Genomic DNA, 264,873 nt, shown 5'->3' on the forward strand with positions numbered 1-264,873 from the left:
CCCTTGGGAAGAGGCCGTGAGATGTGGCAGAGTTTAGTACAACCCCTGGGGCACCCATCGAGCTAACAGGCAGGAAAGCACCTTGTGAAACATGCAAGCAACTCTCCTTCAATGCCACCATCAAATGGTTTCTTTCCTTTGTGAAAGTAAGTCAGTCTTCCCTTCCCCCTGTGTTCTCCTTGACATCCAAGGCAGCTAAATATCCAACAAACTGAAATCTGGGACAGCGGAAGCTGGGAGAGTGTTTGAGGTGGAAGCTTTTTGTTACGTTTTGGGTTACGCCCTAATAGCAATGACAAGAAAACTACGCGCGGTCCCTCTGACTCTCAACGATCAGCACAGACATACATGACAAACGAATTAGCACAGGCCCCGCTCTCGCAGAGCACTCAGACACACGCCTAAGTGTGAGGGGGTAGGGCCACAGAACGCTACAGGCCTATTCCAAATGGTCAGTGCTTTGCTTAAATCGAGTTTCCGAGCCCCCCTCCGTCTGCACCCTCCGGGGGATGGCGCAGGGTCTATGGTGCTGCAATACAGACATGCCTGTGCTTGCCCTGTTTACCCTGCTAGTGGCGTCAGCGGTGGCGGAGGATCTGACGTTGGCAGGGCACAGGCCTTTGTCTCGCCCAGCTTTGGGGAGACAATTGCAAGACACCCGCTGCCTCGTGTACTTGGACGCTGGGGCAGCTGGACTCTGACAAGCGCCGATCCCTCCTTGTTGCCCAAATACACAGATCCTGGATTTCTCTGGAGCAGTGTCTAAATCAGACTGTGACAGACACAGCCCTGATGCTGGGTACTCAGGGGGCGCAGAGGACGAGTGAGAGTCAATGGATGCAGGTAGAGAGCAGGCCGATGGACTTTCACTGCCTAGGGCGACCCGCCCGGCCAAACCTGGCTCCCCTCACCCTAACTCCAACCCAAGCAGGCAGGAGCACAGGGCAAGGGCTCTCCGAACAGAGGGCTGGACACTGCGGGACAGAGGGTGCACGGGAGAGAGAGCTCCGCGCGAGGTGCGGCTGCCGTTACCATCGCTGCCAGCTTACCACGCAAAGGGAGGGGCAGAGAGGCGTGGAAATGGCTCTAGTGGACCTGGTGCCAGCCGCTGGGGAGGCGAGCCCGGTAGGGATCTCGAGACAAGGCCTCGTGCCGTTAATTCCCACCACTCTGCCAGCACAGAGGGCCTGAAAGAGGGGCCTTGGACGTGGCCAGAGCTGGGCCCGGGGCCCTGCGTGTGAGCATCAGGCCCGCACCATTGGAGTTAGATCAAGGATGGGGTGAGCCCAAAGGAGCAATCCCTGGTGTTGCTCTCCCTCCACCGAAGCGCGCTCCTCCCCAGCGCGCCGGCCCGTCTCCTTCCCCTGCAGCGGTCCGTCTGAGCACCTGCCCCCTTACGGCAGTGGGGGAGTCCCATTCTCCTCAGAGGGCTCTGCTCCCATAATCACTCGGGAGAGCAGGTCTCCCTCCACCGCCCCAGACTTGCCCGGCCCCATCTCTGAGCCACCCCGGCCCCACCTTTCACACTGCACATCTGCCTCCCTTCCACACTCACTGCCCCCTTGTTTCTGTATCAGGGGCTGCATTGTCAAAGCCAGCTGCTGCTGAGTGCTTTATTAGCGGGTCTCCATGGCAACTTGTCTACAGCTTAACTCGGAGACCCTTCTCTCTCTCTCCACAGCCATAAATCAGCCACCGGCTCGGTGTCCTCCTCCACCAGCACACAGGCCGGGTCACTCGGCGTTGTCTGCGCCGCCAAATTAGCGAGTCCTTGGAAGCCCTTGCTTGCCCCCCTGGGCTCTGATTTGTCCACCCCAAAGCCAGAGCAGCAGACATGCGTGCCAGAGCTCTGCGTGTACCTTCTGCAGCACCACGTTCCAACCGTAACAGGGTATATCCTGGGGAGGCACAAGGGAGGCAGGCAGGGCAGTAGAAGGCAGCAGGTTCATACCCCTTGCCAATGATGAGTGGCCATTTCACACTGCCATTTGCCCTGTGGCGGGGGCTAAATGAAGATTGGCAGTGGGCCACTGAGGCCAGGTGGGCACAGAGGGCTGGGAGGTCCCTGAGAGGGAGGACCCCAGCAGGGCAGTACCCACATGGGAGGACACCACAGTCTGGGAGGGACGTGGATCCTAACCCAAAGTGGTAGAGAATAAAAGATAACCGCAGGCAGGACACCAGCCAGAAGGGGGCGCTGTAGGGCTCAAGAGCTAATTCCCAGCATGACCAGCAGGAGGCTCTGTGGTGGTGAGTCATGCCATGTTTCTAGGGCATAGACCCAGCCTGCCAAATGGCATAGACCCAGCCCCTTATCTTTTCCAAAGAGACTGTTCTCATCGTGAGTGTTCTGTGAGTCCTTCTGAGCCGTACACTGCGAAGAACGAGGCCAGCCAAGCGGCAGATTAATCACAATTAATCGTGCTGTGGAACAATAATAGAATACCATTCATTTAAATATTTTTGAATGTGTCCTATATATTGATTTCAATTACCTCGCACAATACAAAGCGCACCAGGCTTGCTCTGTTTTTGATTACAGATACCTGCTCTGTAAAAAACCCAAAGGAAATCGTATTTTTCAATTCACCAAATGCAAGTACTGTAGTTCAACCTCTTTAGCACAACAGCCGGACTTACACATGTACAATTATGTCCAGTATAACTGCCGTCAGAAATAAAACAATGGAAAACTTTAGACCAGCAGTTCTCAATCCATGGCCCCTGGGCCATTTGCAGGTCAATCAGCACACAGCTACAGCCTGTGTGACAGCCTCAGGGCCTTACAGGCGGTATATATATTGGGTAGACACCCTCGTACACTGGGGCAGCTGGACTCTTTCAAGCACCAATCCCTCTTTGTTGCCTAATGGAAGATGGAGAGATCCTGACCTAAATTTGTAACCCCAAGAGACACCGGAGGCTAAGCGGATGTATAGATCAAAAACTATGAACAGCTAAAATGTTCCTATGCAGCATATCTCAGACAGCTTTGCAGTGTTAGTTAGATGCCTATAGAGGCAGATAGGTGCCTAGTGAGATTTTCAACAGCCCCGTGGCAGGCTAGATGTCCACCTCCCACCAGGATCGATACCTTTGTACATCTGGCCCTCACAGTCCTATTGATTTGCTTTCTGGCTTTTGAACCTTCCGGGTTCACATTTGCAAGTTATTCTCTGTAACCGTGAGGGCTAGAAAGGGCAAGCATCTGGGCCCTGAAGAAAGGCACATACTTCAGGCTGGACCTCTCTAGCCCAGCATGCTCAGGACCTGTACAGTGCTGAACCAGAGAATTTCCTGGCCCACGGGAGGTCAATATTGTCTGGCAGCATCACCAACACGGGCTTATTGGGCTCTTAGAAGACTTTTAGGGGGAAATGAGCGTTAGATAACAGCACAGAACACTGAGAGCCAAGACTGGCAGCTATAAACACGTTTTATGGGACCACGGGAAACTTGCTCACACCTATGGTAAGTGGACATCTGGCTAACTAAAATCATGCTCGACCAGGGATGTTGCCAGACCAGAGGTGCTGGACTAGAGAGGGTCAGCCTGTATAGGAGCATCCCACCATAAGAGTTGACAGCACTGACTGGGGAGAGCATCTGTTGTTCCCATCAACTGAATGTCTCATTCCCAGAGCTTGCTAACCCACACGCGCTCTTCGGCCCACAGGCGCCCCCTGTAGGAGAAGGCTGGATTCACTACTTCACCACCACGAGCTCCGCGGTTGGTCACCGAGTAATAACCAGCAGCCAGTCCCTAAGATGGCACCAATTGAGAGTCTCGGCCACACCCAGTCCAAGAGCAGGTAGCCTGCAACATGGATGACAGGCCTGGCTCTAGCCAGGCATCTCCTGTGGGCTCTGTGAGGGGGCTCCATGAGCAGGGATGGGGTGGGGCCATTGGTCCCACTGCCTGGGTACGGCTAAGGAGGCAGCCCCAGCCCCAGACTTGTCCACAGGCAAAAAGTGCGTCGCTCACAGGGCTGTAAGGAGAGCTGGCAAGGGCAGTCAACGGCAAGGAAACAGAAATGCGCTTCCTAAACAAAACAGTTCACTCAGGACTCATGCCTGATACCCGCTACTGTAACTAGGCGGGGGAGGAGGGGCTGAGATGTGATGCCATCACAGTGCCTGTGTTTTGGTCCCCAGAAGATTAATCTCTTGCCATGTTTGGTAAACTTGATAGGGATAATAGAAAACAGAGTGGGGAAGCTGCCTAGCGCCCAGAGTGAATCTCATTAGCGCTAATTAGCTGAAAAGAACCAGCAGAGACCCTGGTAATAAGAACTCCTGAGGCTATTAAGGTGAACTACTGCAGCTAGAGATACAACTCAGAGCCCTAGTTCCTGGAGAACTCGGCACAGGATGGGGCCAGGCAGGGACAAGCCACACGCTCGTGAAAACTCAACTAATACAGAGCTCGGCAGCTTAAAGGAAGAAATAATCAGTCCATGCTTGCCCGTGCGGACCCCTCCTCTGCTTCTGACGAGGAACCAGGCCCACAGGGAAGGTCTCTGCACATTGGAGGGGTTGTGCTTCAGTCTGCCAGGTCTTCAGAAGGTTTTGTAGGTTCTTGGGTTTCATCTTTCAGCTTCTTGGGCCTGGAAGTTTGGCAACTGCAGCATTTCTTAGGATTTCTCCTTCCTGTTCCTGCTGGCAACAAGCAGGCCAAGGAGTCTCAAAGACAGTGCAGTGCAAACAGCACAAAGTTTTGGCCCATTCGTTTGGTCCATCTGACTCTAGACACTCACCTCTAGGACAATCCCCACCTCCAGCTCTTGGGGATTAAAAATAAAAATGGATTCAGCTCAGGACTGGGTGAGCAGTGGAGTTTTTGGTTCGCTGGCAATTCTGAACATTTTTTTTAAATCCACTTGAGTTGAATGAAACATTTGGGGTGACCCAAAATGAAACATTTCCTTCGCCTTCTGAGCAGTTTTTCATGTTTTATTTTTTTTTTTAATAAAATTGAAAGATATTTCCAAACAGTCATTCAGAATAGGGTGAAAAAACCCTTTAAGATTCATTCCCAAAATGTCAAACCCGAATGTTTCAATTCCAGGGGGAGGAGAGGTTCATTTTTAGTTATTTTTTTCTACCAGAATTCAGACACATCAATATGCATTCACACACCGGTTCAATGGTGCTGGTTCTGCATTTTTGCTGAAACAAAGCTTGAGTCAAAGATTTTTGTCCAGCTCTACAGTTCGCTCATCTAAACCTGTAAACCCAGCCTTTGCACTGTACCCACATTTTGCTGTTCTGTCAGATAACAAGTAGAGGCCCTAGCCAATGTGCTGCATTTAAAACTTCTGTCTGAATTGAGTTCCAGATACACCCCCTCCCGAATTTACCAACTGAAGTACCCTCTCTCAGGTACATCTGCCTTGCAATATAGACCCTTAACATCCATTCTCAGAGCCTTGGTCAGCAGACTTGTGGTCACACTCCACATGAGCTCAGATTCTGAAACCCAATGACAAGGGAGTGTCTCATAAACATCTAGGTTGCTATTTTGAGTGCTGTAGCAGGAAAGTTCTGAGACTTGCTGCAGTGGTGAGTTGGTTTTGGGGTTTTGTTTTCATTGTTTTCAGTGTAGATACATCCTAGACGGGCAGGATCATCCCGTTATAACTTCAAGTGGCGGAAGGGAAAGAGAGAAGCAACATAAGCACGATTCTTTCCATCCTTCTCCTCCCAGCCATCTCCATAGTTACAAAGCAATACTCCTCGTCTATGGAAACGGAGCATTGTAGCATACAGCACTTTATAGTTTTGTAATTAGTGGATTAGAATGTTCAGTCAGTCAGGCGATCAACTAACTAAACGACATCCCCAAGTACTTTCCGATTCCAGCCAACCAGATTCACTCAACTACAAATAGGCACACAGCAATTCTCCAAAAAGGGCCATATTTGAGGAGATGAATGTACCCACCCAACGTGCATCCATAAATGTACAATTTGAAAGCTTAATTCGTATACATTAGATGAGGTCTGAAGAGGATCTGCCAAGCAGTACTCCAAGCAAGGTGAAACCAGAGTACCCAAAATGAGAAGTGTCTTTTTTTGCACCGTTCCAAAAACACTGCAACAAAAGGATGATTGCAGATTTTATTGTTCATGTTCATTTCAATGCCGTAATTTGGAGTTTCTTGGTCAATGCTGCCAAAGAACAGTCTGTTAACAGATTTTTAGTTTTACATGGGCAAGGATTTTTCAGAAATATACAAGCAAGTTGAATTGAGCACAGGTCATAGTTTTAGGGAACCTATGAAAGAAACTCCGATGTAGAACCCGCAAGCTATTCCAGTAGCAAAATTACAGGCACGATTAGAAGAAAACCAAACACGGTGGCCCAGCAATTTCATTCCATGCCCAGCATGGCCAAGGCAAGTCTACCATGGCTCTGCGCAGAGCAATATTGGTAGCTTATGCTATCCAAGCTGCTAGCAATCTGACGCAGGAACTTACGTCACCCCAACGTTTTATGGATTACTTCTGGCATATGAGCCTGACGAACGGCTTTCACATGAACAAGCGGTGCTGTAGAAAGGCGCTTGAATCCTTGGGTCTGAAGTAGTCCCAATGAAAGTGTCACATGTTCGCCAAAGTCAGGTGACCACGCCTTTGTGGAGTCTGTATCCGTTCTGAGAAGCTGAGGCACTTCGTTACTAGTGCTGCAGAAACTCAAATAGACAACGCCAGGGAGGGGTGTCCTGTCCACATGTAATGGTACCACTTCATGCAGGAAGATAGGGACATCGATGCAGGGACATCCCATGCAATGGCTAGAGCGATACTCCAGAGCAGTCCAGCATCCCAAGACAGAACACCGATGCATGGGAAGGAAACATCAATTACTCTCCCCGGGCAGTCAGAGTCCCTTATGAATTGTGCAGTATCTGAAAAATCTAGAATTATGATGGATGGTTAAAGAAGGATGGAGGGAGCCTGTGCAGATTTCCCTGGCCAACCAGAAAGGAGCTTAGAGGGAGCCAATGAGAGAGCAGCTTGCTAGGGCATCTCTGGTTATAAGGAGCTGCTCAACAGAGCAGTAGGCAGTTAGGCCCTGACCAGTGTTGGCATAGGACTAGTTCCCAGAGAAGCGCTTGGGATAAAGCAGTGCTAGGCAGGCTCTGGGGAGTCCAGCTTGATACCTGCCAAGCTGCTTTGATATAAGGGCCAGGAAGGTACAGAGGTCACAGGGGAAGTGGTCCAGGGAAAAGGAGCCAGTAGAGGGGAAAAGGAGGATAGGACAACGCTGTTGCCCGAGGGTCCTTGGGCTGGGACCCAGGGTAGTGGGTGGGCCTGGGTCCCCGCCTTGCATAGCACTTTGCCACACGGAGTGGTGGCCTTTTTGGGCTGTGGACACAGTGGCCAACCGCAAGGCTGAGGACAGCTGAGACCCCTGGAAGTGGGGCAAGAAACCAGTGTGGTGGGCACTGCCAGAGGGCAGGTTCCTGAAGGGCACTATGATCCTGGGAGCAACGCAAGTCCAGAGCTAGAGTGTGGAGAGAGCATAGTGCAATGATGGGTGAGACGCCAGCCAGAAGGGGGCACCTTGCTGAAGACAGAACTAATTCCCAGTGTGACCAGCAGGCGGCGCTGCAGCACTGATACCTACAAACGAACAATTTCTTACGTCCATTGCCTTAGGATGTTTTATCAAATGACACTTGATATCGTTCACACTTGGGTTGTTCCATTTTGGACTGGTGACAACCACAAGCTGGCTACAAAGAAGAGCACCTACGCTGGAGTTGCATATGCACCTATAAGGGATGCCAAACCAGCTGATGTGGCCACAGTCTATAGTACAATGCCAAAATGTAAGGAAATGCTGGCAGGTCTAGGATGCCAGCATGCCGTTCAGACCACAGATCAGCTGTATGCTGTTGTTCAGCAAGTGAAATGGGATCTCCCAAATGAACTTGGTGCAATGTCACTCTCCAGCCTGTTGGGAAATTTTGGGGAGATGCAAGATTGCTAGACCTTGAGTTGAACATGAATACAGCATCCGCTCCAGACCAAATGCTCACCGATAAGCAATTCAACCATGCCGAGTGCTCTGAAATTTTATTCTTTTGTTCAGTTTGGTGAGCCGGGAAGAGGTATTCATGTAGTTCTGTTTGTCTGCTACATCTTGGCCGAAACTCAAAAGTTATTTGAGTCTGAAGAAATTTGAGTCCTTGCAACACATCAATAAAAAGCCTGATAATATTGTAACTCACCATATGCTACCTGCCACTGCTGGAGGAGTTTCAAGCATGGGAACATGCACAATTTCCTGCATTCAAGTTGCAGGGTCATTTTGTCTGGGTTATGCCAAGTCTACTTCTAAATATCTGTACAAAGTAAGAGGGTGACTGGAAATTCACAGCATTAATTTGGTAGGGCCCTTCATACTTAGGGTGTGTCTAGACTACACCTCTCTGTCGTCAGAGAGATGTAGATTAGGCACCTCGAAATTGCTAATGAAGCAGGGATTTAAATATCCTGCACCTCATTAGCATAAACATGTCCGCCACTTTTTTTCAAAATGGAGTTATTTTCAAAAAAACCCTAGTAGTCTAGATGTAGATCTGTTGAAAAAAGGCTTTATTTTCAACAGATCCGTGTCTAGACTGTCGGGTTTTTTTTAAGCTCCATTTCGAAAAAAGCGGTGGCCATGTGTATGCTAATGAGGAATGGGATATTTAAATCCCTGCTTCATTAGCAATTTCGATGTGCCTAATCTACATCTCTCTGATGACAGAGAGGTGTAGCCTTAGGGCCCTACCAAATTCACTGCCATGCAGAATGAATCTTGGACCATGATATCTGGTGTCCTCCCGCGAAATCTGGCCTTTTGCATGCATTCACCCTATATAGATTTCACAGGCGGAGACCAACATTTCTCAAATTGGGCGTCCTGACCCAAAAGGGAGTTGCGGAGGGCTCACAAGGTTATGTTAGGAGGGTCACAGTCTGGCCACCTTTACTTTGGCACTGCTGCCTTCAGAGCTGCACAACTGGAGTGCGGTGGTTGTAACACTGGCCAGGTGCCCAGCTCTGAAGGCAGCACGCTGACAGCAGCAGCGCAGAAGTAAGGGTGGCAACACTCTACCCATGTCACCCTTACTTCTGGACTGCTGCTTTCAGACCTGGGTGGCCAGAGACCGCTGCAGGCAGCAGCAAGGGTGGCATGACCAGCCCATCCTTTCTTCTGCGCTGCTGCTGGAGAGCTCGATTCCTGGCCAGCAGCTGCTGCTCTCCAACTGCCCAGCTCTGAAGGCAATGCTGCTTCCAGCAGCTGTGCAGAAGTAATGGTATAGTACTGCAACCCTCATACAGTAACCTTGTGCCTCCCCCCCCCCCCGCCCCATGGCTCCCTTGTGGGTCAGGACCCCTACACTGACAACCCTGTGGAATTTCAGATTTAAATAGCTGAAGTCATGAAATTCTTCATTTTTAAAATCCTATGACCATGAAATGGACCATGAATGTGGTAGGGCCCTATTCATACTTATATACTGCAAACAGGCCCACCTATATCAATATACATTCTTGAGACATGTAATATTCCTGCAGAACTACACAGTGCCTTTCGATTTGAGCACAATCAGGTTCTTTAAATGGATTTTGGAGTGACAGGGGAGCGGAGCAAACTGTCAAACATTCAGAAGGCAGCAGAGGCGTTATATAGGACTGACAAGAAAGGAGCCAGGCCTTGTCAGATTTGATTTACCAGTTAGATCATTATTGGGATGCTTTGAGGTCACAAACCCCCCAAATTTTATGTCTTGAAATAATACACACGTCATTAAACTAACCCAAATCAATGACAATATTTCAAATGAGTCATTTTATGGAAGGGCATAATGAGAGGGCTTCTGCAGGGATAAGTTCTAAAGTCCACTTCTGTTCAATATCTTCATTAATGATTTAGACAGTGGCACAGAGATTACTCTTACAAAGTTTGCAGTTGATACCAAACTGGGGTGTGTGTATGTGGGGGGGTGGGGGAGAGAGGCGGGGGGTGGGGGGGAAGAGGCGGGGGGTGGGGTTGCAAGTGCTTTGGGGGATGGGATTGTAATTAAAAGTGATCGGAAGAAACTGGAGAAATGGTCTGAGATGAACAGGATGAAACTCAGTAAGGACAAATGCAAAGTGTTCCACTTAGGACGGAACAATCAATTGCACTCATAGGGTGTGTCTAGACTACAGGGTTTTGTCGACAAAAGACCACTTTTGTCGACAAAAGCCCACTTTTGTCGACAAAAGTCCACTTTTGTCGACAAAACTATACCTGCATCCACACTGCCTTTGACTTATGTCGACATAACGTCGACAAAACTCAGCAGTTTTGTCGACGTATGTAAACCTCATTCTACGAGGAATAATGCCTTTTGTTGACAGAGTTCTGTTGATAGAAGGCATTATTGCATCTACGCTGTCCTTTGCGTCCACACTGTTATGTCGACAAAGCGGCTTGCTTTGTTGACAGAACTGGCTGCAGTCTAGACGCTCTTTGTCGACAGAAGCTTTGTCGACAGTATCTGTTGACAAAACTTCTGTCGACAAAACTCGGTAATCTAGACGTACCCATAGTGACAACAGAGGAAGGAGTATTGTGGAAAGGAATCTGGGGATCATATTGGATCACAAGCTAAATACAAGTGAATAATAGAACACTGTGGGGAACAAAACAAAACAAAACAAAACCCACACTCAATCCTAGACCTCCTTCTTGGATATATTAGCAGGAGTGTTGTAAGCAAGACATGGGAAGTCATTCTTCCTCTACTCCACTCTGATTAGGCCTCAACTGGAGTATTGTGTCCAGTTCTGAGTATCACTTTTTGGGAAAGATGTGGACAAATTGGAGAAAGTGCACAGAAGTGCCACAACAATTTTTAAGAAGTCTAGTAATCATGACCTATCAGGGAAGATTGAGAGAACTGGGTTTGTTTAGTCTGGAAAAGAGAAGATGGAGGGGGACATAATAGCAGCTTTCAAGTACCTAAAAGGATGTTACAAGGAAGAGGGAGAAAAATTCTCCTTGACTTCCGAGGATAGGACAAGAAGCAATGGGTTTAAGTTGCAGCAAGGGAGGTTTAGGTTGGACATTAGGAAAAGCTTCCTATCAGGGACGTTAAACACTGGAATAAATTGCTTAGGGAGGTTGTAGAATCTCCATCCCTGGAGATATTTAAGAGCAGGGTGGATAGACATATCTCAGGGATGATCTAGACGGTGCTTGGTCGTGCCCTGAGTGCAAGGGACTGGACTCAGTGACCTCTCAAGGTTCCTTCCAGTTCTGTGATTTTAACACATTGATAATGTCACTGTTTATCCCTATTGCTATGGGAACAGCATCACTTGACAGCACCACATCATACCTCATCTTAAAGCAGACATAATAAACGTTCAAATGTAGGATGTGCATGCGTGTCAAGAGTATATATTAAGTCAACCAAATGGCAGGTGCCTGCCACTCACCTGTGGAACCTCAGCAACAGGCCCATGTGTGTAGAACACTGCTGTAACCACCTGTCGTCAGAGCGCTAGCCCCTCTGCCTTCCATGTGAGGAAACCTCTTCATTTCAACCGTATATTAAATTTGGTCTCGTGCTTCTCTCCCTCGTGGGCATTTGACTGCCTCGCCACAACCCTGCTCTCACCAAACACACAAACAAACTGTAAACCATGGCAACTGCATTTGCAGCCTCTGCACAAGAAAGGTCACAGGTGGATTGGCAGAGCTAGTGGTAGTTCCAGAACGGAACCAGTAGGGGGTGCTACAGACCACAACATAGGTGCTTTGGAATTGTTGGGTGGGGGTAGTAGGGGATGCTGCAGTTCAAAGTAGGGATGCATTGGTACCGTTCAGTGAGTTCTAGGGCTGGACAATCAACGGTGATTGAGAATCAAGATGGAAATTATCACCGTGCCTGTCATGTTGAGCTCCAGCCGGTGTTATTAGCCTGTCACTTTCATGAGCACTAAAGTCCACACAAAAATATAAGCCACATACATAATCCTTTGCCTTGCCTCTTTTACATTCAGATGCATGGGGGATTCCAGCAAGGTAATTTATGGTGTGCAACTGCTGATACGCCAATCAAAGGAAACCCAGCATAACAAATGTGTTAAGAGAGACTTCACTGATCTTTATCTCCACAAACAGTGGCTTAATTCCCTCAATCCCAGTTAATCAGGCTGCTTCGTTACATCTCTTACACAAAGGAGGCCTGTTCAGTGGCATGCACAAGGAATTAGTCATGCAATCCCCAGCTAATTTCCCTCACACCATGCCCAGGACGTTTTATTGGTGGGGAAGAGCATAGTTGGTGGTAAAATACACCCTCTAGAGCTTGTCAACAAATCTCCTTTGAAAAATGGAAAAAATGTGTTTTTCAACAAAATGGAAATTTCCACATACACAAAAACAAGTTCTGATGAAAACTTCCAACTAAATTTAAAGTGTTTTCATCACACTTTTTTTGGGGGGGGGGAAGGGTGAGGGGGCAGGGAAAAACATTTCCTGACCAGATCTAACACCCTTCATAGCTGGAAATCTATATTCAACATCAGACAAGGCTCATTAGTGACATGAGTTTACTTGTCTCTGTCTAGGCCTTAATTGCCTGGACTTCTTCACAGCATTTACCAGCTTCCTGCTGTACAAATCCAAGTATGAGCCAAATACTTGATTCCAACCACAGGAGAAACCATTCTGGATTTACTCCTCCCTGTCAGTAAGACAATGAGAAGAAACGGGAAGCTTAGGAACACACACTCACAAGCTGGTGCAGTGGTTCTCAACCTAATGTGTTATGTGGGCAGCATCCAACGCGACCTGCATGAGAGTAAGGATGTCACATGGGCCTCAGCTCTGTGCTGATTGGTTCCCCACCTATGGCCCAATGAGCTAGGAGAAAGCAATGGGACCACATGGTTCAGGTATTAGACTTCAGGATGGCAAATTTGGGGGACTCAAGTCATCTGGGATGAATTTCATCAAGAGTAGATGGCATCTCTATGGCACACTGTGTTTGGATTGAAATCAGGGGCCTGTTTTACGGAATGTTTGTAAAGCAACCAACATTTTGTTGTGCTATATAAATACAGCCATTAGAAATAAGTGGGGAGAATGTGAAAAACAACCTAAAATGCCTCAAAACTCTTGGTAAAAATAATAAAGGACTCCTCAGCAAATCTGAGTGTGTACAATCTAGATGGCAAGGTCCTTCCGGGGCTGTTAAAGGAATTTGAGATCACACTTTGGGATTGATCATGCTCCCTTTAAAGTCAATGGAAAAATTCTCTTTACAATCATTGGGATTCGGGAACATGGCGGAGATTTGGAAAATCATTGCCAAGTACTAGGATAGGAAACATGCAGTACCAGCTTTTAAACAGGGAAAGAAGGGGGGAGGTGGCAGTTTACATCCCATTAACCACTTTCCCCAGTGAAGTAATGAAACAGAGACTGGGGCTATGTCTAGACTGAAGGCTTCTTTCGGAAGAAGCTTTTCCAGAAAAGATCTTCTGAAGAAACTTCTTCTGAAAGAGAGCGTCCACACTGCCAAAACGCATTGAAAAAAGCCATCTGCCTTTTTGACAGATAGCGTCCACACTGAATGGATGCTATCTCGCCTGTAAGCTGTGATTACTATGAGCGGAATAGCCACCAGGGGACCTGTGCTTTTCTCTTTTTTTGCGAAAGAACTCCCTCTTCCCCATCCACACACGCCTTTTTCCAAAAGAGCTCTTTCGGAAAATAATAAACCACCTTGGGTACGTCTACACTACAGCGCTAGTTCGAACTAACTTAGTTCGAATTAGTTAATTCGAACTAAGCTAGTTCGAACTAACGCGTCTAGAACTAAAAACTAGTTCGAACTAGCGTTTTGCTAGTTCGAACTAGCAAGTCCACATTGAGTGGACTCTGTACAGGGCTTAAGGATGGCCGGAAGCAGTGCCGGCAGGGCATAAAAGGAGGACTTAGAGCATGGAGATGCTGTCTCAGGCTAGCCGAGGGCTGCGCTTAAAGGGTCCCGACCCCCATCCCGGACACACAGTTCTAAGGGGTGCCCCGCTTGCAAAGAAGTTCTGGCTTGGAGTGCCCTGAGTGCCCACACTGGGCACATCACACCACTCGGCCATCAGCCCAGCTGCACTTGCCGCAGGCTGCCATCTGGGGAGAGGGAGTAATTGGGGGGCTGCAGGAGAACTTCCACCCCCAGAAGCCCGCAGAGCCACCCCAGTCCTCCCCATCGGGGGCTCGTACCCCATTCCTCCCTCACCTCCTTCCACTTACCCTTCCTTAGCCCCCCTTCTTATTGATGTACAAAATAAAGATAACGTTTCTTCCAACATTGACTCTGTCTTTATTGAACAAAAACTGGGGGAGACTGGGAAAAGGAGGTGGGAGAGGGGAAGAGAAAGGCTGGGAGAGGGGAGGGCAACTAACATGATCAGGGGTTGGGAACAGGTCCCAGATGAAGAGAGGCTACAGAGACTGGGACTGTTCAGCTTAGAAAAGAGGAGACGGAGGGGGGACAGGATAGAGGTCTCTAAAAGCAGGGGTTGGGTGGAGAGGGTGCATTCAGAAAAGTTCTTCCTGAGTTCCCATAAAGAAGGACTAGAGGACACCAAAGGAAAGGAATGGGTAGCAGGCTTGAAACTAGTAAGAGAAAGTTGTTCTTCTTGACAAAGCAAATAGTTAACCTGTGGAACTCCTTGCTGCAGGAGGCTGTGAAGGCTAGAACTAGAACAGAGTTTAAAGGGAAGTGAGATCAAGTCATGGAGGTTGGGTCCATGGAGTCCTATTAGCCAGAGGGTAGGAGTGGTGTCCCTGCCCAAAGTTTGTGGAAGGCTGGAGAGGGATGGCACGAGACAAATGGCTTGGTCATTGTCTTCGGTCCATCCCCTCCAGGGTCCCTAGGGTTGGCCGCTGTTGGCAGACAGGCTACTGGGCTAGATGGACCTTTGGTCTGACCCAGGACGGCCATTGTAAGCTCAGGGCTCAGTGTCGGGGGTCTCAGTGGACCCCCTTGATTTTCATGCACACCTGGTCCTGGGTGGCCAGGCTGGCAGCTCTCCTGCCCTAGACGGCCACTTTCCTGTGCCTAGTGCGGAGATCGTGGACAAGGTCCACGATGTCCGCACTAGCCCAGGAAGGTGCCCGCCTCTTGCGGTCCAGGGCAAACTCCCAGGAGCCGCCAGCCTGGTCCCGGCAAGAGGGGGTGGGCTGGGGGGCATCGGGTGGGTGGCTCTGTGCCGTGCCAGGTGCAGGGTCTGCTAGCTGGGTGCTGGCAGGCTTGCACCTGGCACGGGCACCGTAGCCAGCCCGTGCCCCTTTAAGGGGTCCGGGGCCGGGAGGGGGGCATAGAGTTTCCCTGGTGTTGGCCAGAGTGGCCACCAGGGAAACCTGGGGAGGGCTAGCCTCCCACTAGTTCGAACTAAAGGGCTACACAGCCCTTAGTTCGAACTAGCTAGTTCGAACTAGGCGTTAGTCCTCGTAAAATGAGGTTTACCTAGTTCGAACTAAGCGCTCCGCTAGTTCGATTCAAATTCGAACTAGCGGAGCGCTAGTGTAGCACCTATTAAAGTTAGTTCGAACTAACGTCCGTTAGTTCGAACTAACTTTGTAGTGTAGACATACCCCCAGTTAGTCTTTAAAGTGCTACATAGTCCTGTTTTTTCTTTCGGAAAAAGGCTTCTTCCTCGTAGAAAAAAGTTTACCAATGTCAGAAAAAACCCCTCTGTTCTTTCGATTTTTTTTTAAAGTACGCAATTGCAGTGTGGATGTAATTGAAGTTTTTTCAGAAAAAATGCCATTTTTCCAAAAGCTCTGTAGTGTAGACATACCCTAAGAAAGAAATCCTGAGAAAGAAATCATTAACCAGGTAAAGTGGCAAACACAGAGGAGATGCATAAGCTGGAGAGGTGTAAATCACTTGTTGTAAATGGATGCAAATGTATGTAAATAAATATATTTTAGGTATATTCAGAAGCAGTTCACACTTGTGTAACCTGCACAGTCGAGGGCTCGAAGTAGCTGTAAATTATTTACATTTAAATTCCCTCTAGACTTTTTTCACACTCACCTCTGAATCTGGCTTGCAAAGCATAGCAGAACCACGAGTGAGCATCAGCATGGGTTTGTTCAAAATACGCTTTGCTGCAAAATTAGCGTATGAAGAGACTGCAGCAGATGGAACATTTTGGATTTCAGTCAAGTGTTTGATATTGTGGCTGATAAAAATCTTATTTGAAAAACCCATTCAAGTTGACTTGGGTAGGGATTGTGTCATACGGTCTGAAAAGCGGCAAAGCAATGGATAATGTAAACAGTGCCTGATAATGTAAATTGCAAACAGCAGTGTGTAGAGCTGGCAGGAGGTGTATAGTGGGGGGTAATGCATGGATCATGGCTAGATCAGGTCTTATTTAATATCTTAATTACCGATCTGGAAGAGGGAATGAGTGGCATGTTAATTAAATTTGGAGAGGAACCTAAACTGAGAGGAGTTGCCAGTACTACAGAAGGCAAAGAAATTATATAAAAGGGGTGAGTCCATTAGACACATGATCAGGAAATAGAGCAATCCATTACAGAAGAAAAAAAACCCAGGAGGGGGCAGAGGGAGAGCCCCTGATGGCATATCTACACAGCAGCATTGTTTCAGAATAATGGACTTTATTCCAAAATAACAAAGAACGCGTCCACACAGCAAGCCATTATTTCGAAATAATGTCGAGCTGGAGGACTTTTTACTCCGACGCCTGCAACCTTCATTTCACAAGGAGTAAGGGAAGTTGCAGGATAAGTGTTCTTCGTTGAAAGCCAAATTAAGCTATTTCGGCTTTCGCTACACAATTGACCTCACTGCAGTTGCGTAGCGTAATTCGGCTTATGCCCTGCTGTGCAGACATGCCCCCCGTTATAACCACCTTCCCTGAAGCCTAATTCGATGCCCCATAGACAAAGGGCAGCTGCAGGCAGATTACGCAGCTCCTAGAGCTCCATGGTCCCTGCCCATGGAACTACAGAAATAGGGAGCCGGACACACCTCACCTTATGGGAAGAACCTCCTAGGGCGAAAAGTGGGTGCAATAATCTATGTTCCCTTCCGAGTCAGGGGCAGGGGAGAAACCAGCCAAGCCTGCTTACTGCTGGGCGAGCCCACAGAAGAATTATCTGATTTACAGCCTCGCTCAGCACCAGGACTGCAAAGCTGCAGCTCTGGTGCAGATAAATGGGTTGTAAGTGCATTGAAAGGTTTTTGTTCCGTTGCCAGGCCTCGCCTCCGCCAGGCTTAACCCATTCACATAATGTCATCCTGCGACAAGGAGCCTGTCCACATGGAGGATGCGGATTGGTGGACGCTGGAGGAAGGTGGAGCCAGACATCTATAAAAGCAGTCTCTGGAAGGGAGGCGGGGCTGGGCCAGTTTGAGTCAGCACTCCATGGAGAGCTTCCCTGGGAACCGAGCTGCTTTTAAGACAATCCAGCCCATTCTGTTTTTAGAACAGACGCTCTGTTCTGGTATCATTTGTATGATTCCTAGCAAGTCACTTCCCCACTCTGTGCAGCTGCCGTGTCTCCCTTTGCAAGGGGGGTAACAGCACATCCCCGGTTTCACAAAACACTTTGAAATTGGAGCACAGACGCCGCTGTCTACATGATAAGTGTTAGTCCAATTTAAAAGCTGGCAGCGGCATTGACTCCTGGATATAATTGTACCGACATGCTGAGACAAAGGCTCCTCTGACCTCTTCCACGGCTGCTAGGAGCAGGGCTTTTGCATCCACTTAATCTAGATTCTACTCTCCGTGCTTTCTAAGTCTCCCAGTTCCAGCTAAAGGCACAATGATGACTCACCTGCTCCAACAGCATCCTTTCCTTCAGACACATGCCTTTCCGGCCTGTAAGGTGTTGGAGTAAAACAAAGAGGGCAGATTTTCAAAAGAGTCCAGCATCCAGTGGGCAGACGATCTGAAAATCTGACCACTTATTTAGAAACCTAAAGGGTTTCTTGAAAGTCTGGCCCCTGTTGTGACAATTCTAGCCACGTAACAGGAGGGAAATAGAAAGCTATGGAAGAAAAGGGAGGGGGGCAAGGAGGAAGAGCATCTGAAACCCTAGAGACGCTTGTAAATTTCAGAACTCGTAAAGAGAAAATTAATAGCACTGAGGCGTGATAAAAATCCCAAAGGATCTGTTTCTGAATCAATCGATTTCCTAGCCCTGATGCTTGAATTTGAAGGGTTCAGTCGGTGCATTTATTCTCCCCCCCGGAAAGGGGGCATAGATGGGATGTGCCAAGGCTGAGCAGCACACTTGACAGCTGACCGAGACGTTAGGTGGGTAGACAGCAAAGCGTGGTGACCAAGGGCACATCTACACCGCGAGCTTAAGTCCAATGAAGCTACGCAACTTCAGCTACGTTAATTATGTAGCTGAAGTAGTTTAACTCGGCTTTCGGCGCTGTCCACACAGCAGGAAGTCGATGGAAGAACACTCTTCCTCCGACTTCCCTTACTCCTGGTGAAATGAGGGGTACAGGAGTCAGAATAAGAAGCCCGTTATTTCAAAATTATCATATATATAGTAGCCCAATGTCTGTGACTCTAATGCTGAAATGCTGGTTGTTCCCTCTGGGCGGCGCTGTTGCCTGAGTCACGTCCTTCGCCTCCCGCCGTGGCGCTCAGCTGACTTCTGCGCCGCTCAGCCAGGCCGCCACGGGGGAGCAAGTGGTGCAAGCGGCCGTTTGGGTGCAGCGGTCCCCATGCAGCACGGGGAGTGCAGTGCCCAAATGGCCGTTTGGGCTCCGTGGTCCCCTGAGTGAGAGGCAGGAGGGGGAGGAGAAGAGAAAGAGAGACAGAGAGAGAGAGGCAGGAGGCGGAGGGGAGCTGAGAGAGAGAGGGGGGAGGCAGTAGGAGGAGGAGAGAGAGACACGGAGCGAGAGACCGGAGGCTCAGGAGAGAAGACCGACATGGAGGAGAGACCTGAAAATCCCGTCTTATGATGGGCTAATTGTCTAGTTTCAAAATAACAGGCTTGCTGTGTAGACTCACTTTGTTGTTTCAAAATAATGTGCGTAGCTCACGAGTAACTCACATTATTTTGAAATAACGCTGCAGTGTAGACGTGCCCAAGGTATCTCACCATGACTATTAAAGAAGCAGGAATGTAGCAGAAAATTCTGTCACCGGCTCATGCTGGCAGCAACATAAGCATGAGCAGGGGGAACTTGGTAAGCTGTCTCGACTGGGGGTTGGCCACGAGGGCTGGCACCAGGTATTGTACAAGGTTCCAGCAGCCTTATGTTCAGCGGGGAGGCGGACACGATGTAATCATAGAATTGTAGGACTAGATGGGACCTCGAGAGGTCATCTAGTCCAGTCCCTGCACTCAAGGCAGGCCTAAGAATTATCGAGAGCATCCCTGATGGGTACTTGTCTAATTTGCTCTTAAAATATCTCCAGGGATGGAGATTCCACAACCTCCCTAGGCAACTTATTCCAGTGTTTCACCACCCTGACAGGTAGGAAGTTTTTCCTACTGTTCAAGCCAAACCACCCCGTCCTGCAGTTTAAGCCCATCGCTTCTTGTCCTATCATCAGAGGATACTGAGAACAATGTTTCTCCCTCCTCCTTGTAATAACCTTTTATGTACTTGAAAAGTGTTATCATGCCCCTCCCCCATCGTCTATTCTTCAGAATAAACAAACCCAGTTTTTTCAGTCTTTCCTCATAGGCCATGTTTTCTAGACTGTCACTGGGCACGAACACCCATCCCCCTCAGAGACAGGGCGTTAGGCCTCTGAGGTTTCTCAAAGGGTGCTTCACCCCGTGTGTGTGTATCACTTACACTGTGTCAGGGCCAACTACTACACCCTGTCCCGATGAGACAGGCTGGCTCAGAAGCCACAGTGAGTAAAAACACCCCGTTCCTGAATGGCAGTGAGGCCCAGTGGCCAGAGTCAGACATCACTCCTTTCCCTCAGGGCAGTGAGGCCTAGTGGCCGGAGTCAATGATAGCACCAGTCCCTTTCCACAGGTCAAAGAGACCTAACAGCCATAGTCTGTAATCACTCCCCACCTTCAGAGCAATGGGACGACCAGCTGTAGTCCGGAAGTCAATATCAACACCCCTTCATACAGGGCAGCATGGCCTAGCAGCCAGAGGCAATAGCAACAGGCGTAGCCCCCCCCCACTTAGGGGGTCAGTGGGAATGGGTAGGGGGACCCAGGCCCACCGTCTCCACTGGTTCCCAGCCCTGGGCCTTGTCAGCGGTGGGGTGGCCACCACTACCTCAGCGGGGAATCCACCCGAAACACGCTGAGCTCACAGAGGCCAAACTCCCCCCTGGGCTACTTCCTACTGGACTCACTGCAGCAGCTTTTTCCACCACTTCCTCTGGGCTGGGGCTTCTCCAGCCATTCCCCGCTGCCTGGCCCCTGTGGCTCCGTCCATGTGCCGCTCTTCCTCCGGCGCTCCATTCCCAGCCACGGCCAGCCCAGACTGAGCCGCTCCGCCAGCTTTTATAGCCAACCTCCAGCTGGAGCATGCCCAGTAGGGCTGTGGGGGCGGGGCTCTCTCAGCCAGGTAGCCCCGGTTAACCCTTGCCGGTCCAGTGCGGGGTTGGTACACCCCGTCACAAAGACTTTTAATCATTTTTGTTGCTCTTCTCTGGACTCTCTCCAATTTGTCCACTCTTTTCCTGAAACGGGGCACCCAGAACTGGATACACTACTCCAGCTGAGGCCTAATCAGTGCTTACAACACGCCTATTAATATATCCCAGAACGAGGGAGACTTTTGGGGGGAGGGAGTGGTTTTGTGGGGAACAGTGTTACACTATTCATTCATATTTCGCTTGCGATCCACTATGACCCCCCCCCTTCCTAAGTGAAGAATTTTGCCTTTTTTCCTTATTGAATTTCATCTATTTACCTCTGGCTGGTTCTCCAGGGTGTCCAGGTCATTTTGGATTGTAATGCTCTCCTCCAAACCACCTGCAACTCTTCCCAGCTTGGGATCATCTGCAAACTTTAGCATGCCAGGTGTGGGGAACGTCCGGCCCACAGCTTAATCGGATCGGACCTGCATCAAGTCTCCATGCCATGAGTCAGAAGTCTTGAGTGAGGGGCTGGAGACCCATGGCAGTGTCTGATGCCCATCCCACTACAGGCTGTAGGGCTGAATTAAGGCTTGACCTTGGCGATAGAACACACTGGCTACTTTGGATGTATTCTGTAGTCCTGGGTTTCAGGTAGATTGAAGCTTTGGGTGGCTCATTTCGCCAGACCTGAGGTTTTTTACTTATGCCCAAGTCAATTTGTTAGCGCCACAGGACTCCTTGTTGCCCTAGCTGCCAAGGTACCTCACAGGTGCTGGAGGGCTTTGGAGCTCAGGATTTTAGCTGTGACATAGATGGCAGTGGCAAGGAATGTTCCCCAAACTCTGTGGGGAGGGAGAAAACAAGACAAAGACTGTGGAGAATGTGAGAAAGGACAACACGAGGAGCACAGTAGGCAGTGGGTGATGGGAAGAGGCTGGTAAGAGATTGCAAGACAACTGCTGAGAAGCCCCCAAACCTCGCTGCCTTCCACCACAAGTACCAGGAGGGTGTCAGCTTTGTCACGGCGGACAGAGACATAGCAACATGCACAGGGTGTAGTCAAGTCTCTTGCTTTTATTGCTGTGCTGCTTCCCCTCCCCCCAACACCACCCCCACTTAAAAAACTGTCAAGCCAGAAAAAAATAAGTGTACGCCAAAGATTTTTTTCCCCCGTGAAGACACTTCGGATGGAAAATTGCATTTGTTGATTTTCTTTTTTAATTTTCATTTCAAAAGACTGAGGACTCTTCAATAGAGAAAAGATTCCTAGTTTTGTTTTGTTGTTGAAACACCTTTCTCCTCCCATCACCCTGTCCCCCTGCAAAATGAGGCGGGGAGAGGCGGGAAGGAGGAAAATGTGAAAATATTAGAGAACACGAGGGAAAAAAACCTCTTGTTTGTTTAGGTTTGCTTTCTGAGAGAAAGAGTTAGAAAAAAAATTAAATTACTGAGAGAAAACTGTTAGGCTATGTCTAGACTGCAGGCTTCTTTCGAAAGAGGCTCTTTCGAAAGATCGCGTCTAGACTGCAGGCGGATCTTTCGAAAGAGCAATCTGCTTTTTCGAAAGAGAGCACCTAGCGAGTCTGGATGCTCTCTTTCGAAGAAGCCCTATTTACATTGAAGAACGCCTTCTTTCGAAAGAGGAACTTTCGAAAGAAGGCGTTCTTCCTCGTGAAACGAAAGAAAAGCCGCGTTCTTTCGAAATTATTTCGAAAGAACGCGGCTTGAGTCTGGATGCAGGGGAAGTTTTTTCGGGAAAAGGCTACTTTTCCCGAAAAAACCCCTGAGTCTGGACACAGCCTTAGGGAAGGGGATGTTAAGTGAGAGGAAAAACTCTGAAAAGGTAAAAACAAAAAAACAAAATCAAAACAACAACAACAATAACAAAACCCCCTTTACAGCAACATTTCTTTGGGTCCAGTGTTTTTCTGTTTAAAAAAAAAAACCCACCAAGAAAAAAGAAAGACCTCAAAGAAAAGAAAACGACAAGTTCCCTTTTGAAATTTCTCATCCATTCCCCAAAATTTGAAACAGCTCTAACACCGGTCCTGGCACTGAGGAGAGAGTGAGAGTCTTTTCGCTGCTAAAAAAGGAGGTGTCTGTCCCCTGGGTTAAGCAGAAATAAGACCTTGTCATTTTATCACAAGCTAAACGAGGGGAGGTGGAGGTAGGAGGGGAGGCGAAGGAGGTGTAAGCGCTGACCTCGCGTAGCTACAAGGTGGAAACTAATGCGAGTGCCTTGTCTGCAGGAGTGTTTTCCAGCACGATAACTTAGGCAAGTTCATTATCTGGCCGTAAAAACATCTTTTGGGTGGTGAAGACCATCTTTTGGGTGGGGTATGTGTTACAGGGAAGGGGATTGCATAGATCCCAGAACCTCTTCTGTCCCTCGTCCCTGGGGAGGGGTTAGATGTTGGCAGGTGAGTCACTTGTGAAAGGACAGCAGGGGAAGCTGTGTATGCAGGTCCTGAGCCAGGCTCCTGCCCAGTTGGGTACGGCTGAGTTGGTGCCGGGTGGAGGGAGGGTGGTCGATCAGAGAGGGGGAAGAGGAGGGCCGTGCTAATCTGGGCCCAGGGGAGCAGTAGCATGCATTCCCTGGAGTTAGCTGGCAGGCTCTGGCCTCACCTGGGTGCATCTGAAGGCAGGGGCCAGGAAGGCAGGCGGAAGACGGAGCTTGTTAGGCGTGCAGGGGATCCCACCGGACAGGTATCTATATACCAAGGCACACTCGGGAAACCACAGAGAGCCACGGAGGCCACAGAGGGTCCCTCTGGGGCTGTTAGAAAGTGTTTGACTGAAGCGGAAATCAATATGAGGCTGGAGCTAGTCGGGAGAGCAAAACTCCTTCCCCAGCCCCCGCCCTCTGGCTGCCTGCGTTCCAGGGGGGCTGGCGGGCAGGCTCGGAGGACGCAGCATGCTGCTAGCGGGCTGCAGTCGGCTCATGGAGCATGCAGAGAACAGAGTCTCAATAACCCCATTGGCGAATGGGGGGGGTGTACACAGGAGAATGCGCTGAACACCCCCAGCCCCCCAACCCCCGCTGTGAGTAATCCGCACTCCCGCGCTGCTGCCTTACTTCTTCACTCTGGCTTTACCAGAGCTGGTTTTGGAGGTGCCTCCTGACACCCCCTGGCCCCTCTCCTGACACCTGAGCACCTTCCCTCCCTCCCGGCCTCTCTCCACAGCCCAGTCCCCCCTCCCCTTTCCAGGAAGGATGTGGACGCTTTGGAGAGGGTCCAGTGGAGGGCGACCAAAATGATGAGGGGTCTGAAGTACATGACCTATGAGGAGAGGCTGTGGGTTTTGGGTTTGTTTAGGCTGCAGAAGAGAAGAGCGAGGGGGGATTTGAGAGCAGCCTGCAACTTCCTGAAGGGGGTTCCAGGGAGGCTGGAGAGAGGCTGTTCACAGTGGGGGCAGAATGAGGCTCAGGTTGCGGGGGGGGGGAGGTCTAAGTTGGAGATTAGGACAAACTATTTCCCTAGGCGGGTGGGGAAGCGCTGGGCTGGGTTCCCTAGGGAGGGGGTGGAATCTCCATCCCGAGAGGTGCTGAAATCCCGGCTTGACCAAGCCCTGGCTGGGATGATTTCGTTGGGGTTGATCCTGCCTTGGACAGGGGGCAGGACTCGATGCCTCCTGAGTCTCTGCCGGCCCTGGGATTCGATGGGCAGTCCAGGCTCAGCCTGGTGTCCTGGCAGCAAGGGGAAGCCAAAGGCACCTCCCTTGGGAAACAGCCTCGCTGGGACTGATAGACCAATCGGGGAAGGGAAACAGCCCCACCGCCGGGACCAGGAGGCATGTGGGACGGTGCAGGCGGTGTGGGGAGCCGTTACAATTCCTCCTGCTCGTGGGACGAGCGAGGTCTTTGCCCCGAGCGGCTGAGCATGCTAGGAAACGTGCCGGTGAAAGCCAGCCCACTTAGCGTGGCAGGGACCCCCGGAGTGTGGCAGGAGGCTGGGCAGAGCCCTCAGACTGGAGGAGAGGTCCGGGGCGAAGGAAAGGGGCAAGGAAGGGCGCAGCTATTCCAAGCATCTGCAGTGCCCCAGGGCATGTGCGGCGCAGGGCACCCAGGGTCTGTCGGCAGCATCAGGCTGTGACCGTGGCTACACAGATGGGACAGATCCAGGGGAGGAATTCAGCCAGACCCAGCACAGATCCACCTGGGAGAGCAGCGCTGTGGCTACTTCCCTGGTGGGCTCCTCCGCTCCCTGGTGGCACCTGTCACCAGCACAGCCTCAAGTCCCTCTCCGAGACCTTCCTCTCTTCTTCGCCCTCACTGAGGGCTCTGGTCTCCGCAGGGAGAGGGCAGGAACAGAGGGGAACCCAGCGCTTTTGTGTCTCGCAAATTCCTGCCCGACGCCTCGCCAGGCTTCTGGGCACGGAGAGGCCTTTGGTTCCGTGGCTTCTGCTGCCCTCTGCCTGCGAAGGGAGGCGTAAGGCGGATGCTATAAAAAGCAGGCAATAAGAAGGGGAGAAATGGCTCTTTCTTGGACATGCTTCCAGCCGGCTCCTGGTAGGTTTGCTGAGGAGCACAGGGGAGGGGATTCGGCCGGCCATGGCTTAAAAAGCATCGGACACAGGCGGGCTCATAATCAACAAATTAAACAAGGCCAGGCTTGCAAATAAGCCGCCAACCTGCAGGGAGAGGTCCAGGCGTTCTCCCTCGCTCTGCGGAAGTGCCGCAGGTAGGCACCTGGCTCCCACTAGGAGCGGCAGCGCGGGGACACCTGAGCACACGGTGCTGGGGCCTCTTTGAGGCCAGAGTCCCATCTGGACGTGACTGTCCTCCCGTGCGGCGCGGTCCGGGGCCTCGCCTGAGCCTCCTCCCAGGGCAGAAGAAATGAATGAGGCAGAGCCAAGTGATGCGTGAAGCCCGGGGTTTTCAAAGGATGGGCTATAGCACTGCCCTCCCCCTGAACACCAGCTCTGCACTCCCATTGGCTGGGAACCAGCCAATGGGAGCAGCGGAGGACAGTGCCCGTGTATAAAAGCAGTGCGCAGAGCTGCTTGCACACCTCTGTCTAGTACTCAGACCTGCTACCGGCTGCTTCCGGGGCACAGCGCAGTCTGAGGTGCCAGGACAGGCGGGAAGCAGCCTTAGGATCACTGCTGTTCTGCTGACTGGGATTGGCTGGAGGTGAACCCATGCCCAGCCCGGTGCCCCAATCCTCTGCCCCAACCCTAAGCCCCTTCCTGCACCCCAAACTCCTCATTCCCAGCCCCACACCAGAGCTCACACTCTAGTGAAAAGAGACAATTATGTTGGGTTACGGGCATCAACAATTTTCTTCCACTGGGTTATGAGGAAAAAAAAGTTTGAAAACCACTGCTCTAAATACACCTGGCTTCATTTACACGTCCACACCAATCCTGAAATGACAGGACCTCACAGCAGGCAGGAATTTTTCTGAAAATTTCAGCCTAACACAGATTTCAAGATCAGCCCTTCCGTGGGGACCGAGAGTGAAAACTTTTGCTGTTCCCACCCCTAAAACTGCCTCGACACAGAGCCTTGCATAGCCCAGCGTGAACACCATCACAGATGTCTTTCTAAAACTCAAAACTTGCTCGCACATAGAGGAAAAATCTTAGAAGACCAACAGTACCACCAACTGCCAGAACAAATTTGTCTTTTGCTCTACGGTTACATGAAGATACTTCTTATATCCCACCCGGTCCCCATCTTCACATGATCAGATTTTTTTTTCCTTTTTGGCTAAAGCTTATGCGGCCACTTTTAAGTTCTACCCAGGCATCAAAAGATCTGGGGTCAAATGACTAAGATGTTGGCATTTTGCACACACTGCTCAGAAAAGGCTGGATATGAGAGAGGATGTTTTTCAGGTGATTAGCTCCAACTGGAAGATTCGGGGTCAAGTTCAATGCGTGGGAGAGATGAAAACCTGGTGAATCCCTTGCTGCAAGGTTATTGGAAAGAGGAGTCACTACTTCGGCAGCAATGAAACCCAGAGCCCGGAGTTCCACCTCTGGGGGGAAGGGTTGGTCACACGACTTTAGAAATGCCTTGTGAAGACATTCAAGAGACAAGTGCTTTTGTGTCCTTTGATCTTTTTCAAACAATGGGGAAATTAAATACTCGAGGCCTCAGGCCAAAGCAATGCAAGAATTAAGGTGTGAGATCCTGGCTTGATTGATGTCCCTGATCTGGGACAATAGGGGGAAGAGAGATCTGGACTAGAGCACTTAGGGTATGTCTACACTACAAAGTTAATTTGAACTAACAGACGTTAGTTCGAACTAACTTTCATAGGCGCTACACTAGCGCTCCACTAGTTCGAATTTGAATCGAACTAGCAGAGCGCTTAGTTCGAACTAGGTAAACCTCATTCCACGAGGACTAAGCCTAGTTCGAACTAGCTAGTTCGAATTAAGGGGTGTGTAGCCCCTTAATTCGAACTAGTGGGAGGCTAGCCCTCCCCAGGTTTCCCTGGTGGCCACTCTGGCAAACACCAGGGAAACTCTATTGCCCCCCTCCCAGCCCTGGACCCCTTAAAGGGGCACGGGCTGGCTACGGTGCCCGTGCCAGGTGCAAGCCTGCCAGCACCCAGCCAGCAGACCCTGCACCTGGCACAGCTCGAGCCACCCACCCGATGCCCCCCAGCCCTCCCCCTCTTCCCGGGACCAGGCTGGCAGCTCCCGGGAGCTTGCCCAGGACCGCAAGAGGCGGGCACCCGCCTGGGCTAGTGCGGACATCGTGGACCTCATCCACGATCTCCGCACTAGGCACAGGAAAGTGGCCGTCTAGGGCAGGATAGCTGCCAGCCTGGCCACCCAGGAGCAGGTGTGCATGAAAATCAAGGTGGTCCACTGAGACCCCCGACCCTGAGCCCTGAGCTTACAATGGCCGTCCTGGGTCAGACTAAAGGTCCATCTAGCCCAGTAGCCTGTCTGCCGACAGCTGCCAACACTAGGGACCCTGGAGGGGATGGACCGACGACAGTGACCAAGCCATTTGTCTCGTGCCATCCCTCTCCAGCCTTCCACAAACCTGGGGCAGGGACACCACTCCTACCCCCTGGCTAATACCACTCTATGGACCCAACCTCCATGACTTGATCTCACTTCTCTTTAAACTCTGTTCTAGTTGTAGCCTTCACAGCCTCCTGCAGCAAGGAGTTGCACAGGTTGACTCTTTCCTTTGGGAAGAACTTTCTCTTACTAGATTGAAGCCTGCTACCCATTCCTTTCCTTTGGTGTCCTCTAGTCCTTCTTTATGGGAACTAATGGAGAACTTTTCTTTATGCACCCTCTCCACCCCACTCATGCTTTCAGAGACCTCTATCCTATCCCCCCTCCGTCTCCTCTTTTCTAAGCTGAAAAGTCCCAGTCTCTGTAGCCTCTCTTCATATGGGACCGGTTCCAAACCCCTGATCATTTTAGTTGCCCTCCCCTCTCCCACCCTCTCTCTTCCCCTCTCCCACCTCCTTTTCCCAGTTTCCCCCAGTTTTGTTCAAGAAAGCCAGATTCCATTTTGGAAGACACGTTTTCTTTATTATGTTCATCAAGAAGAGGGGCTAGGGAAGGGTAAGTGGAAGGAGGTGAGGGAGGAATGGGGTACGAGCTCCCGATGGGGAGGACTGGGCTGGCTCTGTGGGCTTCTGAGGGTGGAAGCTCTCCTGTAGCCCCCCAATTGCTGCCTCTCCCCAGATGGCAGCCTGCGGCAAGTGCAGCCGGGCTGATGGCCGAGTGCTGTGATGTGCCCAGTGTGGGTATTCCGGGCACTCCAAGCCAGGACTGCTTTGCAAGCGGGGCACCCCTGAGAACTGTCTGTCCGGGGTGGGGGTCGGGTCCCTTTAAGCACAGCCCTGGGCTAGCCTGAGACAGCAGCTCGACGCTCTAAGTCCTCATCTGATGCCCTGCCGGCACTGCTTCCGGCCATCCTTAACCCCTGTTCAGGGTCCACTTAATGTGGACATGCTAGTTCGAATTAGCAAAATGCTAATTCGAACTAGTTTTTTAGTCTGGATCCATTAGTTTGAATTAGTGTAGTTCGAATTAACTAATTTGAACTAAGCTAATTCGAACTAACGTTGTAGTGTAGACATACCCTCCCTGACTGGGCCAGAATAGAGTGGCACAGCAAACCTGTACTCCAGTTACATCTCCATGCACTCAAATGGGTCATGGTGGCAGCGGTGGAATATCTTCAAAGGGAACAGGAGGGTCAGGTGGGAAGGTGCAAATCTAAGAGCTCCCCTGTACTTTACATGGCTCTCCACAGTCTCTTGAATCTCTGGGTGACCTGAACTCATCCACATGGCATGGTTTGCAGGGAGCAATTGCCATGCTAAGCTGCTAAGAGTATGAATACAATGGTTTCCATTTGCCCCTCAAGTATATATTTGAATTAATCTCTCCCTTCCCTCCATTTTGCTTGGGGCCCCACCTCCTTGCACCATGACACATAATATCTAACTTAAACTCCTCACGGCAGGAACTGTGGGCCAAATCCTCAGCTGGTGCAAACATGTATCTCATTGAAGTCAGCAGAACTGTGTCAAATCACACCATCTGAAACCTTGAGCCTGTCGGTAGCCCCCGATCTAGGTGGCAGCCTTTATCAGCTCACAGGAGGGGCAGCTGTGTACACTGATCTTCCAGTGCCAAACGAAAGCTCTTGTGCAATGTTCTCTGTAATTTTCCCATCTATGTGCTGAATAAATTTTGTTGTGTGCACCAAACCATGTGCAGATGTGCACCACCAGTAGAAACACATACTGCTGGCTATGGGCATTTGTGGCCGCTCTGCTAATCAGCTGAGTGGCACCTGAATCTCTCCTGGTGGCCGCCACGCACTCAACTCACAAGGATCATTGCATCGTGTGACCACCGCACTGGGAGTTTGTATCTCCTCCTTTCTTCCTTCACTTGTATTTCTTGGGACTCCACCGCTTGCTTTCCTGGTTGAGTATCCGTGATCCCATTATGCCTGCCGGCGTGATACGGCCGCCTGGAAAGAAGAGGATGTGCTTTAAAGTGCTCCTGAGAAAAGTGATCGGAAAAGTGGCACCTGCTTCCTTAACAGATCTGTGCCCCGGGAATGTTTCAGGCCAGACGCGATTGCTGTAGGGATTATACTTTTAATACATGCCGGAGGCCCTTCAGGAACTGAATAGGCACTTCACCTTCTCTTTACACTCCGAGAAATCAATACGGCTTTAAAATAAAAAGCACCCCGCTGGCCCTGAAGAACCAGCCTGGCTGCAGGCCAGTGACCCAGGCTGCTTTTGGGCTGGTACAGGCACCATAGAAGGGTGAGCTAAGCCCCAACCACAGGGCCAAATTCTGCCCGTTTTTATGCCTGGGCCACTCAGGGGAGGACAAGCCTTGTGAGCAGAGTTAACCCTTGCTCGGAGAGGAGTTAAAGCCATTGAAACGGATAGGTGGGAACAAGCCCTTCCTTTCAGTTTAAGGTAAAGATCAGACAAGAGTCCCTGCCTAAAATAATGCATAATGGAGGCAGCTCAGCAACTAGCACCATGAGGACAAAGGGAAGGCCCCTCTGGGGTCGTTCTGAGCAGGTCTGTGCTACACACAAGTCGGGGGGCAGACAAGAAACAGAGACGGAGACAGAACAAGACAGCCAAGCAGAGGCCTAGAAGCCCGGTAGTGAAGTAGCTGGTCCCATCCCAGCAGCTTGGTGGGGGTGTCTTTGCGAGCTGTCCCCACCTCGAGCGCCAAATCCACAGCTCCAGTTGGCTGGGATCTGGGGCCAATGGGAGATGTGGGGGCGGTGCACCCTAATCCTCCCTGTGCCCGCCCTGTGGCGGAGCTGCTGCCAGAGGGGCATGCCGGTTGCTTTCGGGAGCCGACCCTGTCACCCCTCATGCACCCCTACCCCTGCACCCACACTCCCTCCCAGAACCTGCAACCCTCACCTCCCCCTGCATCCTGATGATGGGGGGAGGAGTGAGCGATACAGGGAGGGGGGCTTGGACTGAGCTGGGGTGGGGGCCTTGGAGAAGGGGTGGGGCAGGGGCACGTGGAAGCCCTGGCTGTGCTGGAAGCACAAGCCTAGCACTCCAGCTGGCGCAGGACCCCCCTAATGTCTGGGGGTCCCAGTCACGGCTCTGTCCTGGAGCCCAGAATGGCTGTCGTTGGGCCTGGTGGGCCCTTTCTGGCACCTGTGTTGCACTGGGAGTTCACGTGCCCACTGAGCGGGCTCTCCCCCCAATGCACTCTGCTTCTTTGGGGCTCCTGCCACCGCAGAAAGTGAGGGAGGGGGAGGCGCCACCACTTCCACTGCGTGGCCAGCCCCCTCCCCCACAGTGACCACTGAAGCTCGGGGACGGGATGCGGTGGGGAGGAGAGGGCGGAGTGACGACAGGAAGAGGCGGGACTTGGGGCTGGTAATGTTTAGTCCGCCCCCGGCCATCGGGAGTCGCAAGCCACGTTGTGCAATTGCTCAGGACGGGGCTGGCCAGCAGGCCAGGAGTCCTGCATCCTGTTCCACATTTACACAAAGCCACATTGAAGTGCCCAGCTCACCCAGGCTGTGTCTAGACTGGCAAGTTTTTCCACAAAATCATCTGCTTTTGCGCAAAAACTTGCCAGCTGTCTACACTGGCCGCGTGAATTTCCGCAAAAGCACTGACGATCTCGTGTAAGATTGTCAGTGCTTTTCCGGAAATACTATGCTGCTCCCGTTCGGGCAAAAGTCTTTTTCCGAAAAACTTTTGCACAAAAGGGCCAGTGTAGACAGCTGAGATTTGTTTTCTGCAAAAAAGCCCCGATTGCGAAAATGGCGATCGGGGCTTTTTTCTGGAAAAGCGCGTCTAGATTGGCCACGGACGCTTTTCTGCAAAAAGTGCTTTTGCGGAAAAGTGTCCGTGCCAATCTAGACGCGCTTTTCCGAAAATGCTTTTAACGGAAAACTTTTCCGTTAAAAGCATTTTCGGAAAATCATGCCAGTCTAGACGTAGCCCCAGTGATATATGGGGCCTTTTCCTCCCGAGGTCCTCAGCAGCTTTTCCCGTATGATTAAATAGTATCGCATTGGCCAAATGAGTACACAGGGAGGGTCTACGGGCCTCGTTTTCCCTTGATTGGTACTCATCTCCCCTCCATTTGCTCCTAGGTTTTAATGTAATGAATGTAATTATATGTATGTTATCTAATGCTTTCATCCTATTTATCAAGTATCGCACAGGAGAGGCGGGAGGGAGAGCCAGGGTCCTGCAGCCTAGATCTAGTGATCAGATCATACCTAGGGAGGTAGCCAGACGAGAAGTGCTTTGCAAATTACATCGATGAGTCCCCGGGAAGTTCCCCTAGGAATTTGAGATTTAGCCATCACCCGAACACCTGCGCCTTTCAAATTCTATACTTCGTGGTGGTGCGTGTCCTGAAACACACAATGTCACAGAGCACAGGATGTGGGGAATCGGAGGTCCGCCAGGACTCCTAGACACCGTCCGGAAAGGCAGGAAAAACCACCAGGCCACAGGTGAGGAGAAACACAGTGAGGGAGACCAGAGAAGGGCAAAGCCTAAAGAGGTGGTGAGAGAGACCAACAGGCAGAAGGCCGTTACACCAAGCAGCGTGGTACAGCTAGAATTTGCTGAAATAAATAGTCTTTTTTTTTTCTGAGTGAGGTGGGATTTGCTTTTGCCTCCTGCTTTGGCCTCTCTTCCACTGTTTTCCTTTGCGTAAGCCGCCCTCTTTTAATAGACACTCAGATTAGGATGGGCAGCGGGGGGCTCTGATATTTCCTCCCCCACTCCACACACACCTGAAACTCCATCTTCTCTAGACTCCTCAGTCCAGCCTGGTCTGTGCTCTTCAGAGCATGTATTTGCTTCTCCAGGCTGTGCTGTACAGTCGCTGCCGTTCCTACAGCAGATTCATTATATCCCCTCCGTTCCAGCCTTTGCATTCCCAGGACTTTCCTCGCCTTACAGCCAATATACGTTGTTATCCCGTTAGCCATGGAAGGTTTGGGGGTAGGGAGGGGCTTGCAAGTCCCCATGAAAGGCAAATACTTTGCACAGCCTGCCGTGTTCTGAGGGGGAATGGGATTAAAATACAGCATCTGGGCCAGATTGCTGCTCTGACTTACACCCCTGGGAGGGGATAAATTAGAGCAAGAAAGTTGGAGATGCTGCAAAGTGCTGGTACAAGCAGAATGCGCTGACATGGGCAGGTTCTGTACCTCATAAATCATCAGGAGGGGGCAGAGAACCAGGCACCATCGCTCATCAGTTAATTACAACTGTTCATCATATTTTCATTAACATGAAGTGAAACTGCCAGCATGTCTCCCATTCCGCCTCCCTCCCCCCCATGCCTCCATCCAACTCCCACGTTTCACAGATCGATCCGGAATAAAGCTGTCACCCCAAACTCATGCCAGTAGCACCCGTACACCTCACGCCGAGCTGCTCTGGATTATGTCCCCCTCTATACACCTGTGCGCCATCTCTAGCCCCTTTTCGTTCCCCCACCTGCCTATATTGCTAAATGTTACTCCTAGAACTAGGACCGATATTAGCAACTGGATTTCAGGTCGGCAATTGGTGTGGACGCTGCGCCGAACGGCAAAAAAAAAAAGAATGTGGGCGTTGGTCTGGCTCACGTCTTGTGCCTCAGTTTCCCCAACTGTCCAATGAGGATGCCCAGACTCCTTGGGCTCTGCAGGTGAAAATGGATAGCCATGGCGAGTAGTTTTAGTATGCGCCGTGTGTGAGGAGGAGGATGGGAAGTGCTTCATTCTTTAGAAAGGACAGGTGAGGGGCCAGTAAAGCTGGTAGGGCCAATGTTTTGTGCCAGGCCTGGCACCCACCGTGGCATGAATCTGATTCATGAACAGAAGCCGAGCTGGCACTAGGCATAAGCAGACTGTGCAATTGTTTAGGGCCTCGAGTAGCTCCAGGGAGACCCCCTGTGCATCTTGTGCAGGAGGGGGGCAGAAATAGCCCTGCTTCGGGCCCCCCAAGGGCCAGACAGAAGTGTTAGGACAACTGGGCTTTGCTCACGGTCTGGCTGCTGGCGCAGAGAAAGGCGGATTAACCCTTTCTCACCTGCCCTGGAATGGAGCCTCTGCCTCCCTCACGCCTCCTGCCTTGTCCCCTCCGCCGCAGTATTACCAGTGACCGGCAGGGGCTGGCCGGGCTCCGGCTTCAGCGCTGCTCCTGCTTAGCTAATGGCCGTCCCTGCCTTTCTGCTTCCATTTCTTTGCTCTTTATTTATGCGACGGAGAAGGGGGCTGGTTAATGCTTATTGAAGGGTTCAGCTGCGCCACACCCCTAGGCTAGGCCGAAGTAATAGGAGCTGTGACATTTAAGCTCCCCTTCGCCCAAGCTTTTATGCAGCCTTGGCCCTGCCTGGAGGGATAATTCTCTCCTGGGGCCAGGGGAATTCAGGCCGGCTTCCTGGTCACTCATTGTTGGTCTTCCTCCCATGCTGCTCCAGCCCGTAGCCCCGGGCCTGCCCCACAGACAGCTCCTTCCCCGGGCCTGAGAGGAGAATTCATCCCTGCCCCCCATTTGCTTCCCACGCGGTGCTAGCGCAAGGCGCCCAGCCTGCCCCGGGGGGGGGCTGGCATTCTCTGAGGGAGACAGGAGGATACAGCTGCACCAGCGCTGTGTTTAATGCGCCGCATTTCACAGTGACAGCAACACCTCGCCCCTGACCTTCGGGGACCAAGCCCTGTCCTGACCTGGAACTGGGGGGCTGGTGTCTTCAGTCCCTCTCTCCGGCTCTGCCGGGTTCCCTAGTAGCCTGAGGGGCACTTAGCAAGGGAGCTGCCATGACGCACAGCATGCCCAGGGCTGAACATACCGAGAGGGCTGCCCGCCAGTCCCTCCCCACCCAGGTTGAGCAATCCTCTCCAGACAGGGGCGTTAACAGCAGGGCTGCCCAGAGGATTCAGGGAGCCTGGGGCAAAGCAATTTCAGGGCCCCTTTCCTGGCACTCCCTGTCTTAGACCTCAGACTTCAGACATTCTCATGGGAGCCCCAGGGGCCCGGGCCTGGGGCAAATTGCCCCACTTGCCCCCCCCACCCCTCGGGTGGCTCTGGTTAACAGCACAGGCTACTGAATCAAGGCCCTGGCACAGCTCAGCTGGGTTAAAGTCTTTGCTGAGGTAAATCCCCTGCAATCTCAGGGGATGACAGTCAGCATGGGGTTCTGCCCATTGCATGTCTGCTCGTGCACCCGCCATGGAGATGGAGTCTGAATGCTAGCTCCAGCTGCCAGCTCAGTAGCCCCCTCCTCTGCAGGGCTAGGAGCCAATTCACTTCTTTGAAAGGAGCGTTGGCTTTCTAGGGGACCCCAGTCCACCTGTATAAAGCTTCCCAGGGAAGGCTGTGGATACCGTTTCTCCTTTGAGGCAACATCACTGGCTGAAAGGTGCTGCAGGTCGTACAACTCACCCGCTACCCTGTTGAGAATTCCCGCTGTGCATTGAAGATTGGCCAGAGCAGGGAACCAGTGCCTGACGGACCGAATAACACAGACCATGACCAGCCAGCGATATCTAAGCTGGGCAATAAAGAAGTGCTCACCTCTGAAATACAAGGGTCCAGCCAGGGGAATGACAAAATCCATTAATCCTCAAAACCAAGGGGTGAAGTCTTTAGCTGCACATTTCTCCACCCCAGGGGCACGTTTACGCACCAGGGCTAAACTCAAAAGAAGCTACGCTAATTGCGTAGCTGACGTTGAAATCACTTATTTCGACTTTTGGCGCTGTCTGCACAGCAGTTCTTTTGAGATAGAGCGCTCCTCCCCTGACTTCCCTTACTCCTCCAATGAGGATTACACGAGTCAGAGTACGCAGTCCTTCAGCTTGACATTATTTCAACTGACGTCGCAATAACGGCTTGTGTGTAGACGTGGGCGATGTTATTCTGAAATAACGCTGCTGTGTAGACCGAGCCTGAGTCATCTTTCCCTCTTAATCCCTGTCTTTCCATCCACCTGTGCCGCAGGAAATCTGTTCTTTATACCACCTAATTTACTTTCTTTCCTCGTCTCTCATTTGTGCTTTGCCTTCTCTTGATCTGTCCAGACCAATGGATCCTAGAAATGGACCCAGCTGTTCAAACAGAGCAAGAAGCGATTCAAACCCTCAGACTCCACCATGAAATCTGGGAGGCTGAAAAGAAGCGTTCCCCCTTTGCTTTCGTTGTTATGGCTGCCTCTGGCGTTCTGGCTGGGAAGAACCTCCCTTTTACCCCCGATGTCTTCATCCACGTGGAGACGTGGACGGGTTGACGCCTCATCTCCCTGTTCCCTTCTACAACCTGCCACGCTGAAACGAGGTCATGAAACACATTCGCCGGGAGGTGAAGAAAAACTTAATTATAAATAATAATAAGCAAACTCTGACACCCCAAAGCTCTGCCCAGAGGTCCTCAGCTGTGTGCTAAGCAGTGCATGGAGGTGTTAATGGGGAACGCATCACCTTTCTGTCACAGTCACGGTGCGATCTGGCACCCGGCACCGAAATGAGATATAAAGAGTGTACTTACGCTCTCAGTGTGAAAACTGCTGAGTTAAATATAACCGAGATGTGCTGGCTCCAGCCAGTGGAGCTGATCTCTTCATTTGATGGCAAAACACTTGCCTTGGAAAAAGCAGCCCTCAATCCCCGAAGGAGCAGGCAATTTCTCCCCTATGTTAAATGTGTATATACATTACGGGGTATGATCAAGGAGTGCAAATTGCCTTCATTATATATATTTCCATAGAGAATGTCACAACAGGATGTCTCAGCAGCCCTTTGTGTGGCTTTGTTCTTGCTCTTTGGATTCTTGATTGAGTTTGAGTAATTCCTGTTTTCCTGAATGCAGGAGTCGGATGAAGCTGGCTAGAGTAAGGCATAGTCTGGCATGGGACCAGAAAGACTCTTTTACCCCCCCACCAGCATGCGACAAGTCGCTTCTCTGCCAAGTCCAGAATTTTCCATCAACACTTTTTTTTGAGGGGGGGAGGGGGAGAAATTGGACTTTCCACCAAACGAAAATGTGCACAGGACTGACCTGCTTTCAGAACGTTTCACTTTTATCATTGAAAAACCCAAGCACCAAAAAACTAAATGGCTATGTCTACACTCGCGGCTTCTTTTCAGGAAGAACGGCATTGCGCAAGAGGGTTTTTCTTGCGCAAGAAGGGGCACTGTAGACACTCCTTCTTGTGCAAGAGCCTCTTCTGAAAAAAATGGTGGCTCATTCGGTATGCAAATGAGGCTCGGCGATATTCCACGCTTAGCCTCATTTGCATATTACTTGCGCAACAAGCTGCGAGTGTAGACACAGCCATTGTGTTCGTGTTCCAGCCCAAGAAACTAAATGTTGGGAAAAAATTGTTGCTTGTTCGTTGCCCCACCCTGCTTTTTTAAAATGAAACGTTAAATTAACCCACCTCCCCTCCTGAGTTCTGCTGATCTGCCCTGTCCTCTCGGAGCTCGGCAAATGGCTTCCTTCAGCCCCACAGCATGATGGGACCGCAGTACTCAGACAGAGGCCAATCCCCCGTTAACCAACCCATGGTACCGCTATTAGTGCACTGCCACTGAGGCAGGCCGTAAAAAACTTCCCATCCGAGTAGGCGGAATAATATTCAAGTGACCGGTGAGTGAATGACGAGATTTTTCAAATAAATTCTTCCACTGATTTTGAAAAACAGCTTTCGCCCGGCTGGGAGGGATTGGTGAAATCACTGCAGATTGTATTGATCACATGTTCACCTAGCTGACGAGTAATCGCTGCCAATAAAGTACTCGACGGATCATCCTTCCCTCCCCTTTTTGCACAGCTCCCGTGACGGCCTAAAGGCCTGATCTGCAAAAAATTTGCCTGATGTAGCGCTTCCTACCCTGCGTGGGTTTATTGATGCCGCAGGGCTTAATCCGAGTCGTCAACTAACACGCCAGATAGGAAGTGTTTGCTGAATGAACCCTGATGCTAAGACATGACATGGGAGAAAGCAAGGGATGTCGAGTCCAGCTCTTTCTCCGGGGGTTAGATTCTTTGAACTTGTCGAGCAGCGTGGAGTGCGGGACAAGGCAAAGTTGCTCTTTAGATTACTTTTGTTTTCACCCAATCCTGAAAGCAGCTGGGGGTGGTAAGAACATTTTTGCGGCTGGTCTAACTTTCCCTTCAGTACCAATCCTCTAACACCATGCCACCACCCTACAATCCCCAGCATGCAAGGCCCCCAGCTATACCTCTTCCACTCAAACATATGGAAGAGGGCTTGGGGTCTCCAGGAGGGGGTCTCAGAGCTGGCTGTGCCAATCAGGGATACCTCCGTTTGCCCAGATAGGACAGCTCCCTGGCCCATCCGCATAAAGGCAACAGCACAGAAAAGTCAGAGGAGGGGACAAGGAGCCAACCCAAAAAACATTAAAATCCCAACCCATGTCTCCTTGGCGGGAGCGACTTTTGATGCAACTCAATTCAATAAGGCTCGGGGTCTGTCTACATGGGAATCAGGATCCTGACACAGGCAGTTGTGACTACGGGTTACAAACCTCAAGTGGGGAGTCAGGTTCCAGGCCGAGGATGAGTCCCAGTCAGGTTTGAGAGGTCAAGTCACAAGGCAAAATCCAAATCAGGCCAAGCTCAACATCCTGAGTGAAGGAGCCAGGAGCAACCATGGCAGCTCCAGGTGAGACACACTGCCGCCTTCCTGGAACACCCCGTAGGTCTCTCTCCAGTCAGGACCCAGGAGGTTGCTGCCTGTAAAATCCCACAAGACCGGACTTCCCAGGGTCTGTTTCCACAGCAGGTCATGGGCAGAAGAGAACACAGTAGTTACAGCTCTTGCTAGTTGGCAGCCTCGAGAGGCCGACTACCGAGGCAACCGAGGCTAGGAAGTGGCCAGCACGAATGGCCCTTCTTTGTCTCCCAGGCTAGGGTAGTTTTGCTCCCTGTGCTTGCATACCTAGAATTTGCAAGGGGTGCTGATTGAACCGTAGCAGCGCTGTGATTGGAGCACCCGGCTGTCAGTCATTGTTGCGCGCAATCAGCACGCACCTCACTTCCTGTGCCTTGGCTTTATCTGCGTGTCACTTTAGTAACACCGGTAGGAAAAAACCTGTCATGGACAGAAAGCAGGGGAATCTGGCAGCCCTGTGGGTGGGCCACGGTGCACAAAATGCCTCCCAGGCTACACATGGACCCCTCTATGGACCACAGGGTTGCCCACAACTAACCTAGCAGCTGTGCAGGCTCATACTCATGGGGCCTTGTGAGAGGGACATCCAGGAAAACAGCCCACATGAACTAAAAGTGTGAATTGGAGCTGCATTTATTAAACCCGTGCGAACATTCTAATTCAGCGTTAAAGTGGCCTTAATTTGTCTTCCAAAAATTAAAGCTGCTTGAATTCTGAAGAACAGCACCTACACAGGCCTTTAGCGCAATGTATCTCAGCTACTTGAAACTTACCTTTTTCACATTCATTTTCCTCCATGAAGACAGGCCCTCGGAAGAAAGAGAGGACAGCTTACGCATGTGAAATTAGTGTGGCACTTGACCTCAAACAGCCAACACAATGGCATGTCAAGTAAGCTATGTTTTCCGAGACTAACCTTTCAAAACCAAATCTTGGCACAAGGCATTGTGGGTAATGCAGCATGAAAAGTGCAAGGATGTCAACTGCAAAATAGAGTTGTGCTCCTTCCAAGATTCTTTGATTACAAATATGCTCCTTATGCAACTCACACACCGAGGCCTGGTTTACACTGGAGCAGAAGGCTGACCTAAGATACACAACTCCAGCTATGTTCGTTCCATAGCTGGGGTCGACATATCTTAAATCACCGTCCACACAGCAGGAGGTCGATGGGATCAAATGCTCTGTTGGCTTCCCTTACTCCTCGCAAGGAGCAGGAGTACCAACGCCAACTGGGACACCCTCTGAGTTTGATTTAGCATGTCTCCACTAGACCCGCTAAATCAAACCCCCAAAGATTGATCATGGTAGTGTCGATCTTCCCCATAGTGTAGATCTGCCCCTACTGGGTATGAGTCACTGTCCCATGTAGTGGCATTTAGAACACTTACAAAGATAAAGAATGTATGTGCTCTACAGCCTTAGCTGAGAGCCAGCTGGCTATGGAGTCTCCTGCATTAAGCTCCAGAGGTACCCAGTTCGGTTCCGCATGTTGTTGTTACGCTAAAAAAATTGACCCCTTTTGTGCCCACAGGTGAGTCCATCATATGACCATGAAAGAAGCTGTGGACAGCAGTATTCTGCCAGATCCCTGCCCTTCACCTGCTGTCCGAAACATCCCAATGGGTCATTTTCTTGTGGAGCAGCCTGGCTGTCGTACACAAGAGATGAAGAGAAATGGGGGCTGGAAGGTAGGTTTGAATTTCAATGCTGAGTCAGGAACTCCCACTACTAGTGACACGCTTTCAGAAACATACGGCACTTAGCACAATGGGAGCCTGACTCGGACTTGTGCAACAGAGCACGACTTGTGCACCAGACACGCATGCATGCATGAAAATTCATGTCCTCACGCATGCACTCCCAGAAGCCTGCACATACACATGCACACCCTCCGCACACGCTCACAGACCTGCACTCCCATCCACACTGCACACACTGTCGCACTGAGCCCGTCTGTGACTAGGATTTTACTTCACCAAACCTGGAAATTGACTTGACCATATTCGGTGCTGCAGAAATCACCCACTGCACAAGCAAATTAACAGCAGGTTTATCTCCTGCAAATGCAGCACAGGGAAAGATCACTGCAGTTACTCTGTTAACAGCCTCACAGTCAATCATATGGCAGGTTAGAGTGTTGGCAAAACATCACTGGAGGAGTCTAGGACATTTGTAAACAGACTGGAACAGGCTTCTAAGGGATGGGTCAGAACACAGGTTCTTCTTACCTTTTGTTCCCCAATCACAAGGTGAGACATTTCCTTTTGTGTTGGCTGCTGCACCAAGATATCTCTGCCCAGTTATAGCCTGGCACACCCTCATCCATCCTACTAAATAATGCTCGTACCTGTGATGAAACTGTCTGAGTTTTACAGCCAGTAAGAACTTTGTATCTCTTTTTTTAGATTTACATTTGCAAAAACTGATTTGTTGCATGTTTGCATTTTTGCTAACCATGGAGTTTTCAGGAAACCAGTTTTTGCAAACAGAAAAGGTTTCCCACCTCCACGAATTTTCACTTAAAATGATTTACAAGAAAACACAGAAAAAAACCATGTTTGTCAGTTTCAGCTTATCAAAGCTAATTGTCCAGGGGGTCATTTGGATGCTGCTCATTAAAGAATCCAGGCTTTAAAGATGTATGCTTTCCTACAGAAAGTAATGCAAAGGGTTTGCCATTGAAGAGTGCATACACACACACACACACACACACACACACACACGCTTCTGTTTCCAGACAGGATGGGGCATTCTCAAAACCTATTGAAATCATAGGAGATGCTCCACAGAGCATGCTGAGAAATGGTATTTCCCAAGCCATAGGAAAACACCAGTCCTCTTCAAGAAGTATGGGCTTAATCCAGAGCCCATTGGAATTAATGGACCGGCCTTCATTGGACATTGATTAGGCTTTTCATCTACAGTCATTTTTCTGTAACTGCTTAAAAATAGGTCAGCACAACCTCCCAAAGGGAAAAAGTATTTTCCTTCCCTAGCTCTGCCTGCCCCCTAAATCTTCCTCACTCCCAAACAGCTGAAAGAACGCCACCGAAGCTGTCTGCTAAGAAAAAGATCGGTCCCTCTGGGCAGAAATCAAACCTGGACACTTTCGGACCATCCAGAGCTTGGAGGAAACAAGGGGAGATTTCAAAGGAGCCAGTTTTGCAACCTTATCTATGGATCCAGGCCCTGCTTGCCATGCCAAGAGCATTGCACACGCTTGCACACGCGTGGGAGAGCAGGCGTGGGTGCACGTTGTGGGGTGGATGAGCTCCGACAGTCAGCCCCGTCAGCGCTCGGCTTGCTTTCATGTCCAGCAGGAGGGTTTCACATCTGCCCAAAGCAAACCTGGCTCTGCCCAGCTTTGTGCCCCTGCACCTCAGCCCATAGGTCCTTTGGCAGGAGCCCTGTTCGGCCAGGGAATGCCCCGGGCCCTTGGCAGAGTGCCGAGTCCCTGGGGCTATGCCCCACTGCAAAGGGGAGGGGGGTGAGAGGCCTGCAGGCGTCTCCGCCCATCTCGACCACTTGGCTCGCAGCGAAAGGACGTCCCTGGCGCATCCGCTTTCTTTCCTGATTGCTGTTGCTTCATTTTCATGAGTTGGAAGGTCAGACGTCAGCCTCCCAGGGAAAGACACTGGACAGGGAGGGGCTGCCCAGCGGAGGAAGGGGGGGATCGTTCAACCTGTGCAGAGAGCAGGCAGGGGCCACGTCCCAGCGGGAGGGGCAAGTCAGGCCGTCTGAGAGCTCAGGGCGGCTGCACGGAGCAGTGCCTGGGCTGTCTGGCAGGGATGCTTTGAACAGCACCTCAGCCCCCACCTCCGGAGAAGGCCAGTGTGCATCAGGAGGGATTGCACAAGCAGGCGATGCTTCATGTTCGGGGATGTAAAAGCCGGGTCGATCAGTTCACTCGGTGAAGTGGGGTCTGGCTTCTGCCCCCCTCCCCCATGTGGGGCTGCTGCTGCCACTTCCCTCACCCCCGCGTGTGGGCGGCCTTCCCTCCTCCCCCCCTCCCCCAGCGCTGTGCTACCCCTTCCTGGCCCACTGCGCTCAGCTTGTGAGGGTGGCTGGAAGCAGAGCGCTCCGGCCACAGGGTGCTCCAGGTCCCGCCGTTGCCGAGAAGCAGGGTGCAGCCAGCTGGGAGGGTGGTGGGACGGAGCAGGCTGCTGGGATGCTTTGGCTCCTGCCATCCACGTGTTGAGTGGCGGGAGACAAACTCTGCTGCTGTCGTGCCAGGCCTTCCATAAGCTCCTGGGCCATCGTGCTTGGGGGAGAGGGGAAAAGGCGCAGCAGAGGCGGGGCTTGGGAAGGGGTGGAGCAGGGGTGGGTGGGGCCTGCAGTGGGGGGTTACCTGCAGTTGGGGGGGAAGAGTTGCCCTAGGCCCCGCACACCCCTCAGGAGGGCCCTGGGGTAAATGAAATTAAGAAATCAGGAAAATTCAAGCAGAGAGAGAAAAGGGGGAAGAGAAGAAGGAGAAGAGAACGGGAGAACTGGGAGGGCCAGCCTACACCTCTCTGTCTCCTTCCCGCTTCCTGCTGGGGCGTTGTATCTAGCAACAGGCCTAGGAACGGAGCAGCAACAATAAGCATATTGGAGCACGATTTCTCAGAGGGGCCTTCCCCGTAGGCTTAGTTTGTGCGTTTTCCTGCCTTCCCTCTGCGGGAGCAGGGTCCTTTCAACGCTTGCGTGCAGAGTCTCTGTGTCAAAGCCTTCTGTAGCTTGGCAAAGTGTCCTGTGGGTTTGGTGGTGGGGGTTGGTTTGTGACGGGCAATGACAAAAGTACCGTGTGGTGATTGATACGGGGGCGGGGGGTGGCTCTGTCCTCTGAGGGCAGGACAAAGCTCTCAGGCAAGGTGCCCTGTTGGGACACATCGCAGGTGGATGGTGTTTGCTAACAGACTCTGGTATTTCCCTGAGACTAGCAGGGAAACAAGGCCAGCTGAATCAGCACTACCGTTAGGGGGAGAAAGGGATTATCCTCCCCCCACAGTCTGCGACGTCCTTGGCCCTGCTCATTTGGGGGCTGCCCTAGCTGAACGCAGCATTTAGCTAAGAAACTCCCTGCTTAGAATAATTCAAATGGCACATTTCCTCAGGAAAGCCCCAAACGGATTTCAAAAGCCTGCTTCCTTACTGATGGCCTGGTTTGCCGCCGGGTGCCGTTTTGCAAGAGAAGGTTTGGCACTAGGCTTTGGAGCTGTATGTTCTCCCTAAAACTCTGTGGCTTTAAATCACCCGTGGAACAAAACTCCACGCATGCACTGGAGGCCTGCGTGGGGCAGAGGGCACGGAGATGGATTGGGGGGAAGCGCTTCAGGAGAAAGGGAGCGAGGTGAATTCTTGAGCTGGAAATTAAATCATCTGGTGCAGAAAAAGCTGCAGAGCAGTGAGGCAGAAGATCTGTATAGAAGGGGGGAAAGAGACACAGGAGAGCACAGACAGAGAGCTAGAAAGATTCCGATGGGGAGGAGAAAGGTGCAATGACACACGCAGGGGCTCTTCAGAGGGAATCTCTCTCTGTCAGCAGCTGGTTGGGCATGACAGTGCTTCCCATTCAGAGGAATCCCCTCCGCCTTTCGGCTGCTATTGGTCCCGGTTTCGCCAGCAGCTTGTGATTGGATTGGATTTCATGGTCTCTGCATGCGTGGCAGAGTTGTAGGGGGAGACTCGGTGCCTGCGTCCCCTGAGGAGGAGGACTCCGTTACCGCGGAGCTAGAGTGGATGTTCCGTGTGAAGAACCAGCACACAGACAAAACTGGGGAGCGGGCGTCAAACAAGAGCTGCCTGTGTTCTGCCGCCCGGCCGGCTTGCGAGGTGAGGGGGGAGCCTTCCTGGCCAAAGAGAGGCCGTGAAATAGATTTCAACAGTCCATTGTTCAGAGGCAGCGTGCTCCGGGCCTCCTGCGGGCAGCCAGGCCCTCCCTCAGGAAAACGCTGCTGCGGCCGGGTCTTTGCCTCTCTGCAAGATGGTGCATGCCCCACCTCTAGCCCTTCTGGGGGTGAACACGTGCCCCGCTAGTAAGAACATCGTGACACCGAGTCGCAGAGCTCAGGTCAGCTGATGTGCCTGGCAGGGCTCAAAACAGCAGCATAGACATTTGGGCTTGGGCGGGTGGCCAGGGTTCCCTGTAAGCTAAGTGCTTGGGCGGCCACCCAAGACAGACTCTGATGCTGCCCAGCTGATTAGCAGAGCGCCCCCAGTGACCTCGGCTGACAGCCTGTGTTTCTACTGGTGGTGCATATTCACACATGCCTGGTGCACAGAACAAAATTGATTCTGCACAGGGATGGAAAAAAGTAAAGGGAACACTGCTGGAGACCCTCAATCCCTTGCTGGAAAGCAGATCAGGATCCCCAACACTCTAGAGTACAATACTGACCTAAAACCCTACAGCTGACTTTCGTCTCCCCTGAAGTGGAGTGGGTGATCTTTGCTGCATTAGGGAGGCAACCTACTCTACTGGCTAGGGTGTGGGTTTAGGAGCCAGGGTTCTGGTCCCTGCTCTGCTGTGGCCTTCAGTAAGTTTCTTGTTCCTTTTCCCACCTTTAGTCTGCCTTGCCGGTTTGGATTGTAAATTTTCCCAGGGCAGCAACTGTCTCTGGGTCTGAACTGCACCTCGGGGTGCTGGGCTCCCGGCTAGGCACTACCCTAAGCAGGTAGGGTAATTCTCCCGATCCTTGCTTAGCAGGGAGCTTGCTGGTTTCTAGGCCCTCTCACCAGGCAGGGCTAGGGATCTTGCAGGGAATGCCATAAATCAGCTAAGCAGAAGCCAGATGTTGCCGGACTGCTTGCACCTATGGCTGGGGTGTTTTTCTAGTTTATATGACGTCGTTCTCTTGTTACTAATGCATCTAACATCTTGAGGATGGAAATACACTGGTAATTCCACGGGGGTCATCTGCTCCCCCAGCTTCCGAACACTGGGGGGCTGTTTCACAAAGACTGCCGGGTAAGGCATTCGTTTACAGTAAAAGCTTTGCAGAACCTGAAACCAGGTAAGACTTGTCCGCAGGGAGACCTCGCTCCAGAGGCCTTCTTGGAAATGCCAAGCGGCCCACCTTCCTCCGAGGGTCCCTCCCCCAGCCTTGTTGGGGGAGGACCCAGAATCCAATGGGAATATGGGTGACAACTAAAGAATAGCAGGGTCAGGAGTGGAGGTCAAGGATGCAAATCTACGAACCTAGGACTGCTTCTGAGCGAACTGGGTTGATCGAAGGGCCTGTGTTGAAACCCGAGATGGGCCAGAATTTCGTAGTTCGCACCCAGATCTGAAGGTTCCTGAAACACAGAGATATTTGGCTTTGTCAGTTTGATTTTGTTCCGGCTCTGGTCAAAATTCCCATGGAACCCATCAGTATGTTACACTACACTGCTCTGAATTCTGAACGGGCCTAAAGAGGCTGCTGGCTTGGCCCAGGGTCACTTCCAGGGGAAAAGGAGGTGGCTGATGCTGTCCAGATCTGTGCCATGTCTCCCATGGAAGCAAAGGACTCCTTGGTCATGCAGGAGGTAGGAAGAAAAGGAGGCCAAAGCAGATCAGAGACGCCCCGGATAAGGGAAACCAAAGCCCCTGATGTAAAGGATGCAGAAAATGGTCAATACAGGAATTGCTTAAACTCAGGTGAGATCAAATTCTTGGGCACAAAGAACGCTCTGGGCATGGCTACACTAGGAAAATATTCCCAAATGACTAATTTCGAAGTAATAACTCCCGAAATAACAACATCAAAATAGTGTTATTCTCCGAGGAAAGCAGGAGAACAGATTTCGAATTAACCTGCCCGTTATTTTGAAACAATGGGCTTGGTTGAGTGGATACTCCACTTGCTATTTCAAAATAACTCCCCAGTGTAGACCCAGGCTGTTATAGAGACCTCCTGCTTCATCCTTGCTGATGGGAACAACTTGGATTAAATTCTCCTTCCGATGTCTCTCCAGGCTGGAGGAGAGTCACATTGATCTGCACAGTCAAGTGGGCTAAAATCTTTCAGGGGCTGGCTGGCATCCTTTGCAGTTTGCCTCTAAGTCTGTGGCCTGGGTAGTAACCGTTATCCCTGTAACAAGCTCAAGGGGGAGCGAGAGGTGCCGCTTTCTTTCAGGCACCATCAGGAGACATGTATGATTTGTATCCACCTTTCTTAGAGTGACGCTCGTTTCTAAGACCCCCAAGTCAGCAGTAAAGAGCATAGTCAGCAAAGTTCACCTGCTCAGGTGTCTGTGGCTTCAGTAGGATGAATGGAGGTTTGTAGAGGTTCGAAGCCTGCTTCTCTTAGGTGACATCTAGACTACAAGCTTTCTCGGAAAACGGTATGCAAATTGCACTCTGCAATTTGCGTATCTTTTTCCGATAGTTTTGTTGGAAGAGGCTACACTGGGCCAAATTTCAGAAAATCCTTCTCTATCAGAGAGATTTTCTTCATAGACGGAGGAAGACGGGGCTGCTGAAAGAGCGTGTCTGCTCTTCTGCAAAAAAAAGTGGAAGAGCAGATACATTCCCTGGACACCGCAGAGTTTTTGCAGGATACCTCCAGTATCCCGGAAAACTCCAGTAGTCTAGACGTAGCCTTAGTGCCAATTCCATTCGACTGCTGCCTAACTTTTCCCCAGGCAGATATTTTTTTGGAATCTTTAATCCTTATAGTATCTGGAGTCTTGCGTCCATTTCTGGGCTCCCCATCAAAGCAGGGATGAGGACGCATTGGAGAGGGTCCAGCGGAGGGCGACCACAATGATGAGAGGGCTGAAGCACTTGACTTATGAGGAAAGGCTGAGGGATTTGGGCTTGTTTAGGCTGCAGAAGAGAAGAGCGAGGGGGGATTTGAGAGCAGCCTTCAGCTCCCTGAAGGGGGGTTCCAAAGAGGATGGAGAGAGGCTGTTCACAGTGGTGAGGGAATGAGGAGCAATGGTCTCAAGTTGCAGTGGAGCAGGTCTAGGTTGGAGATTAGGAAAAACTATTTCCCTGGGGGTGGGGGAGTTGAAGCGCTGGGATGGGTTCCCTAGGGAGGGGGTGGAGTCTCCATCCCTAGAGGTGTTTAAGTCCCGGCTTGACAAAGCCCTGGCTGGGTTGATTGAGTTGGGGTTGGTCCTGCTTTGGGCAGGGGGCTGGACTCGAAGACCCTGCAGGTCTCTTCCAACTCGTTGATTCTTCTGTCAATCACTAACCCTATCACTCCCCCTCTCTCCCAGTGATACTGTCCTGCTCTTGATTCACCGAGTGTGTAGGGAATTACCCAGCATTTAACAACCCCAGAAGCTTAAAACATTTTACAAAGCTGGGCCGGTATTTCTCCTCACCTATAAGGGAGGGGGGAGGGGAAATAGAGGCAGAGCGGTGCCATGATTTCTGTGAGGTCCCACAGCAAGTTAGTCACAGCTGGAATTAAAGCCCCAGTCCCCTGACTTCACTCCAGTGGCTTAAGGCATTGGCTGGGCACTGCGTCCCTCCTGGAGGAGGTGATCGGAATAGAAAAGAGAAGCAATTTGGTACCCACTGCGTGTGTGTGTGTGTGTGTGTGTGTGTGTGTGTGTGTGTGTGTGTGTTGCTGGCACTGTGTGTGCCCCAGGTAGCCTAGCACAGTGGTACTGGTTTTTCGCCATGCAGGAAGAAGAACATCGGTCTTCCACTCAGTGGCACAAGGTGGTGGCGGTGGGGCGGGTGTTCTAATGCAGCCACCGTGTCCCGGATCGGCCGATTGCAAACTCGTGTCTCGCCGTCACTCGCTGCAGCATTCCGCCATTGCCATAGCGACGGAGATCGGCATTCCCTCCGCGTCGGGAGGGAATGCTCCTGGCTCGCTGGAGAGCCGGGAGCGGGGTGGGCAGCGGAGGGGCATGTACAGAACCCCTCCGGCTCTTCCCTGGGGCTCACTGGGATTCATCCCACCCCTCCCTTCAAGGTGCCAGCGCCAGCTCCCGACTTAATCTGGACGCTTTGGTGTGATAAACAGCCTCCTCCTGACCCCGGCGCTTCCCCTGCAAATATATAAATCACGGAGCCCTGTCTTTCTTTGCAACAGCGTCCACCTCCTCCGGCTGTCTCTGCTGCAGCTGCCTGCCTGGCTGCTTGGAGAAGGGGGGGAACAAAGTTTCAGGAGACTCAGTGTGTGTCTGTGTGTGTGAGGGCGGAGGCAGCTGGGTCGGGGGGGAGCAGAGGTTTCTCTTGGTATTTATTTTGACTCTGCAATATCAGCATCCGGTCCCTGGCAGCGGTGGGTGTGAATTGCAGGCAGTTTAACAGCGCCGTGTTGGGATGGCTTCCTGCCAGGCACATTTAAGGGAAAGATCTGCTTGGGGAGGGGGGGGTGTTTGTTGGGATGGGGAGACAGTGGGCGAGGGCTGCTCCCGTCCATTCCTTTCCCGCAGGGAGATGCCACTCTCAGAAGGGAGGTGCAAATTGGATCCAAATGCAGTTTCCAAGGACTCCTGCTTCCAGGGGGTACCTCCCACGGCTCACCTGGGGAGAACGAGGGAGGACTCAGCAGGCAGGGATGGAGCCAGCAAGAGCTGGGGCCCTGCAAGAGCCCCCATCACCCACTTGCACAAAACCCACTTGTGCGCTCCCTGAGGAATGAAAGGCGGCATCCCAGCTACTGGGGCTGGGCCGGGGCGTGAGCTGGGAACAGGCATGACAGCCTCCCAACCTCCACCCACTCGAGATTCTTAACCAAGATGCCCTCGCCTTTCCTGTGTGCTTCTGTGACCCTTCTGCCTGGGTTCAAAATCTAGGGGTTCCTCTCCCTCCATCCAACACAACACTGGCTCGCGCCCCCACCCAGTACCCTTGGAAATTCACACCACAGCCCTGGGTGCCTCTGAGCCACAAGAAATGTCAGCAGCCACTGGAGTAAACTTAAAATAATAAAAGAGACTCCCTATGGAGTGTGGGGGGAAGAAACTGGCAACACTTGGAGGGCATGTAACCTGCTGACTTGCAATCCTGCCCCCTCCTCCCCCGAACCTCACAGAGCTCTGACAGCCCATCAGAGAGCCTTTATGCTGACAGTGTCTCTCTCCTTCGGAAAAGGGCTAAACACCGTCTGGCTTTTTAGTGTTCGCACAATAATTGTTGATCAGATTTCACAATTCCTGCATTTCGTGTTCACACCATTTGTGACCCGGCACCTGCCAAGTTGATTACAATGAGTCAAGCACCGCTCCATCCGCTGAATAGCTCACAAGACTAAGCAAAGCAAGAGCAAACTGCATTTACAGACACATCCAGGGTCACTCCCCACTTCCAGATAGCTGTCAGGGATGCATTCCTCTAGCGCCTGCTTACACATCCATCTGTGGTGAAATCGCTTAGAGCTGACACTTAGGTGTCTTCATTCTACGGCAGACTCAGCCATCCGTTGTGAAAAAATGTTGCACCGCTCTGAGCTATCAAGCCTTGTTGTCTGTCCGCTCGGGCAGAAATTGGGCACCAGTTTCTTGGCTCACATGCTGAAGACCTTCTTAAGGTCAAGAAGGTGGCTTGGTGAGCTGTTGGCATGTCTTGGGCGGCTGATGTGAGCTGGCTGGTCTGACCTACAAGCCATTCCCAGAGATCCAGGTGTGGATTTTCTCCTGAAACTTTCCCCACAGCCCAGTCCAGCTGGGCACAGACACAAAAGGCTGCAAGGGGCGTTTCTTCTGGAGTACCAGGTTCTGTACCCCCCCAAAATGTACAATTCATTATCCACTATGTACTAGGCCCTTTCCAACACTGAAGAAAGATGCTCCTGCTTTGAAGAGCTCCTGTTCTAAGGACAGGCCAGATACCTTGCTAAGGGTTAGAACAGCCATAGCTAACGTCTATGCAAGTCAACTCATTTCGCCGTAGACTGAACTAGTCAAGTAGGAGTTTAAGAGGCACTTACAAGTGGAGAGGGCCAGGGCTTTGCAGATCAGTGCAGGGAGACATGTAGGGGCTTTGTGCATGGAGGTCATTGTGCAAGAAGCTGAGAAGCAGGGGACCAGGCTGGGAGCAATGCCGGAGGTCAGCGGATGGGCAGGCAATGCCAAGCTGGCTCCGGACCAAGCCTCGCTGTCTCCGCTGCAATTCAACAGCCCCACACCTCAAGTCCTGCAAGCCTGAGTCAAGCTGATGCAGGCCAGCCCCAGGTAATTAATGGCAGTGTAGACACACCCCATGTGACCTAGTAATTGAGGCTATTCCAAAAGGTTGAGGCTGGTTCCCCTCAGGGCAGTCTAGTGATGTGTCCATTCAAGTTTTGGAAAACCCGTTTCTCCCCCCCTCCTTTGAACTCTAGGCCTCATTCCAGCTCCCAGTTTGGGGGAGCAAGGTCTCATAAGGGCTATTCCATTGAGCGGCAGCTACAGCTCTCTTGGGCGGAGCTCAGGCGACAGAATGCCCCCGACATTTAGCGAAGGTAAAGGTGCTCTCAGCACCTAGTTGAATGCAGAGGAGTGGGTCTCCTCTGGGCCCATTTGAGTCACTCGGGTTGGATCTTTTTGAGCTCCGGTGGTCTGCATCCTCCTTGGGACGAGCTAAGGTACGTGGAGAATGCATCTACTGGGAATTCTGGGAACTGGCCCTCGGGCACCACCCCTACGTGTCCCAGAGAGGAGGTCCCCAGGCAGGCTGGGTGGCTCTCTTGAAATGTAACTTGTAGTAAATTTTTCTTCACATTGAGTGAGGGGAGAAGGCAGGGAAGAGGAGCCCAGGGGACAAACCAATAAAAAGTGCTTCTGGAGTGCTCAAGTCTTGATACTGAGTTCTCCAGCTGTTCCTTGGAAGTCTCTCTGGAGTGTGAACTTGTCTGGGGAGCAAGTACCCGGGAGTGAGACCAGTGTGAATGTATTTACATGTGCAGGTACAACATGGGCAGATCATGGGTGCCGGAGGCAAGCAACAACGACCCAGGGATCTGCAGATAGAACTATGTTATAGCTTGGATGCATCGGGAAGGAGGTTGCAGCTTTTCCGGTGAGGGGATTGCAAGTGCGACGAGTGCCTGTGTACCATACTATGCCTTTCCATCCCTTTCGGTCTCTCACTGCTGTTTCTCTTGTGCGCTCTCTTTCTCCACCCCCCTCTCTGTCCACCTCTGCTTCTCGGCCCCCTCCATCTTGCACCGCTGTTTGTGGAGGGGGTCTGTTTAGAGTCCCCCCGCTACTCCCCTCTCTGAATTCCCGCTCGCATGCCCCCTCTGTGGCACAGCCACATCTGGAAATGATTCTGTCTGCTCACAGGCTTGGAAGAGAGCTGCCTTGCACTGCATCAGCACTCCCCTTCCGTTGCTAGGTAACGCAGCGCGGTATGGCGCTCACCCCCTCCCCGGCAGATAGATATCAACTATGGTATAGTCCCCTGCATCTCCTGCAGAGAGGATGCTCCGAGGCCTTCTCCTCCAGCCAGGACATGGCAGGTCCGTGCTACAGAGCTCTCCTGTGCACCTGGCCTCAGGCCCGAAGACTGGAGGGAGCAGAATCCCTGCAAAACAGCCCCCGTGGCCACCGACACCTGGCCACACATTCCTGTTGTCCACGTGGCACTTGGGAATGTGAGGACTTCCTGGGCTGCAGGAGACAAGGAGCTCCAGCTGAAGGGGGTTACCCATCGTCTGGAGCGGGATGGTCACTGTCTCAGACACTGATAACAAGCGGCTCCCATCCCGCTTCATCACCCATGCATCCAATCATCTCTCTACCCATCCATCCTCACAGCTCTCTTATTCCCGCCCCTTCCAGCCCCACATCCTCGACTCTAGCACTCTACCCCGTACTTCGTAACACGCAAACCTCAGTACCACATAAAGAACTGCCCTTCCATGACTCACTTCTGTAACTACCCCCCCCCCCCCAGCTGGCATATGGATAAAGGATACCCCAGCCCTGTCCAGCTCCCGCCCCAAAAGACTTTAAAAAGTCCGATATAGAGCTAAGGAATGTGACCGCTCTACTGGGATCCTACAGAACTGGCTCTGAAAACCTGCGGATTGCAGTCGAGGAGGAGACGCCGTGGAAGGCGATAGCTCATTTTGATAAGGGGTTTCATAAAATGTAGAAGGATCTGCTCCTCTAGTAAACTCTCCCGGGGTTTGCCAGGAAGGTGACTCTATTCCACCTCAGCCTTGTCACTAGAGAGTGTTTCCATTCTCCGATTGCCTTGTATCTGCTCAGAGAGCAGCCAGACAGGCCCACCAATAATCCATCTGGCCCAGTATCCAGTCTTCCAAGCGTGGCTCATGCCAGATGTGTCTGAGGGAAAGGACTGAAAGGGCATTTCATCAAGTGGTCCATCCGCTGTCATCTAGGCCTTGCTCCTAGCAGCCAGAGATCGAGCGGGTAGGCCCGGAGGCTTGACGGAGCATAGTCCGGGATCGCTCACTCCGCACAGCGCCGCGGTTCGGCGTCTCGGGTCCCTTCACCACGCCTGGGTGGAGAGAGGCACCTCAGAATGCTCCACTAGGCAGGGAGCTGCTGAGGGGGTGCTGCCGACGAGGGTCAGGGGCTGCACCCTGCCTGTCTCCCAGAGATGGCATTGCTGTCGGGGCTGCAGGAAGTGCCTGTCTCCAGTGGCTCCCCACAGCTGCCTCCCCTTCCCCTGCCACCAGGCAGGTGGCATCTCTAAGTCATTTCTTGGGAGAATGAGCCGAGCACCAGGCTCAGGCCAGGCAAAACAGCTTGGGGAGGTGGGGGTGCTCATGGCTTGACCCCTCCCCCATATATTTTAGCCCAGTGTTTAGAGTATTGAGGGGGGAGACCAGGATTCCATTCCGCCCTCTGCCTGAGAGGGAGACAGACTCCTGTTCCAACCCTCCCTCCTCTCAGCCGTGTGCTCTAACCACTGAGCAATGGGGATCTTCGGATGTGGGGCTCCCTCGAGTAGTCTGCATATCAGGCACCCCAGTGGGTATGGACCTCACTGCCCTAAGATGCTCTGCTTTATTGCAAGGCAGAGCTCCGACTGGCCAGCACTGCCTCACCCAAACCCCTGCAGAGCACAACCGGTCCCATAACAGTCCCCACCATGGGCTGTTTCAACTGGCCACTGGAAAATACAGGAGCAGGGGCGAGAGTGAAAACAGAAAGGGCTTGATGCTTTATTTTAGGGTCGGGCTGAGCTGCGTCAGGCCCGGTGCTGCTGTGGGGAAAGCCAAGGCAGATATAAGCCACTTTTATGTCTCTGGACCCCGAGTTCTAATGGTGTCTGATTTACACTTCTCTGCCCCCCATCTCCAGGACGCATTCCACTGGACAGGGATAGCCAGGGCATAAAGGCCCATCAGATGTGGCCCTGGTCTCCCCCTCTATACTGCAAGCCCAAGGGGAGGGTGAAATAGGAGGGGTTAAAACCCTGTGTGCAGAGGAAGTCCCGCCTCCCCAGCCACACTGGGCATGCTCCAAGTGCTGGAGCAGTATAAAAGGGAGCAGCTCAGCTCAGTCTGTGCTGGACACTGGAGGAGAAGGACCTGCTGCTGGAGCTCCAGAGTCCTGGGAGACTGCACTGAGCTGCCAGTGCCGGAGGAGCCCCAGAGAGAGGCTGGTGCAGTGGAACCGGAGGACCTAGAGACCATGTGGAGCATCCTGATGCTGGACCTGGTAGGCGGTGACCCAGGGAGGGTGCCTGAGTGGTGTCTCCTGCCCTAGTGAGTATGGTGAGCTGTGCTTGGATTCCCTGCTGAGTGAGTGGTGGAGAACTCTGCCACTCACAAGGCCCTGGTGCAGGGCCTGGACCCCCTTACTGGGGCTGCTGCCCCAGACCTGTGACTAGCTATTAGGCTGCATTGCCCTGAATTGAGGGCTATTGCTAAGGACTCTAACCATTAATCTGTGCTGCCCTGGACTGAGGGCTGTGGTTACAGATTCTAGCCCTGGTCCTGTGTTGCCAGTGAGCAAAGGGGCCATGCCAATAGGCCTAAATGCCTCAAGGTGACAGGCTGCTGGCCTGGCAGCCAAACAGGTGGTGTCTACACCCTTTGGAACCTGAACCCCAAGGGTACGTCTAAACTACATGGCTCTGTCAATGGAGCCATGTAGATTTGTTTTTTGGCAAAGGCAAATGAAGCCGCGATTTAAATGATTGTGGCTTCATTTAAATTTACATGGCTGCCGTGCTGAGCCGACAAACAGCTGATCAGCTGTTTGTCGGCTCAGCGCGCTAGTCTGGACGCTCCCCTGCCGACATCAAAACCCTTTGTCGGCAGCCCTGTTATTCCTCGTGGGATGAGGTTTGCCGGGGCTGCCGATAAAGGGCTTTGATGTCGGCAGGGGAGCGTCCAGACTAGCGCGCTGAGCCGACAAACAGCTGATCAGCTGTTTGTCGGCTCAGCACGGCAGCCATGTAAATTTAAATGAAGCCGTGATCATTTAAATCGCGGCTTTATTTGCCTTTGCCTATCTGTCTAATCTACATGGCTCCATCGATGGAGCCATGTAGTCTAGACACAGCCCAAGAGACAGGGTGTACATACACCATGACAGGGTGTAAGAGAGCCTTTGAACTGGCCCCAAGCCTCATGCCTGCTGAGGGACCCACTGATGGGTGTGCAGGGAGGAAGCAAAAGGGCCTGTGATCTCCCTCTGAAATCACTGCCGTGCACTCCAGGCAGTGCTGAGGGCTGGGACGGGTGGGGAGCACGGTGTGCTCTGGGCAGTGCTGAGGGCTGGGGGGGGCTGCTCAGAGATGGGGGCTGGATTGCTCTGGGCAGTGCTAAGGGCTGATTGCCCCAGCCCTGCCTCTGCTGCCTGAGGCCCTCCCAACTTACCCAGGATCGCGACAAGTTAGTCTGTCCCCCTGTCTGCCGGTATTCTGCTTAGGGGAATCCTGAAGCACCAGGATCTGCCAGGTGTATTCCTGCTCTGATGTGTTACAAAGCAGCTGGATTATAATGCGCACCCTCGTCCAACAGCCAAGTGGTATAAACCCAATGGCCATGGGTTCCCAAACTGGGGGTGTGCCCCCCAGGGGGGCATGAAGAAATTCCAGAAGGGGGGGGGGACGCAAGGCAACCCAGCCCCCTCCATCAAGTTTTGCTGCCACACTCAATTCCTTTTTTTTTCGCTCAACAAGTTTTGCTGGGGGGCGGAGCTGTGAGGGTTTTTCAGAAATCAAAAAGAGGGGGCATGATGCTGGAAAATTTGGGAACCACTGCAACAGGCCATATTCTGCCACTTTACACCAGCCTACCTTTGGAATATTTCTGCTGAAACACACTGGTGCGAATCCAGGGAATGGGCAGGATTTGCTCGGGAATGTACCTCTCTGTGCCGGTTAGTTTGCTTGGAGCCCCGGTGAGTCACCCAGCCGATTCCCCCACCCCCGTTATTCCCACAGCTTCACGGTTGAGAAGCCTTCTGGCGAAGGGGGATGAGCTGGATTTTGATCCCTTTAGAAGCCATGTGCTACAGCCAGTGCTGGGAACTCCCTTGTCCCTCCCTCTTCCAAGGTTCGGGAAGTGTGAGCAGGGCCCATCCTGTGCTTTGAGTTCCCGTCCTCAGCCCAGTATTTCCTTTAACCTGGCAGGTGTAGGGGCTGGAGCTGGCATGCCTAGCCTAGCCATATCCCCGCCGATTTGTGACACTCTAGGTTTATCCCCAGGCCAGCGCTGTACGGGGCTTTGGTTCCTCCTAGCCAACCACCCAGGCGGTAGGGCCGTGAGCTTGCCACGGCTGCCAGCCCAGCCTGAGGCAGTGGGGGGAGGAAGGAGCCTGCCAGCCAGGCTGCGGGAGAGCCGAAGGATCTGACCGGGGGCTGTAAGAAAAGGCCGGGTTAGTGGGGCGATAGCCGCGCTGTAGGTAAAGTGGCACCACAGCTTGCTTTGATGGTTGGCCTTTCGAAACACTCTCAAGCCGACACGCTTACTCGGTGGGTTTTGAAATGCCGTGTGCCTTGGGAATGTTCCGGGGAGGGCTATTCGCCAAATGTGGGGGCACTCATGCTGGCTGTTGTGGAGATCTAACCCCCCTGCCCCACGAAAAGCCCACTTTTCAAAAAGTTTCTAGAGTTTTTTGCTCTGTGGTAAAGATTGAATTATGGGTGGGACCTCCCTGGTCTGGCACCCTCAGAACCTGAGCCGTCTCGAACCTCCGAGTTTGCCAGACCAAAGGGAGTCACGGCTCCCCTCATGGCTGTCAGCCCTGCCCCCAGCCCTACCGGGGCTGCACTCCTGCCGGGGGCCAGGGCTGTGCTCTCCACTGTGCTGGGGGAGCCGGTCTAGGCTGCTGTCATGGCCGCCAGCCTGTGGGGGGGGGGCCTGTACTCCCCACTCCGCTGGCCCCAGCTGTTACAATATGGGCTTTGTGCAGCCATATTGGAAGGTCTATAAGGGTGTGGCTAGACTACAGGGTTTTGTCGACAAAAGTGGACTTTTGTTGACAAAATATACCTGCGTCTACACTACCACCGTGTTCTGTCGACATAACTGCTGAGTTCTGTTGACGTTTTGTCGACGGCTGTAAACCTCATTTTATGAGGAATAACGCCTTTTGTAGATAGAGTTCTGTCGACAGAAGGTGTTATTGCATCTAAACTGTCCTTTGCATCTACACTTTTATGTTGACAAAGCAACTTGCTTTGTCGACAGAACTGAATGTAGTCTAGACGCTCTTTGTCGACAGTATCGGTCGACAAAACTTCTGTCGACAAAAGCCTGTAGTCTAGACGTACCCTAACTAAGGTTGCCAGATGGTTTCAACACAAATACCGGCCACACTTGACATTCCATCACAATCGACATTCCGTCTGATTTAGAAAAGACCGGACAGTTCTATTGTCTCATTTCTATTGTCTCCGTTTATTTCCTGAACAGAAAGCTCAAATACGGGACTGTCCGGTTCAAAACTGGACACCTGGCAACACTCCCTGTAGCCAAAAGGGAAAGCTTAAACCCTTCCTCTGCAGCCAGACTGAAGAGTAGCAGCCATTAGCTGTGACGCTTGGCGTCCCAAATTCACACGCCGTCTAAATTGCATTGCGACGGTGTCCCACCAGGCTGGTAAGAAGGAGATCCTGTCCGAACGGCTCCCACTGTCACCTGATAAAGAAACCAATCTCAGGATGGGTAGAGGAAACTTAGCTTCACAGCATTTCATCTGGCAAGAAACTGCTTCTCAATAGTTGAGATTGTGAAATCTTCCTTCTGTGGTTACGGTCCTCACTTTCCTATTGTTTGTCTGTGTGATCTGTCTGGTTTGTAACTGTTTCTGTCTGCTGTGTAATTAATTTTGCTAGGTGTAAATCCACTAAGGTGGTGAGGTCTGATTGGTTAGGTAATTCTGTTACTGTTGGTTATGATTGGTTAGTAGAATTATAGTAAAATAATTGGTTAAGGTCGAGCTAAGCAGGACTCCGGTTTCGTGTTATAAATGGGTCCGAAAGGAAGTTCTTTGGGGAACCAACTCCAGGACACAGCTCCAAGATTAGAACTGCCAGACCTCCGCACTCCACCAATGACACCACCTTAAGCTGGAGTCCCCCAGATGGACCAGATCCTGACTCAAGGTGAGTTCATCTGTCTCATTGGGAGCAGTGTGTCTGGCGTGTGCACCTGCTTGGGATGGTTGTTAATAGAGATGAATTGGGATATTGCTGTGTGAGGCTCTTTCACTGGTAAAAGACCCACAAAATGCAAGGTTACTCCTGAGCCTGCAGAAGGGCCAGGGTGGGGGTCTGTGTTGGAAAGGTTATACCTGAGCCCTAGGAATGGGCAAGGGTGGGTGCCCAGAGAGAGTGAGTATTCTGTGGGTAACAGCAAGGGCTGTGCTCCCCTCCACGCCAGCCCTAGTTGAGTTCCCCACTGCCAGCCCGGCCCCCATACCTGTCAGCTGGTGCACTCTGGTCCAGCAATAGCAGAGAGCCCTGGATTTCAGAGGTGTACCCTGTCCTGCTGTGATGCAGGTCAAAACGGAATCCGTCTTCTGGTACAGAAGAAAATGTCCCTTTTCATTTGTGCCTGGCTAAGGGGGTTCCATTCCCACCACTGAATATACTTTAAAGTTTGACTCTTCTTAAGTGCTTTGAGTCTGAACTGTTACTTGGATTGCCTAGAAATATGCCTCCTGCAAGGAGGTTCCAGGTGGGGCTAGAGATCCAAATCTGGGATTCTCTAACTCAAGGAGTTTCTGAATTACACGGTCTGCACAAAACCCCGTTTTCCTCTGCTGCCTTGCACTGTTAACCTGAAAGGTGCTAATTACAGCATAAATCACAGACCTGGTTGAGATTGATGGTTCTGAGCTCACCCTTCAATTAACAGAAGTAAAGAGAAGTTAATCACAAGCCACCGGTTTTGGACTGAGTGACTGGGGGTTGGTACAGTCTGGGATTCAGGAGGAGCAATTTGGTGTCGGGAGGGATGTAATTCAAGTCTTTGCAGTTGGGGGTGGGATTAGACCTGTCAGTGGTTCCTGGGAAGAGAGGGGTAGTTGAGTGGAGAAATGGGGGGATAGAGGATAAAGGGAGTTGGGGCAGCAGTGAGGGGGGGTTATGGGGATGGGTGGTTTGGGTGGGGACAGTCAGATGTGGGGTTAGTGGGAGTCAAGAGGCAGGCCAATGCAAAGGGGAGATGTGGAGTTGAGTGTCAGAGGGACTGGAGGAAAAAATAAGACCAGAGACACCTGTCAGCCCCATATTCTCACCATATGTGCCCAGATCTAGGGTGGCTCTTGCCCCCCTTGGGGCATCTGAGTCCACATATATGAGCCTCTCCCATTTCCATCCATATTTATGCCAGGCCTATAGAGGTTGGATCCTTTCCTAGGAGCCAGGTTTGGGGGATGGCCCTTTTGGGAGGGTCTCGGGCTCCCCTCCCTGTCCCCTGTGTGAGTCAGGATGTGGCACAGTTCTGCTGGTTTGGGTGCAGAGCTCAGAAAGGCCCATTTCATAGAGTGGGATGGGATTCATGGGAACATCCACTCAGATGAATCGAGCAGGCCGCATATTTTGGAGCTGTTATTTCAGGTTTCTTTCCTCTCCATGGGATAGTCTCATTCAGCCGAGAACTTCCCACCGAGGTGAATGAGCCATTCAGAGCCTCCTGTGCCACAGATGGGTGCGGAGAGCAGCCCTTTCCCTCAGTCTCCACCTGTCCTTCCTGCTTAAAGGACAAGACTCCTAAATGCTCTAAAATTTGCATCCTCCTGTGTAATTTCTAGGAAATGTGCTATCTTTATGGGAGCGCACAGTGGGGTTCATGATTCATATGAGCCAGCATATGATAAGCTCTAAAAAAAGATAAGCCCTAAAAAACCAGCCATTGTCCAGAAAGTTTCTAGGTAGGTTTTTGTGTGTGCGGTTTGTGGTGGTGGTGGTTTGCACAGAACTGGAGATCAAACTGGCTGCAATGGGGTCAGAATGTCTCCCTGTGGGCCGTTTGTTACCCAAGGTAATGTACGAGTTTCGGGCACCCAGAGAATGAATGGAATCGGAGAACTTTGAGTTGAGCAAACTTCAGAAAGCCAGGAAATGCACAGTTAAGGTTGTCCATGAAAATTATTCCTATTGAGTATCGCCAGCTCCAGGGGGTCAGAGGGAAGATGGGGTGAGGGCAAACTTTCCCTGTTTCTCCTTTAATGCTGCTGGATGGAAATTTGTGAGGGGGAAGGAGGTGTGGTAAAAGGAAGGGAAGAGCTTGTAAATTTCAGCGACTTAGGGATTGGCAGAGTAAAGTGATAACAGGACACATCTGGGGGCATTGTTGAAAGAAGGCAGAGTTAAATCTATATGGGAAACCTTCACCCTGCATTTCTTGATATTTTTTTTTTCAGAACATGCCACCAAGTAACCTTCATTTGGTATTAACATAGGGTTTTTTTTGTCACTGATTTTAGATAAATTAGATTTAATCAGACTGCAGGGCCTGAAAAAATTCACCCAAGGGACTTACAGAATGAGCTGAAGCAATCTAGGAACCATCAGTGACTAGCTTTGAGAACACATGGAGGACCAGGGAGGTCCTAATGGACTGGAGAAGGGCAAATAAAAAAATCTATTTCTTTTTTAAAGGGGAGCAAAGAGGACATGGGGATTTATAGACAAATGAGACTAATTTCAGTACTTGGAAGGATACTGGAACAAATTATTAAGCAATTAGTTTGTAAGCACCTAGAGTAATAACCAGTACAGATTTGCCAATAATAAATCCTAACAAAAATTGCACTCTTGGAGAGGGCTACTGGCATAATGGATGCGAGGGAGGAAGGAGTAGATGTGATGCATTTTCATTTTACCAAGGCTTTTGACCTAGTCCCACATGATAGTCCTAAAAGCAAACTAGGGAAATGTGGATTTGATGAAATTACTTCAGGTTGAACTTCTTCAGTCAGCACTCTTGGGATCTGACTGGTTCCAAATGAGAGAATTTCCTGGACTTCAGGAAGTCAATATTGTTTAGCAGCGTTATCAACACTTCATAACAGAAGAACGGCCAGACTGGGTCAGACCATAGTTCCATCCAGCCCAGTATCCTGTCTGCCGACAGTGGCCAATGCCAGGTGTCCCAAAGGGAGTGAACCGAACAGGTAATGATCAAGCGATTTCTCTCCTGCCATCCATCTCCACCTCTGACAAACAGGCTAGAGACACCATTCCTACCCATCCTGGATAATAGCCATTAATGGACTTTAAATGAATGGAGATTGCCTATCTTCTAGAACTGGATGGGACCTTGAAAGGTCGTTGAGTCCAGTCCCCTGCCTTCACAGCAAGACAAAGTACCATCCCTGACAAATTTTTGCCCCAAATCCCTAAAGGGCTGCTGCAAGAATTGAACTCACAATCCTGGGTTTAGCAGGCTGATGCTCAAACCCCTTTAGAAATGTAGCTAGCTCTTCCACTGCTTACTGTGCTGCTAGAGGACATTCGTGGGTAAATTAGAGATAAATTACAGCACAAAACACTGAGCCAGGCCTGGTGAATGAACAAACCTTATGGGATCGTGGGAAACTTGGCCACACCCAGGAAAAGTGGACATCTAGCTGACTAAAATCATTCCAGACAACGCATATTTCTGGACGAGAGAATTCTGAATTAGAGAGGTTCAAAAAGGCCATGACCAATGGCTCTCTGATAAACTGATGGCACTCAGGGTATGTTTATAAACTTTGTGCATGACTCCAAGCTGGGAGAGGTTGCAAGCACGTCGCAAGGCAGGTGTAAAGTTCAGAACGACCCTGACATGTTGGAGAATTATGCTGAAACCATCAAGATGAAATTCAAAGTGCAAAGGACTACACTTAGGAAGGGACAACCCACAAATGCGAAATAGAGAATGACTGCTTAGGTGGTCATACTGGTGAAAAGGAGCTGGGGGTTATGTAATGGCTCTCAATGTGAATGGTACAGTAATGTGATGTAACTGAAAAGGTCTCATTTCATCCTGGGATGTATTAACGGGAGTCATACGTCGGACACATGGGGTGATAGGCCTGCTCTGTGTCCAGGTCTGGATGCTACACAGCAGGGAGGATGTGGATACATTGGAGATAGTCCAGAGGAGAGAAACACAAATGATCAAGGTTTAGAAAATCTGACCTGTGAAAAAAGGGCTTAAAAAACCGGGCCATTTAATCTTGAGCAAAGAAGGGGGAGACACGATAACAATTTTCTGCTATGCTCAGGGCTCTTATAAAGAGGATGGTGATCAATTTTTCTCCATGTCTACTGAAGATAGGACAAGAAACAATTAGCTTAATCTCCATTTGCGGAGATTAGATAGTAGGAAAAACTGTCCGACTCTCAGGATAGTTAAGTACTGGAGGAGGCTTCAAAGGAGGGGATGTAGAATCCTTTAATTTTTAAGAACCGATTAGACAAAACACGTATCAGATAAGGTCTAGGTAAACTTTTCCTCCGTGCAGGGGCCTGAACGAGAACCTATCCAGGTGCCTTCTAACCCTGCATTTCTATGATTTAACTTCAGCTCAGTGGGAGGAGCGACGCTCGGGGATTCCCTGTTTCCTTCCTCTCCAGAGCAAATGTGCTCGGTGTGCAAGCAAATGCATCGTGTTTACCCAACACTCGTTCTGGGATTGGCGAAGCTGGCTCAGGTAATTGCGATGAAATGCAATGGGAAACTGTTTTGCCATTTTGCTGATAAAGCTTGAGCTGAAAAGAGAGAGCAGAGTTACAGGTTGAACCTCTCTAATCCAGAACTCTCTGGTGCAGAAACGTCTGTGCTCCATCGTGATATCAGTTAGCCGAGTGTCCGCTTTTCATGGGTGTGGCCAAGTTTCCCGCAGTCCCATTAAGTTTGTTTATAGCCACTAATCCTAGCTCTCAGTGTCCTGTGCTGTTTAGCAGTAAGCCATGAAAGTGTTGGTAAAGCTGCTAGACAATATTGACCTCCAGTGGTGCAGAAAATTCTCTCGTTCACAACCGGTCAGGCCCTAAGGTTGACGGACCAGAGAGGTTCAACCTCTATTTGGATCCATTTTTACTAACTTAGCAAATATTTTGTTTTTCTTCTGCTCCAAAACTCAGGCAGGGGAACCCAAACCTATCCAGACTCTGTAGGCAAGTTCCTGATAGTGCCAGAAATGAGGAGAAACTCCCTGGGAGTCGGAGAATGACACTGCAGTGGGAAACGGGGGGTAGTGGCTCTAGTGGAGAGACTAAGATTCAACCTTTTCCCTTTCAAATCCCACAATGCTTCTCTGAATTGAAAATGCCCACGTGTTGGATCCAAGTGCATCTGAACGGTGGCTCCCATTTGGGAAGGAGGAGGAACCCCTAACTCCTCCTGGTGCCCTTTTGGGGGGCTGCAACCATGTGTATCGGGTTGTCTTTCTCTTCCGGGAGTGAAGGGACAGGGCTCGGCTTGTGCTTTCCTCTCCCTCTCGGCTGCCCAGGGGAGGGCAGAGGGTGATGCAGCCGGCTGTGAACTTTCCCCTCGCTCCCTGAGTGGCAAAGGAAGAAGAGCAGCAGCGACCTGAGTTGTGTGCCTGCAGCCCCCTCCCTGACCCTCTCAAAATGGCACCCTTGCCCCCCACACTCACCCTACACCCCCCAGTCCTGGGCCCCTCCACCCTCCGCCCTGATGCCCAACTGCCCCCATTACGCCCTGCCCTGATTCCTGAACCCCCCACAACCTTTGCCTTGGGCCCTGACGCACTAATTGCAAAACTGTCCTCTATGCTTGAGGTACCTTGATGGCCACCCTAGCTGCAACTGCCCCACTCTTCTAGGTTTTCCTCCAACATCTCTGTGACATCATCCCTGGTGGACAGGCTGTTGTCCCACCCCTTCCTCCGGGCCCAGCAACCTCACTCACGGATTGCTCCTCTCTAGAATCTTCCCCCAAGTCAGTGACCTCACTCACCAGCTCCTGTTTCCTGCTTCCCTGAATGCTGCTTCCTTCTGGAACCATCGCCCTGCTCTCATGGTTCGCAGATTTCCTCCAAGGACAGCTCCACACTGGAGAGGGACTTTGGAGCCACGTTCTTCGGAAATTCCTCCTTCCCCAGAGCAAATGCTCCCCCTTGACAAGCAAAGCCAACCCCTTGGCCCAGCAAATTTCTCCTGAGATCTGAGAGTCAAGCTGAGCTCTTTCTGGCTCCAGTAGTAAAGAAGATGCTCTGGAAATTGTGTAGCCATTTTGCTGAGGATGGTGTGCAAGATGGAAGAGAGGCGAGTTTTAGCAGGGAAACATCGTTGTGACGAATATCAGCACATCTGACTGTGATTGAGGCTGACTGTCTTCCCTTGGGAGCAGCCACTGATGACAGTGGTGGTATATCCCTGATCTGTGTGAGGGGAGATTCCGGTCAACCGGGCTGACTGAATTAGATGCTGCACGTCACGGCCAATCCACACCATAAGCAATAAGGAGCCGGAGGCATTTCCCATCACTAAGGCTCTGTCTAGACTATATCCCTCTTTCGAAAGAGGGATGTAAACTAGACAGATTGAAATTGCAAATGAAGCCGGGATTTGAATTTCCCACGCTTCATTTGCATAACGTTGGCCACACGTTCTTTTGAAAACCGGTATTTCAAAAGTGAGAACGCCATCTAGATGCAGTTCTGCCGCCTCCCCCCTTCTCCCCTTTTTGGAAAGATCCTGTAAACATCATTTTTTGAGGTGTGTAGGATCTTTCCAAAAAGGGGAGGGGAGGTTCTGAAAGAACCGCATCTAGAAGGTGATTTCACTTTCGAAATACCTATTTTTCGAAAGACCGCATGGCCGTCATTATGCAAATGAAGCGCAGGAAATTCAAATCCCGTCTTTATTTTCAATTTTGATTGGTCTAATTTACATCTCTCTTTCGAAAGTTTAGCCATGCCCGTAGTAACTGTCTGGAGGCCATGAAGGCTCCTGTCCTTTCCTTGGACCTGTAACCCAGCCAGTCACAATGTGATGAGACATTCCAGTCCCCAAGGGCATTGCTGCTATTGCAAACCACGTTCGTACACATGCGAAGAGGAAATAAAGTAACGAGGGTCTGTGATGTGCTGTGTGACGTTCACACCTGAACCGCCTGTTGCCACAGATCAGGAGTTCAGTCAGTTGAGGGGCCAGACCCTCTACTGGTGTAAGTCAATGTTGTTCCATTCAAGTCAGCAGAGCTACACCAATCTACCCCAGTGGGGATCTGGCCTGTGCTGTTGCCCAGCAGTTACAAGGGGGGGGGGGGTTATAAGAGGGAAAGGTTTTAGTTTTGGGGTGTTCCATTAACGTTATCCGTAGACGCCAGTGGTGGGAAATTGCTTGAGGCTGTGAGGCAAATGGACAGGGCTGAAGAAGCTCTGGTTTTATTCAGTGCAATGTTACAAACCTGTGCCCAAAGAACTAAATTCCCTGAACAGAGTGAATCCAGCACTCTGGGAAGGAGCAACGGTCAGACTAGGGCAGCCCTCTGCATGGACAGGCTGGCGTCTGGGAAGGAACAAGGGCTGCTTATAGATAGTACTCTGGAAGTCCTTGCCTCTCCGAAAAGATCACGACCATGGCTGCTTGATGAACCTGCCGAAGGGAAGTGTCAGCAATTGAGCTCCCAGGAGGTACTGTGGTCCCCTACTCTAGACGCTGTCTTGATGGGATAAGGACATAATAATGACTGTATTGGGTCAGACTAAAGGTCCAGCTAGCCAACTGTCTTGTCTTCCCACAGTGGCCAATGCCAGGGGCCCCAGAGGGAGTAAACAGAGCATGGAATCATCCAGTGATCCATCCCCTGTCGCCTATTCCCAGCCCCTGACAAACAGAGGCCAGGAACACCATCCCTACCCCTCCTGACTAATAGCCGTTGATGGACCCAACCTCCTTGAATCTACCTACCTACTTAACCCAGTTCTACTTCTTGACCTTCGCAACATCCCCTTGGTGATGGATTCCACAGGTTGACTGTGTGTGAAGAAGGATGTCCTTAGGTTTGAAATAATAGGCAGCAGGTTTAAAACATCAGCTGACCCCTAGTTCTTGTGTTATGCGAAGGGTTAATAATACGTTCTCTGCACCATGAGTGACTTTACAGCCCTCTCTCGTACATCCATTAGTCATCTTTCTTCTAAAGTGAACGGTTCTGGTCTTTTTAATCGTGCCTCATATGGAAGCTACTCGATACCTCTCATCATATTTGTTGCCCTTCCTTGTACCTTTCCCAATTTTAATATATCCTCATTGAGATGGGATGACCAGAGGAGCCTGTAGTGTTACAAGTCTGGGCATGCTATGGATTGACATAGTGTCATTATGGTATTTTTCTGTCTTATTATCTATCCCTTTCCTAATGGTTCCTAACATTTTGTTGTTGTTTTTTAACTTCTACTGCATATTGACCAGATTAAGAGAACAAGGTGACTCCGAGATCTTTTTTTAAGTAGCTATCTTAGACCCCGTTTTATGTGTGTAGTTGGGATTATGTTTTCTAACGTATTATTTTGTGTTTATCAGGATTGAATTTTATTTACCATTTTGCTGCTCAGCTCTGTGAGATCCCTTTGTAATTTTTCACGGCTGGTTTGGATTTAGCTATCTGGAGTTATTTTGCAGCCTTTGCAACTTTTGCAACCTCACTGTTCACCCCTTTATGAATATATTGAACAGCACTGGTCCCAAGACAGACCTCAGGGAGATGCCACTACACATCTCCTTTCAGTGTGAAAACGGACCATTTCTTTCCACCCTTTGTTTCCTATCTTTTAACCAGTGACTGGCCTACGAGAAGACCTTCCTTCTCATCCCAGGACTGCTTACTTGGCTTAAAAGCCTTTGGTGAGGGACCTTGCCAGAGGCATTCTGGAAGTCCAAATGTAGCCCACAGACTTACTGGGTGTAGGGCACTGTCCCTTGGAGTGGCACTTGGACCACTTACAAAGAGAGAATGAGTTTGTTCTATGAATTTAGCTAAGGCTATGTCTAGACTGCAGGCTTCTTTCAAAAGAAGCTTTTCTGGAAGAGATCCTCCGAAAAAACTTCTTCCGAAAGAGCGTCTACACAGCAAAAGCACGTTGAAAAAGCGATCTAACTTTTCAAAAGTTAGCAGCCATTCAGTGTGGACACCTTGCATTTAAGCTGTGATTACTATGGACAGAGTGGCCACTAGGGCACCTGTGCTTTTTTCTCTTTCCTCTTCTTTCGAAAACTCTCTTCTCCATCCACACGCCTTTTTCCGAAAGAGCTCTTTCAGAAAAATGCTTCTTCCTCGTAGAAAGAAGTTTACCAATGTTGGGAAAAAAAAACAACCCTGTTCTTTCAATTTTTTTCTCTCAAAAAAATGCGATTGCAGTGTGGATGTATTTGAAGGTTTTTTTTGGAAAAAACACTGTTTTTCTGGAAACTGTAGAAGCTCATGCCCTAGGACCTAGGTTTGGTTCAGCCTATTGGCGTTACACAAGTACACGGTCTCAACTGGATCACTCTTGTCCACATACACGCTGACAGCCTCAAAGAATTCTGTTCGATTGGTGAGGCACGAACATGCTGTGTTATAGGCTCCTCAACTTAATGTGTTCATCCAGGCGTTTGATAATTCTGTTCTTTGCTATTGTTTTAACCAGTCCCTGGTACAAGGATGTCAGACTGATCACTCTTAATGCATAGTTCTGCTGTATTCACCTGTTGGATCAGATCCTGTACAACCACTTTGGACTAAATCAAGAATGGCCTTGAATGGACCATTACTGGAAGCAACCATCATGGGTGAGCGCTAGATGACCTCATGGGCCCTTATGAGCATAAACTCTGTGGCTCTGTCACTTGACTGTCTTGTTAGCTTAAAAAGAAAGAGGGGTCAAAGTCCAAGCTCTCTGTTGACAGCTCCCAAAGGTCGGATTCTGGAGCTTGGGTAGCTTTACAGATTTTGATGGCAAGGATCTTCCAATGTATAAGGTGCAGCAAGTGTGACTAGACCTGTGGGGAAACCAGCACAGCGGGTGATCTGAGAGCAAAGGGTCTGGAAAGGAAAAGTCCCTCATTTATTCCAGTCCATTTGCCATCTTCCAGATGAAAACAAACCCACTTTTCTTGGCGTTTCCTGTTTTGCCCATCCCCGTGGCACGTAAGTGCTTCTGTAACATTGGATCTTATGTCTGATGGCTCTCTTCCTTCACACTCGTCCTTGTTCATGGATGCGCAAACAATTGCACCTGGAAGATTTCAGCTCTACAAAATTAGCCAGCCCTCTTCTCAACATGAGTGGAGGACGGAGAGGGGGATTTTTACTAAGCCTGAGTATGAACATTCAAAGGAAAGTGGCCCTTGAATGGTAATTACGCTGGCAAGTTAAACAGCCGTGGATTGTTTACTAATGTGAGATACTCACTGCTAAAGTATCAGAGGGGTAGCCATGTTAGTCTGAATCTGCAAAAGTGGCGAGGAATACCTGTGCCGATCAAGAAAGGCTTCTTTGTCGACGCGGGGTGTCCAGACTGCCCCGATCTGCCGACAAACAGCTGATTGGCAGAGCGGGGCAGCCATTTAAATTTAAATGAAGCCGCGATTATTTTAATCACGGCTTCATTTCCCTCTGCCGATCTGTCTAATCTACATGCCTCCGTCGACGGAGGCATGTAGTCTAGACACACCCTAAGGTGCCACAGGACTCCTTGCTGCTTCACTGCTAAAGGTAACTCCTTTCCGCTAAAGAGCAGATGTTGTGTTTCAGATGCCCTCTAGTGATAGCTCCAATTACATTACTTCTTAACGCGGGACATTTCTTATGTGAATACCTTACCCAGAACCCTTTACCTAGGTGTGTCTGTCTGCTTCTTGAGGACATGTAACACATGGTGGATTGTTATCAGCAAACCAAATAGTCTACAAGAATTCTCTATGCTGCCTTGATGTCCATGCAAAGCTTCCAGGAAAATGCTACTTTAGCTTTTCACACCAGTCCCTGCAACTGACCTCTGTCTCCCTCCTGCAACGCCTCTGTCTTGGAGAATTTCCTCTGCCCAGCCCTCTTTGTGTCTGTAAAACGGCAGGCACCAAGGAGGTCCTACAGTGCTGGGCTGTGCCCATAACTACCAAGCAGTGCTGTTGAATATCTGAGTCTGGGACAACAATGAGGCACTGCAGCAGGAGGCTTAATCCAGAAGTGGAAGCAGTGTTCTCTGTAAGCGGAGTGCATGGGCGGCCGCTCACGGGAGATTCAAGTGCTGTCCAGCTGATTAGCAGAGCGTCCACAGTGCCATAGCTGGCAACATCTGTTTCTACTGGTGGTGCACATCTGCACATGCCTTGGTGCACACGACAAAATGTATTCCACTCAGAGTTAGAAACAATTAGAAGGCACACTGGTTGGAAGTGGTGTTGCTAGCATGGTGGCATGGCCTGGAGGATTTGGTGTGGATCATATCTGTCCTGTAACTTTAGTGGGTATGACTAGAACCCTGTGCTGATACAAAATTGATATCGGTGCCTGCATCTGCAAATACATGCATCTGCGCACGGGGCTGCTTGTGGTTGTCCACAGATCTGCAGGATTCTAGATACGAAATTGGTATCCACATCTGCACCCCAGCCTCAAAAATGAGCTACGGCTATCCACACCCACATCTGCAGCTCTAACGGGGATAGCTGTGGATTTGCAGGGCTGGAGGTATGACCACTCTGTCGCTCGGCTCATAACTTGGAAGTTGCATCCATCTGTTAGATAATCTTGCAGCAACAATGAAAAGCGCTTCCCATATGAAGAGAGGTTAAAGCAACTGGGACTTTTCAGTTTAGAAAAGAGGAGACTAAGGGGGGATATGATAGAGGTGTATAAAATCATGAGGGGTGTAGAGAGGGCGAATAAAGAAAAGTTATTTATTTCCCATAATAGAAGAACTAGAGGACACCAAATGAAGTTAATGGGTAGCAGGTTTAAAACTAATAAAAGAACGTTCTTCTTCACACAGCACATAGTCAACCTGTGGAACTCCTTGCCAGAGGAGGCTGTGAAGGCTAGGACTATAACAGAGTTTAAAGAGAAGCTAGATAATTTCATGGAGGTTAGGTCCATAAAATGCAGGACAATGTAGCACTTTAAAGACTAACAAGTCCATAAAAGGCTATTAGCCGGGGGATAGAAATGGTGTCCCTGGTCTCTGTTTGTCAGAGGCTGGAGAAGGATGGCAGGAGACAAATCGCTTGATCATTGTCTTCGATCCACCCCCTCTGGGGCATCTGGTGCTGGCCACTGTCAGCAGACAGGCTACTGCGCTAGATGGACCTTTGGTCTGACCCAGTATGGCTGTTCTTATGTTCACTCCTTGCATCAAGCTAGCAAGAGTATCTTTTGGAGGTGGACTGTGCTACCAGCAAAAAAGAACTGCTCTGAAATCAACAAGGGGAAATTCAATCCAGAGAAGTGCAAATTACTTCACTTAAGAGGGAAAAGTCAAAGGCCGAGTGACAAAAGGTAGAATAGCTGGCCAGGCAGTAGTGCTGCCGAAGGTTATTGGTCACCACAAATTGAATAGGCATCAACAATGTGATGTAGTTGCAAAAAAAAAAAGCGAATATCAAGGTAGGTATTATCCTGCAATGCTTAGCACCGGTCAGGTCTCACCGGGAGTACTGTCTGGTTCTGGGGTGTGCACTTCATGAAAGATGTGAGCAAATTGGCGCGCGTCCAAAGAAGGCCAACACAAACGATCAAGGTTGAAAGGACCATGAAAGAAAAAGTTAGAAGAACTGTGCATGTTCAGTCTTGAGACAAGAAGCCTGAGCGGGGGAGGGAGGGAAGGAAGCTGATGACCGTCTCCAAATATGATAAGGGCTGTTATAAAGAGAACTGGGAGCAATTGTTCTCCATGTCCGGTGAAGGCAGGAAAAGAAGTAATGAACTTAATCTGCAGCAAGGGAGATCCTAACCTGAATAGGTCCTATATTAAGAAACATTTTCTAATGATAACGATAGTTCAGCCTGAAGGCTACCGAAGGAAGATGTGCACTCTGAGGCTTTGTCTATGCTGAACACAGTTGCACGTTGAATGGAGAATGTGGCTACCACTCGAGAGCCGGGAACGAGTTCTCCCAGCGCTCTATATAAACCACCTCTTTGTGGGGAGCGGAGAACCATGCTGGGAGAACGGCTGTAGGCTGGTTCACATGAGCTCTGCACCGCGCTGTAACTTGCTGCACTCCGATGGTGTGTGTGTGTGTGGGTTGTTGGGTTTTTTTTTCTTCACACCTCTGAGCCAGAAAGTTACAGCGCTGTGAAGTGTCAGTGTAAACTTGGCCTTAGTCACTGTTTTTTTTTTTTTTTTTTTTTTTTTAATAATCAGGATAGACAACACCTGCCAGGGACCATCCCTTGTTATACTTGGTCCTGCCTTGGCACAGGGGGCTGGATTAGATGACCTCTTGAAGTCTCTTCCAGCCCTACATTTCTATGGTTTGATGCCTATGCTCAGGTCAAACTTCCCTCCACTCCCCCAGAAATGAGGAGGAAACCTGATGCAGAACACAGCACCTTGCTTACTAAGAGCTTGTCTCCACTATGCCTTGGACTGACACTGCAGTGATCAATCCATCGGCCATCAATTTATCATGTCTGCTAAGACTCGATAAATTGATCTCCGAGCACTCCCGTCGACACCGGTACCCCACCAGGACGAGAAGAGTAGCTGGTGTCAAGGGGAGAGCAGCCTGCGCCGACTTTACCTCACATAAAACGCTGCAGTAAGTACATCAACTTCAGCTACTCTGTTTATATAGCTGAAGTGATCTGGATTAGATCGACAGTGGGGGGTTAGTGTAGACAAGGCCACAATGTGACTTCTGTGGAGGCGCCATGTGACCCCATGCTCTGGTCTGGAATCTATTGACGCTTGGATGTGCTGGGTTTGATCTGAAAGATATAAAAGGCCTGGGACCTGCCTATTTACCAGGCTGCTGCTGTGTCCGTTTCCACATGTGTAAACTTTTTGTGAAGTGCACCGAGAACCTTGGAGGACACGCACTCCCTGAGGGTGATTCATTGTCACACAGCATGCTGGGGTTTCTGGCGGGCTGTGAGCTTGCTGGGCTGTGATCCTCGGCAGTGACAGTCTAATCTCAATTGTGTCCCAACTGTGAAATGCCCCTGCCACAAGGCTACTGTTGCGGCAACAAAAGGGTTAATGAAAATATCTGCCCCTGAGTACACGCCATCTGCACCTAGGACATGGAAAAAACTCATGCCAGTTGGAGAGGTCCCTGTTTTTGAGCACAAGGAATATGGGTGTCCCCCTTTTCCCCTCCCTGATGTTTGAACCCCTGGATTTCATAGCGGAGGTCTGCTTAAAGCACATGCCCTAGCTCCAGAGGCAGGTCTTAACTGCAACAGAGTTTGTGCTGCTCCCAACTTTGCCTTTGGGGAAGGGAGTTTGTTTATACACAGAGGGAGGGAGCATGATTAAAATAACAAAAGGCTTGTCATTCAAGCAACTGAAGGATCCTTAGATCATCATGAAAACTCTGCCACTTAAAAGATAGGGGGAAAAGAATCTGAATAAATAGCGGTGAGCTCCAAGGGTCTGCATTTGAACCAGTGCTGTTCAATTTATTCATAAATGATCTCAAAAGAGGGGTGAACAGTGAGTTAGCAAAATCTGCATATGATACAAAATAACTCCCGATAGTTAAGTCCAAAACTGACTGGGCAACACAAGGGTAGATGGACTTCAGGGTGGATAAATGCCAAGTTATGCACATAGGAAAAATATAATCCCAGCTATCCGTACAGAAATGATGGAGTCTAAAATAGCTGTCTCTACTCAAAAGATCTTGGAATCATTGGGGCTAGTTCCCTGGAAACATCTTCTCAATGTGCAGTGGCAATCTAAAAAGCTAATAATATTGGGAATTATTAGGAAATGAATGAATAAGACTTTTGAGTCTTTTCAGCTTGGAAAAGAAATGACGAAAAACAGGGGGGAAGGATAAGTTAGAGGTCTAGACAATAATGAAGGGCATGGAAAAATGTAATAAAAAATGTTATTTAGTTATTCATGAACCTAACACAAGAAGGTCACCCAATGGAATGTATAAGCAGCAGATGTGAAACAAACAAAAGAAATTTCTTCATGGTCAACCTGTGGAACTCTTTGCCAGGGGAAGATAGAAAGGCCCAAACTATAACAGGATCCCAAGAAGAATGAAATAAGTTCATGGAAGATGCATCCATCAATGGCTACTCACCAGGATTGGCAGGGATGGTGTCCCTAGTCTCTTTTGCCAGAAGCCGGAAAGGGAATGGATCATTTGATTCCCTTTTCTGTTGATGCCTTCTCAAGTACCTGACGTTGGCCGCTGTTGGTAATACTGGGCTAGATGGACAATTGGTCTGACCCAGTATGGCCATTCTGATGTCCTTACACAGAGCCCCAGTGTATCTGCCCCCTGCCCCCAATGTAACCCACTAGCCCCCACGCCCTTTCCGGAGCCAAGATAAAGCCCAGGAGTCCTGACAGTGTCTGTCTGTCTGTCCCTTTGCACAACGTGTAATAAAGAAAGAATATATATTAAAATGAGAAGGCTAACCACGGTTCCTTAAGTAACTTGCCACAAGATGTTATTAGAGCTGAGTGGGTCTAATATTTATTTAATTTTCTTTCTTTTTTATATAGGACTTAGATACAGTGCTCCTGTCAGATAATTGCTAAGTTATCTGCCAAAAAAACCAGAGATTTCAATTGCCTTAGAAGCCCCTGGAAAGAGGTGATGTGTGTGTGCGTGAGGGAGGGGGGTGAAAAGTGGATGGAGTCAATTCCCGATTTACTGCTTGACTTGTACTGAGCATGCTCAGTAACATTGCTGAAGCTGCTGTCCTCATTCTGTCCCCCATGCCCTCAGTCTGTCCCCTGCATCGTGGCATGCACAAGTCACCCCTTCCCTATCAAAATCTGAAATGGCGCCCCATGTGTAGAAGAACATGGTTCTGATCAACGTTCCCTCTAATATTTTCCATCCAGGTGCAGAATATGTGCACCAAGGCACAACCAGTAGAAACAAAAAACCTCAGCAGTGGGCACTCTGCTAATCAGCTGGGTGGCATCTAAATCTTTTCTGTGTGGCCACACAAGGGAATGCTAGTTCTGAACCGCTCCGCCAATTCCTGTGACCCTTCTGCAGTAGACAAGCCGAGCCAGTGTTCTTCCTGAGGTATGGAACAGCACACGCCTTTCATACAGATGAGCGTGGAAGGGTTACATTTTGATCAGTAAATGTCGATTTCACCGAAGACACCCAACCTAACGAAAAAAATTTCCATTGATAATAATCAGATGTGCAGACAGGCAGCGTAAGTCAAGTGCCGCTTGAGAGCTTTTGATTGGCGTTTGGTTTAAGGATATTTACAGTGTCGATTTTGACATGTGATGTTGACCGTCTTTTAACATAAAGGTTATAAAGCTTTCACTTTTTGAATCTCTGTCTCGGCTGTCACAAAGTAATTGTTGATTGATCCCCTGCAATTTCCCACAAGTTTGAAAATCTAAACCCATCAAAAATTGAAAAACCCCCAGTGCTAAAGTTGCTTAATTCTGTGCAACTGAGACAATATAAAAATAGGAAAAAAATGCTTAACACCGATTTTTATCTGCCAAAGTTATGAAAAAATGATTCAGGCCAAGTCTAACTACACGGGTGTTGCCCTGGTGGCATCTGTTGAAGACACCGGGCTGGGTAACTTTGGGGTTCATCTCCTATTCAGCAGGCTGCGAGGTCTGGGTGCTGCCGATCTGCGCAGCACTGTCCGTGTACCGATTATTATCCATGGAGGAGATGCAACGGCTGGTCTGTGAGAGCTGGGTGAATCCATGGCATTGTAGATTGGCCCAGCATATTACGGGAGGGAGGACCCCCCGCCCCTGCACCAGGCATGTGGTGAGCGTCCCACAGGCTGAGGATGCTCCCTGCTGCCCCAGCAGTGGGGCACAGCACCCCCCACGGCTCCCCATTCTCTTCCAGTCCGCTTTAATCACCGCAGAGGGCCCTCTGCAAACCCTGGCCCAGACCCTGAGAGGCTGCAGTGCGAGGCCCCTTACCGGTCCTAGCACGCAGGCTCTGAACTGGTCCTCACCTTTCTCTGCAGACCAAGCAGCGTCTGGCGAGTAGCCCTGCCCTTTTCTCTCCACGCTGCCCCCTTAGCCGGTTCCACCCCAGCCCAGAAGAGCAGCCTGCGTAGGAACGTCCATTGCCACGGTGTGTTCTGGCCTGAGCCTGCCAGCTTCCCTCTGGCTGCAGGTTTGGGAGTGGCCGTCGGCCCGAGCACACAAAGATCGCTAGCTCGTTTCACACAGGTCAGGGAGCAGCATGACCCAGGCTGGACCTGAACCAGAGCCCTGGCTGGGGATGCCACCTCGCAGTCCCTTGCAAAACCAGAGCTAGGATCAACTTCTCCACTATGAGCCGGGGGGCGGCAGAGAATTCTCCGCCCTGCGGGCTGGAAATGAGGGCGGCTCTTTCCAGCGACAGCAGAGCAGGGAGCAACGTTCTCACCGGGGAAAGAAAAGGCACGGTCGGTGCTCAGCTCCCCTGGGTGCCTGTCCCCTGGACCGACGCTTGAGGAGCACTGGGTGCTGGGTGAGTTCAGCCACTGGGACCAATGCTCTGCCCGTTTGGCCACTGTGAGCTTGGACGGAGTAGAAACCTTCAGGGCCTAAACTAGCTTCCACGTGAGGTTAGGAAGACACCTCCTGTATCATTGTGTTGTTCACTGGCCGTGGTGAGAGATGCAGGGCTGAGCCCGTTGTCTGACCCAGCCTGGGACTTCCTCCTACAGAATCCACGCCCTGTTCCCAGGAAACAGTCCTCCCGGAAAACCTATGCTGCATGTTTTAGCCAGCGGGGCTGGGTTATTGCCTTACTTGACTGGGTTTGATCAGAAAAAGACCCAGAGCTGACCAGGAATGCATCATGAGAATGACTGTTTGCTTTGTGGGCAAACCCCCAGTGTAAGAAGCTGACGCTTCCAGATTTTCAACCCCCCCAAACTTGTGCTTTGTTGGGCCAATAGCTCTGGTCCGGTCTAAATTCCAAAAGCAAAGCAAGATCCTTTCGCTGGCTCACCCTCTTGCCCAGAATTTCTCTCTCATCCACCAGGAGCCTGTAGGAATTGCCCCGAAAGGCGTCCTGGGAATGCTGTTAGGCCCCCTCGTCCCATGGGTTAGAGACACACTCATGCACTTCGCCTTCTCCTCCAGGATCTCGCATCTATCTTGTCAAGCCGTTTCAAATGGCCGCAACAGTGTTCTGCTCCAGGACCAATCGGTCTCTTCTCCAGACTCATCCTCTCCCCTCAAAGCCTCATTTCTTCTCCCCCCACCCAGCCTTGATAAAATCCCTTCTCCAAGCCAGCAGGGGTTAATGTTGTCAGCCATGACGTCAGGATCCTAATTTGCCCATAGATTTTTTTTTTCCCTTCCCCAATCTACAAAAGTCTCTCTCTCCTCCCCTCTTGTGACTTTGCAATGAGCAGCAAAACTCTACAGGAGCTGCAGCAACAGCATACAGAAGCCATGCATCTCTGCTTTTGAGAGCAGTTCTTCTTGCTTCCCCGGGATTTTTCCTTCTGTTTTGTGGGGGTTTTTTTTTAACCCTTTCACACTATCCATCCAAGTCAACAGCATCAGGGGGCAAGTAAACTCAAATCCAAAGGCACCCTGGGGTTGCATGTCCCCCCCCCAAACAAAACCCAGAGGGAGGAGGGGAAACAGAAGAGTAAAGGGTAGGTGAAATCTAGACTAAAATTGCACTGCCAGATAACTGTCACCCTGCCCCCCTCCACACACTCTCACACTCACTCACTCACACACACACATCCACACACAATCTTTCTCCTCCTCCTCCTCCTCTTCTGTGAAGGTGGATAACAGGATCCATGCAACATCTGCAGAACTGGATGGCAAAATAGCAGGGGGGAAAATAATCCAAGTGGAGCATTCAGGGGAGACCGGGTTCTTTTTTCTACCTGTGAGATTCGCTTCCACATTTTGCTGAGTCCATTTTGGGGACATTTCATTTTTCTCTCTCTTGGGATTTTGTCCATTGCCAGAGGATGTCTCTTGTCGAGAGGATGCTGAAAGGAAGAGGAGGCGAATTCTTTGACTGGCACTGAAGGGAGGGGGGGATACATATTTCCCCCGTTTTTTTTTTACTGTCTTGTGATTTTTTTTAAAAAAAAAATAAAGGAAATTATTTGTTGTCTTTTTTTCCTTTTTTTTTCTTTTTTTTGGAGGGGGATTTCAGAAGATCTTTCCCTCCCCTCCCAACGTATTTTTTTCCCTCCATCGTGCTTGTGGAGATGTGGAGGTTTCAGGCAGACAGATTGAGTGCAATTGTCTCTGCTTTCGCGGCGCTTTGTCTTGCCTGCTGTGCGCAAAGGTAAGGATTTGATTTCCAGGGTGCAGGGACAGATGGGGGGTGGGCTTATAGGAGTGGGCTGGGGGGGGAGTTTTGTTGGTGGGGGTCTCTTCTCCAAATGGCTTTCCTGGTGCCTGCTGTTTATTTCCTAGTCAATTGCATATTAGGGAGAGGAAGGGTGCTCAGGCATAGGCAAGATCTCTGCAGCCGGGAGCTCACCATCCAGCTCGTTTGCATCCCAGTCACCGACTGTAAGAGAAACTGACAAAATGAAGCCTTGTACTGGGAAACATGGTGCCCAGCAAGCAGGGATGGAACTGAATGCAAACCCTGAACTGTAGCAAAGGGCTACCTCGAAAACCCCACACTGCCTGCCTTAGCCATGCATGAGGCTGTAGACACAGCCTGCACACGCATCCACACTCACACATGTCCTAGGCATGTGTGTACTCACACCCACTGTGCGTTACAGATGCAATGCAGCCAGCCGTCATGCAATATTTATTCATTGCATGCACACATGTAAATATGACCATATGGCTATATGTGCCATGCATACACACACATCTATGTATGCATTACTATATAAAGTGTACAGTCATACAGTGTATCATATCGCATACTGTGGGCAGGATACTAGACGCGCAATGCATGCGTCCACAGTTTCCTGCTTAGTAATATATCGCATATACACAAGCAGAGATATGACTATATATATATATGGACACAAGGTCCATGCATTCACACATGTACACACATCCATAGTGGACAATGTAGGTGGAGTGCATTTCTACACTAATATTTATCCACTGCACACACACATACCGTGTATACACATTTACACAGTTCATTAATAGACAGGGTTATTACATACTGGCTCTGTATTCACATACCCTTGCCTATATAATATTGCACTAAGACACATTTGAGGCCAGGCACAAATCTAGATCTATAATCCATGTTCCCTGTTAACACAAAGACACAGGTGCGTGCACACAGGCACATGTGCAGATTCATGCCCACACACATCCCTTGACTCCTACTGCTTAATGCATGACACATACACTGTACACTGAGAAATATACACAGATTCCTGCCATTGTATAGGCACATGTGGATTCTGCCCTCTCATATATGGCCAGGCACGTGCAGATGCATAGACTTCAGTTGGCATACTGTAAACACACACCCTTCACACATGCATGATGTATACACGGCATGTACGCTCGCACCCATGTTCACTAAGCATCTTACACGCACATACAGGATTGATACCTTTGGATGCGCGCATACGTGTACAGTGCACGTCCACACCCACTCAGTCTCAAGTGTACAATATTGAAAGAGATACATGTACAATTGACACATGGACTGTATCCTACGTTCATACAGTTTTGGCGCTAAGGTACAGCCACATGCCCACACCTGTGCATCTACACAGATCGTTTGTTCAGAGGAAGGGAGATGGCCTTACAGGACAGGCACACAACTGAAGAGACAGAAGACCTTGTCCCGATCTTTTTCTTTCCTAGCACACACAAGCTCCCATTGACTTTGGGGGCAGATATTTGTAGTTTGTGGGGAAGACTGGGACACCACGGTTCTAGACTTCTTGTGTGACTTTTTTTGGAAACAACGCGTACTCCCTCCCGGCCTATTTCCCTGTCTGTAACATGGAGGTAAGGATCATTTCTGACTTGTTGCGGGGGATGAATGCAAGTTTGTAAATTCCATTGAGGGTGAAGCACGAAGCATTTGGGTTGTTGTACGCATATATGAAAACCTGGTTGTACACATGCACTCACATGTGTACAACTAAATGCACATGTATCTGGAGTGTGCACATGTATATACCTATACAATTTCCCAAAATATATACCCATGCAAATATGTGTGCAGATATCCATAAGTCCAGTACATGCTTATCTACACAAATATATTTACCCTGTGTATGCACAGAGACAAGTGTACACATTCATTGGTACGCCCCTCCCCCATTTTCCTGTGGACTTGTGTAAAGACATACTTAAATAAATTAAAAGGGCACATGTATAAGAAACCCAGCGTGTATACACATGTCCTTCAGCATATTCACTGAACAGTTTTTCTGTGTTCCTAGACTGTGCCAAGATAAAACTGTTGGTTTACGTTCACATGTACACATTCTGATTGAAGGTGTATCCAAGCACACACAGGCTCATGCATCCAGATCAAAACCACCTGCCCGGACCGATCAATTTACCCACGTTCCTACCTCATACTCATGCACCTGTACCCACATATTCATGCCCCTTTACAGATAGATCTTTAATACACACACATGCACATATCTGTGTGCCCAGATGTACAGCACACACAGAGAAAGAGAGAGCTCTGTTTTTGCACAGCCATCCACATGCCAATCCATACTCGTGTGAATACAGGTCTCTGCACGTACTCAGCTCACACATAGACTCATGCACACCATGGAGGTCCATACACATAAATCACCGCCACACGTGTACAAGGGCCTGTGCCCACAATCTCCAGCTCCAGGGAGACACCCAGGTTGGTGGAAGGGGTAGTATATTGTGTTGCCACTTTATGTCCTAGACTAATTTGTTGTCGAAGGAAGGATGGTCTGGAAGAAGTGTCTTTTTCATGGATTTGGCGTTCAACCGATGAGGGAAAAGACTGCTGTTTGATGATATGTGCACCCAAGCGCCATAGAAAACAGAGCTGGGCCGAAGGTTGGGTTGGGGGACCACCCAAGTGGAAACACCTGCACTCGTGTGTTTTGGAGGTTCAGTGTAGCTTCTTGCTGCCTATCATTCCACTATCACTTCCCTTGTGTCTAGGGCTCTTTGATGCAGGTCAGCTCTCTCGTTCACATGGCTGGAAGGAATTGGAAGGCCAGTAGCAAGGGAAGGAGTACATGGGGCTTGGGAGGGAAAATACCATGATCTAGGCACACTGAGCCAAAGATGGACTCTTCTTGCCTCTCTGTTGCTAAGACCATATTACAAGCTGCTGTGATACAGTGATAACATATTTATTTTCAGAGGCCAAAGATCATCACTATAATGTCTAGGTGCATGTGTGTAGGAGAGCGAGGGTCCTTTGGTGCATGGCTAACCTGAGAGAATGCCTGGGTGTACAAAATGCAAAGGGGAGATTGGATAGGCGAATATTTGGGTTGGGAGTAAATATCCTGGGGAGTTCAGTGTGTATTATGTGTGATGAAACTGGGTGTCTATGTAATGTGTGTGTGTGTGTGTGAGAGAGAGAAAATGCCTAGTGTGTTACAGATGAAGTGTGCATGAAAGTGTGAGAGGGAGGTGGCATCTAGAGGTATGTAACAGGGCAAATTTGTGTGTAATTTAGTGTGTGTGTCAGAGATACAGCGAGTGTGTGTAAATGAAGTGTGGAAGCCCTGTGTGTGTGCATGGTAGAAGACACAGAGTTATGTCGTGTGTGTGTGTGTGTGTGTGTGTGTGTGTGTGTGTGTGTGTGCAGTAGGAGAGAACACAAGGCTGTGGGAAGAAAGTTGAAAGGCTGCAGAGTGTGACAGAGATGGAGGCTGTGTGCACAGTGTTGTGCGGGTGTATGTGACAGGGACAGCAAGTGGGGGAAGAGAGTGTGTGTGCGCAGTGAGAGATTGAGTATGAGTTTCTACAGGACACGTGTAAGTGCCCCAGGGGACCACCCCTCTAGGGACTGGTTGACAGACTTTTTAAACTGCATGGGTGTCCCAAAAAGCTTGTTTTCGCCAGGGCATGTGCAGCGTGGAAGAGGGCCAGGATCGTTGTGCGGGGGTGTGAGAGAGGAGGACTGTGATGCCAGAGAGACGGGGAGGGGGTGTTTGCGAGAGGAAGAGCTCATGTGTGAGGCAGGGAGCATGTGTGGGCCTGCGCATGCGCACCGGGATGCAGCCTGTACGCCAGGGAGGGTCTCGGCCCTCCGCCAGGCCCGCCGCATGCCTCTGCCGTGTGAGGACGCTGACAAGAACCTCTGCTGCTTCTCTTTCAGCCCCTCCACCGGGAACATTTCTGTGGTGAAAGAGATTGTGGACAAACTGCTGAAGGGGTATGACGTCCGCCTTAGGCCCGACTTCGGAGGTACGGTGAGCCAGGGTCCCGCGCGCTGGGGGTGTTTGCGATTCCAGGAAATGGAGCAGAGGCGCTAGAGGCCTCGCTGCCCCGTAGGCGGGTGCCACCTGTCCCGCTGCTCGCGACATGCATCGACCTGTGAGCTTTCCCCCTCTCCGTGCGCTCTCTCTTTTCCTCCCCCATTCCTCCCCTTACCCTCCTTCTGATTCCTTTGCCCTCTCTCCCTCCGTTTTCTCCCTCTGCCTGTCGTTCTCTGTAGAGCCTTCCTTCTGCTCTCCTCCCCATAGCCCCTCTCAGATCCCTGCTGGCCCTGCCCCTCTCCTCCGCTCCCTCCCTCGCCCTGTCTCTACGGTGGGTGCGTGACGCTGTTTGGCATTCCGGGGTCGTTCGCTGGCTGCGGACCCTGTAACGTGCCATCCCGCAGTCGGATAAACGGTGTTGCTCGGGGTTTAACCTCACTCACTGGCTGCCCCATGCTTCCCGTCCACCCCTGTTCCCCCCACAGCCCTCCAGTCTGTATCTCAGGGACTCTGGCGTTTCGGCAGCGCTGGGACATTGGCGCACTAGCTGCCTCCGTCTGCCCCGTTCACCGCCTCGTACAGAGCTGGGGCAGGCTGTGGTCAGACCAGCTGCTGGGCGGGCTGTGGGTTTGTCGGCCAGGATCTCTGTCTGCTGACTCCATGGGCAGGGATTTCCAGCCCCCAGGCGCGGAAGCAGAGGAAGGTAGAAAGGGGGCCCCTTTTCGTTTTTGGGTGCGTGGGGAAATAGTGACAAGGCCACGGAGCCTGGTCAATGGGTATTCAGTGGTGCCCGCGAAGTAGTGGGAACTAGCCTCCGGAAACCCAAAAGCCGGCTCTGTGGTGACGTGACGGTTGAGTCACTTTCTCTTGGACTCAGCTTGTTCGGGTTATTTTTGGCCTGAGCGGGGTGGTGCTTTCCCTTCCCGGGTAGGTGGGAATTGATCTCAGCCGCCCCGAGGGTTGCAGAGGAACCAGCGTCTCTTCCGGAGACAACAGCGGAGAAGCAGCTCTGTGTCCTTGCTTTCAAGAGGGCAACGTGCCCCTGATGGGGGGAGAAAGTCTCTCGCGCGAGACCTGAGCCGAAGCCCTTGGCAGGAAGATTCACGCGGTGGCAGGAGCTCTGGACCAGTCCTTAAATAGCCAAGTTCCTCTCTGCTCCATAAACCAGCCGTTCTCTCAATCATCTCCGACTTCCCTGCACCTCACTCAGAGCTGCTCCTACGCCCCCACTGGCCGGGATCGTGGTGGGGCAGAGACTCTCCCCTGTAAAATGACTCCTCCCTGGGGCAAAGAGGGGCAGCCTGGAATTTCAGGGGCATGGCGGGTAGCCGCACGCGGCAGGCAAGAGGGAGGCGATGAAGCCTCTTTGGATCCCGACTGCAGGAGGGCTTGCTGAAAAGGGCTCACCAGGGAACCACAAAACATCCCTGTCAGCCGGCTGTCCCCTGCCACAGAAGTTGGTGCAGTCACATTTTATGAGAGAAGAGCTGCAGAGATGCCATAAAAAAAGGCAAGACAGCCTCCTAGGAAGCCTGTGGGATTATTGGGCTACCGTAAAACACAGTCGGTGGTCGAGCCATGTGCAAAGGCGACAGGAACGCTGGGAGGGGGCTTGTGGGGTACACTGGTTAGTGCTGCAGGAATTGCTGCTGGGTGACCATATATTCCCAAAGGGAAAATGGGACACTGCAGGGGGATGTCCTGAGGCCTTCCACCCCCCATGAGGTCCCGTGTGCCCCCCCAGCCTCCTGCCTGTATGGGTCTGGCCCAAGGGCTCCCTCTCCCCCCGCATGATTGGCCATCCTGCTCCCTGTGCTAGCCTGAGGCCTTCCTCTCCCTACCCTCACGCACGGGACCAGTCCAAGGCCACCGTCTGCTGCCCACCCACATAGGGTCGGCGTTGCTGCTTGTCCCCCTCTTCCCGGCACATTCCTGCATGCCTTGCAAGGGGCCAGCCCCCCTTGGCATTCATCCCATTGGCTCTTGCCAGCACATGGCCAACTGGCAAGGCCAACTGGGACAAACGCCCAGTTTTGCCAAAAACCTGAGGCCGCCCAGGACAAAAGGGATGGTCCTAGCCAAAGCAGGACTTGCAGCCACCCCCGTGCTGGCTCTGGAGCTGGTGGTGAGACCCTTAAACCATCTGACCTCAAAACCTACGGGAGCGTCTCCATTTTTTTCCACCCGTTTGCCCAGCGCTGGCCACATCTCCGTAGTAGAAGCAGAGAGGGCGCCCCCACGCGCTGGTGTGTAGCTGTTGCTCTCCAGACTTTACTACACACGGCTCTGCTCCTTTCTTCCCCCCTTTGGAAGGGCGCCGTGGCTTGTGGTCTGAGCTGGCGGCGCCATTGGCGCTCTAAGGCTGCACGGGCATTGAGCCTCTCTGGATGTGTGGGTCTGTTGCCCTGGCAGATCCTAAAATAAGAGACCCGGTGGTAGGAGTAGGAGTTGGACCGAGCCCCAGGACCACAGAGGGGTCCCCCATAGACAGGAGCGGGCGACACATCTCAGTCATTGTTAACCTAGTGAGGGGGAGGGAAACATCTCCCTGGACCAGCGCCAGGCCCCAGAGCTATCTGGGACCCTGAGACCTTGAGCCAAATCTGTCCCGGGGGCAAGTCTGCAGAGGCGGGTGGTACCACACCAGGGGGTGAATACGGGTGACTGGGTTTTCTAGTTCCTTCCTGGCCCTGCCCTGCAGGGGCTGTGGTTTCCACCTTATCCCATCCGTGGAAGCAGTTGGAGAATTGCACCTTGGATAAGAGAGCAGGCTGCTTGTGGGTGTGAGCTGGGAGGTACTTCTGTGGCCCCTACACACCCCAGGGATGTGTACCTCCCAGCTCAGGCCCACAAGCAGCCAGCAGGGGTCTCCTGGCACGGGGCTGATTCCACACCCCACCTCACAGCTCAGGCCAGGGAGGCACAGAGGCCTGCAGCCCCAATGCTATTCAGGCAGCTTGAGCCTTTGAGGAGCCGGGCCAAAGACAGCTCACAGGACTCCCTGGCAGTGCGCTTGTGGCCGGCCGAGCCACACTCTAGAGTTGTTAGTTTGCCATGGGGGCCGGAGGGCGCGTGCCCCCCAGCACTATGCTCCCATGAGTCATTGCTGCACCTGGAACTGGCAGTCGGGAGCTGCCCGAGCACCCCCAGCCCTGCTCCCTCCCTTTCTCTCATGTGCCACTTTCCATTGCTCAGGACCGCTCCTCCACCCCAAACATATCTGTGTCCCGTCCATCCCAGGGACAGGAGAGCTGCTATTCACTCCCTCTGCCCTCTCACCTGCTCCAGGTTCCAGACCCCAATTCCTCCTCTTCCACCTGCACTTCCCACCCAGCCCAAATTGCCTCCCCCATTCTCCCGCGCTCTGCGACCTGTATCCCATTTTCTATCTTCTCTGCTTTGCTCTGTGGGGATGAGGTGAAGGGGCAGCATGGGGGTGACTGTGTGCACGGCGAGGGGGGAATCCTGTCCGTGCAAACACCTTTCCTAAGTCACAGGCGCTCCCCTTCCCGGGATCCCTGTGCGCTGCCCAGACATGGGGCCTCGACGGAGCTGAAAGCTGCTCGCCGGCTCTCGCTGAGCGAGAAAGAGAACTCCAACTAATGCCAAAAGGAGGACAGGCCTGCTGGGGATTGCAGTTCACTTTTTAATTTTGAGATGCCTCGTTAGCTCCAGGCCGAGCCGAGTGGCTGAGAAACGTCAGCCACTCACCTCCTCCCCCCGCCCCTGGCTTTGAAGCCCATTAGACCATGGAGCAGGTTGGCTCTCAGGGGCCGTGCCATGGCAGGAGTGATGTGCGCCTCGGTTCAGATGAACCAGGAGTGGCAGGGAAGGGGGATCCTGACAAGCCCTCCTTCCCCAATCAGACAGCCGGACTCGGACCATGCTGCCCACGGGTTGCTAGCTGGGCAGACAGAGTTGCGGGGGGAGGCAAGGAGGCAATGGGAAGGACTCATCGGTGGCATCGCCTCGTCGGAGCACAGGTGCTCAGTCACACTAGCCTGAGTGACAGGTTGCCTGAGCTGGATGGCGGAGGCCGAGCTGTCCGGGATCGCATGGGGGGCATCGTGCGGAGGGGTGGGCTCTGGGGGAGGTGCCGGGATGGGGCAGGGTCTCCAAGAGGCAGTGATAGAACCAGGAAATGGCCTCTGACTAGAACAGCAAGGGGGCTGTGGAGATCAGCCTGTGAGGCCTTGTCAGAATGGGGGGAGGAGTGTCCCTGTACTGGAATGGAAGGGGTTGGCTATGTGGACAGAGAAGTCAATCTGAGCGGTCGGGAGGTCTCAGTCCTGGAATAGCAAGAACAGGGTAGTAGAGAGGGCAGGGGTGTAGGGTGCTTTGGCCGAGCTGAGGGGGAAGGGCAGGTTTCCAGCACTGGAGCAGCAGGCTCCCTGCCTGCCCTGGCCCCACACTGCTTCCGGAACCAGTCGGAATACTCCTGCAGCCCCCGGCGTGGGAGGAGGCTCCTAACGCTGTCCCCGCCCTGAGCACTGACTCCGCCTCTCCCATTGGTGGGAACTATGGTCAATGGGAGCTGCGGGGGCGGTGCCTGTGGGCACAGGCAGCACGTGGAGGCTTCCTGCCTCCCCAGGGTCCATAAGGATGTGCCAACTACTTCCAGGAGCCTGCCTTAGCCCCGTTGTGCCACTGAAAATGAGCCACCCATGATAAGTGCCGCCTCACCAGAACCCGTGCCCCTCACCCGCTCCTGCACTCCTGCCCCTGCCTTGAGCCCCTTTCTGCACCCAATCTTCCTCCCAGAGCCTGCACCCCTCACCCTTGCCACACCCTGCTGCACCCAAACACCCTCCCAGAGCCCATACCCTGCACCGCTCCTGCACCCCAAGCCCCTGCCCCAACCTAGTGAAAGTGAGTGAGGGTGGGGGGTGCAGTGAGCGGGATGGGGTAGGGGGTGGGGCAGTGGTGTTCGGGTTTGTGCGGTCTGACTGTTGGCCACCCTCCCTATGTGGGATCCACCAGGCTGGGCTGGGGCTTGTTGGCGTGACGAGGCGGGAGGAAAGGAGGGCAGGAAGCGTTCACTGCAGCACCCTGCCCAGCGCTGGGCCTTAGAGCTCTCAGCCGCTCCCGTGTGGACGCATCCTCCAAAGCAGGAGCAAACCCACTGAGAAGTCGCTGCCCCGGGCAGAGGAGACGCAGGAAACGGCTCAAGGAGCCCTGTTAAGCGCAGTGACTCAGCTGCTCTCCGTTGGTGCAGAGCCGCCCAAAACTCCACAAGAGTTGCAAGCCGATGGCCTGGCCTCCCGAGAGCAGCTGTCCCCGGCATCCATTAGGGGAGGCAAGGTTTTCTCCATGCCCCCCCAGACACAAAACTCCCCGCCCCCGGAAGTTAGTGTATTGGGTGTGGAAATAGCAGGTGCAGAGAGAATGCCCGGGGTCCTCACGGAGCAAATACAAAGCTGGTGACCTGGAAACCTCGCCTGCTCCCTTCTCTCTTCACATTTCCCCAGGGAGACAGAGTTACTGTGTACGGGGTCCCGGCTTTCAAAGGCTTAGGAATGCCCCGTCCATGCTGCCTGTCACCTGCACCGCTTTGTGGATGTAAACTGCCCTCCTGAAGACACTTACACACACCTGTCCTCTCCTCTCCCCTCATGGATCCCTCCCCTCCTCCAGCACACGCGCGCACACACACACACACACACACACACACACACACACACACACACACACACACCTGTCCTCTCCCCTCACAGATCCCTCCCCTCCTCTAACACACACACACTTCTCCTCTCCCCTCATGGATCCCTCCACCCCCTCCAACACACACACACACACACACACACACACACCTGTCCTCTCCCCTCACAGATCCCATTTGTCCCCTCTCTCTAAACCCACACACACACACACACACACACACACACACACACACACCTGTCCTCTCCCCTCACAGATCCCTCCCCTCCTCTAACACACACACACACACACACACACACACACACACCAGACCTTTCCCCTCTCTTCACAGACCTCCTTTCTCCCTCAAGCCCACACACTTGTCCCCGCCCCTCTTGTTGGAGACCCACGTTACCTTCACACACATGCACACGTGACCCTGTCTTATTACAAATCCAAAATTTTCTCGCTTCATTCCACTTCATATTTGTGCTAACCCACTCCCAGTACGCCCCCTCTCTCCTCTCTCTCTCTCTCACACACACACATTTCTGTTTTCTCTCTCCTCTGCCCCTCCTTACAGATCCCAATTCCCTTCCACCTCATTTATCTCCTCCTTGCCTCTCCTTCTCACCTGCCGCTGTGTCCAACATCCCCTGCCCTCAGCCCCCCATCCTCCCTCTTGCCTGCCCCTCCTCATAGCCCCAAACTCCCCACAGTCTCTGCTTGTACTTTCTCCTCAGTCGACGAGTGGGAATTCAATGGCGTTCAGTCCTCAGCCATTCCCTTTAGAAACTGTGCAACATCCACACTTGAAAACCCAGACTGGAAAAAGAAATGATGGCTGATGTATTCAAACAGCATCAGTGGTCCATGGTCCTGAAGGGACAGTGCTGGAAGGCTGAAGCCACCATGTTGGCTGAAGGGAATACAGCCCTCGCTGTCCAGTGTTTGACTGCTGGAAAATGTTTCATTGTAGTGGCGTTGCGGCATAAGAGCTAGGCACGTTGTTACACATTATTGTGAAGGGAGCTAAGACCACTCCCTGTGGTCATTTTGAGATAATGCTTGGGATTTCTCTAGCATGTTGTAGGTCTTCATGCACTGAGTTCACTTAGGATTTGTGATGGGGTGTCCCGAGCCCCAAAGGCCCCTGATGGAGGCTTGTGGCCTTGCCACACCCCGTGCAGCAAACCATAGAGAAGTCCTCCAGGAAAGCAGAGTGGCACAAAGGACACACCCAATCAGGGCCCAGCAAGCCAGTTAAAAGGAAGCTGTTGGCTCAGGGTGAGGCAGGGTTAGCCTTCAGAAAGGGCTGGAGAGCTGGGTTGCAGGAGGCTGCTAAAACAGGGAGTGTAGGCACTTTGCCCGAAAGGGGAGCCTTTAACAGGAGATAAATACGATTTCTTAGCGGGGAAGCTGGGCACAGAGAGAAAAGGGATTTCAGATGGCTTGCCCGAAGTCTCACACTCCTGGCTTCTGCCTCCCCGCCCGGCAAGAAGAATGCTGTTTTCAGGTCACACATGTATGTACTATTACACTCTCAGGCTAAGTCTACACTTGCAGTACGGCCGTTCTTACGCAAGAATCTGCAGAGCGTCCACACTGCCCGCCCCCTCTTGCACAAGGAAATTGACAGTACAACGTGGTAAGAGAGGACTCCTTGCACTAGAGTTACGCTCTTTTTTTATCAGGTGTAAACCCTCTTGCGCAAGAGGGCAGTGTGGACTCCAGGCAGGGCTTTCTTGCGCAAGAAAGCCCTGTGGCTAAAATGGCCATCAGGGCTTCCTTACGCAAGAGAGCATCCACACTGCCATGGAAGCTCTTGTGCAAAAGCACAGCTCGCACATGGACAGTGTGGATGTTCTCTAGCACAAGACTTCTTGCACAAGAACCCTTGCGCAAGATGTTCTTGCACAAGAAGCCGCCAGTGTAGATATAGTCTCACCTACTGTAACCAGGCCTTTGTCGAGGTCTCGCACACCAAGCTTGGTCAATGATGTGCAAGGGGAACCCAGGGGAGTGAGGAAGTTGGTTTGGCGATTCCCTACCAGGTGGCAAGGAATTAGACCTCAAACTGAGGTCCTGCATGCTTGTGGGCGTCAGTTAACCCAATACGCTTTTCATGGCAGTAGGAAAGGATGTTTGTTTTCATGCTCGGGCCAAATTCTGTGTTGAGTAATTGCATTCCACGTCCCTAGACTCCCTTGATGCCGTCCTCTTCACTTCCTGTCTGAAACTGTTGGGTACCATGACTTTCTACTCTTCTACAGCTAACCCTGGGGTGGCTGCCTATTTCAGTGAAGGTTTAATTGATTCTTGTTTACCTGTTGCTGCAGTTTATAAAGTGCCTTTGGATCATGTGGTAGATGGCTGTCTGTAAATATGTAAGACATGATTATAATTACTATTATTAGTATCACCTGACTCATAAATCTGAAGCATAACCCTTTGTCTACGTTGAATGTATAGTTCCATTCGGAGCAGGGTGAATAATTTTTAACACGGTATTTTGTCCACGAATTCTGCCTTTTTCTGTTCCCAAACGGTTTATGAACAATTGGTGATTTTAATAACATTTATTCATTACTGAAGGTTTTAGGCTGAATGCTTTGTGGCCTGTTGATTGGCCAGAAGCCATTTGTTGTGATTATTCAGGATGCAAACCATGAGCTATTTGAATGGCCTCGCAAGCCGCACGGTGGTGTTCTGTCCCTGATTGGGTTAGCAACGTAACTAAGACTCAGACTTCTGGTCTGAATGCTCCCAAAGACAAACTTTAAATTCGCTTTCCCAAAATGTTCTCTGGTATCTGCTTAAAAGCCTCTGTTCCCATGGACAGTCTTGCCAGCAAGCTCGCTTACCAGACTATTCCCAGGAAGTTCATGAAGGAGTGCAAAAACCAGCTACGGATGGAACCTCCCGACCCAGGACTGTGATCTGGCAGGGCCAGGGATGTTGCTGGATCAAAGAGCCCCAGAGGCTAGGAGTGAGAGCCAGCTAGGAGAACATGGGGCTGGGGACCCCTGGCTGGGTCAGCACCAGGTGGTGGCTGGGTAGCCTCTGTCCCAGCCAGGGAACCCCTGGTGGCAGCAGCACCTTGCAGTGGGGCGGCCCAGGGATGGGAAAACCCAGGGAACCCCACAGTGGGAGCAGAATTGGCCCTGGCGGTGGCGGGGTGGCCCCGGATCAGGGAACCCTGGGTAACCCCTGGTGGCAGCAGGCTGGGGTGACCGGGCAGCCCTGGCCAGAGAACCCCAGCAGCAGCGGAGCCCAGCGGTGCCTGGGGAGCCCTGGGGAGCCAGCAGCAGGGCCAGCTGTGTCAGAGTGGGACTGGTGGCGTCCGGGTGGCTTGGCAAGGGGAGCCCACAGTGGCAGCGGGACTGGCAGAGGCCAGGCTGTCCAGAACCCCAGGAAACTCTGGCGGCAGCATGCGGACAGGCGGGTGAGAGCCCCAAAGAGAGCAGCCCAGAAGCAGGGGAGCATTGACTTCCCCTGATCCGGCAAAGTCCCTGGTTCAGGACCGCTATGGTCCTGCGGGTGCCGGGCCAGGGAGGTCCCACCTATACAGTGAATCCATTTAAAAATTGGAAAGTGCCAGGAAAAACATTCACTCGCCTCGTATCTCAAAGCACTTGGCAGTCCTTAATTTACTAAAACTTCACAGCGTCCCTCTGAGGTAGGTCAATAGTTCTACCTTCGATCCGTCGCTGAGAAAACTGGTGCAGAGACTTTATATAAGTAACACGTCGGGCATGGGTGCAATACTGCATCAGAGCCTGCTAGCGTAGCGGAATGCAGCTCCTTTAGGTCAAGGGGTAAAGTTTGACATGGAGGGTCAGTGGTTCTATCTTAGCCATCCTGGGTCAGACCACACATCCATCTAGCCCGGTGTCCTGTCTGCCAACGGTGGCCAATTCCAGGAGCCACAGCGGGAGTGAACCCAACGGGTAACCATCAAGTGATCCCTCCCTTGACTCCCATTCCCAGCCTCTGACAAACAGAGACTAGGGACCCCATTCCTACCCATCCTGGCTAATAGCTATCGATGGACCTATGTCCCAGGAATGTATTTGGTTCTCTTTCTGAACCTTGTTGTAGTATTGATAACCCGTGGTAGGCAGTATGAGCTACATACACGCTCAGAGACCCGTGCGTGGGAAAGCTCATGTTTGCATGCACCTGTTAAAAACTGTACAGGAAAACAGCTGAGTGCTTTTAAACAAACACTGCCCTCAACAGGGGCGTGAAACTCATTAACAGAATTAACTCCATGTGCGCACAAGGTGCAATGCATTAGAGAGAAGAGCCCTATCAGCAAGATTAGATCTGTTCGGGGACTAGCTAGCTCAGACCCATTGTTCCTCTCCCCGTTGCACGTAAGACGACAGAACTCTTCATGGCTGTCCCTTTTGCAGGTCGGCCAGAGAACTGGTTTGCTCTGAGCAGCTTGTGCATTTCCTGGTGGTTCAGCTGTCACTACAGTAGGGTTGCCAGGTGTCCGGTTTTGAACTGGATAGTCCAGTATTTCAGCTTTCTGTTCGGGAAACAAATGGAGAAAATAGAAAGGAGAAAATAGAAATGTCCGGTCTTTTCTAAATAAGATGTAAAGTAGATTGTGGTGTAATGTCAAGCGTGCCTGGTATTTTTGTTGAAACCATCTGGCAAACCTACGCTCCAGCATTATTCAGCGACGCAAGGGTTCTGTTTCTGGGGTCAGCATTTTTCTCTCCCCTTGTTGTGTGTAGGAGCTGAGAAATCTGTCTTTGACCTTTTCTTGTTCACACTCCGTCCCTTCCCCCTTGCACAGACACTAGAATATTGCCGCTCACTGATTGTGCAATCAGATAACTGTGCTTGTGGCAGGGGTGAGGCCTAACCGACCTAGTGCAGCTTTGGTTTCAGATCTCAGGACCCTTTGGATCCGGTCTGGGAAGGCTTGAAGTGCAGTTACGGTTGGAAAAGAGCCTCTGTAAAAATTCCGTCTTGTGGCTCTGTAGTTGTAGTTGTTCTCCCTCAGCGACCTCCATGTCAAATTTGCTCAGTTTACCAGTCCAAACAAGAGATTTCTACCTGCCTGGGCTCTGGAAATCAAGCTGTGTTCTCACTGCTTTGGGCATCATCACCAAGCAAACAGACTCGGGACTTTACTGGGCACGATTTTTTTTTTAATTGTGTGAACGTCCTTTGCACTTCAGGAGCGTTATTGGCTCGGTGCGACTGGGAGCAGTAGAGAGTCTGGGCTGTGCAAACATTCACGGATGGATCCTCTCAACTGCCCTCCAACAGCATTTGACACTTCAGAAGCCGGGGTGCACAGAGATTAGTTCCAGATCAGTGGCAGGCCCAGGATTAGACCCCAGAAGTTCTGCTTCCCGTAACCGTCAGGGCAGAATGCAGGAGCGCCCGGGTTCCAGGCCACAAATCCTGCTCCATCTCTTGTGGGTACAGGGGCAGCCCGTGCATATAGGCTGACTCGGACGTTGCCTAGGGCACCGCATTAAACGGGGCGCCCAATGATGGCGTCACACCATTGAGGGCTATGGAGGTAGGGGCGTCGATCGCGCATTCTGCCTGGGGCGCCAGCTGCCGGCAGCCTGCCTCGGGCCGCCCCTGTGTAGGCAGATAGGAGCTTTTGCCTTTCTGATCTACCTTGACAACACACTGTGTCACAAGCTGATTTCCCTGATAGTGTATTGTCTGATTTCTGGGAGGGAGAGGGGAACTGATGGGAATAATTCACAAAGAATGGACTCTTCTGTCACCTTTGATTTTGACCATGCATAAGCTTCCATAGCAAATCCCACCACAAACTGTCGGCAGCTAGGGTGTGTCTAGACTACATGCCTCCGTCGATGGAGCCATGTAGATTAGGCTGATCGGCAAAGGGAAATGAAGCCGCGATTTAAATAATTGTGGTTTCATTTAAATTTACATGGCTGCCGCGCTGAGCCGACAAACAGCTGATCAGCTGTTTGACGGCTCAGCGCGCTAGTCTGGACGCTCCCGCGCCGACCTGAAAGCCCTTTATCGACCTCCCCCTTATGCCTCGTAGGATGAGGTTTACGGGGGATGTTGATAAAAGGCTTTCATTTCGACAGGGGAGTGTCCAGACTAGCGCGCTGAGCCGACAAACAGCTGATCAGCTGTTTGTCGGCTCAGCGTGGCAGCCATGTAAATTTAAATGAAGCCATGATTATTTAAATCGCGGCTTCATTTCCCTTTGCCAAACAAACAAATCTACATGGCTCCGTCGACGGAGTCATGTAGTTTAGACATACCCCTACTGAGCTTAGGTCCTTCAGCACCAAAACACGAGCCTCTACTACTTAAGCTAACACAGGGCTACAGAGAAGTAGTCTATGCTACAGAGAAGATCACATCTGCCACTGTCGATCTTCTAGTGTTCGAATGAGCGGGTCTAGCAAAGACAGCCAATTTCAGTTTGGAGGCTAGCGGGAAGTTTGATGGCAGAAGTAGGACACAAAGCAGGAGTTTTCCATATATCTGTCTGGTTTTTGCACACAGTTAACTCAGTACCATTGTTTGAAGTTGGAGCAGAAGTTGACAGGTGCCTGAATTAATAGGATGTGCTAATTACTTTCATGACTTGCAGAAGACGCCTATGCATATAGCAACCATACAAAATCCCCATCACCCATGCAGCCCAGGCAAGGAATTCTTTTGATGGGCAATTGCCATACCGTTAGTTGTTCTTTGTTGTGATCAGTTGTGGTGCCAAAGATCGGGCAAGTGGATTTTGTTACAAGGCTGGTTAAATTTCAGGCAAATGTTTGCTGAAATGACCATGATATCTGCACACCAGGAGTGGGCATTTTCCAAAGCAGCTAAAATTCTAGGTTCCCCTCTTGAACCCCCTTCATTGTTAACTAATCTTGTGCTTTTTTTCACATCATATAAATCTTTGGTGTTTTTCTTAAAGGCCCAGTTTCTGGAGTCTAAAGATTGGGGGTAAACCTCAGCTTTCATTAAAAGAAATGAAATATGAGCTAAGTGAACAACCCTAAAGATTCAGAAATCAGAAGGCAAAAAAAAAAAAAATCCCAAATGTATTATTCTTTCTCCAAAAAAATCTGATTTCTAAGAAAATCTCTTTAGTTTTAAACCAGTTTAATGATTTTTTTTCAGGCTTGGTTCAGGAGTTTTCAATGGGCAAGGCTGGCAAGACTGCATCCTAAAGGGGCCTGACATGTCTGGGGTGCACAACCCTACATGACCCAGTGCGCTGCTTCAGGTCTCTGGCCATTTGGTGAGTCATGTGACCAAAGGTCATGTGACAGTTTTGAGGCAGTGCTGCCTATAAAAGGGAGCCTGCTCCGTTGGAGGAAGGAAATGGAGGGTTTGTGGAAGGACCTATGAAGGATTCCCTGTTTCAGTCAGGTGGACAGTCTGGTAGAGATACCTGCAGAAGGTAGGTATAATGGGGATTAGCCAAGCAGCAGGTGCTGAGTTTCAGGAAGGAGCTATGAAGTCCATATTAGTTAGCTGAGTTAATATTAAATAATTAAAACCCTGCAGAAAGGGACTGAAATTCTGCCCCTGTGGGGGCTTTATCTGACGGTGAGTTGGCCTGGCTTACACTGACTTTCACCACTTTCTAAAAATCAACCCTCTTGACTGTATCTTCCAGAACTGGAGTCCCCCAGATCATTAGCCAGTTCCAGAATATTCAGGCCCAGCTGTTTATATTTGTAGAAAACTGGTATGGTCTCCCGCATCAAAGTTGTGCTCCTGTTCCATGCTGGATTGAAATAAATGTAGGTGCTGTAGCTAGCGGTATCCTGTAAAACACAAGAGAGAGTGACTGATGAATAAGAAGTGTAATTTCTTCATTAAAAATTTAAAAAAGGAAAAAATACCTTCCTGTTGCCCTGTTGATAAACAAGTCAACAGATTTTCTCGCTGTTAACAAATATTTGCAGCGTTTTATGATGGAGTAATGGATTTGATAGCAAGCAAAATGTTTGCATTAACCTGTTTAAATTAATTTGGTTCAGCTCACGCTACATGTCAGGGATTAGGTGGCTCAGGGCTTTGTAATAGGCACAAATGTTTTCCCACCAGTAGGTGCCGGGTTCAAATCCAGTCTTGGTTGATAGTGAATGACAACTGAGGACTGATCAATAATTGCTGGTGAATATCAGGACCCATCCTGCTTAGTGTTGATTGGTTACTCTGACAGTCTCAGGAAACATATTAGGAAGTGAATTGGCCGACCAATTTCCACTGGCTTTTAAAGGTGCCCACAAGACTAAGGCATGTTGGTAGGGCAATAGGGGTTCCCTTTGATAACGACTGTCCTTCCTGTGGCTAAACTGATGAATTTGGTCACTAGGGCTACGTCTAGACTGCATTGATTTTTCGGGATACCAGAGGTTCCCCAAAAAAGCAATGCTGATCCAAGGAACGCGTCCGCTTTTTCAAAAAACATTTCAGAAGAATGGACGCACTCTTACGCCATCCCTGTAAACCTCGTTCTACAAGGAGTAAGGGATGTCTTGAAAGAGCACTTTTTTCCAAAATTTGGCACCATGTAGACATGCCAAATTTCCGATTTAGCAGTGCAGTCTAGACATAGCGTAGAGCTCTTCATCCAGCACTAAATTGTCTTAAAATCAAAAAAGTTCATAGGGGAACTTTTTTAAAAGATACTTTTTTTATGTTGGGTTAAACATTGATCTGTTTGCCTGAAAATATTTTAGTCGGCCATAGTCAGGGCTGGTAAGTAGCCCCCATCAGATGGGTTTTGTTTTGCAAACTTGGCCAGGCACGTCACTTAAGTACATGCACTTTTCATCAGACCTGTTTCCCCATATCTGTTGTTTCATCCTTGCGAGCCAGTGGGATAGTGAAATCCACAAGAGCCTGGCTCGGACAGGCATCAGAGAGAGGCAGTGTGCTCTCATGGATTTCACTTCCTGCGGCTGCCCTAGACTTCGTGTGTGGCACTGGGCAAGTCACACAGAGCTTGCTTCAAAGCAAATTGATGTCAGCAGGTTGGGTCAGGATCTGAATCTCCGTGTGCCTACATTTGCCATCTGTAAGGTGGGGACAGTCATTTTGCCTTCCTTTCACCCATTAGCTGTCTTGTCTATTTACATTTGGGGCATGGGACTGTTTGTACAGCACCCGACTCAGTAAGGCGCTGAGCTAAGTACTCTGCACCCTTCCTGTGCTACCAGAGAGCACTTGGGGGCAGTGGTTTTCAAACGTCTTCACTTGGGTCACCAGAAAAAAAATGTTGATGCCTTAGACCCCGTGGAGATGGGCATAAGGGCTTTGGAGGGCAGGAAGGGGTATAGGGCTGGGACAGAGGGTTAGGGTGCAGGGTGAGGGCTGTGGGGTGAGGCTGGGTTGAGGGGTTCACGGTGTAGGAAGGTCTCTGGGCTGGAGCGGGGAGTTGGGGTGCAGGAAGAGGTCAGGGCTGGTGCAGCAGGCTATGAGATGGAGCTGGGAATGAGGGATTTCGGGTGCAGGAGACTTTGGGTTGGGGGGGTTCAGGGCTGGGTCAGGTGACTGGGGCACGGGCTTACCTCCCGTGGCTTCTGGTGAGCAGGGATTCGAAGGTTGACTTCCTGCCCGTTTGGCACCACAAACTGTGCTGTGCCCCAGAAGCAGCCAGCAACCTGCCCGGCTCCTAGGCAGGGGCAGGCAGCTAGCTACACATGGCTCTCACCTGCAGGCACTGGCCCTCCACAGCTCCTATTGGCTGGTTTCAGGCCAATGGGAGCATGGAGCCAGTGCTCAGGGCAGAGGTGGTATGGGGAGCCCCATGCCCCTGCTGCCTAGGAGCCCGACCTGCTGCTGGTCCCTTCGAGGGCCGAGCACAGTGTCAGAATGCATGGGGATTGGCCAAGGGTGTTCGAAGTGCCCACCAGGGTCCCTGGGTACTGAGCAACATGACCCAGTATCTAACAGTCTGCGACCCAGGGCTGGATCATGACCTGCATTTTGACAGGCGCAAGTGTCTGCAATCCCTGTCTATCCTGGGCTGCTTTTTGCACGTCTTCTGCGTGAAGTCCCTTCCCATTTCCCTCTCTGGGCACCAGAAGGAGACTTTGGGTCAGCCCGTGTTGTGTGTCCCTCCAGCTTCCCTGTCCTGGCTCACACGTCCCAAACGTTTGCACCTTCTTCTCTGGATAGTTGTAGCGAGAACAGGGTGGATCAGTGTAGGGATGTTAAACAGCAGTTAGTACGCTAATCGAGTAGCCCATGGAATTTCCATCGACCTCTCGATCAGTCGATAAGGGCGTTTGCTGTGGCTCTGCCTTTTAAATGTCGTTTTCTACAGCCGACTCCCAGATCATACCCTGTTCCAAATGCTGGACTGATGGACTGCTCAGTCCTGGCTCATGCCGTGTCCTCCGCTGTGCCTCTGCTTCCCCTCTCCTCTCCCTGTGGAGATGGTACTGGGGGGAACTGGCTTTTAAGACCCCCCCCAGCATCAGCTCCTGCTCCCCCCCATTTGCTGCCTCTGATAGAGTGGCAGCAAGAGGGGTGGGGAAGCGAGAAGTCAAGTAGGGACTTGACTACCCAATAAGCCTAGTTCATCCCTAGTTCAACTCTCTGACAGATCTTGGTGTTGGATTCGAAGTATTTGCTTGTGAAGACTCCTAGACGTCCGACTGTACCGTTGCTGGCTGTCCAGCTTTTCCAGCCACGAGGGAAGAGGGAAGTCGCATTTGAGTGAAACATTCATAGTTTGGTCTTTACGTTAAAGATTAGGACATTCTCTCCTGGCGAGTGAGGCACTCCAGTTACATAAAGAACTAGCATCAGGGACACAGGAGCTGGAAAATTAGCCTTAAATCCAACTGGGAGATGAGCTGCAAATCCATGATGAGACCAGGTGGAAGGCTGCTCCCATGGGTGTCTTCCCCATATTGACCTGGAGTGGGGCAGGCGGTGTGACGCAGTTCCCTTGGGTTGTCCTCTTTCCCGTTTCTCCTCATCTGGGTGCGGGTTGTCATGCCAGCGTCCGCCAGCTTCACCTGCCCGTAGAGGAGTGACACGGGACTGAGAAATCCGGGGTGGCTGTGTCTGGCAGATGGGAGGAGGGGACCGCACGAAGGAAAAGCCGCCCTCGTGCGAGGTTTGTTGGATTCTGCCATGCTCCCAAGCAGAGGCAGAACTTTAGAGAGGAACAGGACCAGTTCTCCAAAGAGCTCAGCTCAACGCCCACAGCTGGGGCCAGATTGACAGGCGAGATCAGCTCTCCGGTGGGCTCCCCAAGAACTCAGCACAGGGGGGAGAGCGATCTAACAATCAACAGCATCTTGGAATCCAAAGGGAAAGCTCCCCGCCTTCTGGACGCTGGCAGGACAATGGTGGGAGGATGAAAGGCCAGTCTGGGATCCTGGATCTCCGGTTGCTTCACTTCAGCCGGTGCAGAGCAAAGGAGTTTTGGGTCTAAGGAGACAAAGGGTGCAGGTTTCAGGATGTCTAATGCTGTGTCTAGGCAGGTCTCCCACACGGTTACCAGCATCTCGGTGGCCCTGGGAAAAGACGTGGGGACGCTTCCCTGCGACTCTTGTTGGTTTTCCCATACACTTAGGCTTGGGGTTTTGTTAGTGTCATTCTGTTTCCATGCCGTGGGAAAGCACATCCTGGGTTTGTAACCCAGACTGTAAAGTACGTTCCCGGCCCCCACGAAGCCCTTTACCTGCCCTCCCCTTTCCACCTACGCATGTCTGAGCGCGCCTGGAGGATGCGGCGCAGCCAGGTGGCTCCCCGCCCCTGCTCAGCCGGGAAGAAATGAGGGGACTAGAAGTCCCCCTCCAAGGCACAGCACCCAGGGGCTTTGAAGAGCAAATAGCCCAACAAGAAGTGCTCCAAGCAGGTTGTAGAAGCAGGGGCTGGACTGCAAAGGGGCGGCATCATAGCAGTGGGGCAGGAGAGGCTAACTGTCCCAGGAGCAGCCTAGGGGGGCATTGTCCCGGGGACAGCTGCAGTGGCATTGGGCTTAACACAGCCCTCCCTTTCCACAGCCATTGGGAGACCAGTGCCACTGCCCCTACCAGCCTTTTGTAGTCCCCCTATTCCAGCTGTGAGGCGGCTGCAGAGGGGCCTGCGGGCAGGGGCTTCTCCACCGGCCTCCTTGCCCAGTTGCACGGAGAGAGGAAGCATCTAGCTCAGGATACGTCAAGGGACAGGACAAAGTCTGAACCTCAGGATTTAGCGGGGGCTGCTCAGAGGGTAGATCAGGGATTGCTGCTGGGCCCACTTCCAGAATGCTGGTAAGTGACCAAGCCCCAGGAAATGTACTAGAACAATGGTCCATTTGCCTGTAGTTTGCCTGACTGGAGGGTGAGAGGGAGCTGGGCGTGTAAACTGCTCAGGTCCTTTTGACAATCCCGCCAGGTGCCTCTCCTCATCGTTGGTGCCCAAATACCTTTGAGAACCTGGCCCAAGGTAATTAGGCACATAGAATCATAGAATAATAGGACTGGAAGGGACCTCGAGAGGTCATCGAGTCCAGCCCCCCGCCCTCAAGGCAGGATCAATCTCCGTCTACATGCCTGTCTTGAAGCAGGTGAATCGTCCCAGTGAAGTCAAGGGGAGCAGACAGGCTTGCAAAGGAATTGCCCAGCGTTCATTTGCTTTCTCCTGCTTTTCATTCTCGGTTTTCAGCCTGCACGATGGATACCTTGTTTTTATTCCGCTCAGGTGTGTGCCTACCACCATCTCTTAAAATCAACCTCCGTCTAGCTTCCTCTCTAATCCGTCAATACCCACGGGACGGCTTTTGTAGTCCATTGCAGCCAATTGATTGTTCTCTCTCACTTCCAAATTTCCATGGGGTAGTCACAAGATCCCACTGTAATCCCTACTAATCCTTTAAAAAGGCCCATGGGATAGCCGCCGTAAGGCCCCGCGCCTCACAGATAGCAGCCCCTAGCTCCCAGCTTTCCCTGGAACATTTGCCAAATAATTATTCTTACGTGTATACCAGCGTGGTACGTCCCCTTCGGTAGGCTCCCACGGCAGAACTGTGGCAACGGATATAGGGCTCACTTCTCCCTCCACTGCAGCGCTCCCCTCTCTGGCCTGAAACATAGCAGCTGTTCAACAGGGCATGGCAACAGCAGAGAGCAGGAACTGAGAAATACTCGGCCCATTCAAAGCTGCAGGGGAAATTGAGGTCAACAGCTTGTTGGAATTTGGCCATCCCAACAAGATTAACACCTGGACTCTTGGAAGCCTGCAAGGGATATTAATGAGCACGAGCGGTCAGTTCTCCGTCTCGGCTCCAAGGTGGCAGAGCCAGCGGTGCAGTGCCCCCAGTCTCCATGCTGAGCCGTTGGTTCCGGGCACGTACCTGCAGGCGTTCCACAGATCAGTCTGAGTATACTGCTAGCTCCAGCCTCTCGTCGCGTATGAGACCAGGGAGGACTGCAGCAATACCCCGGCCTGATTAGAGAACCTAAGAACGAGGTGCCAGTTTGTTATGCGAGTCCTGATTGCTTCCTCAAGCCCCACGCCACACTCCGCAGTCGCTTGGAAACAGCTCGCGCTAACTTCCCGTGTCCCACGGGACAGCCCTCATATTCCTCCTTATTAAATGAGTTGTGCAAATTGAGCAATCTGATTGGCTGCTGGCCAAGAGCCAGGCTGTGCGGCGAGAACGGCGTGAGTGGGAAGGCCGCGTTAGCCGCGGCGCTCGGGGGTCTGCCTGCCCGCGGTGCGGCGGGATGGCAGGGCGTGCAAGGAGGGGGACAGGCTGTCCCCCATCCCAATAAGAACGCAAACCCCGCCCCGCCTCCCATGCTGCAAACCGCACAGACTTACTACTGCAACTACCTAAGGAAAGTCTCCTCTAGCTCAAAGTAACATAAGAATGGCCAGACCGGGTCAGATCAAAGGTCCAGCCAGCCCAGTGTCCTGTCTGCCGATGCCAGATGCCCCAGAGGGAGGGAACACTACAGGGAATCATCAGGTGATCCCTCCCCTGTCATCCATTCCCAGCTTCTGCCAAACTGACACCGTTCCCACCCATCCTGGCTAATAGCCATTGACGGACCTATCCCCATGAATTTATCTAGCTCTTTTTTGAACCCTGTTAAAGTCCTGGCCTTCCCCACATCCTCTGGCAAGGAGTTCCACAGGTTGACTGTGTGCGGTGTGAAGAAAAACGTCCTTTTGTTTGTTTTAAGCCAGCTACCTATTAATTTCACTTGGTGACCCCTAGTTATGGGAACAAGTTAATTACTTTTCCTTACTCGCTTTTTCTACACCGGTCATGATTTTATAGATTTCTATCTTATCCCCCCTCCCCTTAGTCTCCTCTCTTCTAAGCTGAAAAGTCTCAGTCTTTTTCATCTCTCTTCATATGGGAGCCATTCCAAACCCCAGCTCTCTAGGAAAGGGCGGGATTTATAAAGCAATGGGGTGTGCTTTTCTGCAACACATGGGTTCATTACCCTGCCTTTCCCTAAGTCCATGGGGTTTTTACCCGTGCTGTCAATGCTGGAGTCTTATAGCTTGGCGACAGCAACTTTGGCTCTGACTTGGACTACGTCCTTCACTCAGATGCTCGATGCAAGGTCTGGTATTGACTTATGCCCAGAAATCTGACCACAAGCCCATACCAGGCAAAGCCTTCATGTGGGGCAGGATGCTCTTTCTGCTCCAAAAATGCCTTTTTTAGCACTCGAGCTAAAGGCGACCTTCCTTAGCTAGTTGCAGTAGTAAGTCCCTTAGGGTATGTCTACACTACAAAGTTAATTCGAACTAATGGATGTTAGCTCGAATTAACTTTGATAGGCGCTACACTAGCGCTCTGCTAGTTCGAACTTAATTCGAACTAGCGGAGCGCTTTGTTTGAACTAGGTAAACCTCATTCTACGAGGACTAAGCCTAGTTCGAACTTACTAGTTCGAATTAAGGGGTGTGTAGCCCCTTAATTCGAACTAGTGGGAGGCTAGCCCTCCCCAGCTTTCCCTGGTGGCCACTCTGGCCAACACCAGGGAAACTCGTCTGCCCCCCTCCCGCACCCCTTAAAGGGGCACGGGCTGGCTACAGTACCCGTGCCAGGTGCAAGCCTGCCAGCACCTAGCTAGCAGACCCTGCACCTGGCACGGCTCGAGACAGCCACTCGATGCCCCCCAGCCCTCCCCCTCTTCCCGGGACCAGGCTGGTGGCTCCCGGGAGCTTGCCCGGGACCGCAAGAGGCGGGCACCCACCTGGTCTAGTGCGGACATCGTGGACCTCGTCCACGACCTCCGCACTAGGCACAGGAAAGTGGCCGTCTAGGGCAGGAGAGCTGCCAGCCTGGCCACCCAGGAGCAGGTGTGCATGAAAATCAAGGTGGTCCACTGAGACCCCCAACCCTGAGCCCTGAGCTTACAATGGCTGTACTGGGTCAGACCAAAGGTCCATCTAGCCCAGTAGCCTGTCTGCCGACAGCGGCCAACCCTAGGGACCCTGGAGGGGATGGACCGACGACAGTGACCAAGCCATTTGTCTCATGCCATCCCTCTCCAGCCTTCCACAAACTTTGGGCAGGGACACTACTCCTACCCCCTGGCTAATACCACTCCATGGACCCAACCTCCATCACTTTATCTCACTTCTCTTTAAACTCTGTTCTAGTTGTAGCCTTCACAGCCTCCTGCAGCAAGGAGTTCCACAGGTTGACTCTTTGCTTTGTGAAGAACAACTTTCTGTTACTAGTTTGAAGCCTGCTACCCATTCCTTTCCTTTGGTGTCCTCTAGTCCTTCTATTATGGGAACTAATGAAAAACTTTTCTGTATGCACCCTCTCCACCCCACTCATGCTTTTATAGACCTCTATCCTATCCCCCCTCAGTCTCCTCTTTTCTAAACTGAAACGTCCCAGTCTCTTTAGCTTCTCTTCATATGGGATCTCTTCCAAACCTCTGATCATTTTAGTTGCCCTCCCCTCTCCCACCCTCTCTCTTTCCCTCTCCCACCTCCTTTTCCCAGTCTCCCCGAGATTTGTTCAATAAAGAGAGATTCTATTTTTGAACACATATTTTCTTTATTTTGTACATCAGGAAGGGAGGCTAGGGAAGGGTAAGTGAAGGAGGTGAGGGAGGAATGGGGTACGAGCCCCCGATGGGGAGGACTGGGCTGGCTCTGTGGGCTTCTGGGGGTGGAAGCTCTCCTGCAGCCCCTCAATTACCCCCTCTGCCCAGATGGCAGCCTGCGGCAAGTGCAGCCGGTCTGATGGCCGAGTGCTGTGATGTGCCCAGTGTGGGCACTCAGGGCACTCCAAGCCAGGACTGCTTTGCAAGCGGAGCACCCCTGAGAACTGTCTGTCCGGGGTGGGGGTCGGGTCCCTTTAAGCACAGCCCTCGGCTAGCCTGAGACAGCAGCTCCACGCTCTAAGTCCTCCTCTGATGCCCTGCCGGCACTGCTTCCGGCCATGCTTAACCCCGGTTCAGGGTCCACTTAATGTGGACATGCTAGTTCAAATTAGCAAAACGCTAATTCGAACTAGTTTTTTAGTCTGGATCCGTTAGTTCGAATTAGCGCTGTAGTGTAGACATACCCTTACCCTGTCTCTGGCCCCAGCCACTTCAAAGCAACATTGTTCTCCCTCGGTGCCTTAAAGTTGCCATTGGTTGATAGGTGTTTTTGGCCTGTGCCCGAATCAATTCAGCGTGTTCTGGAAGGCCTGCTGGCTAGGAAGAAGGACAGACTGACAGGAATGCTGGTGGGAGTGCTTTGATATCAGCCTCTGTAAATGTTTGATGTTGCTGGCTCTTACACAGGCTCCGACAAGCTACCTGTGCGCTTTGCGATAGGCCGGGGGGATGGTGGCGAGGTTGGCGGTGAGTCACATAAATGCAGAGGGAATAAAACCAGGTGAAAAGGGGTTGGGGATATTTCATGTGTATTTAAAAGTTTGATTGTGTTTGGCGAGGTGTAAGCCGGTGCTTCCGGGACCCCGCTGAACTCCTGGCTTCCAAACGTCACCACAAATCAGAGAGACCCAGAATGAAATCAGGCCCCCAAACGATTTGCTTCTGCTTTCTGGGCACAGGCGCAGCGATCGCTGCTCCACCACCGGCGCCAACCCCTTCTGATGCCCAGGTGCCTGCATTTCTGAACTAACTCTGTTGTCTTTCTGCTCCTGCTGGCTAGTCTTTGGGGCAGGGACCTGCCTTTTATTAAACGTTGGTCCTGCACCCAGCACAAGGGAGCCTCTATCTAGATTGCAGTTGCTAGGCACCACCGTGATACATTCATTAATCATCCTCTATATTATGAGCCTCCCATTTTATAAGTGCAAAAAGACACTCCGGGGTGCCCAGGATGGGTGTTTCTTGGGCTACGAGATGCGCTCTGCACTGGCCTTATTAGCCAGGCTGTGCAATAAGGGCGAGTTATTGTCATTGGCCCTGAATGGAGATCAGCATTAGTGACGCTTCATTGCTAAGGTAGCGCTGAATGTGAGCCATGCTCTATAATCTCAGATGACCTGTGGGGGGTTGTCTCTAATATACCAGTGCCTGTCTGCACAGAGTCCCAGTGGCTCAGGGAAACATTTCTGTTTCCACACATGCAGAGCAAAATACTTACCTTTCATCTAACGTGACTGTGTATCCGGTTATGGAAACCGGTGAGAGAGAACCAGAGTAAAGTCTTCATGCGTGAGAGAGAGCGCGGTGTGTGCATCTCCTCCGGCCCAGACTGCAGCTGCTCCAAGAACAAAGCAGCCGCCATCTCTGCACAGAGGCAGGGTCCCTGTAAACGTAAAGGTCCAAGTGGACAGGAAAAGGGCACCCCAGGATCCTGGCTACATACCCCCCACGGTGTGTAGCGGGGGGAGAAGAGACATGCCCAGAGGAGCACCAACCGGTGTGACCTTCCGCCAGGTGCAGCCTGCACGCCACCTGCGTGGATGTAGCTCTGCCTGCCATGTGGGACCAGGGCCTGATCTGCTCCCAGCCTGTTTCTGGAGCCTGCTGGCTCTTGGCTCTTGAGCACTTGGAACAAAGATTGTTTTTCTGCACAGTCTTGCTGAAGAATCGGGGAGAAGCTACTCGTGCCTGTGTGTGTCCTGCTTAGGGCTAGGCACCGCCTTCAATCTCAGGGGCCCACCTACCACTTGGATCCAGCCCGTGGACTGCATTTGGCTGCTTTCTATTGCTATCCTGCTGCCTGTGCCACAGAATTTCCAGGAAGTGGCTCAGGCTGCAGGATCCTATTGGAAGGGCTTGGGGCTCCGGCTCGCAGAGCTCCCCCGGCAGAAGCCAGAGCTCTTTAAATAGCGTCAGTAACCCCATGCAAGGTGGTAGCGGCGGGCCTGGGAGCCATAAGCCCTTTGCTGTGTGCTTAATTCAAAGCCTCTGGCCCAGACAACTTGGGGGGAGGGGGGCTAGGCCATAGCCCCGCCCCTTCTACCTCAGGGTCCCATCCCGGGGAGGGAGAGGGGGTGGAGCTGCCCTATAACCATATACCGAAATTCAGTAAGTGGCCCCGTGCACTATTGCCCACCCCTGTCCTGTCTAAAGCATCAATGGCCCACGAACAGTCTTCCTGAGAAAAGGAGGCCATGGTCAAGCAAAGTAACTTCCCCCTGAGGGTGGGGGCCGTTCTGGTCAAAGCCAAGTGGTCTGATTAGGGTCCAGGCTCTGAGGCAGCTCCCGAGGGATTCTGACAGACGTGCGCCCGGTGGACGTCCCATAGCCAGGTTCCCTGAGCAGAAATCCAGTTCGGAACGGCGCTGAGCAATCCTAGCCATTAGGCAAGGCAGCACAGAAATCACACGCTCCCCTGTCCTTCCATGTGAGCATGGCTCTGTTCCTGGCCAGGCAACCCAAAGGGCAAAACCCATCCTCCGTCCCCAGGCCAGTGCTGCCCTGTCGACATGTGCTACTGCCTGGCGGCGAACCCCAGGGCTGGCAGAGCCCTCCGGAGCCATCGCGTCCAGCCCCCTGCCCAAAGCAGGACCAACCCAACTCAGTCATCCCAGCTGGGGCTTTGCCACGCCAGGACTTAAAAACCGCTAGGGATGGAAACTCCACTATCTCCCTAGCAACCCATCCCGGTGCTTCCTCACCCGTCTAGGGAAATAGCTTTTCCTAATAGCCAACCAAGACCTCCCCCGTTGTAACTTGAGACCATTGCTCCTCGTTCTGCCACCACTGAGACCAGCCTCTCTCCATCCTCTTTGGAACCCTCTTCAGGTAGCTGAAGGCTGCTCTCAAATCCCCCCTCACTCTTCTCTTCTGCAGCCTAAACAAGCCCAAAGCCCTCAGCCTCTCCTCGTAGGTCATGTGCTCCAGCCTCCTCCTCATTTTCATTACTCTCCACTGGATTCTCTCCAGTTTGGCCACATCCTTGCCATAATGGACAACCCAAAACTAGGTGCAATGCTCCAGATGCGGCCTCACCAGTGCCAAACAGAGGGGAATAATCTCTTCCCTCCATCGCTGTGTGGCTTATAGGGAGGTGTGACCGCGCCTCTGGGGGTGGGTCTGTCATCCCTGGTCCTTCCCTCCCTTTACCCAGTCTTGGGGCGTCAGGCCCACTTAAGCCAGGCTGCCCAGCCCTTTTTGGCTGACGACTTTAGTCATTTGTCCATATATTTCGCCGAGTCTGGTCTCCGCCCGAGACGGAGGAGAAAGGGGGCCCGGGCGCGCCCTCACTCGCGGGCCCCAATCCAGGGCCCTAAGGATTTAGACTATGGCACAGTCTCAGTCTGGCTGATGGGGTTGCGACCCTAAATGTGCCAGCCCATGGGCTTGGTTCACCGCCCTGCACTGGGCTACTTCCTCTCTCCTCCTTGTCCCTCGTCCCATGTTCACTAATCTCCCCTCCGTGATGAGCCTTACCGGCTCTCCCAGTCTCTCCTGCGAGGCATCTCCGGGTGCCTACCCCCCTCCTGGCGGGTCCGCTCCCCCTCGCTTGCCTCCCCCTCTTCACAGCCCAGGCGGGTTTTAAAGCTCCCGCCACCCCGGACGCTGGCTGGGTGTCCCTCCGACGTCACTGGTGTAAGCCCCCTCCTATACACCGGCATGCCGGGTGATCCTCCCCTCCCCCTTCCAGAGGCCGCCCCAGCGTTCCCCAGCTGCGCTGCGGCCTGGGAGCATCCGGCACATGGCTGGTAGGTGCTCCCCGGCAGCGTCAATAAGGCGCTCGCCCCCCCTGGGCTCAGTGCGGGGTCTCGGCGCCCCGTCACAGGAGGGTTCTGGGCTAGGTAGTATGCGTAGGCGCTTAGCCCTGTGGGCTCAGCCTGAACATGTAGGCCGATTTGTTCAGGGATGTGAGAGGGCTTCTCATCATCCTGCCTAGGTGGGCGTCCACAAACCCCAGAACCCCAGGACACGGGCTCTGCCAACTGGGGACCTTGAGTGATTCGTGAGGTCTCCAACTTTTCAGAGCCCAGGGCGTCTCCACTGCTGCTCGCCCGACTAAGCCGGAGACCTGTCCCTGGCTGAGCCCGGAGACGCTGTGTTAAGCTCGGCTCAGCTGGAAGTAGCGCGGTGCGGATCTTCAATCTGTCACTCGTCTGTCTTAGAGCAGGGATTTGGGAGTCAGGAGTTCTGGATTCTATTCATGGCTTTGCCACTGAGTCACTGCCTGACCTCGGGCACTCAGATACCATGGTGATGAGTGTGGCACAAATGCCTCGACAGATAGACTAGATTAGATAGACTTTGTGTGTTTGACAGCTCTTTGTGTCTCCTCATGGTTGGTTTCCCCTTCGAGCCAGTCGATTGTCTTTGTTGTTTCTGTGGATCTTTCATGTGGCAACAGGGGAGAGAAATGCATTGTTGTCGCTGTTTTGCTTGTTTTTAGATGGCAAAAACTGGATTGTAAAACCACAACAATTATCAGTGTGTATGTGGAGGGGGAAGGCGGGGAAGATCCAGGGAAGGGCGGGGGTGCTTGGTGACAATGGTAGGGCACTTGAAGGGAGAAGCAGCATAGATTCAGAGATTCCAAGGCCAGGAGGGACCACTGTGGTCTGCCAGCACAACACAAAGCCGTCAAACTTCCTCCACACAATTCCTAGAGCAGAGCTTTTAGAAAAAAAACAGCCCAGCTTGATGTTAAAAGTGCCGGTGGTGGAGCCTACAGTGTGCCAAAGGGTCCCAAAGGTCAATTGCTCTCGCCGTTAAAAATTGGCACCTTATTTCCGATCTGAATTTGCCTGGCTGCAGCGTCTAGCCATTCGATTGTGTGAAACGGTGCTGCCCTGAGACTAGGAGTCCGGAAATCAGGACTCCTTCTATCCCCGCCTCTGTCACGCACCTGCGGTGTCACCTTGGGCTCAGCTTTGTTGTCTCTCATGGGATGAGGTTTACCGGGGCGGTCAACAAATGCCTTTGATGTTGACCGTGGAGTGTCCAGACTAGCGCACTGAGCTGACAAACAGCTGATCGGCTCAGCGCGACAGCCATTTTAATTTAAATGAAGCGGCGATTATTTAAATCGCCGCTTCATTTGGGTATGTCTAGTAAAGTAATCTACGTGGCTCTGGTGACAGAGCCATGTAGTTTAGACGTACCTTGTGAGACAGGGACTGTCTTACTAGGCAGATGGCTAGCCAGTAGCACAGTCAGGTCCGGAGCTGAGCTGGTGTGCTCATAATAAAAATGGCTTCAGAGAGGTAGCTAAGTTAGTCTGAAACAGGGAAAACTTAAAACAACAAATAGTCTGGCAACACCTTAAAGACTCACAAAACATGTCGATGGTATCATGAGCTTTTGTGAGTCCAGCCTACTTCTTCAGATGTCCAGTCATCTGAAGAAGTGGGCTGGGCTCACGAAAGCTGATGATACCAATAAAAATAGCGTCAGGGAACTGACAGGAGGAGACTTTTCTCCTCAAAAAGCCTTTTCTTGTGCTCCCGGTAGCCATAGGTGTGATTAAGACCAAAAGGGTTTTAGGAATTCCCCTGGCTTGTCTCCGCGGAGGCAGGCCCTCTCTGTGTTTGCCAAGCTGGGGGTGGCTGGTGAGTGCCCCCCCTGTGGGGCTGGCTTCCTGAGCCGGGGCACAGCTCAGGCTGAGAACCCACCCACGCACCTCAGACAAACAGCCGTCAAACTGCTGGCTGTATTCAGTAAGGCCCGGCGTGAAAGGCTGCTCAGAACATCCCACAAGTGCTCAGAGTCTGAGAGGAAAACACGACTGTGCTGTCTCTTTAAGGAGAGTTAGATGGGAGGTCCTAATTAGAGCCACTCTTGATTCTGATGTTTGAGGTGTTATTCATATCCCATTAAAGGATGATGGGGTCTAATTTGCAGGCATAGGGTCTCAGAAGCAGCACACCCACCCACAATGACACTACGTTCCTATTTCTAGTAACACACAACGAATACCTCGTTTAGGGTCTGTCTACACTAGCCCCCTAGTTCGAACTAGGGAGGCTAATGTAGGCATTCGAAGTTGCAAATGAAGCCCGGGATTTAAGTATCCCGGACTTTATTTGCATCTTCCCGTCCGGGCGCCATTTTTAAATCCCCTTAGTCCAAACTAACTGCCCACGGCTACATGTGGCAGTCAAACGTTAACTCGAACTAAGTCCTTAGTTCGAGTTAACTGTTACACCTTTGTAACAGTTTGTGTATCCTTTGTGTAACAGTTAACTTGAACTAAGGACTTAGTTCGAGTTAACGTTTGACTGCTGCGTGTTAGTTAGTTTCCAGGTTAGATGGGTCCCCTATACCGTTAGTTTCCAGGTTAGTTTCCAGGTTAGATGGGTCCCCTCCTCTTTATTTGCTAATGGTTTTTCAGTTCTTTTGTGATTTTCTGTAAATATTTCAGCCCTGGGAGTTGTCAGTGACTTGAAGAAAAGTCAACACCATGTGTGGCAAAATGTCCTACCCCTCCCCTTTTGGAACTGTGTAACAAACCACTCAATAAAACTCATACAAAACCAGGGACGTGGTTCCTTAGGCATGGCGCCCATTCAGAGGGCCTTGGGTGGAGGTGGGGACTAGAATCCAGGGAGTCTTTAATCACTGCCCATACCGTCTTTTCTAGCAGTGTAGAACAGTGGCTCCCAGCCTGTGGTCCGTGGAGCCCTGCTGGTCCACGACGGCACTGCAGGGGGTCCGTGGAAAGTTTAAAAATAAGGATTGGCCCCATGGCGGTGGGTCCAACCTTTTCTTTTCGTTTTCTTTCCTTACTTTTCTTTTTTTCTCGGTCTGTGAAAATTGAATAGATTGGAAAAGGGTGCGTATGCTCGAAAAGGTTGGGAACCTCGATTGTAGAATAGAGCAGGGTGCTCTTGGTGTATGGTAACACGGGCTTGTCTCCTTAGGGCAGAGCCAGATGGCACCTTGTTGCCAGGCAGATTAAGTCCGATGGGGAACTGAAGTGCTGTTCTACATGGCAAAATGGTTGTGAAAAATGGCATTGGCTCCCTCCACAGACCTACTCCCGGAGTGTGTCCAGGGGCCTGTCTGCATCGACTAACCACTGTTTGAAAAACGGTTAGCATGGCAGAGCCAACCTCGTGAAGAGGGGGTGAGCGGGAGGCCAACGCTTCGTGTGCCGGAGCGGCAGACTTGTTTGCTACGTTCCAGTTACGTGGCCAATCGGTTACACCTGTGCGAGCCCGTAGACGGGGCTGGGATCGTCCGTTTGGCCTGCAGAAACTAGCTAGTGAAAAAATCCATCTTCTCTCTCCATTCCCAGGCTGAGCTCGCAGGGCTGGGTTAGAAAATCCACATTTGCCCTGGCAAATTCACAGCTCTTGATGTGGAAATCCTTTGAACTCAATGAACCTTCTACCTCCATTTTCCACTGGTGTAACTGCTTTGCCCAAACAACGAGGAGTCCTCTGGCATCTTACAGAGTAGCAGCTTTATTTGGGTATCAGCTTTCATGGGCAAAGACCCACTTTGTCAGATGCATTGGAGTGGAAATGACAGAGGCAGGCATAATATATTTATATATGCTGCCTTTCAGAAGTATATAAGTATATTTATGCCTGCCTCTGTCATTTCTGCTCCAATGCATCTGATGAAGTGAGTCTTTGTTCATGAAAGCTTATGCTCAAATAAATCTGTTAGTTTCCTAGCCTTGGTCTACACTAGGGAGTTATTTCGATAAATCACTCCTTATTTTGAAATAAGCGGAGTGTCCACATGACCAAGCCTTTATTTTGAAATAACGGGCTGGTTATATTGAAATCTGCTCTCCTGCTTTTGTCAGGGAAAAACACTTATTTCGAAATAGCAGTCGTGTGGACGCTCCATTGCTTCTATTTTGAGATAACGACTCCTCTGAGTAATTTGAAGTAATCGAATGCTGCTTGGGGCTCTAAGTCGGAGGTAGCACATCCACAATAACAGAGCCTGCCTCGGACTATTTTCAAGGCATTCCCACAGGGAGGACCCACTATTTCGATTTTGTCATTTCTGGAATTATTCTTCCGAATTGAGTTCTTTCGAAATCATTTCCTAGTGCGGACATGCCCTAAGGTGCCACAGGACTCCGCGTTGTATTTGCCGATACAGACTAACCCGGCTCCCCCTCTGACATTTTGCCCAGTAAGCTAAATTGCACTGTGGGGTAGTCCAGCGGCAGCTTGTGTTCTGTGCTAACCAGGGCCCCTTTGTGTTTCAGGTAACCCTGTTACAGTGGGAATGAGCATCCATATCTCCAGCATTGACCAGATTTCAGAAGTCAACATGGTAAGTCTGAAAAGAAGCGAAAAGCCAATAAATTGTCTCTTCGCCCGGTGGGTGAGAAAGTACCCCCAAGCCATGACTCCTCAGAATCATTGCAGCAACTGGATGCTAGAATTTGGCAAGAGTTTGGGAGCTAACCTAGGAGGGGGTGTCTGCATTCCAGTGTGTTCTGCTCCCCTGCAGTTACTCCTCATTTCTCCTCTCCAAATTTTGTTGAATGGGTGGTGGTGCAGACTGTCTTTCGTGCTCCACTCCAGAGAGAGTTGCATTTCTGAGGAAGGGGTGGGATGAACAGAGCAAAGCGAGTAAGCGTCTTGCTGGATAAAATGCAAGCATTGGCGTGTCGTTGCTGTGTATGTAACAGGACCAAACCGAAGGGTGGGGATGGAGTGGGAGGGGGGCAGGCGAGGCTAAGGCTATCTAACATGCCTTGCTACCTGCAAAGGAGTGTGTCCCTATCACAGGCCGACACGTGAATTGGAGTGGCTGTGGGAACCTCCCTCCTCGTTCCCTAAATCATGCTTCCAGCAGCCCTGTGCTACTAAGAATGCCATGACTTTGGTGGTCCAGCTTTAGCCAGAGTGCAAGCTGTGAAGCTGGTGCTGAAATAAACCCAGGCCCCCACAGGTGAGGGATCTCTGTCAGGTACACCCCATCCTGGATGCTAGAATTTGCCCTTGTAGCAGCTCAGAGCACTGGGTGACAGCAGGTCAGGCTGCTAGCTTTTGCAGCCCTAGTCTACACTCCAGAGCTAGGGAGATGCTGCACCCCTGACACAAAGCCTGTGGTGCGGACACACACAAGTGATTCAATTACTGTGGTGGCCAGGCATTGATGGCTCTTGGGTTGACTTATTTTTGTCGCACCGACGTGCTTTAAAACACGGCCAGTTCTTTGCTACCCCTGCTATGGCTTTAGCTGGAGGATCTTCCTGCCAAGGAGATTTCTGAAAATGGCTGTTGGTGTAATTGTCTCAATCCCTTTCCTGGGCGTTGTCGACCTTTCTGCTGGCCGTGAGTGGTCAGACCTCCCCGGGGCAGCTGTGTCTGGCTGGCTGCATTTTTCCAGCCTCGCGGGGCTAGCCGTGGCATTCCATGTGCTGAGACAGGCTGGGCAGGTTTTGCATCGGACTGATGGGTGGGTGCTTCTCTCTCCGTTCAGGAAATAGATTCCTGACCCCGGATGAGCTGATCCAGGGGGTCACCAGTGTGGTGGGGGGGGGCTGTATCTCCCCCATGTTTCCTTCCCCATATGCTGGAAGTTGGGCCAGTCTTGTGTGCATTCAGCAAAGGACGCCTAACTGCTGAGTTATTAGGACTGAGGTCCCTCCCTCTGCCTTCGGGTGACCCCATGGCAGCTTTTCTGCTAGACCAGCTGCTTTTCCAAGGCTGCCTGTGGTGGGCGGGTGATGGAGACGTTCGCGCGAGGTTGTTCCTCTGTTCTCTCTGTTCTGGCCTATGTGGAAGAACCCCAGCCCGACCGGAGCTTCCTGGCCAGTGAAGAGAGTTAAAACCTTTCGGATCCCGATCCTCCTGCCCTGTTTCTCTGGGCCTACAGAGCCTGTCTGATTCCAGTGCCACCAATGCTCCTGGGGCATCTTTTGGTCGTGGGGAAGGAGTGGGGTTGCAGGAAAGGGGGGAGACCCATTGGTTTCAAATTTTCTCTACACTTGGAAGAGGTTGGGTCAAACCCAGCCCCATTGAGTTGAGTGGGAGTTGCCTCCAGGTACCTCTGGGCTGAATTTAGCTCCTGGTGGACTGATGTTCTCAGATGAAACCATTTGCACTGCAGGTTCTTGCCCAGCAAAGCCTTTGAAGTGCAGCCTTGAGTTTGCCATCGGTCTGTCTGGGACAGGTTAGATTTCCCTGCAGTTCCACCTTCGGCTTGCCAGGTGCTACCTGCGCTTGCCACTGCTACTGCCAACCTCTTGCCTTGTGGCACAAACTCCTAGTGCCAGGGGAGGTTCCTGGCCCCATGACTGTAGAGTCTGAGCATCTCTCAGTCTTTAATGGGTGTCTCCTCCTAGCGCTGCTCCCCTTGGTGGAGAGCAGAGGCCCTGGCAGTTAGGTGCCAAAGTGCCTTTGAGAATGTGGACCAGCATGATTTGCCCTGCATCTGTGGCAGGAAATTGCATCTAGGCCAGTGGGTCTCAATCTGTAGGTCAGGACCCCAAAGTGGGACTAGACCAGTGTTTCCTGTCAGCTGAGAACTTGAGTGTCCACCCAGGAGAGATTCAGGTGCTGCCGACTTGATTAGCAGAGCGCCCACAGCCGGCTGTGTGCGTTTTTGCAGGTGGTGCACATCTACACATGCACCGGTGCACCTAACAAAATTTATTCCACATGTGGATGGACAAAATTAGAAGGCACATTGGTCAGGACCCTGTTTTAATGGGGTCTCTGAGGCTGGCTTGGACTTGCTGAGGTCTGGGAGCAAAGCTGAAGCCTGAGCCCCACTGTCCGGGGCCAGACATGATGCTAGAGCCCCACTGTCTGGGGCTGAAGCCCTAGGACTTCCATTTTGGCCCCTGCACCCAGGCTAGGGAGGCACAGGCAGACTCAGGCTTGGTCCCTCCCCCACCCCGCCTCCCCAGCCGTCTATTATTTTTTGTTGTCAGAAGATGGTTGCAGTGCAGCGAGTCTTGAAAACACCTGATCTAGGCTTCCTGCCGCCTGGCCACTGGACCATCCTTCCTCCTCCCACTGTGCTAGCATCACCTTTCAACACAATGCAGCCTGCCGGCCAAATGCTGGCAGCGCCCCCTCTTCCCAGAGACAGGCCCGCCACCGCTGGGCCACGCCTGCCGGGTCTCCGCTGGCCGGCTGGGTCCGTGCAAGAGGGCACTTGGCCTTTCCACGCTGGCTATGGCCAGTCCATGCCGGGATGGAAGGGAGTTCTCTGCTTCCCCCTATGGGTACATAGAGTCTTTTTTGGGGGGGGGGGGCTGCCCTACCAGCCTTTCCGGTTATGTCGTGTCCTCAGTGGAGGGGCTGACTCCTGTCCATTCCTCATGTGGGGTCTGCTAGGCCTTCCTAAGTATGCCCTATCAGGTGATGGTTTGGTCCAATGGACAGGGCACTGGATTGGGATTCAGGACACATGGATGTTTTCCTGTCTCTGCCACTGCCCAGCAGGGTAACCTTGGTCAAGTCACTTTCCCGGGCTGCTCTTTTCCGCCTCCTGCCCTTTGTCTGCTTGTCAATTCAGATTATAAGAAGGCGAGCAGCATCTCTTACCTTCGTGTCTGCAAAAGGCCTGGCATGATGGGCCCTAATTGATATGAGGGCCTTGAAGTGCTTTGGGAAACTACAGAATAAGAACAGGAGAGGCCACTTGGAAAGGGGTTGACGACTGGAGCCATCTTACCAAGCAGACATTCAGGGAGCAGCGATGGTTTTATTCCCTGTGTGATGTGGGCAAGTTTTGACTTCTTGCTCTCCGTGCTGGGTGGCGAGGCAGCATTTTGCCCCGGCTCCGGGCACTGGGATAGCGGCAAGAAAAACAAGGCATTTCTCAGCCCCGTGCGAGCTCAGGAAAGAACCGTTCAAGGAATAAATTAAAGGTGCACAAGCAGGACTGGGTTGCCATGGAAACCAGATAGCTTCTATTGTTACACAACCAGCGCTGTTCCTTACTGCCCCTTGTAGGATAATTAATTAATCCACACAGATCCCTCTGTGGCACGGTGGGGGCTGCTGCTGCCATTGGCGAGCCCCTTACCTGCCAAGCTCCTTTGCTGTGTTCACCCTCTGTCGGGGCTGCGGCAGGCCGGGCACCCCGAGAATGGTGGTGCACGCTGGAGGGATCAGAAACTAGTTTGCATTGAGATTCCAGCCAGATACAATGCTGCAAGGCGGTGCAGCTCAAGACGGTACTTTCCTGAGCAGTGTACTACCGAGGAGATGATGCAGTAATATCTCAGAGCGGGGCAGTGAGCGGTATCCGATGTGCTTTCATGTAGCAGAGGCGATGCAGTTGTGTCTTGGGGCTGGAGGTTCCCAGGGGCTGATCTGTGGTTTGCTAGAGTTGATACAGTTGTCTGTCGGGGCGAGAGGGTCCCCAGATGCTGTGCTCTGTTGCCCCAGAAGTGACGGAGTCTTGTCTTAATGCAAGAGATGCCGGGATGCAGTGCTGGCATTGTAACATCTTCTCGGTGACATTACAATTCGTGTTCACGTCTCTGAAAAATGACTGTGGGGAAAAAGAACCCCCTCCTTTTCCCCAGAGTGTGTGTTTCAGACTCCTAGCCTCTGACTTTACTCACCCAGATAGTGTTTTATTCCTCTATTCTCCTCCTAGCCTCGCAGAGCCAACACTGCTAAAATGTCTGCGTCGTAACAGGGTTGATTGCTAAGTTCCTACCAGTTACACGGAGCTGGATCCCATGTGCTGAACACTGAGGAAGGGTCTAGCTGGACTCCTAGATCCCAGGCTGAAAAATAAAACCCTATAACCTTACCACACAGGGTCTAGAAATCAACAAGCACAGAGCTGGGCAAATAATGGAACCACAGTGCCTGTGAATATTGGTAAGAGAAATGTGCTATACAATCTATCTGGCAAATGTTATGCAACCAGCTGGGACCATGAGATGATAAACACAGGTCCACCATGCCATGTCTGTGGAGGACAACAGATGTGTAATGTGGCACTAAGAAATCTTGGCATTGCCAGAGGCCAGGAATCCATCCAGTCTGGTATCACCTGCCAGTGGCCAGTTCTAGCTGCTTCAGAGAAGTTGGAAATGCCGTAGGTGGACAGCTACGGAATAACCTGTCCAGTAATCCCACTTATCACCTCTAATATCATTAGCTCACAGACATTTACCTCCCCCACTTCCCCCCCTCCATCCCCCTTCTATTCTGAAATTTGATTTGTCCTTTTCATATGTGTTCATTTTTTTAATTTGTATCCTTTGGTATATATGGTTGTGACAATTTTCTTCCACTATTTGATCTGAGGAAGTGGGTCTGGTCCACGAAAGCTCATCATCTAATAAACCATCTTGTTAGTCTTTAAAGCGCTACACAGTCCTGTTTTTTTGTTTCAGCTGACCAGTAATAGAAATTCCTGCCTAACTTCCATCACTTAGAGGCTGGTGCCAGCTCTCTCTCCAAAGGTTACTTTTGGAGCTGAAATTCCTCCAATGTGTCCTCAGGCTGTACGTCAGTTAACCAGGAAGCTCATAAACATCCCATCAGCCACTTGCGTGACCTGAGCACAGGCGTCAGGAAAGTTGGGAACCCCAAGCCAACTGTCTGTGCTTAAAGCAAGACAAGACCATCCCCTTCAGCATCTTTTGTACTGGTCTGCTGCTCTGATGTGGGCAAAAGTGTAGAGTGTAAATGAAAGAAACTCAAAAGCAATAGAGAAGCACTCTGGCCGGCCCTGTGTATGTATCTAGCTACTCTTCCTGGTTCTGCAACTTCTTGTGTCGTCCCCTAAAAGCATTCAGCCCAGGGTGCACATGTGCATCTACAATATCCTGGTTGGCATTGGTTACACCATCAGCTTTAAAATTTTATAAACCTTGGCACAGGTGACTAGTTGAAAAGTTACAGGCGGGTTATTGTTGCCCGGAAGCACAGAGCTGTTGTGGACAAATCTCCCGGCCATGTACAAGAGGCTGGTGCAATGTGTGGGATATTTACAGGACAGTTACACAATGGAGATTTGCAGTGAAATCTGTTGGAGGGGGAGAGGGAGGGGAAGGGCAGCAAGGCACCTTGCAGAACTGACCCTGCAGGCAGTGAATAAGGTGTTATCGCCTCCTCTTCTAGCGACTTAACGCTCCCCTCTTCTGCTGCGTGCATGATCATGAGAGTGGCTGCGTCTCTCTGAATTAAGGAAGGTAACATATTGTGCCTGCTATTTTCCAACCTCTAGAAACTTATTTGAAAGCCAAATTTCTTCCCACGAGGCAAAAGCAACACTCGGCATGCGGGTGCCAGGCAGCGCGTGCCCAGTGGAAGTCGTACACAGAGCTGCTGTGGAGCTAGCTAGGCACCAATACGGAGCCAGTATTTTAATGTGGGAGAAGAGGGTACTCAGGACCTTGAAGGACCAGGCCGACGGTTTCTTGATTCTTCACATCCAGGGACAATCCTTTAGCTGTGTGATGAGTTACCTCCCTCTCTCTCTCCCTCTCTTTCAAATGTGCCTAGCCCTGTGGGAGTATCTGCCCACGGGAAGCTTGGCAGTATTTTGTATTTTCACTGGAATGGGCATATCCTCTGGTTTCCCTGCATGTGGGTCACTGCTGCTGTGCTGGGTGAGGCTGGGGAGAAGTGGATACTGTATGGAGTAGACTCCATAGCTGAGAGGGATTTGGTCCATGCACAGAAAGCCAGTTGCCTGGGCTGGGTCCTGTGGCCATGCAGAGCTCCTTGTAGGACAGACGGAGGCCTGGAAGGATCTGTATGAGATGGAAAGCAGCGCGGTGGGTACCTTGGTGTAATTATATGACCCCCTCCATCTTGAATCCCTTCACAAACTTGTCCTTTTAGTCGACAGATTTTCTGGATGAAATCCTGGCCCACTGAAGACAGGGCAGTTTTGAAATTGACTTCCCTGGAGGCCAGATTTCAAGTTGCCATTGATGGGAAACACTGTCACCCTAAGGATTCACCCACGGTAGTGCTGACCTCACAGAGACTGAGGCGCATTGTCACTAGGTAGTCTACAGTCCCCGCTGTCCTTTTCAAAGATCTGTTTCTGGGATTGTCTTCGTATCTTTAACTCTGAAAATTGGTTTTCTCCTGAAGAACCCAACCAGGGAAATGGCATGTAAGTAACTTACTAGACGTAACGTGGGCTAGTCTCTCTCTTCACTGCTTCTGGATGCGCTGAGGTTTTAGAACATGGAGGAGCAGAATCATAGACTCCCAGGGCTGGTAGAGACCTCGGGAGTCATCGCGTCCAGCCCCCTGCCCAAGGCAGGACCAATCCCAACAAATCCCAGCCAGGGCTTTGTCAAGCCGGGACTTCAAAATCTCTAAGGATGGAGATTCCACCCCCTCCCTAGGGAACCCATCCCAGTGCTTCCCCACCCTCCTGGGGAAATAGTTTTTCCTAATATCCCACATAGACCTCCCCCATTGCGCTGTGAGCCCATTGCTCCTTGTTCTGCCATCTGCCCCCACTGAGAACAGCCTCTCTCCATCCTCTTTGGAACCCTTGTGACGTAGTGTTGGTACCTTGCTGGTTGCTAGGCTTGGGCTGTGGGTGACCCCCACTGGCTGCTGTCTGTACCACCATAGAACCATAGAATAATAGGACTGGAAGGGACCTCGAGAGGTCATCGAGTCCAGCCCCCCGCCCTCAAGGCAGGACCAAGCTCCGTCTACACCATCCCTGACAGATGTCTATCTAACCTGTTCTTAAATATCTCCAGAGAGGGAGATTCCACCACCTCCCTTGGCAATTTATTCCAATATTTGACCACCCTGACAGTTAGGAATTTTTTCCTAATGTCCAATCTAAACCTCCCCTGCTGCACTTTAAGCCCATTACTCCTTGTCCTGTCCTCAGAAACCAAGAGGAACAAATTTTCTCCTTCCTCCTTGTGACACCCTTTTAGATATTTGAAAACCGCTATCATGTCCCCCCTTAATCTTCTTTTTTCCAAACTAAACAAGCCCAGTTCATGAAGCCTGGCTTCATAGGTCATGTTCTCTAGACCTTTAATCATTCTTGTCGCTCTTCTCTGTACCCTTTCCAATTTCTCCACGTCTTTCTTGAAATGTGGCGCCCAGAACTGGACACAGTACTCCAGCTGAGGCCTAACTAGTGCAGAGTAGAGCGGCAGAATGACTTCACGAGTTTTGCTTACAACACACCTGTTGATACAACCTAGAATCATATTTGCTTTTTTTGCAACAGCATCACACTGTTGACTCATATTCAACTTGTGGTCCACTATGACCCCTAGATCCCTTTCCGCCATGCTCCTTCCTAGACAGTCGCTTCCCATCTTGTATGTATGGAACTGATTGTTCCTTCCTAAGTGGAGCACTTTGCATTTCTCTTTATTAAACCTCATCCTGTTTACCTCTGACCATTTCTCTAACTTGCTAAGGTCATTTTGAATTATGTCCCTATCCTCCAAAGAAGTTGCAACCCCACCCAGTTTGGTATCATCTGCAAACTTAATAAGCGTACTCTCTATCCCAATATTTACATCATTGATGAAGATATTGAACAGTACGGGTCCCAAAACAGACCCTTGAGGAACTCCACTTGTTATCCCTTTCCAGCAGGATTTAGCACCGTTAACAACAACTCTCTGACTACGGTTATCCAGCCAATTATGCACCCACCTTATCGTGGCCCTATCTAAGTTATATTTGCCTAGTTTATATGTGCCCAGCAGAGTAGCTGATGGGACAGGGAGGTGACCTGTTCGACCGGTTACCCCCCAGGGAGAGGAACAAAGGAAGGTGGAATGCGGCCCCTGGCTGGGGGCAGGGCTGGAAGGGACGGGTCTTTAGATTCTGTCTGGGAACCAGGGGAGAAGGAGCTAGGGAGGGGGGCTGCGATTGTAGGGCCCATCTCAAGGGGGGGGCACTGAGACCTCCTAGCCCCAGTTCCTGTAACCAGATGACATCTGTGCTGTGCTGTATCCTGGAGAAGCAATAAACTCCCTCTATTCTACTGGCTGGTGGAGTTTGTTCGTGCCACTACGGGGGTGCAGGAGGTGGGGGACCCCGACGCGCCACCACAACCCCCCTTCAGGGAGCTGAAGGCTGTTCTCAAATCCCCCCTCACTCTTCTCTTTTCTGTAGACTAAATAAGCCCAAATTCTGCAGCATTTCTACCCTTGGTGTTAGATGTTCTTAATGACCCACTATCCTTTCCCAGGGAACAAGTAAAGCCCGTGGAAGTCCCTGAATGTGTTCTCGTAGCATTCGGGACTCTCTGGCTCTGTGACACGACTGCATTACCTGCAGTCTATTCCAGCCCAGCATCTAGGAATCTCTTGTTCAGAATATTAAGCACTCTGCTGGAGTGTGGCACAGCTAATGCAGTCAGATGCTAGACGTTACACGCTGTAATAAGCGGCAGGTCGGGTAGTCGTGTCCCAATGCAGCAGGTTCCTGCCTGGGGGAGGGTGGCCATAGGATGTTGCGCTGTGTTGGGGCTGGGGCCAGTCAATGCAGCTGTGTCTCTGGGGATTTCCCGGATGCCGAGCTATAACGGGGCATTGCCGACGTAGCTCAGGGCTGGGAGTTTCCAGATGCGGTGATGTCATGTAAACCTTCACAGCTGGGCTTTTGGCTGCCAAAGAGCTCACTCTGGTACCGCTGAGGTCGGGCAGTTCTTGTTGCCGGTTCCAGTTCTTAGGCTGTAATTTACCGTTTGCTTGTGGAGGTTTCCTGGTGACGCCAGTCTGTGGCTATTTTACATGCATGTAGCCAGACTGCTCCCAAAGGAGAGGGCTGGCAGAGAATGAAAAGGCTGATCCCGAACAAAGCTGGCTTCCTTTAGGCACTGTTGCCAGTCCTGCGTACAACACCATCACACTCACAGCCTGTTGCCACACCTGCCATCCATCTTGATTTATTTTGCATCCCCTGGCCTAGGATGACTGGCTAAACATCCCCAGCTCTCGTCTTCCCCTGCAGTCCGGAGCAGCCAGCGCATGGTGGATAACGTCCTCCGGGCCCCCTGGCGACTATGAGAAATGGGAGCTAGAGGGTGACCCCAGCGCAAAAGGAAAGTGGGAGAAAAAGGAGACGGGGAGGGGGGAACATTCGACTCATTTCTAGACGCAGCATCTTAGAGAAGCCTGCGAGGGATCCGCGGATCTTTCATAAGCATTCGCGCCGCCTTAAAAGTGAAGGGCTGCCTGCTGATGCCTTAATCCCATCAGACCATGGGTGCTGGAACTCGGGGGGTGGGGCTGCGGCCACCCCCCCTGCCCTGAAGTGGATTTCACCCTAGACAGGGTTTCCACTTTGGTTCAATGACTCTCAGCACCCCCGCCCTAAAATTGGTCCAGCAGCCTGGTGGCAAACAGCGCCTTATTCTGCTATCACCCCCCTGCTTTCTGTGGGCCTTCTCACGGGATCAGGTGCTATGCAGCAGGGATGTCAAATCCCCTTAAATTAGCTAACTGGTTAAACGTTGCCTTTAGCCGGTTAACTGATTAAACGGAGCCAGGTGGGGAGGGGCATTGCAGCCTGCGGGGTGGGAGCAGCCCCCCTCGCCGACCACAGTCAGGCTGGAAGCAGGCAGCTCCCCACCCATGGCGGGTTGCAGGTGCAGGGCTGCTCCCAGGTAACCGTTAACCATTCCCGAGTAAGCATCACCCCTTAATGAGTGATGCTCACTGGGTGTCCGGCTAACTGGTTACCCGGTCACATCCCTACTACACAATGTGAGCAAAGAATCGGGCCCAATGAGAGCTGAATGCAACCTAAGCCCATTGTTGAAGCAATGCGGAGGAAGCTCCGGTTTGAACAAACCCGGTAACGAAACTGCCTGCTCCCCCTTGGGGCGGGGGATCCTTCTGTACCACAGTGAGGGATGTTCGGCGGGAGCAGCGTGACAGCGCAAGCCTCATTCACCAAGCAAATCGCTGTGCAGCCTTCTGCAGTGCTCCCAGGTCCCTGACCTGAAATTGATTATCGCACACAAACATGTCGATTACACCCCTGGTTTAGCAATTGGAAAATAGGTCAGTGTTACTCAGTGGCTGCAGAGACCACACTGGCAGCACCATATTCCTGACCGTTTGGAAAAGGCAGGCAAAGGGTTGGTTCTCTGGAATGGATTTCCAGAGTAAATCAACTCCATTTCTAGACCCACGCCAAGAGCCTGTTTCCTTCTGCATTTCTGTTTTCTTCTCTTTCTGGATATTTAATGGCTTTAATTATGTGTCATCTGCTTTTCTGCCTAACCCCTAGCTTCTTACACAATATCCCCTCACCATGGTGCCTGTGTAACACTGCCCAGATTAGGGATGTAAAATCCCGTTTAATTGGTTAACCGGTAAAACACATGCTAGATGGGAGCAGCACCCAGTTCCCCTGCTGCAGGCCGGAGCAGCCCCTGTCTGCCACAGGCCCTCCATGGGGCAGGCAGCTACCTGCCCCACCCCACCCCACCCCACTCCACCCCATTTTAACCTTAGCCAGTAAGCTTCACCCAACAAGGAACTTTGTAGATCTGCAAAATGAAGGCCTTGGCTTTAATGTCACTGGGAGTTGCAAGGGGTCCGGATTTCTCACAACCGCATGATCAGGCTCTTAGACAGGAATTCTGCCATGGACAGGGCAGCATGTTGTTCCACATGCATGTGATCCCAGCTAGAGCCAGGCAAAACAAGCATTGGGCAAATGTTCAAATAATCGGGGGGGGGGGGGGGGGGAAGTTACTAGAACTTTTCTGACGTTCTTTATAAGTTGCTTCAGGCTCTGGACAAGAGTTCGGGGAGCATCCTGTTTCATTAAAAATAGCTTCTCTCCTCTGTACTGTGAGTCACCAACTTGGCAGCTCCCTGAGTCTGGTCCTTCATGGATCGGGGGGGATGTTTCAGTGAAGAAAACATGTGGCCCTTTGTGTTTCTGGGAACTGGAACTCCATCACACCTGTTGCTTCTGTGCTTTGCACAGAAATTCATTGCAAAGAGCAAAAGTTGGTATCTGGGTCAGCTATGATTAAAGCTACACACATGCATGCGGTGGTGCAGAACACGAAGGGCTGGCCCAACGGTCTTACAGTATAAACCAGAGAGCAAACAGTGCTACAAGCCAAGCACAGAAGGGTCTGGAGAGATGAGTGGGAAGGAGGCCATGGTTGGAGCTAGGAAATAACACCTGGAAGAACTGGGTGAGGAAGAGGAGAGGGAGACAAGAAGTGGGACACAGGAATAAGAGGGAGACTAAGGCGTTGGCTACACTCACCGGCACCATCGATCTACGTTAGCTACACAAATAGTGCAGCTGCAGTCAACATGCTCACCACGGTGTCTTGGTGCAGTACGGTCAGTGGGGGCTGCTCTTCCGTTCACATCGGTTACTCTTCTCGTCTTGGAGGCATACCAGCCTCGATGGGAGCATGCTCGGAGATTGATTGATCGTGCCTAAGCAGAGGTGATAAATTGATGGCCAGTGGATCGACCGCTGCAGTGTAGACAAGGCCTAAGTAGAAGACGCCGCATGAATGGCGGCACGAGGCCGAAAGTGGGACAGGGTGACCGAGGGCTGCTGGGGAGGAAGAGACAAAACAACATCATCAGCTACCCCCATCCTGGCTTTCTGCAGCATCCCCTCGGGGGGGTGATCTGGGACCAGGCGAGAAGGATCAGGACTTTTACTGTAGCCGCTGCATTTGAAAGGTGTCAGTGCGGGATAAGACCGCCGTATTCCCAGTGGACAGCCATGCTGCTTTCTCTACAGGCTGCTGAGCACTGGGAGCTTCCAGTCAGGGTTTCCATTGCTCTCTGACGAGCAGTGCTGCTTATGCTCCAAGTTGAAGCAAAGGGGAAGCCACTTCGGGAGTTGTACAAACCCAGCGCCTTGCCCCTGTCCCGAGGGCGAGCACCACATGCCGCTAGAGCTAAGCAAGGAACCGTTTTGTGTCACGGTAACTCTACCTTCCAGCCATGGGCACCTGGCAGAGAAGTCTGGTACCGGGCTTCGTTGGCTACGTAGCCTAGCCAAGAAGTCCACAGCTTCACCATCTGGGCTACCCAGCCGCATGCACGTCTGCGTAGAGTAGGGCTGCAACTGCGCAAGAGACCTGGCACCCCCGAGACAGCTGCGACCGCAGCAAACCGGGCCAGACCAGCCTGGCAAGGGGGCACTGGTTAGCATCCCTACCACCAGGCACCTGGGCAGAGGTGAGTGACAGTGGCCCCTCCAGTGCCTTCCCCTGAGCTGACTGTGGCCCAAGACCCTCTAGGCTCCGGAGGGTGTCTTCTTGCGCTCCATGTTACAAGAAACCTCTGCCTGTCTATGTGTCTGTATGTTTGAATAGTTAATGGGGAAGGTGCTCAGGATTTGTAACATGGATCCGAAGTCGTGTAGGCCCAATGAGATCGGTCGGGTCACTCATTTCTAATGGTGTCCTCTGTTCATCCCTCTTCATCAAGCTTGGAAACCCCTAGATTGCCTGGAACCACCAGTCCCTGCTCTCCGAGGAGTGTCTCAGCCTCTGTTCATTCCAGGGCGGCTAACCTTAGCTTCTCGCATCTTCCTAATCGGTGATCTCCGATGTGAGATCCCCCTTCACATCAAACGATCTCACGACCCTTAGAGTGAGCGTTTACCTTGGTTTCCTTAGTCAAGATCTTCCTTCCCCATACTGTGTGCTGGAGCCAGCTGCATTTTGGGGGTGTTGCCGGAGAGAGCCAAGTGCTTTGGGGTGAATGGTTGGGGCTATATAATGTATTACGGGCATCTGTCTGCTTCTGTTGCACATGGCTAATCTTGAGATCAGTACATGCTGCAATATGTAGAGTAGCGGAGCTGACTCCTGTAGTTCAGGGTTTGGAAGCGTTGCAGGGCAGGGGCTTTCCAACTTTTTTTTCTCATGACCCAGTGGAAGAGAATTGACACTGCAACCCGACATGATTTCACTAGAGTGTGGGTTCCGGGGTGGGGATGAGGATGAGGGCTTTGGGCTGCAAGAGGGGGCTTCAGCTTGGGTGGGGGAGTAGGAGGAGCTTACCTTGAGTGGCGCCCAGTCAGTGTTGCGGTGGGGGTGCTAAGGCACCTTCCTGCCTCCCCTGGCACCGCACACCATGCTGTGCCCTAGAAGCAGCCGGCAGCAAGTTCTAGCCAATGGGAGTGTGGAGCTAGTGCTCGGGGCAGGGGCAGTTGATGGAGCCCGTGCGTCCTTCTAGGAGCCGCCTGTTGTTGGCCACTTCTGGGGCGCAGCGCAGTCTGCAGTGCCAGGACAGGCAGGAAGCTCCCTTATCCCCACCCCTCCCACTCACCCTGCAGCAATGAGACCCTACACCTGACATTCCATGCCCCCGAGTTTGAAAGCCACTTCTGTAGAGTACAGTAGGCGTCTAGGTCACAAATTATTCCGCTTGCTCTCACTCTTTGGAGAGGCAAACTCCTAATGCCTTTTTCTTGAACCTCCCCCCTCCCCAGCTCTGTTCTAAAGCAATGTCCCACCTTGCTCCCACTTTCAGCCACGGCGCTGCCGTGTGTTGGAGGAATATTGTAGACTGCTCCGGTGCTTCCCTGACTTTGGTGAGCGCCTCTTCTGGGTACGGACTGTCTAAACACTGAGCGCGCTCTCTGGGCTAGGGCCTACAGCCACCCCAGGGCACAGCCATTGAGAGCATGCCGCTATGGCGTGTGGGCGTGCGTCTCCGCATCTCGATATAGAAACCAGATCGGAATCCACAGGCGTGCGTGTGAGGTTGCCATTTGAATATGTAAATAAATAAGGCTATATATAGCTCTATATGGCATGCACACGCGAAGCACTCAAGGCCGGAACGAGGCTCCCACGTTTCCTGGACCCGCCTCCCTCCTGCCATCGCCTTTGCAGGCCTCGGGAGGAGGGGGAGTCGTTAATATGCCAAGTCTGTGCCGGGTCGCTTAGCAACGGAGAAGAATGACTGTTCCACTCAGAAGAATGGTGGGGAAGGGAGAGGCGCTAATGAGGCGGTTGAGGTCCGGACAAGCTCTCTGGTCAGATTAAAGGGGTCAGGATGAAATGTGGCGCGGGAGAGCGTGTGTGCAGAATGGGGATTAGGCTAACCCTGCTCTGAGCAGCGATTTCAGCCAGCTCCCAGCGCCTAAAGGGGAGACATTGGGGTCGCTGGCCAGATCCCCCGTCCCTCCTGAGTCCCCGTTGAGAAAGCAAAGGAGGAGGATCTTCCACAGGGGTAGGGCTGCTCTGTGCTGCTTACTCACTGGCATAGGGCGTAAGAGACTGCCCCTCCTACGTTCTCCCCCCATCCGAAATACATCGCCCCTCGTTTGAGCCAGTGTCTGGAAACTGCCGCAACTCAGAGCAGCCATTTTGGATCCCGGTTGTCCTAGGAGTGGGGGGACATGGCTCAGCAGTTTATGTCTCCTCTTCCAGCCCCTTCCCCACTCCTACTGTTATGTGGAGCCCATCTGTCTAGGCATATCTCTATCTGGCCTCCTTTGGGGCACGCGCACCTTCACCGCACCTCTAGGCAGTAGAGCGTGATTGTTTTTCCTGTTTTACAGATGAAGAACTGAGGCACAGAGGTTTGTGCTGTGTCCCAGCAAGGACTTAATCTTACATCTTCTCAGTCCCAGGCCCATTCTTTCACCCTAAGGCCACCCTTCTTCTCCGTCTGTTGGCACGATCCCCAGTGGGGGGACCTGCGTGAAGCAGAACCGTTCGCAGGGCAGTCTGGGATCGTCTGGTCATACCATGCCTCTGTGACGGCCCCACCTTTAATTGCTGGGCCGCGGGGTAGCTCTTGCTCCGATCCCTCCCCAGGCTTTTCGTTCCTTCTCAGCATTGTCAGTTGTATCAAAAGCTGCAGGAACACCACACAGTGCCTGTCGGGTTCCTTTATTTACCAAGCTTGCATGGGCTCTTTGCCAATGACTTTCAGCCAGCTCTGGAAATGTGATTCTTTGGCTGGTTCAGCGCATGTAGAGAGCGCTTGCTCACCACCACTGGGCTCTGCACATCAGCGTCTCTTCCCCCAGCCTGGCCTTGCATTCGGCTGCCCATAAATTCAAAGCATTGACATCTGCCTGTGGACTTTGCGGTCTTGTAGGAAGCTCCATTTTTGCATGTGCCCCGAGCTAAGCTAAGGGAATCAGGGTGAACCTCGTCTGGCTCTATCCAAAGTGCAATTGTTGGTCGGGCGTCTTACACCTCTCAGTGATACTTCCATAGCTGGAACTCCAATTGTTTGAGTGGCAGGAGGCTACCCCAGGATGTAGTCTGCACTCAGGTAATGCTCAGATAAAACTGGAAAGGCTCCATGGCCTGGAACAGAGATTCGCAGGGTGGTCTCTGAGAGCAAAATCTGGTCTGTGGTTACCCCTGAGAGAGACCATACCCACCATCCTACTTTCCAGACAATGCACAATGTTCCCTGGAATACAGGCAGCAGTGTAGAGTCCATGCTAGTTTGAAGAGGGTTGATTTTCAAACATTAGCAGATGCTACTGAGGATGCTGGCTTTGCACGCACAGGGTGTCCGAATAGATGCAGAACTGGTACTGTGCATGCACGATCATGCAACTGCTATTTCTGAGCACAAACCGGGTGCACACACCTTTGCTTGGGCTTGCCAATGGAAAACCAGGCTCTACATTTCTCAAACAGTGGCGCTTCCATCACCTCCCATGGGAGACTCTTCCACGGTCTAATGGATGTTACCGTTGGGAGCACGGCGTGATATTCATCCAATCTGTCTTTAATTTCATCCCATTATCCCCTCATACCCCAAGCCATCCTAAGTAGCCCCTCTATGCTCAGACCCATTGGATCCTAACACACTTACAGCTTCCCTTGGTAGCCACTTGGAAAATGACTCTGTGCCTGTCTAGTTCTTTCAGTCTTCCTGCCCACCCTGTACAATCCCTTCATGCCACGGATCGGTTTTGCTGGGCGTCCCTTGGACCCTCCTGTTTGTTAACATCCTTCTGCTGCCTTCCTGAATTGGTCCCTCTCCCCTCCTTGAAACCTCTCCTGGAAGCACAGGTGAGGGACATCGTCCGGACAGCCCCGTGAACATGGCTGTAGAAAGGCCAATGGTTCTGGTGTGCAGAACCGTGTGTGCAGCATTCCACCCAAGACCCCAAGCAAAGAAGTGGCGTCACTGCCCCCCATGTGTGGCGTGGTACCGTTACCTGTGCAGCCCCATGGGCGTTGTCCTTTTGCACGGCCACAGTGAGTTACAAGCCCTGTTTAATTTTCTGCCCAGGAGGAAAAAATAGCCTCTGATGTGTGTTATACCACTTGCCTACGACCCCAGGGGTACGTGAGCTGCCCAAGATCCCACAGGATACGACTACACTGCATGCTTATTTCGAAATAGCACGTCTACACTGCAGGGGAGTCCAAGGCAGGCTTCCCTAATGTGGACATGTTATCTCGATGTAAAGCCCCAGAGGAATTACTTAGAATGGCCCTGGTGAGGGGCTATTTCGAAATAGCCAAAGTGGCATGTCTACACACGCCTTATTTCAAAATAGCTATTTCCAAATAGGCGTTCTTCCTCGTACGAGGAGATGTACAGATTTCGGAATAAGCCGTCCGTTATTTCTAAATTCTTTCAATATAAGGGAATGGCTGGGTAGTGGCTCGCAATGTTTTTTTTCCGAAATAACGCTAGTTGTCTCAAAATAATGGTGCAGTGTAGACGCATCCACAGCGCTTTAGTGGTGGATGAGTTGGGAACAAGTTTCAAGGGGTAAACTTTACTAAGACACTTTAGGGAACGTCTACACTGCAGCCAACAGACTAGCCTGGGGATGGGGGGTGGCTCTCCGAACCCTCGCCCGATCTGGCACATCGACATGGCTAGTTTCAGTGCTGTCGCATGAGCCCAGTGCTGTAGACTTGAGGTTGGAGATGTGCTGCACGTAGACATACCTTGTGTGACTTAGAAGCTTCGGCCCAGATCCCCAAAGGAAGTTGGGTGTCTATCTTCCATTGAAATCAGTGGGCGATACGTAGGAGCCTTCACACCTCTGAGTACCCCCACATCCTAAATCACTTAGCCCTAATCTACTCTAGGGCTTTATTTTGAAATAATCTCCCTTAGGTTGAATTTATAAGCAGAGCATCCGAACTACCAAGCCCGTTCTTTCGAAATAACGGGCCGCTTTTTCCGAAATCTGTACTCCTGCTTTCCTTGAGGAATAACGCTAATTTTGAAATAGTTATTTCAAAATAGCTTTAGTGTCTCTATTTCAAAATAACGCCTCCCCCAGTGTCATTCAAACTAATTACTCCCCAGTGCATCCTGGGGCCCTATGTCCAGGGTACCGCATTCACATTAGCAGAGCCTGCTTCGGACTCATTTTGAGGCTTCCCGTAGTAAGGACACGCTATTTTCATTTTGTTATTTCGGGAATTAAGTCGATCTTAGTTGTTTTGAAATAGTTTCCTAGTGTGGACATGCCCTTAGATGCTGCTGAACGTTTTACTCCAGCTCTCGCGGGTTTGAGTTCAGTCCATTGGGTCACGCGTACAGAGAAAACTCCACAACATCTCCTCTGTGTTGCGACTGGATTTGTGTATTTAAGACCCTTGGAAAATTGTGTAGGGTATACATGACACCCTGCAGCAAACACGCACTAAGAACAGCCATTTAGAAAAGAGATTTCCCTCCTTAGCGTTTTGCTGGACACAGATGCCCAAGGATGGGCCAAGAAGAGGTAGCCTTGTTCACAAACCTTTTGCAGTAAGATCAGGCTATTTGCTTCTTTCTCGTGCTACTGCTGCTGTCTCATTTCAAGGAAGGGGCTGTGAGGCAGCATTCCTGGGTGAATGGCGCATCATGAGAGGCTGGTACATCATGTGGGTTTGCTCTTCCGATGGGGCCATGAAGGAAAACCCCAAAGTTCTCCTGTGTCCTGCTAGGATCCTGGGTTTTCTCCTCCCCTGCTACCGTAAGAGAGGCAGCGGCTGTGCTGGTCACACTTTAAGTGTCTCGTATTCCGATTTAATTGAGATTTAACAGGAGAGTTGTTGCATCTTAATTAAATCCAAAGTGATTATTAGCAACATATTTTTGGAGGTTTAACAGCTGTGCAATAGGAGACGTATCTGTTGCGTGTACACCAGGCCATCGGCAATGGCGAATTGGAAAAAAAACATTGAGGGGTTCTGGGGCAGCCATAAACCTGGAGAGGAAAACTCTGGAGAATAGGCTGGGGTGTACATCAGGGCACTAAGATTGCTCCTATCCTTGGACACAGGTGCCATAGACTGGGTCTGCAGCTGCATTTGATATGGGCTTGGTGGAGCTTAGTTGGCGGAACCTAAAATGTATGTGTGTGTGGGGGGGGGGATAAAATGGCTTAATCCAGGTTCCCCCCTGTGAGCATGGTAGGGTCGGTCTGTTAGGTGTGACGTGTTGGGTGAAGCCCCTTGACACGCCTAAGGTGCATTCAGAGCAAGCGTGGGAGGACTGCGGAGAGGGGGGAACCCTGATAAGGTGGGGGGACTCTCTCGCTGCCTGGCCTATCGGTCCGGCCTTGTGGCTCTGAATATGGAGGCAGTTCAGGGACGCGCTGCCCCAGCAGCGCTGGGCAGGGACAGTGCCTTCAGCCTGGCAGGCGGTGGGAGGAGTGACCCAGGACCATTCCACGCTGCAGCTCCGCACGCCTCTCTCTGCAGCCTGCCAGCGCTGCGGGGACTCTGCCTTGCATTGTTCCCCCAAGCGGGAGTGCTGATTCTGGGAAGGGTGCACCGTGGCTGGGGCCACCATCGCCTACAGGCGCGCAGCTCACCGGCTGTTCCTCTCCCTGTTCTCATCCCAGTGCTGGCTGCTGCTCCCCTCCCGCAGCAAATTTCCAGTTTGACTGGAGCCGGAGCTGCTCTGTGCTGCCCTCTGCTCCCCAAAGGCTGAGCCAGGAGGGAGCTGGGGTACTCAGTTCCATTAGGCGACCTCTTGGCGCGTGCCAGTCCCCTGGCTGCCGGGGCAATAGAGAGGAGATGGGGGAGATGGAGAATTTTCTAATCACGGCCCCGGTGTGGGACCTGGCTGATTTATCTGTCTCCAGCACTGGACACATGTGCAGCAATTACCAACCTGCAGATTAAAACAAACCTAGACTGACAACAAATCAATGAGGGAAGTTCTCCAGGAAAGCTACTCCCCCGGCGACATGAGAAACTCCAGCCCCTCGGAGCCAAGCTCTGCTGTGCAGAGAGGGCTGACGGTCTGGCCTGGAGGTTGCTCAATTCCCGTCCCCTTAGACCAAGGCTGGAAATGGGTCCCAGAACCCCAGGGCCCTGCACCGAGACAGTTCTGCCTCCGCGCCCCCTCCCTTCCCAGCCCAGGGCTCAAACTGAGAGAGACTGGAAGCTCATCTCAGCTTTGGGGACGAGCTGAGGGGGACGGACAGTCTCTACAGCAGCAGTGCCTGACCCAGGCAGGACTTAAAGGGAGCAGGCCATACACAGCCTACGCTGGTGCGAGCGAAGCACCAGTAAAAAGTCACGCCGCCGCCGCCTGCCCCAAATGAAGCTGAGGAGTAATTCTATAGGCCACAGGGAGCTGAGAAACCCCTTCACCCCATCTTTGCTAGGTCAGGGGCACCGGTGCTGTTCCTGGCTTTCAGAACAGAGGCGTGGGGCAAGAATGCTGCAGGCTTGGTGAGAAAAATACAAATGGAGCCAGGGTGCTGAAAAGCCCACTCTGATTACTGCCCTGTCTAACTCCTCCCAACTCTCAGGCATTTTTTCCAGACAACGGCGAGTCCAGGACCTCTTCTTCCTTGCCTCTGGAACAAACCCAGCAATCCACCAGGACAGTGAAACTAGATAAAACCTGCTGCCTTCATCGGCCTTTCCCTCTGCTCCCCTGTATCTCCTTGCAAGCATTGCATTCACTCGCTGCTGCTCACGTCAGCTGGCTGTGGACATAACCCATCTCTCCCCTCGAGATGCCCGACAGAGGCATGTCTCTCAGAAATGACAGGCACCGAAGCTGGGGTTTCGTGTGAAGCCAACACGCTCTTCTTTAGTCTCGTGTCCTGGCAGCTTCTCCAGCGAGGAGACGTTCCACTTCCCCCCCCCCTCATCCAAAGCAGCAGGTTCCTTGACGTGCTTTAGGACCACAGGTTCAGAGCAGCGCTCCCTTGGGCTTTGCTTATGTGGGATGGGATTTGTATTCGGTCACTTTCCCCTCCATAGCGAGGTGCTTTATCTAAGTCCAGAGAACCGGGTGGAAATGGAACAGCTGGCATGGCAGGTAAACTGTAAAATGGCCTTTGTCCTTCATGTTCTTAGCAGGGCGGTGGCAAGAGCGTGCTCTCTCTCTCTCTCTTTCTCCCTGCCAAAAAGTTATCACTCCCCGCAGCTTCCACGTGCTTTGTGAATTATCACATCTACGCGGGGCTAAGAATAACTGTCTCTACAGAGGGAACTCGAGGTAGCAAAGGTCCCTGAGTCATTTTAAGGAGACAGATGGGCTCAGCCGAGGCAGAAGAGAGCCACACAACCAGAAGTGCATCCTGAGTAGACACTTGATCCACAGAGTCGGCATGTGCTACTCACCCCCCCAGCGGCTGGTCCTCAGAAGATAGGTGCCTACTGCTGCTGCCTGCTAATACAGGTGCTCTTTAGCCCCGATCATTAAGGGTCATGCTGTAGTGCTGGACGTTAGCATTGGCAGGAACAAAGGAATTGGTCGACTATCAACTCAAGTAGTCCATCGTGTCCAATATCCCACTGTTCACAATGGTCAGTACTTTTTAATTCAGAGGAAGGTGCAAGGAACCCAACAGTAGGTGTTTCTGGAATAGCCTGCCCGGAAGGAATGTTTCCCCCTAAGCCCCGTAATGAGAGGTTGGGGGGTTTATATCCCTCCCAAAACTTTTATTTAGATTTTGAATATTTCCTAATCTAACTCCAGATGTTCCTTTTCTCCATGTAAGTGTCCAGTGCTTTTTAATCCTGATAAACTATTGGTCTCAATGTCTTGTGGCAGTGAGTTCCACAGGCTTATTGAACACTAAGCGACAAAGCATTGCCATTGATCTGGTCGGAATCAGCTCCCCAGTGTTGACCCTCTAGAAAGAGAAGACCAGGAACTGCAGCAGTAAGAATTAACTTGGATTTCCTATTTAAGCAAACTCACCCGATGTAACAGGTCTCCTCCCTTGGCACGTGATGTGTGTCGGGTGTGATGTGCAAGCGGGGAAGGAGCTGTTTGGGCTGTGTCAGACAGGAGGGCAAAGTGGGCAGCAAGAAGAAGTGGGAGAAGCGCACGCAGACCGGAGGGGCTCGCCTTGTTTGCTCACAGGGAGTAGAAATGCATGGGGTGGCCCTATGTGATAGGAATGCATCCCTGGCCATCCTAATCCGGTACAGGATAGCAACATGTCACGTCCGCCATGACAGCCGCACACACGAGGTTGCATCCTGTGCGCCTAAGGGCAGCGATTCGGTTGGAGTCCTGCCCAGCACAATGGAGGCCTGGTCCCAATCGTGACTTTGGGGCTCTAGCATAAATACACCGGATTATGGCTGAGCCAGTAGGTAACTGAGTCATGGGGGAATGTTGTGAGAGGTGGGGGGGCAATGGTGCTGAAGTGCAGGGGATTTTCTTAGGGGTCAAGGAGGATGCAGCCTGGGAGGGTAAATGAGTGTGTGTGTGTCTGTGGCAGAGGCCCAAAACTCTCCCCCACCCCCAGCCCTCTCCTTATGTTAGAGAGCTTTCGGACTGCTCCAAAGCTCACCAGACTCAATAGACTCCCAGGCCCAGCCCTTCAAAGATATGTAGGCACCCCAGAAGCAACGGGGCTACATCTAGACTGGCATGATTTTCCGGAAATGCTTTTAACGGAAAAGTTTTCCGTTAAAAGCATTTTTGGAAAAGAGCATCTAGATTGGCACGGACGCTTTTCCGCAAAAGGACTTTTTGCGGAAAAGCGTCCGTGCCAATCTAGACGCGCTTTTGTGCAAAAAAGCCCCGATCGCCATTTTTGCCATCGGGGCTTTTTTGCACAAAACAAATCTGAGCTGTCTACACTGGCCCTTTTGTGCAAAAGTTTTGCGCAAAAGGGACTTTTGCCTGAACGGGAGCAGCATAGTATTTCCGCAAGAAGCCCTGATTTCTTACAGTAGGATGTCAGTGCTTTTGCGGAAATTCAAGCGGCCAGTGTAGACAGCTGGCAAGTTTTTCCAGAAAAGCGGCTGATTTTCCGGAAAGACTTGCCAGTCTAGACACAGCCTGGGAGTTCTAACTCCCTCTGACGATGTGGGCCGCAGCGTGAGCTATGGATCGGGTCTGTAGCATGTCGGCCCTGAGCGACGTCTGCGGCTGGGTCGTGGTTTGGGGGAGGTTGTGGCAGGAGGGCGTTTCTGGGTGGCTGCTGCAGCAGGGTCGGGGCTGCACCACTGGTGTTTTAGCAGCTCCTGCGCCGGCTGCCATGGATTTTGAGCTCTGAGCGTTTGCTGAACTCCTCAGCCCTTCTCTCCCTCATGCACACAAACACACCCCACCTGCCCTCCCTATCCCAGGCTGCTCCCTCAGTGTGGACAGCCTGGTTCCCTACTGCCCACAGGACCCCCTGCCCTTTCCGGGACACAAGGCAGCTGCCTGCTCCACACCAGAGTTCAAGAGCCTTCTTCCCCTCACACCCCAACGCGCTCCCTGTGAGCAAGCAAAGGGCCCAGAACCCAGAGGAGGCAAGGCACCTGGCTCCGGGCCCTTGGTTGGGGATGGGGCCTGCGCTCCCGTAGCTGGCCACGGGGATCCCGGAGGGGAAGGTAGGCAAATCCTGGCAGCATGGGGAGTGGGACTTGCCTGTGAAGGCTCCCTGGACCAGTGAAAATGCTTGTCCATTGATACGCATGAGGCGGTGTTTTCTGATGGCACCGCCCCTCCTCACAGCCGCACCACACAACCTGGGCTGGGGATCTGACAGCTGGGGCTCTTGGAGGGATGCTCCCATTAAACCCGCAAGCAGCCAGTCTTGTGGACTCCCCCTAAGCACTAGGCTCCCTTGTGCGTTGCTGGGTCCAGGGACCTCTCACATCCCGCTCTGCTGCTCCCTGGGGTGCATCTTGGCCTGTTCCCTGGCCCACCCACCAGTCTGGGGGCCCTGAGTGAGTTGCAACATGCTCCGGGCCATGCATAGAGCCCTCAGTGCCCCACGTGTCCTCGGGCTCATCTGCGGGGCCTGGAACCGCCAGGGCTGTCCTGTGACTCTGTCCGGTCCTTTTGCTTCACGCTCTGTGGTGCATCCCGGGCTCCACATGTCCCAGTGCTACAGGTCACCCGACTGGGGGTGGTGAATTCCTGCCTGTTGGCTCACAACCCAGCGTAGCCTCGCTCTGGGGGAGCTACACCCAGCGTGACAGGGAAGAATTCTCCATGCGCCGCACATCCTGCGTGCTCATCCCTTGCCTCGTGCATGTGACGACCGCGAGCCGTGCGGCCTGGGTTCTCTTCCTTGACGGGCCAGCTCGGATAACCCCCCCACCAGCATGTACAGTGGCTGGGAGCGGAGCTGCCGATGGCGTTTGCGCAAGTGTGTGGCGCTAGGGTAGCAGGAGGGCTCTGATGGGGGAGGAAGCAAACACTGCACATCATCCAATGAACTTGCCCTCGGGAATTCAAATGAACACGGGCCCACAATTTTTTTCTGCTCTTCCCTGAGCTTTATCCAGCACGTCCCCTGGGCTGCTGGCGGTTCTAGGGGGCACCCTGCTATATCCCCTACCTGCCTAACCCCGTTCTCTCTGTCAATCTGCGGGACGAGGTTCCCCTCGGTGCAATCCTCACCGAATGCTCCGCCATCTCCCTGGATCGCGTCCTTAGGGCTCACCCGCTGTGAAAAGGGATCCCTGGGGAGCGGCACCAGACGCTGACCTAGTCGCTGGGGTCCCAGCGTAGTGCTCCTCAGCAGAGGGGGGCAGCTCCAGTGTGGCGTTCTTACCTTCCTTCCGGGTGCGCCTCGCACACAGTGAGGCGATGGGGAGGGGGGGGGAGAGGAGAAGGGGACTGGAGCTGGCAGCTCGGAATCAGCGGCTTAGCGAGGCAGACAGAATGGCAGCAACTTTGGGGAGCCCAAGGGAACGGTCGTGCTCGGAAACCCTTCCAGCAGGCTCAGGTGCTGTCTCAGCTCCGGCACAGGGTGAACCGGAGGCTCAGCACTGAGCAGGGCCTGTCACACAGCTGGGCTCCCGGGCCTGCCTCTCCCATAGAAGAAAAGGGACCTCTCCACTTGTCTCCCACGGCAGCCGGTCACTGCCAGGGGAAGGGACCCTGGCAGGGGCTTCGGAGAGGGGAAGTCTCCCCGCTAAGGAGCACCCAGGGCCAAAGCTTCTCCCATTCTCGCGATGGCCGTGCACGTGTCTTCCAGCTGCTCCAGCTCCAGCCAGGGGGAGCGATTCTGCCCTGCTGCCTCTTGCCCAGGGACTACGTCAGCTCCTCGTGGCGGGGGCGGGGGTGCTGTGCATGCCACGCACAGAGAGGGCCCAGCAAGTCTAGCTGTAGCTGCCAAGTGCCGCCGGAGCCAGGCTGCGGCCCATGGAACTGCGTGGCTTTGCAAGAGCAGTGTCCCACGGAGCTAAATGAGCCGGGTGCAGGGTTGCCCCCAGATCAGGGTAATCCCGTTTAGCAGCATCCAGCCACCAGCTGGCCTCTGTCACGCACATGCTGGGCTGTTCGCACTCACTTCTGGCCCCACAGAGGCCAATGGCAAAACCTCCATTGGCTTCGGTGGGACCCAGGTGGGGCCCCGATGGCAAAGCGTTGAGGGGCGAGGCAGAAAGGCAGGGGCAGCACACGCCCGCTGTCCCTGCGAAATCCCAGGATGTGGGCGTGCAGCCAAGTAGCTGTGCATGGCGGCTTGGCGCGAAGGGGTAGTCTGTGGACCCAGATACGCCGTCGGGCTCAGGGGTTGTGTCCCTCCTCGGGGCATCCCCCTCATAGTTCCACCCCCTCCCACTTCATTTTGGGGGCTGTGGGCAGGGAAGAGTCTGTGCCCCTCCTTAGTGCAGAGACCAGAATCCTGCCTGGCCCTGAGCAGCGCTCCCCTCCCATCGCACGCCCGTGGCAGACCACACGGGCTCTCCCGGCCCTGACAGAGTGAATGCTGCCGCCGGGGCTGCACAGAGAGACGAGCCAGCTCGTCTGTGCATTTTGTAAGGTGCAAGCTGTTTTGCCTGGGCACCGTTCCGCCAGTGCTACCCAATGGGGCAGCTGCAGCCGAGGAAGGGCACAGGCCGGTGAACCCCGGTGCCGCCTAACCTGCCTGCAAACAAGACAGCCCCTGTGCCCATCGCTGTGTCTGCAGTACCGCTCCCGCTGTGGCTAGCAGGGCCGGGGAGCTGCACTGCTGCAGAAAACCACTGGCAGCCTGAGCCAAGCAATTCTGTGCGTCCCCGGCACAGGCAGCAGGGCGACCGTAGGCCACGCTGGTCCACTAACGCTGACCAGGGGGGCAACTCGAGGGCTGCAAGGCCTGTTGAGCCCTGTCGGTGTCTCGCCTCTTTGCAGAGACTGCTGGGGTAGGACAGTAGATGTCTCTATTGCTGAGGAGTCCCAGTCCCTTGAACCGACTCACTGCATGGGGCGGAGCGTACGATCGCAGTTGGGTGGCTGGTCGGCTTGTGAAGATGTGCAGAGACTGGGCAGTTGGGAAGCTCCGGTGATAGCAAGGCTGGCAGTTACAGCCCCGAACGCCAGGAGCTTGACAGACGTCCCGGGAGGCCCCTGCTTAGCCCCTTGCGAGAATGCCAGGGCAGGGCGTCGGGCATCTGACTCAGAGCCTGGCGACTCCTGTGCATGTTGCATCCGGCCAGTTACTCCGCGCCATGAGGGCGTTATCCAGCAGAAGGGGAGACTTCTGCTGTCATCTCTTACGTCAGAACGGCCATGCTGGGTCAGACCAACGGCCCATCCAGCCCGATATCCTGTCTGCCGACAGTGGCCAATACCAGATGCCCCAGAGGGAGGGATCACAATAGGTAGACACCATCCCTACCCATCCTGGCGAATAGCCATTGTTGGACCTAACCTCCCTGAATCTATCTAGCTCTTTTTTGAACCCTGTTGAAGTTTTAGCCTTCACCGCATCCTCTGGCAAGGAGTTCCACAGGTTAACTGTGCACTGAGTGAAGAAAAACTTCCTTTTGTTTGTTTTAAACCTGTTGCCTATTAATTTCATTTGGTGACCCCTAGTTCTTATATTGTGGGAATAAGTAAAGAACTTTTCCTTATTCACTTTTTCCATACCAGGCATGATTTTATAGACCTCTATCATATCCCCCCCTAGTCTCCTCTTTTCTAAGCTGAAAAGTCCAAGTCTTTTTAATCTCTTGTCATATGAGACCCCTTCCAAACTCGTAATCATCTTCTAAGGGGTGTGTAGCCTGGTCCCTTGTTTAACAGCTCAATGGCTCTACATCTGTAGGGTCCTTCCCTCATGGCTTGGACACTCTGGGCTGATGCAGAGGCGAGAAGGTCCCTGCTGGCGGCTCCCAGAGAGCACGCTCCGTTCTCAGAGTCTTCCCGCCCTGTCCTTTACAACTGCAGCTCATTAATTCACCCCTGTCCCCGCTTCTGCCAAAGAGAACTCTGACCTCTGAGTGCTGGCCGCCTGCCTGGCTCTTTCACGCCCGTCCAGCAGGCATGCACCTCACTCCGCAGGGAGGACCGGTGGGCTGGGACAGGCTGGGAGGAACTGAGAAATGGAGCAAGAGAAGCATGGAGGAGCAGAGAAAAATCAAGAGGGAGAATGTGAAGTGGGAGCTGGCAGGCAGAGAGGGAGAGGAAGGAGTGAGAGGGAAAGCGATCCGGGGGTGGAGCCCATGAGAAGCACTAACGCTAGGGCTACGTCTAGACTGGCATGATTTTCCGCAAATGCTTTTAACGGAAAAGTTTTTCCGTTAAAAGCATTTGCGGAAAAGAGCGTCTAGATTGGCACGGACACTTTTCCGCAAAAGCACTTTTTGCAGAAAAGCGTCCGTGCCAATCTAGATACGGTTTTGCGCAAGAAAGCCCCGATCGCCATTTTCGCCATCGGGGCTTTTTTGCGCAAAACAGTTTTTCGCTGTCTACACTGGCCCTCTTGCGCAAAAACGTTTCCGGAAAAGGGCTTTTGCCTGAACAGGAACGTCAAAGCATTTGCACAAGAAGCATTGATTTCGGACAGTAGAACGTCAGTGCTTTTGCGCAAAATCAAGTGGCCAGTGTAGACAGCTGGCAAGTTTTTGCGCAAAAGTGGCTGCTTTTGCGGAAAAACTTGTCAGTCTAGACGCAGCCTAGGTGAACCGTAGGGCTGTGTAAACAATGGGGGGGAGGGGAGGTTTCTAGCACAGTAACATCTGGCTGAGTCGGCGGGAAAGGAAGCACACAGGAGCAGCCAGGGAACCCGGGGAAGAACTAGACCCAGAGGCAAATGAATATTTGCTCTTCCGCTCCCCAGAACATGCTCTGTAGCGCCCCAGTGCCACTGGCTAGATGGCTGGTTTATAAAACCAGAGGGTAAATTAGCTTGGGAATTCCCTGGTGTTAACACTTTGGCTACATCTAGACTGGCATGAATTTCCGGAAATGCTTTTAATGGAAAAGTTTTCCGTTAAAAGCATTTTCGGAAAAGAGAATGTAGATTGGCACGGACGCTTTTCCGCAAAAGCACTTTTTGCACAAAAGCATCCATGGCAAATCTAGATGCACTTTTGCGCAAAAAAGCCCCGATTGCCATTTTCACGATCGGGGCTTTTTTGCGCAAAACAAATCTCAGCTGTCTACACTGGCCCAAAAGTTTTGCGCAAAAGGGACTTTTGCCTGAACAGGAGCAGCATAGTATTTCCGCAAAAAGCCCTGATTTCTTACAGTAGGAAGTCAGTGCTTTTGCGGAAATTCAAGCAGCCAGTGTAGACAGCTGGCAAGTTTTTCCGGAAAAGCGGCTGATTTTCCGGAAAAACTGACCAGTCTAGACACAGCCAACAGGTTTTAACCCCCAGATCCTTTCATTCCAGCTGGGATCAGAGCACAAAAGCCATTCTCTGTGTGTGGGCCGTGCTGACCACTTGCCCGGTGCTGTCCATACAGCCAGGGAGCAGCCCTTTGGAGAGGGGAAACTGTTCTTGGGGAGCAATCAGTGTTGCAGGGGAGACATATTGCTCCTTGGAGGGCCTGGCATTAGACTGAGTGAGGGAAGCTTCCCCGCCCTCCTAGCCAGTGCACACAGATGTTTGGGTTTATTAGACCCACCTGGGGAGAATCAGGAGTCTGATTTGTGTGTTGGCTGCTGACTTAAGAGGGGGCTCCAAGGCTCATCAGGAGAAAGCTGCTGAAAAAGCAAGAGCAAGGGTGGGTGTATGGTGTCTAGAAGGAAGGCTGTCACCCCCTGGGTCTGAGGGTGAGCAGGCTGGGGAGGTCCAGTTTGGGAAACCTCAGGGCAGCGTCTGTAGGCTGTGGAGGCCCAGGCTGAAAGCAGAGCTCCCAGCCCCAAGATGGCTGCTGCTCAGCCCTTGAATCTGAGGGGGAGACTCTACAGACCAGGACTGTTACTGCACAGGCCTGAGAAGATGGACTGGATCAAAAAGGGGAGGCAGTTAATCTCCCTGAACACATGAGCATTGAGAAAAGGGGAATATTCATCTCAAAGATGGGGTGTAAATGGATTATGTTTGGAAGTCAGAGGGAAACTGAGGCTGGCTGCCTGCAAGGCTGTCCCAGGCCCCAAGGGGGTGTGGGACATCACCTGTCTTGAGTTCTCCATTATCTCGCACCCCGTGGAGCTCAATGCACCTCGTCAGCTTGCCTGTGCTCAGGAGGCCTGCAGCAGCAAGGGCAGAGGGGAGTTTTGTTTGAGGGCTGAGGTGCTGAGGAAAACCAGGGTCAGGAGTGAGCTGTATCGGCAGGGCTAGGTGGGGGTGTGATGACGTGTTGGGGTTCCCCTGCCTCCTGCACCCCTGAAATGGCACGAACAGACTCCACCAGCCAGTAGAATAGAGGGAGTTTATTGCTTCTCCAGGATACAGCACAGTACAGATGTAATCTGGTTACAGGAACTGCGGCTAAGAGGCCTCAGTGTCCCCCCTTTGAGATAGGGGGTGGCTGGGGCCTACAATCCCAGCCCACTCCCCAGCTCCTTCCCTAAGCTGTCTCCTCCATGCTCCCAGACAGAAACTAACTCTCCTCCAGCCTTGCCCCCCAGCCAGGGTGGCTGGCATTCCACCTTCCTTTGATTCTCTCCTTGGGGGGTAGCTGGTCAGACAGGTTTGGAGCCCCCTTTGCATAATGACTCATCCCCTGTCCTGCTGGGTCGTGCTACAGACAGCAGAGGTCGCCCACAGCCCTAGCAAGTTACCCCCACTACGTCACAGGGGGTTCTGGCCTGGCACAGCTCAAGGTCCTGCTGAGGTGCCCAGGCGTGCCTGGGGAGGAATAGCAGACCGCCTGCATCAATAAAAATTGGCACTTTGCTGCTTTGCTCGGCTCTTTCACTCTCTTGGGGGAAGGCCGGGCCAGGCTGCTGGGTATGGGGGAGGGGAGTGGCACTGGAAGCCCAGGCAGTGTCCTCTGAAGATAATGCTGAGCTCCCTGAGAGAGGAATTCAGAAATCCCTAAGAAGCCTGCTCATTAACCAAACTCCCGGCTGTGTCTAGACTGACCAGTTTTTCTGGAAAATCAGCTGCTTTTCCGGGAAAAACTTGCCAGCTGTCTACACTGGCCGCTTGAATTTCCACAAAAGCACTGACTTCCTACTGTAAGAAATCAGGGCTTTTTGTGGAAATACTGTGCTGCTCCCGTTCGGGCAAAAGTCCCTTCTGCGCAAAAGGGCCAGTGCAGACAGCTGAGATTTGTTTTGCACAAAAGCGCGTCTAGATTGGTTATGGACGCTTTTCCACAAAAAGTGCTTTTGCGGAAAAGTGTCCGTGCCGATCTAGATGCTCTTCTCTGAAAATGCTTTTAACGGAAAACTTTTCCGTTAAAAGCATTTCTGGAAATTCATGCCAGTCTAGACGTAGCCCCGGTGTATTCGGGGTGAGCGGAGAAGGAGATCTCTGTGGGTGGAGTTTGGTTAATACACAGGACTAAGGGTTCTCTGTGGCCTAGGCCCACACTTAGGCCTATATTTCCTGTAGTGGGGGGTACCTCAGCACTGGGGTGCCCCAGTGTTTAGAGGTGCTGAGCATCCCCAGCTGGACACAGCAGGAGAAGACAGGCTGGCAGAACGCCACCAGGCCCTACCCAGCTTCCACCCCTTCAGCTAACAAACAGCTCCACACAGCAGACACCCCGACAGGAGTAGCTGGGCCTCCCTACGCCCTTTGGGGGGGAGCTTGCACTGTGCGAAGCTGCAGGAGTCTGCCTGCCCCCTTGTGCAAATCCAGAGGGCAGGGTCCCGCCGGTGCCGTCTCTTCACTAATTTAGAGATTGCCTACAGTGACTTCTTATCTACACCATGGGTTTAGCCATTGATTTCCCCAGCAGTAATTCGTGGTGAAACTTCAGTTCAACCTACAGCACCCACAGAGGTTTCAGGAGAAAGAGCCTCGCCTCACAAGCCCCTCTTGTACCCTGACGAGGACAGCTGAACTGCAGGGCACAAAAAATCCTGCCTTGATTGTGAGGTAGAAGGAGCCAAACGCTGCCCCCTCCAGCCCTCTCACGATGAAGAGAGGAGATTGTGCGCACACACACACACACACACACACACACACACACACACAGCCTTCTCATGATGAAGAGAGGAGATTGTGCATACACACACACACACATCACAACCCTCATTCCAGGCGGCTGTGAAGCTGAGGCAGGCGAGTGGGGAACGGCAGGCAGCCGCTCGGTGTAGGCATTGTGTCGTTACTATGCCTACCATCTAGGCCTGTTCCCATAAGGTGACAGAGTCATGGTGGAAGGGGCTGAGGGCTTTGGCAGCAATTATTTGCACTGCAGTCAAGCCCCTCCTCCTCCCCCTTCCCACACACCAATTTGCCTCGTCTTGATGTTTTTTCATGGAAATTCCAACTCCATTCACTTGGCTGAGGTTTGGCCTATTTTCAGGCACCCCGGGAGGCCTTGTCACACGTGCGGAATCATTTCACTATTTGGGGTTTTTAGTTGGATTTAGTGCCGGACCGGCAACCCTAGAGCCACGTCCTTGCTAACCCCCAGAACAAAAGGCCCCATGGGCAGCAGCAGCCCGAGATGCTCCCTGCCATCGTGCCCCAGCCCTGACATAGACAGGTCAGCTCCATGGGGACCAAGGTCTCTGCCGTCCTGCCTCATAACGTTGTCAGCCTCTCTGCTAAGCCACAAGGCTCTTAATATTCCTTTCTGATTGGGAATTTCAAGACACGCTTCCTTGTCTACTTAGAACATCCGGGCGGCCCCAGATCACTTCATCCAGTGAACCCAGGGCTCGTGGCTTTCAGTCAGTGCTGGGCTGGGCTGACTTTCAACCCGCAGAGGTGAAAGTTGCCAGCTTCCCTTAACAAGGCTTCTGCTTTTTATTGATAGTAGCTCCCACTGCCTGCTTCATCAAATATGCTTGAGCCAGCCAGAAATCCCTTCCTGCCACATGCCCTCACAGTCTGACGCCAGGGACACACTTTCTCTCTACTTCTTATATAGCCATATATATGATGCCCTCTCTTTTGGTGCCTCAAAGGCGTTGCTGCATAAGAGAGTGAGAATTATGATCCAGGGGCAGGGAGCAGAGGTGACCCAGGCCTGTGGGAAGGAGGGGGAGGGAGAAAAGGAGGGGGTAGTGTGAGGACACCTGACTTCAGCAATTGAACACAATATTCCAGCTGAAGCCTTAAGAATGCTGAGTGGACCAGGACCGTCACCTCCCCTGCCTTACACACAGCACGCCTCTTAATATACCCCAGACTGATGTTAGCTATTTTCTCGACTGCCATCGCATTGTTGACTCATTCAGTGTATGATCTAATGTACCCCACAGATCCTTTTCAGCTATACAACCACCTCGCCGGTAGATCCTCACTTTGTAGCCATGCATTTGATTTTTTTTTCCTTCTTAAGGGAAGTACTTTGCCCTTGTCTGTATTGACTTTCATCTTGGTGGTGTCTAATGTATCAAGATAGTGTTGGATTCTAATCCTGTCCTCCAAAGTGCTTGCAACTTTCCCAGCTTAATGTCATCTGCAAACTTTACGAGCACACTCTCCACTCCACTGTCCAAGTCATTAATTAATGAAAATATTAAAGAATGCCAGCCCCAGAAACGGCCCCATTCGATACTCCTGGTCTGACAGCGAACCATTGACTACTAATGGATCATGGTGTTTCAACAAGAAGTGCACTACCATGTAATCATTTCATCTGGACCATATTTGCCTAGTTTGCTGATAAAACTGTCATGCGGGACTGTGTGAAAAGCCTTACTAATATCAAGTTACATCACATCTACTGCTTTTCTCCTATTCACTAGGCCAGTGGCCCTGTTAAAGAAGGAAATTAGGTTGGATTGGCATTATTTGTTCTTGACAAATCCATGCTAGCTATTTCTTATAGCTCTCTTGTCCTCTATAGATTGACTGTTTAAGTATTTGTCCCAATATCTTTCCAAGTATTGAAGTTAGGTAGACTGGTCTATAATTCCCTGGTTTCCCTTTTAAAGATGGGTCTATGTTTGCCCTTCTCCAGTCATGTGGAACCTCACCAACCCTCCATGAGTTCGCTGATGGTTCCGAGATTGTTTCAGCGAGTCCCTTCAGTACCGTAGGGTGACTTTCATCAGGCCCTGCCGATTTGAATGCATCTAACTTATGCAAATATGCTTAAACCTGTTCTGTTTTGGCTTGCCTTCCTCCCCCCTTGCTGTTACTATCAGTTATGTTGATTATCTGGTCACTATTGACCTTTTCAATGAAGGCTGAATCAAAGCCGATATTAAACACTTCAGCCTTCTTGGTGTTTTCAATTATTCTGTCTCCTTTCCCACTAAGCAGAGGGCCTACACTTTCCTTCATCTTTCTCTTGCTCCTAATACATCAAAAGAATCTCTTCTAATTGCCTTTTGTATCCATTGCTAGGTATAACTCACGTTGGTATAACTTAGCCTTTCTGGTTTTGTCCCTACCTGCTTCGTTCTCCTCCATACCAATTCTTCCATGTTTCTACTTTTTGTAGGATTCCTTGGATTTTCAGGTGGTTAAAGAGCTCCTGAGGGAGCCATATCGGCCTCTCAGTATTCTTCTGATCTTTCCTTCACACTGGAAGGGTATGCAGTTGCTTTTAATCATGTGTTTGAGAAACTGCCAACTTTTCTGATCTCCTTTCTACCATAGATCAGTGATTCCCAACCAGGAGTCTGGGGGCCACTAGCAGGTTTCAGGGGGGCTGACAACTAAGGCCAGCCTTAGACATGCTGAGGCCAGGGCAGAAAGCCAAATTCCACTTCATGGGGATGATGCTAAAGCCTAAGAAATGTAGCTTCGGGTGTGGGGGGCCCTCTGGTGTGGGGGCTGGGGGCATTGCTCTGTTAGCTACTCCCTGATGCAGGCCTTGGCTTTTCTATGCAGGAAAACAATTGTTGAGATGCAGGTGGGGCAGGGAGTTTTTATAACATGCGGGGGGGGACCTCAGAAAGAAAAAGGTTGAGAACCCCCACCATAGGCTTTCTTCCCATGGCACTTTACTGACCAGCTCTGCCCATCAGAAATGTTTTGCCAGACTTTGTACATGTTCTGTTGTGTCTCCAATTTCAGCCCGACGTAGCCATGCTCTGACTCTGGTGTTAAAGAGCAGGAGAGCGGTGGATGAACTGCAATAATACAATACGCAAAGGAGAGAGCTTGAATCAGTGACAAGGCCAGCCCGTTCCTCCCCTTAGAAATCTCGCTCCATGTAGCTTCAGTCTTCCAAAAGCAGGCACCGTTCCCAACATGCATCATGAAGTCCCGTGGGTGCAAAAGCTTTGGAGACATGTCCGATGTCTCGGTGGCCGCCGGAGTGAGAGGAGGGTCCAGGGTGTTTCCCACAGGAGAGGCTGACGGTTGTGTGTTTTCTCTCCCAGGACTACACCATCACCATGTATTTCCAGCAGAGCTGGCGGGACAAACGCCTCGCGTACAGTGACCTTCCTCTGAACCTGACTCTGGACAACCGAGTGGCTGACCAGTTGTGGCTTCCTGACACCTACTTCCTGAATGACAAGAAGTCCTTCCTGCATGGGGTGACAGTGAAGAACCGTATGATCCGGCTGCACCCAGATGGAACGGTGCTGTATGGGTTGAGGTAAGCGCGGGAGGAGTTTTCGTTAGTTGTACGGTCGTGAACAGCCTTGCCATCCCCTTGCATAAATATCTGGCCACACACAGAGCAGCTCTCAAAATCCGTCTTTGAAGGAAGCACAATGTGGCCAAGAAAGAGTTGTTCTAAAGACTTTTAAGTGAGCTAATATCACATTCCACCCCAGAGGCGGTTGCATTTCAGTAATGGGTAAAGTGATCCCTATACTGTGCTAGACCGGTATTAGGGGTAGAGAAATAATTGAGGTCGCATACTGTTTCAGGTTGCTGGAGTTCAAGTTGCATAATGTTCCCATTTGAAATACCGCTTTCAAAAGATCCCAGTGTGGCCTAGGTGACAGAGCACTGGTCTGGGACTCAGGAGACCAGGTTCCTACTCCCAGCTCTGCCGTTGGCAACCTTGGTGCAAGTCACTTCTCCTCTCAGTGCCTCGATTTCCCCATCTGTCAAATGGACATATGATACACATCTCCTCCGTATAGTGGTTTGAACTCTACCGACAAAAGGCACAATATAACCGCTCAGTGTTTTAATGATGATAACATGTTACAGGTTGGACGACTGGAGATGAAATTTTCCAGGTCTGCTCTCAGCCCAAGGGTGAATTTTAATTGAAAGTTTGAGACAAATCAGATTAGCTGTTTCTTAATATGAGACTGCATAAATTTATACTTTTCCCAGTATAAAATAAATAATTTCTTGCTGCTTTTTTTTTCTGGCTGGCACTGGTGCCAGGATGATTGAGTATAGAAAGTTTGATAGTTAGCAGGGAAATTGTGCACGGAGGAGAAATGGCTTTGGGTGTCCAAAGAGAATTAGTTTTCATTTAGCTGATTATGAGTTTCTGAAAATGTACTTTGTGCATGAACAGAGCAACTGTTGAGGATTTCTGTAAGGCTGTGGACATTATTTTGAAATAACTACATTCAACTTAATAACTCCCAATTTTACAAAATCGAAATAGCATCTCCACACTACAGGGAAGCCTCGACATGAGTCCAAGGCAGGCTCCGTGAATGCAGACGTGCTTCCTCAGACTTATAGCCCCAGGAAGCTCTGGGGAGTAATTAGTGCGAATGACTCTGGGGAGTCGTTATTTCGAAATAGCTGCACCGGAGCATCCATACTTCGGCTATTTTGAAATAACCATTTCAAAATTAGCATTCTTCCCTGAAAAAAGCGGGAGTACAGATTTCGGGAAAAGCGGGCCGTTATTTCCCGAAATTATGGGCTTGGTCATGTAGATGACCTGCTTATAAATTCAACCTAAGTGGAGTTATTTCAAAATAATTCCCTAGTGTAAACCAGGGCTAACTGTGTGTGTCCGCGCATGTGTTAGGAGAAGCACAACAGATAGACCCACTGAGTGGAGATGGGGGTGAGGAAATGGGAGTTAACACCTACAGCCCAGGCCAAAAGTGCATTCTGAGATGCCATAGCTGAAATCTGGGACACAATTTCCCTGCTTCTCCACTTGTTGCCTCAGAGTTGTTCTTCTCCGGGGCGTCTTTTGCCCAAGTTTTCACAAGGCTCTTAGACCTGCCTCCAACCATCGCAAGTAAAGGAGAGAGCCACCTTGGGCTTACTTGCCATGCCAGAAAACGGGAAGGAGACATCTCCATTTGGAACAGACTGTATTGGTCTTTCCCATACACAGCACCAGCCTCCGTGATGCTGCATGGTTTGGAGGAGTTTCCACCCCATACACTAGTAGGGAACAATTCCTTCCTACTTCCTACAGCTGAAAAGAGTCAGATCCGCCCTGGGCAGGCCACCTCCAGGGGGAGGCAACGGTCCTGGTGTCCGGGCTAAGGAGGACAACGATGGGTGAGGCTTTTGCCTCTGTTAACGAGAGGCTCCTGTGAAGGTCTGTGTTTAAATGAAACACTGGCCTTTGGGTGGCCTGGAGACGTCTCCCGTGATTGGACAGATCACAATGCAACCCACCACAAAACTCATGAGAGGTTCTGTAAGGGGAATGCCGAGAGGCAGAATCAAACCTGGGACCACTGGAGCTTAACGCATCGGCCTCTACGGTATGAGCGAAAAGCCAGCTGGCTTGTAGCTATGGGTGTGGAAGAGATTCATTATTATCTCTATACGTCATCTCAGTGCCACTCGATGGGCTAGTGCACCACACCTAGAAGGTATGTGGGTTACACAATTCCTATTGCATTCGGTGGGCGTTCCCACTGTTCCTCCCAGGCCACAGAGAGGCACCTTGTAATGTGATGAAACCGCGGTATTCCGAGGGACACTTTAAGAAGTCCAGCCATCACCTGCATGGAGGTTTGAGGCAACATTTTCTTAGGGGCCTTTGATTTGCACCTGCATTACTGCTGACACCAATAACTGCGAGGTGCAATTTTGCAGTCCTCAAATCATTTCTAGCATATTCAGTAGCATGGAGACACCTGACTGGCAGGTGCAATTGGGTAGCTAAACCATGAAGTGCTGTAAAATATGCTCCTAGTTATTAACATCCACAAAACTGCACCCTCGGTTATTTGCATCTGCAAAAACATGGGAGCAAAATCTGAGGGCTCTTCTGAACTTCAGGTCCTTTTGGTGTATTTTGATCTGTTGGGTTCTGTAACATCCGGGGGTTTCTCTGAAGAGCCAGTCTTCCATACAGAGCTTCCAGAGTGGAGAAATTCAATACACAGTGCTAACCAAGGAGATTTTGATTTCTATCTTGTGGTTTTCATAGTCTTCTTCCTGGCCCTTTTTGCTAGGTGCCCATAATTGTGTTTGTTTATTCGCATGTCTCCTTCTTTCCAGTCCCATTCTCGCCTTCCCATTGATCTTACGGTGGAGTTACTCCCTCCTGCTGTGGCCTCTCCCTCATTTTATTTGCAACAGACTGTGGTGTCAGAAATACAGGGGCCTGTTTTCGTGGCCGACTCTCACCGCCGGGGCTGGGACACAACTGAGATACAAGTACCTCAAAAAACAGAATTGGGAATTAAGAATGCTATAAACGAAGGGATTTAAGCCCACACTTCAGGTCCAGAAGCTCAACACCTTGCAGGATAGAGCCCCCAGGGTCTGTTTAAGGTCCACTGAAGTCACTGGAAACTGTGCTGTTAATGTCAATGGGGATCCACATAAGTTGTTTCCATGGGCAAATGAGGCCTCTTCCCCTTTGCTCTATTGTGACAGTCCCTCTGTTGTGGAGAAGCAGCCATGCTTGGTTTTGATAGAATTAGCGGATAGGTGGAGGAAGAGAATGCAGATGTCATATAGCTTCATCTCGGGCAACCGTGCGATATACAACATCTCACACCACAACTAATTTGTATCGGCTTGGACTGAGAGCTAGTTGGAAGACCAGAATGAAATGGGACCCAAAAGGGCAATGTATCGAGTCAGCAAAGGTGCTCTGTGGGTGTGCCATGTCATGTGATTGGCGCTGGGACTGGTCTCGTTTAACACCTGCATCCGTTTCCTAGGAGACGACTTACAAAGCAGTGTAATGAAGTGCCCAGATGATCCTACACTGGGAGGAGTTGCAAACAGCAGTGAAGGGGGAGATATCCTGGGAAGCCACGAACCCCGGAGGAGTCATACAGGGGAGCAGAAAATAACCAGACCTGATTCAGTCTCGAGGAATATGTGCAAATATGTAGGAAGGGCAGCCCCAGACTCTGGGCGGGGCATCTGGGAGGCCATAACGTGAGAAGGGAGACTGCAGTGACATCTGGAATGCCCCTGGTTCCATGGAAAAGGGCAAAGCACAAATAACTTGGCTGGAAGGATTAGCCTAGGGCCGATCTTCTCCCTGTATGAGCTGCGGTGGAAAAGGTCCTTGACCCTCAGGGTTCAGAGCCATTGGATAAATGTCGGTTGCGCCAGTAAAAGAGTGAGAGATAAAAGAAACACGATAGAAATTGAATCAAGCCACTGCATCTCCGTGCCGGGCCTTGTGCGGGCCAGTCCTACGTAAGCTACTCCTCCCAGATGCAGTCTCTCTGGCAAGGCTCCGTTGGCCCTGCATTTGCTCCTCTGCTGTTCCCATCCCAGTCACTGCACCAGTCTGTCAGTCTAGCTCTGCGGCACCCCAAGGGTTTAAATATTGCCCTCCCCCCACAATTTTGTCAACTCACCTCTATCCTGACCTATGCCACTCCCTTGCTGTTCTATTTCCCGGCCCCTTCAATCTCCCTCAATTCTGAGACACGTCAAATCCCATTTAATCGGTGAACTGCTTACACGAGGGCGGGCGGGGGGTTGGGCTGGAGAGCCCCTCACTTGTGGTGCGCAGCTCTGGCCAGGCTGGGCCCGCCACACACGGGGGCTGCTTTGTCCAGGCTGGAGTGCCCTCCACCCTCAGCAGACCTCTCCAGGCTGGAGCGTCGGGCGCCCCATGTCAGGCTGGAGCAGCCCCCACCGGTTAACTGGAACTGGTGAGCATCACCCGGTTAGCCATTCACATCCCTAAAGGTAACGGGAGAGAGAGGCTGGGTAGGAGCCATGCTCCTTCAGCTTTTTGGCCAGCTCTTCGGGGCTCTGCGCTCCAGCCATGGCTAGCCGCTTGTGTTAACTGGCTGCAGCACCGCAGTAAGGAAAGAGCAGCCAGGGATTTGTAAACCACCCAGGGCCGTCCGACGCTGGGTTCGCTGCCAGGCACAGAGCCGCCTTTGCCAGCACAGTTTTCTGAGGGACCTTGGTAGGAGCAAGGTTTGAGCATTTAGCAATTTTGCCTCCGTCCATTCCATTCCATTCGCTAGGGCAGGGGTGGGCAAGAATTTTTTACCAGGGGCCACTTCAGACATTTTTGAAGTGGCCCAGGACCTCACCAGGAGGGGCGTGGCCTCAGGCGGAAGGGGCGGGGCCAGGATACTTCCCTGCTTCCCCACCCACAGACCGTGATTGGTCTGGTGCTGGGGGAGCGCGTGAAGTCTTTGCCCTCCCAAGAGGTTCCCCCAGGCGCCCGTGTGCCTGGCGGTGGGAGGAGACTTTGCGCGCTCCCCTTCTGCCCCCAGGCCAATCAGGGCTTGGAGAAGTGGAGTTCACAAAGTCTCCTCCCGCCCTGCCAGGCGCTCACGGCACTTCTAAGTGCCGCACGCTCCGGGCAGGGCAGGGGCGGGGCGGAGGACACTTCATGCGCTTCCCCCGCCCTGAGGCCCTGATTGGCCTGCGGGGGTGGAGGGAAGTGGCAGGGTGTCCGTGGTCCAGATCAACCCGGTTGGTGAGCTGGACCCAGCCCGCAGAGGCCCTTTTGCCCACCCCTGTGCTAGGGCACGTCTACAATCCACGGGAGATTGATGCTGCCACGGTCGATCTTCCAGAGTTCAATTTAGTGGGTGTAGAATAGACCCGCACCATCAAACTCAAAGGGCACCCCCATCGACGCCGGTACTCCTGGCTGAAGTGCGCACGTCTGCCTGCAGCATAGACACGCCCTCTGAGGGGACCTCACGGCGGGGCGGGGGGCGGTTCGCCTCCTTACGACTCACTGATCCTGCGCTGTTTGAGTTCTGAGGCGGCCCCTGCTAACTTTCCTTCCCTTCTGGAGTCTTTCCCTTGATGGATTTTGCCTTTTTTTCCCTCCCCTTGGGAGAATTGAAATCCAGGAAGTGGCTATCAAAGGCCACAGGACGTGGTATTTTTTCTTGGCATTGACTGTGCGTTTTAGTAGCTGCTAGTGCAAACTCTAACTTCATGCACTGAAATAAATCAGCAAACCAAGAGCTGGCTCCAGCTCCACTCATGGATGGGAGCTGGCAATTGTGTCCAGTGTGCCCCTCTCTCGTGCTACGGAGGAAGGATTCCCTGAATGGAGCCCGGAGGCGCGGACACCAGACAAGGGAGAGTGAAGTCTGTTGAGTGGCGGGGAAACTCTTTTGGGTCGGAGGCCACCGACCCACAGAAAAATCAGCTGGGGGCCGCACACAAGTGAGAAGCAAAAACCCAAACCCAACCCCTCACTGGCGTGGCCCCCGATTGAGAAGGAAAAGGACTCTCCCCACATTCCCCTCACACCCCAGAGCCTGGGGGCGGGGACAGGCTAGTAATTTTTGTGTGCTCCCGCCCCACAGTGGAGCAGCGAGGGGGCAAAAGCACCAGTGTGGGCTCCCCATTGTTGGGAGGGGGAGCACAGAGCCTCGGGCAAGGCCTTAGGTTCCCCATCCCAGCATGTACAGCCTTAGCTGAGGGCCAGTTGGCTTTTAGCTCAATCTGTAGAGGCACATGGCATTAACCCCTAAGGTTGCAGGTTCAATCCATCTGGCAGAGGTCGTGGTGTCTGGTTTTGCCACGATGAAGAAAAACTTTGGAGGAGAGGGACCTCCGTCTGCTTGACAGGGCATCAGAGGGGGGCACTTACATAAGAACGGCCAGATTGGGTCAGACCAAAGGTCCGTCTCGCCCCGTGTCCTGTCTGCCCACAGTGGCCAATGCCAGATGCCCCAGAGGGAGGGAACATGACAGGTAAGCCCCACGTGATCCCTTCCCTGCCTCCCATTTCCAGACAAAGAATCACTCGCACGCACACGCCGCATTAAGAGTCTGCTCCCACTTTGGAAGGAAACTGAAGTTTTGATGAAGCTTTGCTGCTTCACCCGGCCAGCTGATGAATGTTCGTCCCATGGCCCCTTTGACGAAGGGCCTGAGGGCAAATGGATGGTGAGAGGCCAGGAAAGGGCTGGAACGAATTGCCTGGTGACGTCTAAGAGAGGGAGCGGCTATCATCCCGGGAGGGGCATGAGGCTCTGGGATAGCAAGCGAGACAGACAACCGGGGAAAGGCAGGATGAAGGGAAACGCGAAGGCCAAAGCCAGTCCAGCCCAGGTCGTTCTCAGGACCAGGTGCCTCAGGGGGTCAGAACTGATGTACGGGCTTCAGAGTGTGGCTTAGCACAGGCAGAGACTTGAATAGGGCAGGTTTAAATAGCAGCTTTGAGCTCTTTCCCTCCGTGTCGGCGATCTTATGTAATCACTCCACATAAGACAGGAGAAGCCATTAATAAACAAACAGCAATGAGGAGGATGGGAGAAGGAAACAAAATGGCTGGTATTGTGTCTGCCTGAGCTGACACCCTCAGGCAGGGGCAGAAGACAGATTTGGGGGGGCGGGGCCGGCTAGCAGGAGTCGTGTTAAGATTCAGGAGTCCTGGCAATGCTAGGAGCAAGGTGATGCAGTAGAACACCCTCCGGTCCCTCTCCTCTTGTGGTGCTAAGCGGAAGTAGAAGGATTAGGAGGCTGCGTCGGCTTTTCGTGCCCCCTGCACACACACACACAGCCTGATGGTTCGCTGTGTACGTCAGTGACAGGAAAACCCTCCCTGTTCCATTTGGCTTCTCGCACTTGTGCCCAGACCTCGGCAGACAGCACATCTCGTAGCGCATGCTTCCCTCACCGCTGCCAGGAATAGACCGACAAGTTTCCCTGAGTTCAGTGGGAGATGCGGGTGCCTGGAAGCTCAGGCTTTGAGAACAGTCCCCAGCTGCTGCCCTGAGCTGGCAATGGGAAGATGATGTTCTGGGGTACGCCCGGCCCGGCGTGGGATCCGTTCACGTTGTAACAAATCGGGAGCCAGCTCGGAACGTGGCTGCTGTCACAACCTGGCATTTCACAACAGCTCAGTGGCAACCGCAAAGGCATGTGACTCTACCACTTGTGCAGAGGGTGAATCCCCATTAGCTGCTGGCAGTATGGGGTCTATGACCTAGTGTCGGCTCTGTTTCCATCCCTTGGAGCAGGGGTGGGGAACCTGTGGCCCCTGCCTTGCCTGGATCCGGCCCCTGAGGCTTGGGGCTCCCCCCACCATGACTGGGATAGATTTTTATCCAAAGTGCTTCCAGTTCTCCTGGGCTAGATTCCTCCAGAATTGTCCCAGGAGCTTTACATTCCTCCAGAGTTGTCCCAGGAACTCTAGATTCCTCCAGAGTTGTCCCAGGAACTCTAGATTCCTCCAGAGTTGCTTCCATTTCCCACGGTGTCAAGTGTCTTGATCATCAGCACTGCAGAGAAATAGCAGCTGGGTGGGACAGGGCTGAGCAGAGATGAGTCATGCAGGAGGGCAGAATCCTGTTGGGGGGGCAGGGGAGGGGGCTGTGGTTTCAAGTAAAGGGGGTGGGGTGAGGGTCGTAGGGGTGATTGTGCCTCATCAGCAGGGGGCTAGCCAACGTGTGGGGCAGTGGGAGTCTGTGGAACCAGGCTGTTGGTGACTCCCTCCCCTTGATAGGCACTGTCTCCAGGAGTTCCCGTCCGAGCGGGACACGCCACGCACCTTTGGAATTAAAAACCAAATCAATAAGAGAGACAATCCGGCAGCATTCCAGTGCCCGTTCCAACCTCAAAGCAAGAGGTGCCTCCTTCCCTTCTGTTCCCTCCATCCTCCCCCCGCGCAGTCTCTCCCCTTCTCCTTCCCCGTTTCTCCTGGAGGCAGTGCGCGCTGTCTGTAGCTGTGCCGTGGCATGGTCTGGTCTCTGTCTCTTCCCCTCCCGTCTCACAGGGCGACATTCCTCTCCTCTGCTTTCCGCCTTCTACCCTCTTGCTCTTCTCCTGCCGTCCCTCGTCCATCTCCTTCCCTCACCGCCCCTCTGCATCTCCCTGCCGGCTCCTGATTTCTCCTGGGCTTTCCCATCTGCGCTTGCTCGCCTCTCCCCTGTCCGCCCCTTTCATTCTGCTCACTCTCCTCTCTCCTGCCTCTCTCCTTTCTCCCCTCTTTTTTGATCTCCACCCAGCAGACACTTCTTATATAATTAAAAACTCTGTGTCGCCTCCCATGTGGATCGGTGGCAGGTGCCCAGTGGACATACCCTTCGAATAGTCTCCCTAGTGCACGCGATAGATGCTGGACTGGCCGCCCTACGGACTAACATGCAGAGCTCTGCGCAGATACGCAATTTGTATTCGCATCTGCGGAAATGATCAGTGGATACCCACATCCACATCCGTGGCTACAAAGCGGATATCCACGGATTTGCGGGGCTCCACTAATTTGCAGAGCCGGAACGGTTTGGCTGGTGACAGAGCAAATCCTTCACTGATGTGCCCCACTGCCCCTCTAGACCATCTTCACAGCTCTGATATCTGGGATGTAGGCACCAGCTAGACTGAGTCCTACCAGCTCGTGCCATGTAGCCCATCGATGGCTTGGCTTTTGGTCACTGCCAAATGAGCCGTCTCAGCCTCCAGTTCAGAACAGGCCCAATGGCGAGTTGAGCCAAATAGGTTACATCTGCAGCCACGGAGGCAGAGACCACGGGCTACCAAAGAGAGGCTCCTGTTAGAACATCAGAACGGCCAGACTAGGTCAGACCAAAGATCCATCTAACCCAGTGTCCTGTCTGCCGACAGCAGCCAACGCCAGATGCCCCAGAACGAGTGAACGGAATAGGGAATCATCCAATGATCCCTCCCTTGTCATCCATTCCCAACGTCTGACAAACAGAGGCCAGTGACACCATCCCTACCCAGCCTGGCTAATAGCCATCGAGGGACCTAACCTCCATGAATCGATCTAGTTCTTCTTAGAACCCTGTTTAAGTCCCGGTCTTCACAGCCTCCTCTGGCAAGGAGTTCCACAGGTTGACCACGCGCCGCATGAAGAAAAACTGCCTTTATTTGTTTGGCACCTGCCGCCTATTGATTTCATTTGGTGACTCCTAGATCTTATGTCACGAGTAAATCACTTTTCCTTAGTCACTTTTCCCACACCTGTCATGATTCTATAGACCCCATCATCTCTCCCTTTAGTCTCCTCTTTTCTAAGCTGCAAAGTCCTGGTCTGCTGATTGAAATGGGGACGGGATCAGGTCCTACCAGCATGAACACGCGTCCAACACACATTCGACTAGACGTCTGCACTGGCTTTGGGCGGCGGAGGGCAGGCGGCCAGTCTCGTCCCAGCCATATCAGCTGGTGTAGACGCTCTCCTTTCTCCCTGCGCCATAGCTCGCTTTCATCCAGAAGATTCAGGCAGGGTTCTTGGCATCCAGGTGGTACAGACAGAAGGGTTCCCAGCACATGTTCAGACAGCAGCAGGATTACCACCAGCATCTGGAGCAGGTTCATCCATCCGCCTGCCCACATGCCGTCCCTCCGATAACATCACACCATGCAACAGAAGAGGGGCATGTGACCAGGCACTCCGAGCACGCGCTGCTGGCCAGGCACTGGGCTGTAGTGTAATTTGGAAGGGAAGGGGACAGCTGATGTGATTTTCTGGGGACGACATCATCTCACTCACATTTAGGGTGTGTCTAGACTACAGGGGTTTTTTGAAAAAAGTGGCCTTTTTCGAAAAAAACTTCCCCTGCACCTAGACTGCTGCCCTGTTCTTTCAGAAGTAAATCGAAAGAACGCAGAAAGCCTCATTTTATGAGGAAGAATGCCTTTTTTCAAACGCGCTCTTTCAAAAAAAGGCGCTACGTAATGTAAGCTGAGCATCCAGACTGCCTAGGTGCTCTCTTTCGAAAAAGCGGTTTGCTGTTTCGAAAGTACTGGTTGTCGTCTAGACGCGCTTTTTTAAAAGAGGCTTTTTTGAAACTATCTTTCGAAAAAGCCTCTTTCGCAAGAGGCTTGCAGCCTAGACGTAGTCCTATTGCCTAAGAATGACCATTTCTAACGGGCTGTGGGGTGTACTCCAAAATGCCTGGAGTCTCATCCTGCTCTTTGTTCTCCTGCTGTAAATTGAAGTCAAGCCGCTGAAAGCCAGGTTGACACCTGGAATGGGACAGGCCTTTGGCGTCTTGCAACCGCCGCGTGCTGTGTTGTGTTCGGGATCTGAAGCCAGCTCTGCAGGTGATGCCAGAGTCCTGCCGGGAGGCGTGAGGGTCATTTGAAAATCAGAGCAACTCTCCCCTAATTGTCCTTGTTCCCGCGACGCTGGGTAGGACAGACACTCTGGGAAGATTTTCGCCCACACGGTCCCGCAAAGAGGGTGGGAAATGGGTATTGACTCCATTTTTGCATCTTGCACATTAGGGAAAACCCGCTCTTTGTCTCAGGCGTGGCATAATAGGTACGGCCGATGCCATGTGTGGCATAGGAGATGAGTCGCACACATTTGGGACACCTCCATCTGCCACGCGCCCGCATTAGCCGTGGCGTGGGCTCCCCGCGGCCTGTCTTGAGTGGCGGTGTATGCCCCACAGAAACCTCGTCTCAGCCCCCCTGCGCTGCCTCCTGAGCTCAGCGCAACGGCGAAGACGGGGCAGGACGGGCATTGCCTTTCCAGCTCTCCTGTTGGAGGTGCATGGCCTGACTGCTGCCGAAGCAGTACCCGAAAGACAGAGACATTTGTGGTCGCCGTTAGGCAGCTCCTTCTCCCCCCTCTGCCATGCCCGGCATTCAGCCGAACGGGTTAATTTTCCCTTCCCACCTCGGCCCTTCCCTCTGACAAAGGGCAGTGGCCATGTTGTAGCTAGACCCCGGGAGGATATATATAAATTCTCCCTGTCTCTCCAGATCTATTTTTAGCATGGCAGGCAGTGGCAAAGGCTCTCCTCAAGGCTTCATCTCCTACAAACAGTCTTCACAGACAGCAGAGAGATAAATTTAGCACGCAAGATTTCTTAAAGAGACAGCTGCTCAGAGCAGTGGAGAGACTGCTCTGGCTCAGTGGAGTGCTAGCTCCTTTCTCCGCCCTCCCCCCTTTCAGCTCTGCCCCCCTTCTTCCCCCCACCTTTCTCTCTCTTCCTTCCTCGTTAATTCTTTTGCTTGATCTGAGTCTCATTCTCTTTGACCCGCCGTCTCCTCATTCTTTATCATCTTTTCTTTCAGTCTCTCCCGCTCCCCACCTCCCAGGCCACAGGGCTCAGAAGATAACAAAGCGTCCCTGTTAACAGTTCACTGGGCATGCCTGCTTCCCCAAATATGTGTTGCTTGATTAATGCCTTCCAGATGGTGAATTGACAGGGGTGTAGGGGGACCACATCTTCTCCGCCCTCCCCCCCCCCACCTCCAGCTACACACACGCACCCACACACTGCACAGAAAGGAGATTGCATTCAAAGGAGAGTGGGCAATCAGGTGAAAGGAAGCCATTCTGGCATGTCTGAGGGGCAGGGCACTCTGAAGACAGGGCTGCGTTGCCAGGCTGGTTAACTTGACACTGATTTGCTCTCTCCCCACTTCTGCTGCCCCCCTGCCAGCCAAAGTGCAGAACAGCCACATGCAGAGAGCGCAGCGGAGTGAACGCCTCCCCCCGGCGTTCTTCCCCCCTTCACGCGTATGATACACGCAGTCCCACGCCCCACCAACAGAAGGCTCAGCTCTCTCCCGTCACCCCCCACATTGCATACAAACATGCACAACCCCATCCGTGCGCTCCCCCCATCACAGGCGTGTGAACACACACACACACACACACACACACACACACACACACACACACACACATCTATTGCAGTGCAGCTCGCTTGTGCCGTGCCCAGTGCGTTAACATCAGGGGCATCGCTAGCCAAGGAGACAGCCGATGCGTTAGAAAGAGCGGTTCGAAGAAGGGGGGATTGGGCGAGTCAGATTCAGTGAGGGAAAAGTGTGTGCGGGTGTGGAATGGAAAATGTCATGGTGACTGGGAGAGGCTGGCGGGCTGAAGAGAGAGCTAATCAGGTAAATTATTCTTCCTTGTGCCCCAGTGCAGAGCAATTTAATCAACACACATTTTCTCTTGTAGGGGCCTGGGTGTCCTTGCTCTCTCTCTCTCCCTCACAAACAGAAATGTCTCTCTTCCTCCCTCCCTTCGCTAGCCCTGCTGCTCTCAGTGTCTTTGTCTCCCTTTCTCCATAAAGAGGGAACACAGCCCCCCCCCCTTAATAAAGATGCAGCCAGGCTGACGTGAGTCACGAAGATGTGCGCCATGCAGTGAGGGGGAGCTTCATTCAGTTCCCCTCCTCGCAGACCTCCCTCCCGGGTTACCATAGAAACAGCAGCCCCTCATGCTGCCTGACTTTCCTGTCTTCCTTTAACAATTTCTTTCTCCTTTCCAGAATCACCACCACCGCCGCTTGCATGATGGATCTGAGGAGATACCCTCTGGACCAGCAGAACTGCACGCTAGAAATCGAGAGCTGTGCGTATGCCTCGTGCTTCCCCCCTCTCGCCTCGCCATAGGATTGCACGTGTCAGAAGAGGAGGGAAAGCGGGAGAGGGGGGGATCAGCCATTCTTCTCCCGCTCCCCACTTGTGCATGCTGCCCCGGACCGAGTGCTAAGCCTCGCACAGCCGTTCGTTGCTGGTGTGGCTGGGTAGGGGTGTATGGAGGAGTCTGGCCCGCCCTCTGGGTCTCCCTTGTGAAGAATGGGAGACACTCAAGTGAACCCCAGCTGGGGAGAGACCAGAAAAAGGGCACCGGGGCACCCACGTCAAGGGGAGATGGCAAATCTTACTGTGGCGAGGGGTGTAGGTGCTGCCCTTTGCACCAGCAGCGTTTCCCGGCCCACAGAACAGGTGCAGAAGTGGCGGGATGAAAAGGCAGCAGAGTTCCCTACAGGGATGGTACAAAGCCCCAGCTGTCCGTGGTGAAGACGGTGCAGCTGGAGCTTTGCCTGTTTCGGAAGGGATGTCCCCTCTGGCTACGTCTAGACTTCAAGCCTCTTTCGAAAGAGGCTTTTTCGAAAGATATTTTCAAAAAAGCCTCTTTGGAAAAAGAGCATCTAGACTACAACCAGCACTTTCGAAAAAGCGAGCTGTTTTTTCGAAAGCGAGTCTAGACGCTCTCCTTCAAAAAAGCACAGTTTGCATTACCAAGCACCTTTTTTCGAAGGAGCACGTTTGAAAAAAGGCATTCTTCCTCGTAAAACGGAGTTTTCCGCGATCGAAAAAACTGCCGCATTCTTTCGATCTACTTTCGAAGTCTAGACTCAGGGGAAATTTTTTCGAAAAAAGGCCCCTTTTTTTAAAAAAAAAAAACCCTGTAGTCTAGACACACTCTGTGTCCACACTCTACAGTGCCCCTGTTGCTGTCGTCACGCCCCCTGTGCCGCTCAGCCCGAGTTCCAGCCACGGAACTCAATTCAATTTGGCGAGGGGCAAACTGCACGTCGCAGCCCTTAGCCCGGTGCATAAGGGAATGTAAATGAGTCCTGATGGAGGCAATAACGACATGTCATCGCTGGTGTCTCTTAGTATGTTGAGTGCAGTTTACAGCAGAACCAAGAAAACGGATGGCAGATTTGCCCACGGCTCCCCTTCTTGTGGTTGTGTTTATAGCGAGACACATTCGAGCCAATGTGTTCGCGGCTGAGCTACGGTTCCTTGCAGTGTGCAAAAGACCCATGCGGAGGAAGGTTTATTTCCTTAATGCTTTTGTCTTTTTTGGCGCATCTGAGACTAGCATGGTTACATTTTATTTCCTTTCTCTATTGTGTGCCCAGCTTGCCCGTTATGCCATGGGAATAGTAACATTTGTTGTTTCCCCCCCTCCGCCAGTTCTACCTAAACAATGTTTAAAACACCCACCGAAACACCCCTTCCACAACGGCAGGGTTATGGATTTTTAACAGCAGTGGGCAGAGAGAATCCAGAAGATGTTCTCCTCCAGCACATCCGCTTTGGGGAGTTGTAAGACAGGTCAAATGTGGGACCCAAGTTGTGTGAATCCAACAAGTTACCCAGTTCTCGGAGACATGACTGCTGGGTTGATATAGTTGGGGTTGGACCTGCTTTGGCAGGGGGCTGGACTCGATGACTTTCTGAGGTCTCTTCCAGGTCTAGGATTCTATGACCTATGAGGAGAGGCTGAGGGATTTGGGTTTGTTTAGTCTGCAGAAGAGAAGAGTGAGGGGAGATTTGAGAGCAGCCTTCAACTTCCTGAAGAGGGATTCCACAGAGGATGGCAGAACGAGGAGCAATGGTCTCAAGTTACAGTGGGGGAGGTCTAGGTTGGATATTAGGAAAAACTATTTCCCTAGGGAGGGGATTGGGGTGGTGACGTACATGGCCAGGGGGTGGGGCTGTGTACATCACCGCCTTTCCTTCCCCGAGAGACGTGAGGGAGGGTGGGGAAGCACTGGGATGGGTTCCATAGGGAGGGGGTGGAATCTCCATCCCTAGAGGTTTTTAAGTTTCAGCTTGACAAAGCCCTGACTGGGTTGATTTAGTTGGGATTGGTCCTGCTTTGGCCAAGGGGCTGGACTCAATGACCTCCTGAGGTCTCTTCCAGCCCTGGGATTCTACGAGGGACATATGAGAGCCACAGTAGAGTTTGTCACCAAGAGACGAGGCTACGTTTTGTAACCATGTGAGCTGAGAGCCTGCCCCCTGAAATGTAGCTATGTCTGCATGTGCCCCTCCTGACTAGTGTGCCAACCCTCAAAAAGGGGAGTGGGATGATAATTCCTCATTCCTGGGCAAAGGAAAGGGAAAGCTGATCTGGATTCAGTCCAGAGAAGAGGAACATAACTAATGCAGTCAACATGGTTTCATGGAAAATAGGCAAACCGACCTGCTTTCATTCTTTGGCAGATGACAAGTCTGGTTGGTAGAGGTAACAGACGCTTGTGAGGCGTTTTGACTTAGTGCCACATGACATTCCGACTACAAAGCAGCAGCACTATGCGGTATCAACAGAGCCCACGTTAACATGATAAAACCTGGCTAGCTGACAGATCTCAAAAAGGAGTCGTTAGTGGCTAATCGTCCCTGTACAAGGGGATTTCTAGTACAGCTCCTCAGGGCTTGGTGCAAGGCCCAACACCGTTTGTCGTTTTCATCCGTGATCATGGGAGAAATTTGACCAGCAGTGATTTGAGATCAGTGGCCGACAAAGAGTGTCCGATGGTAAATAGCGATGAGGAGAAGGCAGTCGTACAAAGCAATACGGGTCGCTGGCTCTTCTGGGCCCACACAAACAGCATGTGTATCAGTCCAGCCAATGCTTAGGTATGCATCTAGAAATGAGAAAGATAAGCCAGTCCTGGAGACCGGGGGACTGTACCCTGGAAAGCAGTGACTTGAAAAGGACTGAAGAGTCCTAGCAGGAAAGCCACTGAACGCTAGCCTCTCCCTGTGCAATTCTATGGCAAAAAGGGCTAATGTGCTTTTTGGAAGTCTGAGCACAGGGATAGCAAGTCGGGGAGGGAAGAGGATGTTTACCTGTACGTGGCATTGCTGGGGCTGGTATTAGAATGCTGCTCCTGGGTCTGGTGCCTACCATTAAAGCCCAGAGGATGCAGAAAAAAAGTCTCAGAAATGCTTCAAGAGCTGGAGAAAATTCCTTGCAGAAAGAGACATAAAGAGCTTGATCTGTTTAGCTTATCAAATAGAAGATTAAGAGCTGACTTGATTATGGTGTATAAGTATCCTGATGAGGAGAAACCACTTGGCCTCCTTAACCTAATGGAGAAAGGCAGAACAAGAGCCAACGGCTGGTAGCTGAAGTCAGACAAATTCAATTTCGAGATTAAACCCCGTTCTTTTTTTAAGTTAGGGTGATTCACCACTGGAAGAAACTCCCAAGGGGAATGGTGGATTCTCCATTTCTTGATGCCTTCATATCGAGACTGGCTGCTTTTCTGGGAGAGAAGTTTTGGGAAAACACACGCAAAGTATTGGACTGAAAACAGGGGTCGACGGGCAGGATTTCATGGGCTGTGATACATAAGAGCTCAGACCAGATCTGTTGGTGCCTTTTGGCCTTAAACACGATGGCTCTGTGCGGCCTTATGACCTGTCTGTCACTTCAGTCAATGGCCGTTTAGTGGCAGCAGGGGCATCAGCTACCTCTCAAGTGTGGTGTAAATCTTCTCCTCCCAAAAGAGGGAAGAATGGGCTCAGCAGGAGACCCCCACCCAATGCACAGAGGCACCAGGCTACCAGTGAGCATTCAAAGGCCAGATCCTCATCCGGTGGAACGTGGGGTCGCTCTACGGAAGTCAGTGGTGCTAGGCTGTTTTATGCAGGCGTGAATCTGGTCTAATGTCTGGGGATGGGTCTCAAAGCAGCCTTGAAGAAATGCGATGATGTCTAAGGCTGAGTGACTCTCTGCGTCTCTGCAAGTCAGGCACAGAGACAGTGCGAGTTTTGCCTCAGCTCTGTTCTGGAGGGGCCATGCACCTTCTCCCTGGTCCTTTTAATTCTTGGCCTGTCTGTGGACACTGCAGGTAGTTGGTGCCAGGAGTGAGGGTGGCTATATGTTGTGGTTGTGAACCCCTTCCCAGTAAGAATTTCCAGTCCCTTCCACATGAGCTAGCAAACTGCCAATGCTCGCATGCTATGCAGAGCCGATACAAGCTGAATATGAGTCCGCAGTGTGATGCTGTGGCAAAAAAAGCAAACATGATTCTGGGCTGCATTAACAGGTGTGTTGTAAGCAAGACAGGAGAAGTCATTCTTCCGCTCTACTCTGCGCTGGTTAGGCCTCAGTTCGAGTATTGTGTCCAGTTCTGGGCACCGCATTTCATGAAAAATGTCGAGAAATTGGAGAGGGTCCAGAGAAGAGCAACAAGAATGATGAAAGGTCTAGAGAACATGAGCTATGAGGAAGGCTGAAAAAACTGAGGTTGTTTAGTTTGGAAAAGAGAAGATTGAGGGGGGACATGAGAGCCATTTTCAGGTATCTAAAAGGGTGTCATAAGAAGGAGGGAGAAAACTTGTTCATCTTGGCCTCTGAGGATAGAACAAGAAGCAATGGGCTTAAACTGCAAGGGAGGTTTAGGTTGGACATCAGGAAAAAATTCCTAACTGTCAGAGTAGTCAAACACTGGAATAAATTGCCCAGGGAGGTTGTGGAATCCCCATCTCTGGAGATATTTAAGAGTAGGTCAGATAAATGTCTATCAGGGATGGTCTAGACAGTATTTGGTCCTGCCATGGGGGCAGGGGACTGGACTCGATGACTCTCGAGGTCCCTTCCAGTCCTAGTATTCTATGATTCTATGATACGCTGCAGTGAACAGGGACTAGTCACAGATACAAGTAAGGAGCTTCAGGGGGTAGCAAAGTCATGTGACGAATTGGGTTGTACCCACGAAAGCTCATGACACCATCGACATGTTTTGTTCCTCTATAAAGTGCTACCAGACCATTTGCTTGCTGGTTTTTTAGATACAAGTAAGATGAAAGCATCTGGCAGCATCTTCTGCAATGAGAAATACTAAACCTCTTGCACGCTTGATCTCAAAGGAGCAAGGTGAAAACAGGCCAGGGAAGGGGGGTGTGGTCACCATGCCAATGAGACACTTAGCTGCACGCGTCCCTTGTTGGCCTCATTCCCGCTACTGGCAAGAGTCGTTTGGCAGCTGTCGGGACTGGGCTCCTCTGCCCGCCCTGTCCAGCAAAGCATTGGTTATCTTGTGGTCATCCATGGGATTCCCACAAGTGCATAGTAGAGGACCAAACCCAGAAGGAATTTGCTTTAGGTCATGATGGACCAGGCTTGCATTCAATCCAGTTATACCGAAATGAAGTTATTAACTGAATGTAGCAGTTATGAATGGTTCACAATCCTGCTGGAAGGGCATAACAAGTGGGGTTCCATAGGGGGCTGTTTTGGGACCAGTTCTGTTCAATATCTTCATCAACGATTTAGATGATAGCATGGAGGGGATGCTTATTAAGTTTGCAGATGATACCAAGCTGGGAGGGTTGCAAGTGCAAGGAGGAGAGGGTCATAATTCAAAACAATCTGCACAAACTGGGGAAATGGTCTGAGGTAAATAGGATGAAGGTTAATAAGGACAAATGCAAAGTACTCCGCGTTGGAAGGAACAATCAGTTTCACACATACAGAATGGGAAGTGACTGTCTAGGAAGGAGTAGGGATTTAGGGGTCATAGTGGACCATAAGTTAAACATGAGTCAACAGTGTGATGCTGTTGCAAAAAGAGCAAACATGATTCTGGGAAGCATTAACAGGAGTGTTGCAAGCAAGACACGAGAAGTCATTTTTAGCTCTACTCTGCACTGATTAGGCATCAGTTGGAATATTGTGTCCAGTTCTGGGCACCACATTTCAAGAAAGATGTGGAGAAATTGGAGAAAGTCCAGAGAAGAGCAACAAAAACAATGAAAGGTCTAGAAAACAAGAGCTGTGAGGAAAGACTGAAAGAATTGGGCTTGTTTAGTTTAGAGAAGAGAAGACTGAGAAAGGACATGGGAGCAGTTTTCAAGTATATAAAAGGATGTGAAAAGGAGGAGGGAGAAAAATTGTTCTCCTTGGCCTCTGAGGATAGGACAAGAAGCAATGGGCTTAAACTGCAGCAAGGGAGGTTTAGGTTGGACATTAGGAAAGTGTCCAACCTAATGTCAGGGTAGTTAAACACTGGAATAAATTGCCTAGGGAAGTTGTATAATCTCCATCTCTGGAGATATTTGGTCAGGTTGGACAGACACCTGTCAGGGATGGTCTAGATGGTGCTTGGTCCTGCCGTGCGGACCTCTCGAGGTCCCTTCCAGTTCTGTGATTCTATGAAAAAGTGGAAACTAGATCATATTATGATGGATGAATATAAAAAACAACACAAGCGTGTAGGGACAGAGTGAGCAGAGTCAAGGCACAAAACAAAAAGACAGCGCCATAAAAACGTTCTGCAGCCACACTAGAAGCAAGAGGAAGAGCAATATTAGCGTAGACCCATTAGCACAGACTTCTGCTCAATGCTTTTGAGTGTGTGATGATCTAGACGATGCTCGGTGCTGCCGTGAGGGCAGGGGACTGGACTCGATGACCTCTGGAGGTCCCTGCCAGTTCTAGTGTCCTAGGATTCTAGATTCTATTAAGGAATTGGTAGTTCATTACTATTTTCCAGAGCCCTCCAGCCCTCTCTGCCGCTAAAGCTGTCCTAAACGGCTGCATTCGGCTATCAAAGAGACACTGCCCAACTGACCCAGGCGAGCATTGTGACCTACGTGAACGGGGGGTCGAGCGTCTGGAAGGAAAACGCCCCAATGTTGTGGGGTTTTCCCCATTCTTGCTGCTGTTCGTAATCCGCCGCTTTGTTGCGCTCGTATTTTGCAAACCGACAGGCACCACTTTGTGGGCCACACCAAAGCAGCTTTGTGTGAGCTCCTCGGGCTGGCCCACAGCAATAGTTCATCGCGGAAAAGCTGTGCATGTTGCCTGGGACAGAGGGTTCTGATGTTTCTAAGGAAACCAAGGATCATGTGATAGGTTTGGGGGTCAGCTCCCACCATCACCTGCCACTTTTTAGTCTTCATGAGGAGCATTGGCCATGTATTCCTGTCTTCAGGCAGCTGTTGTGCAAGTTGGGCTAAGGATCAAAGATGCATCGGGGGGGTGGGCTAGGCACTGATAAATGGACTCCATCTGGGTCCCCTGGGAAAAGTCTTTGTGGACACGGAGGTGCTGGTTGCCAGGTCTTGTTAAGCCTGGCTGTACTGTGCTTCCCCACCCACAGATGGCTACACAGTGGACGACATTGTCTTCTTCTGGCAAGGAAACAACTCAGCCGTCACGGGGATGGAGATGCTGGAGCTGCCCCAGTTCACCATCATTGAGCAGAGACTGGTCACCAGAGAAGTGGTCTTCACCACAGGTGGGGCTCTGGACAAAGGGCTTTGGGAACCAATTAAAGGCTCCTGGGTTCTAATCCTGTAGTGTCCCTTTGGAAAGTTGGTCTCTCTTCCGTTCCTACCAGCCCTGCTTTGTCAGATCCCTGCCCGCAGACCACAAGAGGTGAACAATGGTGCCTTGTTTTGCCAATACCCTCGAGATAGCTAGGCCAAAATGTTGACTTCCCTTAAACAGGGCCTCATTGGTAGGTTCCCTAATCACTCTTTCCACGTGATTACCCAGTGGCTCTTGAAGTGCCAATAAAAACTACAATAGGCTACACACAGGAGAGCTAGGAACAGACTCCAGGTCTCTTTCCTCGCAGTATAGTGCCCTAACCATTACACCAGACTACCTCCCCCCCCCCGCACCCAGTAAGTGGGTTGCCGGCCTTGAGGGTCCCTTTGTGATAACACATCATCCCCTTCTTCAGCTCTTTAGGCAGCTGGTGAGGCAGGGTATCCCCCTGGATTTTCAGCTTCACAGCAAAGGGAAGTGCTACAAAAAGGTGAGTCCTCAGTGGAATCCAGTTGTGGTGAGGCAGGCAGTGGCCACAAGTTTAAACAAACAACTATAGATTTATAGAGCAACAGATAGAAAAAAGGAGACTAAGGGGGGAATATGATAGAGGTCTATAAAACCATGACTGGTGTGGAAAAAGTGAATAAGTTTTTATTGACTTGTTCCCATAATATAAGCACTAGGGGCCACCAAATGAAATTAACGGGCAACAGGTTTAAAAAAACAAAAGGAAATTTTTCTTCACTCAGCGCACAGTCAACCTGTGGAACTCCTTGCCACAGGATGTAGTGAAGGCTAGAACTTTAACAGAGTTCAAAAAAGAGCTAGATAGATTCATGGAGGTTAGGTCCATCAATGGCTATTAGCCAGGATGGGTAGGAAAGGTGTCCCTGGCCTCTGTTTCTCTGGTGGTGAATGACAGGGGAGGGATCATGTGAGGATTACCTGTTGTGTTCCCTCTCTCTGGGGCATCTGGTATTGGCCACTGTCGGCAGACAGGACACTGGGCTGGATGGACCATTGGTCTGACCCAGTCTGGCAGTTCTTATGTTCTTATTTGTAACTAGCCAATTAACCCGTCATAAGACGGGATTTTCAGGTCTCTCCTCCACGTCGGTCTTCTCTCCTGAGCCTCCGGTCTCTCGTTCCGTCTCTGTCTCCCTCCCTCTCTCTCTCTCTCCTCCTCTGACTGCCTCTCCCCTCCTCCAGCTCTCCTCCGCCTCTTGCCTCTCACTCGGGGGACCGCAGAGTCCAAATGGCCTTTTGGGCTGCAAGCTCCCCGTGCTGCATGGAGAGCGCGGAGCCCAAACGGTCGCTTGTGCCACTTGCTCCCATGCGGTGGCCCGGCTGAGCAGCGCAGAAGTCAGCTGAGCGCCACGGCGGGAGGCAAAGGGGGGCAGGGTGGTGACATTCATGGCCAGGGGGTGGGGCCTGGAGCCGCTGTCACACCGCACATCACCGCTCCGCCCACCTTCCCCTCCTGCCGTGGTGCGTGGCTGACTTCTGCGCCGCTCAGCCAGGCCGCCACGTGGGAGCAGGAGGTCGTTTGGGCCCCGCACTCCCCATGCAGCACGGGCCACTCGGAGGGAACATCCAGCATTTCAGAAACAGCACCCCCCAGAGGGAACAGCCAGCATTTCAGAAACAGCACCCCCCAGAGGGAACAGCCAGCATTTCAGGCAACAGCGCCCCCTCAGAGGGAACAGCCAGCATTTCCGAAATAGCACCCCCCAGAGGGAACAGCCAGCATTTCAGGCAACAGTGCCCCCCAGAGGGAACAGCCAGCATTTCAGCGTTACAGACTCAGACACTGGGCTACTATATATATGATTAGCTATTTGCATTTGCCCAATTTGCATTTTATGGGTGAGCTTGCACATGAAACTGGGAGTTTATCTGAGGGGGGAGGCTGCACAGGGACCTTACTTGGGTGAGCAAGTAAGCAAGCACACGGTGTCTACAGAAGAGATCCTCTGTCCTCCCCGACTACTCACGGTTATAGATCCAAGGCATTTGCCCAAATGACCAGGCACCATCACTGTGCCGTCTGTGCAGAAGCAGACTGTGCGATTCCCTTCCCTGGCTCTACACAGCCTTGCTTCCAAAGGATTCCCAGATGATTTCCATTCCCGTTCTTGGTCCCTGCCTTCGGTAAATGACACCTCCTTTTGGTATCTGATTGGCAGGCTCTTATCTCCGCTTATCCCTGAGTTTTCGGATCAAGAGGAACATCGGTTACTTCATCCTCCAGACGTACATGCCTTCCATCCTCATCACCATCCTGTCCTGGGTCTCCTTCTGGATCAATTACGATGCCTCTGCTGCCCGGGTGGCATTGGGTAGGTCCCTTTTCACTCTACACTCTTCCTTTGGGGAGGGGAGTGGTGGAATTGTTTGGAAAAGAAAAGGAGAACACAGCGACTAAAAGAGTGACCAAGATTGCACAGCAGAATCAATACACATTGCACCGTTGATGTTCTGCCAAGAGGGCCAAATGGGAAGATACCACAATGCATCTGGTGTGATGCTTGAAAGGTGAAGTGGCATTTCCAGCCACCCCTCGTCAGAGGCAGCGCTGTCCCAAGAGGGGGATTGTAGACGCTTTGAAAATAGCAAGTCTCTGAAACGCAAATCAGAGCCTGCTACTCTCTCTAAAGGGCAGAAGTAAACTCGGCCTAACCTTTTCCTGGTGCATCTCGTCTGCCTGGTCCCGCAGGCTCAGCTGTGCTCCTTGGGACATAACAGAGAAGGGAGACATCCCCCATCACTCCCCACCCCTGCATGTCCAGTCCCTTCCTCTCTGCCCAGTTGCCTTTCTGTGGTTCAGCAATGCAGGTTACCTGCACAGAGAAGGAGGGTGGAGCCTTAGGGGCCCAGAGCAGAAGCTCGTGGAGTGCATCTGTGTATGATGCTGTTTTGAAAACACCTGTAACTTGCTTATCTGCTGAATTCATTCCTTCAGATGTGTCAAAGAGATTTGGTGACAGAGGACTAAGTCCACAACAAATCTGAAGGCTCAGAATTCAGCCCTGAGGATTTGCCCCAGGACATAAAAGCACCTGAATATCTGGCAATGTGTGAAAACCACGAGTTCTCCCGTAGCGGGGTAGGCCAGAGAGGGATTCAGGGTAATTGGTGAGTGATAGTCCCAGCAACTCCTCGGCTTCGTGGGTGTCCACTTCCACATGGTCATGGTCCCTCACTACAGCCAGCCAGCCATTTTCCCAGGGCTGGAGGTAGTGTCCAGCCTGAGCACGGCTGAGAGGCGTCTGCCACCTCCAGTGGCTGGGCCCCAACTGAGCCACATGGCCTGCCTCTTATACTTCCTGTTCCTGTGGAGGCTCCGCCCTTCCACCTCCAGCATGGCGGGCAGAGGCTTTTCTGGTTCCTGCCACCAGAGGGCATCAGGCCCTTCCACACTGTCACTCTCTAAGGAAGGCCACACCCCTTTGCTACATCTCTGCTCAGTTAACACACAAACAAGCCAAACAGACTCACCAGAATTTGCAAGAAAATCATTCCATTTTTCTGAGAACAAGCCTGAGAAATTTCAGCTCAAAGAGGCATTTGTACACCCAGATTGGTCTGTGTCTTAAGAGTCCAATCCCACACTGTGAGCTTTGCCATGAACTTTAGCGGCATCAAAATTAGACTCCAAAACGGCAGGTTACATGGGCATGCTTCCTTTGGCATTACCGTGGTACCACTTAGATGGCATTTTTCATTCTCGGGTGTGTGTCTGTCTGTCTGTCTGTCTGTCAATTGACTGGGAGGCAGATAAAACAGGTTAGATGGATGGATGGATGGACAGACAGATAACGAATGACTATGGACACGGATGGACTGTATGCAGTGTTACAAATTTCCATGCTACTTTGCAAACCCTAATAAAGACATGTTTCCTGTCCTGACAAGCTCCCACACTAATTAATACAAGGCAAATCCAGGAGAACAAATGCAGGAAAGCACGTAAGGAGAGGCGTAAGAGCTGTCCTGAATAGGGACATTTCCCTGAGACAGAGTCTCCCTGAGTGAGGGAAGAGGTGAGGATCGGGGGGAAAGAGGTGGGGTGGATTGAAGAGGTGGGTTGGGAAGAAGGAATGAAAGGTGATCGGAACACCAGAATAGAGGCACAAGAAAAGGTTCAGAGGAGAGCAGCATGCAGAAGGGACAGTCAAGTGAGGGAACCGAGATCAGTGCAGGGAGTGAGAGGAGAGCTAGAGATTTAGCAGAGTGCAGAGGTACGTTGGATCTTTCAGAGCAGAACAAGGTGCTTGAATTTGTTACTGTAGATGACAGGGAGACAATAGGAGAAGACAAAAGAGGGATGTGGCAGATAGAACAATAGGGGTATGTCTACACTACCCCCCTAGTTCGAACTAGGGGGGTAATGTATGCATACCGAACTTGCTAATGAAGCCCGGGATTTGAATTTCCCGGGCTTCATTAGCATAAAGCCGGCTCCGCCATTTTTAAAAGCCGGCTTGTTCGAACCCTGTGCCGCGCGGCTACACGCGGCACGGGCTAGATAGTTCGAACTAAGTAGTTATTCCGAACTATCTGTACGCTTCGTGGAACAAGGGCTACGTCTACATTGGCCCCTTTTCCGGAAGGGGCATGTTAATTTCACGAGTCGTAATAGGGAAATCCGCGGGGGATTTAAATATCCCCCGCGGCATTTAAATAAAAATGTCCGCCGCTTCGAAGTAGGAATAAGATCCTCCGGAAAAGGGCACTTTTTCCGGAGGATCGGGGCCAGTGTAGACGCTCTTTTCCGGCTTTTCTAAAAGCCGGAAAAAAGCGGCGGACATATTTATTTAAATGCCGCGGGGGATATTTAAATCCCCCGCGGATTTCCCTATTACGACTCGTGAAATTAACATGCCCCTTCCGGAAAAGGGGCCAATGTAGACGTAGCCAAGGTGTACAGATAGATCGGAATGGCTACATAGTTCGAACTATCTAGCCCGTGCCGCGTGTAGCCGCGCGGCACGGGGTTCGAACAAGCCGGCTTTTAAAAATGGCGGAGCCGGCTTTATGCTAATGAAGCCCGGGAAATTCAAATCCCGGGCTTCATTAGCAAGTTCGGTATGCACACATTACCCCCCTAGTTCGAACTAGGGGGGTAGTGTAGACATACCCTAGGAGAGCAAGGTGATTTCAGGTGTGGCAGCCGTTGGTGCAGAGTTCGGGGTGGAGTTAGTAGGACAGAAGGAAGAAGGTTGCTGTAATAAAGGCAGGTGATAACCAATGCATGGACAAGAGGAAAAGGTAGATGAGGATGTTCTACAGGGATATTATCTGGACATTGGGGGAGAAGGAAGAAAAAGTTCTCCATGCAACAGGGTTGGTGAGAGGCAGGACAGTAGAGTGGCAGCAGGGAAAGGATTCCCTTGTGACAATATTGAGGTTGGGGTGATAGGAGGAAACATCAGAGAGGGGGCTAAAGATCTGAGATCAGAGCCAGGTAGAGACAGAGACTTGGGACCAAGAACCACGGTTGTAGAGATGATCGTTGAAACCACAGACACAGTGAAGGTCACCAAGAAGATGAGAATGAGAGAGCAGAGTATGGGATCTTTGGGATTGCCACCATCCAGATGAGGAAGTTAAAGATCATGAGAACAGACGCTGATGGAGGATCAGCAAGGTGCATGGAGAGCTGAGCGGTGAAAGCCAAGAGAGGAGAAGGCTAAGGGGGTGAGGGGGTAGAGGGCTTCCCTGCCTAAAAAGTCAGCAGAGTGGCCAAGCAGAGCCTTTTAGCTGGGAGAAGGCTGTTGGCGACCTTGTGCAGAGCTGGGAGACTGGAGCATGGGGAAGACAGCGGGGCAGGGGCATTGGAAGGAGCTGGAGGTGAGAGCATCCAAGCCAAGAGAATGAACGAGACACTTCAGGATTCCGGAGGCAGGGTGGGCGAGGACGAGGATGGAACATGAGTGGGCTGGCAGGGGCAGGAGACAGGCGGAGGAGAGAGCAAGCGGTCAGAGAGGAAGGACTGGAGGGGGGATTAACGAGGCAGCTGGGAAGGAAGGAAGGGAGTCGGGGGACCAGGTGAGAGGTGGGCAGAGAGGAGAGTGAGTGGGAGGAGGAGGAGGGAGCCAAACTGGATGTTCTCTGCCATTCTGAGTGGAGGAGGCGGGGGATGAAGAAATGGAGGCGAGCCCGCTCTCCGTGCTGTGCTCACTGTGCTTCCTGGCTCTTCCCTACCAAGGCACCTGTTGGGAGGTGGGGCTCAGAACAGCTGTCGTCACCCGCTCAGACATCCCGCTTGTCCCTCTCTGCAGCCACACCTGCTGGAAGAGAACAGGGCTGGAGTGTCTGAGCGCCCCAGCCTCCTCTCCTGCCCCACCCCCACCCCCGCTCTGCCCCCTCCCTGGCATTGTTCTGGCGGAGACGAGCGCCATGCTGCGGCACCGGCACTGCTCCGTAACGGCGCGCACGCCCTCTCGTTGCAGGGGTCACCACGGTGCTCACGATGACCACCATCAACACCCACCTGCGGGAGACCCTCCCAAAGATCCCCTACGTCAAGGCCATCGACGTCTATCTCATGGGCTGCTTCGTCTTCGTGTTCCTGGCGCTCCTGGAATATGCCTTTGTCAACTACATTTTCTTCGGGCGGGGCCCTCGCCAGCAGAAGAAGCAGAGTGAGCGGCTCAGCAAGGCAAACAACGAGCGCCACCGATACGAGGAGAAGAGGGTGAGGGAGCAGGTGTGTCCCCTTCCTGCCTTCTGGCAGGAGAATTCATATTCTTCGTGGTGGTTCAGTCTGGGAGCTCCCTAGAGGGACTGTTCTCCCCAGTGTGACCGAGGAACCCAGTCCCCACGCTCCCTAAACCCTAGGCTAATGGGTACACCCGCTGCAAACAGATGCCCATGAGGAAAAATGCTCCTGAGGCCCCTTCCATCCTCACTGTCCCCTCGCTGACCCATGAGGTCTGTCCTCTTCTGAGAGGATGAGGGTATGACACAGGTGTGTTCCACGCGACCAGAGTGGCACGTTGTCCTCCTTGTGGCGGGAGCACCTGACGCGTCAGCCCCTGCCTCTGAAATGACAGAACGTGTTCTTCAGCTGCAGCGGCAGCATCCAGTGCTTTTCCATCTGAGGGCCAACATTCAGTCTCTGTAGATGACCCGTCCCAAGGTGTTGGTGTTGCCCAGACAACAGTCCCAAACTCTCCTTGGGGCCAGTGGGCCAAGGCAAGGGGTGACTCTGGCCCGGAGCGTGCTCTGTTCAGCGTCTCACTGGCGGTTTTCTCTCTCTTCCCCGTTCCAGGTTGACCCTTATGGCAACATTCTCCTCAGCACCCTGGAGATGAACAACGAACTGCTGGCCACGGACATGATGGGCGGCGTCGGCGACTCTCGAAACTCTGTCCTGTCCTTCGAAGGCTCAGGGATCCAGTTCCGCAAGCAGCTGGCCTCTCGGGATGGCTTTGGCCACCACCCCACCTTAGACCGCCATGTCCCTCTGACCCACCCTGCTGTTGCCCGCAACCGTGCCAACTGCCGCCTCCGCCGGCGGTCCTCTAAGCTGAAGCTCAAAATCCCGGACCTGGCAGATGTCAGCACCATTGACAAGTGGTCACGGATCATTTTTCCAATCACCTTTGGATTCTTCAACCTCATTTACTGGTTGTACTATGTAAATTAATGCCTGCGGCCTCCAGGAGCGATAGGGACAGATACTCAGACAATGACAACACAGGAGAGCTGTGGTCTTTTTGGTTTGGGTTTACTCTTTTCTCTGATTATCATTTCCTCCTTTGGTTGGTAGGTTGATTCTAAGCTTACTTTCTCTTTTCAGCACATTAGAAACACGGCGCATGGGGGAAGTGGGGCGGGGGAGTGGGGAAAGGGTCTCGGGTTTCAGGAGGGTTGGCCTGGTCTTGATTTCGGTTTTGTGCCGAAGAACTTCACCATTGTTTATAAAAAAAAAAAAAAACCAACCCAACATCGAAAAGGAAAGTTTTAAAAAAAGAAGAAGAAAAGAAAAGTTGGAATGAAACTGAGTTCAAAACAGGGGTGGAGGAATAAGCTATCTTTGAATGTGCTCCCTGGTGCCCCGCCCACATTCCCATTTTACCACCGATGTCTCATCTCTTCGTTCTTGTCGATAGCATTATTATTTTTTAATCTTTCACCCATGTTCACTGTTAGCCCTTGTCATTTCTTCCCACCTGGGTTTGCTGAGGTCGGGAAGCTCCATTTTTGCACTGCATGGTCTTTTCTTTCTCTCTCTGTCTCTTGCTTACAGGTGTAAAGGAATCTTTTAAACAAACAGAATATTTATTTTGGAACAGCTGGGGGAGGGGCTTTGGGAATTACTTGGGTAGGGAAGATCCCGGGAGGCGGGGCGGGGGAGGGCGCATATCAAAAACAAAGGCACATTTGCAAGTTGCCTTTTTCCACCTTCAGGAGTTTGCAAGCTGTTTTTCCGGTGTGAGCATGCGAGCGTGTGTGGGTGTGTGCACGCGTGCATGGTTTCTGGGGAGGGGAGGGGGGTTTTGTAATTTTTTTGGTAAGAGGACACAGGTCGTGTTTAACTGGTGATGTTTCTGGGGGAGGAGTAGTGTTTTGTGTGTGTATTACAACGGCAGAGAACTTTGGGGAGGCGGACCCAGGGAGATACATACATGTTAAGGCGGAAGTGGCTAGGATTGGCCAGGAAACGTGCCGCTGTCCGGAGTCGGCATGTGAGCTTTTGTTGACAAAGCTTGAGTCAGTCCTATAGTGAGCGGGACAGAGATGTGTGTTCCAAACGTTTTCCACCCTCCATCCTGGCGTGCTGACCCTCCTCTCTGTGCCACCGGATGACTTCAGACCACTCCAGGGGGGCAGTTTCTGTCTAGACTTCTGGGTGTAGAAACATGTGAGGGGCAGGTGGCCCCTTTCCGAAACTCATTAGGAGCAAGGGGTGGGCTGGGGCCTTGGACACCTTCTTCTTAAGCCAGGCCTTGCTGCAGATCCATGAATGCATCTCACCTGTAGAAGGGAACACACTTCCCCTCTTGCAGACGGTGTAATTAACAATATGTCAGAGTTCCACTGAGCTAGGGGAGCATTACTTGGAGAAGCGAGGCTCGCTAACGGCTGTGTCGGTAGGCGGTTGAGCTGAAACCACGGATCCCTTTGGGGCTGGTGGAAGCCCTAGCTTGCCAGCGGCTTCCAACCTTGCACACTTGTTAATGCTACGCCAACGTTAATGGTACTTGTCCTGGGGTGTTAAAAACCAGCCTTCTCCAAAGCAGCCAGAGACTTCAGGTTCCTCCATTTCACCCCCCTTTTTCTCCCAATCATGAGCCGTTTTGGAAAAAGTTAGCTTAGAATATTTCCAGCACAATTGCACGTCAATAAAAGCCATGAAAAAAAAATTCACAAGTGCAAACCTTCAACCATGGGGTCATTCTCCAGTATGCCTGCCATCCATGGGGGGAGGGCCTCGCACCAGGCACGCGCTGCTGTTAGTGTAAATCTCCCTTTCGTTGCTCTCTAGCTGTCTCTTTCTTTCTCCCCCTCCATCTTTGGTTCCCATGGGCAAGGGAAGCTTAGCGCTTCAGATGCTCCATATTGATTCCCAGTGACACACGTGCCTATTGTATATTGATTTAGTCACTAATTTGTGTCTGTGCGGCGCTTTGAAAATCTAACGTGCAGTAGACCTGATCTGGCATTGCTGAAGGCCAGGAGAATTTTTCCATTGACACGGGTGGGGGGGCTAGGATCTGGTCCTCTCTGAGTCCTAAGTATTGTTATTGTCCTCTGAGCAGTGTGTCTTGTACATGTTCTGCTACTAGGATCCAAGAGACACAAAAAGTGGATCCAAGGCTCTCAACGGCCCCCAAGCATCTCTGGCACTAAGACCCTTGCCCATGCACATGTACGTGGCCTCTGCAGCGCTTAAAGCGGGCTGCCTCCGCAACTCTTAAAGCCCAAGGAGACTGCCTATCATGCTTCATGTTTTATGCATGGCCGAGGGCAGTGCTGTCGTAAGTGGGTTTCCCCAATGAGGTTGCCTTTGTGGTGCCGCTGGGATTTGAGGGTAAAGCCCTTTCCCGTAGGGCTGAGCACGAGAGAAAGGCCTGGGAGCACAGCATTAGAACTGCCCTGGCGAGCCAGGCCCATATGGCACAGGGCGTGGTCACACTCCGGTGGCAGGCAAGAAAGTCAATTGCACTGGATGCTAAGTTTCCACGTATTAATGGTGTCACAAGGGTCACAGGCCTTTAGAAGTACAGTTACAGTACTAGTTACAAGCAGACGGTGGCCATGGTGATAAGCCACGGTGATCTGCTACCGGTGGGCATGCTGGATTTTCATAAGTGTCTGTAACAACTGATGGGCCATTTATGAAAACAGCCTCATTAATCCCATGTAAATGGATCCTTAATACGAAGTGTGGCCAAAATAAATACAAGGCAGCTGCAGCACATGATGCCTTCGAATGGCAGATAAGGAACAGGGCAAAGGGCCAAGCGATAGAGAAGATGATGCTCTCGAGCATTGGAACATTGTTCAGCAGCTACAGGCATTGGCGCGGGGAAGTCTGGCTAACGCTTGCCGGCTCGGGGAGCCCAGGCCTCAGGGACTGACCGTGTACATCTGCCAGCCAACCCTGATGTCCAGCAGCCACAGAAGCAGATGGAGCTATTATCAGGGTTATTTGCCATCTGGGCCCTGTTCCCCAAAGTGACGGGGGCCTCCACCAGCACTGACTGATCCCAGGCCCCCAAATTTCTCTCCACAGCCTTTTGCAGCTGGAGCATGAACGCAAAGTCCCGGACGTGCTATCCGAGACTTTGGCCGGGGCCTGAGCCCCGAGCGGCATGGTTCCGTTCAGAGGCTCCAGCAGTCAGGGATTAAGCCATGCTCCCCTGGGAATGCAGCCACCCAGGAGTTTGATTCAGCCTCCTTTGTTATTGGCTTGGTCCTCTAGTCAACTGGGTTCTCTAGTCAACTGGGTTCCCTAGTCAACTGGGTTCTTTTGTCAGCTGGGTTCTCTAGTCAACTGGGTTCTCTAGTCAACTGGGTTCTTTTGTCAACTGGGTTCTCTAGTCAGCTGAGTTCTCTAGTCAGCTGGGCTCTCTTGTCAGCTGGGTTCTCTAGTCAACTGGGTTCTCTAGTCAACTGGGTTCTCTAGTCAACTGGGTTCTTTTGTCAGCTGGGTTCTCTAGTCAACTGAGTTCTCTAGTCAACTGGGTTCTTTTGTTAGCTGGGTTCTCTAGTCAACTGGGTTCTCTAGTCAACTGGGTTCTTTTGTTAGCTGGGTTCTCTAGTCAACTGGGTTCTCTTGTCAACTAGGTTCTCTTGTCAACTGGGCTCTCTTGTCAACTGGGCTCCCTTGTCAGCTGGGTTCCCTAGTCAACTGGGATCTCTAGTCAGCTGGGCTCTCTTGTCAACTGGGCTCTCTTGTCAACTGGGTTCTCTTGTCAACTGGGTTCTCTAGTCAGCTGGGCGCTCGTCAACTGGGCTCTCTTGTCAACTGGGTTCTCTTGTCAGCTGGGTTCTCTTGTCAGCTGGGCTCTCTAGTCAGCTGGGTTCTCTAGACAACTCGGTTCTCTTGTCAGCTGGGTTCTCTTTCTTACTAGGAGTCGCCCTTCTCTCTGTCTTTGCACGGTTCTGACCTGTCATTACTAGGTCAGGGTTTGCTCAAGAGAATCCGTCTTAATATCGCCAGACACCCAGACTACTTGGCTCTATGCTCAAATCTTGCCAAAGTGGGTGCAGGCAGGACTTTTCATGCTGGCCAGGGCCTGCCTCCTAAACTCTGGGGATAGGATAGGCTGCTGGAAAATAAAAAAGCCTTGTAAGTCAACTGATTTAACAGGTCTCGCCTGCTTAGTGAATAGGGGAGAGGGGATACAGGCAGGAGAAGCGTAAAAACACCTTGCAGGGCAGAAGCTATGCTCTTTCCACTCCACAGCTCTGTAGCAGAAGAGATAAAACACTGTGTTGCCATGGGGGGAGGGGCGCAATGGTTCTAGAAAGATCTTTTGCAGGAGGTTGCAGGTAAGGGAAGCACCTTGAATCTGTGCACGATGCTCTTCCGACTCACAGGTCTGAAGCTCCCAGAGGAGGGCTGGACAAGAGTCAGTGCAAAGCGAGTTCCTTTGCAGACTGGGGGGGAAAGCAACACTCATTTTTCATGGCTGCTGCCCAGTCCTGCCTCCGCTGTCTTCAACAGACGAGTCGTGCTGCTCACACAAGTTCAACAGCTTCTGTTTCTTCGGCAGCTCACAGCTCATCCCTCCCCCGGTCTCTCTTTTTGCTGTTCTTTTTCCCAAACCACAGCGAGCGTTTCCCCTCTTTGGTGCTTGCTTTCCAGTGGGGAGGCCCCTATGGGCAACCACACTGTCCTAGACCCCCCACATGCTGCCACCACCCAGCTTGGAGGTTCAGGGTGACTGCAAGGGGCACCAGTCACCACCAAGGGCACCCGCGTTAGCCTTCAGACTCACAGTCCTTGCCTCTTCTGGGCAGAGTCTCATTGCCTTCTCACGGGGGCGGGGGGATGGAACCGTTCCCTAAGTCACACAGTCTGGTTCACTAGGAATATTCCTATCTGCCTGCCTTTTGCCTTCTCCCTGAGGGCTACGTGCAGGGCACAGCTTGCAGTCATGAGTTACCAGCCAGCTTCTTTCAAGCAAGCACATTTCTTCTTATGGCAAAAGCATTAACAGAGAAAACACGTTCGAATCAATCAAAGAACCTGCACATGTGATTAAAAAAAACTTCCCAGAGTTCACCCAAGCTCCAGCCTCGGGATCTGGTGGATCTTAGTCCTTCAGAACCCACAACTGGGTTTTCTGCATAGCTACAAGTTCATCTGTCTTCACGCCACAGCAAAGGCCCTGGGTCAATTTAAACTCATGCTATTTCATCCAAATTCCTTTCTTTCTCTGGAGAATCCAGTCTGAAGAAGTATACGTGAGTCTCTCCTAGACATCGTACCTCTCTGGGGCAGAGTTTTAGCCTGGCTGATTAGCCTTAATATCATTATCCACTCGTTTTAGTTCCTGGCGGAGCTGTGGTAGCCCGCCTGTGCTGAGTAAAACACAACCATACATAAACCTTTCATTTCAAACAGTGGACTCCGAAAATACTATTTGGGGCTACAATATTGGTCCTAGCCACAACCATCCATTTGGATTTGGTGAAGCTCAGGCAATGGAAGAGAAATAGAACCGGAAATTCTCTCAGGATAAACATGGCCAATGTAGCCCAACTCTTTTATTTTCTGACCACTGGTACAGGGCTGTCACTCAGGGACCTTTAGGAATGGAGACCTTGAGATTATATCCAACCTGTCCCCCACCCATCCTGTAGAGACATGAGATTTGCAAATTAGAAGAGGAAAACCAATAGTCCATGTAGCAAGCCCCTGCTATTCGATGGGAGACTGTCAAGCCTTGGTTACTAAGAGGACAGGAATATGTATGCCTTTGTATTCATGTTTTCAACCCTAACCCTGCCCATAGTGTATATAGGATAAGTTCACAGTGCATGAAACAAACCGGACGTTAGGTCGTAAGTGGCATTCAGCTTTCTTGCTAAAGCATGCACATCTGACACCGCACCAGCAGCTTATACCTTGCAGATAAGGGGGGGACTCATCCTCTGTCAAGGAGCAGTGCCGTACGCATCTCAGAAACTGACCCGTTTGGGTCCCTGATCAGGCTGGTCTGTTTGGCTGTTACCAGAGGGCCTTGGGGGTGAGGTGGCTGCGGGGAAAGAATTCTAAATTCTCAGCTGGGCAACCAGGCCTGGGGGGCGGGCGGGGGAGGGTTGAGTAACGATGTGACATTCTCCTGGGGTCGTTGGGAGCACGGGACACTGAAGACCTCTGTTGACCTGAATGGACTGGGTACAGCCGCAAGCAGCCATACATGAACATGGCCTTGTGACTCTTCGCCCTAGGCTTCAGAGAGCACCGTCTCTGGAAGACAGCGGGGTCAGGAGCGAGGGGAGGGAATGGAGTCAGACTGTCTCTCCATGGCAGCCAGGACGCGTGAGTCTCAGGCCATGTAGACATATGAACACTACCTGGGTAGCCAGGCTGGGCTGGAGGGCAGGTCGGACTAGCTCCTGGAGCACATACCCATCCAGATCCCCTGGGGCAGAATTCAGGCAGCTAGCCCGAGGCGTTACCCATGGTACCCCTTGCGAGCACAGCTCGCATGGGTCTGTCTCCATGAGCTGGGACTCACGCCTCCCAGCTGCAACGTAGACCGAGCCTTATGTTCTCCCTTCCTTTAGACGGGGACAATCATTTGCACGCTGACACCGTGCAGGGGCTGGGTTCGGAGACGTGACCGGCGGGGAGGTCACCCCAAGCCTGAGCTCAGCCCTAATCCCAGAGGAAAAGCCAGCCACATGGGTTGCCCAATGCTTGTGCGGCCCCGAGGGGAGACTGGGAGCATTTAGGAGGCTGGAAGGATGCGGGGTGGGCGGAGGGAGAGAAGTCCAGCACAGGCGTTGAAAACAGGTCCTGCTGCAGATACCGCGGGGGTGGGGAAGGGGGGTGGGGGGGAAGGGGTTGTACATAGTGGGGGATTTTTTTAAAAAAATGTTTGATTTCTAATGTCTTGTTGTAAACCAAATAAAAGTGGTTTCCATGCATCCGGAAGAGAAGTGAAACAGCTGCAAGGCGACAAACGTTCTGTGGTTCCACCTTCGGACACCCCGTCCCCAAACCTTTCCAAGGGGGGACCCGGGTGTGCGTGCAGAGACACAGCTGCCTACGGCGATGGGCTGAGCGGCCGGCACCGGCCCATTCCCCTGAGCCAGAATCAAGTTGAGGTGGGTGGGCGCAAGAGAGGAGAGAAGAGGGAGGCTCTTGAAAGCAGGATTCCACCACCGCTGGTTCCCCGGGGGGAAACTCTGCCTTAGCACATCTCAGGATGCAGAGAGGGTAGAGGACAAGGAGCCGCATACGGGGGGAGGCACCTGCATGGGACTTCAGCCGTGATTCAGATGACATGAGTGGTGTGTCCATCTGAGCCCTCTTGGTGGGCAGCTGCTGGGCTGGGCTCTTCCTCGTGTTTGGAGGCTGCGGGAGGTGATAAGGACTTGGAGATGCTCAGGAACTCAGCAGAAAAACTAAGACAACCTTTCTAGTTGAAGGCCCTTCCCAATGGAATCCACCTTCATCTGTAGGTTCGTTTCTTTGGGCTGGGGAAGAGCAGGTACCTCCCACCCGAGTTAGTTGCCTCTTCCAGTGGCTGTTGGTGTCACTGAACTGCTTTAGAAGCTTGGTTGTACGGGGCCGGCTTGGTCAGTAGCACAGGCAACTGGTTTCAAGTGCCAGGAATTGTCGTTATTCACATGTGGGGATCTAATTTCTGGGCTGGCTTCCAGCGTCGTTGGGGGCAGAGATGACAGGCTGGAGGGGAGGGTTGTGGCAGAAGACCTAAGACTCTTGGTCTTTTTCTGCATCGTGTTGGAAGAGAAGGGCCAATGCAGGGATTGGTGACCACTCACGTGACAGCCTCTTCTTTCTTTGTGTGGGGGAGGTTTGGGGGTCTAAGGCCCTGCTGGCCTGTCTTGCCTTTCAGTTGTGGTGGGTTGGCAGTGGGCAGTCCAGCTGGCATGGAGAACAGGCCGAGAGCCTGTGGCGAGGAGGGCTGAGCGGCTGGCCACTGGACGTTGCGTTATGTGTGCAGTTGCAGAGGGAATGAAAACTTTGCAAAGGGGAGAAATCTTGACCCGTGGCTCTTAGGAATGGTCTTTGTGAAACAGCAAACTCTCTCTCCGCTGCAGTGACAGCGGCACCTACGCAGCCTCGGGGAGGGGCCTATATGTACCCTTGTTACGCAGCCCTCCAGCTGTCTGGAACAGGGTCTGGCTCCGCTCAGGAGAGGCCCAACCTGGAGCAGCCGGGAGGAAAGGACACTCTGTCTTTGGGCAAACGGAGCTAAGAGGAGTTGTTCTAGCTAGCGGGGAGGTGCATTAGCAGAGTGGCTTGAGACGTGGGCACCCAGCTACCTGCAGACACTGCTATCCGCCCCCCATCTGAACCCGACAGGAGCATTTCCAAAGCACCCAGGGGACTTAGGAACGCACGTTCTACTGAAAGTCCACCAGGCGTTGTGGTTAGTATTAACCTTGTGATCGTGGCTGAACCGACAAGTCCCCGTCCAGCGCCGTGGTGCTGGGTGCCAGAACCATCCCCGACCAAAAAGACAGGCTGTTCTCCAAAGAGGCGTCAATCGAGACTGGCTAGGTACTTCTTGAAAATCCCACCCCAAGCACCGAGTTAGCCTTTGCTGCCTGCCCCAGGGGAGATGGGGCGACCTGGCTGTGTCACCGGCACAGGCCGGGTGTGCCTCTTGCGCGGTGCTGAGCGTGCGGGCCGGGAGGCGGAGAGGTCTCTGTGCTAGACACGCCTGTGGAATACCCACAGATGTAAAAGGAGCTGGAATTCATGCCGGGCAAGCCACAGCCCCGGGAAGTGTTACTGAAAACCTGCCCGGCAGTGCGATGTTGCCTTCTGATTATCACTGTGCATCCCTGAGGGCACTTGGCTCCGGCCCCCTCCGATCTGTATTCGTTACGGGTGTCCTCTTCACAATGCCCTTTTGGCCCTGATTTTGCTGCGGCTTCAGCAGGTCCCCTCTACTGAAGCTCCTCTCTTAGCGAGGCCGTTCTGGCAGCCCAAGGGCGAAAGGATCTCCTCGGCCCCATGGCGTCTCCTGGTTCGGTTGGGTGGCCCTGTCCAAGCAGCAGAGCTGGTGGTGGCATCCCTGTCCCACGTGGCCTGGCAGGCTCCGTGGTTCGTGGCACTGGGTCAGCTGGGTGGTTGCGTTGAGGTGAGTGTTGTGAGCGCTGGCTGTAGTCAGGCAGACAGGGAGCCAAGAGCAGGCTGTTTGGAGAGGGAGAGGGTGTGAAGAGCAGGGCAAACAGAGCTTGTGCTTGGCAAGGGAGGCTAGAAAAAAACATGGCTTCCCTTGTTACCCTGCCAACATTGCTGGGTGTATGTGGGGGGGCTCACCCATTCTCAGGGGTTCTTATGAGAGGAGCTCACAAGCTGAGATGTTCCTCTCTTTGGTCTCTGGCTCTGACCCTCTTGCCCCGGCCTGCGCTGCAAGGCCCTGCCAGCTCCCCACACATTGCGGTGCGCTAGGTAGGGGAGGGGCCATGGGGGTGTCTCTCTCTCTGCCATCCTGGTCCTCGTACTGCCCGCAGAGCTGTGACGACCTTGCCCCAGCAGAGCTGGAAGCGGCGGAGCGAATGGCTGCTCCTCAGGAAGGGGGTTGGGGGTGGGGGTGTGGACAGAAAGCCCCTGGCTGGAAAGAAGCCCAGCCGTCGCGACACCCCCTCCCCCACCCAGAGCCAAACGCCGTAGCGTGACCGATTACGCAGGACCCGCGCGGTCGTAGTGACGATTCGGCCCCCGGTCGAGAGCTGAGCTCTGACCCAGCTGCCGCCGGCTAGAGCGTGTCTCCTGGGGCGCGAGTCCAGAGGAGCCAGCGTTGCAGAGAGCACGGGGTCCCAGCCCACACTCGTGTGGGTCCTAGATACCTTCCTCGTCAGGGCCTGAAACCAGAGACGGCGTCTCCTGCGCCTCAGCGTATCCCGGGGCCAGGGGTGCCCCCACGGCAGGGGTTGAAATAGGGGGCAGGGAGACACCCTAGCTGTCCTCTTCTGCCCTTTACCAACCTCCTTTAGCCCCGGCCAGCGGTTCCACCCTGGCAGCATTGCACCAGCCCACCATGGAGGGGCATCCCCGTGGCACGGTGCTCCCATGCCACAGGAGGCCCCATTGCCAAAGGAGCCAGAGCAAGCGAAGGACCCGGGCTCCCAATTTCGGAGGAGTCTAAGGGTGGTTGCCACTTTTGCCACTGACTTCAATGGGGCTGGCGTTCGCGAGGCCTCCAACCAGGCCTGTGCTACCCCGCTGGACGGAGTCTCACAGCAGGGCCTGGGACCTTCTCCAGCCCAGTCAGCCCTTGTTTAATCCAGCCTGGCTTTGTACTTTGTGTGGGGGGGACGCCAGCCCCGTCCCAGGTCCCTTCTCGGACACTGCTCCCTCCTTCTCACGGGGCAGAGAGCAGGCTTAGCCCCCACCCCAATAACTCCATGTGTCACTTCTTCCCTTCCTCCCCCCAGTCTCTGCCTTGGACCTTCTGTCCACCCTCTCTGCCATCTTTCACCAGGTCGTCTCTTTCCCCCTGCCCCAGGGTGTCTGCTTCTTCTGCCCCATGGGAGCCAGGACATCTCATCCCCCCACCGCCCCTGCTCTGTGAGGTTTTCCCTTCCTTCCCTTCATTTCCCTACAAGCCTCTTTTCTCTCTCTGCCCTCTTCTGCCTGGGGAAAGCGGCCGCCATGGGTGATAATGAGGGCAGTGGGGCAATGGGGGTGGCTGGGGTGATGGCAATTGTCTCCTCTTCCTCCCTGCACCTCCTGTTCCTCCCCCCTCCCTTAGGCTGCTCCCTGCCCCGCGCTGCAGCAGGAAAGAGACTCCATGTGGGGAGTGGAAGGGGGAGCCGAGAAGCAGCTAGCGCTGCGCCCTGCAAGGTGCACAGCGCCCTGGCCTGGCCAACCACGTCAGCCCATGCTTAGCTTCAAGCACAGGGGAAGGGCCACTGACTTCAGCTGGACTACTGATGTGCTTAAAATTAAGCACGGGCTCGCACGTTTTGCTGCATCGGTGCACTCGGCAGGTTGCAGGATCAAGCCCCAAGACAGACCGTTATGGGCAACCCCGGGACCGTCACAACAGTGTCCCCTGCAAGGGCTCAGCAGATGTCACGGTGTTGGGGGGCAGGGTAAAGACACTGATAGACAGCGAGCGATGCCAGAAGAAAAAACTGTAATCAAAGCTACTACAGCCGGCTGTTTGGGGGACTCAGGACAAAGGGGAGGTTCAGGAGTACATGGGATTCTTCTGGTGTGCTTACAAGAGGGCCCTTTGCACTCTGCAGTAACAACTTTCCATTGCCTAGCATGTCACGATATTGTGTCCTTGGGTAAAACCACAGACATGAAAATGGGTTGCGACTCCTGTTGGCCCAGGCTGCCCACAGCTTCTAAACAAGGACAAGCATCCAGTCGGGGCTGTGCTTGCAATGTGGAGATACCTTCCTTCAGGACGTACAAACAGAACACGGAAAGGTTTGCCACGGTTGTTCCGTGGACTGTCTGAGGCCGGGACATCCTTCCGCGGAATCGATAGGCCTCACATGGCAATGTGTCAACCTCTCCCGCTCCACCCATCCATCTTCCTCTCAAAGCTAGACAAGAGGCAACATCATGTGCAACTGGGGAACCTCCAGTGTGGTGAGAAATTCAGGCAAACCACCTAACACCGCCACCAACCAAAAGACAGGGAGGCCAACGGTGTAGTCATGACATATCAGTGTATATTACCGCAGGGACTGCTATGGACCATCAATCCCTACTCTGCGTGGCTGCATTGCATCCTGTACAGCGTTGAAAAAAAAACCCTAAAAAAAAAACCTGAAAAAAACGAAAAAACCAAAAAAAACCAACCTAACAAAACAACGAAAAAGGAAACTCAACACCCATTTTTATTATCTTTAATTTGCATTTTCTGCATGAAATGAGACCTTGATCCTTGTCTTTTTTTTTCACAAAAGTGAATTCTGCTTTAACAAATGTAAAAGAAACAAAAGGAAAAAAAAGGAAAATAATGTTTCTAGCAAAGTGATTTAGATGTAGAAAATTTTGTAAAAAAAAGTGGGGAGGAAAAAGGAGAAAAAAAGGGAAAAAAACAACAACAAAGAAATAAAATAAAATGACCTAAAGAGCCATTTTTGTCTACTCTACAGGTGAGCCAGTGTGATTGGTGGGCAGGCATTCCATGTCATCAGGAGGGCTTTTCCGGTATCGGACTGCCCTTGAGAATCTACATTCTGCAGAAGGAAACGACTTTATCGGGAAGGTCGTGCTCACCAATCACTTCCTGTGTGTCCTTTCAAAAACTGTCTCCGTTCTGTTTACGTTTTTTCCCCAGGGTTGCGTTTGATTTTTGCTTTGTTCTGGTTTTTTCTTCTAACGCGACAGTTTTTGAAAGCTGACCATGAACAAAAGTTAAAAAAAAAAACTTGAAAATAGTTTACAATTTTGTACAAATCATGATAAATATTAACAAAAATGTTTTTAAAACTGATCATAACAGTGCCAAAATTCTGTAATGTGTACATTAATTTCTTCTCTTTTTTTGGAAAAAAAGTGTTAAAACACTAAAAAAATTATTCTTTTTTTTTTTAACAAATGACAATGTATGTGGACATAACTGTAGTTGAAAGTTGTTCATTATTAATTGGTTAGGAATCTTTCTTGTTTTTTTTTTCTTACCCAGACCAGAAATAACACTTTTAAAATATCACCTGGAAAGGAGAAATGGTCCATTTTTCCCAGTCATTTGTTTGAATGCAAGATTCAGTTTGCAGGCTCTGTCTTTAGCACAGATTTGCAAGAGAAGCCTCTGTTGAGCAAACCGCCTCCATTCAGCAAGGCTCTCTTTAAGCACATGCTTAACTTTAAGCACCTCCCACTAATGTAACTTTAACCAGCTGTTTAAGTCCCTCTGATTTTATTGGGGTTTAAACACATTCTTAAAGATATGCACACGCTTAAGGGCTTTGGTGAATTGGAGTCAGAGTCCAGAACTGGAAAATTCAGAGTGGGAGAACATAATATTTCTAAATTGCCATAGCACTACGGTGCTTTTGGTCAGTGGCGAAATCTTAGGCATTCGGGGTCCAACGTCTCTAGAGGTTCTAAGTGGGTCGGGATGAAGAGGCCTCTTGCAAAAACTGTCCTTGCTTCTTGGCAGCCTAGGGGAGTTGGAAGCCACAGGTTCAAGGCCTGACTGGCAGAGCAGAAAGGTTTGCTAGACACAACACACCCCTGGTTCAGGGAATTACCAGGTGGCTGTTCCCTCAGACAGGCTCCGGCCGGACCGAGTTCTCTGCATAGACACAAAGCTGGGAAAGAATCACACATTCAAACCACACAATGCTCTTCTGCTAAGCACTGACTGCTACTTGGAAGCGCTTTTTCATTCAGCAAACGGGGTGTGTAATTCTTTGGGGGAAGGTTTTGGGGGTTGTCCCCCACCCCTTGGTTGGATTTTTCACTGCGTACAAATACTGTAATATAGTCATTACCTTATTTTTTTCAAATGTGACTATTAAACTTTTGCATTTCTTCATGAGCTACTCGAAAATCCCCATATTTCAAGGCATCCATACCCGGCTCTTTCCTGGGAGAGCAGTTTGGGGGTGACTGGGGGTGCCAGCTACTCGGCTGAGGCCTATGCAACAAATTTGCCAAACTTGTGCTCTCCTTGTGTCTGTCTGTATCTTTTTGTGTCTCCTCTCTTGTTCTCCGCCTCTTGCACATGCAAACACCCCGACACGCCCCCAATGTTAGTGCGGAAGGTTGAGATTTTTCAAAGCCAGCCCGAGGAATTAACTGTGACTGTCCAATTTCCAATGGAAAACTGTTGTCCAAACATTTTAGGCATCCTTGAAAGTCTTATCCTTATCCTTAGGCACCCTTGAAAGTCTAATCCCTACAAGACCCTCGTAGGATGATTCAAGCTAAAGGGGTATTTGCAGCCCAGGGCAGGATCAGAAAGAGAAAGTATGTGGTTGCCTTTAAAAGTGACAACTGCCTAGGATTTCCCAGAAGTATGATGTGACGTTGCTGGCAGTGGAGGAGAACAAGGAGAGGAAAACAGAGCAGCCACAAAGCCCCTTGTTGCTTTGACTTTCAGTTACGATTCCCACCAACTAGTCACTCCGTGGCGGCCCTGGTGATGGGGCTTCGGTGATGTTCCAGGTTCTCCTCCTGCCATCAGGTTATTTCAGAGGGATGATTGGTGTGAGTGTAGCTGTTGACAGCCCCGTTCCGTCAGCTCTCTGCACTGCTCAGTATTTGAATTCATGCCTTCCTACTTTCTATGGGGCTTTCTGGTCATATCTCACTGGGTGGCCATTAGCTCCTGGATGCTCACAAGACACTGGGAAGTGTGGAGTATCTAGATAGGGCAAGGTGAGCAAGGTGGTTGCCTTGGGACCCGGGCCTTCAGGGCCCTGCGCTGCCCGGCACCTGCCCGCTTGCCCCGGCGGCCCGTGTCTATGTGCATAGCCCTGCCTCCTGCTCTGCCCCTCGCTCAGCGCCTCACAATGGCCCGGCTGACGCTCCTTCCATCTGCCAGGACAGGATGAGACCCCGCCCTCCTGCTTGGCCGCTGCCTAGCTGGCTGTCTCCCTGCCTCTCCGCCTCTTTTTGCACTCCACGAAACCGCGCCCCTCGGCTTGCCACTGCCTGGCTGGCTGCTGGGCCCAGGGCCCCACTCCCAGTGTCCTGCCTAGTGCCCCGCAAACCCTTTGGCTTGGCCTGCTAGACAGGGAGACCCATGGGCCTCTCACGCCAAATAAAGTCTGTCAAAGGAAACCCCCATGGTCTCAGTAGCCCTTTGGCAACCTCGGACACGTTTGTTATCTACTGGCCCAGGTCAGTGCTGGGTGCCAAATGGTGGCAAGTTGACCCCAGAGCTCAGGTCTGATGGTCCCATTTCATGGATGTGTAACGACAGCATTTGGGGCAGGCCCTGGTCTTGTAATGAGCTCCACATAAGAGAGGCCATTGGGTCTTCACAGAGATGCAGGGGTCATAGCAGGATTCAAGGCTTCGATACAACGGGAATGAGTATTCGATCGATATATAGACCAGGTAGCATTTGATCCAGTGCTTCTCAGCTTGAGAGGTTGATACTTACAGGGCTTCAAATAGGTTTCATCCTCATCTCCTTACTACGAATGCAAGGGGTCTCCCATGGCCTTTCTCTTCTGTAACATGAGGTTGTGACGTGGAAAAAGTTGGGAGGGATGGAGGAAATGGAGGAAAAAAATGCGGTGGGGGAGAAAGGAAAGTAGCTAATCTTCATTTCAGTTTCAAAGGGAAAAGGGCAGTGAAGTTTTGGGATGGACTTTAAAACCAATGGACTATGATTGTTAATCATCCCAAGCTGCTTTTTGGAAAAACAGAGGGATCAGCCTCAGTGTTAACATAAGAACATAAGAACGGCCGTACTGGGTCAGACCAAAGGCCCATCTAGCCCAGTATCCTGTCTACCGACAGTGGCCGGTTCCAGGTGCCCCAGAGAGGGTGGACCGAAGACAATGATCAAGCAATTTGTCTCCTGCCATCCCTCTCCAGCCTCTGACAAACAGAGGCCAGGGACACCATTTTATCCCCTGGCTAATAGCCTTTTATGGACCTAACCTCCATGAAATTATCTAGCTCTTTTTAAAACTCTGTTATAGTCCTAGCCTTCACGGCCTGCTCTGGCAAGGAGTTCCGCAGGTTGACTGTGCGCTGTGTAAAGAAGGACTTTCTTTTATTAGTTTTAAACCTGTTGCCCATTAATTTCATTTGGTGTCCTCTCGTTCTTATATTATGGGAACAAGTAAATAACTTTTCTTTATTCACCCTCTCCACACCACTCATGCTTTTATAGACCTCTATCATATTCCCTCTCAGTCTCCTCTTTTCTAAACTGAAAAGTCCCAGTTGCTTTATCCTCTCTTCATATGGGACCCGTTCCAAACCCCTCATCATTTTAGTTGCCCTTTTCTGAACCTTTTCTAATGCCAAAATATCTTTTTTGAGGTGAGGAGACCACATCTGTACGTAGTATTCAAGATGTGGGAGTACCATAGTTTTATATAGGGGCAGTAAGATATTCTTCATCTTATTTTCTATCCCTTTTTTAATAATTCCTAACATCCTGTTGGCTTTTTTAACTGCTGCTACACACTGCATAGTAGGGGTTATTTTCCCCAATATGCATTACTTTACATTTATCCACATTAAATTTCATTCCCCATTATGTTGTCCAGTCACTCAGTTTGGTGAGATCTTTTTGAACTTCTTCACAGTTCTGGTACTGTTGCAAGTCAGCCTGCTAACTTGTCTACCTGTCATCGTTAAAAGGCATTTCAATTTTGTGGGAGATGCTGGTGTTTCCATATCTGGTCTCATTCAGCATCTGAATGAAAAAGACAACATTTCAACATGTCCCACAGAATTGAAACTGCAAAATAACATATTCCAAGACATCGAAATGTTTCCTTTTCATAATGCCAAATTGCTTTCTTTTGATACGGTAAAATGGTTATGCTCTGATAATGGCAAAACTGAACCTAAAATATTAAAAATAACATCTGCAGTATTAAATACAATTTAACATTTGAATATGATAAAGAGAAAGCAATTAATGGAAATTATGAAGTTGAAACAAAATGTGTTCTCCTTATCAAACCAAAGCATTTTGACATTAGTGAAATGAAACGGGAGAGTCAAAATGATTCAATACTTGCCCATTGAAAATGGTAATGAAATTGACACCATCAGCGTTCCCTGTAAGCTGAGCGCTTGGCCACCCAAACAGGAGAGGCTCAAATGCCGCCCAATCAACTAGCACCCACAGCCAGCAATAAGTGTTTCTATTGGTGGTGCACATCCACACCTGCCTTGGTGCACATAACAAAGTTTATTCTGCACATGCATGGAAAAAATCAGAGGAAACATTGGCCCCCATCCCGTGAAACACTTTGGTTTTGAAATAACTGCCTTTTCCAGTGAAAAACTGTTCTGTCTAAGCGTATTTGACCAGCTCTAGTGTTAACCTCTCATCCCCTTCCACTTTCTCTTGGATATAGGATTTGTCTTCATTTTCTGTCTTCAGTTGCAACACTAACTCCCTGTACGCTGCTTTAACAGCTATGGCATCGCCCTCCCCGATGCGACTGCACGTCAGTGGTGCATGAAACAACTCTTCTGCGTGTCCATTATGGGGGAGATTTTCAAAGGTAGAAACCAGACTTCGGCACCTGAAGTCCATTGATTTTCATTGCGAGCCATTACCATCCAATGTGCCTGCTCACATGTTGCTCTATCTCTGAATCTATTTTTCATTTGTCAAGTGCTTCGGGACCCTCCGCTCTACGTTATTGTTATTTATTTGACTTCGCTCCGCTCTGAGAGGAGAGGCCGCAGGCTCTCGCCCAGTAGGTGGTGAGTCAGTAGGAGCCCATCAGGCAAAGCATGATAGATTATGCCGGACCCACACAAAGATTTCACCATCAATCAGCACCTCCTTCTCACAGCATCCCTTTGCTCTTCAAGGAGGAAGAAAAGAATTACACGGACAAACCCCATTTTTTCGGCGTGGCTTCCTCTGCTGCGCATGCGCATCCCGCAGGTACCGTCCCAGACCAGCGTCACATACACGCGAGTCCATTTCATAGAATCCTAGAGCTGGAAGAGACCTCAGGAGGTCATCAAGTCCAGCCCCCTGCCCAAAGCAGGACCAACCCCAACTTAATCAACCCAGCCATGGCTTTTTCAAGCCGAGACTTAAACACCTCTATGGATGGAGATTCCACCCCCTCCCTTCATAACCCATTCCAGTGCTTCACCACCCTTCTAGTGAAACAGTTTTTCCTAATATCCAATCTAGACCTCCTGCACTGTAACTTGAAACCATTGCTCCTTGTTCTGCCATCAGTTACTACTGAGAACAGCCTCTCTCCATCCTCTTTGGAATCTCTCTTCAGGAAGTTGAGGCTGCTATCAAATCCCCCCTCACTCTTCTCTTCTGCAGACTAAACAAACCCAAATCCCTCAGTCTCTCCTCATAGGCAGGACTCAACAATTAGTGTAATCTACTCAGATTACAAGCCGGCACAGCCGCGCAGCGCAGTAAGCACACGCGAGCCCTGTTCATAGGTCATGTGCTTCAGCCCCCTAATCATTTTGGTTGCCCTCCGCTGGACCCTATCCAATGCACCCACATCCTTTCTATAGAGGGGGGCCCAGAACTGGACACAATATTCCAGATGTGGCCTCACAAGAGCCTAATAAAGGGGAATAATCACTTCTCTGGATCTGCTGGCAATGCTCTTCCTAATGCACCCTAATATACTATTAGCCTTCTTGGCTACAAGGGCACACTGTTGACTCATATCCAGCTTCTCATCCACTGTAATCCCTAGATCCTTTTCTGCAGAACTGCTACTTAGCCAGTCGGTCCCCAGCCTGTAACAATACTTGGGATTCTTCCATCCCAAGTGCAGGACTCTGCACTTGTCCTTGTTGAACTTTGTCAGATTTCTTTTGGCCCAATCCTCTAATCTGTCCACGTCACTCTGGACCCAATCCCTGCCCTCCAGCGTATCTACCTCTCCCCCCAGCTTAATGTCATCTGCAAACTTGCTGAGGGTTCAATCCATCCCCTCATCCAGGTCATTAATAAAGAAGTTGAACAAAACCAGTCCAAGAACAGATCCTTGGAGCACTCCACTAGAAACCGACCACCGACTAACATCGAGCCGTTGATCACTACGCGTTGGGCCCAACAGTCTAACCAGCCTTCTATCCATCTTACAGTCCATTTATCCAATCCATACTCCCTCAACTTGCTGGCAAGAATATTGTGGAAGACTGTATCAAAAGCTTTGCTAAAGTCAAGGTATATCACATCCACTGATGTTCCCATATCCACAGAACCAGTTACCTCGTCATAGAAGCTAATCAGTTTGGTCAGGCACGACTTACCCTTGGTGAATCCATGTTGACTATTCCTGATCACTTTCCCCTCTTCCAAATGCTTCAAAATGGATTCCTTGAGGATCCCCTCCATGATTTTTCCGGGGACTGAGGTAAGGCTGACTGGTCTGTAGTTCCCTGGATCGTCCTTCTTCCCTTTTTAAAGATGGGCACTACATTTGCCTTTTTCCAATCTTCCGGGATCTCTCCGAATCTCCATGAGTTTTCAAAGTTAATGGCCAACGGCTCCACAATGACATTTGCCAACTCTCTCAGTACTCTCAGATGCATTAAATCCAGACCCATGGATTTGTGTATGTTTACCTTTTCTAAATAGTTCCTAACTTGTTCTTTCCACACCAAGGACCATCCACCTCCTTCCCATACTGCGTTGCCTAGTGCATTTGTCTGGGAGCTGACCTTGTCCGTGAAGACAGAGGCAAAGAAAGCATTAAGTACTTCGGCTTTTCCCACATCATCTGTCAGCTAGGTTACCTCTCTCATCCAGTAAGGGCCCCACATCCTCTCTGATCAGCCTTTTATTGCTAACATGCCTGTAGAAACCTTTCTTGTTACCCTTCACATTCCTTGCCAGCTGCAATTCCAATTGCACTTTCGCCTTCCTGATAACTCCCCTGCATTCTTGAGCAATATATTTATACTCCTCCCTAGTCATCTGTCCAAGCTTCCACTTCTTGTAAGCTTCCTTTTTGTGTTTAAGCTCACCATAGATGTCCCCGGTAAGCCAATCTGGTCGCCTACCATATTTGCTTTTCTTGCTGTGCATCGGGATGGTTTCTTCCTGTGCCTTTAATAAGGCTTCTTTAAAATACTGCAGGCTGTCCTGGACTCCTTTCCCCTTCAGGTCAGCATCCTAGGGAATCCTGCCCATCAGTTCTCTGAGGGAGCCAAAGTCTGATTTTCTGAAATCCAGGGTGTGTATTTTGCTACTCTCCTTTCTTCCTTTGGTCAGGTTCCTAAAATCTACCATCTCATGATCACTGCTTCCCAGGTTGTCACCCACCTCCACTTCCCATACTAGTTCCTCCCTGTTTGTGAGCAGCAATTCAAGTTCCTTCAGCACTTGTACCAAGAATTTATCCCCAACATTCGCCAAAAATGTCCTGGATTGTCTGTGTACTGCTCTATTGGTCTCCCAACAGATGTCAGGGTGATTAAAGTCCCCCATGAGAACCAGGGCCTGTGATCTGGAAGCTTCTCTCAGTTGTCCAAAGAAAGCTTCATCTACCTCAGCCACCTGATCCGGCATTCTATAGCATAACATCACCCCTGTTGCTTCCACCTCTAAATCTAACCTATAGACTCTCCACAATCTTTTCTCGCTGTATGTATTGGAGCTCCGAACAATCACACTGCTCTCTTACATACAATGCAACTTCTTTTCTCCCCCGCCTGTCCTTCCTGAACAGTTTATACCCTTCCATGATAGTGCTCCAGTCATGTGAGTCATCCCACCAAGACTCCATTATTCCAATCAAATCAGAGTTCTTCAACTGGGCCAGGGCTTCTAATTTTTCCTGTTTGTTTCCCAGGCTTCTCGTATTGGTGTATAAACACCTTAGATAATCAGTTGATCACCCTACCTTCTCCATCCAAATCAGGGGTCCTCCTTTGTTATTCATTCCTCCTAGTGATTCTTCCAGTGTCCGACTACCTCACTTACCTCAGGACTTTGGTCACCATCCCCCCAACGAACCTAGTTTAAAGCCCTCCTCACTAGGTTTGTAAGCCTGCCCGTGAAGATGCTCTTTCCTCTCTCGGTTAGATGGATCCCATCTCTTCCTAATAATCCTTGTGCCTGGAACAGAGTTCCATGGTCGAAGAAACCAAAGCCCTCTCTTCGACACCACCTGCGCAACCACGCATTTACTTCCTCACTTCAACGATCTCTACCCAGACCTTTTCCTTCCACCGGAAGGATGGACCAGACACCACTTGTGTTTCAGATTCCTTGATCCTTCTTCCCAGTGCTACATAATCTACTGAGACCCGCTCAAGGTCATTCTTCACCGTATCGTTAGTTCCTTCATGGAGAAGCAGGAAGGGGTAGCGATCTGAAGGTTCAATCACTTTTTGAAGACTCTCAGTCACATCCTGAATGTGAATTCCCGGTAAGCAGCACACTTCTTGATATTGCAGGTCTGGACGGCAGATGGATGACTCAGTCCGTCTTAGGAGGGAGTCCCCAACCACCAACACCCATCTTCTTTTGGGGGTGGTGGTCATGGAACCCCCATTCCTAGGACTACAAATCCCATACCTTCCAGTCGACGGTGTTCCCTTCTGATTTCTTCCCTGAGAGGTCCCTGCGAAAGCATTCTCCACCACAATGTCTTTGGAAAGAGCCTGAAAGTGGTTACTTACTTCTACAGGAATGGAGGAGACCGGAGTTGGCCTTCTTCTCCTTCTAGAGGTTACATGCTGCCAGTTTTCTTCCTTGTCCTGTACTGCCCTGACTCTCTCTTCAGCCTGCTGTGCCTGCAGGATTAAGCACTGCCTTCTATCGAGGAAGTCTTCATCCTCTCTGACAGAACACAGGCTTGATACTTGGGCCTCCAGCCGTCTAACTTTTCTTCCAAAATGGTGACCAGCTTGCACTTAGTGCAGATGAAATCCTTTCTTTCTTCTGGGAGGAAGACAAACATGGCACATGCTGTGCAAGTAACAACAGCAGAGCTATCACCATCCATACCTGCTTTCCTTCTGAGAGATTCCAATTAAATGCCTCCTTGAAGGGTAGGAGTGTAGTGAAAAGATGTTAAAGAATTGTGAGTGTCTCTCACCTTCTTCCCAACTCCCTCTCCAAACTCCCTGTTAACAGCCCCTGTTCACAAGCTCCCTGGTCGCTGACTGACTCCTTTATAAAGCCCTGGACTGCCTGATAGCCCCTCCCCCTGATTAAGGCTCAACCAAAGAGCAGAGGCTTCTAGATTTCAAATCCTGATTAGAATCTCATAGCTTCCACCTGCCAGCCACAGCACACACTCCATGAGCTGGTGGAAGGGGAAAAAACCAAACAAACAGCCAAACACAAGCTCAGCACACAGCAAGAAAACCCCAAACACACATTACAGACAGACCACTTCCCTCAAGGGTCCTGTATTAGCTTCCTCCTTTATCTGGAGAACTCCCTTTTCAAACTCCCTGTTAACACATTTGCCTGCACACAGGAGGAGGTTGCGTGGGCAATCCAAGCATTGGCTTGGGGAAGTTCAGTCCTACTCCTTTCCCTTCCTTCTTTGTGCCGGCAAGAAGCAGAGGCCTACGGACAGTGCCCTTCCCATTCCCGGCACGCTGGAGGAAGGCACAGGACTGGCCGGGAAATTGACACACAGGTAAAGAAGTTCATGGCCCTCACTTCTTGGAAAGTGCCTAGGATAAATCGCGCTTTACTGGCTAAAGTGAAGACAAAGCTACACTCTGGATGAGACGGAACCTGGCTGCTGTTAATTTCCACATCGTGTCTAACACAGAGGTCGGCTCCATTCCGTACGCAGCCTACCGGGGCAATTCCCTAGTGGGCCATGGGACCGTTTGTTTACATCCACTGTCTGCAGGCACAGTCCCTCCCTTTGCCCCCCCCCCCCCCCCCTGCAGCTCCTAGTGGCCACGTTAGCCATTCCCGGCCAATAGGAGTGACATGCTGGCTACCGCTTTCTTCAGTTCTCATTGGCTGGGAACAGTGAACCGATGTCACTGGTTGCTGCCAGGGACATGCCCTCCGGATGGTCCATGTAAACAAAATATCTCATGGGCCGTCAGCAGATTACCCTGGTGGTGCGGCTGCCAAAGGACGCTGATGCCTGCTGTAGACTCTTATGCTTGGACTTCATATTCTGTCTCTGGGAAGGCTACAGGGTGTGACAGCCTGTGCTTTGAGGGTGCCCAAGTATTCCCAGCTGGATATTTCAGATCACTCAGTCACTCTGCGACTCTCTGAACTTGGGGGAATGCAGGGCAGCTGTCGGAATCGGCACCAATTAACAGTGGTTTCAATATTAAACATTCATGTGCTGTGGCCAGCCTGCAGGAGCGGTGCGGTCAGAGAGGGGAACCAACTTCCCGCCTCATGCTTGGCCACCTACTCCCAAGCAGAGGCATTCAGTCTACAACAGCTCAAAGACAGACCCCACCCCCACCCCCCAACCCCTGCACACATGCAATCCCAGTGCTTCTCTCCCCCCTCCTTCCCTGTCATCATGCCTCGCTGCATGCCCTGAAAGCTAGCCCGTCTGGGCTATTTCAGGCCAAGAGAAAGAGGGATTCCAGGCGAGGGCCCATCAAAGAACAGAGCTGCTGATGGTCCCCTGGTTTTTGTACCACAAGGCTTCCGCTCAGGTGTCTCCACTGACCACTTCTGCAGAGGGGGGCACAGATAGAGGCTTCTCTTAAGGAACCAGGTCCCCTTTCAACAACATCATCATACCATTCACAGGGAACCAGGCTGAGAGCTTCAAAGGCTTTTCTGCATCTGTTCTTGAAATCCATGGGAGAGAAGCACCTGGGGACCACTGAGGCTCCGGGCCCCCTTGCAGATCCCAGAACACTGGGATCATGTGCTCTCACCAACACCCACCAACCAGCAAGAGCTCCGAGCCACTCAGAGACTAAAAGCCTTTTTACCACTGCCACGGACCCAACACTGCTCCATGGCTGCAAACCCAACCAGTGGAAAGACATCTTCAGTCAAAACTGCCTCACCTTCCGGTTGTGTCCACTCCATTGTCTCAGTGCTCTCCAGACGGAGTTTCAGCCAGCTAGCTGCCAGCCAGGCCCAGGCCCTATCAAGCCCTGGAGAAGACCTTCAGAATGATCGGTCTAGGACACAGGGAAATTTCCATTTGCCCCCAGTCCCAACCCAGACAATATATCTAGAAGGCAGCCAGCCATATGAAGTTCACCAGGGATAAGCCATGGCTGTCACGATGGTTGTGCCACACGCAGCAGAATTGTCACCAGTGTAGCTATTAACGTCTCGCTCACTCTCCGCCGTGGTGCATTCAGGGTCCCCACCAGGATCGTGTAGGGATTCCACAGTGCAGTGGTAGGAACAACACGCTAACACGGGTCTCATCTCAGCTCCTTCCTTAGCGCGTGATGAAACTGGGCATGCTGCATTCAGTTTTGAGGTGGGGACAATCTCCTACATTTCAAGATGAACGCACATAGCATTACACACAATACCACACACACCTTCGAGCACCCCTTTGGTTCTTTCCGGACTGCGTGGCTGGAGACACCAGAGTCTGACTGGTTTCTCACTATCTCCCAACTGGTTTCAGGAATACATACATTCCTAGTCTGATCAGAGAGCTAGCACTTTATTAACCACCGACCATGTGAATCCACAAGGACTGAAGACCAAGTTCCTTGTGCCCTGACACCTCCATCTTCCCCAAAGTTATAGGCACAACCAGCTCAAAGAAACCAATCAGTCCAGACTGGTTTGCATCTTGATCTAAAACTTTTCTTGTCCGCTGGTGTGGCATTCCATTTGGAGCTCTGAGAAAGAAAATACCGATAATGCAACATTCAAAATATCTTTTGGGTATAAAATTATTCTAATGTGCAGCATGGTAGTGCTGGAAGGTCTAGGTAGGATTCAGGAGGTGAGGGGTGTACAAACACTCAGGAAAAATGGGCTCTGCCAATGTTCCCTCTACTCGTTTCCATCCATGTGCAGAATAAATTTTGTTCTGTGTGCCAAGGTATGTGCAGATGGGCAGCACCAGTAGAAACACATGCTGCCAACTGTGAGTGCTCTGCCAATCAGCTGGGCAGCACCTGAACCTCTCCTGGGCGGCCAAGCGCTCTGCTTACAGGGAACACTGCTCCCTGCCCACAATCAGAATCCTGGCGTGAACAGGACACAGGGCGCTGTGGAGTGACGTATTCATTGGCTCTGCTTTAGGATGGCCTCTCCCATGTGTGTGCGCTTTTCAGTCACCCCAGCTCATATCAATGACGGGGCAAAGCCAGAGCGGACATCCATTGGTGTCGCTCCGATGGTGCAGCACTATGGTCTCCCACCCCCCAAGACAAACACATGCACGCACAGCCTAGCGTGAGTCCTCTCTCTCAGTAGATCAGTACACAATTCACAGGGCTGCTTTTCCCATGGCAGCCCACAACCGGTGCAAGGAGAGGCCCGTCCTACCAGAGGAGCTGAGCTGAACAACCCACGGGCAGCTCCCCTGCCTGTGAACGGGCTGAGCTCGATGCTGGTGGATACACGGACAGCCGGAGTCTTTTTCCAGGGGTGGGGGGAGAGGGCCAGCAATCTGCTGTGATTGCACAGCTGCCTCTGCAGGGGAGGGGTGCCTCTGGGCGGCTTCTGCGTGTCCCCCCCCCACACACACACACACTCCCCACATGCAAAAGATGTGCCCCTTTTCCAGCCTGCGCCTGTCGAGGGAGCCACTGGCGGCTGGGTCCATCTGCTTAAAGCTGAGCAGGCCGCTAGGACACAGGAAGCTGGTTGGACCATCCAGGTGATGGAAGGAAGGAGAAGGCCTCTTATATTCACCCTTCCTGCGCTGATTACCCTGGCGGGGAGGACAGGGAAAGTCCCCAGTTTAAGCTTCCATCTTCTCTGCAGCATCCAGAGGTGGAGGAGATGACTCTGGGGCTTAGCGAAGCTCCAGGCTCCCTGGAGAAGTCATCCCGTCCCCACCTGCCCCCATGCATTTGTCCTGGGCTCCCCCTCCGGGAGAGAGGCTGCAATAGAGGAGGAGGAACAGACAGGAGGGCCGCCGGAGCTTGCCACTGCTCAGGGAATCTCCCTTCGGAGCAGCTGATAACAAAGCTGCCCCCTTCTCCCCCCAGGCCCAGTGACCCCTCCCCAGGAAGGCTGTCCTCAGGAAAATCCCCTTCTCCGTGGGCGGCTCTCTGCAGCCTGCCCGCGGCTCCCGGAGCGCTCATAAATCACGCTGGCAGCTGGTACCATCAGCGTTTTCTTTCCCCCTTGAAGGAGCAGCAGCAGCTGCTGAGTCTGAAGTTAATTTTGCAAATTAACCTGAGAATCCCCTCCAGGGCCAGGGCGGTTAACCCCGCTCACACCTCGCAGGTGCCTGTGGGGGCGGAGAACACGGCCTGCCCAGGCGGTGGTGCCTGGCCGGGCCCCCAGGGGAAAAGAACCACCTGGCTGGAGAGAGAAAGTGGTTCCTCACTGCAGGGAAAGGCGAGAGGAGAAAGCGAGGCGCATTGTACCGTGGAGGGAGGGGCAGAGACAGGGGAATGCTGTTAGGGAGGAAAGGGAGTGGCGTGCACAGTGGGTATCCCAGGCAAGGGAAGACATTGCCTTCCCAAACTGCCCCGCTGGCCCCGTCCACGCTCCGCCCCCAGAACGCCTGCTGTAGGCGACTGGGGGCGGAGTGTTGCTGCCCCCAGCTCCCGCCCTCCCAGTGGCTGGGGCTGTGTGCCTGCCCATGGTGCCGTGGGGAGGCGGCTTGGCTCCTGTGAGGGGTGGGGCCAAGGCAGAAGGGGTGGGGCTAGGCGCCAAGCTGGGGGTAGCCCGTGGGGAGTGAGGAGGATGCAGAGCTACAGAAGGGGGGAAGAGCAGCCACAGAGGGGTGGCAGAAGAGTTGGACACAGTCAACCAGTTCCTCACTGGGGATGCAGATGCCTCCATGGTCTTTGTCGTCTGGGCACCCCACCTTTAACCCCTGGGCACCGTCCTGTGTCCGCTGAAAGCAATGGCAAAGTTCTTGACTTCACTGCCTTGGCTTCAGGCCCTGAGCCGCATCCCCACCATGGGCCTCTGCAGCCTCTTTCAGAGGAGGGACGCCCTCTCTCGGCTCCCCATGGACACCTGGCTTTGTCCTTCCAAGGAAAGGAAGCCCCTCCAGACTGCAGACTTGGGCTTTGTTCTCTGCTGGGCCTCTTGAGTCTCCAGGTGCTTCATTTTCGAGATCTCTCGAAGTTCTTCCGATGGCCTGCGCCTCCACTGTCCCCCTCTGCAACCCGCCTTGCCGGTGCTCCCTCTCCTCTCCCTGCAGCCCTCTGCCCAAGGCCACTAAAGACAGAAGGGGGGGGGGAATAAAGGTGGCTCTTCCCCTATCCCCCAGTTCTGTGGCCATCTGGGGGGGCTCCTGTACCTGGCATCTAGGGTATTACGCCTGCTTTCTCCCAGGTGCAACCCCAGTGCCAGGGCTGGGTGGCACTTGCTGTAATACAGCCGTTCTGCATCACCCATGCTGGCAAACGACTCCTCGGGCGATTTTTGAGTCCTCTCTCCAGATGCTTTGGCCCACCAAAATGGATCTGAGAATTGGGTCCCTAATCTCTGACAGGACATGAAGGACAGAGCCCCCTGGAGGTGCTGGGCAGAGGTTTGGTTTGCACAAGCGCTAACCACTGATGTGTGCAGCGACCACTCACCGAGCCGTTATGCTCTGGGTCTATCACCCTTTATTGCTCAGGAAGTGCTGGGGAGCTAAGGGAGCAACCACAGCGCCCAGAGAGTGAACTGTTAAAAATCCCCTGGCGTCCCTTTTAGCAACCGCGGTACCAAAAGCCCCACCCTGGAGCAGGGAACAAATAAACCCACTAATGTAGATGAATGGATGGCAAGCGACCATAATTGATTCAGTCCTTTGTACCAAGTGACAAAGCTGGTGTCAAAATTCATTACGGAGGCCAACTTGTGTTTTTCCTTGACGATTTTTAATTAAATGATTAATTTTCTTAAGTGCGTGGCAGGAAGAAAGGAGGACGGTGACCGTAACTGATTGAAACAAATAGGGCTGAAGTCTCCTGCATCACCTAAGGACGGCAGACAGGGAAATGCAGACTTCATTAATGCCTATGTGAGTCCCATACATAGGTGGACTGCAAGTCCATCAGTTGGCCCGTGGGTAGGCTTGGCAGGACTCGATTGTTAATTTTTGGATAATGTTGGCAGATAATATCAATGTTTATTTTAAACCTTTTTTTAAATTGTTCTCAATTCGAACGTTCACAGTTGCAGGAAATTCGGAGGGTGTGGTCAGACAGCGGGGGCCATTGGACAATTATTTAATGACCGTAGCGGTTGAGATTCCAAACATCAAAGCTTTACCCCAGCTAAAAAACAAATTGTCGATATCACATGTCAAAGGACGGAAAGTAAATTTCAACGATTATCGATGGCACTGGAGTCACTGAGCTCTTCCTCTCCTGACTGATCAAGGAACTCATATTAGGATTTTAGTAAGTATCAAATAGGTAGCACAGACACCTCCCAGTTTAGCACTAGGAGAGGTAAGAAATAATATGGAACGTGTCGTATGGCATGTAAGTTGTTTATTCCAGTTGTTTGCATCATTCTATAAAAGTTAGGGTACCAGAGGCCTACAGGACAGCAGAGACGGCCTCTGGTGACCGAGCCATTACCTGAACGGTGCCTTTGGTCTTTCTTTATAAGTAACATCAGGTCTCCTGAGTTAGCACACTGCTTGATTTGCTGTTGGTGCTAATAGCATCGGAGCTCCAAGGACAGAGCACCGGGCAGTCTAAACAGCCATATTAAGGCAACAACATCCCAGTCTTCAGCACTTGATAACACTTCATTCCAAGCTTCATTGTCCTGAGGTATAAAAGGCCGGGCATTAAACAGAGCAGAGCCATCCTTTATGGAAAAGAGGTACAACATGGTGCTGGTATGTCATCTTTCATCACTGTCGTCATGTCGTTCTTCCAGCAACACGGATGGGTACAACTGGACTAAGTGTATGAGCAGATGCCATCTATACCCATCATGAGCCACCATTTCAGTTTGCTGGGGGTTTTGTGGATGGTTTCATATCCCATGTGCTGTCACTGTCTCTGTGGACAACTGTGGCTTCTCTCTCTTTCAGAGAGAAGAGTTTTAGGCTGTTGGTACAGAGACTTTCTGGCAATGGAGTCACAGCCAAACCACTGTAGTTGGCACCCTTTCATGACTGTGGTCACACACGCCACATCAATTTCCAGGAATTGCTTTTAGGGAAGGAACAGTTGCCAGCCGATAAAGAGAATTAATGCACGAAAGATCAAGAAGTAGAGCAAACTCTTTCCTGAATGGCATGTAATGTTTGAAGGGCTTTATTGCTGCTGTCCTCAAATGTGGAACCTGGCCTTGCAGACCAAACCCTGGTTCCTCTTCCAAAGAGAGCGTGAAGACTTGGCCCGTGTCTACACAAGGAGATAATTTTGAATTTACAAAGTTCGATGACTGGGCACCCAATTTTACAAGTTCGAACTTTTGTGTTCTCACGGTGGGGAGGAATCGAATGCCGTCCTGGGCAGGCTCCGTTCACGTGAACGTGCTACCTCAGACTCAGAGCCCCAGGAACCACACTGGGGAGCTGAAGGAGGCCTCCCAGAGGCCAATTAGTTTGAATTAGCGGCACCGGAGCATCCACACTAACGTTATTTTGGACTTACGAGTTCGGGAATAGCGTTATTCCTCATGAACAGCAGGACTGCAGAGTTCGAATGCCACGGCCCCTTCCTCTGGAATAACGGGCTTGGTAGTGTGGACGCATTGCTTACAAATTCAACCTTGGTGTGTGGGGGGGTATTTTGGATTGAGGTCCTAGTGCAGACCAGGCCAAAAGAAGTAATGAGTCACAGACAAGCTCATGGGAATGCCCATATCCCTGTGTTCGTAGGCACTGGTTGGGGTTGCAAGACTATGCCAGAGCATGTGTTATCCACATCACAAGGGCTTGTGGCCTCAAGCACTCTGCCTTCCAGGACTTCCACGAGAGGGAGCCTTCTGCGTACCGTCCCTCTCTGATATGAGTCTCCCCTCCTCCATCCTGAAGTGCGGTTTCATTCGCACCCTTCTCTCATCTTACCAGAGAACTCAATGCCCCCTCAAGGTCGCTCGCTTCTGACCAGCGGGACTCCTGCTTCCGGCATCATGGCTCCCCACGCAGCTCTCCTCGTGGTGCCCCCTCTTGGCATGCACACACATTCCTATCGCCCTCCTCCGGCGCCCAATCCATCCCCCCCATCACAGCTCTGGTCCTCCGCTTCAGTCCTGCGTACCCCCTGCATCTCGCCTCCTGCCACAAAGGCAATTGCAGCTTGCAGCGCCTCCGCGGTTCCAGCCTCAGAAACCCTCCTCGCCCGGTTCCCACCGCAGTCCTGCCCCGCAGTGCCCCTGTTGCGATGAGAACAGGCCCGGCAGGCCAGCCACCGCACTGATGTGGTGGAGCACCCTAACGCCGACGCAGGACGAGAACGGAAGACGAGCACGCTCGTTTCTCTTTTGCTCCACACCCTGATTTCAACGCCGGCGAAAGGGGAATGAGTCCGGACGCCTGAGCCTGCAGAGGAACCTGATGAAGTCAGTGCTCTGGGGACTGGTAATGCTGGCACGGTCACAACTTTCATGGGAGACCAAGTGCCACGTGGACTGACAGACGCAAAAGTTCTGCCCGAGCTCAGTGACTAAACCCTACTCCATCATTCAGGAGAATACCAATGAGGGTGGCTATTAGGAATATGCACCAGTCCTATAACATTGAGGTCTTGGTCTGGAGCTAAACTTCCTACCAAAGTCCGGATCTGATATTGGGCCCCCCGTGGTGCTATGCAACGTGACTCGTTGAGTGAACACCCCCATAGCCTTCTAGACAATAACGTATTTCGCAATGGTGGACAGACAATTCCAGTCCACGGTGGGTTCCTCATTTTCTCAAGTAGGGTTGCCAGATACTTTCACAAAAAATACCGCACATGGTGCGGGGAGGGGAACTGAACTTGTTGAGCAAAAACAATAACATAAAATAATTAAACAACCCACCCACCCACACAAAAAAGAGTCACTGCGCCTTTAAATCCCCACGCTCCACTCTCCCCCCGCCCCCGCCAGGTGTGGCAGGGGAAGAATGTCCCAAACGGCTTTCTGTCCGAGAAAAGCAGAAAATACCAAACATTTCACATGTCCAGTATTTTCTGAGTTTCTGAGGCTGCAAATATCGGACTGTCCAGGCCAATACCGGACACCTGGCAACCCTATTCCCTTTAATCAGAGCCGAAGGTTTCAGGGCTTCCCCATGTCAGCGCTGCCCTCACATTTCCTGCCCATCCCTCATCTCCGATTCTGTTCGATGAGATCGGAAACCATCAGCCAGGCCAGTGGAATCTGCCTCCATCTGCCGAGCTGCGCCCCATGATGGATTTCAGCGAGGCGAGCAGACACCACTGTGGGGAGGGTTAAACTTCAAGAGCTCCCTTCTCCAGCCGCCTGTCTCTGGAGGCCAAGGAATCAAACCAGCAATCTACAGAAGTGTTCAGACCAGAGGGAGAAAGCGGGGAAAAAGTAACTTAGTCGGCAGGATTGGGCTGCTGGCTTTGTCATTCCTGCTTTTTGCGGTTTGAGCGGTTCTGATTAAGCCACTCGGATCTGACTGAGTAAGCGCTCTGCAGTTGCTGCGGCTCAGCCTTTTATTTATTTTTGGTATTGTTTCCCGGGCAGAAGGTGTAATGAGCACCAGGAGTAGCAGGTGAGAGAAAAATACCCCAGAACAGTTTGACATGAGAAATGACATGGAACCTGAGCAGCAGGGAAGTGTTGGGTTTTCCAGGCAGAAGGAATGAATCTTTCATAAGGGATGGAGTCGTCCGCTTTTAACAGAACTCTTTACGCTTCGGTCCAGCAGCTCTGCACTGTAATTTGAGGAGATGGGGTTGATTAAGAGCATGCACGCTTCGGCAGCTATTGCGCAGGCGGGGGAGAGGCAGCTGGGACGGCTCCCTCTGAGACGACAAGAGGGCCTATTTCTGCTGATGGATGACGTTCCGACAGCGAAATCCCTGATTTACAGAGAAACGCCAATGCGCCAATACGCCGCTGTGCCAAAGCGTTTTACATACACCTCCACTGGCGCTAGGGCACAAAAGGCCCCTTCGAGAGATGAGAAAGTTGGTGCATGACACCAGCATCCCTATGTAAAAACAATGCTTGGATTTCCTACACCCAGGACGTTAGTCACCACCCCACTTTAATGAATGGGACTAAGGCTGCATCCCCACCACTGCGGAATCAGCATTCCGGAGATCGATGCACCAGGGGTCAATTTAGAGGGTCTAGTGGAGGCCCACCCAGTCAACTGCAGATGGCTCTCCAGTCAACTCTGGTACTGGCCTAAGTGGAGCAGGACTTGGTCATAGAAGTGTACAGAGATAATTATGGCATTTGCACCATGGAATGAAATGAATTGTTACCTGCCAGCCAGGAAAGCATCTTGGGTGCAGGCCCCTTCTGAATGTGGAGCGGACAAAGCCATTTCCCCCTTTCCCTGCAACAAATTCACATTGCTGAGCTAATGATGCAGTTAGGGTGTTAGCAAGAACAGGACAGCACCCCTGGTGGATGCAGCAAGGGTAACAGGGCAAAGGGGACAGTTAGAACTTAATCTACCATCCAAACTTCATGGGGTTGAATTTTTTTCCTTAGGTATTAAAGACCACTGCCTCCATCATCCTAGTGTCCGTGCACCTCACACTTTTACTCCCCTGTGACACAGGGCTATCATTACCCATTTTAGAGATTGAGAAACTGAGTCAAGGAGCAGCTAAGAGTCCAAGGGAGACTACAGCAGAGCTGGGAATTGGAGCTGGCGCGAGGTGGTCAGCGCACTAACCGGAAGACCTTACTTCATCATGAATCTCATTTGCATTTGAATGACCTCCTGGAAGCCAGTGGGGTGAGCTAGTCCGATGTGAGTCAGGAGTCCCGTGTTCTGCTCCTGACCAGCATTCCCGTAAGCTGGGCGCATGTGCGGTGGCTCAGGAGAGATTCCAACACCGCCCAGCTGATTAGCAGAGCGCCCACAGCGAGGTTTGCGTTCCTCTGAGTGGTGCACATCCACACATGCCTTGGTGCACATCACAACATTTATTCTGCACATGCATGGAAAAAATCCACAAGTGGATGGAAACTATTAGAGGGAACGTCACTCCTGAGCCTGCCAGTGAAATCGAGAAAGCCCCTTCCTTTCCTCCCGTGCACAGCAGGGAGACAAATCCTGCCCAGCTGCCCAGTGGGCTGGGAATGGTGCTGAAAGGAGGCGCTGGAGAGGGGCACCGTACTGTGTGCACTCCTGCTCCGGGTACTGGGGAAGGTTCCTGCCCTCACCACAGGGCATAAAACTCACCACCCGCACCCCCAGGGGCACTGCAGGGCTGCTGAGAGGACAGGCTTTCTGGCTATGCTGGACTAAGGGAAAGGAAGCCAGCAGAGATGGGGCGCGGGGGGAGTGGCGAGGGACGGAACAGTGGCCCCCTTGGGTCTGTACACAGGCCCACCCACAAACCAAACTTCCTCGGCAGCCGGACATGCCACACACAGACCCCAGGAAATTCCCAGGCTCGAGCTCAAAGACCACGAGGCTTCGGCCCATCCAGGGTTAAAGACAGGAGGAGATCCAAATCCCCAGCGCCTAGCACTGCAGAGGAAAGAGGCGGTGAGGGCATGACCTCCCCGCCGCACTGCCTGTGAGTAGCCGAGCTAGGGCCCGCAGGACCTCTCTGTCCATACCGGGCCTTCTCATGCCCGGCTGAGCACATCACCAAAGCAGCCTTCCCGGCTCGAGGAAGGGAGTGTGTCAGGCTCCCACCGGTGCTCCATCTACAACTAGCCAGCGCTGCAGCGTGCGCTCGGCTGGTCTCTCCGGAGAGGGGCAGCTGGGTGTGAAACAGGGTCATCTTTTTTTCATGATCTCAGCTGCCGGGGAGGGAGGGGGAGAGCAGGGAAAGAGGGAAGGAACGCCAGAAAAGGAAAGCGGGGCAGAAAGGAAGGAGCAAGGGGAGAGGGAGAACAGGGGTGGGCAGTTGAGGCAAAGAACCCTTCCTGCTGCCGCTTGCACTAGCGCCCCCACTGCACACTTACACCCCCCCAGGTCTGCAGTCACCCCGGTTCATCACCCTACTCCCAGAGATGTGAGAAGAGACCAGGAGAGGGCTAGGGGGGTGTCTGTCTGTCTGTCTGTCTGTCTGTCGAGGGTGGCACCCAATCTGCAGAAGTCTTGTTACTGCTGGTCAGTTACTGCAGAGCAGTGAAGGGGGCGTGGCCAGTGCTGGATTTAGACGTTTTTGTTGGCTCAAGCCGGAGGGGCTAATCCAGAAGGAACGATGTGCCTGGAACTCCCCGTTCAAATCTCCATTGCTCCCCTTGTGCGTTGCATCCTCCCATGTCACCTCCCCGGGGAGCATCTTTTCATGCCAAGTACGTACAGCGCCTAGCACAGCGGGGCCCTGATCTCTCCGTGGGGCTGCCAGGCCTCCCCACCACACGAACACAAATAGAAAGGGGATCCACCCAGATCCTAGTGAACCACCCTCCTTACCGCCCCCCTCCATTCCCACATGCACTACCTGGCCCTGGGTTAACCTGAGGGCCCCGTACCAAATAGGTCTGGAGTCTGAAATGCGTCTTCTCCCCTCCAGGAGCTCCTGGCACCACCCTGGTGGGGACAGAGTGAGGCACAAAAGCAAGGGGCCGTGGGAAGCCTTGGAAAGAGAATCTTTCCTGCCAGGGGTCAAACTGAAGTTGAACATGGATGGGAATAAAATCGTAGGGCTCAGTTCATTATTGCTGGCACCCGGTGGAGGGCTCTGGACCAGAGTCAGGAAACCTCCAGTCTATTCATGGCTCTGCCATTGGCCCTCTGGGTGACCTTGGGGAAGTCACGTTAATGCTCTGTGCCTCAGTTTCCCCATCTGTGAAATGGGGGTAATATACTGACCTCCTTTGTTTGGGGCATTGTGCTCAGTGAAGAAGAGCTATCGCTATTTCTCTTTGGTATTTACACCAGTGCAAAGTGGGCGCAAAATGATCCCGTACTGATCTGGCAGAATTTGGTGTTTCCCAGCTTGGCCCCTGCACCTTAGTGCCTACCTGGATTCAGGCTGAAAAGCAGGGCAGCAATGATTAGAGTCCTAATGCTCTTGGGAAGTCTGATCCATCTGCACCAGCCTGTGAGGGAGCATCGGCTAAAGGGTGCAGGACACACAGGCCCCGCGTGTGTTGCTAGCTGACAAAGAAACCACTTCCTAGACTTTCTTAGAGTTCTAGTCGAAAATAATACTCTGGGCTTTATGGTGACTTTACGGATCTCAAAGCATTTCACACCAGTGTGTGTTTATCAACCCCACTCTGCAGATGAAAAGCCTGGGGATAAAACTTCAAAACTGGGTACCAAAAGATGCGGTGTTTAAAATACGTTTACCATTTGTTCAGCTACAACCCTAAGAGGAAGAAATGCAGAAAGTTATCTGCTAGGAACATATGCCGATAGTGCAACTTGCATGTCGGGTGGGAATCTTCAGCCGTGCCTCCAGAGCCTGGCACTCAACTCAAAGCCTAACCCTGGAGGCGAGCTAGAATTTCATCTGCCTATGCAGATGAGATGTCTTTTCTTCCGCGGGGGCTGTGAAAACCAGGCCCGTCCTTAGGTGCTGACATAAATTCAGGTGCCCAAATTTAGGCCACATTTATTAATGTTCATAAGGTTCCTAAAGTGGCAGAGAAGTGTCGCTGTGGTGTGAGTCACAATGCAAGGTGGCAGTGCCGCGACACACAAAGCAAACCACACTTGCAATGGGGAGGCTATCTGCTGATTGAAAGGTGGGTGGCTCCGGTGGGCAGGAACGGCTCCCCAAGCTGCTGGCCCACCTTGAGTTCTGAGTGTGATGTCTTTATGTCTACACTGGGCTCTGATTCAGGTGTGAGCCCCAGTCCCCCTTCTGTCAAATCAGTCTGACCCGTGTCCTGGGACCTGTGATGGAGAGTGCAGCCTACACTGGCCCTGCAAGGGCGGAATTGGGCCCAGCTAATTAGGCTGCGACCACGGGAGCTGTGGGCTGGAGGTGGCGAATAAAAGAGAGGCTCACCTGTACAAGAACAGGGGCAGTGTATGAAGCCAGGAAGCTGGCCAGGGACAGGAGCTGCTGGAGAAAGCTGCAGGATGCGGGGGGAGGTCTAGGTGGGATGTTAGAAAAAACTATTTCACTAGGAGGGTGGGGAAGCACAGGGCTGGGTTCCGTAGGGAGGGGGTGGAATCTCCATCCCTGGAGGTTTTTAGGTCCTGGCTTGACCAAGCCCTGGCTGGGCTTATTTCGTTGGGGTTGGTCCTGCTTTGGGCAGGGAGCTGGACGCGATGCCTCCTGAGTCTCTGCCGGCCCTGGGGTTCTACGAAGGCAGGCAGCCGTCAAGCCCAGCGAAGTGGGAAGAGGGTTTTGGAGCAGGCACACTAGAGAGAGGAAAGGGGAAGAAGTCCTGGGAAGGAGCACTGAAGGCTCAAAGAGGAAAGCCCAGGGCGGCTGAGCTGAGGGTGCCTGGCCTGGAATCCAGAGGCCAGGCTGGCCCTAGCCCTGCCACTCTGCAGTGTGGACACCGTTGAAGTGGCAGACCCAGTCTGAAGGCCTATCCAGTGGCTGCGTTGGCCTCGCTGGGAGCCCTGGGCCAAGCCAGTGTACGCCCAGCTTTGCAATGCCGTGTAGACCCCAAAGCACGGGGTTGGAAATGCTGGGGACGTCTACACTTCAATAAAAGACCTGTGCCTGGCCCAGGTTGGCTGGGTCAGTTGACCCAAAGTCAGAGAGTTGGGCCAGGGGCTTCTTATCACACAGTCCACAAGCCTGAATTTGCTATGCAGTGTCAGCGTACTCTAACGTGCCTTTAGAATGAAAGGGAACCTAAGAGCTCTTACAGTAACTCTGGGTGGGCTCCTAGCTTACAGTACTCCCCCAATAATAGTTCTGATACTTAATTTCCATCCATGGATCTCACATTGCTTCATGAAGGTGGCTAAGGGTGCCATTTTGTAAATGGGGAAACTGAGGCACGCAGCAGGGCTGTGACTTGCCCCAAGTCACAAAAGGCAGTCAGAGGCAAAGTCCCGTGTCCTACCTGCTGGCCCGCACCAATACAGAGCAACCCGGACTTAGTGAGGATGACGCCTGGCTTGGAACATGCTCATGGAGTTTGAACCGGGCTGACCCTACACAATGGGGCCTGGCATCTGCGTCCCCATCTCTTCACTTGGTGCCCCAGGGCTGGGCAAAAACTGGGAGTGTTGTCGTGAGCCAGGGGTCACGCCAGTGCATTGGCTTTGACGTAGCCACCACCGGTCCCAGAGCAGCCGTGAAGTCAAGACGGAAACTGGCACTTCCAAGAAAAAATACAAAGGTCTCCGCTCTACTGACAAGTGAGTGTAAGTCAGGCTGCAGTCACAAGTAAGACTGGTAACGTCACTACTGCTTTAACCCGCCCGTCTCTCTCTCGAGCTGGCAGCAGCTCGTCTGTCAAAGGCGCCACACGCAGGAGACACCAAGTCAACTCTAGCCGAAGCTGCCACTCTCAGCAAAGACAAATGCAAACGGACTCCAGCCATCTCTCGGCCAATGGCTCTGTTCCTTTGGTGTCACCGTCCCATCATGCAGCAGGCAGCCTGCCTGCAACCGAGAACGACCGCTTCAACAAAGTTTCCTCCTGCAAGAGCCAAGCCCAAACACACTCTTAATAAATAAAGAAGGGTCGACAGGCTGTGCCCAGATGCCCCAGTGGAAATCGAGAGTAACTTCGATGGTGAGAGTAACTTCGGTGGATTGACTCCAGAGCTGCAGCGTCGGCTGGAGAGCAATTAAGATTTAAAAAATACAGAAGGGAAAGAGGAGGGGGGACATTATTCTTGATCCACTGGAAAAGATTGTTCTTGATAGTTTTGTGGGAGCTATTAAAACATAACAAAGGAGAACAGCGCAATATGGAGAACAGTGCATCATCTATCTATCTATCTATCTATCTATCTATCTATCTATCTATCTATCTATCTATCTATCTATCTATCCCTGTATGCCGTATCTAACTATCTATCCATCCATCCCCATCCACTCTATCTATCTATCCCCATACACCATATCTATCTATCTATCTACAGGCTTACTCTGGTATCTGAGCAACCAGATGCAGAAGGCTGTCTATGCATGGTAGGTATTCTGATACAATAGAATACAATTTTCTACAGGCCCTTTAATGTCACTGTATCCCATCATGCTTCACTGAGTTAATGTGCAATAGCTAAAGGGAAGATAAAAGGTGTAATGCTACCACTGCTACAGACCCTGGTTCAGGTTTCCACTAAGATTCCAAATAAGCCCGAATTTAACCCCAGCCGTTAGCGTGGGCATAGACAGACCCTGTTCTCTGGCCTGTAACTTTCAAGAAGAATTTCAAGCCACAGGAAAGCCAGAAGCAAAGTACTTGTGCACACAGGGAGCTGTGGAGGAGGGGAAAAGTAACAGTTTTGATTTCAGGCAGAATTGTTTGCTCCTGCCCAGCTCCAGAGTGGCTTTCTGAACTCCAACTTCTCGTTCTCACGGTCCTAACCACAAGTACAGGGTGTGATTTTTTTTCAACAAAAATTGCCCGAAAATGACACACACACGTTCTAAAAAGTGTTCTTTCTAACCGACTGACTCAGCACCCGCAGCAGCGGCGATGAAATATTCAGCCCAGTTCTAATCTGTGATTCAATTTAAGAAAACAAACCCAAAAAAAAGTCCAGCTTTTCCCTTTATAATGCAGACTCAGGATCTGGAGTTTGTCATGGTGAGTTTCCTTAAATCTCCCATTTGGGATCCCCCCCGCCGCTTTCACTATCACAAAAATGATGAGGGGGCTGGAGCACATGACCTATGAGGAGAGGCTGAGAGAGTTGGGCTTGTTTAGTCTGCAGAAGAGAAGAGCGACGGGGGATTTGAGAGCAGCTTTCAACTCCCTGAAGGGGGTTCTAAAGAGGATGGAGAGAGGCTGTTCTCAGTGGTGGTAGATGACTGAACAAGGAGCAATGGTTTCACGTTGCTGTGGGGAAGGTCTAGGTTGGATGTTAGGGAAAACTATTTCCCTAGGAGGGTGGGGAAGCGCTGGGATGAGTTACCTCGGGAGGTAACTAGCTTGACAAAGCCCTGGCTGGGATGATTTAATTGGGGTCGGTCCTGCTTTGGGCAGGGGGCTGGACTCGCCCTCCTGAGGTGTCTTCTAACCCTAGGCTTGTCTGAGTCTAACCCTACTCCCACCTCTCACCCTCAATGTGCTTTGCACCACCAGCTGCCACTCATCAGCATCCTGCTATTAGCCACCCGGCTTCTTCCTGGTACCCTGAGGGGACAACAGGGAGCAGCTTCACCCTCTCCCCCCCCCCCAAGTGCGCTTGTCTCATGGCTTCCAGAGTTCCCAGAGCTGCGCCTCAGTGGCTCTTTGCGGCGGGGGAGCAGTTCCGCGCCCTGTGGTCGGTGAATGCTGACGGCAGTAGAAGCTAGTCAGACCCTGCCAAGAGGGACAGCGGGGGACCTCTGCTGCTGTAGCATCGGCACGTTTCTGTCAGAGGAGGTAATTGGACACGTGATTCACTCGGGGTTTTTTTAACGGAAAGATACAGAAAACCATGGAGTCTGTGACCTTCATGACAGCCTCCAAATAAACACGGGGCTTGGTCCAAGCGTTGGGTAGGCACGTTTAGGGAGATTTTTTTAAATGGTTTTGTTTGGGGATTTTTTTTGGCAGGGGGGAGGGGTGATGACAGATCTTTTTAGCTGAAAAAAGTCACTAGCAACTTTGGGGTTTTTGAAACCCATCTTTGGTCACAAAGCTTCAGTTCCAAAAATGGCAAATATTTACCAAACGCTAGAAAAACTGCAGTTTCTGTCTCCCCCCCCAAACACACACACAAAAACCCTCCGACAAATATTTGACTAAGCTTTTTGGTGGCTCAAAAAAGTTTTTGTTGACCGAACTCCAACCAGCTCTCCCTGCCCCTGTGCAGTCCTGGTTCCCTCCCGCTCACTGGATAGGAATGAACGACACGTCCATGAAGAGACCTCCATTCAGTCACGGAGCTTTGGATCAAGCCCCAACCAGACTGAGATATTACAGCATCCCACTGGATCAGCCTCTTCTTTCCCTGCAGGTGGCACGAAGCGAAAGCAGTTTGGGATTCCAGACACGCTGAACCGCGTCAGTAGAATTTATTGTTCCATTTCTTTGTGATACTGAAGCATAGACGGTGCCGTTATGATTTTAATTGAGGGCCTATTTATAGCGCAGATGGCTGCAGGTGGGTTGTCCCTCTTGCTTCCCCTCCTAGCAGAACTCTCCTTGGAGTGTGATGGCGTCTGCCTTGGTCTGGCTATTGTTTTAGACCTGACAGCAATACAAATGTATAGATTGCACTTAAGGCAGCCATAGGCAGGGGTCTGCAGCTGAAATGGCCGAGAGACAGTGGAGAGGATGACGCAGGAAGATACAGGGATGTTTGAGGGTGGGAAGCTCTTGAAGCCTCGACCTCTCGGAATGGAGGGGGGAGGGTTTTTCCTCTTGGGCTGCGGATGCTGTTAGACCCCTTTGCCCCCCATGCTCCTGACAGGCAGGTGCACCACGGCAGAGGTGTCCTCCAGCTTCTGGCACAGCTCGGCAGCAAGACTGCACCCAAGGCAGGACCTCGGGCATGGGACTGGTGGCCATCCTGCGGCAGAACCTACCACAGAACCCAGGAGGGAGCCAGCTCCCCTGCAGGCGAGGAGCTATGCCAGGGAGATGAGAGACCAGCCTAGGCCCATCACTTACTGATTGAGTCCCACGCATGGAGCGTCTGCTGGGGCACCAGGAGCCGGCCTGGGGCACAAAGAGCTGCCTGGTGCTCCCAGACTCTTCCTCCAGGGACCAGGAGAGGAGGGAACCCAGCTTGGTTTCTATACAATGGAAGCCGGCTGCTGACCCTGCCCATAAATTGGGGCTCTCTGGGGTCGTCCAAGCAGCCAGCAGCTGGGGCTGGGCCATGCGGAAAGGACCGTCTCCTACAGGCTGCTGCACGCCGGGCACAGTGGCTAGTGGGTTTGCACCGAACCTTATCCGCCAGCCCTGCCCCGTTCCTCCCCTTGCCAGCCCGGCCTATGGGGCATAGGTCTACGGAGGGCATCAGGAGCAGGCAGGTCTTGTGTTCACTGAGCTGGCCATGCACATCTTGCTCCGGCCTCACAGCAGACAGGGCTCTGGGCACCTGCCGAGAAGGGGTGGGGGTTGGCTTCCCACCGAGCCGAGCCGCTGTCCACGTGGGCGCGGCAGGCTGCCTCGGGGGGTGTCGTTGCCGGTGGGCGTTTGCATAGGCACGTGGCGGAACGCGCTGCCCCCTGCTGGCTCTGGAGGTGGGCGTTATGGATTAGCAGTCACTGCCTCTCGCTGGCAGGGATTTAATTAACGCTGCCCCCCCAGGAGCATGAAGGTCACTGCTAGGCAGTTTCCGTTGCTTTTGCTATTTTTTTTTCCCCCAGACTTTGCAAGTTTGCAGTTTTTGGAAGCGTGAACAAGCTCCCGCGGAGAGGGGACTGCAGAGAAAGAGCTGCCAGGGGAGGGGCAGGGACCAAGGACAGTGGATAGCCCTGGGGGAAGAGAGGAGCAGTCTGCAGTCACCGAAGAACGGTGGCCTAAGGAAGGAGTCAGGATCCAGCCCAGAACAAGGGCCCCTCAGAGCCTAGGCAGAGCTGCACCCCACGCTGGATGGGGGAGCAGAGGCGGAGCAAGCCCCTGACTAGGATCCGGGTGTTGTTTGTGTTCACAGCTCTGTCCCCCAGCAGCAGGGTCCTTCAGCACGACCATCACCTGAGTGTGAAGATGGACCCGCCTCTCTGCCCATCACCAGGCAGCAGGCATCCAGCCCCTGAGGAATGGGAGGCTCCGAGACGAGGAAACCAGCCGAGATACCAACCCAAACCTTGGAGAACGGTTCTCCCCTAGTCCGTCTCATCCCTGCCCAGCCTCCTCTCCCAGGGTGGCGGCTGGGTTCAGAAGCAGGCCAGCCACGAGCCTGAAAAGAGGGCTGGCTTCCCAGCAGTCCTGGGAGAGGTGAGGTGCCTTTCAGCTAAGCATTCACCTACCACTTCATTGTGGCACATTGTGGGGGGGGTCCATTCCGCGCAGGACAGGAAGGGGTTAATCCCCGTTAATGCCCCAGCCTGCACCTGGAGGAAGAGCCAGGGAGCAGCCGTTGATTGTAAGTGGGGCCATCTGGGGAGGAACAGGTGGGGCCTAAAAAGCCAGGAAGCTTGCAGCAGCCGGGGGCAGCAGTGACTCCAGGGGAGCAGGCCTTGGAGCTGCTGGTGGGGGGATGAGGAGGGGTAGGAAGAAGTCCAGGGAGGGAGCAGTGGGGGCCGGGAGCGTGAAGCCCAGAACTGGTGGGTCGTGTGTCCGTGGACTGGAGCCCGGAGTAGAGCGTGGGTCTGCGTTCCCTACTGGTCCCGGAAGGATTGGCATCTGAGGCAGCCAATGGGAAGGCTGCCGAGGGGCAGACTTTGAGGTACTCCTGGAAGGAGGGATGCTGAGTGGCCCGGCCAAGTCGCGAAGAGGAAGCCGTGGTTGCAGGAATACCGGAGCCATTGCAGCCCAGAGAGCAAGCCGGAGTCCTGGCACTGCCTCCACAGCTGGGGGCGCTGGCCTCATGCCAGAGGGGACAGCCAAGCAGTGAGTGGAGCGCCCTGTACCCCTCGCCAGCTCGTGACAGTGCCGCCTTTGGGGTCTGTATCTGAACCAAACCAACCCTTCGCCCTGTGAGTTGCCCGGCGGCCAGTATCCTGCCTGAGAGCTCTTTGCACTGTGCTCTGGACCGACGTTTCCTCACTCCCAGGTTGTTTGCACACCACCGCCAGCATGGGAGGGCCTCACCCCAACGCTATTTCTGCCCTGCAAAGCAAATACCACTCTCGTCACAACAGCGTGAGGTGATGGGGCCACCCCACTGCGTCCCTGGTGCCCCTGTCCAAGGATATTCAGGACCAGGCAAGGCCGGGCGAGCTGGACTTGGAGGATGTCCATGAACACCAGGCAGGGGCGGATATAGGGCAGGGCAAACAAGGCGGCTGCCCCGGGCCCCGCGCTTCAAAAAGCCCCGCACATGCGCTGTGGCAAAGGGGGGGGCCCCGTGAAATTATGCTGCCCGGGGCCCCGCAAAACGGTCATCTGCCTGACACCAGGAGCTGCTCATCAGCTTCTGGGTAGGTGGCATCCCGACCCCAGTACCATCACTGCTCACGGCTTCCACAGCTGTAAGGGTACGTCTAGACTACAGGCTTTTGTCGACAGAAGTTTTGTCGACAGATACTGTCGACAAAGCTTCTGTGGACAAAGAGCATCTAGACTGCAGCCAGTTCTGTCGACAAAGCAAGCCGCTTTATCAACATGACAGTGCAGACGCAAAGGACAGTGTCGATGCAATAACGCCTTCTTTTGACAGAACTCTGTCGACTAAAGGAGTTATTCCTCGTAGAATGAGGCTTACAGTCATCGACAAAACTGCCAAGTTCTGTTGATGATATGTCAACAGAACTCAGCGGCAGTGTAGACGCAGGTATCGTTTTGTTGACAAAAGTCCACTTCTGTCGACAAAACCCTGTAGTCTAGACACACCTTAAATGTCACCGGACCCTGAGTTTCCATTTAGGCAGCGTCCTAGATCTCCAGCCTGTATGAGCCAAGTCCTCCGCTGGCGTAAACCATTGTGACTCTATTGCAGTCAATTGACACCAGCGGAGAATTTAGCCCTGTAGATTTCTCTTCCAGGAGTCCCAGGATCAGGACCTTCTTCAGCCCGGCTGATGTGACTGGACTCCATCTGTCGTTAATCGGGGTAGCTGGATGCTAGCGCCAGACTGCCCTGACCTTGCTCTGTCAGCCCTGTAGCCTGGCCCCTCCTCCTGCCGAGCAAATACTCCCGTGGCATCCCCAATGGTCCTCCGGCATGTGCCTTGTCCTTCCCGCAGCATTGATCACGTCAGCAAAGGTGAGCTCGGTTTCTTTCCAGTGACCACAGCAGTGTTCTCATGCTGACGGGTATTGTTTTTTCCTTCCAAAAAAAGCAAAATGCAAGTCCACCCCCAAACAAAACGACAAGCGCAGCAAATGAGAAGGGAAGGCCGTTTCGCTGAGTGGCTGGATCCATCCTTTCTCCTTCGTCGAGGGCGTCACTCGGCGGCCAGAGAAGGTCTCCTATTGCTCTCCTCTGGCAAACCCCCTTTCCCATAGAAAGGGTCTGGGAGAGGGGTTCTGGGACACAGGGAAAGGCAGTACCATCTGACTGAGGGCAAAGGGGGCGTAGGACGAGAGTGAGGGGGTAAGGGAGCAGCTGGGATGCGGGGAGTGGAAGACGGAGAAAGTAACGAACACATGGAGATCCGGCGAACGTGTCGCATCCAGCGCATGCCGCTGTACAGCTCGCGCTAGGGACTGGGGACCACTTTGGAAGTGGGAAGGGTTCTCTCATCCCCCTTGCCCCCGATGGACTATGGTACTGGCTTTCAGCCTGCCCTGGGAGCCATGCCCTCTGGCGGCGCTAAGCCCCGTTCTGCAGGGTAATGGAGGTGCAGTTATTTCGCCTGGCAACGGGCCAGATCGTAAGCAGGGACGGTCTGCTGCTCGTACAGCATCTCGCAAAGTGGAGCTGCAGGCCATGGCCAGGCCTCCTACGGGCTGCTGCAATACTAATAAATAAAACTGCTCAATGCTCGTGGCCTTGCCTGGCACGTTTGCTCAGGAGCAGAGCCGGGGGGAGGACGCTGGATTCTGCTCCTGTCGCGCACTTCCACCCCCTCCGTCTCATCACAATCCTGCCCCTTCTCCTCTGCATTCAAGGGCCTTCCCAGGCCCACGGTGGGTCTTGAAGGGTCTTCCCACACTCTGATCTCCTCTGCCAATCCTAGAGCAGCATGAACTTTCCCTGCCATGCTCCCTCACGCCCAATGACACCCCTTGGCATCCAGTTTCATTATCAACAGGAAGCTTGGGCCACAGTGACTAAGACCCTTGCCTCAGGATCCTACTCCCCCACCTCTCTGTACCTACTGCTGCCCTCCTACAGCGAGTCAGTGGCCTTCACACACACACAGATTGATAGAATCCTAGGACACTAGAACTGGCAGGGACCTCGAGAGTCATCGAGTCCAGTCCCTGCCCTCCCGGCAGGACCCAGTACTGTCTAGAGCAGTGTTTCTCAACCAGTGGTACGAGTACCCGTAGGGGTACTCGAGAGAGAGGTCTGGGCGGTACGTCAACACAGTTTTGCGCAAAAGGGACTTTTTCCCGAACGGGAGCCGCATAGTATTTCCACAAGAACACTGACAATCTTACATGAGATCGTCAGTGCTTTTGCGGAAATTCAAGCGGCCAGTGTAGACAGCTGGCAAGTTTTTCCGGAAAAGCGGCTGATTTTCCAGAAAAACTGGCCAGTCTAGACACAGCCAGGGTGCGTCTACACAGCATCCTAACCTCGAAATAAGAGATGCATTTTGCATGACAGAAATTCCTTATCTTGTTTCGAATCTATTTCAAAAGAGCATATTTTGAAACTTGTTGGGTCTGCACAACACCACATTTCGAAATAGATGCTATATCGAGACATTTCTTAACCTTCCTTGAACGAGGGTTACCAAAATAGTGTGCCCATTATTTCGAAAACTATTTCAAAATACCAGGCAGCTTGTGTAGGCACGGGGCAGCTGTTTTGGGATACAGCAGGTATCCCAAAATATCCACGTAGTGTAGACGTGCCCTCAGTGTGACAAACAAAGGGAGACAGGAAGAAAAATCTCTCTTCGGCCCCTATCCATTCCTGGAATTTCAGTGCTCGCACAAGCCTGCTTTTTGCGAAAAGGTGACTTTTAACTCCCCAGAGGGCCTGATGAACACAAAAGCCCAGCTGTGGCGACATCAGCTGAACGCACCGTGCTGTAACTGGGTCCTGTCTGTCTCTCCCTAGTGAGTCAGGGAATGTGGTAGTGTTATTGCAAACCTCAGCTGTTCACACCAATCTCCTTGAGGAGAACAGCTCCTTTGCCCCTCCCTCCCTCAGAGGAAACAGCAGCATTAGCATGAGCAGCATCTAGGAAGGTCTTTGGGACTTGGTAGGAATCCCCCAGAGTTTCTCCTGCTTCCATCTCCGCTGGGTAATCAATGGGCAGCCCCGTAGGCCGGGGGTGAATTTGCTGCGGGGTCATTGTTCTACGCAGGGGAAGACAACCCAATTCCAACCGGCTGAGGTCTTGTCTGCATGGGAAAGTTGCATCAATTCCACTTACATCAGTACGAACCCCAGTCTGGACATGTGCATTTCAGTTTGAGAGTTGCTGGCTTCATGGTTCCCACTCCACGTAACCGAAAATGCCACAGAGCCTAAGAAAATCCAGTTGGCAGTTTGCACAGGAGGGGCTTCCAAACTCACCTTTAGGGCTCTTCACTGCAGCTTCGGGGCTGAGTTCTCTGGAGTGGTTTAGAAATTGAATCCCTAATGTGGATATTTCTAGCCCAGTACTGAAGTGCTTATATCTGGAAAGCTTATGTCCATAAAGCTAGAGTGATCCATACGTTTTTAGAACAGTAGAACTGTGTCCACACTACGGGGTTACCCTAACATTTAAGTCATTATAAAATTGGTGTGTAGACCAGACCGTAGTGAAACCACTGCCACTTGGCAATGTAGACAAGGCATCGGCACTCCTTCAGCTCCCTTTAGGAGCCAGCCAGCAGGGGGCACTGTCAGCGGGACAGGAAAATGTGTTCAGGCCTAACACAACAACATCGAAACCAGTTCCCTTTGACCCTGCTGATCCCGACCGGAAGGCTTTCAGGCTCAATCTGGAAGGTCCATGCTGTGCTCTGGGAGCCCGGCTTCATGGGACAGTTGGCAGGAGGTCACCCACCCTATGGGCATGTCGACACCACGACAGGGACAGCTCTTCCCAGCATGAGCGGATGGATGAGCGCTAGCTCTGTGTGTGATAGCACATTAAATCTAGCTGCGGCACGAACGGCAGAAAGGGCTAGTGGCCTGAGCACAGGCCTGCCTGGCCCCTGGCTACAAACTACAGCCCCATGGCTATTTTTAATACACTAGCTTGAGTGGGGCTGATGCACCTGTGACAGGGCGGACCAAGCCCTGAGGTCAGAGAAGGACCATAGAGAAGTCCTCCTGGTAGGCTAGAATGGCTGTGGAGGAACCAGCCAATCAGGGGCCAGGAAGGCCTACAAAAGGAGCTGCAGGACTAAAGGCAACTCAGCTGCAGCCCAGACCTGGAAGGGAGAAGGTCAGGGGCAGCTGGCTGGCTGGGAGAACCAGGGACAGCTCCCAGTGGAGAGTTGTTGAGAGACTGTGGACTGGAAGGTAAAGCCCTGACCTGGGGCAAAGGCGTTGTCTCCAGAAGAGGAAGTCGTGGAGGCGGGAGGGCTAAAACAGGTTTCAGGCACCAGTGGCGGATATAGGGCAGGGCGAGCGGGGCGGCTGCCCCAGGCCCCGTGCTTCAATAGGCCCTGCACACGCGCTACTACCTGTCGGCTGTGGCCGTGGCGCATGCGCAAAATTGTGCTGCCCTGGGCCCTGCAAAACTCTCATCCGCCCCGGCAGGCACCTGCCCTCAGCCAGAGGGGGGGCGCCCGCGTGAGGTGAGTGCCGCCCTGTGACAGCGCCTGCCTGCCCGCCCAGGGGAGGAAATATCCTCCCGGCCATTGCGTAGGGGCGTCTGGTGCCTGATGTGCAACCACGACACCACCACTTCAAGGACCCACATTGCAATTCGGAGCGTGTCGGTGTCCCAAGAGCTCTCTGGCACATGCTGCGCCTGCCTTCCAAGCCACCACCCTCCAGAGCCCCTGAAACATCTGTGATCTGTGCAGGGCACGGCGCCTCTCACTGGAATTCATGTCACTCATGGCTCTGGGTGCCTCCGTGTGTCTCTCAAGTGCCATGATCTTCGCCCTGCGAGGCGGCCAAGATGCACCTCCCAACACGGGGCAAAGAGGGTTGCCAGTTTGTGCGTCTCCTGTATTCTGTCATTTGACCCTTTGCCTGGGTCGTTCTCCAAACAAGCAGCCGGTCTCCTTCAGCGCGCTCTGTGTGGCTCAGCACATTGCTGGCCTGACCTTCAGCTGTCCCTCCGCCTGCCCTCTCCGCCCTGCGGGGAGAGAGCTGCACTCACAAATAACTCTGCCTGAATTGTTTCCCCTTCAAGCACTGTGGGCTTGGGGCCTGTGACGAAGTGGGGATTGTGTTCCCTCTCTTCGCTTGTGATGCTGCGTGTGGTAATCCTGTGGGTGTGCCTCGGTTTCCCTGGGCCCCAATGGGGACAGGAATTTGGGGGGTGACTCTCAATGAGGTAGGCTGTCCCAGTCCCAGCGCGTACATAACGCCCCCACGCTTTCTGTATTATGAGCCTGGGAGGGGGTGCGAACAGGTGACCCCTTTTGCTGGGGAAGCTGGACAAAGGAGGAGGCAGGGCTGGAACCAGTGGCTGGGTGTGCGAGTGAGTCTTGGCTGGCTTAGGCTTAGGATACAGGAAGGGGGCCCAGGGCCCTGGCTTGGGGGCCCCCTCTCCCCAAGATGGATTGTACTGACTGCCCCGGCTCCTGTGCTGACTAGTCTGTGCTACGCGGTGTCCCTGTGAAGTAGTAAACTGTCTGCTCTCCCTGCCGGCTGAGTCCCCTCTACCTGCGGATGCGGGGGCAGGGCCCGGTGACTCCCTACCCTCGGCGACAGGGCCTAATCCCAAACCTGCTGCACTCCACTGAGTGTCTCCCGTTGACTCCAATGGGCTTTGGGTCAGGTCCACGTGCCCGCTGACAGGGAAAGCTGTGTGAACCCCTCACACTGGCAGAGAAAGTGCTGCCTGAGCCCGTGGGCAGCTCTGCAGCCTGGTCGCACCTAGAAGGAAGCTGGGTGGCTGGAGGAAGGCTGAGGGGATCTGTGTGAGGAAGGAAGGCAGGAGTCCAGGACAGTAGAGGCAGGGCAGGTCTTGGAGGTTGGCTGGCCTGGGGATCCAGTCTGGAGAAGGGAGCTCTGGCAAAGGACCGAGAGATTCCTCCACAGAAGAGGAAGCTCTTGGGATGAGCCTAGAGAAAAGGGCTGAGGGAGGCAGCAGTGGACACACACAGGGCCCAGAGAAGGGCAGATGGAGTTGGACCACAAGGGATTATCCCTAGGGCTACGTCTAGACAGCGAGCCTCTTTTGAAAGATACTTTTGAAAAAGCCTCTTTCGAAAAAGAGCATCTAGACTACAACCAGGACTTTTGAAACAGCAAACCTAGGCCGTCTCCATGCTCTCTTTCCAAAAAGCACAGTTTGCATTACAGAGCGCCTTTTTTCCAAGGAGCACTTTCAAAACAAGCATTATTCATTGTAACATGAGGTTTTCCACGGTCGAAAGAACTGGCGTGTTCTTTCAATTTACTTGCGAAAGAATGCGGCAGCAGTCTAGGCGCAGGGGAAGTTTTTTGAAAAAAAGGCCACTTTAAAAAAAAACGCTGTAGTCTAGACACACCCCAGGAGGCGACGCGCTGGAGAGAGACAGGAGATGTGTTCTCTTTCAGCTACTACTTCAACGAACCATCCGCGATGGCTGTTGCCACTCAGGGAAACCGTGCATCGCACAGCGCCACCTGTTGGTTGAACCCTAGAAAACAATTTTAGCGTTCCAACAAACTGGCCTTCACAAAATCCCCTGGCTGAGGACACAGGCTGACCGAGTTGCATGAAGAAGGTCTGTCGTGGGTTTGCTTTCAGCGTGCTGCCTAGTCATTTAATCGGCTGACCCCGATTTGTGTTATCTAAAGGGGCACACACCAATTCCTTACTTGCGATCTCCAGACCAGTCACGAGTTTATAGACCTTGTTGTATCCCTCCTAGTCGTCTCTCTCCTAAGCTTATTAATCGCTCCTCAGATGGACGCTGGTCCGTTCCCCCTAATCATGGCTCTTGCCGATCGTGGTACCTTTTCCAATTGTAACAGATCTTTCTTTGAGATAGGGTGACCAGAGCTGCATGTGGTACTCAAGGTCCGGGCATGCCATGGTACTATATAGTGGCATCATGGTATTTTCTGTCTTATTACCTACAGGCGCCTAAAAGTCTAGTAGCTTTTTTTCATTGCAGCTACACAATGAGCAGATTATTTTTTCCAGAGAAGTAGCCCCAATGACTCCATGATCTCTTCGTTTTGCACGACTTCCCACCGCCTTCCATGGCAGCAAGCTCATCGCCTCCACGTGCTGTGCTTTCTGCTCAACACCATCTGGCTCCATGCGTGACAGTCACATGACAGCCACGTGCTCTTCATGTCACGCTGTGCAAGGACTGATGGGATCCACATGCAGAGATGCTCACGAGGCGTACAGCTAGTTCGGATTAGGAAGCCTAATCCGAACTAGCTAGATTGTGCCGCGTGTAGCCGCGCGGCACGCAGTCCAAACTAGCCGGCATTTAAAAATGGCGCCGGCTGGCTTCATGCAAATGAAGCCTGGGAAATTCAAATCCCGGTCTTCATTTGCAACTCCGTATGACTACATTAACCTCCCTAGTTCGAACTAGGGGGGTAGTGTAGACATACCCTAAATTAGTTCAAATTAATGCTGTAGTGGAGACATACCCTTAGAGACTAACAAAACATGTAGATGGGATCATGAGTTTTCGTGGGCACAACCCACTTCTTCAGATGAATGGAGTTTAAGGAATCCAGGTTCCAAATAAATAGCGGAGAAAGAGAGAGGATGGGGAGGGAAAGGAAAGAAGAAAAAAAGCCTCTATGCTAAATGAAGCTGATAGAGTGGGTTCTAAGTACCTGGTGTTTGGCTTTTTATGCCATTAGGATGTGGACTGTAGCGGGTAATCCAGTCATGTCTTTGTTTAAACCTCTATTGTAGGTATCAAACTTGTAAATGAAACTAAGTTCTGGAGAGTCCCTTTCAAGCTGGTTTTTGAAATTGGCTTGTTATAATATGGAAACTTTGAGATCCATTAATGAGTGCCCAGGCAAGTTACAATGTTCCCCAACAGGTTTCTGTGTTACCGTTTTGAATATCTGATTTGCGTCCATTAATCCTTTGTTGTAGAGACTGTCCTGTTTGGCCAATATACATGCAGAGGGGCATTGCAGGGATAGGTCACATTGGTGGAGATGTCCACAATGTAGGAACATCTAGAACACTCAGCTGCTCCGGAGTGGAGAGAGGGTTACAAGAAAACCTGCTGCAGCGAAGCACGTCAGTGGTTTGGGACACGGCAGGTCTGGGTAAGCGACACATGCTGCCCTCTGCCCTGCAAGTAATGCTCAGATCTGGCAAAGTCACCGAGACTCAGCAATTCATTTTTAAAGCATGAAGTTGGGCAGGGTAGTCTAAAAGCTGTAGTGGGGAGAGCTCCGGCTAAAATACACCTGCACCGACCAAGCTTTCCTGCTGGGTAAAGGCTCCTTTGCTTCCAGCTATATGCACAGCTGGCTGGCTGGGCAGAGATCCCCTGTTCTAGTTTAGCCCAGGGGCTGGCCACCATCTCTGGCCAGTCAGCAGTGCCAGAGCTAAGGTGCTTTTCCAGCAGGAGAGACGGTGACCTGAGTGTGCTCAGAAACCCAGGGTGAAGGTGGGCTGCTCAACTGGCAAATCATCAGGGAGATTGCTTTCCTGGTGTCCTGCTCGCGGTAAGAAACTGGGGACTTGGATTACGAGTTTAGCCCAACTGCCCAGTTTATGGCACGTGGGTGCAGCTGGAATTAAAATCCCAAGCTGACGGGCTAATGGAAGGTCGCCCCCAGGAACCAGCCCTGGAGAAGTCACTTGGCTACGTGGACAGCTGAGGGCGAGGCGGGTGGAGCGAGGGAGGCAGCCACTGGGAGGAAGGAGGTTCGGTTGCTGTAGTCAGAGAATGCACGGGGCACTTTGGGGGTTCAACCCACGCCAGCCAAGGCTCCTCACCACTTGCCCCGAAACTCAGTGTGCCTGACATGCTGGTCTACTGTGGCTCACAGCCCTGCTACCAACAGCCCACATCCACCCCTGGCTTCCGCTTTTGGCAGAGTGACCCCAGCAGCTTCCCAATTCTGAATGCCTCCCCAATCGTCCGTCTTGCAGCATCCAGCCCCCTGGCATGCACTTACCACAGCTGTTGCCTTTGTCTCCCTGGAACAAGATAGCATCCACCTGCCCTCTTTTAACCAAAGCCCCCAATTGCTTGCTGGTAAAAATAAAAGAAAGGTGTTTTAAACCAGAAGTCTGACGGTTCAGAGATGCCAAGCAGAGCAAATACAGCTAGAAAGACTGACAAGCAAACACAAGGACAAATACGTGTCTGAGACTAAAACGTAATGTCAGCGAGTTGCCTGAGCCAGCTTCTCCCCTAGGGTACGTCTAGACTACAGGCTTCTGTCGACAAAGAGCGTCTAGACTACATTGAGTTCTGGTAGTGTGGACGCAAAGGACAGTTTACATGCAATAACACCTTCTGTCGACAGAAACTCTGTCGACAGAAGGCGTTATGCCTCGTAAAATGAGGTTTACCAGCGTCGACAAAACTGCTGAGTTCTGTCGACGTTATGTCGACAGAACTCAGCGGTAGTGTAGACGCTGGTATAGTTTTGTCGACAAAAGTCCACTTTTGTCGACAAAACTCTGTAGTCTAGACACACCCCTAGACTCAGACTTCTACCCCCTTGGCTGAAGGCTCCACCATGCTGTACTTTCCAGAGCTCTGGGCTCTTTGGTGCCTCGAGTGATGGATACGAAAATGGCTTTCTCTGTCTCCTTACATCTTCCCAAAGGTCACTGACCATGCTTTAAGAGACAGGAAGGCTCCGTGAGGCTGCAGCCTCGCCTACACCTCCCTCAGCGTTAAGTATTTGTCTTTCCCCATCTACTCTCACGATGGCTTATCTTACCTTGCGTGCAAAGGTGCTTTTCTTTGTCTTTGGTCACACCTCGCTTACTGACATTGGAGGCCCATTTGAGCAGGTGAACCCCCATTCTCTGCCTGGGACATAGGTCTGTGTTTTAAAACCATAGCCGCTCACAGCACATATCTCTAAAGCCTGTGATGGGGCTATCATCCATACACCCAATAAGAATATTAGTGAGCAGGGAGCTAGTAGCTGAACAATGATCTAGAACATGCCTCCATTTAGGTCTACAGTGTGACAACAGTGTGCCAGCTGGCATTGGGGTGCTCCTTAGGGAGTGAAATAGATGCTTTCGTGATGAAGGAGGCTTAGCAGCTCACTGCAGTAATGATAGGGGATGAGGAGGGAGAGAGAATTCCCTGGGATGAAGGTTAAGCCACTAGGAATAAAGAAGGAACAGAAGGGGAGCAAACACCTTCCCCATCCAGATTAACAGAATCCAGGGTATAGATAACAGCAAAGCAGTTACTTGTCAAGTGTAGGACCCGTGTTAATGAAGCTAATTAAGTGGGCTGACTGTATCCCATTCATAGCTTTTGATGTGAAAATGTGAATGTTAAAGGCAGGGGAAATTGTCTTTGTAGCGCATTACCCAGGAAATGTCTAACTGGTTACAGGATAACAGTGTTAAATTTGTAGATGAATTTCCATTCAGCAGTCTCTCTCTGTAGCTGGCCAGTGAAATTCCTTTGTAAAAGGATGGCTACTTTTAAATCCATGATAGTGTGATTAGGTAAGTTAAAATGTTCCCCTACAAATTTATGTGTTACCATTCTTGATGTCTGATTTGTGTCCATTTATTCTTTGTTGCAGAGACTGCCTGGGTTGGCCAGTATCCATGGCAGAGGGGCATTGCTGGCACTTGTAGGTATATATCACATTAGAGGATGTGCAGTTGTATGAGCCCCTAATGAGCCCTTAGCTTCATTAACATTGGTCCTAAAACCGACAGGTGGCATTTTTGCTGTTACATATATCTTGTATTTTGTTATTCCCACTCCAACTCATCTGATGAAGTGAGTCTTACCCATGCAAGCTCGTGATCTATATATTCTTGATCAGGGGTGGCCCGTGCGTATAGGCCACTCGGCCATCGCCTAGGGTGCCGCGTTAAATGGGGTACCCAATGATGACGTTACGCCATTGAGAGCTGTGGAGGTGGGGTCACTGATTGTGCATTCCGCCTGGGGCGCCAGCTGCCGGCAGCCCACCTCGGGCAACCCCTGTTCTTGTTAGTCTCTAAGGTGCCACAGGACTACTTGTTGTTTTTAAAGTCACAGACTAACACGGCTCCCCCTCTGAGACAGATAGACAGAGACTGGGGTAAACCAATACACAGACAGACGCTGTTTATAGAACACAAGCCCAATGATGCACTCAAATGCATCAAGTCCAGGGTGCATCCCATGAAACATCTCCCTGTCCCTCTTCTGCCCTGCCCCCCACCTCAGTGCATGATGGTGTGACCCTAGGGGGCAGGGAGCTGCTATGCTTTGGAGATGAATGCAGCAAATGATTATTTCACACCCAAATGGGCTAACAACTGAAGTGGGGGGTTCGTCCCTACATTCTGGACTCAGTTACGTGAATGCAAGTCTGCGGTGTCTCCAAAGTCTTTGGTTCCTTTGGCTTTACACAAGTGTACAGGTTGGAGCACGTACCTCCGAGAGGTTCTCCCTGCCTCTGGACAGACAGCCCAGCCAGGATTCCAAAGACCCTCAGAACTGCTCCTGAGATGCTGGTGCAGAAGCCTCCCTGGTCCCCACCTGGTAGGTACTCTGCAGCTTTTCCTCCCCTCTCTTTCCCGCATGGCCCCATTTCCAGCTCAGCTGATCCTGAAACTAACAAGCCGTTGCAACTCCACCGCTCTTCATTACAGTTCCTTCTGCCGCTCCCTCCAGTTCATCCCAGCGCTTCCCCTCCACTTGTCATTGCTGACAGGGGAACAGCTGCTGTCAGCCAAATCCTTACTTAAAAAAAAAAATTAAAAATTGCCGCAAGAGGCACTTACATGAAAATCGTTGGAAAGAACATGAGCTTTTCCCATCATCAATCTTTTCCTCTCTCTTTTCTTTTTTTTACATCTCAAAGACTTGGGTTAACCCGTTACGAACTCAGAGCATGTGCACGGAGCTGCATACCCTTATGGGGTGGTATGAATAATGAATGTTAATGGTCTGTCCCTTAAAAGACAGGCATCCGCGGAAGCACGTGGATCTACCACAAGCAGCCGGGAGGGGACAATTTGGTATCTTCTTGCTGTCAGAGGAGAGAAGTTTGGCTTGGCTATCTTGACTCTTCTCCTAAGGGGAAACACGGTGGGGCAGCAGACATAGGGAGTTCAGCCAACAGCCAGAGGAACAGGTAGATGTGATGAACCACCCCAGAACAGAGAGGTAGATGGAGCAATGGGAGGAAGTCCAAGCATGAATTGGCCTTTACTGTACCTCCAGGAGAGGGAGCAGTGACCCGTAGCACAGGGTTGGAAAACTTGGGGCTGAATGAACATGGAACCAGCTGCCCCCTTCACCAGGAAATGGAGGAGCCACCAGGGAGAAGTCCACGGTTGATCAGTGCAGAGGCCAGGGATGGAATGAGCACAGCGAGGGAGTCTGCGTCTCACTGTAGTTAATGGTGATAGATCCTCCAAAGCCAGGCTAGGGCCTACTGGTGAGCAGACCAGCCCTGCCAGCCACTGGTGGAGTGGTGGGTCCTCTCAGAGTGGAGCAAGCTGCATAGACAGGTACGGGCTTTTTCGGTATCCCTGGCGACGCTCCTCCCGCTTCCTCAGCGAGGCCTCATTCAGGCCCCGCTACAAACACGTGCTCTTGTCAGTCAGGGACGCCAAGGCCTGGCAGGAGCACTGGGACCATCCAGCCTGATCTCCAGCATGGCACAGGCCAGATAGATCCTCCCCAAAGTTCCTGGGGCAGCGCTTTTAGAAAAACACCCGGCCTGGCTTTAAAATGAGGCCAGGCTGGAGACTCTGCGATGACCCTTGGTAGGTTTGTCCAAGAATTGATTGTCCTCACTGACCCAAATAAAGGCCTTATTGTCTAGCCTGACGGTTCCTGACCTTTTCCAGATGGGGACCCATTTTAACTATTCAGGAAGACTTGGTGACCCAAGGCAATTCAAAAGCGGGGGGAGGAAGGAGGGCAGAGACACCTAGGGAGACTCTTGGCGACTCTTTTTGAAACGTAATGGCGACCCATATTTGGGTCCTGACCCACAGGTTGGGAAACCCTGGTCTAGATTTAGCTTCCAGCCGTCCCACCTTTCTCTGCTAGAAGAGTCGATTCTTGACTATCTGTTCTCCAGTGATGCACTCCTAGGCTATAATCAATTCACCCCTTAGCCCTCTCCTCGGCTGGCTAACTAGGGTGAGCGCCTTGATTCTGTCGTTCGCTGTGTTTTTGAATCATTTATTCAGGCTTGAGACTCTTCTCTGAGCCTTCTCCCATGTGCCAACCTCCTAGAATTGTGGGCACCAGCCGAGGGCCGAGGATTCCAGCAGGGGTCGCACCAGCGCCGAGTACAGGGGTGAACCAAGCTCCTGGAGACCGCCCTGTTTATGCATCCCAGATCCATTCATCTTTTGCGACGCCCAACTTACTGCTAAAGCAGCAGAAAGCCCTGAGCTGTGACGGCCACATGCTCGTGCGGGGGCGGTGTCTGCCTGCGTGCCGCCGCTGAGGAAGAAGGATGGGTGCAGCGCAAAGCAGCCAGCGAAGGAGCGGCTGCAGCTCCATGCCCAGCGACTCCCACCCAGCCGGGAGCAGAGGAAAACGCTGCAGCTAAGGTCCCTATGGCCGGCTTGCTTTTGTCTGCACAGAGCAAACTATCCAGCTGCAGGCCGCCTGGGTAAAAACCTCATCACTGCTGTTTGGAGCTGGACTGGGGGAATCTCGGGGCTAGACTTCCAATCGTGCCCTGACGTGGGGGGTGCAGGGAGCTGGGGGGTTTGGTTCCGCTTGCTCTGCACAAAAGGAGCAAATATTCACAGGGCAATAGGCGGGCGGGGATTTCCGAGAGCTGACTTTATTCCTTCTGCCATCCGCCGTGCCTGGTGCTTCTTCCTCCCACCGTGGGGCAGCTATGGGGCCTGCAGGACATTTCTATTCTCCCCTGTGCCTCTTCTGCTGGTGCCAGCGAGATGTTTCCGGTCACCCCTTCCTGCTCCTCTGTGCTGCAAGAGGGCAGCTGTGGGGCACCCCATCTGCTGGGCGCAGAAGGGCCTGAATCCTCCAGTAATGGGGCCTTCCTGCTACGTGATGGAGGAAGAGGTGGGGAGCCCATGCGGGGAGTCAGCGTCCCTGGTGAGCTGGGGAACATTACACTGCGGGTGCTTGGTCTGTATTTGCATGGGCAGCTCCCACCTCCCCTCAGCTCCTGTGTCCATCCCGCGGAGGTGGTGCATGGGTCACAGGATCGGGGCCTAAGCATGACCCACTCCTACCCCAGTGAGATCCTGAGGCCCTCCACGCTGCATCCCATGGGATGCCTCTCCTCTCACTAGCCCCGGCCCTGGCACTGTCTCGCTCTGCCCGGCCCCGGCACTCATCCTCCTTGACATCCTAGTCCATTTCCATTCTCTGCACACCGTCTCCGGGATTCCTCTTCCCCACTGCTGACAGTGCGTCTCGCCATGCAAATGGTGACTACGCCATCTGTCGAGAGATGGGAAAGCTTCCCCGGCCTTGGGAATCCTGCCGTGTTCTCCCCTCGCCATTGGCCAAAACTGCTCAGAGAGCATCCCCTGCTGGACCAGCCACACACTTCAATTCTCCTGCAGAGAGATTACACTGTCACTGCAGAGAGCTTCAGGGGGTAGCTGAGTTCGTCTGTTACAGAAAAAAACAACAAATGATCTGGTAGCACTTTATAGACGAACAAAACACGCAGATGGGCTGTGCCCATGAAAGCACATCTACATGTTTTGTTAGTCTATAAAGAGAGAGTCTTTTCCTGAGAGAGGTGACTTACTGGCCAGGCTGGGTGTCCCATTGGAGGAACGGTCGCATTTCTTCCAAAATCTGAGGACTCGTCCCACTGGGAAATACATTAATGGCACCTCCTCAGAGCACGAATGTGGAGGTTTTCATCATCCTCCCTCACTGGCACTTCAGATAGATTGAAACCCAACAGCACACTTATTCCACAGCAAAATTAAATAGTAAACATTCTCCACCTCGACATGGCTGGGCAGATCCTCCGCTGGTGTAAATCAGAGCTCTCTTGAGGTCTCTGGCCACGCAGAGCAGACCCAAGCTCTGCATATCCTTACCCCTCTGGTGGCCAGAAGCTCAGTCATTCCTTCTAAAGCATCCCGCAGCAGCCACTGTTTGAAGATGGTTGGATCCTTCTCTGGGCTAGATGGGCCATTGGATTCACCCAGTAGGGCCATTCTGCTGTTCTTCGATCTCTGGAGCTCCACCGTGACCATCTGCGACTCTACCTCTGTGGATACCCAGGCTATGTGTGCTGTGAGGCTTTTTCTAATCCACTGTGCCCTGGTGGTACAAAGTGCTTCAAGGCAGTGATCTGTACGTTGCAGAGGGTGAGGGCTCTCCTGGGACCGCTTGCGTCATATTCCCAATGTGTGCTTTTCAGGGGGTCATAAGAACATAAGAACGGCCGTACTGGGTCAGTCCAAAGGTCCATCTAGCCCAGTATCCTGTCTGCCGACAGTGGCCAGTACCAGGTGCCCCAGAGAGGGTGGACCGAAGACAATGATCAAGCGATTTGTCTCCTGCCATCTCTCTCTAGCCTCTGACAAACAGAGGCCAAGGACACCATTTTATCCCCTGGCTAATAGCCTTTTATGGATCTAACCTCCATGAAATTATCTAGCTTCTCTTTAAACTCTATTATAGTCCTAGCCTTCACAGCCTCCTCTGGCAAGGAGTTCCACAGGTTGACTACACGCTGTGTGAAGAAGAACTTTCTTTTATTACTTTTAAACCTGCTACCTGCTGGTTAGGTAGCACTATATTTTTTCTTTATTTATTTCTGGGCTTTGGTTGTTACCAAAAGCTGCCCCATCCAGAGATGTTTGCCCCTTCCAGAGATGTTTGCTAACTTCATCCCAAGACAGTGCAGCAGACACGAGACTTCCTCTTGCTCCTTCTAGTCTAGGTTCTTTTCTCGTACCCGTCAGCCGTATCACCTCTGTGATGTTTAATTCTTGCCTCTTATTTTGCATTCATCTATTTTTAACCTTTAGGAAAGGATCTAATTGCCGGGTTGTGACGGACCAGGCCGTGTCTGGGCACAGCTGAAGGCGTCCGCTCAGGGCGAATTGCTCAAATCCGGGGCTCCTTACAGTCCCCGACTGGCGACCTCTCCACACAGGCCAAAAACCAGTCTCACAGAGCGCTTCAGCAGCCTGCCTGAAGCCTCCCGAGCAAAACCCCTCTGACACCCCAGCAATATCCGTGCCCCAGATGGCCCCGGGCCTCATACACAGGTGGGGGGTCCTAGCACCCAATCCCACCTACCCCGAACAAGTTCTGTCCGGTTCCAAGAAACCAGCCACAGATCCCTGGTCAATCTACCCTCTGGACCTTACCCACAAATCACGCTGGCCCAATCCTTTAGAATCTATATCTAAAGGTTTATTATCACAGGAAAGAAAAGCATGAGAGTAAGGTTATTAAAGTACAGTACGTTACATGCACCGAATCTCCCAGTTCTCGATGCAGGCTCTAGCAGAGATGTTGCAGCTGCTGGTTTAAAAGTTCTTATTGCACATCCTACGATCAGGATGGGTTCACAGGTCTTCCGGGCTCTTCGATCCCTGCAGTGCTGCCTCTGGGATGAAGTGCTGAGCTGAGAACAAAATGGCATTGACCACATGGCCTCTTTATACTCCTTCCTGGCCTCTTCTTGTATGCAGCAAGTCACCTGGTCAGAGGCCAATCTCTGTTTCCTGCTGGCTGCCCTCAGGTGACAAATCCCATTCTTTGGGTGTGTCCATAGCCTATTGAGAGTCATTGTTCCACAGGGCTTTGCTACTCAGCCTGTCCATAGCCATGCTTAACCACATTCAGAGAAATATTCAGCTTCCACACAGATTACAGATTCCTACCTACACACACAGACATTAAACACTCACATAAATAGCGTACATAAGATCAACAAACAACAATCTCCCATTCAACACCCCACATGGCTCCCCCCACACCAATTTCTGGGGCCAACACCCCCACCTAGGGGTGCAGCAGCGATTTGGCTGCTTCCCTCCAATTCAGCAACGTGACACGGGTGTACATCAGCTCAGATGCTGGTCAATTCCCTAGGGCCCATGGGGGCCGTGAGGGAAGAATACATCCAGAGACAAGGGGAGATGCGGGTCGCATCTTAGGAGAGGAGGCTGGGTCAGGACACTAGGATGTCCTCTTCCCCCCAGTTGCCCTCGGTAAGAAACTCCCTTCCCTTCCCAGCCTGTTCTCCTGGGGTCAGGGGCCAGGAGGGAGAGATGGGTCACAGGGGGAGGGTAGGCTGGGGGTTCAGGAAATCAGGAAAGGAATAGCTTGGGACCAGCATTGTGCCAGAGCAGAGAGGCACATCAGGCAGCCAAGAGGAGGCTGGATAGAGAATGAAGCTGCAGGCAAGTGGGGAGAGGGCAGAGGGTCCTCCTTGCGGGTGCAGGAGTGGGCTGCAGAGGTGGGAGACAGGGAGAGTAGGAATGAGGCAGGAGATGGCCTCCGGAGGTGAGGGGAGGAAGGGCAAGGAGGGAAGAGGCCAGTGAGATGGGCTTGTATCCCATCCCTCGCTAAGGAGTGGCCAGATCTTGCCCCCATGCAAGGCCTGGCTTTGCTCCCTGGGAAATTAATGAAAATTTGACCAGAGGCTTCAGCGGGCGTTGGATCAGCCCCTTGGCTGCAGGATCCTGGCCAGCGTCTATGCGACGGGCTGCACGGGGCAACCGAGGACAGGAGTAGCCCGCTGAGTCTCCAGCACTGCTGGACTTGTGTGTGCCAAGGAGCATTGCCCGGGTGCTGCCAGCGAGCGGAGGGTGACACCCAGGCTCTGCTGGGGTCAGTGGGAGGGTTGTGGAGGAGTCCGTGTGAGCCAGGCCAGGCTTTGCATGGCAGCAGCGACTGGAGGCTTTAAGCAGAGGAGTTGTGGGGGGTCGTGCACCCCACAGTGGCAACAAGAGGAGTAACTGGAGCCGCAGAGCGACTAGAGCCCCGGGCCGCCCCGGCAGAGGCTGCCTCAAGGCTGTGTCCCAGCTGAGGAACCGTGTGAGGATCACAGGAGGGTGATCAGGGCAGCAGGGGAGAGGCCCCTGGGGAAAGAGGCCTGCGAGGGGTTCAGAGAAGGAACAGGGCAGGGGAAACTGAGGCACAGACTGAGCCCAGGGGGCCCAAATGTTGGTCTAAGTTTATATTTTGAGTTGGGATTTAGTTGGGAGGGGAGATCCAGGGAGGACCTGAGATGTCTCTGAAGGAAGGCAGAGCGGCTGTGGTATTGGGGCGGGTGGACTCCAAGAAGAATGAGAATCCACAGGGGGCCCACGTGCTACACCTGCTTTAGGATCACAGCATCCTAGAGCACTAGAACTGGCAGGGACGGCGAGAGTCATCGAGTCCAGCCCCCTCACAGCAGGGCCCAGCACCGTCTCTAGCCCAGCCCTGACAGGCGTCTGTCCAACCTGCTCTTGAATAGCTCCAGAGATATCGCTCACAACCTCCCTAGGCAACTTATCCCAGGTTTAGCCACCCTGACAGGCAGGAAGCTTTTCCTCATGTCCAACCTAAGCCTCCCCTGCTGCAGTTTAAGCCCATTGCTTCTTGTTCTATCCTCAGAGGCCAAGGGGAACAATTTTTCTCCCTTTGTAACACCCTTTCAGGTACTTGAAAGCTGCTGTCATATCCCCTCTCAGTGGGGCCAGGATTTCACCCACAGACTTTCTCTTTGAGATCTTACAAACATGATTTTGGTCTCTGGCCTCCCATTTGCCTTAAATCTAGTTTTACAAAATGCCAAGCTGTTTGAGCACACAGGAAATAATAGTTAAAATAGGTGTCGCGCCCCCTCTCCACCTGGTTCCCTTCTTCAATGCCAATCTGCTGACAGGTTTTGATGGACAGGTCTGGGTTCTTCTGGATCCTGCCACCCACTCAGCTTTATTTTTTCCGATGGATTTATTTGGCCGTGCCTCCACTCCCCTCACTCCTTCCTGGCAGGGTCATCAGGGCAGTTTGGGAGGAAAATTCTAACCCAGGGGAATCCCCACGTACTTGCCAGATAGTTGGAGACTCCCAGAAAATAACCCAAACACATAGGCTACGTCTACACTGGCCCCTTTTTCGGAAGGGGCATGCTAATTTTGAAAGTGGGAATAGGGAAATCCGCGGGGGATTTAAATATCCCCCGCGGATTTAAATAAACATGTCGGCCGCTTTTTTTCCAGCTTGGGGAAAAGCCGGAAAAAAAGCGTCTAGACTGGCCCGATCCTCCGGAATAAAGCCCTATTCCGGAGGATCTCTTATTCCTACTTTGGGTCCAGTACAGCCCAAAGGACTCACTTTGAAGTAGGAATAAGAGATCCTCTGGAATAGGGCTTTATTCCGGAGGATTGGGCCAGTCTAGACGCTTTTTTCCGGCTTTTCCCCAAGCCGGAAAAAAAGCGGCGGACATGTTTATTTAAATCCGCGGGGGATATTTAAATCCCCCGCGGATTTCCCTATTCCCACTTTCAAAATTAGCATGCCCTTTCCGAAAAAGGGGCCAGTGTAGACGTAGCCATACACTATATGAAACACAATTATATTAAACAGGAGACCTATATAACGTAACAGGGTAAAAAACTATTTTTAGGGTCACCAGTGCCCCGCGACTGTAGGATCAGTGTCCCGTTGGTACGCGTACTTTGTTGGGGCCCTTGATGACTTATGCCCACAAAATCCTTCTCTGCAATGGTTTAGCAGTGGGGCTGACTGGGTCCAGTACAGCCCAAAGGACTCACAAGTGGGAAGAGGTGGTAAATCCCTCCATAGGTTTAATATGCAGCAGGTTATAAAATCCCCACACAAATTCCCTGCCTGACTAACTAAAAGATGGTGCACTCACACACTCCATGAACGAGGCTCAGGTTCAGAGATGACTCAGTCACTGCAGAGGGGCTGGTCTCTTCAGGCAGGAATCCGGCGGCTTTGGTCCCAGGATTTCCTCTCACCGCGAAGGGGTGCAGGGCTCAAGGTGCAGGCCACACAACTGCACCACAATTCAAACTGTAATCTCCTAGCCTGGCATTCAGACACCCAGCAGGCAGCAGCCCCAAACTAGCAGGCAGAGCAGAGCTGACCATGCAGTGACTGGTCTCACCCAGGGAGCTGGAGCCAACTCAGCCTGGCTGGGGAAACCTCCCAGCAAACTCCAGAAACTGGGAATCAACAGTGGAGACAGAAAACGTAGCTGAGGGATCCTGCCTTCAGGGCCCTAGAGGCCAGTTCTCAGGGGGAACCCTGCATGCAGGCCTGGGGCTTACTAGCTCCCAGACAGCCAGCCCCCCGCCCCCTTGCCCTGGCTGGCTCCAGACCCCTCCAACAATGGCTCCTCCTCCCCGTTCTCAGCTCCCTATGGGTTGCCCGGCAGACTGTCCCTGGTAGGGAGGGGGAGCCCAGGCAAACTCAGTGCGCCTGTCCCTGAGCTGCCCCCAGACAGAGCCCCAGGAATCTAGGAATCTCCTTGGGGGTTACATAGGGCCGGGGGGAGGAGCTCTGGGATAGGAAATAAGGAGGTTTGCTCTCCACAGAGGCTGCCAAACAGAGTTGGAGCCTAAAGCGACTGTCTCCCAGCGTGGCCTGGGGCTTACCGGGGAGCCTGGAGCCGGCACCGGGGCCAGGTCTGCCCCTGCATTCACCGGCGGGAAGGGTAACAACCCAGCGCCAGCCTGCTCGGCTCCGCCCTCTCCCAGCTGGGTCAGGCTGCTTCACTGTGGCAGCGGGAAGCGGAGCGACCCGGCCCCAGCCCCAGCCCGCTCCGTTCCCCCAAGCGATGTGCCTGGGAGCAGAGTGGAGGCCAGGTCGCTCCTCTTCTTGGCGCTGCGGAGAGGGCAGGGGATTCCCCTGCCGGGGCCGGGCCCCCCAATAATCCCCCAGGGCTTGTCTTTTGGGGGAGGAGGTTTGGGAGAAGAGGTGCAGTGGGGGAGAGAGGGGGGCAGAGCAGGGGCAGGAAGCGGTGGAGGAGAGGTGGGTCCCGGGGTGGAATTGGGGGAGGGTTGTCTCAGGCTCTGCACCCCCCCAGGGGCGGCCCCGAAATGGTGCTGATAGGCCCTGCGGGTAGAGCTGCCACAGCACTGACAGAAGATGGGGCTGCCACCTCAGCCGTGGCAGGGGAACGGCTACAAGGGAGGGGATCTTGGGAACGGAATGAAGTACCCTGGCCTGATTTTAGGAAGACGCCCGATTCTCTCCCTCACTTGATGAGAGGAGCAGGATTCGGGCTTACGAATATTCGTGCCCTTCAGTCGCCCAATTGCAAGAGGCAATTGCTTTTTGGGGAGCCTCCGGCCTGTCCCATTGACACCTGGGATCCCGCTGTTGGGTGGTGGTGTTTACCGTTGTCGTTGCCTGTAATTCAGCTGGGGCGGGGGAGGGGTTTCTGCCCCAACCGTGAAATTCCCCTGGACGTTAAGTGACTTAAACACGATGAGGGAGCGAGCGGCTTCAGGGATGCATTGAGATGGTACCGCCCTCCCAAATCTGTATGTGCATATAGAAAAGGTGGCGGGGACCAAGCGAAGGTCTGTTAAACCCAACTGGTTCTCCACAGGGATGGGCGTTAGCCCCAGCTGGGTCGTCTGACCGTCCCTTTCTCCTGTGCCAAGGAGGCCTCCGGTGCGAAGAAGTTTAAAGAGACGTCGCACATAAATCTGGCAGCCCCAAGACCGCTCTCCGGTCTGCACGACTGGGGGGTAGCCCAGAGACAGTGGCGAGACAGGCCCCTGGCCCGGATCATCTCAGCGACATGACCCAGATAGACTAAGGCCTTTCCAGGAAAGAGGCGCTTTCAGACAGGTAGGATAAAGGGAAGCGAATGCGTTGATCTGCAAATCAGATTATATTCCGGGCGACTAGAGGAGGGAGAGAGGCATCGTCTGGAATTCAAAATGAGATTTCAAAGAATAATTAAGGGTTCTGCCACTGAACAATAGACACGAACTAGGAGGGAATAAATCAAATGCCACTGGAGGGGGAGGGGGAGGAATATATTAGCATATGTCCCTAAAACTGACTGAGGGGGTCATTGCCTGGAGGCGGTGAGGCCAGGCCACTCTCACTGGACCTGGGAAGCGACTGGCTATAAGATATTCATGGAGCCCAGCCCCTGAGAGCCATGGGTGGCAGGTATAAGAGGCAGGAGAAGGCGATGGCTTCCTAAACAGCCAGGCGTGGCCCCACCCACTTCAGGGTGGCTCCCAAGCTGCCCCCTGGGCTTCAGCCATGCTGAGGCTGGGACCACCTGCCCTCCCGGTGCTGTAGGGCCGGAGGAAGCTGGGACCACACACCGCCCTGTGCTCTGGGGCTAGGGAAGCTCACTCTGGAGGCTGGAGACCTGCCCCTGCAATGGGGAGGGGGCTTGGTTCTTGCAGGGGGGCAGAGATGGAGATGGGGGTTGCCTTCCCCAGCTCTAGGTTCACCCATTGCCCATGTTGAGAGCTGTGGAATCACCAGGGTAACTCCAGCGCCCAGAACTCTCTCTCTGGTTGGGTGAGAGCAGCCATCTTGGCACAAATTTCCCTTTTGCTTGCAACTGCCTGGGAAATCTTTCATTAAAAAGCCCCTCGCTCGCACTAACGACTGGAATAGGATCCGTGTCTTGTGAATTGGCCCTGGGGGTTGGCGAGAAACGGGATTTTCTCCGTTTTTATCCCCAGCCGTGGCTGCGTTTTACACTTTTACTGAGGGGAGCAAACGTCAGCAGCCCCTCCCTGCTCCAGTCCCTGCCCCCCATTTCTGCGGTGCCAGTGGAGCCGTCTGACCTGGGCAGAGCATGGACGAGACGTTTCTGTTGAAGAGAGACGTTGGGCCCTGCTGCTAATTGAGCGATCTAGCCGGCCCTAGCGCCTTATCACACCCAGATGTGGAATCTGTCCTGACATTCAGGACGTTATTACAAGTCATTAACAAAGGAATCGCAGACACGGGGAAGGAACAAGACTAATTAGGCCATCTTGCCCATCCCCCCTCTGCCAACACAAGATCCTTCCTGACAGTGCATGGCTCAGTACCCTGACTCACACCCTGACTCCCCCTCAGTAGCATCTTCCACCAGGAGTAGACTCATTTATTTAAAAATTAAATCTTTCTCCATAAGTTCTTCCCTCCTTGGTCACAGAAGTCTGGCTAGACTGACATTATCTTCCTGGCGCTGAGGAATCCAGGATGCGCACGTGTTATTCTAGTCCACATACACCCTTCTGCCACATAGCTTGTGTCTACACTGCACAGTTAACCCAGGTGATCCACACCTGCACACTTGGGTTAGCCTGACCGGGGCATGACCATTCCCACTGCAAACCCCTCTCCAGTGAACTCTGGGCTTCTGCGCCCCCTCATAACCCAGAATGCTTTGTGCTGAGACACTCTAGGATTCTTCCCCATCAACTGAGGCTACGTCTAGATTGCAGCCTTTTTTTCGGAAGAAGCTTTTCTGGAAGAGATCTTCTGGAAAAACTTTTTTCGAAAGAGAGCATCCACACAGCAAAAGTGCATCAAAAAGCAATGTGCTTTTTCGAAAGATAGTGTCCACATTGATTGGACGCTATCTCACATTTCAGTTGTGATTACTGTGGACGGAGTGGCCGCCAGGGCACCTGTGCTTTTTCCTGGAGGCCTCTTCTTTTGAAAAAACACTCTTTTCCGCATCCACACATGCCTATTTCTGAAAAAGCTTTTTCGGAAAAAGGCTTCTTCCTCATAGAAAGAGGTTTACTTGCAGTCGGAAAAGCCCCTCCATTCTTTTGACTTTCTGTCGAAAGAACACAATAGCGGTGTGGATGTAAGTGTAGTTTTTCTGGCTGTTTTTCCGGAAAAACTCTGCAGTGTAGACATACCAGTGGCTATGTCTAGACTGGCATGATTTTCTGGAAATGCTTTTAATGGAAAACTTTTCCGTTAAAAGCATTTCCGGAACAGAGCGTCTAGATTGGCACGGACGCTTTTCCGCAAAAGCATTTTTTGCGGAAAAGCGTCCGTGCCAATCTAGATGCGCTTTTGCACAAAAAAGCCCCGATCGCCTTTTTCGCGATAGGGGCTTTTTTTGCGGAAAACAAATCTGAGCTGTCTACACTGGCCCTTTTGCGCAAAAGTTTTGTGCAAAAGGACTTTTGCCCGAACAGGAGCAGCATAGTATTTCCGCAAGAACACTGACAATCTTACATGAGATCTTTTGTGGAAATTCAAGCGGCCAGTGTAGAGAGCTGGCAAGTTTTTCCGGAAAAGCGTCTGATTTTCCAGAAAAACTGGCCAGTCTAGACACAGCCACCCTGCGGGACCACTTGTCTGTCCTGCAAGGGAGATTGTGGGAGGAAATTGGAGGACTATTGCCACTCAAGTGACTTTTGTCTCAAGTCCTCATGGCCAAGTAGGTGGAAAGCAGACCCGGAGGTATAACACAGCCCCCCATTGCATAAGCGAACCCTAACGTAAAGCAGCTCCAAGCCTGGGTCAGAGGTTTCCAGTGTGAGTGGTAGGCAGGTTGGGCAAAACTCAGGCATGTACCTGGATTAGCTGCAGTGTAAACACATCCATAATGGGATGCCGTTTTATGGAGACCTTTACAAAGGTGGAGATCGTTCGGCCAAATTCATCCCAGGTGGGACCCAGTAGCATGTACGTTCTTTTCACAGAAAAATAACTAGAGTCTGATTTACCTCAGGTAAAACTCTCCAGTTCCTCTCACATTCGATGTGAGAGGTGCAGCTCCAACTGCAGGTCAGCGACGTCGCCCTCATGTTCAATGCTACCATGTGGGAAACCCAAGTGAGGTGAGAGGAGCGGCTTTCATCCTGCATGACGGGGAGTTCGAGGGATGGAAAGGCAGGAGCGGCAATGAAGAGGGTAGCGCGCTGTAGACAACCCAAGCCTCTGGCTGACACTAGCTGTCATTCCGGGGCAGGAGGTGGCAGTTGAGCCAAAAAGGCCAGATCTGGGCTTGGCTAGGGGAGTTTTACCTAGAGGTGTGACGCTGCCATGCTAACTCCTTACTCTAACATGGAAATTACTTGTAAAAGTGGCATGCAATTTGGCCCGAATAACTGGGGCAGAACTAGCCCAACATTAATAATTAAAGCCACCAGCTAACTGATAAAATTATTAGAACTAGGTGGATACTGCCCGGCATTTTCTGAGGAATATTTGTTTGAATTTGTAAGGAACTTCCTTCATCTGAGTTCACATCCCTTCTATCTTTGCTTTCCACAGAGAGTCTCCAAAGTTTCCTGGCAGAAACGAGCACAGAGGCAATGCACGTAGCCAGCTGTATATGCAAAGTAGGGCTGGTGGGGAAATTTGTCCCCACAAATTGTGGACAACTCAGTCTTGTTTGTTTTTCTCTACATTTTCAGGTTTTTGTGGAATAAAACCTGAAGTGTTTCTCAGATGTCCAAAATCTTTTTTTTTCCAGATTTGGGGGCTTTGTGAAGAAAATTTGATTTTTTTGACAAGAATGTCCATTTTGTCAAAAATCCCATTTTCTTTTGAAAAACTATTTTGAAGGCCGTAGTAGATGTTCACATTTGGAATTGTGAGTGTTTGCTTCAGACGCCACATTCAAAGTTACATTCAGCCAATCTTGGAACAGAAATGATACCCTGTGACCAAAGGGACCAATCGAAACAGCTCAAAGATCACATACCCGGGGTGCATGGCTTGGGAACAAGCTGCAGACCACAGATGACTCACGGATGGGTTGCACGGTGTTGAGTGATGATTGAATCTGGGAATGTTGCTTTCTGATTGTGGACAATCGCCCCAAAAAAGGTGAAATGTGCCCAATAACTGATCTGATGTGAAGTATTCACGCACCTCGATAAAGCATCAAGAAATGGCTCTGAGGTGTGTGTAGAGAAAGAGTGTGTGAGCATCACTCTAACATAAGAACGGCCAGACGGGGTCAGATCAAAGGTCCGTTTAGCCCAGTGTCCTGTCTTCCAGCAATACCTGGCCGATACCAGGTGCCCCAGAGGAAGTGAACAGAACAGGGAATTATAATGTGATCCCTCCCCTGTCGCCCTTTTCCAGCTTCTGGCAAACAGAGGCCAGGGACATCATCCTTGCCCATCCTGGCTAACAGCCATTGATGGACCTAGCCTAACTAGAATATATCTAGTTCTCCTGGCTTGAAGTGTTTGAGCACCATAAACTGGGTTCAGTGACCAGGCACCCCCACCATACAAACTGTTCCAGCCCCCTGCTCCTGACAGTGTGCAAAGCGCCATCTCTGTGCCAGTAAGACGTACCCTTGAGCCTTGCTCACTGCTGTTCATTGTCATGGGCTCAGGCACCGTTCCCAGCCAAATGGACTTTGAGGGTACAAACTGTCTTGTTCCTCTGGGCATGTGCTCAGAGAGACACAGCTCCCGCTGCGTCGCATCCCCATTACAGCAGTTTGCAAGGGTGGTGTTTTTCCGCACCATGTTTTGGTTTGTGTTTTAGTACCATCAAGTGGTGAAATTGTGCACTACGAGTGAAACTGCGGGGACATTTCTTTCACAGGCGGCGTTTAAAAAAACCACAAATGGGATGAGAGTCCATTATGCATATTTTCAGAGAGCTGTAGTATTCACCTGCTCTTGGGGAAGCAGAAAAGTGGCCTTTAAAGTTCCTCTGCTCCATAGCAACGTTAAGTGTGTGGTAGTTTATTATTTTACTACAGCTCTTAAAAGTAAATAGCAGCCCTTTCCAAAGCAGGAATAAAGTGCTTTAGTAACTTTCATTACTCCAGGAAGTGAAGTAAAACATGATTATTAAAGAGAAATAGTCGATGTCTAAAAGTGTTTATAACATCTTGGGGCTTCAGGGACCAGAGCCCCATTGCACTCATCTATACAAAGCACAGGAAACCCTCGCTTGCCCCAAAGAGCTGACACTCCAAGTACAGGAAAAGAGCCCACACATGGATGTGGAAAGGCTGGGGCATGCAAGGAAGCACTGAGAAATGCTGGTAAGTATTGCCAGGCATCAGCTGGCCCCTGAGGTCAGCAGACAGGCTGAGATATCAGAGATAACACCTGTCTTTTCTTCCCTTTCCCCCCTGCGACTGGCCTTGTTGATTGGGGCCAGTGAGAGACAAAGGGTAGACCAAGAGAAAACAAGGCCTGGATTTCTTAGGGTTTCCTCGCCCCGGTCCAGACAAGCTCAGTCTCCAAAACTTGAGGATTCACCCCTGAACTATTGAGCTCCACCCAAAAAGCACCAAATGCCCCCATAAAAGAAACAAAGTTTCATGCCCAAAAATGAAGTCTTCCATCCACATCAGCCCTCCCCCGCAAGACTCTCCTCCCACAGTAGAGTCTGTATCTCAGGGATCAAAAGCCTATGGCTCTGGAGCCAAATATGGCACCTTTGTCATTCCCAAAACACATGCAACTTTTTAAATTAAAATGAAAAATTAACTCAACGTTTTTAAAACGCATCACTACTCGTGTCAAGAGGGTCTTTTGGGGCTAGCTCACCTTTAAGCATGTTTCCTCTCCCCTTCCCTCCCCCGCGCCCAGAGGAGCACGGAATCGCTTCAGGTCTGCGGAGAACGTCGTTTGAGGCACGGCATCCAGGGAAGCAGCCAGCGAGCGTTGTGACTGTGGTAGGGGGTCACAGAAGACCCCTTGGGGCCGCTTCCTGGGATGAAGTGATTTAGTGTCTGTATTGCTCTTTGGGAGGGGGGTGATCTCAGCTCGGTGCCTGGACTGGGGGAGACCAGGAGACCTGGCCCAGCAGGACAGGGGAGGGTGGAGGATGAGATGCCCTGGAGAGCAAGGAGGTGAGTGTCAGGGGCTTTATCAGCACACCAGGAAGCAGCCCCAAGGGGTCTTTCGTGACTGCCCCCATCCTAAGAGTGATGAGGCAGAAGAGTTTAGAACAGTAACGTACGCGCCTGATTCACTGCCCCTCTTGCAGCCACCGTGCGGGAGGGTAAAATTGGCAGGATCTGTAACGGGAAGATGGACCACCCAGAGTGATGAGGACATGCCACCTGTGACTTCTGGGGAGCGGCATTCTCCACGGGATTGGTGGCAATGTGGGTCTTTGATAGAAGCCGGAATCAGGCTTCAGAAAGGGTCTGTCTACACTAGCCCCCTAGTTTGAACTAGGGAGGCTAAGGTAGGCATTCAAACTTGGAAATGAAGCCCGGGATTTAAATATCCCGGGCTTCATTTCCATGTTCTCGGGTGGGCGCCATTTTTAAATCCCCTTAGTTCGAACTGACTGCCCGTGGCTACACACGGCAGTCATAAATTAATCCGAACTAAATCCTTAGTTCGGATTAACTGTTACTCCTCCTGCAATGAGGTGTAACAGCTCCTCATTGCAGGAGGAGTAACAGTTAATCCAAACTAAGGATTTAGTTCAGATTAACATAGCAGGAGGAGTAACAGTTAATCTGAACTAAGGATTTAGTTCGGATTAACATTGCAGGAGGAGTAAAAATTAATCCAAACTAAGGATTTAGTTCGAATTAACTTCTGACTGCTGTGTGTAGCCACGGCAGTCAGTTCGAACTAAGGGGATTTAAAAATGGCGCCCGCCTGGGAACATGCAAATGAAGCCCTGGATATTTAAATAATTTGCAAGTTCGAATGCCTACCTTAGCCTCCCTCGTTCGAACTAGGGGGCTAGTGTAGACAGACCCAGAGAGTTTTGCATGGGTGAGGACTGAGCTAATGGTTAGACCAGAGGTGGGGAACTTAAGGCCTGGGGGCCAGATGTGGCCCCTAGGTTGTCTGGATCTGGCCCCTAAGGCGTAGGGCCTCCCCCAGCATTGGGGATCCTGCGCTGGTGTTCCAGCCCCTCTGCCACCTCCCTGCAGCCCCCAGCCCCTGACTGATTTTTCTGCGGGTCAGCGGTCCCCGACCCAAAAAAGTTTCCTCACCCCTGGGTTAGACAAGGAATTTTATGTGGAAAGATCTATGAATATTTGAGCTTTTCATGTGACCCCAAATCCATTCCTTTCTCTAGCTATTTCCAAAGCCCCTCTGTCTCCCGTACGTAAGACTCCTCACGCTTTTTGGTCAAAATAGCAAAGATCAGCTGCATTTGCTCTCTACTCTACACAGTTCTGCATGCGCCACCTCTAAACTCTCCCCTCCAGTGCCAGATTAATTTCCCACCTGAGATCATTCCCAACTCAGATCTTTCCAGCACCAGAGAGAATCCTTTTATCTGTAGAAATATAAATGTGAGCCAAGACAGAGACCTGACCTTCATCCACACCGACAAAAATAGACATGATCTTACAATCTCTGACTCATCCAAGTCATCGCTACCGCCGGCTGCTTTCCTACTGAAATCAAAGGGAAAGACTCCATGTGTGAAGGAAGGTTTATGAACTTGTTCCCTATATTTTCTCGCTGCACTGTAGAAGAAATGAGTCGCTTGGACTGCATTGACGACACACATTAAGCTCCTGCTAGGTGTCTTTCTGTGGATTGCTCTGCATAGTCTGATAACAATAGGGGATTCCTCGGTCAGATTGTATCATGTCAGCACAGTTTGGTTCATGTTTGCTTTTGGCATATGGTTAATTATGACATAACAGATGGAGACATCAGCAAAATTAATGTGCTGCTGGTCCAACTACTCTCACATTGATCAAACTGCAGCCCTCGTCTCCTGCCCTTCCCCAAATCACACCTCACAGCAAGCAACGGGCTCCGTGTCTCCGCTTCCTAGGCACTCCAGTAGCACAGATAAAATAACAGCAATTTACTATATATTGGGGAAAGTTTGTGCATCTGTCTGTCCATCTGTCTGCGAGCCCGTTTGTTCAAGAACTCCTCCTAAACGGTAAGAGCGAGCACCATCAAATTCGGTGGCCAGCTTCCTCTTCTCCTAAGTAATAGCAAGGCCAGGGTTTGGTTGTGCTAGAACAATGGGATTTGCTTGGAATCTGATTGTTTTTCGTAGAATGTGAAGCGAGGGGTCTGCTGGCAGGCTGGCAGGTTATGCGGCAGCATGCCAGAGGGAGCAGGTGTACCGGTAAGAGAGTAAGCGACTGGGGGCACGGCTCTGGATGTTGCCAACCCCCATACATTGGTAAGGGTTCCATGCTGGTGAAATGTTGGCTGGGCAGTGGGGCCTCCCCTTGCCCTGGCCATCCCCAGGGATTCGCTAGCCCCAAGGATATGCCAGCCAGGCACTGCATCCCCCACTATTCCAATGGCTGCACTACAGCTTCCGCAGCCCTGGCCAGTCCCAGGGAGCTAGTGGCCAGGGGAGCCGTCAGCCAGGCAGCGTGGCCCCCGCTGGCCCAGCCATCCCTGGGGATCAGCCAGCCTCCCATATCCCCCACTCCCTGCTGTGAGCTCCAACCCCCCCCCCCCCCGCCCCATGCTCTGATTCCTGCACCCCCACCCTCTGCTTGGAGCCCCTCCTCACCCCTCCAACCCAGAGTCCTGCTCCCCCCACATGCCTAACCCTGAGCCCGGCACCCCGACACACCTGAAGCCCCCTGCCCTGAGCCCCTCCATAATGACCCGAGCAATGCTGGGTAAATGTGCTAATTAATAATACAAACGCCCAAAGAAATATAGATGGACACAAGAATCAAAGCCCCAGATGTTGGAAACCTAAGTAGCATTTTCCTGAACAGACGAGATGCCCGGACCACAAGAGACTTCCACTTACTGCACAAAGGCCAACACAGACTCTTCAATTGAGTAGGAAATGAATGGCTAACCTTGGGGCGGATAGACGATTAGAACTGAAAAGGAAAGAGATGCCAGGAGTCCCATATGATGGGGACTAATTTGGCTACAACTATTCAAGAGAGAGATTTTGGAGTCCTTGTGGGGAGTTCTCTGCAAACAACCACTCAGGCTATGTCTACACTGGCATGATTTTCCGAAAATGCTTTTAACTGAAGCACTTTTTGCGGAAAAGCGTCCGTGGCCAATCTAGACGCGGTTTTCCGCAAAAAAGCCCCGATCGCCATTTTTGCGATTTTTTTTTTTTTTTGCGGAAAACAGTACTATGCTGTCTACACTGGCCCTTTTGCGCAAAAGTGTTTTGGAAAAAGACTTTTGCCCGAACGGGAGCAGCATAGTATTTCCGGAAAAGCACTGGCAATCTTACATGAGATCGTCAGTGCTTTTCCGGAAATTCAAGCGGCCAGTGTAGCCAGCTGGCAAGTTTTTCCGCAAAAGCAGATGATTTTAAGGAAAAACTTGCCAGTCTAGACACAGCCTCAGTGTGCAGCGGCAGTCAAAAAAGCCAACAGAGTGTTAGCAATCATTAAACACGGGATAGAGAATAAGACAGAAAATATCTTATTGCATCTCTATAAAACCAGGGGACAGCCACATCTTGAATACTGCGTACAGATGTGGTCGCCGCATCTCAAAAAAGGTATATTGGCATTGAAAAAGGTTAAGAAAAGGGCACCAAAAATGATAAGGGTTTTGGAACGGGTCCCAAATGAAGTGAGATTAAAAAGACTGGGATTTTTCAGCTTAGAAAAGAGGAGGCTGTGATAGAGGGCTATACAGTCATGACTGCTGTGGAAAACGTGAATAAGGGAAAGTTATTTACTTGTTCCCACAATATAAGAACTGGGGGGGGGGTCACCAAATGAAATTAATAGGCAGCAGGTTTAAAACAACAAAAGGAAGTTTAATGCCCTGTGGGCAGAGGAAGTCCTCCCTCCCCCCTCACCTCCCCACCCAGCCACACTGGGCATGCTCCAAGGGCTGGGGTAGTATAAAAGGGAGTAGCTCCGGCTCAGCTGGATAGGAAGGACCTATTGGAGGAGTGCCAGAGGTGGACTAGCCAGAGACTGTACTGAGCTGGTAGGGCCTCAGTGGGAGACTGGTGCAGGGAAGCCTGAGGACTCTGAGTCCATGTGGAGCACCCCAACACTAGAACTGGTAGGTAGTGCCCCGGGGAGGGTGTGGGAATGGTATCTCCCATCTGAGTGAACTCAGTGTGTTGTGGTGGGATTCCCTAGTGAGTGAGTGGCAGAGCACTCCCCCGAGGATAGGGTCCTGGGTTGGAGTCTGCTGGAGTAGGATGGGCCTGGACCCTGCCCCCCCCCCCCCCACCCCATTGGGGCTGTTGCTCCAACCCCTTTGACTTCAGCCATTAGGCATAATGTCCTGTTCCCAAGGGTAATATTATAGACTCTGGCCATTAGGCTGTACTATTCTGTGAGTCAAGGACTAATAGATACTGTGGCCATTGGGCTGCACTGCCTCAGGATGGGGTGTGCTTATGATGTGATTTCCTCCCCATACACCTACATGCCTTGTAAAACTAGCAGTGGGTGCTGCCTGGAGAACTGTCTGCCTGTTTCCTGGTGGAACACATTGCTGATTTAGCAGCAGTGAGGAGGCTAAATGTTGCCCCAAGAGAAAGGTTGATTCAAACCTGAAAGCTTTCCTGAGCCGAACCAGCTGTGTGTTTCAGGGCTCTTTGTTGCTGCGCTGCTCTCAAGTGCAAACCCTTTCCCTTCTGAGGGGAAAAGCCCTGCCTCCTGGCCAGACAAGAGGTGTCAGGGAAAACTCCCGGGAGTTCACCAGATGATGAAACCAAACTACTGGTGATCTCTTCAGTGCTAGCCAAGCACTAAGCAAGTGGAGGGTCTGATTTTCTGCCTGGCTCTCTTCCCAGTGGGACAAAGTGGGAGCTGCTAGGCCCTTAGCACTCCTGGTACAGGTGTGTGTGGGGGGGGCTGCAGCACCAACAGGGTTTGCACCCGCTTCCCCATGCCTGGGGGTCAGCCCTGCTACCAACCCACTGCCAGGTCTCTGGTCCTGCTGTCCTCACCGGCTGTGCCACTGCTTGCAAGTTCTGCCAGCCCTTGGGGTCCCATCACCCTCTGGCCTTGCCCCCCCCCCCCCCCCCCCGGGACCCACAATCCATAGTCTGCTGGCACCAGGTCACTCAGGAGGCTGGAGACCTGCCCCTGCAATGGGGGGCTGGGTGCTTGGTTCTTGCAGGGGGGGCAGAGACACTCTAGCCCTTTCGTTTAAATGGTGGCCAGGGAGCTGGGCGCTCCCAAAAATCTGGTCAGACCCTGGCCTTTCGCCATAAGCCCCCTCCCTCTCTCAGCAAACAGGATTAACTCGCACACCTGCCAGGCAGCATTTACAGCAGTAAAACATGGGCTCTGCCAGAGGCAAAGGTAGAGATCCAAGGAGGATAAACATACGCCCTATGTCTGAGAACTAGACTGAGCCCCACCCTGTGGCCTTGTCCCTTCCCCCGTGCCCCCCACCTAGTAACGGCTCCTGGGGCAAGCTCTCCTTGCTAGAGGCTTAGCTTTGCCCAGCCTTCCTGGCTGCTAGGAATTGGAAGACGAGCCCTGTCCTGGAAGGCACTCGTTTACTTACTTACACACGCAATCCTGATTCTTCCCAGCATCTCTAAGCTTGTCTCCTTGTATCTTGCCCCCTAGGTATGTTGTGAGGATCCTTTTGCCCTGCACAATCTCTTCCTCCAGCCATGCCCACTGCAGTGGGAATGACCCGGCCTGCTGCGTTGAACCACCGGGAGGATAATTTAGCAGTTGGTTCCTTCCGTGACACTCAGCCTTCAGGTGAGGCACAGACACTTTGTCTTCAGTGCAGCGGAATTCAAATGCTGCAAGAGTTGCTTGCACAGTGAAAACTCTTCTAGCATTTAGGATGTATCCAATCAAGAAGCATGAGATGCCCACCTAAAACTGGGGGAATTCCGAGTCTGTGTGGGACACGGTTAAAGCTGGCCCGGACTCGTAATGTGGGGTGAGGAGTCTTTCTGTCTCACCCGCTCCCGTAGTGTGTTCACTTTCCATCCTCACTTTACCCATTTTCCTCCTCTGCGACGTGCATTTCTTGTCTCCATCGGTACCTCTGTCCCCTTCCTCCATTCTCAATATTAGGGCTGTAAAATCCTGTTTAAAAAGTTTAACCAGTTAACTGGGATCCCGCGGCAGGGGACTGCTCCAGCTGGGCCACTAGTTATCGACATGCTTGAATGGTTAAGGCTTATACTCACTGGGTAACCAGTTAACCCTTTACATCCTTACTCAATAATGCCCATCTTCCTTCTCTACCCTTGTACATCCACTCCGTGTTTCCTCTCGCTCAGTACTCCCATCCTTCCTCACGCCATCAGACTCATTCAGGCTGGGCTTGGAAAGTCTGGCCTGCATTCCTTCATCTCCTGCATTGTCACCAGCAGTCGAGACTCCAAAGGGTTCAATGAGTCTTGGTGACAAACTGCAAACCCTTGTCACTCACAGGGGCTGTTGTATCTTCTGGAAAAACAATAGCAGGCCAGAGATCTGAACAAACGGACTCCAACGTAGGGAAACCTCCTGTGCTGAGAGAAGGAGCCATCTAAACCTGTTTGGGGGGAGACTAGAACTGTGGAGAGCAGGAATATTCTGTTCCCGTTCAAGGCAATGGGAAAACGCTTGTTTACTGAAGTGTTTGTAGGGCTGTCTCCCTAGCTGGGTCCCCTCTCCTACCAGCATGGCTACTGCAGCTCATTGGGGATGGTTTAGAGCAGTGGTCCCCCAGCGTAGTGTCTGTGGGTGCCATGGCACCCGCCAGGGCATTTATGTGCGCCTGCCTAGTGACCAGGGCTGGCCCGAACCATTCTTGCACCCTAGGCGCCCGGCGTGTGCACGGCCCCGCTGCTGGGCACCCGGCAGCCCCAAAAGGTTGGGGACCACTGGCTTAGAGTGACTACATGGAAGACTGTCATATAGACACAGGTTTCATTTAGCAAGGCACTTCCTCTGGCTGGCTCCTGCTGATGGTTAATGCTAAACCTCTTGAGCCAGAGTCTGTGGATAGTTTCACTTACTTCAGTAGAGCCACATCAGTTAACACCAGCTGAAGAGGCCCTCCCCCATGTAACAATTGACTGAAATAGTACAGTATTGGCTGGGGTGATGCCACAACCAGAAGAACACGGTGGTTGTCAGGCAACACACTCTAAGTTAGAGAATTTCCTCTGAATGACTAACTGCTCCCAGCCATGGAGGCTCGACAGCACAGAAACATCGTATGCTCGCTTCATCAGTGAATGAGCATCCGGGGGAGAACTCAGCCCTGGCTGACCTGTTCTCACAGCGTTACTTTCCTGTTACAGAACGTCCACCAGTCCCAAACACCACAGCTCGATCCCTTCCTGGGAGGCGGCAGAGCCCTGGATGACACGTCGGGGGAAGGAGGATGCACTTGTTCTTAGATGGCAGCTAAAAGCTGACTTGAGAGGCTAAAAAGCAATGGGACTGCAGTTCCAGGCTAGTCCACCCCAAACGCCCGCTCATGTAGCAGGAATCGGGACTAGCACTAGACCGGCTCTGGGTTGCAATGCGCCCATTTGTTTAATGGGGCTTTTATATTAAAATGACTTGGCTCCACTTAGCATTTTGGAAGTTTCACCGATCTTTAGTAGCAAACTTCCTGCGCAGTGGATTGCAGCTTTTCTAGCTTTGTCGTCTCTGGAGCCCATGTGCTGAAGGAACGGTTGCAATCCCTCAGCTTACCAACAGGGGGCGTCCTTCCTACCATGAGTCCTTCTCTCAGGAGTGGAACTATTTACGATGCTAGGTGCTACCCCGGTTATGATGGGCTCCCCCAGGGTGCCAGCTGGGCCTGGGCTACGGATGAGCCCCCAACCCACTAGCCTGAGTTTCCAGCCACACTGCACTGCTGGGACAAGCTAACAAGTCCCCCGGCCTGCACTTTCACCAGCATATGTACAGGTAGGGACATACCCAGCCCAGGGCGACTTAGGGAACGAAACATACGGATTGAAAGGGGTGGGATAGCGATACTGGCTTCCGTTTGAGGATGCTTCTGGTTCCCCTTGACAAAAAGACAGCAGAGAAGGGAATTCTTTCCCATGGCACAAACTCTCATGCTGCTTTTTTCAGATCTCAGGCAAAAAGGAAAAACAACCACCAAAAAGCCTAAACTAACGGGTTCATCAGTCACATTTCACCGGAAACAACCATCCCCTGCAAACAGGAAAGTGCTCAGGTCGAGCGTCTGTGGACGCAATAAAACGAGCTACACCACGGCGATGGCTACGTTGGCAAGATTTTGCGCAAATACTTTTAACGCAAGAGTTTTTGCATTAAAGTATTTGCACAAGAGAGCGTCTACACGGGCATGTGCTTTTGTGCAAGAGCATCCGTGTCAGTGTAGACACTCTCTTGCACAAGAAAGCTCCGATGGCCATTTTAGCTATCGGGCTTTCTTGTGCAAGAAATTCATGTTGCCTGTCTACACTGGCCTCTTGCGCAAGAATAGTTGCACAAGAGGGCTTATTCCTGAGCGGGAGCATCATAGTTCTTGTGCAAGAAGCACTGATTTCACACATTAGAACGTCAGTGTTCTTGTGCAAGAACTCCCCGCCAGTGTAGACAGGCAGCATGTTTTTGTGCAAAAGCAGCTGCTTTTGTGCAAAATCATGCCAATGTGTAGACAGCCCATGAGTTCTGCTCTCGAGCCAGGCCGGAACAAGGTTTTCCATCTTGCAGGAAGGAAATGTCACCATAAAACATAATTCTAACAAGGAGGGCTCCTTTTTGATTAACATGGAAATCCTGCCTTCTGACTTTTGACTCTTGTGTAATATGAAACTTTACAACAAACTAAATTGTTTCCAAAAATGGAAAATCAAAACGGTACCTTGGCAAGGTCAAAACAGAACACTTTGTCCTTATCAAAAATACTCGTAACTTTTTCTTTTGATGATTTCAGCAAACCATCTTTTCAAAAGCAAGAAGTATCACAGAAACGGATCAAATTGGCACTCTCCAATAGCACAAAGTGACATGTTCCCCACATGTCAGTGCTTTGTTAACCACCAAAGGGAACTGTGGAGTTTCATTACTGAGGGAAACAGTGAATCTAGCAGGAGACTGGAAAAACTCATGGCTGATTAAGATCTAAATATCTTCTCTAACTCATTACCAAACTTAGCCTGAAAATGTACAGATTTGCTGTTTCAGTAAATACTAGCAAAATGTCCTCCCTAACATTACCAAATCTAAGAGGAATGATGTTTATGTAGAATTCCAGTGTCCATTTGTAGGAGAAAAATAGAGCTGTTATGTTGCAAGAGAGAGATTGCTTTTGAGTGTGTCACAGACATGCAATTACCTGAGTCCCTTTTCTTCTCCATTGAGGAAGATCACGTTTGTGAGTAAATGTTACACAGTTGAGACCCAAACAAAAACATACTATTCTCTGAGCCATGTGTCCAATCAAAACAAAGCACACCGTGCTTATTCAAATAGTGACCACAGCGTAATTCACTAACATTGTTTGGCAAATTTCACAAAATAGCTGCTGGCAGACAATTTACAAACAAAGGGAGGTGACATTTGTCACAAAAGACTGAATACTTTGCAGTACTGGCAGTCCGAGTTACGCGGATCCGTACTTACGAACGGGGCTTTTCTCACCCCGGAGGACGCAGGCGGCGGGACCGCCCAGACGCGCCGCGGTCCCGCCGCCCGGTCCTCCGCGTCTCCATGGTCTGCTGGGGAGGATGGGGGGTGCAGCTAGTGCCCCTCCCCAGCAGACCAGGCTTTTCTCGGGGACGCCTGTGGTAGAGCAGCTGGGGCGCTGCTGGGTGGTCCCGCAGCGCCGCTCCTCGGCGCTACTGGACCAACCCGGCAGCACCCCAGCTGCTCTGCCCCAGGCGTCCCCAAGTCAGCCGCTGCTGAAACTGACCAGTGGCTGACTACAGGAAGCCCGAGGCAGAGTTTCTCTGCCCCGGGCTTCCTGGAATCAGCCGCTGATCAGTTTCAGCAGCAGCTGATTTGGGGACGCCTGGGACAGAGCAGCTGGGGTGCTGCTGGGTTGGTCCCCGCAGCGCCGCACCTCAGCGCTGCGGAGACCTACCCGGCAGCACTCCAGCTGCTCTGTCCCAGGTGTCCAGATTCAGCTGCTGTTGAAACTGATCAGCGGCTGATTCCAGGAAGTCCGGAGCAGAGAAACTCTACCTCGGGCTTCCTGTAGTCAGCCACTGGTCAGTTTCAGCAGAGGCTGAATCTGGATGCCAGTTCCGACTTACAAATTTGACATAAGTACAAACCTACAGTCCCTATCTTGTATGTAACCCGGGGACTGCCTGTATTCACCTAGCTGTTAATTAACACAAACACTGGCTCATGTTCTCAAGTTGTCCGTATTTTCTTTCTTTTGGAGAAAGCTGACTATTGTCACTTGAATAAGGAAATCTTGTTTTTAAAAAGCCAAATCTAATATGAGCAGCACAGCCATGCATTATATAACTCCCAGCAATACAAAAATTTTGGACACTGATACATTTTTTCAGAGGTGTAATCAGATGGGAGCAAGAACTCGCTGAGGGCTGGATACACAAGCCTTTAACACTGAAGGGGTAAATTCTCCAAGGTGACTTACTCCTGTATGCCAAACTTCCACGGTATCTTAAACTAGTCTCTCTTTAAGTGTGGGTGTATTTTTGCATGCATTGTCACATGCTAAACCCCAGGAATGCAGGTGATACACTCCAACATCTCTGTGGGGGTGGTTTATTTTCATATGTAAATTGTATAACATCGGAGCAGATAAACCCATTGGCTTTCAACCAGGTACTAGCTTTCTGAAAGTGAATGAAAGGAGTTATCAGTGTTCCCTGCAAGCTGTGTGCTTGGGTGGCTACTCAGGGGAGTTTAAAATGCTGCGCTACTGATTAGCAGAGCTCCCACAACTGGTTTTCTGTTTCTATTGGTAGTGCACATTTGCACATGCTTTGGTGCACTAAAAAAAAATCATTCTGCATGTGGCTGGAAAAAATCTGCCCATGGATGGAAAAGCTTAGAGGGAGCATTGGTTGTGACATCCCAACAGCACAAGTCTCCATCTTCTTGACTTTCTTTTCCAATAACCCACAGAATTACTTGAGGCTGGGGCCTATAGACTCATTCCTCAAATACAGCCTCAAGTGGAACAACCTACCTCTCCCACAGATCATACCCACTTTTCCTGGTGAGGAGCTAGATGTTTAATCTTGAGAAATCAGATGAATGCCAAATACATTTAATATGGAAATAAATGTAACAAGCTGTCCCCTGGATTTGGATTGCAATGCTTTGTGCCATTCTATTTTGGGGGGAGAGATGGTCAATTATCTACCGACCTGTAACCAGGGCAGGCTGCCTTAATTAGTGCTTCAGCTGTAATCCCAGCATTCGTTAGATCTGACTCTGCCGGTCACCAGCTATTCTGGCTGGGAGGTAAATAAAGCAATTGGCATTGAGTTTGATACGTTGGGGGTGGATAGCTAAAAGAGACTGCCACTTTCCCCAATCACTACACAGAATTGATCAGGAATTGTATTCGATATTGTCTAATCAGCCTGATAAATAGATGAATTAGATATTAACCCACTTTATTTAACTTGATTTATGTATGTTTACATTATGCACACACACACAGTGAGATTTCTCTCGTGGCAGATCTAGGGAGCTTTAACTTCTGAGAGCCTCATTTGAGACACCTTAACGGGCCCTGACTTTGTGAACATGCTGTTGCTTCTCCGGTAACCACAGCGGCAGACTCTTGGTGACAGATTCGCCTTCGGTGGAGTGAGGGCAGCGACAGTGTGGGCTTCCCAGCCAGGCTGGGTCTGCGGGGGTTGAGATTCCCTTCAGTGCCGTCTGCCTGAAGTGTCTCCTCTGCTTGCTTTTGTGGCTGTCTAGCCGCCAGCTCCACTCCGCTGACACAGAGCTCTTCACCTCTTCCCCCTCATCCTGCCTGCTGCCTCCTTTCGACATCACTTGGGCACCATCACCACGCAGCCTATCACTTGGGCCTGTCCCCAGGGCCCGTCTTTGACGGCCTTTCCCTCCGGCCTCCGCTCCAGGCCATGTGTGTCTTGCCAAGTCTTTCGGTGTAACATCTAAGAAATGGCCTTTGCTGTATAGCCACAGAGCTCAACCGCTTGGCCAGACTCTCCTCCTCCGTCTCAGTTAGTGGAGTATCCTGTTTCTCTGGCCTTGTTAAGCCAGACTTGCTCCCATCACCTCCATTCAGAGTGCTGCAGCAAAGAAGATTTTCCTAGCCTGTCGCTTTGATCACACCACGCTAACCGATCTCCCTCCTTCCTTCCCCCTCCTCCCCCACTTTTTCGGTTGCCTCTAAGGGTGTGTCTACACAGCAAAGCTCTTCCAGAAGAACATACTTATTCCCACACTATAAGAACAAGGGGTCACCAAATGAAATTCATAGACAGCAGGTTTAAAACAAACAAAAGGAAGTATTTCTTCACGCGGCACACAGTCAACCCGTGGAACTCCTTGCCAGAGGATGTGGTAAAGACTAGGACTTAAAACAGGATTCAAAAAAGAGCAAGAGAGGTTACAGGAAGCGAGAGAGGAGTACAGGAAGAGGTTACCCCTAGACCCTAATTGGCCTGGGGGCAGAGGAGCAGCAGAGTCTCCACAGGCCGGATCAGCCCACTTGGCGGGCCAAATCCAGCCTGCGGAAGCCCTTTTGCCCACTCCTGCACTAGACAATCAAAATGGTCCTTTTGTTCATTTATATCCACGGCTTTCGGCACTCTTGGAGCAGTCACTGTAAAAAGTCCCTGGCTTTGGAGCCGTCGCGGTGAAAGGCAGAGTTTGTATTTCATTCGTTGCTGTGCATGAAACGTGATTAGACACTTCTGGCTAAATGCTATGTGGCAGGTCAAACTAAGTTCAAAACATGTGGTTAACCAATTCCCTTCCCCCCTGCCTGTCTGTTTTACAGTTGTTCTCTGTTTTCTCTGAAAGCCTCTTTGGCTGGGAATTTAGGAGAGCTATTACTGCCTTTTTATAGTCCTTTTTTTTTTTTTTTTTTTTCATTCTCCATGGGAAGCTGTTTCCCCTCTTTTGGGGCTCTTGTTTTCCTGACCATGTCAGCAACATTAGGCTAACATTGAACTCTTTATGTGTCTTCTTTCCTGTGTGCACTTAAAGCAGTTCTGCCTCCAATTCTTATACAGACACTGACGATCACTTGAAGAGTCCCGTGCTTTCATTCTTTATGGTTTATGAAGCTTGGCCGCCAGACAGTTTGGCTTAGTAACATTTCCTGTATGTCGGCAATCTTTCTTCCTGACCTTGCAAACGTGCTCCTGAATAATTAGGCTTAGGCAAGTAGTCCAGGGAGTCCAATGGGATTATACACAAGAGTAAAGTAATTTACTGCACTTACTGGATGTAAGAGTTTTTAGCATCAGGACAGTGGCTCATTTCTTTTTGAAAGAGGCACCTTCCTTAGGAAGTTTTTTGCTAAGGTTATTTGGCTGAGATGCAAGTATAAATCTTTGTGGGTGGTTTGTTCTTTAAACACGTCCTACAACACTTGTAGCTGCTCTGTGCTAAGTACACAAAGGCAAGAAATGGCTTACAGTACTGCTGCCAAAGCAGAGCAGCTACAATTAACCCAGAGTTAGGTACCGCCCAGGAATGTCTGGGGCACTAACGGTGAGGCACCGCGCTGATTTCAGTCTTTTTGGTGGTGTAAGTTCTGCTAAGTAGCAAAAGCAAGATCACTGACTCCCATGCACCATGCCCTCCTTTTACTGCCTCCTTCTAGCTCCTGCCGCCGCTAGCGACACTGTTATCTCTGGGGAAGAGACTGTTTTATTTGTGCATGGCACACCGCTCCTTGGCTGAGCCCTTCACTATAACTGCTTCCTGGTAATATCTATCAACCCTTCTCACTTCAATTGGTAGGAAGAGTGTTGATTGTTGGTTTGTAGGACTATGATTTGACACTTGGTTCTGGCAGCAGGAGGGGCCAGATGACCTATTTCGTTCTTTTCATCTCTGACTTTTATGAGACTCAGCAATGTATTGTGAGACTCAGCAATGTATTGTAACAAACCTCTGGCTGCCTTGGGTTCCTGGTTGTCGCTTTATTTCACATCATGCCCAGGTGGAACTAGGGAATCAATAACTCAGCTTTTGACAAGTACAGCAAGAACGCCTGTTCCTTGAGCTGCGACTTTTAAACCATGCGAGTTTGAGTTGAATTGCAAAGGAAAGGCATGAAAACTCCAACACGCTTCTTGGCTCCTGGAGTTCCTTCCCTCTTATCCACAATCCTTTGCACTGTCTTGCATCCCTACAGCTCTATTGGTGTAGAAAAAGGCGCCATCGCTTCAGTAAAAGTTATTACAGAACCCTGATTAAATGGAAACCCTAATCTCCCCCCCTCCCCTGTTTGTTGCCTCGAGGTGGCATTTCAAAGGCGCAGCCACTGCACAGCTAATCTGTGGATCAGCTGTGCGGCAGCTGCCCCTTTAAAATACTGCTTCTATGCCTTTCAAAGAGGCAGCCATGGAGCCCGGGGGTCAGCTGGAGACTCCCCAGCTGATCCCGGGCTCCCTGCGGCATTTCCCCAGAACCCGGGATCAGCTGGGGAGTTCCCAGTGACCCCATGCAGCGTAGCATGGACCCCGGCTCCATGGCTTTGAAATGCTCAAGAGCCCCTGTGTGCATTTCAAAGCAGGCACGCCGCATGCAGCCTGGAGTCAGCGGGACTTCCTGCTGGCCCCGGGCTGTATGCAGTTTTCCGCATTCCTCCCTTGAAATGTACAAGAGCCACAGAGAGGGATCTTGTATATTTCAAAGGAGGAATGTGGAAGTGCCTATTGACTAGTCGATGGAAATTCCATCGACTAGTCAATTAACCACATTTTAGCATCCTTAATATGAAGCTGTGAGTATACGCACATGTGAGTAAGCTGCCGGCAATAACAGGCCACTAAACTTGAGGACCCAGCATGCTTCTTCCCTGTCCTGTGTTTTTTCTTAAATCACTGCAATATCACTGCTCTGTGTGGACAACATGTATGCCTGTGCTACACGAGCTGGTCCAGTCTTCTAGGGAATAGTCCAATTCTAAATCTCCATTTCAGTTATCCTACCATTTAGGAGGAATTGTTGCATATTCAGAAAAATCTGTCATTTTCTTACCCCTTTTTTCATGCATTAATATAGATCATGCTCTTGATTTTGCTCTCCCATGCACTCTTACAAGCCCATGGACTAAGAAATGAGCTTAATGTCTTGCATCCCTACAGCAATGACATGAGAGCAGTTTTCAAGTATCTAAAAGGGAGGGTGTTACAAGGAGGAGGGAGAAAAATTGTTCTCCTTGGCCTCTGAGGATAGGACAAGAAGCAATGGGCTTAAACTGCCACAAGGGAGGTTTAGGTTGAGCATTAGGAAAAACTTCCTACCTGTCAGGGTGGTTAAACACTGGAATAAATTGTCGGGAGGTTGTAGAATCTTCATCACTGGAGATATTTACAAGCAGGTTAGACAGACACCTGTCAGGGATGATATAGACCAGTGTTTCTGAAAGTGCTCCGTGAAACCAGTTTGAGAAACACATTAACTGGCCGCCCCAGTTTGTTTATTTACGGGTGCTGCGGCCACGGAGCCTCGCAGCTCCCATTGGCTGCAAAGAGTGAAATGGAGCCAAAGGGAGCCGTGGGAAGCGGCGTGGGACGGGCCAACATTTCCTGCTGCTCCGCTTGGCCGCAAAGAGTGAAAAGAAGCCAATGGGAGCTGCGAGGCTCCGTTGCCGCGGCACCCATAAATAAACTGGGGTGGCCAATTAATGTGTTTCTCAAACTGGTTTCATGGAGCACTTTCAGAAACACTGATATTGACAGTGCTGACTTGATGACCTCTCGAGGTTCCTTCCAGTGCTGATTTTATGATTAATGGGGCTTAACATAATTATCCCCCAATATTTGTGTAGGCTTCCATAAATCCCTTCCCATTTCAACAGTTGAACAGTCATCATGCATTTTTATAACAATTCCTTGAAATTGTATCTTTCTGAATGAGGAAAACATCAGAACTCCCCTATCCAAAATATCTTCTTGGTATCATTTCTCTCCTATAAACCAAAATAGAATCTTTTAAAATTCTCTAGCAACTAAGGATTATAATAAAGACAGAGGAACTACCTGTGCTGCTTTCCGATTATGTTTAACATTCCAGTAAAGCTCAGAGCTAGTGGTAACAAGAGACTGGCAGATAATCCTTTCCTTTCTTTCATCAGGAAAAATGGACACATATTAATCAAATTACAAAGCTTCACTTTATCCTGAGCTAATGCAGACAAATTAGAAAGCGATTTGCTTAAAATCCAGTCCTTCAGGGCTAATTCTCTGTCATCATTACCGAGGATGACTTGAAACTCCGTTCAATGATTATTGGGAGATGTGGGTCTATATCCCCTAGTAAACTTTGACAGTCTCTCAGCCCAAGATACAAAGGCAACACTTATGTGAGAAGTATCAGAGGACTAGCTGTGTTAGTCTGAATCTGCATAAACAATGAGAAGTCCTGTGGCACCTTATAGACTAACTGATTGATTGGAACATAAACTTTCATGGGCAAAGACCCACTTCGTCAGATGCATGTCACATGCATCTGACGAAGTGGGTCTTTGCCCACGAAATCTTATACTCCAATAATTCTGTTAGTCTATAAGATGCCACAGGACTTCTCGTTACTTACGTAAGAGGCTCACTTCCCTGGGTTTCATACCAGCTGACCTCTTTGTTGACTTTGCAGGAGAAAGATCCATTGTTTTCTTTCCTTTGAAAACTGTGCTGTTTCTTCTCTAAGAAGTGAGGTAACATTTTTCCCTGGGGAAGAGGCTCTCTACCCCTTTTCTAAAAAAATGTGATCCACTTTGCCCTCTGATACCAGACAATGTAACTCCATATCTAACAGTGCTGGAATCAGTCTCAAAGTGCTTTGTAGTTGAGGTTTGGGCATAGGTCGATAAATACAAATATTCACATTTTAAGATGTTTAATTGTAGACAGTATAAATGCTGCCTATTCATACAGAGAACGTATATGTTTTAAAAACTGTCAGGTGTATCTGGTATTTACAGGGTGACAATCACATTGGTATTCAATAATCTCTTGTAGTAAGACGATATATCGTGCTGAGACTAATTCTTTTGTAGCTTTGTACTTCAGTGAAAGCCAAAAGCCATATTTTGTTAGCATGCCTTTAAACATTTATAGCCCACTATTTTCATTGTAAAAGTTACACTGGAGACATAAGCATGAGGGAAAAGCTTAGGGGCTGAGATTTGCACTGCTATCTTTCTAGCTTCCTTCATTTTTCATTTGTCTCCTTTCTCTTCCTGTCAGTTTTCCTCTTGTTGAAATGACCACCAACAGCTGTAGAAAGTACCTTGGTGCTCCTACAATACAATGCACTACCCAGCGTGCCTTCTGTGAATGAAATCCTCTGCAATCATCTAATCATAGTTCGTTTCACTCACAGCATGTGCTGCAGGTAAAGTACTCCATTGTCAATGCGGTACTTTGCCATTCCCTAGCTGCCAGAAAATATCCTGAGATTCCAGTCAGAGACAGGAATCTGGGCCCCCTACCAAGAGCATCCTACATAGCAACTATTATTACAGCTAGTTAAATATTATTAAAATCAACACAGGCCTGTTGTCTTTTAAGGATGACCATGCTGTAGTGGCAGCCGCGCATTTATTTTGCACAGCTGCAATGCTACTTTAAAAAAATAAATCAAGATCTACAGTCTGCTGCAAGGAGGAGGAAGAAAAATTGTTCTCCTTGGCCTCTGAGGCCAGGACAAGAAGCAACGGGCTTACATTGCTGCAAGGGAGGTTCAGGATAGACATTAGGAAATTTCCCGTCAGGGTGGTTAAGCACTGGAATAAATTGCCTAGAGAGGCTGTGGAATCTCCATCTGTGGAGATGTCTAACAGCAGTTTAGACAGACACCTGTTAAGGATGGTCCAGCTCAGGGCTACTCCACATGCGGCCCACGGGTGGGATCCTTTGGACATGGCCTCCACTGGGAACATGTTCCACAACGGTGAGGTGTCTCCCAGGCAAGGTGAGCATTGAAAGGTGCAAGCGATGGGCTGGCTGGAACAGATGGGTACAGGATGTTGGCATTCCAACCCCCAGGTAGGAAGTGCTGGGAGTACCAGAGCATTGTGGGAAGTGCTGGCTGCTTAGCCTTCTGGACAGAGCCTGACTGGTTCACACTGGTCAGGTTTGGATCCATGCTGAGGCTTAATCTTTGTATTCATGGCTGTCAGTGTGAAATAAGCTATTTGCATATATAGAATCATAGAATACTAGAACTGGAAGGGACCTCGAGAGGTCATCGAGTCCAGTCCCCTGCCCTCATGGCAGGACCAAGTACTGTCTAGACGATCCCTGATAGACATTTATCTAACCTGCTCTTAAATATCTCCAGAGATGGGGATTCCACAACCTCCCTGGGCAATGTATTCCAGTGTTTGACTAATGTCCAACCTAAACCTGCAGTTTAAGCCCTATATTTGCATGTATATGCAACCATACTTACGTTGCAGCCTTCAGCTTGAGCTGTGAGTATTATTGTGTCCTCCAGGGCTTCCAAAGTTGAGTATCCCTAGTCTAGCTAATACTTAGTCCTGCCCTGAGTGCAGGGAACTGGACTAGATGACCTCTTGAGGTGAATTCTGTATAACTTTTCCATAAGGGATTAGAAAAAAGAATGTGAAACATTGGACCAAATGCTTGGGTGTGCCCAGCAGTGTTTGCTCATTTGACTGGGGAGAAGGGGCAAAGGTGATAGTCCATGGGCTTTCTACTCTCCTGGCCCTGGGCAGGCAGATGTGAGGGGCTTCCATGTCATCTTCTATCCCCCACCACCCTAGCTCTTGATAGGGTAACTGCTGAGGCCTCTACAAACTGGATCTGCCTCTGCATGGCACTACACCAACTGGGGTTGCCAGAGCACTGAGCATTTCAGCCATGCTCCTTCACGTGATCCCACCACAATCTCCTGTACTGTGAGGGGCGGAGGGAAGAAGATGGTGTAGAGTTACTGACTTCTCCAGATAATTTCCCCTGGTAGGGACAGGCACTAGGGTAGCTATAAGTCTGCTCTTCCCTCCTTTGCCCTGCAGTTAGCTGCAGCTGTAGGAAGGTAGCTCAATAGGCCTTGCTAAACTGTGGCCAGAATTTGAAGTTAACAGGGTGGCTTTAGGTGAAAGTGCAACCCACACAGGAAGATGTGCATTATGGGCAATGTATTTGGCCTTACAGTCTGGCCCAGAGCAGAGAATGGGAGCATAAGGCCGACCGCTGATACCGGTCAATGCCATTTTAAAATTAACATTCTGGTTTATTGCCAAAATACTTCTATTTTTTTAAAAAATATTTTAGCTACAGTCAACCTTTTCCAATGAAAAATTAGATAAAAATGAGAAATGAATTTGCCAAACCCACAGGCGAGGTGGGAGAGGGGTTGCTGGGGTTTTGGAGGGGTTTTGCTCGGGAGGCTCCAAGCAGCTGTGATGTTCCTAGAGGCCTGCCCTGAAGTAGGAAATGTCTGTGTGATGTTCTACTGTACACCTGTGATGGACCGGGCTGGTCTGGGCACAGCTGAGGGCGTCCACTCAGGGTGAATTGCTCAAATTCAGGGCTCCTTACAGCCCCCAGACTGGTGACCTTTCCAAACAGGCCACAAACCAGTCCCACAGAGCGCTTCAGCTGCCCACCTGAAACCTCACGATCAAAACCCCTCCA

At 51.6% G+C, this 264,873-nt stretch overlaps 1 protein-coding gene and 1 long non-coding RNA gene across 4 annotated transcripts; both read left to right on the plus strand.

The window, feature by feature from the left end:
* The first annotated feature begins 75,894 nt into the window (after positions 1–75,894).
* On the plus strand, positions 75,895–174,591 carry GABRQ (gamma-aminobutyric acid type A receptor subunit theta). 3 transcript variants are annotated; one of them, XM_006136299.5, is made up of 9 exons: positions 75,895–77,007; positions 80,995–81,083; positions 111,305–111,372; positions 146,019–146,239; positions 159,195–159,277; positions 166,563–166,700; positions 168,925–169,077; positions 173,194–173,438; positions 174,015–174,591. In XM_006136299.5, exons 1-9 carry the CDS (start codon positions 76,928–76,930, stop codon positions 174,390–174,392), a joined length of 1,455 nt encoding a protein of 484 aa, XP_006136361.1. In that variant the 5' UTR covers positions 75,895–76,927; the 3' UTR covers positions 174,393–174,591. The 3 variants fall into 3 exon arrangements, with proteins under 3 accessions (XP_006136361.1, XP_006136359.1, XP_075752805.1); XM_006136297.5 differs by having other exon boundaries at positions 75,896–77,007; positions 173,194–173,450; XM_075896690.2 differs by lacking the exons at positions 75,895–77,007; positions 80,995–81,083; positions 111,305–111,372 and adding an exon at positions 118,029–118,155 and having other exon boundaries at positions 173,194–173,450; positions 174,015–174,590.
* Positions 174,592–249,033: 74,442 nt separating this feature from the next.
* LOC142831272 (uncharacterized) lies at positions 249,034–252,662 on the plus strand. The gene is made up of 3 exons (XR_012906977.2): positions 249,034–249,170; positions 250,700–250,840; positions 252,385–252,662. It is a non-coding gene; the product is annotated as an uncharacterized LOC142831272 (long non-coding RNA).
* The last annotated feature ends 12,211 nt before the right edge of the window (positions 252,663–264,873 follow it).

Source organism: Pelodiscus sinensis, chromosome 13 (genome assembly GCF_052426305.1).
Source record: "Pelodiscus sinensis isolate ZL-2025 chromosome 13, ASM5242630v1, whole genome shotgun sequence".
Lineage (NCBI taxonomy): Eukaryota > Metazoa > Chordata > Testudines > Trionychidae > Pelodiscus > Pelodiscus sinensis.

Bases quoted from the DNA above. Each gene is read 5' to 3' on its own strand.
- GABRQ (XM_006136297.5), top strand. From the start codon at position 76,928: ATGTGGAGGTTTCAGGCAGACAGATTGAGTGCAATTGTCTCTGCTTTC. The intron at 77,008-80,994 runs GTAAGGATTTGA...CTTCTCTTTCAG, and splicing joins CTTGCCTGCTGTGCGCAAAG to CCCCTCCACCGGGAACATTT. The intron at 166,701-168,924 runs GTGGGGCTCTGG...TCTGATTGGCAG, and splicing joins AGAAGTGGTCTTCACCACAG to GCTCTTATCTCCGCTTATCC.